At 50.3% G+C, this 252,742-nt stretch overlaps 1 protein-coding gene and 1 non-coding gene across 2 annotated transcripts; both read right to left on the reverse strand.

Moving 5' to 3' along the window:
* Window positions 1-20,032: 20,032 nt before the first annotated feature.
* Window positions 20,033-213,324, reverse strand: SDC3 (syndecan 3). Its single transcript, XM_048826201.2, has 5 exons — window positions 212,834-213,324; window positions 39,518-39,635; window positions 37,261-37,826; window positions 27,215-27,491; window positions 20,033-26,900 (listed from the first exon to the last, which is right to left on the reverse strand). The coding sequence occupies exons 1-5, from the start codon at window positions 212,912-212,914 to the stop codon at window positions 26,734-26,736; spliced, it is 1,209 nt and encodes a 402-aa protein (XP_048682158.1). The 5' UTR covers window positions 212,915-213,324; the 3' UTR covers window positions 20,033-26,733.
* Window positions 213,325-214,343: 1,019 nt separating this feature from the next.
* TRNAK-CUU (transfer RNA lysine (anticodon CUU)) lies at window positions 214,344-214,416 on the reverse strand. Its single transcript has one exon. It is a non-coding gene; the product is annotated as a tRNA-Lys (tRNA).
* Window positions 214,417-252,742: the final 38,326 nt, after the last annotated feature.

Here is a 252,742-nt window from a genome sequence, read left to right on the forward strand (position 1 = left end):
ACCACCAAGAGGGACTTTATAGCTAACTGGCTGGTTGGGTGTCCAAAAAAATGAAAGGGGGGGGGGTGCTCCCTTATCACAAACTCCTCTCCTCCTAAAATACCTGTCAAGCCTCCAGAGCAAAGCATCCTGATGCCATGGAGATGATTCACTCAGGAACACCCCCAGATAAAGCCACAGACAGGAGACTTGGGGACCAGAATGCTGTACCCAAAAACACAGCATCATCGACTCCATGCCTTCACAGTTCATGAGTCAGGCCCCCAAAATCATGAGACTGACTTAAAAATCATAGGATTTTTTTAATCATAATAATTTGCTGAGGGTGGGTGGGTATGATCTTACTTTCTTGTTTTTGCTTTTTAATTTGTTTTTAACTGTCCTGCTGACCCTGATGGGAAGATGCTGCCCTTGAAGTGTGTGGGAGCCTCTGTGACCTAAGAACTCCTCAGTGCCAACTGGCGAGGGGGTTACAGGAGAGAGCATTCTAGTTCCCCAGTGAACGTCGTGTGAGGTCTCACGTGAAAGCCAGCATCACAATGGTCATTGTTAAGGTTAAGATTTTTGTCATGGTTATTTTTAATAAAAGTAACAGACAGGTCACAAGCAATAACCAAAAATTAACTGAAGCTTGTGACCTGTCTGTGACTTTCACCAAAAATAACGTGTGCGGGGCCTGACCAAAAATGTCACGGAAGTCTCTGAAAGTCACGGAATCCATGACCCCCGTGACAAAATCTTATCCTTAGCATTTTGAAATGTATGTACACTTACTATGTAAGGAGTTATGTATATATACCAGAAATATGTTCTTAGAGCCTGTATAAAGGTATTGGTCACCAGCAAAGGTGAAAAACAGATTTTCCTCTAGACAGGAAGGAAGAAATGCATCTCTCTGTGTCAGGCTGTAGGTAAGCATTGTCACCTAACAGTATGGATGGGTGTTTGCATACGAAGTCAAACATTAACAAAGAGATGTGAAGTCAGCAGCAAAGCAGCACACAGAACGACAAGCCATAGGTGTTTATCCTGGCTGTGTGCAAAGCCAATGAATCCTAGGAGAATAGCTAGGAGACAAGAAGACAGCCCCTCATCCTACACCTAGGAAGTAAACAGAGAGCATGTTCACATTCATGAAAACAGGATCTCAACTAACCTGAGCTGAAAACACTGCAAAGGATTTTGGGTGAGAAACTTTTTTGGACAGGAGGTTACCTTAGCAGTTAAGTTTAGTCTCGAGAAAGTTGTTATGATTTTGTTTTATATGTAACCATGTATTTCCAACATTCTCACTCACTGTCACTTGAATTATCATTCAATTATTATCATCTTTGATAATGAATTTGTTCTTGATTTTACAATAAATATATCTCAGGGCCAGGGTGTTAAGCAAAGTGCTGGCCCTGAGCTGAATCTTACACGCTGGTGGGTGCTGTTTCTTTGGAGACAGCAGAGCTGGTACTTCCGTGAGTGTCAGGAGCTGGCTATCACTGGGGAATGCTACAAAGGAACTCTGGGACTGCGTGCACCTTTTGTTAACCTGCAAGGCAAAGCAAGGGCTGCCATGGCCCAGATAAGAGTGCATGAGGGACTGACAGGCTAGAGGGGCGAGGGAGCTGACACCCAGCTATGCACAAGCAAGACTCCCTCACACTGGCAGCAGGGGGGTACAGAATCATAGACTATCAGGGTTGGAAGGGACCTCAGGAGGTCATCTAGTCCAACCCCCTGCTCAAAGCAGAACCAATCCCCAATTTTTGCCCTCAAGGATTGAACTCACAACCCTGGGTTTAGCAGGCCAATGCTCAAACCACTGAGCTATCCCTCCCCCCAAGTAACATGGTGCCTCATAGTCCTGGGTACCCCAAGAACTGTCACAGCCTCAGAGTCAAAATTCAAGCCTAAGCTCATATGCAAAAATGCAGCCTTCTCATTGGCTTATCAGAGGGAGGCTTCCCTCACCTTCTCTTAACCGCTGGGGCAGGAGGCTACCCTTCTAGTTCTCTTTTTATCCTCCCCTGTCACTGTCCTGTCTCTCTTCCAACCCCACCGCATCTCCTCCCTCCCTGCATGCACCTCAGACCGGCAATTGTGAGCATCATGAGAAACATCGCATGACTCACAATCCAATTATGTGACCTGGTCTGACAGCCGCCATCTCAGCCAGCACCAGGGATCTACTGAGCCAGAAGCCCAAGTCACTGTAGCTGCAGCTAACAAGCCAGGCTCCCCAGGTAAGAGCTGGAATAGCCTCATGTCCTGAGTGGATCAGGAACAGAGAGGGATGCAAAATATGTGTTGAGCAGTGGGTTGCCTTGGCAGCAATGAAAACAGGCCTCTAACACTTGAGAAAAAGGAAAATCACTGCTGGCAGGCAAAATAATTAGGGTTTAGAGGCTTGTTGCAGACCTGGATGGCACGACAACCACGGACAGGCAGATTTGGGTCTGTCCAGGAGTGGCTCACACATACACAGGAGCTGGTTAGTCGAGAAGAAGCCAGAGCTGCTTACACACACACAAGCAACTCTGCCCCTATCTAGTAGAGAGACAAGCAGGGTGAGGTAGTATCCTTTATTGGGCCAACTTCTGTGGGTGAAAGAGACCAGCTTTCAAGCTGACACAGAGCTCTTCTTCAGCTCTAGGAAAGGTACTCAGTGTGACAGCTACATGCAAGGTGGAACAGATTGTTTAAAGTAGTTCACACATATTCCAAGGGACCATTCCAGGTGCAGCGGTCCCTTAGCTAGTGGAGGATAGTCATGCACATGATACACACCCTCCTGTATGCTACAGTGCTCTAAGGATCATCCAAGAGTGCTCCATGGCAGAGAAACTCTCCTCCTCCATGGTCTCCAACCTGAAATCACTCGTGCCAATGCCTGGGCTTCACCAGAATGGCCATGGTCAATTTTCCATTGCTCAGCCACAGAGGGTTATGTCTGCGCAGCAATTGGAGGTGTGATTAATCTAGCGGGCAGAGCTAAAAATAGCAGTGAAGATACAGCGCAGGCTTCAGCATGGGCTAGCAATGCAAGTATGTACCCATGGCCCTGGCAGGCTGGTGCAGCCGGCACGGAAGCCCATGCCATGTCTTCGCTGCATAGATAAGACAGCCCCTGTGGCAATCATATGTCTGACTGCAGTGTAGACAGACCCAGAGAGTTAGCAACAGGAGTCTCCAGCAACCAGAAATTCAGTAAAAAGAAAAGGAGTACTTGTGGCACCTTAGAGACTAACCAATTTAGGTTGTAGATCCTTAATAATGCGTTGGAGGGGTTTTAGTTGGGGGCTGGGGGTACTCCTTTTCTTTTTGCGAATACAGACTAACACGGATGTTACTCTGAAACATGTCATTATGCAAGGCACTGCATTTAGCCGTATGGAGTGGAAATCTATCAACTGCATGAAAAAGTTGTACAGATACAGACAGACATCATCTTCCTTTCCAAATGCAAATGGATGGACATTGTACCAAAAGGACTGAAGGTAAAAAATCCATTACAATCTACATACCACACAGACTATGCTGACAGCTTGTGCCACACGCTCTCAAAGAAACTGCAGAACCACCTGATCAACATCCTCTACAGCAAACAGGGAAAGATAAAGAATGGGCTCTCAAAAATGGATACTCTCATAAAAAAACAACCTTCCACACAAACTTCCTCTTGGCTGGATTTTACTAAAACTAGACAAGCCATTTACAACGCACACTTTGCTTCTCTACAAAAGAAAAAGGACACTAAACATTCTAAACTACTACATGCCACAAGGGGCCACAGCAATGGTTCCCTCAGCCCACCCAGCAATATTGTTAACCTATCCAACTATACTCTTAGCCCAGCAGAAGCAGCTGTCTTATCTCGGGGCCTCTCCTTCTGCCCCTCCATCCCCACGAACATGATACAGTTCTGTGGTGACCTAGAATCCTATTTTTGACGTCTCTGACTCAAGGAATATTTCCAAAATACCTCTGAACAACATACTAATCCACAGAGGCCTCCCTACCAACATTACAAAAAGAAGGATTCTAGGTGGACTCCTCCTGAAGGTCGAAACAGCAGACTGGACTTCTACATAGACTGCTTCCGCCGACGTGCACGGGCTGAAATTGTGGAAAAGCAGCATCACTTGCCCCATAACCTCAGCCATGCAGAACACAATGCCATCCACAGCCTCAGAAACAACTCTGACATCATAATCAAAAAGGCTGACAAAGGAGGTGCTGTTGTCATCATGAATAGGTCGGAATATGAACAAGAGGCTGCTTGGCAGCTCTCCAACACGAGTTTCTACAAGCCATTACCCTATGATCCCACTGAGAGTTACCAAAAGCAACTACAACATTTGCTCAAGAAACTTCCTGAAAAAGCACAAGATCAAATCCGCACAGACACACCCCTGGAACCCCGACCTGGGATATTCTATCTACTACCCAAGATCCATAAACCTGGAAATCCTGGGCGCCCCATCATCTCAGGCATTGGCAACCTGACAGCAGGATTCTCTGGCTATGTAGACTCCCTCCTCAGGCCTTACGCTACCAGCACTCCCAGCTACCTTCGAGACACCACTGACTTCCTGAGGAAACTACAATCCATCGGTGATCTTCCTGATAACACCAGCTTGGCCACTATGGATGTAGAAGCCCTCTACACCAACATTCCACACAAAGATGGACTACAAGCCGTCACGAACACTATCCCCGATAATGTCACGGCTAACCTGGTGGCTGAACTTTGTGACTTTGTCCTTACCCATAACTCTTTTACATTTGGGGACAATGTATACCTTCAGATCAGCGGCACTGCTATGGGTACCCGCATGGCCCCACAGTATGCCAACATTTTTATGGCTGACTTAGAACAACGCTTCCTCAGCTCCCGTCCCCTAACGCCCCTACTCTACTTGCGCTATATTGATGACATCTTCATCATCTGGACCCATGGAAAAGAAGCCCTTGAGGAATTCCACCATGATTTCAACAATTTCCATCCCACCATCAACCTCAGCCTGGTCCAGTCCACACAAGCGGTCCATTTTCTGGACACTACTGTGCTAATAAGTGATGGTCACATAAACACCACCCTATACCGGAAACCTACTGACCGCTATTCCTACCTGCATGCCTCCAGCTTTCACCCTGACCACACCACACGATCCATCGTCTACAGCCAAGCTCTGCGATACAACCACATTTGCTTCAACCCCTCAGACAGAGACAAACACCTACAAGATCTCTATCAAGCATTCTTACAACTACAATACCCACCTGCAGAAGTGAAGAAACAGATTGATAGAGCCAGAAGAGTTCCCAGAAGTCACCTACTACAGGACAGGCCTAACAAAGAAAATAACAGAACGCCACTAGCCGTCACCTTCAGCCCCCAACTAAAACCCCTCCAACGCATTATTAAGGATCTACAACCTATCCTGAAGGATGACCCAACACTCTCACAAATCTTGGGAGACAGGCCAGTCCTTGCCTACAGACAGCCCCCCAACCTGAAGCAAATACTCACCAACAACCACATACCACACAATAGAACCACTAACCCAGGAACCTATCCTTGCAACAAAGCCCGTTGCCAACTGTGCCCACATATCTATTCAGGGGACACCATCAAAGGGCCTAATAACATCAGCCACACTATCAGAGGCTCGTTCACCTGCACATCCACCAATGTGATATATGTCATCATGTGCCAGCAATGCCCCTCTGCCATGTACATTGGTCAAACTGGACAATCTCTACGTAAAAGAATAAATGGACACAAATCAGATGTCAAGAATTATAACATTCATAAACCAGTCGGAGAACACTTCAATCTCTCTGGTCACGCAATCACAGACATGAAGGTCGCTATCTTACAACAAAAAAACTTCAAAACCAGACTCCAGCGAGAAACTGCTGAATTGGAATTCATTTGCAAATTGGATACTATTAATTTAGGCTTAAATAGAGACTGGGAGTGGCTAAGTCATTATGCAAGGTAGCCTATTTCCCCTTGTTTTTTTCTACCGCCCCCTCCCCCCCGACGTTCTGGTTAAACTTGGATTTATGCTGGAAATGGCCCACCTTGATTATCATGCACATTGTAAGGAGAGTGGTCAGTTTGGATGAGCTATTGCCAGCAGGAGAGTGAGTTTGTGTGTTTGTGTGGGGGTGAGAAAACTTGGATTTGTGCTGGAAATGGCCCACCTTGATTATCATGCAGATTGCAGGGAGAGTGGTCACTTTGGCTGAGCTATTACCAGCAGGAAAGTGAGTTTGTGTGTGTATGGGGGTGGGGGGGTGAGAAAACCTGTATTTGTGCTGGAAATGGCCCACCTTGATTATCATGCACATTGTAGGGAGAGTGGTCGCTTTGGATGGGCTATTACCAGCAGGAGAGTGAGTTTGTGTGTGTGGGGGGGGGGGGGGGGCGGAGGGTGAGAAAACCTGGATTTGTGCTGGAAATGGCCCAACTTGATGATCACTTTAGATAAGCTATTACCAGCAGGAGAGTGGGGTGGGAGGAGGTATTGTTTCATGGTCTCTGTGTATATATAATGTCTTCTGCAGTTTCCACAGTATGCATCCGATGAAGTGTGCTGTAGCTCACGAAAGCTTATGCTCAAATAAATTGGTTAGTCTCTAAGGTGCCACAAGTCCTCCTTTTCTTTTTGCGAATACAGACTAACACGGCTGTTACTCTGAAACCAGAAATTCAGTGACACTTTGAGCTCTCTACTCCCCAAGCCTGGGAATAAACATACTTGAGCTGTGCACGCTTTGGTGATGGGTCTGTGGTGGCCACAGGTTGCAACGGTGCAAATGTGGAATAAGAGAACATGCAAACCAGGAAGGAATTCACTCCCGCGGCATTTTGCGGTGTGTTCCTTTTGCTATTGTTGAAGACATTAGTGCATATAAGTGGTCTCTGCTTCACAGGTCAGTGGCTCACTCCACTCCTGCTGGGAAGTCAGAGTCTTGTGTCTAAGACAGCACAGGCTGTTGCTATAGAAATCATTCCGATGTCGCCAATCCAGCAGGAGCAGGGTCCTGGAGTGGGTTCTGAGCTTTGTATGGGAGTGCCAATGTTTGTGTTTATTGGGATTTGTGTTTTAAAAGGTTTCAAGGGAGCTCGTTAGGAGGCAGAACTAATTCAAGAGTGTTCATTATTAGGATGTGTAGTAATTTATTATAATAATAATTATTAAGCATTGATGATATTGCTTGGCACGGAGGTCTGCTCTATCTCATAGGACTGCAGCTTCTGAGTGGCAAAAATACCGAAAGGAGACAAGATCTTCCCACGTAAGTTGCCCCCAAGTATGTGAGCTGGGGAGGGAAGAGTCCGTGAAAAACATTCAGTAAACACGAATACTGAGATAGGTGCAAGAGGTCTCCTGTGCACGCCAAGCGCACAGACTGTATTATCCTACAGGACGGGGAGACGCTGTGACATATACAGCTATGGGAGGGAGCAAGTGTGAGAATATCGGATTGTTTCTTTAAATTTGTAGCAGGGAGACAGGCGGGGTGGGAGGGGCCTGGGGAAGGTGCTAGGTAGAAATTTGACACAGGTTAGCAGAGTGACAAAGTATCTTTAAAGACAGTATCAGATTTGCTCATGTGTCGGTGCCCTCCGCTGGACAAAAGCAGCACTGCTTGTGGGTGTTTGTGTTTGTCAAGCCCTCTAAGGGGTGGAGGTCTGCAGATAGCTACTCATGTTGGTTGATGGTTTTTGCTTTAACTCAAGTGTGAAGAGGCCTGTGTTTGTGGAGCACTTATCTTCGCCCTGTCATTTGATACCAGGGGAAATTGAAAGACAGTAAATTTTAACCAGATAAAAGGAAATATGCTTTTTTCCCCACATCATTAAACTGTAGAACTCATTACCACAAAGTATCATTAAGAAGGATTCCAGAAGTGATAGGACATTTACATGGAGAACATCCAAAGATAAAGTAATAAATATTTTTAAAAATAAACTAGAGTTTTGGGAGTAATATTAACTGTCATGCTACAGGGCATGAACCAACCTCTAGCTATTTGCAGTTAGGAGAAATCTTTCCTTGGGGGCAGGTTATCCCAAAAGTGCACGGTCCCTTGCCCCTACCTCTGATGCATTTGGTGCTGGCCATTGTCAGAAACAGGCTTTTGAACTAACTGCACCAATGGGCTGATCTGAGATGGCAATTTCTGCATTTACTTTTGTTTTTACTTGTTGTTGTTTTATATTTACTTTTTATCTTAATAAAAGGCTTAGTTTGTGTTACAGGCAGATTTTCAGATCAGTTCCTATTTCATCCCACTGCTTTGCCCAGCCCTAGTACAGAGGGGTTGTAATATTTTATGCAGGAATAAGGGCATTCAGGAAGTGTTTGCAGTACGGCGCCTGAATAAAACATTCCACACCCTCTTCAGCAGCTCATTTGGGGTTTCTTTAGATCCAGCAGTTCTTAACCACTGAAGTACTCTGAAGTCTGTATTGACAGCTGGAAGTTCTCAGCACAGCCCCTGATGCTCAGGACTACATCTGGGAACTTTTTCTGTCCAAAATAATAAGGCAGAGAAACCGACATAGGCTGTTCAGGGGCTCTGCAGTCTCTCAAATTATAATCATTCAAAGGAGAAGCGGTTTGTTTGTTTTTTTCCCCCTGGCAGTAGCTTCCTGGAAAGTTTGAAAAAGACACTTGCAGCTTTTCAGCTAAGGCTTGCATTTATTTATTTTGCTTGCTTTCACTTCAAACCATCTCACTGCTCTATTGATGTAGGACCCCAACAATGAATGTGGTTCAAAGTGAACATTAAAGGGCATGGCTTGCTTTAAGCCACAAATGCAGGTGTGGTAGAAACAAACTTTTACAAAACTTAACATCCACAGAAATATTCAGGGGATGTTTTACATTCTGAAGGTCCCCTTTTATTTGTCCAGAAAATCAAAAATAAGGAGCATTGTCTAGTGGTTAGCACATGGCACTAAGACTCAAAAGGCTGGGGTTCTGGACTCAGCTTTCCTCTCTCTGCCTCAGTTTCCCCACCTTTCACATAAGGCTAATGATACTTACACGAGCTTTGAGATCCTCTTTTGACAAGATGCAGCATTAGGTATTATTATTGTTCAAGCAATACCCTTCTCACAACCCAAATAGTGCTGCACAATATGCGAGTGCATGAGAACCTGCAAATGAAACCGATTAGAAATATATTAGTCTAGTTTCACTGGCCAGGCTGAGTGATGGGCAAAAAAATAATCAAACAACATCAGCACTTCCAAGTTTTGTTCCACTCTATGTGTGACACCTTATGGATTCATATCTACCGAGGCCCGCAGGGAACCATTGTGCTCAGCAAATCTGACCTCCTGTAAAACACAGGCAAAAGAACTTCCCCCAAACAATCCCCAGAGCAGAGCTTTTAGAAAAGAGCATCCCATCTTCATTTAAAAATTGTCAGTGAAGGAGAAGCCACCACAATGCTTGGTAACTTATTCCAATGTATTTTTACCCTCACTGCTAAAAAATGTACGCTTTATTTCCAGACTGATCATGCAAATGTAAAGAGGTTAATTTGCATATTTGTAAATAACTTGTATAAAACTGTGATATGGCAAATTGTTAAATGAGCTAATTTGCAGAGTTTCACATAATTGAAGGGAGACCATGATGCATCATGGGAGAAGTACTTCAGTGAGAGAGGCCAGCCCATACAGGAGAATGGGCCCATGAGACACTGGGCCTACACCTCCCATGATGCATTGTGACAGCATTTCCAAATTGAACTAGTTTTCTTTTTGGTTTTTCTCCGAAAAGTTGTAATTTTCCATGGGAAGAAAAAAACCCACCCATTTTCTGACCAGTCTTACTGTACCAGACCCTGCTGTGAGTGCTAGGGATGCTGTGTGTGTGTGTGGTTACTCACCCTGCCAGTACTCATGCTATACCTGTTCTATAGATAGATGATTTCAGGCTCCAGCAGTGTGAGACCAGTGCTAAAACAATCCATTATTAAACACCCCATGATGAGGACGTGTGAAAGGCCAGCTCAGCTTCTTGCAGATATTTGCGAGGCCAAGGTCAGAGAGAGGAGCGATAAAGTCACCAGGCTGCTGTTCTCAGAGTGTTACAGCATCAGGGTGGAACCTGCTGCAAATCTTCCATGGGAATGTGTCAAATTTGATAAAATTGTGATTTGACCTTATCAGAAGGGACTCTTTAGATTTCTGTTTGTTTGTTTGTTTGTTTCACAACAACAAACGCTTTTGAGATATATTTTCTTTGCATTCATAAGTTATAATATAAGGTCAAAATCAGAACAAACCATTTCAATTTATCGCAATGAAACGTTTCGATTGACCCCCAAATGAGAGTTTTCCAAAATTTCATTCTGTGGGAAATATTGAAATGTTTGGTTTTCTTCTAATTTGGGAAGAAAAAAAAATTCTGCAGAATTTCTGTTCTGTTTCGGGCTTCTCTAGTCGGGGCAAAATACCATCCTGGATCCAGGAAAGGCAGGGCCTGATATGGGAAACCTGCCTTATGTGAAGCACAGATGGATCTTGGGACTGTTAAAAGAGGGATACATGGGTGACCACGGATCTGGAACATTGTTATAGTGGGGGTACTGATGATGGAAACCATGTATTACCTAGGGAGGTGGTAGATTACCTAGGGAGGTGGTAGAATCTCCTTCCTTAGAGGTTTTTAAGGTCAGGCTTGACAAAGCCCTGGCTGGGATGATTTAACTGGGAATTGGTCCTGCTTCGAGCAGGGGGTTGGACTAGATGACCTTCTGGGGTCCCTTCCAACCCTGATATTCTATGATTCTATGTCTTTGGTGTTTGTTATTATGCGTCAAACCAGGGGGTGCAGCAGTGTCCCTAGTTCCGGCACCACTGTAGGTGATTGATCCCATAGGGTTAATAAAGGCTAGAGATGCCAGTCAGCTCAAGGGGAAAAAATAGGAGCACTTTGGCTGCTTTATTGGAGGCCTATTAATATCTGCCCGTGCTCAGGAAGTGGTGTCATGCAGAGCAGGAAGAGAATGGGCGTGGCCTTGTAAGTCTAATATAGACCATACACCTAGGTTTGTGGGCCAGCCAGACCCAGGCAGCCCAGGTCCTGCCTTTTTCACCAGGGCTAGGAGTTTTATCCGGTCACTCTCCAATAGGGGGTTATTGTTTTCTCTCCAAGGGATTTCCTGCCTGTGGAAAGGGCTTTGGGAGCAGCTATGCTAGACATTATAAACAGCGAGGCTGCTTCTGCTAATGGCCTTTGCTCAGCTCCTGGGGTGGATGCTGCAGCAGTGGGTGCAGAATTAGTGCTATCATATTAAAGGGAGTACACCCAAGCTGGCGCATTTGTCTGTGCACTTGGCTGTCGCTGATCATTGTGGTCACAGATGTCCTGTTGCGCTGCGGGTGTGCTAGTCCCGAATCAGGAGCCAAAGGTGCTGCCAGCAGCAGCAGAAGTGGGGGGTGCCTGAGCCATGGCCCCGCCCCGCATGCTGCCCCTTCCCCTTGAGGCACCACCCCTCTGTCGTCTCTTCTCTCCAAGCCCCCACCCCTATGCCCCCCCTTCTCTCCGAGCCCACACCCCTATGCCCCCCTTCTCTCCGAGCCCACACCCTCGCACCACCTCTTCCCCCCGAGACCTTGTCCCTCTGTCCCCCCGGGTCTGGTGCCCCCTGCTGTCCTATGCTTTGTGCAGTCACTGACACCGAAGGTGGCGTTTTGCCCACGAGCGTAAATGACAGCACAAGGCGCAGGGCAATGGAGAACCAGGCCCAAGAGTCCTTCCCTGAGAAGCTCACGCGCCAAAGGTACCTCTGCAGAGCCCCGGGAAGTGTCATTTCCAGCTCAGGTGGACGTACCGGAGCTAAAACGAGCAGCGTAGCCGCAGCAGCTCAGGCTAGCAGCCCCAGTTCAGTCCTGTCTGAATCTTCGGCTTGTACTTGGGCGGCCAGCTGGAGCCGCCAGCTGCGCCACTGTAGCCATGCTGCTACTTTGGGTGCATTGCGCCTGTCCTGACTCAGGCAGAAAGAGGGGCAGCTGCTGGGTCACCAGTTCCAGTTCCTGCGCAGCATTGGTGGCCTCCCATCTCGCTACGCACCTAGCCCAGTCTGCCAAGATCTCACCAGGGCGCTCCCCGGGGCAATGAGGGGGTCCCCACTCCTAACAGAGCACAGGAGCTAAGAGGAAGCTGAGCGCCAGCGAACACTTCTGGATTAGGATCTGTGGCTATAGGGGATCTGCAGAGTGGCTAGGCTGGGGAGGCCACTCACAAGTAGCAACGTCCCTGTAAATTCCTGAAGCTATTTTATCAATGCCTTGAAATTCTCGTCCCTTCAGCGACACCTGGGGGAACAGTTCAGGGAATCCTGCTCCTCCCTGCTGCAGAGCAGCCATGAAACCACAATGGGAACCTGCCAACATTGCTCATAGCAGCTGGGCTGTCGCCAGCCACAAGCAGCACTGAAAAACGGTTGGCATCCAATCAAAGAAAGACCAGAAGGAACCCGGGTGGCATTGGCGCAAGACCAGCAATGGCCACATCTCCTGGGAGCGCCTCAGCATCGTACGCTGCCACCTGATCCAGGCCAAACACAGGCCAAACACAGTAAGCCGAGCTCGCCAGCCCAGCTATCACAACGAAGGGGTAGCACCTACTAGCTATGGGCCAAATTCCAGCGCTGGGGGCACTTCTGAAGGCACCATCATCAGTCCAACCTCTTGGTTTTCGATGGCATGTGCCAGGTGGGTCTGTTCCTTCTCACTGATCTGGAGATCTGCCAATCTTCTCACCAGGCACTGTCATGGCATCACCTGCCAAGGCATCCAGGGTAGCTCCTCTTGTATTATTCAGCAGGGCCCCCCACAGAACACAGAGGAATGCGACAGTGGCTGGCTTATGATTGCAAAGTGAGTCTCCAGTCTCACTGGCATGACAGGGGCCCAGCTCCTGTAGTGAGGAGTACGATATAAAATCCTATTCTAGTCCATGTTCTAAGAAGGCGGCATTGTGCAATGCATTGACACTGGGATTCAGAACACCTGGTGTCTATTCCCAGCTCCATCACTGACTCACTGCATGACCTGGGGCAAGTCAGGTCACCTTTCTGCCTTGATTTCCCTGTCTGTAAAATACAGATAGTAAGGATCAGCCTTATTAAAGTGCTTTGAGATCCACAGATTAAAATAGCTTTGGTTTTATCCAAGATGTAATGCAGGGAACATGCAAAGATCCGGCCAAGTTAAGGATGCTCTTGTATATTTCATGCATAATCCTCTAAGTGTGACCCTTGCTCCCCACCAAGGTCATCACAGTTACACAACCAGTGGATTCCTGTAAGTGCTAGATAGGTGCTAAACAGTATAAATAACGAGCAAAGGAAACACTAGGTCGTTTTAGTATTTGATTTTTTTTTTCAAAAACAGACATAAGATCCAAAGAACTTTGCCTCTCTGCTGCTCCTTTACCCAGCAGCCACCTGCCCATTATACCCAGCCCCAAATTTAATTCATTTCACTAATCTCACCCCCACCTGCCCAAACATAAAAATCAATGCATTAAAATGAAACAGCTCATAAAGTTCTAATGCATCTGTCCCTGGCCCTCTGTAGGATTGTGCAGATGTGGCTCACTCCAATACAGATAGAAGTCTGCTCTATCAGTCATGGGAGTCAGGGACCGTGAAAATTATATGGGACCTGCTTGGCTATTACCCTGCACTTCATGTCTTCATTTATGCCAGCGCAACATGACTGCAAAACACCACTGGTGTGATCTGGTAGCATTTCACCCTATCTTTACACGGGTATAAATGGCAACATTTAGTGCAGGGTAATGGAGACGCAGGCCCCTGAGGTCTGATTGCCAGAGATGCTGGGCACCTGAAGTTCCCATTGACCTTGGCTGGAATTGTGGGCCCAGCACCCCTGCAAAGCAGACCCAAGATGAATGTCTGACTGCATTAATTTCTGAGGATCAAGTAGTTAAAAACATTGGGCCCAGCGCTGTTCCCTTTGAGGTCACTGGCAAAACTCCCATTGCCTTCAGTGGGAGCAGGATGGGGGCCACTCTGGAATAAAAACATGCACTGGGGCACTGTTAAAGGTGTGCATTGCCTGCCCTTTCAACACTTAGCCATTCAGCCCTGATTTAGGAACTGCCAGCTTGGATTCCACCAGTGGCTCATCTAGTCGAGTGCCTCGTCTGACAGGAGCCAGTCCCAGCTGCTCTAGAATGAAGCTGCAGCAAGCCCTGCAGTAGGAGGTTATGCAATAACCTGCCCACAGTGAAAGTTGCTTCCTCACCCTCATTAGTAAGACGTTGGCTTATGACCTGAAGCTGGAGGATTTAGATCCCTTCCATACCTCTCCAGATTTTGTTGTTTGCTGATTTGTCTTTCAGCCTTGTTATTATAACTGTGGATGTTCTTGTTATTCATGTAAAGGCCTAATCTTCTTTTGGAATCCTATTAATCCTATCTTAGCCTCCTGATATCCTGTGGCAGTGAGTTCCACAGGTTAACCATGCACAAATTCTTATTCCTTTGATCAGATTTGAGTTTGCCACCATTCAGTTTCACTGACTTTTATTATAGGAGGCGCAGTGAAGAGCAGCACCTGATCTATCTCCCTTTGACCAGTCATCGTTTTTCTATATCATTATCATGTCCCCTCTGATTAGTCTCCTCTCCAAGATAGTCAGACTTTTCAATCCCTTTCCCTGTGGATATTTTTCCACACCCCTGACCAGCCTAGCCACCAGGCTCTGAATTTGCTTGACTTCTGCTCTGTAAAGCCTTTGTTGTCTAGGGGGAACAGTCTCAGAAGTACCTAAGTGACTCGACTTTAAATATTTTAGCGAATTTTACCTAGGGTGACCAGAAAAAGTCACAGTACTTCAAGCGAGATATTAATTTACTATTAGTGTTATTATTTATATTACTGCAGCACCTGGGAGCGCCAGTCCTGGACCAGAACCCCATTGTGCTAGGTGGTGTACAAACACCAAACAGAAAGCCATAGCATTAGCATATTTTCTGTATTATTCTGCATCCCATTCCTTAAGCAGGCGGACATTTCAGTCACGCTGTATTGCTTTCTGCAGGGAGGTCTTACTTTCTTCTAATCTAATGCATCTGCTATGTCAGGGGGAGCTGGAATTCCTAAGCCAGCTCTGACGCTGGAATGGCTCATTCACAGAACTGCTGATGGGAAAATCATTAAACCATTGGGAAGGGGAATAATTAGCGCTGGTTTCAAGCCTTCAGCCCAAACTCCCCACACCTATGTGTAAGCAGTTGTTCACTTAGTGGTTAATGGCAGCAGCCCAGCTGCTGCTGCTAAGCCTCTGGGTAGTCTGACTGCCCACATCATGAAGTCATTAGTATGTTTGTTCAGAGCACAGTTTGGAAAACTGAATGGGTGGCCCCAATAAATGGATTCACCCCTTTCTGCACCATGGATGGAGCATGACCCAGGGAGCTCTCGGCCCCAGCAGGACATGGCAATCTACCCAGCAATCAGAGTGGGATTGCAGCAGCATGCGTAGACATACCGGAGCAAACTTCAGTCTAGCTAGCTGTAGCTAGTCATGATCCTACATAGAGATACAGTCGTGATGCTGCAACAGGGGCTGGCTTGCTCAAGTGTGTATCCAGGGTTCTGGGCGAGTGTGTCCAGATCAAAGTGAGCTCAGGTATATCTACATGTGCTGCAGTCGTACCTCTGATTGCAGTGTTAGACAGACCTGGAGATTGTTTCAAAGGGATAAAATGGTGACCGAGCTTTCATAACTGTTGTTCTTTGAAATGGGTTGCTCACATCCATTCCATTCTAGATGTGCACGCGCCCACTTGCCTGGTTGTTGGAGATTTTTGCCTTAGTGGTATCCGTGTGGCCGGCTGTGGTGCCCCTTTGGTGCCATGCTCATGCGTCGGTATATCAGACATCACCAGCCCTACGCCCTCTCAGTTCCTTCTTGCCGGCAACTCCGGCAGGGGGCAGGAGGGCAGGTAATGGAATAGACGTGAGCAACACATCTCGAAGAACAAGAGTTACGCAAGGTAGGTAACTGTTTTTTCTTCTTCGAGTGCTTGCTCATGTCGCTTGCATTCGAGGTGACTCACAAGCAGTGTCAGTAGAGGTGGGTTCGGAGTTCACAGTCGCGTGGCTTGCAGCTTTGCTCTGCCAAAGCAGCATCGTCTCGCGCTTGCTTGGTAAGTGCACAATGAGATGTGAACGTGTGGACAGATGACAAGGTAGCAGCCCTACAGATCTTTTGGATTGGCACCTGTGCCAGGGAGGCCGCCGATGACGCTTGCACCTTAGTCGAGTGTGCTGTCACAATAGCCGGCAGAGGCACTTTCACCAGCTCCTAGCAGTAGTGGATGAAGGCCGTGATCCAGGATGGAACCCTATGATCAGACACTGGCGACCTTTCACCCTGTCTGCCACCGCAATGAACAGCTGCGTCGACTTGCGAAACGGCTTTGTCCTGTCGATGTAGAAGGCGAGTGCCCTCCTGACGTCCAGGGCATGCTACCTGCATTCTTCTTCCCATTTATGAGGCTTTGGGAAGAAGACAGGTAAGTATATGTCCTGGTCGGTATGAAACTGGGAAACTACCGTGGGCAGGAATGCTGGTGCGGCCTCAGCTGGACCTTATCCTTGTAGAATACCGTATAGGGCAGTTCTGAAATAAGCTTCCTGATCTCGGACACCCTGCAAGCAGATGTTACCGCAACCAGGAACTAAACCTTCCAGGAGAGAAGAAGAGAGCAGGAAGCCAGAGGCTCGAAGGGAGGCCCCATGAGCCGTGACAGCACAAGTTTCAAGTCCCAGAGATGGACCGGATACCGGATGTGAGGGTAGAGATGCTCCAGACCTTTCAAAAACCGGGCCATCATATCATGAGCGAAGACTGACCTGCCTTGGAACAGAGGGTGGAAGGCTGAAATAACGGCTAGGTGGATCCTGGCTGATGACAGGAACAATCCTTGAAGTTTGAGGTACAGAAGATAATCCAGGATCGCCTGCAGCGAGGCCTGTTTGGCCTGGATACGTCATTCTGAGGCCCAGCACGTGAACCTTTTCCACTTGGCCAAGTAGGTCGCTCTGGTGGAGGGCTTTCTGCTATCCAGCAAGACCTGTTGCACCCGGGCCGACCATTCCAGGTCTTCCGCATTCAGCCATGCAGTAGCCATGCTGTCAAGTGCAACGCCTCCAGGTTCCGGTGCAGGAGACTGGTGTGGTCTTGGGACAGCACGTCCGGCCAAAGAGGGAGCTGCGGAGGGGTGGCTACCAAAAGGACCAGTAGGGTGCTGAACCAGTTCTGTCAAGGCCATGCAGGGGCTATCAGGATAACCTTCACCCTGTGCTGTTTGATCTTCTCAAGGACTCTGTGGATCAACACCACTGGTGGGAAGGCGTACATCTGGGCACCTGACCATGGGAGCAAGAAAGCATCTGGCAGGGAGCCCCTGGAGTGAACAGAACACATGGCATTTCGTGTTCTGATGGGACATGAACAAGTCCACCTGGGGAGTTCCCCACCTTCAGAAGTTCATACTCACCGCCTCTGAATGGAGCAACCACTCGTGGTGAGATGAGACGGTCCTGCTGGGGCAATCTGCTAACACGTTCCTGGTCCCAGGCAGATGCGCAGCTACCAGATGAATGGCCTGCCGCACACAGAAGTCCCAAAGGCAGAGAGCTTCTTGGCAAAGGGCCGACGACTTCGCTCTGCCCTGCCTGTTGATATGATACATTGCGGCGGTATTGTCCGTCAGAACCTGCACCACCTTGCCCATCAGGCAGGGCAAGAAAGCCTGGCAGGCCAGGCAAACCGCTTTGAGCTCCCTGACACTAGCCCTTGCTAGGCAAGGAAAAGGCGCTGACTAACCACCACGGGCGGTAAGAAAGAACTGAGAGCACATCGGGCCGGCGGCGCCTGATATACTGACGCATGAGCGTGGCCCTCACGAGGGCGCCACAGCCGACTGTATGGATGCCGCTAAGGCAAAACTCTCCGACAACCGCACCCGGGGGTGTGCACACCTAGAACAGAATGGACGTGAGCAAGCACTCGAAGAAGAAGGGAAATTTTCTGATGTGATGATATGGATAACGAGATCTCATGATATGTGGCATTAGCCATTGCTGTAGTCAGGAAAGACTCCGTATCTGCCCACTCCCCACCCCTTATAGCTTGAACAGTAGGCGGAGGGGAGCGGGGGGGCCACACGGTCCTCTGTAATATCAGGCAATGGCCACTGCTTGCGGCTGAATAGTGGCCTTGATGCAGCAATGGTCTGTCCCCAAATAGCAGTAAGGGAGCTATCCCACATTTCTGAGCCAGCATGGGAAAGTTTGGGAAAAGGGTTTTATGTCACTAATATAAAATAGCAGGGAAAGAGCAATTCACTAGAATCCACCACAGCACTGCAACATCACGTTAGCAACACGGACACTTAAAAGACTGGCTTCCTCCTTTGCCTGGCAGCCAGGTCTGGCCACCTGGGGCCACCAACAATCAGGCAGCATCACCGCAGCTTCTTCTTGCCATGAATACAGCCGACCCCTGGGAATTCTGAAGTCTATAACATGGGAGCCTTGGTAACAAACCAGTGGCCAGCTGTCTCCTTTAGGAAGCAGACAGTACATTTGCTGCCAAATCGTTCACCAGCATTAACTGCCAATGAACACTTGGGTTTCACTTGGATTTATTAGCTAGGAAAGTCACATGTTCAGTTCTTGAATTCAAATCAGTTAGCAACAGCGTTGCATCACCTCACCCATCCTCCATCTGTAGAGGCAGGAACATCCTAGCGTTTGGCTAGGACAGGTAAAGGGGACCTGCTGCTTTAGCCTATTGCTGATGGTGTTAGATGCAAGGATCGCTGATGGACGGTGCAAAGATCAATTGTCCAAGAGGCATTGCAAATGACAAGCAAAGCGCCTGCCTCATTAAACTGTGTGTGTAAATTATACATGATTTCATCATTCATGCACTTTTGCCTGTATAGGTAATTCCTTGCGGAGTTCAGCACACCTCTGCACCCCTTGCATCCCCCGTAAGTGCTGCTGTTAGGCTCTCTGGATACTTAGACAGTAGCTCAATAATTACTGGATGGTCATTTATATTCTCTGGTATCCTCTCACTTAGTTGTTAAAAAGCAGAAGTCTGCTTAGCACAGTGCATTGAGCGTAGCTGCAGAGATACTACCCTGGGCTGAGATGCCATCAGTTCTGACAAACTATGAGGCTTGGTCCTGGTCTGTCTGATGGCAGAGTGTCAAGGAAATCCCAGGGTACTTCAGGAAGTGGTGCTGGCATTTTAGCAGGGGTTTTCTTTGACTCAGTGGTGCAAGGTGACTGTGCACTGCTACAGGCGTTGTCTTCTGGCTGAGTCACAAATCCAAAGCGCTGACCACTCATGGTCTTCAAAACCAAAGGCACTTTGAAGACCATCTCCCCTTTTCCCCCACCCAGGAGACCTAGCCAAATTCTAGCTCTGGCAATTACATTAAATTCTTCCTGCACTTTCAGCAGGGTGCAGTCATCTTCACTTCCTGTTGTACACTATTGTTAGTGTTCCTCTGAACCATTAAACAGCTGCCACGTTCCACCCCAGTGGTGGCAGCATTCTGGTGGTGTGTGAAGGGATCCCTATATGTAATTATAAATGTATTAATAACAGCCTTCCACCATGCAGCCCTTCCTAGACTCAGCTACCAAGCCCAGGTGTTATGGTCTCCCTTTTGTGGCAAGATGAGCAAGGAATTGTGATGTGCTGAGCACAAAACTTAATTGGGTTGCACTCGGCTAGACCATGTAGAGGGGAGCTGCTGTCACTCTAAGGTGGCTGAAGAGTTGCTATGGAGACCATTAATTAAACACAGCCTCTCGCCTGATGCTATCTAACTGGAGCAGCCTGGATAACAAGCTCTAGCTCTTTGTTTAGCCCTCCTCACATGTTGGTGCAACAACCCCCAGGGACCAGAAATAAGCCACAGAACACAAAGCTCCCAGCGATCCATGTTTAAATGACTTTATTTTTCCTTTTATAAATGGGCACAGCACAGAAATCATTAAAAAAAATAGACAGTACCATTACAGTGCTAGATCCATTGGCAAAGATTATTTGATAGGCTTTATTATTAATTATTATTATTATTATTTATTAAAGTTTTGGCCATTGAGTCAGGACAAAAACAAGTAACAAACATTTTTATTTATTTTATTTTTATTTTTAACAGACACTATGAAGCAATTTAAGTACTAAACTCGAGGAGAGTTATGTACATACAAAAAATGTTCTGTTTAAGATATGTTTCCTATTAAAAATATTTACATGCATATTCCCCTCCCCCACTTGTTGAATAGTAAAACACTGAAATTTCAACTGCTGCCAAAGACTTTTCATTCTCCTACTTGGGCTTTTTAATCAGCCCCAAAAAGGAAAGGAAAGATTTATTATTGAAATCTTCGGGAAAGAGATGGGGGGTTGGGTTGGGTTTTTTGGATGTATATCAATGGTTTTGTTTTTCAATGTATACAAGTTGGCTTTGTGTTTATTTACAGAATAACCAATGGGTGGTGTTTTATCCCGGAGATGTGGTGTTGAACGTTAGTGTTAAATAAGTGCATTGCTTCATCAGTGATTTTTAAAAGCAGATTTACCAAACAATGTGGGGAGAGAGATATTATTATAATTTGTTTTGTCTGGTTTGATTGTCAACTGTATGTTTATGACTTAGACCTCTGGGAGCCAAAACAGAGGTGCAAAAAGAAAAGGAGTACTTGTGGCACCTTAGAGACTAACCAATTTATTTACTCTGAAAACAGAGGTGGTTTATGCTCAGAAAGTCACTGGTACCCTTGAGGTCTTTGAAAATGCATTGAGCAAGATCTGGTGGCAGGATCTTAAAAATTCTGGGCAGCTCACTGAAATCTTCTGTGTCGAGTTGTTCCAAATCCAAAACTTTCCAAAAAGGTGCCACTCCAGACTGAGCTTTTCTGTAGATACTTAGGATGTCCAGTGATCTGGAGGCACAAGACACTTGGTGTCAGAAGGGAATAACTGAGAGGCCTTTGAAAGCTCTGTGTCCGTTTACCTGACTGATCTTCCTCTATGTCTGCACTGGACAAAGAGCATGGAGGAAAGGGGAAGTCAGCAAATGCAATCCCCTTGAAAATGGTTTGGAATAGCCTGACACAATAACTGGGCACTATGTGCTGAGTTGCCTCTAGGCCCCTCGTACAAAAGCCACCGACGTCAATGGGAGGCTTTCTATCAGCATCCCCAGGCTTTGGCTCAGGCCCTTGCTGAGAAAGGAAAAAGGGGCCAGATCCTCAGCTGATGTCAACTGACTCCTCCGGCTGAGGAGCTGGTCCAAAGTCTCTGCAGAATTTAGCACTCTTAAATCTACGACAATAGTTTCCTCCCACTTAGTTTACATAGCTGGCTTGAATTAAAGCTGTGTGTGTGTGTGTACACAAGTATATATGTATATACATATGTAAATTACATACATACATATATATATAGATACACACACACATATTCTTCTAAGAGTTCAGACCTCCATCCAGCTAGCTTTTCCCTCCAAACACTGGAATGGATCTGTATTTGCTCAGGACGGCAGAGCAGCTGGCTATGTGCCTCACAAGACTCAGTTATTCTAATAAATGTTTCAGTGCCAAAAGCCTTTCAAAGTCTGGAAGCCCAGAGAGTGCTGCAGATTATGAACATTTATAATAATAGAAGGAGAAAAAAATTCCTTTTCATTTTTAACTAACCACTTTAATTGGAACAAAGCCTCTGTGCAGGAGGGGGAATCAGATTCTGGGCTGGAGATTAGCTAGCTTTGAATTATACCAAAAGCTAAAGGCTCAAACTGAGCAAGGCAGGTTACCATATACGGGACCTTTGTCATTCTAACAGAAGAACAGAGTATGGAACCGTCAATGTGCAAAGAAACTCTGCAGCCTGTAGCAGGGCCCATTATTGACTCTGGTCCAGATTCTGCTTGTGTTTACATCAGTATAAATCTGAAGTGGCTTCACTGCAGAGACACCGAGATCAGACAGGGCCAGCGAGGCTAGGAAACATTGGATCCGGTTTCAGGAGTATTCCAGCTATCTCTATCAACATTTGGGCCAGGCTTTCAGCACACCTGAGCCCCGGTTCCACCACTGCAGCTGCAGATTTGGATTCTGAATGCTCCTAAATTCCCATGTGTGCAGGCCCCGGGTTTGAGGTAGTCCAAGGGGTCAGTCATCAAAGCGGATGCAGAATCAGAACCCCTGCAAAGTTCAGGGGGGAATCCAGCATTTTGATTTGAGCCCTTCTCTACATCAGGACTCCTGCCCGCAGTCACAACATCACCTCAGGTTCTGCTCTGCTCACCGCCCAGAAAACCTCTCGCAAAGCCAGGCAGCAGGAAAGGGCAGAATTGGAAGAGTGGCTGTAGGGTTCGAATGTGACTACTGGGAAAAATTACTTTCCGACTTAATAGATCACCTCCTTCTGGGTCTTGCGTTAGGGCCATGTGATCTTCCGAAGTGCCAAATGCCTACAGCTCCGGGTAAAGGTGACGGGAGCTACTGATACAGGCTTTGAGAACGAGACCTCAGCTGAACAAATATGTACCTCCTTGCCAAGCCAATACAGCTATGGGATAGGGAGTCATCTGTGGCCAAAGCCTTGTCAGCTAAGCTCTGATTTCAACGGTTAAAGACTGCCCATCACCTTAGCATGTGGGCTACCCAAAAAGGGATCCCTAAAAGCCAATGCTGCTGCTGCTGGGAAACACGCTACATCCAACTGACTTTCCATTGGCTAGCTGGTGTTAAACCACAAGCCAGGTCAAATACCTGCACCTTCCACCATGCATTAGCAGTGTCCAGCCTTTGATTGACACCTGGAAGAAGAAAGTTCCAGGGGTCAGAAGTTCAGTTAAAACAGGGTGACAGACTGTAACCACCTGGGTTTGAAGGGGGAGTGACTGCAGAGTCAGAAGCACTGTTGTGAATTCAGTACCCCTGGGGCTGGAGGGCAGCTGCATCCTGGGCTCGCTGAAGCTTTCCAGGCAATCATCAAGACATGCTGTGTACTGCAGGTCATGGGATAAGGCAGCAGGTGCAGAGCCAGAACTTCAGATGTGGAATCACTGAAATCCCATTTTTGGGCTTCCTTTCTTGACTATGAGCCCACTGGAGCTGAGGGCACTCACCACCTCACCGAATCAGGCCCTATAAACCAATCAGCATCTGACGCAGGTGGGGGAAGCAGAGAAGGTAACCAAAGATTTGCACCATGTCCCCTAGCCACACAAGCCCAGGGTTTGTTAAGATGCTGCCTTACACGGTACCTACCGTGAGCTGATTTTCATAATACATGTCCTGTTTCATTACAGAACAACAGCTGGGGAAAATCACCTGCTTTCCACCCTTCCCTCCCTTTGATCAAGCCTCACACCAGGTTCTCACCAACCCCCCCCCTCCCCCTTCCGCCCCTGGAGCCCCAGGAGAAACTCATATTTCTTCATGTGTTGAGAGCAGGATTTTCAAAAGCACCCAGTGGAGTTAATCCTCCAACTCCCATTGACTTCCAATTGGGTCCCACAATCCTAATCCCACTGAAATCAACAGGAGTCTTTCCTAGTATTCCGGTGGGCCGTGGATCAAATCCTTGCAGCATTTGATTATTGACTCTTGGATGATTTCCTCCAACAAATTAAGATACAGAAAGCCACATTCATGGTATAGTTACTTCTAGTCCCCCAGCCGATGCACAGAAGAGAAGACATCAAACACATCTGGAATGCTTATTCCTAGCTGTTGATTCTTACAGCTACCCTTTCACTTGTGGATAGCTGAGTCAGTTGGAAGGGCCGATTGGTGACTGATTTTAATTTTTTTTTGTTAAGAAAAGGTATGCTACAAGCCAAGATAAAAATCTTGAGATCACATCTACCTTCCAGTCCAAGAGAGACACAGAAAGAGAGTGGTAGCAGCAGCTACTGGACAATAAATTAAGACATTGGTCAACTCTGATCAGTGTTTTAAATAACTATTTTTTTGTCTTTTTGTACTTTAAATTCTTTTAAGAGAAAGAAGGATTTTTCAGCCTGCTCTAACACTCACATTTTGAGATCGTTACTCCCTTCCGAACCTGTACAAGAGTTAAGCAGCGGGATTACAACTTAATGCCAGCTGAGAGGTCTAAAGGTAAAAGCATCAGTGGATAATAATAAAAAAAGTTGTATTACAGTACTTCAGACTATTAAGGAAAAAAAGTAGAATGGAGCAGATTAATGAGGAAGCTGAGTAAAGCAACATTTAAAAAGTTAAGCTTGGAGGTTTTAATATATACTCAAAAGATTAGGACCATGTCTTTCAAAGGGGACTAATGGTTTTTGGTTGCCTCCGCTTTTGGGGTGTCCAAATTGAGATACCTTTAAGGGGCTTGATTTTCAGAATCCACTCCCTGAGAATTAGACCCCCTTTAAGGTGTCAATACAGTACCTTGAAATAAAGACACTCAAAATCAAAGTCCCTTTTGAAAAATCTCAGCCTAAAGCTGGTGAGAAAAAACAAACCTCCATCCAAATTTGCACCAAACCTTGAAACATTTGGCGCTCACATCCTGGAAGCCCTGGAGGGGCCCTTTCGTATGACTGGCAGCCTCATTCTGATATCAGTTACACTGGGATCAATCAGGAATAACTCTGCTGACATCAGTGGAGTTACCCTGGTGTGACATCAGAACCAAGCCCAGGGTGTCATTCTTGTGCCTTTCACCAGATACCAGCTGGTATCACCGGATGTTTGCTTTGACCATAATTCTCCTCTCCCATCCACATGGCAGAGCCACTTTGTTCTCTGGGCTGTGCTGAAACCTTTTCCGGTTCCATGAGCAGATAGTCCCCAGCACGGCCCACTAAAAAGAGCCCACGAGGTCCCTGGCCAGAGGAAGGTGAGATAGCAGGGCATATCCTGCTCCCAGTTACATGTGTGCCCTCACTGACCCACGAGAGAGTTCCACGGGGAACAACAGCTTTGGATGGGTTATTTTGGGGGCTTGACCCAAGCACCTCCGGATGTCAATGCCTGTGTCTATCCTGCCTGAGCTAAATGCCCATATGGTGCCAATGGTGACATCAGGATGTCGACCGTTTTGTTTTTTTTATCATTAAATACAATAGTGAAGTCAGGGCTTCAAAGGAACATGGTCAAGATCCAAATAATCTTTTTAAAAACCCAGTTTCCTTAACTGTATCACGAACAGCCCTTTAGATTATTAAAGCCGGCCAATTCAAATTTCTCACTGAATGTTCCACCCTACAGGCCCAATCCCTGGGTTCTGGATTGGGCCCTCATGCCACTTATTCCCTTTCCATCTTAAACGCACCTCAGATGATTCAAAACACATTAGTCAGTTTCATGGTTGCTTCTAGTTGGTTTCCCTTTTGGACAAAGCTGATCCAAAGCCCATTGGAAGTCAGTCAAGTCCTAGCGCAGGGCTGTAAAGTTTAGACAGGAGTTTTAAAAATAAAAACTAAAAAAAAAATAATGGAAACATTTCATTGGATTTAATAAATGATACATCGTCGAGCTAAACTGACCTGACAGTGACCCTTGAAAACCTCTGTTGTCTCCTTCATTTTCTTAATTTCCTGTAATTTGACAGGCGCTATCACCAAACACCATCTGAGGAGAACGTCTGCGAAGTGTGGCTTGATGAGGTTTGTGAGATATTATCACATTCAAAGGAACACAGATGACCTTTTAGCCTTTTGTTGTTTGTTCTTGTCAATCCCCCGTCCCCCAACGTCCTGTTTCCCTTAAAAACGTGAGTGTGGGTTGTCTGCAAAGAGCAGGGTATACTGCACAAGCTGCGTTTTATTCGTCACAGTGAAAACCCAGCCAAAGCAAGGTCCCTGTCAACCAAGCCCCTGGTCAGCCCACAAAACATGGTTTCTATACACTTAAGGTCTCTGGCTGTGCACAGCAATGCAATGAAGTGAAGCAGTGTCAGGAAGGGAGCCCCACACAACTGCAAACTGTGGCTCCCTGCAGCTATGTGAACTCTCTGAGGAGGTGATCGAAAAGCTCCGCTCCAGCCCACTGGCCACTTTTCATTCCGAGAGCAAACCGCAGCATTAGATGTTTCATCTCATTGTGCTTTTTCAAGGCTTGACACTGTATTTGACAGTCACATCCTCTTTCCAAACAGAGCCATGGAGCAGCGATTCCCAGTAAGAAACCAACCCCCAACCCAACAAAAAGAAAGAAACCCCTCCCTCTCCCCAAATTCCCACCCCTACCCCGATTCTGGTAACAGGTGTTCAGATCTCAGAGTCAGTCATGTTGTTTGGTACACCCAGGAAACTCCAACCATCATCAGGAAAAGACCACCCAAGCATGCTCTCATCTGAGGAGTGATCGCATAGGCACTGAAAGTTGGCTGCCCGTTCGCTCCTCACACTTGCTGTCCCCTGCAAACGCTGCGTCCGCTGGAGAAAGGTTACGGTATTCGTTTGAAATCGGTGACACTTTTATTTGTATATTTTTTAACTGAAGATGTTTTTTTTTCTCTTTATTATAGTGTTTGTTTGTTTGTTCAACTCACAGTCCCATCAGAAAGAGAGAGAGAGAGAGAGAGATTGGATGGGGAAGGGTGGGGACAGAGGGAAGTTGAACTGAGAGAGAGGCACTCTGGGCTCTTTTTATGCATAGAACTCCTCCTGCTTGTCGGGCTTTTGGTATGTGACGTTCGCCTGCTTTGGCTCCTCCAGTGTGTAGCTCCCCTCGTCCTTCTTCTTCATCCGGTAGATGAGTAGCATGACCAGAAAGGCAGCAAAGAGCGCCCCGACCACGCCGCCCACGATGACAGCTGCAACAGAAAGCAAAGGAAAAAGCCAGTCAGTGAGCGGGACAACAGGGTCTCCTGGCCACCAACAGCGTGGCTGACCCCCAGGCGTCCAAAAATCACCAATGAAACCCCCCAGAGAGATTTAACAATAATAATTTGGGGGCCTTTTTATTTGCCTACCTCCCTTTCTGCCCCCACCCGCCTCCCAGTCAACTGGGTGGAGTTCAGGGTGGGGAGGGGTCACTAAGGCCTTTTGCAGAGGTTTCGAACTCCCAGGAGACTCTGCCCCTCTCCAGCTGCAGTTACCCCGTCAGCATCAGAACGCCAGGCCTCACCTATTAGCACTTCTTTCCTCTCCAGGATGTTTTTCTGGGGGAGCTGTGCAGCCGAGTTCCCAGAGTCTATCGTATTGTCTATGAGGCCGGGCTCTGCATTCTTCCCCAGCCCCGGCCCTGCTGCCAGGGTAACCGCGGCGATCACTTCGTTATTGAGCTCTGGCTGAGTCGTGTCTTCCTCCTCGCGGATTTCGAAGTCCCCGCTGGGCCCTCCGCTGACAGGTACCTCCAGCTCGTTGTCAAGGGCCGTGGACACAGTCACATCCAGCGGCTCGGTCTGGGGAAAGGAACGAGACAGAGGGGGAAAGAGAGTCAGTCATCCAAAGGCTTGGAGGAGAAAGCATGAGGAGGAACTGCTTTGAGCTTCACTCCGCCCTTCCCCTGCCAGATCTCCCCAGCTCCATTCCCACCCCTGTCCGATGCAGCGAGAGAGACTTTGGGACCCAAGGCAGCTATTGCATTGTGGTACCACCTGGGGGCAGGCTGAGTCAGGAGGGCTGAGGCTGAGTAGCTAGGTCAGTCCAGCCCATCTGACAGCTTCCTTGAAATGTCCTGCCAGATTGCAAGGAGCATTAGACATCCCCATCCTTTGGGATTTTTAAGAGCAGGTTGGACAAACACCTGCCAGGGATGGTCTAGATAATACTTAATGCTGCCTTGAGTGCAGGGGACTGGACTAGATAACCTCTCGAGGTCCCTTCCAGTTCTATGATTCTATCTTAGTTGACACCATAAGCACCCAGCCTTTAAAACCAGGTTGGCCTGAACCAAACCTCGCCTCCTCCCATCCTCAATACCCCTGAGCATTTTACAGCTGCTCAAAATCCCAGACCAATATCTGGAAGTGAATCTTGCACAAAACTCATCTTCATAATGGACCGAACTGAAATCTTGGATCCCAGCTTCTCCAGAGCGCTAGGATTTATCATCACTTGACTTTCTGGCCGAGAGCCGATTGAAAAACAGAAAGACAATTTGGTGCCAAAGATCCAAAATTGTTTCCATTTCATGGGGTTTGAAATCAGCCATTTTTCACAAAATATTTTTTCTGAAACACTCCCATTTTCCCCTTGTTGCCATTGAGTACAACACAATGATTTATGTCTCGGGTTTCTTATTTTCCTTCTTTTTCCCCCCTGTCATTTTTCACAACTTCTCCAACTTGCAAAAGCAACTGAGTGGCAAAAGGGAAAAAAGTGCTGAAATTCATTCAAAGCTGGAGACTTTCTGAAAAGCTGCAGTGTCTAGAAAGGGGAGGGGCGGGGGATGCCTCTAGGCATGTGTTGGGGAAAAAGCCAAAATTGAAATTTCAAAATTTTGAACATTTTTGAAACACCAAAGCAAAATTTGCAATTTGAAACCAAATGTAACAACAGTTTTGTTTCTGTCTGGAATTTGACACCCAAAAATGTTGTTGAAAATGCCATTTTCTTGCATATTTTTTTCATTTTTGATTTTGGGAAAATGTTGCAGTTCAATCATTCAGACTGGCTCTATTCATTACTCTTGTCACCTCCTCCCCTCTGTGTGCATGGCGCAGGGCCTGGGGCAACCTGCTGGTGCATGAGAAGACCGGTTTGTTTCAAAATTTAGCTAGATCTATTTAAAAACAAACCAACAACAACAAAAAGGGGGAGGAGGGAACACCCACAAAGGAAATGGAAAAAACAAAAAATAAAATAAACGTTAATTTCAAATAAAATGAAATGGAACAAAATGTTTTGTTCGACCCAAAATGATTTTTTGGTTTTGGCCACTGAACTGAGAAGTCAATGATTCGTTCAGCTCCGGCAGTGGGTCTGGCCCTTGGTCTTCACACGCTCCAGAGCCTGCAGAGATAGATTCCAAAGGCAGAGAGGCAGGTGTGGTTTTGGATCCACTCCTGGTGGTTTTCCCCAGTGGGGTCACTGAGTCTCTAACCCTAAGTGTCCCTGATTCTGCCTTTGTGCTGGAGGCAGGGCCCTGCGAACTGCAGGGCTCAGTAAGCCCAATGAACAGACATCGTCAGGAGGGTCTGTCCTCACGGGCTAGCATCTGTCACAACAAAATTCAAGAGTTTGAGGACACCAGGAAGCTCCCCAGCCTCGGTCCAATCCTGTGCTCTGCCCCAAGCGGGGAGGGATAGCTCAGTGGTTTGAGCATTGGCCTGCTAAACCCAGGCTTGTGAGTTCAATCCATTTAGGGATCTGGGGCAAAAATTGGGGATTGGTCCTGCTTTGAGCAGGGGGTTGGACTAGATGACCTCCTGAGGTCCCTTACAACCCTGATATTCTATGAACCAAGGGGCCTCTTCCCTGTCTCCCTTCAGCCACGCTTACAGCCTGGCCCCAGAGCTACTGGCAGATGAGCTGGAGTCACAAGCTCGTCTTTGCTGGGGATGGCATTGGGGCCCCAACACCCTGCTGCCCACCTGACCCCAACATCCCTCAGCTACAGGGCAGCTCCCAACCAGAGCCAGAATCTGCATCTGGGCCTGTTTTGCTTTCTACATAGATTCATAGATATTAAGGTCAGAAGGGACCATTATGATCATTTAATCTGACCTTCTGCACAACGCAGGCCACAGAATCTTACCAACCCACTCCTGAAAAACCTCTCACCTATGTCTGAGCTATTGAAGTCCTTTCTATCTGCAGGCCAACCTACCCGCCAGCTGCCTGCGGACCCAATCCCCACAGGCCAACCGACCCGCCAGCTCCCTGTGGGCCCGATCCCCGTAGGCCAACCTATCCAGCAGCTCCCCACATGCCAACCTACCTGCCAGCTCCCCGAGGGCCCAATCTTGTGGGCCCGATCCCCACAGGCCAACCTACCTGCCAGCTCCCTGCAGGTCCGATCCCCACAGGCCAACCGACCCGCCAGCTTCCTGCGGGCCCGATTACTGCAGGCCAACCTACCCAGCAGCTCCCCACATGCCAACCTACCTGCCAGCTCCCTGTGGACCCAATCCTGCTGAAGTTCCATTAGCTGAGCTGCTACAGAGCCAGCCCCCTTGAGCTAGCAGCCTCCCCTCCTCAGCAGTGATGCCTGGCTCCCCAGTTACCGCGATCCCTGTATTCACTATCAGGACCTGCCCTGCCACAGTCAGTCTCCAGGCCTGCCGAGCAGCGCAGCTGCTTCTCGGGCTAGACAAGGCCGGCGGGCAGCACAGGGTCCCCTCCTTTGCACTGCTGCCTTTAAAACAAGCCCTAGGGACGCGCTGGCTTCCCAGGACCATGCATCAGCCTCCTTTTGTGACAGAGATTAGCTGACAGCTGGAGGGAGCCCGGAGCGACGCAGAGAAAGGGGAACTCGTTTTGATAAATAACTCCATGTCTCAGTCACCGCTTCCTTCACACAGACCCTTCAGGCCTTTGGATCCGAGAGCTCAGTGGATTACACCCACCGCCTATGCGACCCCAGGGGCAGGAAATGCACCACAAATGCATAATTGCAGAGCAGTGAGGCTCTGACTGGCCAGGGAAGGGTCAGGAGACTGCATGATGAACTTGTAAAAGACGCAGGGAAACACATCCGTTGCCTCCTGCAAACCACACGAGACCCATGCAGGATCTGTGCAGGGACATTGATTTTTTCATCCCTTTGCATGGGGAGCATTGTCTCACAGACAGAGCATGTGGCTAGGAGCCCAGGAGACCTGGGGGCAAGTCACATCATTTTTTGGTGCCTCTGGTTACCCTCCCACTCTGTCTTTTTAGATTGTAAGCTCTTTGGGGCAGAGAGCTGCCCTCACTAAGGGTGTGTCTACATTGCCATGGGGAGTGTGACTGCACTAGGTGTAGACATACCTGAGCTAGCTTTGATCCAGCTGGTCAATTTGATCAATTAACAACAGCTGCGAAGACACCGCAGCATGGCTGGCTACATGAGCTAGCCCCTCCTGCCCAGGGCCTCGGGTACATAATCAAAGGGCCGCCTCCCATGCTCCTGCCTCCTTACTGCTATGACCGCTGGGGCTAGCTTTGAGCCAGACAGCTCAGGGCTGCAGTCACGATTCATCACACTGCTAAACAACAGAATACCAACTGAAATACATACAATATTTTTGTTTTTCTACATTTTCAAATATATTGATTTCAGTTACAACTCAGAATACAAAGTGCACAGTGCTCACTTGATATTATTATTTTTTATTACAAATATTTGCACTGTAAAAATGCTAAAGAAAAGAAATTATTATTTTTCAGACAAGTACTGGAGTGCAATCTCTTTATCGTGAAAGTGTAACTTACAAATGTAGATTTTTTTTTGTTACATAACTGCACTCAAAAACAAAACAATGTAAAACTTTAGAGCCTACAAGTCCACTCAGTCCTATTTCTTGTTCAGCCAATCTCTAAGACAAACAAGTTTGTTTACATTTACAGGAGATGCTGCTGCCTGCTTTTTATTTACAATGTCACCTGAAAGTGAGAACAGGTGTTCTCACGGGACTTTTGTAACCGGCATTGCAAGGTATTTACATGCCAGATATGCTAAACATTCATATGCCCTTTCATGCTTCGGCCACCATTCCAGAGGACGTGCTTCTATGCTGATGACGCGTGTTAAAAAATAATGCATTAATTAAATTTGTGACTCAACTCCTTGGGGGAGAATTGTATGTCTCCTGTTCTGTTTTACCTGCATTCTGCCCTATATTTAATGTTACAGCACTGTTGGATGATGACCCAGTACATAGAATCATACAATCATAGGACTGGAAGGGACCTCAAGAGGTCAGCTAGTCCAATCCCCTGCATTCATGGCAGAACTAAGTATTATCTAGACCATCCCTGACAGGTATTTGTCTAACCTGCTCTTAAAAATCTCCAGTGATGGAGATTCCACAAGCTCCCTAGGCAGTTTATTCCAGTGCTTAACCACCCTGACAGTTAGGAAGCTTTTCCTGATGTGCAACCTACACTTTCCTTGCTGCAATTTAAGTCCATTGCTTCTTGTTCTATCCTCAGTGGTTAAGAAGAAGATTTTTTCTCCCTCCTTCTTGTAACAACCTTTTATGTACTTGTTCATTTTAAGAACACTTTCAATGCAGATTTGACAAAACACAAAGAAGGTTTTAATATCAGATTTCTAAAGATAGCTACAGCACTCGACCCCAGATTTAAGAATCTGAAGTGCCTTCCAAATCTGAGAGACACGAGGTGTGGAGCATGCTTTCAGAAATCTTAAAAGAGCAACACTCTGATGCCGAAACTACAGAACCTGAACCACCAAAAAAGAAAATCAACCTTCTGCTGGTGGCATTTGACTCAGAGGATGAAAATGAACATGCGTCGGGTCGCTCTGCTTTGGATTGTTATCAAGCAGAACCCATCATCAACATGGACGCATGTCCTCTGGAATGGTGCTTGAAGCATGAAGGGGATCTGGTATGTAAATATCTCGCGACGCTGGCTACAACAGTGTCATGCTAACGTCTGTTCTCACTTTCAGGTGACATTGCATACAAGAAGTAGGTAGCATTATCTCCTGCAAATTGTAACCAAACCTGCTTGTCTGAGTGATTGGCTGAAGTAGGACTGAGTGGACTTCTAGACTCTAAAGTCTTACATTATTTTATTTTTGAATACAGTTTTTTTTGTACATAATTGTACATTTGTAAGTTCAACTTTCATGATAAAGAGATTGCACTACAGTACTTGTATTAGGTGAATTGATCTTTTGTTTTTTACAGTGCAAATATTTGTAATCAAAAATAAATATGAAGTGAGCACTGTGCACTTTGTATTCTGTGTTGTAATTGAAATCAGTGTATTTGAAAATGTGGGAAACATCCCACATTTATTTAAATAAATGGTATTCTATTATTGTTTACCTTTTTTAATCGCACAATTAATCACGATTAATTTTTTTAATCGTTTGACAGCCCTAATTAGAATTAGAAAAGCACAGAGAAGATTTAGGAGTATGGAACAACTTCCATATGAGGAGAGATTAAAAAGACTGTTCCGGTTCCAAAGGAGACGGCTAATGGGGGGGATATGATCGAGGTCTATAAAATCATGACTGGGGTGGAGAAAGTGAATCAGGAAGTGTTAATTTACCCCTTCACATAACACAATGACCCAATGAAGTTAATAGGCAGCAGGTTTAAAACAAATATAAGGAAGTACTTCCTCACATAACGCACAATCAGCCTGTGGAACTCATTGCCAGGGGATGTTGTGAAGGCCAAAAGTATAACTGGATTTGAAAAAGAATTAGATAAGTTCATGGAGGACAGGTCCATCAATGGCTATTAGCCAAGATGGTCACCCCTCCTCTGGGCATCCCTAAACCTCTGACAGCCAGAAGGTGGGACTGAATGACAGGGGTGGATCATTCAATAAATTGCACTGTTCTGTTCATTCCCTCTGAAGTATCCGGCATTGGCCACTGTCGGAAGACAGGACACTGGGCTAGCTGGACCTTTGGTCTGACCCAGTATGGCTGGTCTTATGTTCTTATGTCATTGGAGCTCACTTAGATTGTCAAGGCCAGATTTACACAGGTGTTCAGGAGTCTAAAGATGCAGATAGGTGCCTGATGGATTTTTCCAAAGCACCTAAGCAGGTTAGGCACCCAAGTCCCATGGGACCAGATAGGCCAGCTTGCAGAAAAGCAAAACAGGGCCTGAGTTCAAAGTCTGGACCCAGATCTGAGCAGATCGCACAGCACTTTAGAAGGCGGGTCAGTATTGTTATCCCCATTCTTCAGGTGGGGACAGTGAGGCACAGAGAGGGGAAGTGACTTGCCTATAGTCACCCAACAGGCAAGAGGCAGAGTCAGGAACTGAACTTAGCTCTCCTGAGTCCATGTCTCTATCTACTAGGCTACACTGCTGCCCCCAAGTCAAAGGTAAAGACAAGACAGCGGTCATTGTGCTAGTCTGGTATTCAAAAGGTGCGTGTGCATGTTCCTATCTGGAAGCAACCAAGAGCAACAGAACAACACTCAGTCAGGACTGGTTTGACAGCAGCATCCAGGGACCCCAGTGCGACCAGGGCCCCATTGTGCTAAGCTCTGTGCATACACACAGTGAGCAGCCGGCCCTACCCCAAAGAGCTTACAGGTTAAATAGACAAGACAGGAAACGGAAGCAGTATTTTTATTCCTTTATATGGATGGGGAGCTAAGGGATGGAGGGACATGTCCCAGGCCACGCAGGGGGTCTATGGTAGAGTCAGGAACCGAACCCGGAGCGTCTGACCATAAAGCCAGCCTTCCTCTCAACTGCTTCCACTGCCGGGGCTACAGAGCTGTTCTCAGATCACCTATCTGTGCTCCGCCTGCTCCCCACGGAGAGAACCTGTCTCTGGATCAATCATTAAACAGCCAGCCCCATCCTTGTTTCAGGCACCTGAGGACATGGGCAGGAGCCATCTGCCCTTGCTCCACAGTGACCTTCCCTTGACACAAACCTCAGCTTGTCTTGCCCTGCCCCTGGAGGTCACCCCAAACAAAAGACATCTGCTCTCCAAGCCCAGCGCTTTGCAGCGCTTCTAGCCTCATTGCTGCTACTCCGTGCCCTAGCAGCAATCTGCAGGCCTGAAAACTAGACCATGCCTAGGAACGAAGGCAATGGCCTTCAGCCTCCAGCTGACTCAACTTGCTGCAGCGTGGCCTGAATATCTCAGGCCACCAATCGCTACACTGGTGCCCTCTTCAGCACTGGCACAGATTTGAGGTCCTTGCCCTGATCTTCAACACCCTCAATGGGATGGGCACAGGCTGGACCAGGGAGCTCCTCCCTCCATCACCCACAGCTCATCAGAAACCACAGGGCAGTCCACACAAAGAGCCAGACTGAGAGCTGTTTTAGTGGGATGGCTCCCAAGACAGGCTGAGACAGACCCAGATTTCTGAGCCGTCAGCACTAAAAGTAATGCCCAATGAGAAAGGACAGAACAGCCCTGTGCAGGGCCCTGCATTCTCTCTTTACTTCTGTCAAGAGCATTTCCACCCCAAACTCGGCCACTCACAGCTATGGTCTGCACAGCCCCATGCATCCCGGAAACAAACCAATAAAGGAACGAGGCAATTTAGGAGCCAGGCCTGGGAATTAGAGACGTACCAAGAAACTATTAGGGATGAGAAGCAAAGGCAGAGATGGAAGGTGCGGGAGGTGGGGGTGGAAGGCATGAGCAGGCCCGCTGACAGCGATTCCGGGCCCCAGGGCAGAGCAGTCAAAAGCGGCAGCCGGGGGCCTCCGGGCCCTTTTAAATCACTCAGGCCCCTGGGCAATTGCCCCCTTTGCTCCCCTGTTGACGGGCCTGGGTGTGAGAAGAATCCTACACCCCACACAGCTCTGTCCACGTCCTGCTAGGTCATCACTTCATTCAACTCGGCTTAAACCTTCAAGTCAGTAAAAAAACCCACCAAGACCATCCCGACATTGATTGTCGCCCCCCCCCCCCCCCCCGGGAAATATTAATATTGCTGAATCCCTCAGCAAAGCCCCTTCTCCTCCTAAAACAGACAGTGAACATGCCGGGGAGAGGGATTAAGCGGCTGGAGGGATAAGAGGATGGGATGCTCAGGGGATTTTCATTATTATTTCAATATTGTGAAGCAGTTTCTGACCAATGCAGCTTTGTGCCTCTCAAGGAGCAAGGACGGCGGCGCTCGTCCCATTCATACATCACGGCCGGGATGTTCAAAGGAGCCCGGGGGAGCTGGGCTTTGAAAATGCGAGCACTCAGGGTGGAAAGTGGCGGTTGCAGGATCCGATCCGATCCCACCTTTCCCGGCTTTGTCTTTCCAAAGCCTCCCCTGCGCACAAGGCCCAGCCAACACCCGCATCCCTTGCTGCTTTGCTTAAGGACTTGGCCCATAGTTTCGCCACTTGAACTGTCCCAGGATACTAAAGGCAGCATCGCTCCCCCTAGCATGAATGCAGTGATACGAGTCCCCGGGAGCTGTTCCCGATCCACTTCCAGCATGGATAAGCTATACCACCATAAGGCACCAACACACCTGCGGCCATACTTGGGTGGTACCAATGTAGCTATGTCAGTAATCACTCCCTACCCAACAGACTGTTCAGGTAAACAGTGGAAACAGTGTGTGTAGACCAGGCCCCCGCCCCCTCATTTCCCCACAAGGTCTCCTTGGATTTGTGATCAGAGCTCTGGGCTGGAACCCCTTGTCCTGACCCCATCTGGGTCAATCACCCTGCTGGCTGTGAGTGACATGGCTTCAGGCATGGGAAGCATTATGTCCAGCAAAGGGCCCCACACCGCCTTCCAGCATGTCACTAGCACGTAGCACTGAAGGAGTCCGAGGCCTTGTCTACACTTGAAAGTTGGACCAGTCTAAGTAGGGGTGCGATTCAAAAGACTTGAGCAGTGAGGACACGAGCAGATCTCAGCCTCAGGAAGTCACCTGCTACGCACTCTGTGCCACCCCATTACCCGGCTGTGCCCTCTTGTGCTGTCCTAACCCGTTCTCCCCTCTCCTCGTTCCCTGCACAACCGGACACCCACGGAGAACTATGCCCCCCACCCCCTCCGAGGCCGTTGCTTAGCCTGTCTCCACTCAGGGGTCTTTCGCCTCCTAAGTTCTGATCCTTACGGCTCCCCAGTTTTTGTTCTTCTCAGAGCTCCCTCTGGTGTGCCCTCCTCTGTCTGGCAGGAAATGACTCAGAGAAAAAGAACTAGATAAGTTCCTGGAGGATAGGTCCATCAACGGCTGTTAGCCAGGATGGGCAGGAATGGTGTCCCTAGCCTCTGTTTGCCCGAGGCTGGGAGTGGGCGACAGGGGATGGATCACTGATGATTACCTGTTCTTTCATTCCCTCTAGGGCACCTGCCATTGGCCACTGTTGGTAGACAGGATACTGGGCTGGATGGACCTTTGGTCTGACCCAGTCTGGCTGTTCCTATGTTCTTATGTAGATCCAAGTTTTCACCCTCCCCAACCCTCTCGCTCGCGCAGTGCTCAGAGCTGTGTGGCCATTGCTGTGACGTTGCAGCTCAGGCCAGAGCCCGGACTCTCAAGCCTGGGGGCGGGCAGAGGGTTCCAGCCCTTCAGTGACCCAGGGTAGATATGCCCTTGTCCCATACCTGGGGTGCGTCCGTGGGGGCCAAAGTAGCAGCCGGCGGTGGCAAGACAGTGCTCTTCTCTGTGACAACCATGGTCCTGGAGGTGCTCGACTTTGGGCTGGCTCTGGGCCTGGCAGTGCTGGAGGTGACAAGCCGGGACGTGGCAGGCTCCGTGACCGTGCTGGCTTCCGTCACAGATGCGGTCGGCATTTCCAGAGTGGTGGCCCGCGTTGTGGCCATCGTTGTGACGAAGGGGGGCAGGATCCTCCGGACGGTTGCTGGCTTGGCAGTGGGAGCGGTGGGGCTGGCAGCAGCAGCAGCCGTTGCAGGTGGCGGGGTGTCACTGGCTGTGGCACCGGTGGTAGTTGCTTTCCAGCCTGGAATCACCGGGGCCTCTGTCACCCTGGGGATATACAGGACGCTGGTCGCCTGCTCAGGGGTCGTTTCTTCGGCCGGTAACATTTCAAAGGGCGTTGCCACGGGCTGCATGGATGTGACAGGCAGCACGGCTGGGGTGGTGGGGAGCGTGATGGAAGTGTCCGTGCGGAGCCTCACCGCTGTCTCGATCCCAGACTCCTGCTCAAAATCTACAACAGAGGCAAAAGCGAGGCTGTGAACGTGCTGCTCCCCGGCAGAGTCATGGCCCTGAGAGAAGCAAGGAGGGATTTCCCCAAGAAGTCACGAGCCACAGAACTGGGATCGGGGTGTCCAGCATGCCCTGGGTTTGGGGCTGCTGCCCTACAGCAGCGGCTAAGGGGATCTGTGCGCCAGCTCTCGAGAGGAGAAGGGTGCACACTGTGACGCTGGCAGACCAGGTGCCAGCTTGTGCCAAGGCCCCTAGGCCTCCCTGAACACTGCCAAATGCAGAGCTGGAAACCAGTCTGGCGTTAGTATTGCTAAAACAGGGATTAGCTTCATAGAGACGTGCCTAGTGTTTGGACTTTAAGGAATGCTTGTAAATTGCTCCCTGCATTAATCTCACTGATCAGATCGGTATCCCATGCTCGAAGGTAATGTTGAAGTGTTTGCTCTACAACTATAAAAATGTTTGCCCAGAAACTGGAAACCAACCCCTCAGCCACGAGAGAAGCATTACCGAGTGTGAAATACTAGTTTACACAGAAGGTGGCAGGTCTTGCCCACAAGAAGGCTCATGGGAACTAAATGAGCCATTGTAGAACATCAGAGGAGAAAAGACGTTGTTGATGGCTCCCCTCACATCGTGAAGATGAGGCGTGTGAGAGAACTTGTCCCATCAGCGTGGACTCTGGGGGAAGGGAATAAAAATCCCTGATGGGAAGGAACTGCATCTGTACGCTGCTTGGACTCTGAGGGGCAAGGATGACTAAGCATAAGCAAAAGATCCCCAGGCTTGGCCTGGGTTAGCCCTAAGGGACAAATAGAGCTTGCTTATTATACAAGCTTTGATTACCTTTTAGAACCTCAAACTGTAACCCATTTGTGTGTCTATGTTTACCTGTTTTAACCTTGTAAATAACTCTCATTTATTTTTGTTAGTCAATAAACCTTTTGCTAGTTTATCATAGGATTGGCTACAAACCTTGTCTTTGGTTTGAGATCTGAGGTGCAATTGACCTGCGGTAAGTACCCAGTCCTTTGGGACTGGGAGTAAGCTGAATATTGTGATTTTTGGTGTAAGAGACCATCTGTCACAGCTTGCCTGGGTGGCAAGACAGATCAGAGTGCCCAAGGGGACTGTCTGTGACTCCATGATAAGGCTGTTATAGGGCATGAGGAGTTCACACTTGATACTTGGGTGGGGAGCATCTGAGTAGATTGCTCACCGCCAGCCTGGGGTTTGTGCCCTGGTTTGTAACAGCCAGCCCTGAGGCTGGTACCCACAGCCGTGAGCCACTCCAGACACCCTGACGCACATTTCCATGCATCACAAAGGCAGAGCCCATTTTCATGTAATACTGACACGTGTAACCTGCAAACGTCGCAGAGCCTGTTTGCGAAGGCCAGGCACAGAACTCCCAAGATCTGCTGTCAGCAGGGGAACCTCGCCCTGCAGAAACAATCCCCCTGGGGCTGGGAGAGGGCAAGTGCCCAAACCGATGAGGGTTGGAGGACCAGTGTTCTCCACCGGGGATGGGTGAGGTGTAATTTACTCCCTTCTCTGGCACAGAACAAAGGACACTCTTGATGCTCTAGTCACCTCATAGGCCGAGCGTTGAAGGCAACGGCAGACTCCCAGGATTCACCCAGGGATCTCTTATCTGATCCCCTCCCCTAGGGGCCTTTACTCTATACTTACATCCCGAGCCAGACCCCGAGTAGAGATCATCAATTTCATCATCCGCAAAGGGGTCATCATCCCCTGACCCTTCCAGGTCCACGGGCCTCTCGTAGTTTTCATTACGCCAGCGCTGTGCCTGGAATCAAACAGAAGAGAGAGAGTCATGTAGGGAACTTACTAGGAGCAGCATTATATCGTCACACAAAGACCCCACCTCAGATCAGGGCTCAACTGTGTTAGGCGCTGCTCGCACACAGAGTTAGAAACACTCCCCCAGCTGAAGAGTAATACACTGCAATAGACAAAGGGTGGGAGGAGGAGCAGAATGAGCTGGAAATAGAGCCCAGGATCTGTGGGGCCATGTCCAGTGTCCTACCCATTGGACTCCACTGCCACTCACCTACAGCCCATGTGTTCTGGATGCACACAACCCCCTCTGAGACTGTTAGGAGCTGCAGGCTGATGCCCATATGTCACTGCGGGGCCTTGTAACAAGGGGTAAAATTTCCCAAAGTACCTATGTGATTTAGGATCATAAGCCCCATCTTCAAAAATGACACTTAGGATCCTAACTCCTATTGAAAGTCAATGGGATTTAAGCTCTTAAGTGCCTAAAAATGGGGTTTGGGCTCCTAAGTCACTTAAGCACTTTTAAACATGTGACCCAAGGTCTCTGTTTGGGCCTAGATCCTCTGTCTCTGGAGATATTAATGCTCTGCATTATTATCATCATTCATTATTTATTGCAGTAGTGTCCAAAATGTTCCAGGCACTTTCCGAATGCAGAGGAAGACACTGTCCTTGCTCCACAAATAATACACAATCCCAGAGTTTTGAAATTCCTCCTGCTGCGCTATTTTCAAAGAGGAACTCAGTCTTATTCAATGAACTTCACTCTGCAGGGAAGATTGAATTGTACAGCTCCCTCTAGAACTGCACAGGCAAAATGAATGTGAAGTTTTGAGCAGGGAGGGAGGAGGCAGATGTGCTTTGAAATTTATTAACTTACAAAGGGAAACTCAGTGATTATTATGAACATCACAGCAGAGGCGCCGAGCAAAATCCAGGTCCCAGGGTGCTGTACAAACGCACAGTGAAGCTGGCCAGCCCAGACACCTTTCTCTGCTGCTGGTACAGGCGAGCAGAAGGTGCTCAGTGCACAGCAAAGGGAAACGCACCAAAGCCGGTCAATTTCCCTTTGAAGTCTGCTCCAGCGGTGTAGGCCCAGTGCAAGGAGGGAGCTCCTTCCCAGGGGAAGTGACAGGATGCAGAGTGGGGAAGGCGATAGCGCGTTGGTGGGAGAGAAGTGAGGGCTTGGCGGGAGGTTTATAGCACCTAGGGACCTCAGATAGAGAGCCTGGCTAGTCCATAAAATAATGCCCCTTCCGAGGTCTGAGTGGAAGGGAACCACGTTGGGGGCATCACACACACCAGAAGAAGCCGCCACCCTCTCTGCAGTGTCACAAACCCAATGTCAAGTGCTTGGGCGCTGTTGCTGTGAGAGCTCAAAGCCCTGCACTCTGTCAGCGGTCAGAGCGGACCACGTGTTAGGGAGTCCTGGACCCCGCATGTGTATATTACAGGCCTTTCTTTTCTTTCATCTATTTAAGGGTCCCAGTAGCGCTCCTGGGCCTTTCGATCCATCCCCTTGATTGATTCAATCAAGGAGGAATCCATCTCTTTGATGGAGGCCTGTGCTGGGTGCAGTTGACAAGGTAGGTAAGATGACGTCCTAATAGGCCTTCTCCCTCTCTAAATTTTTATGCTTCTCTGGGTCTCTGCTTGCCATCAGCCAACACGCTCGGCCACAGATTTATTGGTAATGACACATTTGCCAGTAGGGCTTAGAATAAGGGTCTGCCACTAAAAGATATCCTTAAAGGGCATCTAGAATCAGAAAAGTGCTGTACAGCTTATGGGAGGGTCCGTGTTATTCTCTTCTAGAGCTGGATTTTCAGAGTGCAGGGCCATGTGCAAAAGCGTTTGTGCAATTGCATGCCTAGCTGCCATGATTGCAGTAAGCGCATGAGCACACCAGGCGTCGCCCCCTGCAGTCAGACAGCTACATAGCTACTTGCCCAGGTAAATGTGCTATTTGCACATGCAGTCTTAGCAACCAGGTCTGCAATTGCTGGTACATTTTTACATGGTCTCTGTCTCTGACAGAAGCACCCTCTGCTCCTCTCACTGCATCTGCTTATCTGGCCTCCCCTGTGCTTCTCCCTGCAATCTCACCAAGGCTGGTGCAACAGCCTTCTCCTCTGCAATCCTGCACCTTGGAACAGCCTCCCTGGATCTTTACCCCTGTCCCAGCTCAGCTAAAACTCTTTCTTTCTCCCTTGCTTGCAGCTGTTAGTCTCTCTCTCTGGCCAGGTCTACACTACAGACTTATGTCAGTAAAACTGTTGCTCAGGGGTGTAAAAAACCCACACTCCTGAGCAACGTAGTTACACCAACCTTAACCCGCCGGGGTAGACAGTGCTGTGTTGGTGGGAGAGCTTCCCCCATGCAGTGCCCAAGCAGTGTTTTAAGTGCAGCCCTGCCCTTGCTCTCTCCCGCATTTGTTATATTTTGGCCACAACTTGCATTATTTAACTCCCTCACTCTGGAAGCCCCTGTCCAAAAGAAGGGCTCGATCCCACTGGATGCTGAGTACCCTCCATGCCTACTGAAGACCAGGGGAGCTGCAAACAGGATTGGGCTCTGCAATTGCATCCAGCACATCAAGAAAACTTCCAGAGCGACGGGAAGGAAACCTGGCTCACAGCTGTCCAAGAAGGTGGGATTCCTGCAGACAAACACATCCCCTGCACACCTACACTGCAGAGAAAATGGGCTTCTCTCTCTCTCTCTCTCTCTCTCTCTCTCATTGGGCGCCATTCGGAGTCAAAGCCCCTGAGTAAAGATCTGAGCCCCAGGCCCCGCCACACGAAGACTCTCCCTCTGCACTTGGGGGCCAGGCTGTTCAGATTTCACAGCCTGACGCACGAGAGTCATACACGGAAAGTTTATTCGGATTTCCAACAGCCATAGCAGAGACCCAGCCAGTCTTGTTAAAACTCTGGCTCCAGCGGTGCCTCTCTGAATGGCTCCCATTGATGGGGCTGGGAAATGGGACCGTGTGCAAGTGTCCTGGCTCATGGACTGTCTGGCTAGGGTTGAGAGCGGGGGTGGAGTGTCAGAATGGCTGAGTTCTGTACCTCACCGCACATTGACATGCCGTGTGTAGTTGGACAAGTCACTTAGCGTCTCTGTGCCTCAGTTTCCCCCTTTGTATCATGCAAATAATAATATTGTAATAAATTGATAGCTCTCAAGGAATTTCTCTGCATGCTATGGCCACTTAAAACTCCACAGGGATTGCAGGAATAAAATTCAGTCCGCCTGCTCTGTAAGTCCAGGCCCCTGATGGTTGGACTAAACAAAAATCCTCATCAGCTTGTAGCAGTACAGGGCTTATGGCACATAGCGGAAAAGTTCTACTTCCACCCAGTAGAGGACAGTGGTGCATACACTCACTAGCCATGTGCTACAAGAGAGACCAGTTTCGCGGTGTGTTATAAGTCTTCATTAATGTTGGGGAAACACTTTGCAATCATGGGATGGAAGCTGCTCTGGAAATGCCCTGGAGAGGTGAAAAGCCCCAAGCCAAGCTGCGGCTCCAGGTACCCTTTTTTTCACAAGGCAGATTTCCCAGGCTTCCCTGGTAGTCACTTCAAAAGTCGACAGGTGAGATTCACCCCTGTACAGAGGCCGAGACCAAGGCTCAGACACCAGTTCCCTCTCTGCATCCCACCAGCTCCCTCTCTGCGGAGCCAGCACTATTCACCACAAGCATTGACAGAACATGAATCAGGCTCCAAAAACTCATGAGCTTGGCTTAAAGATCATCAGATTTCTTGTTTTTTTTTAAAATAATACCTTTGGGTTCTTTTTATGCTACTTGGTGCACTCAGTCTCCAAGGTGCACTCAGGTCACATGTTTAAGCACCTCTCTGCAACCCTGACAGCCAGACACTTACTTTTCTTTCTTAAAATGAACACTGAGATTCTCACCTAATCACATGCCTCCCGGAGCAGGGGCTTTTTTACACTAACTATCGTGAGACTCACAAGAAAATCACGAGAGTTGCTTTGTGCAGGCCCTCTGCACAGGGGTGACTGTCCGCAGGCATGGCTGGCTAGCGGAAGATCCTGGCAGCTTAGTTATTAGAGACTCCAGAGTTCCATATAAGGTCACATTCCATCCATTTGACCCTCCAACCTCCCAGTAACAAGAGCCAGATGGGCAGACCTCTTGTCAAACTCATTCCCTGCTTACTGGAACCAGACCAGGCAACTCCAGCCATTGACTCACTGGCTACTTGTGCTTGGAATGGGAAAGCAAAACAAGGAGAGCTCGTTCCAGGAATTCCTGAGCTGATGCATAGCGTGGCCAGCTCCCCGCCCACCCCCACCAAGGAAAGGCACGTGCAAACCAATCCTTGTACCCTGGATCCATTTCGCTGGCACAACAGATTGAAACACTCCAGCACCAGCAACCTGGAGCTGCCACGGTGCCCCCCTTCCCTTGGGAGGCCAGGGGGTGCAATTTCAAAACACTGGGCTAAAAGATCGGCCAGGAATAGTCAATTAAAGATGGCTCTGCAACCAGTGGGATTTGTTGCTGCTGTTCTCAGGTAGGACTTCATAAGGGTGACATGAGGTCACCGCCTCACTAGGAATGTTCAAGGGGATGAACTCCTGTTGGGCTTGCATTGGTGCAGAACGATGCAGTGGATGCAAGGAGGCTTGGCCATAGCATCATGACATCATCGCGTTCTGATGCAGCGCTGCAATGCAAGGGAGTCTTGTGGGCCTCTTGAGTGATGTCAGTGTAGAAACATCACTGCCAACCACCAGAAAACTATCTTCAAAAGAACATCATTGTCCCCTTCCTCTGAGGACCTCAGTGTGCTTACAGCCGTTCTTTACAGCACCCTTGTGAGGTAGGCATTATCCTCAATTCACAGCTGGGGAAGCTGAGGCACAGAGCAGTGACATGATTGCATAGAATCATAGAAATGTAGGGCTGGAAGGGACCTCAAGAGGTCATCTAGTCCAGCCCCCCAAGCAGAGGCAGGATTAAGTAAACCTAGACCAGTGGTTCTCAACCAGGGTACACAGAGCTCTTCCAGGGGGTACAGCAACTCATCTAGAGATTTGCCTAGTTTTACAACAGGCTCCATAAAAAGCATTAACGAAGCCAGTACAAACCAAAATTTCATACAGCCAATGACTTGTTTATACTGCTCTATCTACCGTACACTGAAATGTAAGTACAATGTTTATATTCCACTTGATTTATTTTATAATTACATGGTCAAAATGAGAAGGTAAGTAATTGTTCAGTTATAGTGTGCTATGACACTATGTCAGTTAACGTCGATTTCACCGTGCAGCCACAAAGCAAAGAACAAATATTTCCATCCATAATAATCAAAATATACAGAGAGGCAAAGTAAGACAAATACTTCTTGAGAACACAGTCCCTTTGATTTAAGGATATTTACAGCATATATTTTGACATGCAATGTTGCCTGTTCGTGTTTTAACAGTTATAAAGCTCTAACTCTTTGAATCTCGTCTGACATTAAATGTAGCCTGGCCACCCCGGCAGAATTGTCTGCAACTGTGAAAATTTAAAAATCAATAAAAGTAATTTTAAAAAAGCTTAAATATAAACATTGACATTATCTGTCAAAATTATACCAAAATAAAAATCACATTCTGCCAAGCCTGCTTATATGTTAGCCATCACACCCTCCTTCCGCCCATCTGTACAGCCAAACTCTCCTCTGGAATCTGCAGCGCGGGGTTTGAAACAGCCTCTCATGAGATTTCCAGAGCTGCCCCCTGTGCCTAGGGCAGAAAATGAAACAGAAACAGCCTGTTTGAGATTGTCTTGCTTCCAGCCTGCAGAGGAACTTGGAGGTGCAGAGGCTGTGACAAGCAAGGAAACTGCGGAGAAGGATAATGGCCGCTTTCAAACCTCACAGTGCGTTGCTTTTAGGATCAATGTCAGGTTTGGACAGACTCCAGAACAGCCCATATTTCCTGAGTGACAACCCTTCTCAGATGCCCAAAGTCTCTAGGAAAGAAAGAAGAATTAAGAACAACGCACACCCAGGTGCTTTACCAACAGCAGCTTATTTCCCAGTGATTGACAGCAGCACTGCTTGGTCTAGGAATCTGCATGGCTGCTGAGACTCTGGCTGTGAAGGGTGGACACCAACATTTTAACAACTGGGAGACTGTTTGCAGCAGGAGGCTCTGATTTCTGAATTATTATAGGTTTCAGAATAGCAGCCGTGTTAGTCTGTACTCGCAAAAAGAACAGGAGGACTTGTGGCACCTTAGAGACTAACAAATTTATTTGAGCATAAGCTTTCATGAGCTACAGCTCACTTCATCGGATGCACTGAATGCTTATGCTCAGATAAATTTGTTAGTCTCTAAGGTGCCACAAGTACTCCTTTTCTTTTTCTGAATTATTATACTTTATTATGTATATGCTCAACTTTGTACAAGGCAAAAAGCTTGCACCGTGAACAAGCATATAATGAATCCAGGGATGCAGACACAATTATTAGATGAATCACACCAGAATCAGGACTAGAAGCCAGGATCTGCAGTTCTAACCACTCAGGTGTCTGCTCTCACAACCTGTACGGGTCTTATAAAGGAGGAGCATGGGTTGCCAGATGGAAGACTTTGGAGGAGGCACCAGGAAGCCAGTCTGTGTGCACATGGCTGGAATGCTGGCTGCAGTTGCAACATCTCTGTAAACTGTTCTCCTAATAAATAGCCAGCTTTGTTTTCCAAGCGTGCATTCCTCTCATGTTATTACCCAGCACATGGGTCCATGGAACATCTACCCCTTGGACTAAAGGAAAACAGACACAGCTGGGAGCAGTAGCAAGTCATTTACCTTCTCTGCAGTTCTAGAGAACTAGCGTAGTTTCCAGAGCACAGTAGGAATTTAGGTGCCTACAGGGCTAGGCAGCAGCTGAACAGGGGCTCTCGGGATCTATATTTTGGGTTTAGGTGCCTAAACTGGCAGTTGGGCACTTAATTCCCTTTAGGGATCAGCTGTGTTTGGGGATCATCTCAGAGGGTGTTTTATGAGCTCATTCCTTGCTGGATTCAGGGGCATGGCTGTGCCTTTGGGGTCTAAAGTGGGAACCACACTATGAAGCCCGGCTCTGGCACTACCATGGGTAGAGGTAACATTCTGCCCTGAGAGTTAACAAGCCTAGAACCGGATGTGCCCATCCTCAGGAATATTTCTAATCCTCACCCTCAGGCAGCCAATCAAGAACTGCTTTTGTGTCTGCAGCCCCTTCCTGTCTCTACACACTTGGCTTCAATTCCCCCCTGCCCTTGTGTTTTCTTGATTTTTTTTTAATAGGATAGATTAGATTAGACAGATAGACAGATAATCTTAGCAGCCTACTTGTGTTTGGAGTAATATTTTTTGATGGGCAAGGAAAATATAGCTTATTTTCCCATTACCAGCTTTGTAATGGCAAGGAAGGTGGACCAGTACATTTTATACCTCCGTAATATTCAGCCCTGCAAAACTGTCATGGAAGTTGACCAGCCCCGGCACAAAAATGAGGCATTTACCATTTTGTCAGTGATAGTGCAAAACCTAATGATTCTTTACTTGATCAAAAATAAAGTCAACATCTCCTCCCTGCGGGAGCTGTTAGAGTTTCGCAAGGCATATGCTCTCATACATAGAGAAACGCACACCCACTGAGTCCCGCAGCCTTGAAATTCCACTGGTCCTTAAGTGCTTTCCTGCCACATCGGATAAATTCCAGGGCTCTGATTTCGTGCTGAAAATAAATAACTACAGCCCCATCCTGCTGGAGAGAAGGGATTTTCAAGCTCCGCTTTTCCCAGTAAGATAATGCAAAGGCAGCAGGTAAATATATAAGGTGTTGCTACCTACGGGAGCATTCAGTGCTAAGAGCAGAAGTGTTAATTAAAACCAGCTGCAGTAATAAGTTCACAGAGGTGCGTGGATGTGATCTACCAGGCAGAATAATTCTGTACCCTCCTTAGGTTGCTGTTAGCCGTTTTAGAAGACGGTAGCCCTTTAAGCTCTTAGCGGTGTGCAAGGAGCCCCGTTCGCCTGTCCCAAAGATATTGACAGTCCATGCACAGCAGTTGGAAGGCAGGCCAACAACATCTGAAGCCTCAGTCCCTACCAGGGAGGCAGTGCTGCTCATGGGAACATGAGTCAGGACTCCTGGGCTCTCCCACTGATTTGCTACGTGAGCTGGGGCAAATCCCTTAGGGCCTGATTTCCGGAAGACACACGCACCCACCGCTCCAGCCAACGTCAATGCACAGTATGGGTGCTCGGCACCTCTGACAATCAGGCCCTGATAGCCCTTCTGTGCCTCAGGTTCCCAAGCTGTGATGGGATAATAGGGATGGAACTCAGGGAGGGGGGCTTGCTGGTTGCAGGGCTCAGTTCATTGATTTTTACAGGGTGCTTAAGATCTTTGGATGGAAGGACAAAGCATTTTCATTACCTCCCCCACCTCCACTCCCACCCCCACGTGTGAATCCTGACACACTCCAGGTGCTCACAGCATGACACCAAAGGATGGAGCAAGAGACCCCTTCCTTTTGCTCTGTGCTTGTCTGGAATTAGACCCCCCGCATCTCTGTGCCGGAAAAGAGTCCGTTCAAGCAACCAAATTCCCTGCTCTGTTCTCAATCCTCTCTCCACTTCACATCCTCACGGCCTGCGTTCTGCAAACGCCGTGGGCTTCCCTGGGAGAGGAAGTGAGAAACAAAGTCAGCAGCTCCCCCCAGCCCCTCTCTCATGGGAGTTTCCAACAGGTGCAAGCACAAACTCACCATGAATAAAACATCCCCTGAGAGCATTCCCCGGGATTTGATGCCAAAACACCTCCTCGCTCTCCCCACCCTTTCAGGCAAATGCCCATGATGCCAGAATCAGATGTTGGGGGATCAATATCCCAGCCTGCCAGTCAGTGACTCTCACCCATTCTGCCTCTGAGGCTGCTTCGTTGCAGGTTAGAGTGGTGACAGCAACTAGCAGGCAGGCGGTGGGGAGATGCTGGAAACCAAAGTGGACAAAGCTTGAGAGCAGATGTTCTGCACTTGTGGGCAGTGGACAATGGGGGGCGCGGAGCCAGCTGACCTCACGGCGCGGGTTCCTTCCTCTTTCCAGCTGCTACACCGCATTCAAGGAAGCTAAAAATATGTCAGGCACGTCCCTGCTGTTACTTGCCATATCAGCTCTTGCTGTGGCTGCCACAGAGATGTGACATGACTATGAAAAGGAGAGAAGGTGGGAGGCCGGGTGAGGTGTGGGCAAGATGCCGGGTGGAGAGGGGGCAGGGAACTGGAGGAGAGCCAGGGGGCCAAGCAAGAGCTGGGGAGCCAGAGGGGAGGCATCAATGAGACACTCTCTGTGTTAAGATAACGAAGCCTGTGAGCCCCTGTACTGGTGTGCACTGTATGGGATAGCGCCCCATGTGCCAGGGGAAGGCAGGGAATCCCCATGGCTCATTGTGCAGACTACTTGGCAAGAGACAAATCCTCCCCAAAGTTACTTCCCCTGCCAGTTCCCCAGCCCCACTGCTCCATGAGTCGCAGGGGACAGCACTGATCTCCCGGGGATGGCGCTTTGGTCTCTGTGTCTGTAGCTAACAAGAAATACCCCACATGAGCCATCTGCAAGGGACAGCGGAACGACCAGCCCTTCCAGTGAAGCCTCTTAGCTAACCCAGCCAGGAGCCACAGCCAAGCATGCCAGCGTGCATCGGCTCACTCGCATTTCTCACCCCAGGGCCAGCGTGAGCGCGCAACTGGCATGGCCGCAGAGGTCAGCTCCAGGAGAAAGCCAGGGCTGAAGAGATCTGGACTGGCAGCCTGGACACTGGCAAGGCAATTTAGGAAATAGATCCATAGCCTGGCTCTGTTCCTGGAGGCTACTGTGAAATTCATAGCAGGCCAACTCGCTGGTTCATTATCTCCTGCCCAGCATGCAGTCCGCGGTACTGGACTGCCTGCTCTGATCACTGGTCCTGTTTACAGAGCGGGCTGTCATGCACCGGCGCCATGGCAAAACCAGACACCACAAGTGGCTCTGGGGCTTCCCCGCTTCCTGGCACGTGAGGGCCCGCACTGCGCGACATGTGACAGTCTCACTCCGTGTATGAGGTGAACAATGGAGCAAAGCAGAGCACAGAGGAACTCTTCATTTAGGAGCCATCGCATTGCACCTCTCACTGTCAGCGGCCGTTTCCACCAGAGGATCTCAAAGCACTTTACACATTCATCGCATAAGTCATAAAGCTTCTGAAAAGGCAGGTGAGTTTCATGAGCCCAATTGGATAGAATGGGAAAGATGAAGCAACTTGCCCAAGGCTGCACAGCAAGTTAGTAGCAGGGTCGGGACTAGAACCCGGGAGTTGGGATTTACTGTTCACCGCTCTAGACTGACTGCAAATTGCGTTAGTTATGATAATAAACAAGCTGTGATTGTTGCTACACAGGGGAGAGGGGATGACTAGGGAGACTAGATTTCTAGAAGAAGGGTGAGGTCCCTTTTACCTCCTTAATGTCAGCCAAAGTCTGCTTGAACTTAGGTGCAAATGCTTGTGAAAACACCAAGCCCCACCGTGATCTTTCCCTTTTTGCACCCTCCAGCTGTGAAACAGACAAGCCAATCAGTTACAACCAGCGCCTGGGTGCCCTAGAACACTGCTCACTGGCACAAATTGATGCTATTGTTCTGCCAGGGCTCGATCCCACAGCCACGCACTCAGTAGGGGGTTTGCTGTGGACTTCAATGGGACCAGGAACAGGCTCTTAGTTATTCATCTAAGCAGTGCCAGGAGTTCCTTTAGCCAGAGCAACTAATTCATTTCATTCATTCAGCTCCTTAGGGCTTCAGCTAGCACCCACAGAATGTCAGCATTAAACCAACTGCCCTAAGAAGATGCTTGTTCTAGCTGATCAGGTCTCAGGCAACCCCAGGTCTATTCTTGGCTCTGCCACTGATCTACTGTGTGACCTTGGGCAAATCAGTTTGCCTTTGCCTGCCTAGTCTGTTTAGATTGCAAACTCTTTAGAGCAGTGGTTCTCAACCAGGGGTCCAGGGCACACTGGAGGGGCGCAAGCTGGTTTCAGGGGGTCCGCCAAGCAGGGCCAGCATTAGACTCGCTGGGGCCTCGGGCAGAAAGATGAAGCCCTGCCATATGGGGCTGAAGCCCAGGGCCCCGAGCCCTGCCATCCGGCTGATGCCGAAGCCTGAGCAACTAAGCTTTGCGGGGCCCCCCTGTGGGCCTATTGCCCTGATTGCTATCCCGAATGTTGACCCTGGCTTTTATATGCAGGAAAAACAGTTGTTCTGGCCCAGGTGGGCCGTGGAGTTTTTATAGCATGTTGGGGAGCCTCAGAAAGAAAAAGCTGTGTTAGAGCAGGGACTGTCTCCTGCTGTGTGTCCATGAAGCACCTTGCACAATGGGGCCCCGATTTTGGTTGGGGGCTCTACGTGCTTCTGTTGAACAAATAATAATAGATCAATCCCTTCAGTGTGTCACGGTGTTTCGATGGCTGTTTGCTTTATGCGGGTGGGAATCCATTCTCTCCACCACATTACCACTGTAGCTAAGCCAAGATCTATTTCAAAGAGGTGCCTTGTCCTGTCTTTAGATGCTACAGTTTGCAGCAGAGCAGAGATTTTCTTACATCACGTTCTCTCCTTAACGGACTCCACTGTGGGCTGGGGTCTCCCCCCATCGAACAGGAATCTCCTGTCAACGGGGAACAGACGTTTACCCCCATGGGTAAGCGGGAACCAGCTGGCATGGGGCGAGGCCCTGGGAACAATATGCTGGATGTCACAAGCTCATCTCGCTCTAGGAGCACTGCTCTGGCACTGGCATGGCACACACCTGGGACATGCACAAACCCCGCAGGTGTGTGTGGCTGCAGCCTACTGGAAATGTGCTGTGGCCCCTGCAGGAGTATTGGATCTCAGTGCCTCTGATGCCGCAGGGCAGCTGCACACGATACGGGGATGTACCTTCCATGTTCAGCGATGGCCAAGCAGATGAAAGCTGTCAGATGGGAAAAGCCAGCTTCAAGTCCTTTCCCCGACTACCTGGGGCTCTGTTAGCTCCTCCCCACCAGACCCAGATACGGCTTGTATACCAGAAATGACACAGGACTAAGCCAGCCCATAGCAAGTCAGGGTGGAGGCAGAAGCTGCCAATGGCCCCAGCCTTTGCTGAGTGCCCGTCAGCTCAGCGCCCAAACTAAGGCCTGTACAAGTCCCCATCATAACCGCCTGTGGCTGCCAAGCACTGTAGTGCGACAGTAGTAAAATATGCATGGCCCGGAGCTGTGCAATGCTTCCACTGCTCAGAGACGAGGAAACAAGACCTATCAGAGACAAGGGAGAGTTCTCTCTCTCTCTCCCTCTTCTCTCCTTTTCAAGCCTCCAGAGGTCGCTCCTAAAGCAATTCCTATGTGCTTTAAGGGACTGGCAGTGCCCCTTAGTGCACGATTGGCACATCCAGCAGAAGACGATTCACTGGCACCGTTCTGAGCCTGGAGGGAACCGACCTCAGCCAAGGGGGAAGGGAGGGAACCAGCAACATACCCACAAGTGAGTCTGGCAGAAGCGTGGGATGGCAACGCTGGGGCTTTGCAGAACCAAAACCAGGGTGCAGGTTCCGAAGCAGCAGGGAAGCAGAGGGGGAAGTGGATAAGAGATTCCCCTGCTGCCTCCAGCTCTAGTTTAATGCAGATGAGGGATGGCCTGGGGACTCTGAGCTGGTTCTTCAGCAATACTTTGTCCCTCTGCAGCAACATCCATCCAAGAATCTCAAAGCATTTGAGATGGGGGCCGCGAGGCATCCAAAAAAAGAAAAAAGAAAAAATATGGATATAAACTGGCCATCAAGAAGTTTAGACTTGAAATTAGACTCCAGGGCACATTGGCAGAGGCCCTGCGGGTTTTTCGCCTTCCCCTGCCGCGTGGGGCATGGGTCACTTACTGGAGGATTCTCTGCACCTTGAAGTCTTTAAACCACGAGTTGAGGACTTCAGTAGCTCAGACATAAGTTAGGGGTTTGTTATAGGAGTGGGTGGGTGAGATTCTGTGGCCTGCGTTGTGCAGGAGGTCAGACTAGATGATCATAATGATCCCTTCTGACCTAAAAGTCTAAAGCCTATGACACCTGCCCATGGAGTCAACCTTGCCTCAGCCCCTGCGTCGTGTCTGTGTTATCACCCCGTTGTGCAGGAGGGGAAATGTCACGGAGAAGGACAGCAGTTTGTCCAGTACCACCCAGCAGGTCTCTGGCAGAGCCAGGAATAGAAACCTGACTCCCAATCCTGGGCCTCACCCACAATCCCCCCCTCCTTGCAGAGCTGGTCCCAGGAAGGGGCACCTGGGTGGTCACACATGGGGCCACGCACATGAGTCACTAACGCAGGGCCATGTGCATCTGGACCTGCTCCCAGAAGAGACAGGGGCAGGGCCAGGGTGGCTGAGCTAAACACACACCAATCTGCAGATCGCTTCCCAACCAAAGGAAGCCATGAGAGGCCTGGAAAGCCAAGTGACCCCACTCCTCTTGCATCATCAGCCACGGGAAGTGACCTCTCTGGTTGCTCAGTTAAGACCTTGAAGAAACCCTGTCCTCCCACTGGCCAGCTCTCCCAAGCTCAGCTCCAGCCAGGTCTGTTCCCACTAGGCAGGCAAGTGAAAACATCCACAGCTTCAGAAGTCTCATCAAAGAAATGACTGAGGATTCCCCGAACTTCCCTGTCTCGCCATGGGAGGGAGGGATCAGATTGAGCCGCAGATTCAGAGCTGGCGGAAGTCCACGCGCAGGCTACAATGCTTTTCTGATCACAAATGTCCTGTCTGTACCACACATTGGGGCTGCGTGGTTATAATAATGAGGGGGAGGGATAGCTCAGTGGTTTGAGCATTGGCCTGCTAAACCCAGGGTTGTAAGCTCAATCCTTGAGGGGGCCGTTTAGGGATCTGGGGCAAAAATTGGGGATTGGTCCTGCTTTGAGAAGGGGGGTGAACTAAATGACCTCCTGAGGTCCCTTCCAACCCTGAGATTCTATGAATACACATGGCCAAACAACAAGTGTGCCAGCCACAACCGTGGAGTGAAAGAGTACAGGCTGGTAGCTGCAACAGTGGCAGGCAGGACTCCTGGGTTCTGGAAGGTAGTGTGATCTAATGGTTAGAACAGCGGCCTGGGAGTCAGGACTCCTAGGTTCTCTTCCCAGCTCCGTCACTTGCTCTCTGTATATGTTACAAATCTAGGGCCGCTTGCATAGAGGGAGGAGGAATGGGACCTGGACCTTCAGCCTCAGAAGCATGACCCCTCAGTGGAGAGAAAGTAACTAATTCACGTCAGGTAGTGGCCCATTATAGTTGCTGTAGCCAGCCACCAAAGGGGGACAGAACCACACGTGGAAAGCCAGGCTCTCACAGAGAGGTGAGCCCCTCAGTCACATGAATCCATCTCCTTAGACATGCCCATGTCTCACCCCTTCGTTACCCAGCACACTTGCCAGTGAAGGTGATGGGCAGGCAGTGCAGATGGCAATGCCTAGAGCTGATGCTTATGTGCACCCCCGGGTCACCTCCATCGTCAGTCGAGCTAGGGCGCTGCAACCTTGCACACCCTGGCACGTACAGAGCTGCAGGATCCCTGGCAGGCCGTCAAGCCAGGGCAGCTCAGCTCCCGATGGAAATAACCTGCCAGCTACCAGGCCCCTGCAGCTGCCCACCTCAGCAGCTAAACAGCACGCAGGAGCAGGCTTTAGGCTTTAGTCCTCACCCTCCCAAGTGACAGCTGCATCAAGCTCCCCTGCTGCCCTCTGAGCTACCCCCTCCCCGGTCAACTCAACCCCCAGCACCAGCCACCTAATGCAAAACCCCTGTGCAGCGGGGTGAGGTGCAGCTGCATTTCTCATGTGCTCCCCCAGCTCTCTGGCAGGTGCTGGTGTGCAGAATGGAAAAGAGAGCTGCACAGGAGAGTCAATTACCCGGCTGGAGCTGTGCATGCCAAGGAAGAGCGACTCCCATTCATAAAACGACATCTCACTGGTGAATGCCTCCTGACAGAGGGTTTCATTAACTAGCACCGAGCTGCCTTCCCCACATCAGACAAGGGCTTAATTAGACAAACTGAATCTGCGGCCAGTATCATCCTGGGAGGTTAGCTGGGCTTCATCGAAGGCTTGGAGCTCACGGTAGCTGGGATCACGGCTTCTCCCTACACTGTCATTCTCTGTGAATGGAGAGGCCAGCAGCAGAAGACAGAGCAGTAGCTTGCTGGCTCTGAACACAGCTTCCCCAGGTCGGCTGTGCTAGCCGGAGGGTCCCAGCTCCCGCAGGCCAGTGGCTGTGCTCTAAGCCAGGGAGGCAGGGTTCTCGACGTGCCTCTGCCATTGTCTGGATGCGTGACCGTGGGAAAGGCCTTATGGACGGGAATAACGATTCCTTGTAAAATGGGATTTGACCAAGTCACGAGGATTAACCATCCTACCCCTTGAGAAAAGGGCTCCAGCACTTTTAAACACCACATGCAGCTGAAGGATGGGCACAGCACAGCAGTGAACCATCAGTACCAGTCCTGGGAGTCTCCCATCCGAATACAGACCAGCCGGCTGCTGTTTAGCTTAAGCAAGATGATAGTGTCACAGCGCTTAGTGAGGTGGTCACAGGCAGCCCAGGGCCTAATGCAACCACTATTCAGTTATCCCACTCACAGCTCTATCACTCGGCCTTGTGCCATACCTGGGTGTCGGTCTAATTCCAGTGCCAGGGTAAATCATCCCACAGCCAGTGACTCCTCATCGCCTTGGTTTTCAGCCTCTCGGCGGCGATCATGTTTGTTAGCGAGAGATGGAGACAAACCCCACCCGGAGCTAAGCGATCTGGGCACAGGTTTGATGGCTTTAAATACAATATCACAAGCCAACAACAAAGATCCCACACTGGGGACCTCAAAGAACCCCCTGTCCTCTGGTTATTAATGGAGCTTGGAAAGACCCTCCCATCCCCCAACTCAAAAGCAGAAGCCAATCACAGCTGTTTATGATCCCTTTTGTGTCTCCCCTCTGGACCTTGGGTGCAATGACCAGGAACTACAGCCGAGGCCGTCAATCCAACAGCAACACAGAGCGCATCCAAATCCTCAGCCAAGAGCCCTGGGAAGCTAGTGATGGCTCAGGCTAGCCCCTCGGCTCATGCCCCACACAGCTGGGGTCTGAGAATGATGGCACTGCATCCCTCTCCATTGTCTGCCATGGGAGCACGCAGGAATAAATCAAACCTCACAAGCTCCCCGCCCCCCAAAGGCCAGAACTATCATCCCCATTTTACAGATGAGGAGACTGAGTCACAGAAAAGTAAGTAACTTTCTCACGATTCAATAGTGAATCCCTGGCAGTGCAGCAGAGACCCCAAGAGCCCTGAGTCCTGCTCTAACCACTAGACAACGACTCCTCCCTGTCCAGAAAGCCGGGATTGAGAAAAGACTCCGGGGACTGAGCTAACAGCCCAGCGAAAGCACATGTTCAGGGAGCACCCACTCCCCACAAACCCCTATCCCTACACACACCCGATACACTCCCACACCCAACACACCATATACCCACACTCCACTGCTCCCATACAAACATCCCACTCACATCATCATCTATACAGAGTCCTCCCCATTCCCACCGCTCCACCTGTTCCCTCACCTCCCACACCCATGGTCCCGCCCCCCGATACCCACCCCCTCCCCCAGCACACAGATACCCACACCACCTCACACACTTCCACCTCCCCCTACGGAAGAGCCATATAGAACTGACCAGGCAGGGGCCGGCAACCTTTCAGAAGTGGAGTGCTGAATCTTCATTTATTTACTCAAATTCAAGGTTTCGCACGCCATGAATACATTTTAATGTTTTTAGAAGGCCTCTTTCTATAAGTCTATAATATATCACTAAACTATTGTTGTATGTCAAGTACATAAGGTTTTTAAAATGTTTAAAAAGCTTCATTTAAAATTAATTTAAAATGCAGAGCCCCCCGGAGCGGTGGCCAGGGCCCGGGCAGTGTGAGTGCCACGGAACATCGGCTCGCGCGCCGCCTTTGGCCCGCGGGCCGTTGGTTGCCGACCCCCGGAATAGATGATAGGATTTTTGACACATCCTACAGAATGTAACAGAGAGTTCTAGCCTTGCTCTAGAATCCTATAGGACGCTTAAAAACACAACAACCAAATCTCCTATAGGAAGTAATTTCTTCTCTATAAAACCAAATAGGTTTTTAGTGTAAGTTCTATGTAACCCTGGTTAATTTCAAAGAGACCCGGATAAATTCGATAGGACTTTTCTATACGCACAACCTTTTCATTATATTTATACACAAACGCATTCTGCACCCAGCCAGTGTGATGAGATGGACAGTTATGTGCAGAAAAACACGACGGGTCAGATCTTCAGTCGGCATAGCTGCGCTGATTTCAGTAGCACTATGCTGACTGACACCAGCTGAGGATCTGGCCCAGACACTAGCTGCTCTCTAAAGAGGATAGAAGGATTGGAGGTTGTATATTTTTTGGCGTGTTATTGGCCTGGGTCATCTCAGAGCTATTTCTCGGACATTTGCCATCCTCTATAATAAATGTTTCCCCTCAGAGTTTCTCAGCGCATTCAGAGAAAGAAACCGGCCAATTCCCACCCCGCAAGGCTGGGTTAGAAATGAAATTTACTGCTGTTGCAAAGAGATCTTAACCACTGAGTGTGTCAATTTAATACAGTGTTGTAAGCTAGGGGAGAAGAGAGACTTACAAATCAATCACTCAGTCTTTAAACACAGGTAGATGGGGTGGTGAATCTTGCCTGAATGCTATTAGGCCGTGTTCCAGTAGCCATTGACATGACAACAGTAACTATGGTAACTACCTCCTTCATCCTAAAGACGGAGATGTGTAACTCCCTGCTACGCTCTGGAAAAGAGAGCACATCACTTTGATGTCAAGAGGTTTCCTCCAGCAGTTTCATGTTCTGTTTCTCTTTTGCCAAGACGACCTAGTCAGCCAGCTCTGCTAATGTTCCAGCCCAGCCCAGCCGCATGGTACCGACGAGCAGAAACCAGCATTGGATTCCGAGCAGGCCACTGAATCAAAACAGATGTCTCCCTTGGGTGTCAACCAGGAAGGAAGGGGTGGTGTCTCTTTGGTTAAGCCCATGGCCTGGGTTCAGGAGATCCAGGTTCAATTCCAGCCTCTATCACAGTCACTGGGTGACTTTGGGTAGGTCAGTTGGGGTATGTCGGGAGTGTGCGTAGGCTGGTAGGTGCTACCTCACACAAGTAACAATGGCTGCATGAGCTAGTAACCAGGCCCTGGCAAGCTTGCATTGCCTTGCTACCCCGTGCTTGCACAGCTTTACTCCCAGTGGTGCTTGCAGCTAGATTAAAGCTAGTCCAGATGTACCTACCTGGGCTACAATCACACCTTCACTTGAAGCATCGACATAACCTTTGTCTCTCTGGCCCAGAGCCTCCAAGGTATTTAGGTGCCTAATTCCCGTTGGTTGCAATGGTTCATTGATTCCAGTGCCTAGATACTTCCAGGGATCTGGCTTTCAGCTCTCCACTGCTAAAGAGGGGCTGGCTATCCTTCCTTTACCCTCTTATTTAGACTGTAAGGTCTCTGGGGCTCGGACTGTCTCTTGCTATTAGTTAGTGTGACGCCCAGCACAACGAGGCCCTTGTGACCCAGAGACCCCTGGGTGCTAACTGGCAGAGGGCATAAGAAATGCATGGGGTGGTACACGGATGTCCTGGGTCAGATATCTGCATAATAGCTGACGAAAGGGGGCATGTGAGCTCTCTTCTGAGAGCCAGTTGCTGACTGATCATCATAATTATTGCAAAATGTATCTGGATAATATTTAAGGATTTCTGTATCTATACTGAAAAAAATACGTTCTTAAGGTCTTAGCGTTAAGGCAGGTCACCAGGAGGTGACAGACCTCAGAGATGTTCCTTGCAGGCCGGAGGTAACTTGTCTCCCCATCTGGCCATTTGTCTATTGTCTGTCTCACACAGCCCTATCTGCATGCTGAGCCAGGTGTGAATTGAGAGACTGCAAAATCTACAAATGAGGAAAGCTACAGGAAAAAGCAAACAGCAGGGGGGTGCCCTGTTTATGAATAAAGATTGTTCTGGGAGAGCTTGGAATGCAAAGAGACACACTGAATCTGTTGTCTAGAAGGCAAACTGACAAGCAGAGTATCTTGTTAATTAAGGCCAGGTCTATACTACAGACCTATTTCAGAGTAACAGCCGTGTTAGTCTGTATTCGCAAAAAGAAAAGGAGTACTTGTGGCACCTTAGAGACTAACCAATTTATTTGAGCATAAGCTTTCATGAGCTACACTCCGATGAAGTGAGCTGTAGCTCACGAAAGCTTATGCTCAAATAAATTGGTTAGTCTCTAAGGTGCCACAAGTACTCCTTTTCTTTTTGCGACTACAGACCTATGTAGGTAGAACTCCGTGTGAAAAATCCATACCTCTGAGCAATGTAGTTATACCAACCTTAACCCCCTCTCCTAGCCCCTTGACGGTGCTCTGTCTGCAGGAGGGCGTCTTCTTTCGACACAGCTACCACCTCTCAGGTAGGTGGATTAACTATGCAGACAGCAGAAGCTCTCCCATCCATGTGCAGCGGCAGTCAAAAAAGCGAACAGAATGTTGGGAATCATTAAGAAAGGGATAGATAATAAGACAGAAAATATCATATTGCCTCTGTATAAACCCATGGTATGCCCACATCTTGAATACTGAATGCAGATGTGGTCACCCCATCTCAAAAAAAGATATATTGGACTTGAAAAAGGTTCAGAAAAGGGCAACAAAAATTATTAGGGGTATGGAGCGGCTGCCATATGAGGAGAGATTAATAAGACTGGAACTTCTCAGCTTGGAAAAGAGACGACTAAGGGGGGATATGATTGAGGTTTATAAAATCATGACCAGTGTAGAGAAAGTAAATCAGGAAGTGCTATTTACTCCTTCTCATAACACAAGAACTAGGGGCCACCAAATGAAATGAATAGGCAGCAGAGTTTAAAACAAACAAAAGGAAATATTTCTTCACACAACGGATAGTTAACCTGTGGAACTCTTTGCCAGAGGATGTTGTGAAGGCCAAGACTATAACAGGGTTCAAAAAAGAACTAGATAAATTCATGGAGGATAGGTCCATCAATGGCTATTAGCCAGGACGGGCAGGGATGGTGTCCCTAGCCTCTGCTTGCAGAAGCTGGGAATGAGCGACAGGGGATGGATCACTTGATGATTCCCTGTTCTGTTCACTCCCTCTGGGGCACCTGGCATAGGTCACGGAAGACAGGAGACTGGGCTAGATGGACCTTTGGTCTGACCCGTTCTTATGTTCCCATCAGCATAGAGTGTCTTCACTTAAGCATTACAGCAGTGCAGCTACAGCACTGTAAGTGCAGACCTGCCCTAAGTCCAGGCTTTAGAATGCTTGTTCTAATTTTATTTCATATGTGACCATTTGTTTCCAATACGCCTAATTCCTATCCCTTGAATCTCTTGTGCTCTGTTAAATAAACTTATACTTGATTTCACTATAAGCATATCAAAGTGCTGTGAGTGAAGCAGAGCGATGCTCTGAGGTGGACCTGGTATGCTGGGGTGTCCTGTTCCTTTGGGAGCAGTGGATCATGAATATTGTGAGTGCCCAGTGGATCAGGGGCTGGACACTCCAGGGAGACACTGTGGGTACGTCTACACAGGGATACAAAACCTATGGCTGGCCTGCACTCTGAGGCTGAAAAATCGCTGTGTAGATATTCAGGCTGGAGCCTGAGCTCTGGGAATCTGTGAGGGTGGAGGATCTCAAAGCTCAGGTCCCCACCCAAGCCTGAATGTCTACACAGCGATTTTTAGCCTCTCAGCCCAAACCTGAGTCAGCTGACCCTTGCCAGCCATGGCCGTGCAGCAGGTCTTTTACCCCACACGTATCCTTGGAGGGCTCGAGGGTTGGAGCATGTCTATTGCTAGCCCGCAGAGAGACACCAGAGCCCTGCGTAGGCCGAGAGGGACAGTGCTTGTGTTGCCCATGGCCAGTGGAGTTGGGGAGTTGACCCATAGCAGGCACAGACAAAATGACCGCCTACTAAGGGCAAGGTGCCTCCGAGCCCTGGGTCCCCCGGGAAGCGTCACACCCTGATCTTTGTTGGGACTCCTAGCTGCTGTTGTTGAGGATGGGATGGTTTGGGTTGGAAAGGAGTAAGGACTATAAAAAGAACGGGCCGACTAGTGTCTGCCAGTCACCCTCAATATTAAAAGCTACTGCAGTATTCACCAGCAGCGCCTGACAATAATGATATCGCAGCCTGCACAAAAGCCCCTGTTTGTTGGCTCCCATCTTAAAAGGTCCAAAGAGCACTGGAGAAAACCTAAAAGGTTGCAAAAAATCCCAATGGAATCTCTCACATGGCATCCAACCAACCCATGGAACTCTCTGCTGCTGGGTTACCATGGCAAAGGGCTTAGTGAGTTGTGTTAAAAAAGGTCTGGATACAATAGGTACCTGGCAGGGCTATAATGGTTACGGGGTCCCCATGGCTCCACTTCCATAAAGAGCTGGCTGCAACCTGGACTTTGCCCCAGCCTCCACTCTGGGAGGGACGCTCCTTTTATTTCATTGTTGTTCCTCAGATGGAGCAACCGTGCTGCTATTGAAATCAGCTTTCAGAGTGACTCCTGGATAAAGAGCGACGGGGTCTGACATTGTGAGACGCTTTTTTGCATCTGAGTTACTTACCACGCCCGTGTACACACATGCGCTCACATGCACATTCCTGTGGATATTACATTTAGGACTATTTACATTACATAGAAACTCTCTGCAATAAGCATGTGATGCCAGACAAGCAGCATTTCCTAGTGACCGCCATCTACAGAGCACGGGACCAAACCTCGCCACAACCCCCAATGCTAACGGCCTTTACAAAAGAAAATGCAGAAGTTTCTGGGGGTGAAATTGATAACTGCGCGAAGCATCTGCACAAAGCTCACGTCATGCAGAAGCCTTGTGCTACTCGGGCATCAATTTCACACTAAGTATGCCGATACTCGTGGAACACGTAGCCTCAAGTGTGCAGACGCAAACAGCATTGGGTGCCAAAGGTCTAACTGTGCATGTGCAAAGAGACAGAAGAACTGACCACAACCGGACTACCAGCCCCCATTTTGAAGATGTGGCTCTAAGAGCTCTTGCCAATTTGGGCGAGGATGGCTCCCTTTTCCTGGAAAGGCCCAGTGCTTAATTTGTGCCAGGTACCTCTACGCGTGGGCAGTTCATAGCCCTGGCACCTCTGGGCTTGCTGCAGCAGTTATGAATGCAAAACCATTCCCCGAGCCCTGGCACCCAATTGCTTGAGCACCCCTGTCATTGCGAAGTGAGCACTGGAAAGGCCGCTGATCACTTCCTGGATCAGCTGCGGCGGGGCAGGGTCAGCAAATCCTGGGGTGCTCGCAGGCACTGCACACGCAACCATCATTCCGAAACTTACTCACTTAGAAACTAACAGCAAGGCACCGGTGATTTCCCAGCAGCCCCTAGCATGTGTGCGCAGGTGTGGGGCGAAGGGTGAAATCTACAAGGAGCACCAAATAGATGGTTGGCCCTTTAATAACAAGCAAAGAACAGAACCACTAGGGGATCTTCTAGAGGTATCAAAGGGTATCAGCCATGGGATTCCCCATTCCCACTCCCTAATTTACCATGAGAGTTACTGATGGCTGAATTATTGATCAGACCCGGCGATTCTCTTTGACATGGAAACAACATGCCTGAAGGACTGGAAACGCCAGAGGGGAGTTTCACTGTCAACATTCCTTAGGGGTTTGCACTGCAAAGAACAAGCAGGGGATTTTGCTCCACGACCCACAAACTCCCTCCCACAGGATCTGCACAGGCCCTGTGCCCCCATGCTGGCTCTCTGCCCCCCACGGCTCCTTCCAGGACCCAGACGAATGGGAGAAATTATGCCAGCATCATTCAACAGCACCCAGCAGGAAACTACTCAGGGTTTTCCCCCTCAGCCAGCAGCGGTGTGGCTCTTTGCCAATTACAGAGAAAAGTTGGATCCAAGATTTAAGGTTTGTCAAGTTTTTGCTAAAATGTTTCCTGATTATGTTTCCCCCCAACAATTCAGATGAAAAGGAATTGGGCCCCTTTAAATGACGGAAGATTCCTCTGCCATTTATTTGCAACCCAAACATTGTGGCCTCATGCTAGGGCATGAGAACGGAAAAGCAAGAGGGTCCTGAAACGAATGTGAAACTGACCAGACTTATTTCATTGCTTGAGCTGCCCGAAATGCAAGAAGTGAACAAACAGCTTTGGGGAGGCAGAGCTGCCAACTCTCCCAGCAGTTGGTGTTGTACTTAAAGCCCCAGCTACCGGAGTCACAAAATTATGTCAGAATCTTTGCTCAGAAAGTAAATAAAAAGAACCTATTATTTAAAATCTTGTGATTTTTAGCCAGTCCCAGGATTTTGCCGGAACCTGGCTTGTGGTTTGTTTGGTTTTTTTTAATGCTTGCAAGTTGGCAATGAACCTCAAATTTGATTTTTTTAAAAAAGTCAACATCTCCAAAGGAAGAGCCTGCAATATAGGTGGGGATTTTTGTTTTAAGAATAGAGATTTCTGGGACTCAGGAGACGTGGGTTAAATTCCTGATGCTGCCACTGGCCTGCTGGGTAACAGTCACGTCCCTGCCATGTGCCTCAGTTTCCCAATCTGTAAAATGGGAATAATGATGCTGACCTCCCTTGTAAAGTGCTTTGACACCTAAAGATGAAAAGCACTAGATAAGAGCTAGGTATGACTGTCATTCTTGGTGCAAGCTTTAGAGAAGTCATTGTTAACTTTCTCAGCCTGAGGCTCAAATGTGTTATTTCAGAAAGGTCCAGGGTCCCAATCAATACTTTGGGGAACAGGCTGAGGTCTGTTCTGCCCCCTTGCATTGGCTAAGTGTTTTAAAAGGTGCAGAAAGCCACCAGGAGCCACCCAATCAGCCAGCACCCTCTCCCCTCCCTTGTGATGTAGACAGACAGACAGAGAGCAGCTCCAGAACACAACACACAGCAGCTGCTCAGAGCTGGTGCAGGAGAGATGGCGGGTGAGGAATAGCCCAGATCTGCCTCCCCATAGTGCCCGGGCTCATTCAGACACTTCCATTGAAAAGCCACGGGGAGACATTTTTTCAATTCACCATTAAATATCTTCTAAACATCCTTTTTAATACAGTCACCCCCAGGGCCATGGTTTAGAACCTCAAGAATCACGAGCAGCCCCTGGCCTGAAGGTTGAAACCACCTCCCCATCCTCTAAATACAGATGCTGCTTATCTGAAGCTTCCAAACCGCTGGGGTCTGCATACCGGAGCTGGCGATGCTGGGAACCAGCTTCCCCAGTCATTCCTACTTGCGGCCAGGACTGGAAATACCAGGGAAAAAGCCTCCCCATCAGATTTTGACTCTTCCAGTCAGAATCGAGGTAGTGGAAAAAAATGACAGAAGAAAAATACCTGTGCAGGCTCTCAGAGTCCCTGAGGCATCTGGATTTGGAACGGTTCTTGTTTTCTCTGAACTGGTTTGTCAAACTGATCCCATAGCAGGGTGGAGCAGGGCAAAGGGGCCACCAGAGGGCCAAAGGGAACAAGCCAAATTTGCACTGCAGTTAGTTAATTTCAGCATGGTGCCAAGGGGGTGTTTTTCTCACTGGAGGGTGCTTGAGGCAGGAGAAGATTTTAAATCCTGCTAAAGGGGCTGGGATGGCTGAGCAGACAGGAACCTGGTTTATACCATGTGGGACTGTTTCTGGAGCAGAGATACCCTCCCACACCCCGTCCCAGCTTTCACCTCAGACTGCCAGCACCCAGCGCCAGCATACAGCATATCGGGGCACCCCTGAGAACCACCGTGCAAACAAGCAACTGGCTGCAAGGCAGTGATCACAGCTAGACCGTCTCCCTCCTGCAGCTGTGCCGAAGGAACAGGTCCTCTCCAGCCATCCCACTGTGCTGCTGGAATGTAAACACCATGTGGGAACGAGACTTAGGGAGGCTCCGGACAGCAGGAATTAGGACAATGATCCTGTAACTCAGGGCTAGATGAGACAGGACAGATGTTCAAAACATGCCTGGGATTTAAACTTGTGGGGGATGCAGGTTATTAAATCTTGTTGGGCACAAACATGGAGCCCAGTTTCCCCGTGTAAATCTGGAGTAACTAACACAGAATGCATCCGATGTAGCTCACAAAAGCTTATGCTCAAATAAATTTGTTAGTCTCTGAGGTGCCACAAGTCCTCCTTTTCTTTTTGCGGATACAGACTAACACGGCTGTTACTCTGAAACCTAGCCCAGTTCTGGTCACTATATTTTGCAAAGAGAATTACAAACCATTAACTGCAACATAATGATCACAACTTCACAGCTTTCAGACCAAAGGCTTTTACAGCACCTTTCGAGATCAGTTTAAACCAGCACTAAAATGCAGCGACCTCTGCGGTGGAGCTGCCTGACAGAGCACAGCAACACTCTGCAACAGGATAAGACTGAATCTTGTAGCCTGTTAGAATTGCAGGATGAAACGCTGGGGGCTGAATTACACCAGACAGAAGGAGACCAGCGTCCTGGGGTTAACCCCGGTGATTCTTGTGGAAAGTGCAAGGAGATACTGACTGACTGACTGACTAACTGTCAGGAACTCAGTTTCACCCCCTTTTCACCTGTTAGATAGTCCTGAGTTGCAAATTTTGGATTTAAATCCAAAATTTCCCCCAAACTGAGGGTGGTTAGGATATGGGGTTCCAGTTTAGAGCTACTTCTGCCCTAACCCTCTCGAGACAGAAACTTGCAGTATTCTATACCTATCTATGGTGCTTCTATCGTGCCCATCATCACTGTATCTGGGCCCTGGCCAGTCTTTAATTTATTTATCCTGACAGCATGCCTATGAGATAAGGCCAACTATTATCCACATTGGGAAACCAAGGCACAGACAGAATGACTTGATCTCAGTTCTCCCAAGTTCCATGGTAGTGCCCTAACCACTGGACAACCTGGCTACGGAGAGATTGTCTAGCCTGGGGAATGATTCATTGCATTACACGTTGAGGTTTGACTTTCCTTTTCATGGCAGAAGCCCCGCAGGTAGTGTCTCTTTTCCTAGAGTCCTATCTACTTCAGCAATGGGCAGCTAATTAATATCTCATTAGGTACCCTGAGAACCAGGAGACAAATGCACAACAGGTTCAGCAGGCAGGGCAAGAGTCTGGGCTTGAGAACGGCAATGAAAATTCAGCTAGAGTCAAAATCAAATATCTGAAAAAACAAGAACATGATGGCCTAAATCCCGTTACTGGACAATCTGGATGTTCAAATCAACTCTGGAGTTATCACAATCTTCCTGGCCACAGATGACTGGTGGAGGGGAGCTGCTGCCGACACGGGAACTCAATGGTTAATAGTGTGGGAGAAGGGGGGTTGGGAGGAGAGGGGGACAGAAGGCTAGTGCCGGAGGGGGAGTCTGACACCCCGAGAGGGATGGACTAAGCCAGACTCGTGTGAGAAAGTCGGTGAGCTAGGGCTTGGGTGGGGAGCACAGAGCTAACTCAGGACAGTGGGCATGCTATGGCAAGAGGGGGCGATGGCAAAGCTATTCCAAGGCGTACAATAGAGAGGAACAGCGTGAGTGGGGGAGATGGACCTAGCCCAGGGGAGGGGGCATGATAAGCCAGTATGGAGGAGCTGGGCAGGCGGGGGAATTGGAGCTAATGCCAGGGCCCAGGCTGATGCGCCAGAGGGGGAGCTGGCCAGAGCAGGAGAGGCCACTGGCGTACGGGAGCCGTAGGCAGGGTTGGAATGGGCAGGTGGGCGCAGCAGTGTTTCCCAGCTGCCTGGCGAAGCTGCAGCCGGAGGCAGCCTTTGGTGCAGTGAGACAGCGGGCAGAACTGCCCCCTTGGCATTCATTCAGGCCATGGCAGAAAGATCTCCCCAGAGCGACAATCTCCTTGGAGAGTCTCCATTCACTCCACCCTCCCAGCCCTTCCCTGGGAGCAGAGAGCTTGTTTACAAAGTGGTTTTAAACATCTCCTCTTCCCCAAGCTCCCAGCAAAGCTATTTATAATCCAGACTCAACACGGCCAGCAGCCAGGAGGAAGCTGGCATGGGCACGCGTGGCCGATCTGGCTCCCAAGAGCCAGAGGGGGCGGCTGTGATTGGTCACTGTGGCACGTTGGATTCTGCCCAGAGCTCAGGCAGCAGCTGGAAGGGCATTGTGAGTATCCCCACGCGAGGGCATTGGGCAGCCCAGCTTTACTTCTGGAGCTCCCCTAGCTGGAGCAAGTGACTTCGTTAGTTGGGGATGGGGCTTCACGGGGGGAGGGGAGAAGTCAATGGTGTGTGTTTGCCTCACTAGGGTGGCAGGATAGGCAGCACAGGGCAGACTGGCACACTGGTGTTATACAGGGGCTGTGACTGACCGTGTCTTTCTGTCCACAGACAGAATGCTCTGGATCCTCAGTAACGCTAACCCTGTTACCCCCCACCCCCGCTGAGCAGGGGCCAGCAGGGGGCACTATGGGCAGGGCAGCTGGAGGGTTAAATGATGGGGTTTTTATGATGTGGACACATGTCCCACTAGCAACTGGACTGAGACTCAGCAACTCGCTACACCAAACCTGGGACAATGTGTAGAGTTGGGGTGCTGCGAGGCATTGAACCAAACTGTAACCCCTGTATATGATGGAAACGACTTCAAGCCAGGGGGTGCGGCAGCCCCCCCAGCACCTCTAGTTCCAGCACCCCTGCACCAAACTGCCTCTTTCAGGGTCCTGGCCTGTGTGTAAAGTGATGAAAGGCTCTATGTTGCCTTTCTATAGGTTCCATGCTCTATGCTGAGCCCCCGGCTCCCTTCCAGTGAGATACTTATGGACACAGTTTCGAAAGACACCTCCGATTTGGGGAGCCCAGCTGGAGAGGCCTGGGGCTCAGCATGATGGGTGCTCAGTGTGTCGTGGTCAACACTGTACGTGCTGATCACTTGAAAACCCAAAGGAAAATCTGGCCCACCAGTGTTTGCTGTTCAGCAATGTGGAGGCACCCAAAATCCGTGGCTACGTGGGAAACGTGTGCCCTAAAAACTGTTCTCCTCTTACTGCCCACCTAACCCCGTGGGATGCGACACGCCGCCCAGGCTCCAAACCCCGTGGGATGCGGCGCGCCGCCCGGGATCCAAACCCCGTGGGATGCGGCGCGCCGCCCGGGATCCAAACCCCGTGGGATGCGGCGCGCCGCCCGGGCTGCAAACCCCATGGGATACGACGCGCCGCCCGGGCTTCAAACCCCGTGGGATGCGACACGCCGCCCGGGCTCCAAACCCCGTGGGATGCGACGCGCCGCCCGGGCTCCAAACCCCGTGGGATGCGACACGCCGCCCGGGCTCCAAACCCCGTGGGATGCGACGCGCCGCCCAGGCTGCAAACCCCGTGGGATGCGACGCGCCGCCCGGGATCCAAACCCCGTGGGATGCGACGCGCCGCCCAGGCTCCAAACCCCGTCGGATGCGACGCACCGCCCGGGATCCAAACCCCGTGGGATGCGGCGCGCCGCCCGGACTGCAAACCCCGTGGGATGCGACACGCCGCCCGGGCTCCAAACCCCGTGGGATGCGACGCGCCGCCCGGGCTCCAAACCCCGTGGGATGCGACGCGCCGCCCGGGCTCCAAACCCCGTGGGATGCGACGCGCCGCCCGGGATCCAAACCCCGTGGGATGCGACGCGCCGCCCGGGATCCAAACCCCGTGGGATGCGACGCGCCGCCCAGGCTCCAAACCCCGTGGGATGCGACGCGCCGCCCGGGATCCAAACCCCGTGGGATGCGGCGCGCCGCCCGGACTGCAAACCCCGTGGGATGCGACACGCCGCCCGGGCTCCAAACCCCGTGGGATGCGACACGCCGCCCCCGGGCTCCAAACCCCGTGGGATGCGACGCACCGCCCGGGCTCCAAACCCCGTGGGATGCAACGCGCCGCCCGGGCTCCAAACCCCATGGGATGCGGCGCGCCGCCCGGGCTCCAAACCCCGTGGGATGCGACGCGCCGCCCGGGCTCCAAACCCCGTGGGATGCGACACGCCGCCCGGGCTGCAAACCCCGTGGGATGCGACACGCCGCCCGGGATCCAAACCCCATGGGATGCGACGCGCCGCCCGGGCTCCAAACCCTGTGGGATGCGGCGCGCCGCCCGGGCTCCAAACCCCGTGGGATGCGACGCGCCGCCCGGGCTCCAAACCCCGTGGGATGCGACGCGCCGCCCGGGCTCCAAACCCCGTGGGATGCGGCACGCCGCCCGGGCTCCAAACCCCGTGGGATGCGACGCGCCGCCCGGGCTCCAAACCCCGTGGGATGCGACGCGCCGCCCGGGCTCCAAACCCCGTGGGATGCGACGCGCCGCCCGGGCTGCAAACCCCGTGGGATGCGGCGCGCCGCCCGGGCTGCAAACCCTGTGGGATGCGGCGCGCCGCCCGGGTTCTCCTATGCAGCTCCACGAGCAAGGCGTTGGCTGAGCAGCAGCTACGTCCCTTGCAGTGCCGCAGAGCAGGGATCTGAGGTGGAGCTGGTATGCTGGGGTGCCCTTCTCCTGTGGGAGCAGTGGATCGTGAATACTGCGAGGGCCCAGTGGAGCAGGGGCTGGACACTCCAGGGCGACGCTCAGTGGGCTCAGGGGCTGGCATATTCCTATCGCTATCCTGGAGACAGGGAGCTGGGACTGCGAGGCCTAGAGGGTGCTGCCTGTGGCTAGGGGCGTCAGGGAGCTGATCCCCACTGTGCCCAGACAAGGCTCCCTCATGCAAAGGCCAGGTGGTGGTGAGGTGTCTCACAGCCCTGGGTACCCCCAGGAAGCGTCACACTGTTCAGGGTGAGGCCAGAATCAACCCTGAGTCACACCCCGTTTGAGTACAGCCTGGGATCAGAGCCCTGATTTACAAAGTGCTTTGGGAGCTTTCAACATCATCAGGTTTACATGGAAATCCTGTTTCCAGTTGCGATGGGAAGTCGCTCTCCCAGAGTGTCTTCAGCTACCACTAAACAACGGCAAATGCCCCACTCCCCAGGGATGTGTGGCCAGAAGGGCGAGATTTCATGCCAACAGGCTGAGCTGACAGGCCAGCAGAATGGCTAGTCACTCTCAGATTCTCCTGATCAGCACAGAGCACGGAGACGCCTGCCAGACCCTAGAGCCCAGAGAGAAGGAAAACCCAGAAGCAAAGCGGCCACAGAGCCGGGATGCAATCTACCAGCTACTTCTTCACTGCTTCTGCAGGCCAAGTTCACTGCACACCCCAGAGGATCATTCTTCCCACAAACTCTGTGTACCACCCTTGCATCCCCCTCTATCTCAGGGACTCCCTCCCTGCCCCACACCACAGAGGCTGTGTGCCTCCCTTGGCCTCTTCCCCATCATGCAAGGGCCTCCATGTGCCCCTCCCCCAGACAGATAAGTGACTAGAGTCAATAGTTTGCACACAGGTGCTACAGTGATGGGCATTATAAACTGACAACCATTGAGGAAAGGAAGGGAGGCCAGTGGCTAAAGCACTGACCTGGATCTCAGGAGATCTGGGTTGGTTTCCTAGCCCTGCCACCAGCCCGCATTCAGACCTCGGCATGAATCAAATCATGGCTGGATGATTCAATTGCCCATCTGTGAAATAAGCTATCCTTTCGCTACCTCCTCTGTTTAAACCGAGAGTCTTTGGGGCAGGTACTGGCTCTCGCTCTGTGTTCAGACAGTGCCCGGCACAATGGGGCAATCCTGAACACAGCCGGGAGGTGCTAATACAGTACAAATTATATTGATTATTATTATTAGTGTGGAGCACCTAGGGAACCCAACATGGACCAGGGCTCCAGTGCAACTAGGCAAAATAATACCCAGAAGCACAATATATTAGAAAGCTATACAAGCAATACATTGTACTGGCATGGCATTGTTCACACAAAGACCTTAAAAAACTGTACAGAGGTGTGTCAGTATCATTATCCCCACTTTAAATATGGGGAAACTGAGGCACAGAGAGGCAAAGTGACTTGACCAAAGTCTCCCTGAAGTGCCAGAGCCAGGAAACAGAACCCAGGAGTCCTAACTCCCAGCCCCCAGCCCTAACTATACTTATATATATAAAAAGACAAGGTGTAACTTTGTGCAATGAGCACACTAAACAAACGGTGAAGAATAAGAATGAAAACACATGCTGGCTAAGACGGGGTAGCCCAGCAAACCCTGGACAGCAAATCACTAATCGGCTGGCCTCCTCTTGGGAGCTGCTGCAGGTGATGGGCATTGGGATTTGGCGGAGCTGGAAGCTGGGGAGCAGGATTGGAATAGGAGGGTGCAGAGAAGCTGCCCAGGAATGGGGGAATATTGACGACGTTGTCAGGGAAGAACTGCAGTTGTAGGAGGGGTTTCTGGTCAAGACTGAGGTGCATTGGCAGAGCTGGAGGTTGGAGGACCAGGAGTGAGGGAGGTTGGACAGGAATGAGATAGGTGGGAGAAGGGTCTTGCACAGGATCTGAATCATATCTAGCTCATGCCAGTCCTAGCAGCATCTAGTTCTTGTTTTGGACTGCACTGAAAAAGCATAATCAACCACATGAACAACAAGGCTTCTAAACCTGGATTCATTTTGGCTTAATAGGCTAGTTGTTTTATGCAAGTGAAATAATCAACATTTACTGAGTGACAGCAATTATCCCGGGCTTGTTTTTAGTCCATAGCTGTTAATCCTCCCAGAAACATTCTGTAAGCAGTTCAGTGTGTGTGCGCACTCCTATGCTTCTTTAAACTCTCCGAACGTAATGTTAACAATCAGCTCTGGGGTTTTATGAAGGGTTAAGGAAATGGTCCCTGGGTATCTTGCAGGCGGAGCTGGCTGGAAAGCATTCGACAGCCTTTGTTTTGTTAAAAGCATCATTTCGTCAAAATGTTTTAAGAAAAGTGTTGATGAAATTTTATTTTGAACCAAAAAAAGCTGGAAAACGCACGTAGATTTCCATTTCCAACAACTTTTTTTAAAAATGTATTTTGCATAAAAAACATTAAAAATAAAAAAGGTGAAAATCAGATCAGAAAGTTTTGGTTTTATAGAACGGAATCGTTTTGATTGACCCCACCGAAGTTTGGTTTTTTTGTTTGGTTTTGGGTTTTTTTTGTTTTTTTGTTTTTTTGGGGGGGGGTCATTTCACGTGAAACTTCTAATTCCTTGTTCCCCCCAATCCATTTCAATTGGAAAGTTTCAAACCAGCAAGATTTCCCTCGAAACGGACAATGCAGTTCAGGCCTAGCTCTGCTTGTGAGGTTGCGAGCGTTGGTGTCAGGTCATGGAGCCCACACAAAGCACTGCATGTGTCCAGGGAGCTGGACACATTATATGAGCCGGACACATTATTAGAATGGAAGCCCAACAAATTCCAAAGCACGTGTACCAAGCAATGCCGCTGCATGGCCAGCGATTACATGGGTGCCAAAAGCATCAGCGGCGCAATAAGATCACCAGCAATGGACTGGTGGTCTGGCTGGATATTCACTTTAAGCACCTTGTCAGAGATCGACCTGGGTGGTGCTCCATCTGCAAGGTGCCCACATCCCTTTGGGATTTGCTATGGTGATGAACCACTTGTTGCAAAGGAGTGACTGTTAAACAGCAGCAATAGTAGGCTCTTATCCTCTGTGTGGGTCAGCCACAAGTGAGGAAGAGAGACACACTGCGTAAGGGTGTCACACAAACAGACAAACACACCGGTGCATATGCGCACACACGGAGTGCAAACGCGCCTCCACATATGTTTGAATACGTACAATCAGATTCACACACAACTCAGTTAAGGCAAGAATAAGAAGGGTGGTCTAGCACAGTGGCTCTCAATCTTTCCAGACTACTGCACCCCTTTCAGGACGACTGCACCCCTTACAAAATCAGACATAAAAATACAAAAGTGTCCCAGCACACTGTTACTGAACAATTGCTTATTCTCATTTTTACCCTATAATTATGAATCAACTGGAATATAAATAACGTACAGAGTATAGCATAAAGAGCAGTATAAATAAGACACTGTCCAAATGAAATTTTAGCTTGAACTGACTTCACTGGTGCTTTTTATGTAGCCTGTTGTAAAAACTAGGCAAATCTCTAGAGGAGCTGATGTGCCCCCAGAACAGGGGGTCCCAACCTTTTCCTTTCTGAGGCCCCCCAACATGCTATAAAAACTCCACAGCCCACCTGGGCCACAACACCTTTTTTTCTGCATATAAAGCCAGGGACGTCATTAGGGGGTAGCAACCAGGGCAATTGCCTGGGGCCCCACGCCACAGGGACCCCCCATGAAGCTACATTGCTCAGGCTTCGGCTTCAGCCCTGGGTTGTGGGGCTCAGGGCCCTGGGCTACAGCCGGGCTTCGGCTTTCTGCCCTGGGTCGCAGCGAGTTAATGTTGGCCCTGCTTGGCGGATCCCCTGAAATCTGCTCACGGCCCCCCCCCCAGGGGGTCCCGGACCCCTGGTTGAGAACCGCTGTCCTAGAAGACCTCTGCATACCCCCAGGGGTACACAAACTCCTGGTTGAGAACCACTGGTCTAGCAGATAATGAACAGAACGAGCACTCGAGAGCTGTGATCAATTTCTCATTCACCCACAGACTCAGTGAGTGACATTAGGTAAAATCACATGAGCTACCCTGTGCCTCAATTTCCCCTCTGTAAAATGGGGGTGATAATTCCCGAGCTCACCATGTGCCCATATAGATACAGGTGAGACAGATTAATTCCACTATACGTACAGTGGTTCAGTCTTGCATCCTATCTAAATAAACTGTGGCAGGAAGAGAAGAGGCTATCGCCTGGTACTGCCTGTCACTGTCGTCATTTTTTATCCAGATTCTTCAATGGATTAGCACCAGCCATTTACCCTGCTGCACAATAACCATCACAAAACAAGGCTGCAATGAGAAATAACAAGCCAACTGCCATATATTGTTGATAACACCTTATCTGCAATGCTGCTTGGTTTGCTACCTCAGGGGAATGGAAAAAAGAATGAGAATAACCTACTGCTGCATATAAAACACAAAATAAAAAGTTACAGATGAGCACGGCACGGTGGTCCTGATCATTGCCACAAATTGCTTTAGACTGTTTCAGAGATTTATTTTCGGCTCTGGAGCTGGAATGGAGGCTAGCATCTCTTTCTTTTTCGCCTTTTACCGCATTGACACAGTTTTCCAAACACCTCCTCTTCCACCCTCCATGGCTTGTTTATCTGGGGATAATTGATTGGCTCAACTGCTTTGTCAGCAGTAAAGCTGTCACAACAAACAAAGCTGGGTAGAGTTTCCTGCCAGCCTTTGGAGACCCCAACTTTACCAAAATGTAAAACCTGAGCCACTTTTCAGAAACCTCGCACTGATGCCTATGATACAGCCCAGCCAAGCCCTTTATCACTCTGGATACTCTACCTGCCAGACAACTCTCCAACACCACTTTCTACAAGCCATTACCCTCTGATCCCACTGAGAGTTACCAAAAGAAACTACAGCATTTGCTCAAGAAACTCCCTGAAAAAGCACAAGATCAAATCCGCACAGACACACCCCTGGAACCCTGACGAGGCGTATTCTACCTGCTACCCAAGATCCATAAACCTGGAAATCCTGGATGCCCCATCATCTCAGGCATTGGCACCCTGACAGCGGGATTATCGGGCTATTTGGACTCTCTCCTCAGGCCCTACACGACCAGCACTCCCAGCTATCTTCCAGACACCACCGACTTCCTGAGGCAACTACAATGCATTGGTGATCTTCCTGAAAACACCATCCTGGCCACTATGGATGTAGAAGCTCTTTACACCAACATTCCACATGAGGATGGACTACAAGTTGTCAGGAACAGTATCCCTGATGAGGCCATGGCACACCTGGTGGCTGAGCTTTGTGACTTTGTCCTCACCCACAACCATTTCAGATTTGGGGACAACTTATACCTTCAAGTCAGCAGCACTGCTATGGGTACCTGCATGGCCCCACAGTATGCCAACATTTTTATGGCTGACTTATAACATCACTTCCTCGTCTCTCCTCCCCTAGCACCCCTACTCTACTTGAGCTACATTCATGACATCTTCATCATATGGACCCACGGGAAGGAGGCACTTGAAGAATTCCACCTGGATTTCAACAATTTCCACACCACCATCAACCTCAGATGACACTAAACTGGGAGGAGAGGTAGACACGCTGGAAGGTAGGGATAGAATACAGAGGGACCTAGACAAATTGGAGGATTGGGCCAAAAGAAATCTGATGAGGTTCAACAAGGACAAGTGCAGAGTCCTGCACTTATGACGCAAGAATCCCATGCACCGCTGCAGACTAGGGACCGAATGGCTAGGCAGCAGTTCTGCGGAAAAGGACCTAGGGGTGACAGTGGACGAGAAGCTGGATATAAGTCAGCAGCATGCCATTGTTGCCAGGACGGCCAATGGCATTTTGGGATGTATAAGTAGGGGCACTGCCAGCAGATCGAGGGACGTGATCGTTCCCCTCTATGCGACATTGGTGAGGCCTCATCTGGAGTACTGTGCCCAGTTTTGGGCCCCACACTACAAGAAGGATGTGGATAAATTGGAGAGAGTCCAGCGAAGGGCAACAAAAATGATTAGGGGTCTGGAACACATGAGTTATGAGGAGAGGCTGAGGGAGCTGGGATTGTTTAGCCTGCAGAAGAGAAGAATGAGGGGGGATTTGATAGCTGCTTTCAACTACCTGAAAGGGGGTTCCAAAGAGGATGGATCTAGACTGTTCTCAGTGGTAGCAGATGACAGAATAAGGAGTAATGGTTTCAAGTTGCAGTGGGGGAGGTTTAGGTTGGATATTAGGAAAAACTTTTTCACTAGGAGGGTGGTGAAGCACTGGAATGGGTTACCTAGGGAGGTGGTGGAATCTCCTTCCTTTGAAGTTTTTAAGGTTAGGCTTGACAAAGCCCTGGCTGGGATGATGTAGTTGGGGGCTGGTTCTGCTTTGAGCAGGGGGTTGGACTAGATGATCTTCTGGGGTCCCTTCCAACCCTGATATTCTATTCTATTCTATTCTCAGCCTGGACCAGTCCACACAAGAGATCCACTTCCTTGACACTACAGTGCAAATAAGTGACGGTCATATCAACACCACCCTATACCGGAAACCTACTGACTGCTATACTTACCTACATGCCTCCAGCTTCCATCCAGGACACATCACACAATCCATTGTCTACAGCCAAGCCCTAAGATACAACCGCATTTGCTCCAATCCCTCAGACAGAGACAAGATCTCTGTCATGGGTTCTTACAACTAGAGTACCCTGTGGCAGGAAGAGAATTTCCAGTATACTGTGGCAGGGGAACTCACCTGGGGAAGTGAGGAAACAGAATGACAGAGTGAGACAGGTACCCAAAAGTCACCTACTACAGGACAGGCCCAACAAGGAAAATAACAGAACACCGTTGGCCATCACGTACAGCTCCCAGCTAAAACCTCTCGAGTGCATCATCAGCAATCTACCACCTATCCTGGAAAATGATCCCCCACTCTCACAGACCTTGGGAGGCAGGCCAGTCCTCGCTTACAGACAGCCCCCCAACCTGAAGCAAATACTCACCAGCAACTACATACCACACCACAGAAACACTAACCCAGGAACTAATCCCTGTAACAAACCCTGTTGCCTACTCTGTCCCCATATCTACTCTAGCGACACCATCAGAGGTCCCAACCACATCAGCCACACCATCAGGGGCTCATTCACCTGCATGTCTACTAATGTTATATATGCCATCATGTGCCAGCAATGCCCCTCTGCCATGTACATTGGCCAAACAGGACAGTCCCTACATAAAAGAATAAATGGACTCAAATCAGACATCAGGAATGGTAACATACAAAAGCCAGTAGGAGAACACTTCAATCTTCCTGGACATTCTATAACATATTGAAAAGTAGCCATCCTTCAACAAAAAAAACTTCAAAAACAGACTTCAAAGAGAAACTGCAGAGCTACAATTCATTTGCAAACTTAAGCACCATTAATTTGGCTTGAATAGGAACTGGAGTGGCTGGTTCACTACAAAAGCAATTTTCCCTATTTTGGTATTGACACCTCCTCATCAATTATTGGGAGTGGACCACATCCACCCTGATTCAATTGGCCTTGTCAACACTGGTTCTCCACTTGTAAGATAACCCCCTTCTCTTCATGTGCCAGTATATATATTTATGCCTGTATCTGTCATTTTCACTCCATGCATCTGAAGAAGTGGTTTTTTTACCCAAATAATCTTATGTCCAAATAAATCTGTTAGTCTTTAAGGTGTCACTGGACTCCTCATTGTTCTGATCGCAGAAGATTCACAAGTAAATCACAATTAATCAATCCACACATTCTTGCTGTGACTCTATGGTGTGAGAATGCTTGACTTTTACGGCTTTGTATCCAAAGACTTCAAAGGTCTTGACAATGGTGGGGACATATGATTAACTCTATTTCACAGGTGGCGAAATGGATGGATTTAGCCGTGGTCACACAATGAGTCACCAGCAAAAGTAGGAACCAAATCCAGCTCATTTCAGTCTAAGCTCACTGGGGACCCCCTTTGATTCCCTTCTCTCCACTAGCCGGCTTCGCTAACAGTGTCATGCCCATTCCCCCCGCTCCTTCTGTCACATACACACGTTGTCCATACTCTACCTCCTCTCTTCCTCCCCTCTCATTTCTCCATTCTGCTCCCCCCCTCGACCCATCCCTCTTCTCTCGCTCTTTCCCTGACTTGATCCACTTCTTTCATTCATAAACTCCTCTCCTACTCCCCTTCTATTTCTCTTCTGCCTTTCATACAGTCACTCCTTCTCTCTCCCTTTCCCTCATGCTCTCTCGCTCCACCTGTCCAGGCCAATTTTGTTTCTGCTCCCAAGATTTACCACTCACTCCCGACTTTATGAATTCCTGTGGGATCGTGCAGTGTGCGTCGCGTTGGCAACACAGCCAGGCCTTGGAAAAACCTCCCACCCCTGGCTCCTGCGGCGAGTTCCCCCCGGCTCATCCTTTGCTGGCCCCCCTCGGCATGCCGTCCAAGCCTGGCTCATGCAGCCCCAGACGTCGAGGGAGGATTGTTAGCAGCCAGCAGGTAAGTGGGCCTGTGCCCAAAGCCCAGGGGTCGCTTTACACTCCCTCCCCAGACAGACCTAGCAGGGCCACTGGGAAACAGAAAGGAGTTGGAGGTTTTAATGACACAAGAACCAAGCTACACAAAAGTCAGGGATCATCAACGCAAGAACCAGGTGCATTGGGTACCTCCACAGCTCTGCACTGAGGGTCCAGAAATACACAACTCTAGCTAAAGGCTAGAGTCATCCCGCAGCAAAATCCCCCGGCCACAGGGAGTGTCTCCCACAGCAAAGTCACAGCCAAGCCATTTCTGTAACAACACCACCCAAGACTTTCATTCCAGAGACCTTCTCCAGGCTCCAGGCTAGATTAAGACCTCAGACAAGTGGAGAAAGCAGTGGGGTGGAAGCCAATTGACACCAGATCTAAATTTGGATGCATACGCACACGTCCTCTACATACACATTCTGCTTCAGCTGGTACTGAAATGCAGCCACCTCCAGGGTGGAACAGGGGAGCTGTTTAACCACGTGCAGCACCATCACCCAGGAAGACTACTTCCAAATGACTCACAAACCCCACTCTGAGATAAGTGTTATTCCTATTGGGCAGAGAGGCCAAATGAGTCAGAAATCTTCCCCTGAATAGCCCAAGATCAGGTGAGCATGTGGGATTAGAACTCAGACATTTCTCGGTCCCAATTCTGTGCTCAGCCCACGCTACTCTGCCTCAAGAGTTTGAGACAAGAAGTGAAAAACCACCCACAGATGCAGAGAGCCTGAACTGAGATTTGTCCTGCAGAGACTCCTGAGAAGCACCAGGAGATGGTTATTAACGGCAACATGGCATCAGGAACCTATATTTTGTATCTCATTTGGAAGACAGTAACGCCCTACCTTCATGCTCAGGAATTAATCCATTGCTTACTTTGATAGAACAGCGCCCTCTGCTGACCTGCCAGTACAGCTTCCTGGAGCACCCTACGTTTGGCAATCTCTCCCACCCACGTTCTGACTGTTCCCACCCCTGCTCGGCTTGTGACGTCTAAGATCACAAGCCTGTCCCTGGCACCAGACTATTTGCTTGCACAATAGGACTCAGCTGTGGATCCAGGGCAGCCCCCACCTTGCTAGACATTGGCATGGCCTGGGGCTCTTGGGCTAATCTGAGACCAGGAGTCAGACTTTGGCCACAGATCTTTAGTCCTTTAGTTTTTCCCCAGCTGGAATTCACACACTGACTCTTCAAAAGCAAAGACCAAAAAACAAAACACTGGAGTCGGGCCTGAGCCCCACTGTTCGGATTCAGATTTGCGGGGGGAGGGCTCAGATCTGAGGGGATGGGTAAGCAGGGGGGCTAATTCAGGCCCATCACTAATTGAAACCTTCAGAGCAAGACCATTTGTATTCATGTCTGCAAAGCGATCCTAAGGAGATTTGCTTCTATATTTTCCCAACAATGAAGTCAGCAGCCTTGGAATCCCTGATGCCAGATCCTCAGCTGGTATAAATCAGTGTCATTCCACCAAACTGCTGATTTACCCCAGCTGGGGACCTGGCCCATGGTAAATCTTTTTTGCTCCACTGGTTACATAGATTAAGACAACATTAAAATAAAGCCAACAATCAGCTCCTTCACCCAACCCCCCACTGTAGCTGGAACTGAGGAGTCTCTCTATTGCAAATCAAAGAGCAGTTCCCAAATAAGACCACTGCTTTTGATGCAGGACATGCCAAGCCAAAATCCTAACCACTTACACACCACAAAAATTCCAGGATTTGTGAATATACAATTTCTCAATATATATTGGAATGAATTAACTGACTAGTTTGCTAGTATGTTTTAGGTGCACAGCTCTCCTCTACAGGATGGAATTGCTCAGCTGTGTGTCATAAACCCTATACTACTAACAGCTAAAGGAGATTCTCCGCTTTTGGAACAGGAGAGCATGATTTCTTTCCCTGTTGTTAGCCTCAAGTTCGTAGTGGGCATAGTGTGCAGCAACAACAACTGCACACTCCAAGCTAGCCAGGGATTTGTTACAAGATAATGGAGCAGATCAAGGTTCCTGCACATTGAGTGGAGAGCTATGAAGGTATATATCAAGCGGCTGTGCTCTTAGTTGCGTATATACACGAGTGATCCTCCAGCCAGTTATATAAGCTCTTAGGTGTCTACATGGTGCTTTTCCTTAACCATTTTCATCACTGATCTAGCACTGGAGCTAGTTTAATGAATCAACAGGACGGCGCATCAGCAGGAATCGAACCTGGAACCGAAAGCAGGAGATAAAGGGCCAACTCCATTAGCGCTTCATAAAGAGCCAGTTTTGTTTTATAAGCCTGGAGTCCTCTCGTGTTATTATCTAGCTAGAGGTACATGAAACACAGTGGATTAAATTCTAACACTCTTACACACAGGCACACCCACCCACGCTACCCTCCTGCAGATTTATTGTCCATAAGGGATTGTGTTTCTCAGAGGTGAAGCAGGAGAGCAGATTTTATCGGCAGTTTAGATATCCTGCTCTCATGGGTTGAAGATTAGAAGGTGGCAGACTGAGAACAGAATTTGGTCCACCAGTTTCATTTGCACAGCTGTGCAGGGGGGTCGGGGGGAGAGAAAGAGAAACAGGATGCTAGTGGGAACTTCAGTCATTACAGAATTGATCTAATTCACTTGTACAGTGTAATCCTATCGCATCTTAATGTGCAAAACTGTCTTGGGCTTTTCTCACCTTTCACAAAGGAGTATTTCATGGCTCTGGGGTCGCAGTGGAGAATCCGTTCTCCATGCAGCCAGAAACAAAGGACTCTTTTTTTAAAAAAACTTTACATGCAGTGGGATTATTGCTGTATCTGGTAAATGCATCCCCAGTATGCTTGTTACAGTGGGACCTGGCTAAGTAGCACCCTTGATAAATCACACGCTGTCTGCCTCTCCCCCCCCCGCTTCTCAGTTTTAATAGCGGAGACAATCCCCTCTTGGTGGGAGCTCTTGTATTACTATGGAAAGATGGCCCTGGGCTTTAATAGGCCAGATTGGAAGTCAGGCTTTCCGGGCTTTCCTACGTTGGCTTCAACATGGTTCTTTAATATGATGCTGGAGGGTGGACGGACACTGGGGGGACTGTAGGACACTGTAAGACACTGTAGACACTGTAAGAAACCAGACAATATACCTGGCTGCACCATACTAGTTTAAACATGGTTACTTTTTGCTCTGTGGTCTAGTATGGCAATTGCTATGTCAAAATGGGCTCAGTTCAGGAATTCAGGTTTCAGAGTAGCAGCCGTGTTAGTCTGTATCCGCAAAAAGAACAGGAGTACTTGTGGCACCTTAGAGACTAACAAATTTATTTGAGCATAAGCTTTCGTGGCTACAGCCCACTTTATCAGCTGCATGCAGTGGAAAATACAGTAGGGAGATTTTATATACATGGATAATATGAAACAATGGGTGTTACCATACACACTCCAATGAGAGTGATCAGGTAAGGTGAGCTATTACCAGCAGGAGAAAAAAAAAACCTTTTATAGTGATAATCAAGATGGGCCATTTCCAGCAGTTGACAAGAATATGTGAGGAACGGGGCGGGGGAGGGGGAAGGAATAGTTTTACTTTGTGTAATGACACATCCACTCCTAGTCTTTATTCAAGCATCCTTTCATGGTGTCCAGTTTGCAAATTAATTCCAATTCAGCAGTCTCTCGTTGGAGTCTGTTTTTGAAGTTTTTTTGTTGTAACATTGCGACTCTTAGGTCTGTAATCAAGTGAACAGGGAGATTGAAGTGTTCTCCGACTGGTTTTTGAATGTTATAATTCTTGACGTCTGATTTGTGTCCATTTATTCTTTTACGTAGAGACTGTCCAGTTTGGCCAATGTACATGGCAGAGGGGCATTGCTGGCACATGATGGCATATATCTACCAATATACGGTCAGAAGGTGAGGCCTGGAGGAAGCACATTAGCATTCCCCAGAGGCAAGTGGGAAGGGAAAAAAAACAGAGACAGGAGGGGATTGAATGTGATTTGTTCCCGTGCTGTACAGAGTGCCACAAAGGCAACGCAAGGAGAGCAGGCGGCTGCGTCCTTCTCTGGGCTCATCTTCGCCGTGGCACGGGGTGCGCCAGGAAAGGAAGAAAGTCTCGTGACCACGGGCTTCTATGGCGAACCTGCACCGACTCAGTCATTGCAGAGAGGGAGCTATTGCAGGGCACTTTGAGCACAGGCTGAGAGAAAGGCCTGGCTCAGGGATACAGGGCTAGCCAAGGATTGAACCCAGTTCTCCTCTGGGTGAGTCAACATCAGCAGGGTCCCTGGGGGCAAGTTGCTTAATCTCTCCAGGTCCCCACCTGCACAGTCAGGGTGATACTTCCATTGCCTGCCTTGTAGAATCAGGCTACGAGCTCTCTAGGGCAGGCACATGCCAGCTGCATGGCCAGGACTTGGAAGCAACCCCTGCATCTCCAGCATCAGCAGTTCTCTTCTTCCCCCGGGCTGCCTGCTTCGAGTGGGCCCAGGCTGCTTGTCCAGTCCCAGCACATTCCCCTGTTGAGGCTGACTACAGCAGCACGTTTTTGCAGAGCTGCATGGTGTCTCTACAGCAGAGACAGTGACGTTTTAGGCCCCAGCCTGTTCACACTTGGATTTATCCTCAGCTGCAAGGTAGGCAATAAAACACGCAGGGCTGTTCAGAAGGACAGGCCTTCCCGTGAAGAGGTGATCCTGACAGAGGAGCGGAATAGTTCCAGGGTGAGAGGAGTCCCCCGTGAGCTCTTCCTTCCAGGGATTTTTGTTCCTTTCCTTGGCAAAGCAGAAGCAAGGACACTCCGGTGAGACTTGTACTGGGCTCGGACACTCGCATGCACAATGTGCAGGGAGCAAACAACAAGCAGGGAGGCTGATCCAGGGGGTACAGCCTCAGGCTGGAAGTCTGGTTCCATACATGGCTCTTGGATGTGAAGCATGCTTAGTGGTAGGAGCACAAGACTGGGCTTCAGGACTCCTAGGTTCTACTCCCAGCACTGCCACCAACTTGCTGTGTGAGCTTGGGCAAGTCACATAACCACTCTGTGCCTTCATTTCCCTATGTGTAAGAGCTGGGATAACACCCCTTTATCCACCAGAGTTGTAGGTCAGGGCTCTTGGCTCTGTATGCTCCCATTTAGATCACTGGAAGTTACTACAGCTAAAGGATCAGCTATATCCACACTAGATACTGAGTCCCCGGGTGACCTTGGGCAAGTCACTTCCCCTTCCTGTACCCTAGTTTCTCCATCTGGGATCTGGGGCTAGGGATCCTGAGCTCCATTTCTAAAGTGCTTTGAGATCCTCCAATGCCAGGGAGCCCAGGACAGGACTGAAGGACATTAGCAGAGCTGGTGGGCGGGGGGAGCCCAGGATGGGGTAGCATGAGGCTGTGGTTGAGGACTGAGGGGCACTGGCAGAGCAGGGCGCGGGTCACAGCTGGCATGGCCAGGGTGCTGTAGCTCAGGCTTGAGGGGGATTGACAGTCGTGTGGGGTCCAGGGCTGGAATCTCTCCCTGCCACACACACTAAATTCATCAGCAGAAACCACTGAAAGCAAGAGAAATCGCAGCCAGCCCCAATGCTGCAGCCAGCACAGCTGGGCCGGCAAGCCAGACTTGCCCCTTCCAGCGAGAGCAGACGGCTCGTTTTGCAGAGTGCCCAGGCATAGCACATACCCGCTCAGTCCTGGAAGAGCCGCCTTTCCTTGCCCTCTGCTCTTCCCCGCTACCCATCCTCCAAGAACATGGGACTGTCGGACCAAAGCACTTTCTACCTGCAATGGCGCCGAGCCACAGAGCGACGGCTCATCCCAAGCCCATCCCTTGGACCCAGTACCACGGGCGTCATCACTCTCACCCGTTTCCAATTCAAACGTCCTGGCTGAGGGTCCAATTCAGGGCTAAGATGTGAGGGGGTCTTTCATGGACCCTTCCCCCCAGTGGCCAGATTGGACCTGTTCTTCCCCTGGACAAGAGGGGCAATGGCACGTGTTACAGGGAGGTGTCGGAGGCCGGTGCCATCACCCGCCAGTCTGTATCTCAGGAGGGATTAGCCCAGACTAATAACAGCCTGCACTGGAAACACGGAAATGCCTGCAACCCGAGCCCAAAGAAAGGCCTGTGTTCTTTATTTGCATCACCTGCACTGACGCTGCACCCCCGGGTTAATGCTACAATGACAGACTGTGCTTGGAAAGGCCAGCTGGCTTACGGACACAGGACCCAAAGGGTTCCTTACACCACAAACTGACCTTGCCCAGCATCTTACTTCTTGTGTTTCCATGTCTTTGCCCCCAGTGACTTTAGGCTGAATACCAGGAAGAGTTTCTTAGCCAGCCAGGCTTATTAACTGTGGTTCAGCCTCCTGAGGGAGTGGAGAAGTGGGGAGTATTCTGTAAATTATATTCTACATTACGTATCTATTCTGATGTGCTCTCAGTTCACAGCTGTGGAGAGAAACCTGCTGTAGACTCCCCAGGACAGGCCATTTGGCAGGACTCAATCCGGGACTCTGGCCCTTAAGCATGCACTGAGCTTGAGAGTTCGCTCTGTTTGCTTACTTGTAGCGGATTCGACCTTAGACACATGCTCTAAGCACTAGAGGGGGACAAAGAGCCACACGGCGTTAGCAGAGGTGACACTGGGAGCGACAAAGCAGAAGGACCCCCAAGGCGCAGCAAAGCAAAGAGCTAACAAGGCCCATGCGATTGGGGCTCATTCTGCGCAGGTCTCCCCGGGCAAAGCAGGGAGGTGACAGGCCCTTCGCACACAGCTCTGCAGCTGAATGCGCCTTTTGGTTGTGGGCGCCTGGTTACCAGGACAGTGTCAGACTGGGAGGAGCGTAGAGAGGAGCAGTGAACACAAGGAAGCCAGCGAGGCTGATATCTCCAAGGAGAGAGGAATGTGTAGCTTGGCTAAGGGAAGGGTGACAACCTAAACACCCCGGAGGTGGCACAAGAGGGTGGGGTTCCCCCTGGCCAGAGGAGGCGCGTATAAGACCCATGCAGAGGGACGCCTGGGCCTCACACTGCCCCTCGGCACAGGGTAAATTTCAGGGGATTCACTGGATTCAGGGGGAGGCCAGGCAGAATCAAGGTGGGAAACTGCATGGTCATGAGATCCGTTTGGCTGTGGGATAATCTGCCTGGGAGAGGGGGAGCCCCACAACCAGGCCACCCTGTGCAACGTAGAATGACAGTACAGCAGGGAGCTGCCCTTCATTGGCCTCGGGGAGACGAGTGAAGGGGTCTGCTGTAGGGGGTCTCAAACTCTGAAGGGAACCGGAGGGAACTCTGAAGGGAAGGGAACCGAAGCCATGAAGGTGGGCACCAAAAATACAGGCCTTTGGCTCAAGGGGAGGTCCTCTGGTTGTGAGTATCAAGCTGTGGCCCACCCAGTAGACACAGTGTCCCTGGGTGCCTCCCCTGCCGTCCTCCCCCAACCCCCATCATAGGTCACCTGCGAAGCAGCTATAGAGATAGCTCACATGGGAAAGCCCCTCTTGGAACGTATGCAGTGATTATTCTAACGAGTCTTAGCTGCTAATGAGCCAGGAGGAGCCAGCACCGTGTGCCTAGCCAGCTCGGGAGTCTGCATCCATCGCTAACTCCTGGCGTCAGACATGGACGAAGCAGCTGAACCTCTGCCACTGGGAACTGCAGGTTGTGGCCACAGCGAAGCGACAGGAGAACACAACAATGGCCAGAGTGGGTCAGACCAAGGGTCCATCTAGCCCAGTATCCTGGCTTCCGACAGTGGCCGGTGCCAGACGCTTCCGAGGGAATGAAACAGAACAGGGCAATTTATCAAGTGATCAATCCCCTGTCGTCCACTCCCAGCTTCTGGCAGTGAGAGGTTTAGAGACACCCGAGCCGCGGTGGCATCCCTGACCATTGTGGCTAATCGCCATCGATGGACCGACTCAATCGGCGGCAGGCAAAGGGTTATCCCCCCTTCCCGAGCAGCCAGCCCCCAGCTCCTCAACGCCTGCCTCTGCAGCTCCAGTCCTGGGAGCGCAGCGGTGTTTGCGGGGGAGGGGAAGCACATGGCATCAGTTTGGCGTGACTGCAAACCTGTCAGCATGTCCCGGCTGCACTTCATCTCCCTCAGCTCTCTTCCATCTCCTCTGCAGCATGGCTGGTAGTCAGGGCCTAGGAGTGGGGATCAGGACTCCTGGGTCCTTTCCTGACTCAGTGTGTTCCCAACAGCAAGTCACTCCCCTCCTCTGTGCCACAGCGTGCCCATCTCTACCCTGGGGCTGATGCCAGAGAGCCATTTTGGGAACGCAGTGTGAAAGGAGCGAGGGAAGAGGTGCTCTGCGGGCGCCTGGGGTTACCTTGCCACAGACCCGGGGGACTGAGTCCCATGATATGAGGGGAGGCTGCACGTGAACGTCCCTGTTATTACCTAGGGGGCTCTGTTTGCATGCTCCTCTCCAGGAGCTCAGGGGGCCCCTGGCTTCAGCCCCAAGGTTCCTGCCTGCCCCGGCTGGATCCCCAGCAGCAACAGCAGCCCTTTCCTCTGGCCTAGCGCGCCTCCCCCAGGGCAATGGACAGGCCACGCCCCGTGTAAAACCTCCCTCCAGGAGACCACAGCTCCCAACCAGGGCTGAGAAAGGCCCTTGGCATGCAAAAGGGCCCAGTGCCAAGGGTTACAGACAGACAGCACCCCCCACTCCCAAGCAGACAGGCCAGAGTGGGGGCAGGGAGGGGAGGAGCCCCCTCCTTAAGGACTGGGGCAGCGCTGATTTGATTCCACAGTTACATCCTCTCTGAACTTTATCCTTCTTTGCTCAGCAGAAGCTGCACAGCCTCTACTTCCCCGGGGGCTTGAACCTTCGCCAGGGCTCCACGACCTGTCACCTTTGCCGAGGCTCCCGCACTCCTCCACAGAGCTCCCCCTGCACCTTCCACGCTGCCCGCAGGGGCCACGGGACCCCGGGCGAGGTACAAGTAGCAGATTCCCTCTGACATTCCGCCCTGCACACCTGGACCAACAAGTCGTATCCCCGGCCAAACGCACACACCCCCCGCCCCCGGGCAGCAGCGGGAACCGGAGCCATGAAGGTGGGCACCAAAAATACAGGCCTTTGGCTCAAGAGGAGGTCCTCTGGCTGTGAGTATCAAGCTGTTAGAGCAGGGGTGGCCAACCTGTGGCTCCGGAGTCGCATGCAGCTCTTGAGAAGTTAACTTCCTTGTACAGGCACCGACCCCAGGGCTGGAGCTACAGGTGCCAACTTTCCCATGTGCTGGGGGTGCTCGCTGCTCCACCCCTGGCTCTGCCCCCACTCCACCCCTTCCCGCCCCCTCCCCTGAGCCTGCCATGCCCTCGCTCCTCCCCCTCCGAGCCTCCTGCACGCCACGAAACAGCTGATCCGGGGAGGGAGGGGGAGGTGCTGATCGGCAGGGCTGCCGGTGGGCGGGAGGCGCTGGGAGCGGGGGCGGGCAGCTGATGAGGGGTTGCTGATGTATTACTGTGGCTCTTTGGCAATGTCCATTGGTAAATTCTGGCTCCTCCTCAGGCTCAGGTTGGCCGCCCCTGTGTTAGAGTGACTCAGGGGAGACATGATCACATGTGCTCAGCCGCAGTATTACAGCACGTTACTGTAACATCCCTGGCCTGGGAGCAGCAGGGGCTCCAGCCTGGCCTCTGGAGCCTGGCCCACACCAAGTACTGTCTAATGGCCACATGCATGCTACACGACAGACAGCAGTTTAGAAAAGACCTTTGGCTCAGGAGGGTGCTGGCTGGGCCCCACAGGGTTAAGAAACACAAACTTGGCTTCTAAGGGTCTCGTAAAACCCCTGACGGTGGATCACTCACTTCACCTCCAACAGCAGCACCTGCAAAGTGCATCCCCAGCTCCCCCGGGGCCCCCAATAAAACAGCCAGGAAGCAGAGCTGGAGTACTGTGTTCTCAGGTCTGGACAGGCCACGCAGCAAAGCATCCCTCAGACCGCACGAAATGGACAGTGGACCAGTAATCGCACCCCAGACACCAGTGAGGGAAAGGGAAGGACGTTGCAATAGGACTCTGTTAGAAATCCCTGGGGCTGCCCGGTCAGTTTATATAGTTAAGCAACTCAGCCTAGGCAGGTAGAGGTAACTTGCAGGCATGCCCCAGCTGCTCCCAGCTGCCCCAGGGAAGCCTTGGAGAAGGGGTTCAATCCCACAGTGATCAGGATGGTACCAACACTTAGGCAGACCGCAAGAATGTCCGAGCCCGGAGGCACTCATTCTGCCTAGCAGCCAGCCATTCAGCTAGCAACGCCAGTGGGAAGGCAGAGGACAAAGGTTGCACATGATTGAAGGGGGTTGTGCTCAGCACAACTCGAGGAGCTCACCAGACACGTGGCCCAGCGGTCGCAGTGTTAGTTGGAGACCTGGGTTCAGGGCCCTGCTCTACCCACAGACGCCTTTGTGACACCCTAGGCAAGCACGTCAGAGGTGTCACAGACGCACATGGAGATACACTGGAGCTAGCTTTGGTCTAGCCAGCTCCAGAAACACCAACAGGGTGGCCATTGCAGCAGAGGCAGTTCAACCCCTCCTGGGACACTGGGAATGTCTGCACTGCTATTATTACTCCAGCTGATTAGATCACAGCTATTTCAGGTCTGTTTACCTGGCCTTAGTCCCTCTGTACTGCAGCTTCTCATCTGCACCTGGGGGAAGAGCTCTGCTCTGCGCGACAAGGATAAACACAGTAAAGATTGTGAGGTGCTCCTGTACGATGTTAATGAGGCCACAGAAATGCCTAAGGGAATGTCTACATTAGGGACCCTAGGCCAGCCTAGCTGCAGTGGCCACGGACAGGATTCATCAGTTTAGGAACAGCTTCTCCCCAAAGGAGGTTAGCTCTGTTAACAGAACCACTGTCCCATTGACAGAGCTGCTTCTACACTGGGGGCAGAACTATGTTGATCAGGGGTGTGGGTTCCCCCACGGTGCCCGATGGAGCCAGGCCACCATAACTTTTAAAGCACTGACCAAGCCTAAGATAGATACGCTCAATTATAAAGGATGTTTGTTTCCTCAACCCATGCCATGTATCTGCATTTACCCGCCTGCTCTTAGAAAAAGATTCTGCAGTTTATCCCAAAGTACTTGACAAATGACACATACAAGACCTGCTTAACCCACCACTGAAATGCAGCCACCTCTGGGGTGGAACACAGCAGTTTTTAGCCAGGCAGAAAACACACGACAGCAGTTCCAGACAGTAAGGGATAAGTCACATAGCTAACTGAAGCAACAGGGGGAAGACTAAACTCTTTGGGACGGGACAGGCTATAGTGTGTGTTTTTGCACCACCTGGCACTATGGGCTCCGAACTTGGCTGAGGCCTCAGGAGCCTACTGTAAAACAAAATCAATCAATCTGTAATTTAGGGAAGTGGAACATAATTAGCCAAGATAGGAAATTGGACCCTGGGGTTCACACACCTTCTTCTTCCTCCCCACACTGTCCCCAGTTCTTGGGCAAAGTGCCTTGCAATCCTTAACAACCCCCAAGTAGTCACAGCATTCGTTTGGTCTCATCTGAAAGATGAGCCACTAGTACCATGCTGGGGCATTGGCACAGAACCAACACAAAGAAGAATGTCGCCTGTGGAATCCCCGAGCCCGCTTCCTGCAGCAGACCAGACCAAGTTAAAAATGGGTCCCCCATCTCAGGTCTGACCTGATCTACGCCTGCTTAGCTTCAGAAAGCAAACAAAACTCCAAGAACAGTTGCACTAATTGCAGCATATGGTTTTAGGCATCTAATGAAGTCCTCTCGCTGCATAGAGAGCTCTCTGACCTCCTGCTCCACCCCTCTGGAGCCTTCCTCAGCCAGATAGAGATTAGCAGAGCAGGCTCCCTTCTTTTCTACTGAGGAATGTAGCTGCTTGGAAACACTGACTCTCAGAGCCCAAGCCAGTGTCCCCCTGCCCCTTCCCCGCTTCTTGCTCCCTGAGATGGAGAGCTCTCTGGAACTCCACAGGAGTGTGACATTGCCCTCCTGGGTCAGCTGGATGTTCCAGGGCTTCTGAGGCCATCTTTGATCTTGGGCTTTTTCCATTTGCTTTGCCAGACAGTGGAGGAGCAGTTGGGGTCAGCGAGGCAAAGAGCCAAGCTTCTACATGGGAGAGAGCAAGGGAGGTCAGGGAGGTGCAAAAAAAACCCAGAGGCGACACATTGCCATGGTACTGAGATCTGCTGCCGTGAACAGAGCTGGGCGAGACACGGAGCTGGGCAGAATTTTTTGGCCAAACCACTCCCCCCCCTGCCAGCAAGAGAAAGCAACACCAGGACATTCTGCAAATGCGTCTGTTTACCAAGATTCCATAAGAGTCAAAATGCTCTCTTCTGACATAGTCTAAGTGAAATATTTCAATATTTTTTGGGGTCAAATGGCATTTTGCTTAGATGCTGCCTTTAAAGTTTTAAAAAATGCAGAAGCATAAAAATAAGCTGCTCAAAATAAAGGTGAAACATTTCATTCAAATCATGACAAAAATTTGACTTTGGTTTGCCAAAAATCCAGGGGGAAAAAATCATTTTCAGGTCCACCTAAAGTGATCCCCCCCCTCCCCAATTTTTCAGCACTGCCAGTGAACCAAAAAAAAAGAATCTGTTATTCGCCCAGCTCCAGTTGTCAAAGCACTTGCTGGCTTGGGCCCAGGAGAGCCAAAAGTTTGCAGGATGAAGCCCATGAGTGGTAACCCCACTACCCTGCCTGCTTTATGAAGCCAGCTTGTGGCAGTCACGCCCAGCAATGCGATATGGACGTGCCAGGCACAGCTGCCACTGCATTGCCAGTTACGCTCTGATTCCAGAATCTTTACTCCTAGGGATGACGATGCAGCTGGCAAGAGACAGCCGCTGGGTTCCAGAGCCCAGGGGAGCCCATGCTGCTGGCAGACACAGATCTCATTCCTATGGAAGACATGGAGAGAGAATAAATATTGTAATGAATGAACTGGCTAGTGGAGCAATTCTCACACAGCTGGCAAAGCATTTCCTGGTGGGCAGGCCAATGAATCATGCCTAGTGAGGTCCACAAAGCAGCAGGACTGGGAGGGTAGACAGATCAAGGGGATAGAGGAGGAATTGAGAAACAGCTTGAGAAGCACTGGGTGATAGAGAAACTAGGTGTGTATGCACCACTGCCATCTACTGGACAGAATCACCACTGCTCGACTGTGTCAGAAGCCCTATACAGTTAACAGAGATTTTCCTAATGTAGTTCTGGGCAGCGTAAACAGGGGAATCTGGAGTAGGAGCACAGAGGTTATTTTACCTCTGTATTTGGCACTGGTGTGACCGCTGCTGGAACATGGTGTCTAGTACTGGTGTCCACAACTCAAGAAAGATGGTGATGAATTGGAGAGGGATTCAGAGAAGAGCCATGAGCATAATTAAAGGATTAGAAAACCTGCCTTACAGTGATGGACTGAAGGAGCTGAATCTCTTTAGCTTAACAAAGGGAAGGCTAAGGGGTGACTTGATTTCAGTCTTGTAGGTACCTACAAGGGGAACAAATATTTAATAAAGGCCAAGTCTAGCAGAGAAAGGTCTCACACAATCCAATGGCTGGAAGTTAAAGCTAGAGACATTCAGACTGGTAATAAGACATACATGAGTGTAATTAGCCATTGGAACAATTTATCAAGGGTCAAGGTGGATTCTCCATCACTCACTGATAATTTCTAAATCAAGATTTCAGAGGAACAGCCGTGTTAGTCTGTATTCGCAAAAAGAAAAGGAGTACTTGTGGCACCTTAGAGACTAACCAATTTATTTGAGCATGAGCTTTCGTGAGCTACAGCTCACTTCATCAGATGTTTACCGTGGAAACTGCAGCAGACTTTATATACACACAGAGAATATGAAACAATACCTCCTCCCACCCCACTGTCCTGCTGGTAATAGCTTATCTAAAGTGATCAACAGGTGGGCCATTTCCAGCACAAATCCAGGTTTTCTCACCCTCCACCCCCCACACAAATTCACTCTCCTGCTGGTGCTAGCCCATCCAAAGTGACAACTCTTTGCATAATCAAGTCGGGCTATTTCCTGCATAGATCAAGGTTTTCTCACATCCCCCCACCCCCATACACACACAAACTCACTCTCCTGCTGGTAATAGCTCATCTAAACTGACCACTCTCCAAGTTTAAATCCAAGTTAAACCAGAACATCTGGGGGGGGGGGGGGGGTAGGAAAAAACAAGAAGAAACAGGCTACCTTGCATAATGACTTAGCCACTCCCAGTCTCTATTTAAGCCTAAATTAATAGTATCCAATTTGCAAATGAACTCCAATTCAGCAGTTTCTCGCTGGAGTCTGGATTTGAAGTTTTTTTGTTTTAAGATAGCGACCTTCATGTCTGTGATTGCGTGACCAGAGAGATTGAAGTGTTCTCCAACTGGTTTATGAATGTTATAATTCTTGACATCTGATTTGTGTCCATTTATTCTTTTACGTAGAGACTGTCCAGTTTGACCAATGTACATGGCAGACACCATTGACTTCCTGAGGAAACTTCAATCCATCGGTGATCTTCCTGATAACACCATCCTGGCTACTATGGATGTAGAAGCCCTCTACACCAACATTCCACACAAAGATGGACTACAAGCCGTCAAGAACACTATCCCCGATAATGTCACGGCTAACCTGGTGGCTGAACTTTGTGACTTTGTCCTTACCCATAACTATTTCACATTTGGGGACAATGTATACCTTCAGATCAGCGGCACTGCTATGGGTACCCGCATGGCCCCACAGTATGCCAACATTTTTATGGCTGATTTAGAACAACGCTTCCTCAGCTCTCGTCCCCTAAAGCCCCTACTCTACTTGCGCTATATTGATGACATCTTCATCATCTGGACCCATGGAAAAGAAGCCCTTGAGGAATTCCACCACGATTTCAACAATTTCCATCCCACCACCAACCTCAGCCTGGTCCAGTCCACACAAGAGATCCACTTCCTGGACACTACAGTGCTAATAAACAATGGCCACATAAACACCACCCTATACCGGAAACCTACTGACCGCTACTCCTACCTGCATGCCTCCAGCTTTCACCCTGACCACACCACACGATCCATCGTCTACAGCCAAGCTCTGCGATACAACCGCATTTGCTCCAACCCCTCAGACAGAGACAAACACCTACAAGATCTCTGTCAAGCTTTCTTACAACTACAATACCCACCTGCAGAAGTAAAGAAACAGATTGATAGAGCCAGAAGAGTTCCCAGAAGTTACCTACTACAGGACAGGCCTAACAAAGAAAATAACAGAACGCCACTAGCGGTCACCTTCAGCCCCCAACTAAAACCCCTCCAACGCATTATTAAGGATCTACAACCTATCCTAAAGGATGACCCAACACTCTCACAAGTCTTGGGAGACTGGCCAGTCCTTGCCTACAGACAGCCCCGCAACCTGAAGCAAATACTCACCAACAACCACATACCACACAACAGAACCACTAACCCAGGAACTTATCCTTGCAACAAAGCCCGTTGCCAATTGTGCCCACATATCTATTCAGGGGACACCATCACAGGGCCTAATAACATCAGCCACACTATCAGAGGCTCGTTCACCTGCACATCCACCAATGTGACATATGCCATCATGTGCCAGCAATGCCCCTCTGCCATGTACATTGGTCAAACTGGACAGTCTCTACGTAAAAGAATAAATGGACACAAATCAGATGTCAAGAATTATAACATTCATAAACCAGTTGGAGAACACTTCAATCTCTCTGGTCACGCAATCACAGACATGAAGGTCGCTATCTTAAAACAAAAAAACTTCAAATCCAGACTCCAGCGAGAAACTGCTGAATTGGAGTTCATTTGCAAATTGGATACTATTAATTTAGGCTTAAATAGAGACTGGGAGTGGCTAAGTCATTATGCAAGGTAGCCTGTTTCTTCTTGTTTTTTCCTACCTCCCCTCCCCCCAGATGTTCTGGTTTAACTTGGATTTAAACTTGGAGAGTGGTCAGTTTAGATGAGCTATTACCAGCAGGAGAGTGAGTTTGTGTGTGTATGGGGGTGGGGGGATGTGAGAAAACCTTGATCTATGCAGGAAATAGCCCGACTTGATTATGCAAAGAGTTGTCACTTTGGATGGGCTAGCACCAGCAGGAGAGTGAATTTGTATGGGGGGTGGAGGGTGAGAAAACCTGGATTTGTGCTGGAAATGGCCCACCTGTTGATCACTTTAGATAAGCTATTACCAGCAGGACAGTGGGGTGGGAGGAGGTATTGTTTCATATTCTCTGTGTGTATATAAAGTCTGCTGCAGTTTCCACGGTAAACATCTGATGAAGTGAGCTGTAGCTCACGAAAGCTCATGCTCAAATAAATTGGTTAGTCTCTAAGGTGCCACAAGTACTCCTTTTCTTTAAATCAAGATTGATGGTTTTTCTAAAGGATCTGCTGTAGGAATCATTTTGGGGCAGTTCTCTGGCCTATGCGATACAGGTCGTCCGACAAGAGGATCACAGTGGTCCGTCCTGGCCTTAGAATCTAGGAATCCTTCAGCACATGGCGCCTGTGTTTTAGAGCAGGTTGTTCAGAGCCTTAGGCAGCCAAGAATTCATTACAGCCTCAGAACCTAATATGTCATTCTAAACAGTGACCCATACGCAGACACATTAAACGCCCCTTCCCTCCCCTGTCCGTAAGGGGATGAGCGTCGGGTAGGGCTGCAGGGAGATTAATTCACTTTGTCTTTAGGACCCTGCTGGGTTGATCTGATATGGGGAAGGCAGCAGCTTTGTTTAGTCATTCTGGCATTTTTAAGAGTATGTAGGGTGCCCCGAGCATTGGATAGGTGTTTCCTTAGTACAGTTAGTAGAAATCCAAATAACTGAGTGAATAAAGGGCCCACTGTCAAGAAAAAAATCAGATTTAAAAGAAGACATCCTAAGCAAAGCCACCCTGGATTATGAAAGCGGAGAGACCTTGGCAAGTCCATTAGATTTACAAGCATTAATGGTGTGTTTCCTCTTTGCACATCACCCAACTGCGATAGGGTGGTGTCACTTCCGATCCGTAGCAGAGATGGCCCCGATTCTGCAAGTTTCGATCCGATCATGTGCAGAGTTCAGTGGTGTCTGGCACAGTCTGCAATATCTAATCTGTGTCGCTCTCTGGTTTACCAGCATTAGCCTGGCTGCTGCTGTTTGTCCGGAGTAAGAGGAAAACGGGGATGTGGGGAGGTTCTAGAATAGATGGTGGCTGTGTTTGTGTAAAGGAACCCTATGGATTGGGAGGAAGATAGATGGGCTGTGCCCCTTTAAGGCAGAAGGGCCAAGCAAAGTGCCCCCCCCATCGGTGTCTTTTGGCAAAGATGGTAGGTAGGATCCTGGCTCTGGGACGGTTGCTGGGCAAGGGGGCCAGCGACACGCCGAAGACAGCCAGCCTGGATGCAGGACTCCCAGGGACAGCACCGGGGGATCTCTCTAATCCGGGTGAGCAAAGGGTTATTGCTGCTGCAAAATCCACCCCTCCGTCCCCCTCCCGGGGGTGGATGTGCTGGGAAGGCGAAGGGAGAGCCATGCTGGGAAGCCTGGATGAGCTCCAGGCGTGGGACCAATGGCAGCAAAGAATCAAAAGCTTTGTCTCTCTCCGTGGAGCACCACAGACTGCTGCCACCATGGAAACCACAGTCCAGGTGAGGCAAACAAGCCCTCTGCAGACACCACCTGGGGCCCAGCTGCCATCAGGCCCAGGAACTGAGTTTGATTTGGCTTGTTTGGGGAAGGGGAGTCGCACCTTTGATCACAACTGAGGGAAAGGAGCGGCTCAGGCTGGCTGCATGACACAGGCTGTGTCCCAGCTCTGCGGCTCACACACACCCCTTCCCTGTCTTTGGCCTGTTCCCGGGGCCGATGGCAAATCCCCAACACCCAGGGCGCTGGGAGGGTCCTTGGAGTTTAAGGGGACAAGGGGACCTTTTGCTAGGCCAATGTTGTCCTGGGGTGGGAGAAGGGGGTAAACTCCTGGGGCCAGCGCAGATGGGAGCCCATGTGTGATGCCACCTTTCCCTCTTGACCAGAGCTTCCTGGGGCATTCTCTTCTCCAAAACCAGCATCTGAGACGAGGAAGAGTTCCGGTCTCAGATCCAACCCCCTTAGCCAGCCCAGCTCCCAGGGTCTTCCCCTCTTGTCCCAGCCGGCTCCAGGGGATAGGAGCAGAATGGTGCATGCAGAACCTTACGCACCAAGGCTAACAGCGCCAGGCCTAGTCGTAGCCACCAGCCTCCTGGGGCTCTGTGCACAGGAGGGGAGTCACGGGAGGGAAGGAGAAACATTCCCCACTCTGGCGCAGGGGAGTAACATGGAGATGGGGACGGGTAAGATCAGCCGATAAAATTCACAGCCGCCTGTCACAGCAGGCCCATCGGTGACACCCGTCCAGAGGCTGCATGGAGATGGGCTACACCCGCCCACTCCCTTCCTGAAGAAGGGGTTAATGAGCCCAGGGCAGCAAGTCAGACGCTCAGCCCTTAGCTGTGTACCTGTGCCTCAGTTTCCCCAGGCAGTGTCTGTGCAATGGGGATAATGATGCTGACGTACCCCACAGTGGGGTGGGAGGGGTAAGTCGTGACTGTCCGGAAAGCACTTGGAAGGCGCACAGCCCTACGCGTCACGAGCACAGCACTGGCTCCGGGCAGGTCGTCGCCCCACCAACCGCGCTGGAAAGGAGGGGCCATTCCCCCGAGCCTGGAGTGCCGTTGACAGCGGTCCGCAGCAGGTGTGAAGCCTCCGACTGGGGAGCGTTTTATCCCCACTGTGCACTGGTGCCAGCGGCACACACAGAGCAGGGAAATGGGGAAATCACCCGGGCCCGGCAGCTTTGCTCACCACACAGACGGCCGGCCGTGGGCCGTGGGCCGTGGGCAGCAGCGTCTCGCGGAGCGACATGGCATGCTGCCAAGTAGCCGGCCCGGTGCTGAATGGGGATTGCTTGGATTCGTCCCCGGAACCATGCTGGGATCCTCCCTGCTCCAGCACCAACACCACCCAACCCAACCCACGCCACCCTGTGCCCACCGAGCACAGCACAACGGGCACTGAGTACACTCCACTGCGCAAGAAACAGGTACTGAGTACAGCCCCCCACTCGCTCCACCCACCCTGAATACAGCCTGCAAAACAACCCAGCCCACACAACCAGCGCCGGACACAGTCCTCAACACAACGGGTACAAATCAACCCAGCAGACCATGCACACGCTCCTCAACCTGGGCACGGAGGGTTTTTTTCCTTCTGCTTATTTGCTTTTAATTGGCTTGGGAACAAGCAGAGACGTTGGAAGAAAGAAATCTGTAATTCAGTAAGACACATATGCTGGAGAATCCAGATCCAGATACGGAGTTTGGTCCCTCAGGTGCGTGTGTGAAAAGGACAGAACACACACGCTCAGGATCCTTTCACATTTTGCAAGAGCACTGGCAAACCTCTGCACAGCCAGCCCTTGGAGATGCTCTCTGCAGCACCAGGTGGGAGAGGAGGAAAGAAGCCAGGCCATTCCCAGGAGCTGCCTCCCACTGTGGGGGCTGGAGGGGAGGCGGCAGACAGGGGGAAATTGGCAGGGAGCAAGGATGTGATATTTCATCCTAAATCAGAAACAAAAACCCCTTCCTGTGATACACACTCCACAAGCTACTGAGAAAGAGCCTGGCCTGAGACAACATGCACACACAGGGACTAATTTATCTGCCTCCCCAGGGCAGGATGTAGCCACTTCAGGACCCATGGAAGTTAAACTGACACCTTGGCTAGGTGATTAGAAATGTGCTCAGACACTCGATCAACAGATAGAGGCTAGATCAATGGGTGATGAGTCCACAGAGATTCTTTACCACATGCATTGTAGTGTGGCTGTGATTTGTTTTGTTGCTAATTCATGATTTTATTGCGAGTCATGCACTGATGGGGGCTTTAGGAAAATCCCCATCTCCTGGAGGCATGTGATTATATGAAAATCTCAGCATTCATTAAAGAGGACAAATAAGTTTCTTGCCCTCATGGTTGCAGAGAAAAGTTTGAAAATGTGACTTGAGTGCATCATAAAGGCTCAGAAAGACCTCCATTTTTTCAATCTCATGATTTTGGTGGGGTTTGAATCATGATTTGTGATCCCCTGGGGTTGACCATACTGCAAAGATTTCTCTGATGCTTTCTAATCACAGGTATATAAAGGGATTAAACACCAAAGAGAGGGAATGGTGAGTGTAATGCATGGAAGAATAAAGTAAGTGCACTGGGGTCAACTTGAGCAGAGGAGAACATAGGTAGTGTGGCCTAGGGCATAGAACACTGGGATTCAGGAACCCTGGATTCTATGTCTGGCTCTGCCACGGGCCCGCTGGGTAACCTTGGTCAAGTTACTTCTCTCTGTGGGCCACTCTTTCTGCTCAAATGGAAGAGGTCCATGATTTGAACCCTGGGCAGGAGGTTTTAATAGTACAAAAGAAACCTAGTCCTCTCCCTATTCCAGGTCCAAGCCAATTGTTCTATAGAGCAGTGGTTCTCAACCAGGGTCTGGGGCCGCTTGGGGGGGCTGCGAGCTGGTTTCAGTGGGTCCACCAAGCATGGCTGGTGTTAGACTCACTAGGGCCCAGTGCAGAAAGCTGAAGCCCCATCATGCAGGACTGCAGCACGGGGTCCCAAGCTCCAGCACCTGGGGCTGAAGCTGAAGCCTGAGCAACTGAGTTTCGCGGGACCCCCTGCGGCCTGGCCTCCTGGGCAATTGCCCTGTTCGCTACCCCTTAACACTGGCCGTAGCTCTTATATGGAGAAAAACAATTGTTGTGGTACCATTGAGCTGTGGAGTTCTTATGGCATGTTGGGGGGGGGCCTCAGAAAGAAATGGTTGAGGACCCCCCAGAGAGAATATTCTCTAGTGCTTTGCCTCATCTGGTTTCCAAAGTGTCCACAGCCAAGGCTTCCACTGTAAAGAAGACAAGGCCTGCAACTGCCTTCTGCCCAGTGAGCCGCTGAGTCCTGGATGGGGCAGAGCATCCCCTGCGGGGAGAAGTGCCAAGATAAGGAACCTTGGCAAGGAACACTTCAGCTGCCAGCCTGGGCCAAAGCAAATGGAGCTGCTGCGGCTTCCTGCCTGCACATGCAGTGGGAGATTCCTACAGCTGGGGAGGTGGGTATAGAGAGAAGCTAATTAGGGCTGTCCTGGGAAGTGGGAGTTTGCAGGGAGAATAGATTCTCTTCACAGGGACGCCCAGAAGCAGTCAGCACTGCTGCCGGGAGCTGCTGCCCTGAAAGTTGGATGTGGGATGAAAGGCCGTTTGAATCTCCCGAGAGAATCTCTCCCTCCAGGCACAGAGCGAGCAGGGGAGGAGGGAAGGAAATCTGCCTCCACTGTCTTCGGTGAGAGCCAGGCTTCACGCCCACAGCCCAGTGCAGCACGAAGGCCTTCCATGGCTCTGCGGCAGTCGGAACTAGCCGGAGACAGGCCTCTCCTCGCAGGCTTCATTGCCCCAGGGTGGCTTTTTCCAAGCAACTAAACAAGCCGTTGATACTTCGCTGGCTGACATTCACGTTCCCCGATCCAGTGTGAGTGTGCAAAGATGAATAGGGTTCCCGCTCTGTACACGCCGTGGGCCAGACCCTCCGCTGGCCCAGCTGATTGACATCAGTGGAGCTCCACCCAGTCACACCATCTGGCCCAATGTGCAGAGCAAAACAGGGCACACTTCAGGGAGGCAAACAAATTCTCTTACATATTACAGATGCTGATTTGTCTGTGCACTCTTGATGTACTGTGCTCGCTATAGGACACAGGGACAAATTAGCGACCACTCGTTACAGAGAAAGATGCACTCTAGATGCACTTCTGTCTGTTTCATGCCACCAGTAAATTTAATGCATCAAGGGAGGGCCTATTGTATCCCTCAAATATACAGCCTCTGAGAAAGTCTAAATTGGTTCACAGATAAAGGAAATCCTGGCTCATGATTGCCTATAAAATGTCATGCAAAGAGCTAGAGCGTTGTGTCAGTCAAGCGGTCAGTAACACCGGGGTTTGGAACAATGTTAACTAGTCAGATTGCTTATGCAAATGGCTGCATCCAGATTGGCACAGCAGGGGGTAGTTATACTGTTTTGCTGAACCCCTTAACTTCATCTCCCCTTTGCACAGTCTTGAATAAACTCCAGTGTCGGCCTCTGCTACTGCAGTTAACACTTGCCTCAAGAAGCAGTGGAGCAAAACTGATGTGATCCTTGTAGCTTTCACCGTTGCTCTGAGGAGCAGCAGAAAATTCTGCACCAGCACGAGCAGCATCAAAGGCATGATCCCTCTGCAGACTCAGGAAGGCAGCCCATACTGCTTCAAGTCACATTCAAAAGCCATGAAGGCCAGACGTTTATTTGATTTCTTACTGAAGGTTTAGATTCCAACAGCCCTGCTGGCCCCAGACTCCCAGCCCCCTTTCTAGAGCTATGTTCTTCTGCTAGCACTTTAGATCCAGCGTAATTCAATCCCCCAAGTCAGAGGGTTTGGCTTTCCAGTTACACTCCCCCGGCCCCAAACCACCCAGGTGCCCCGAGGCCATCTACAAAAAACAGAGAACACATTTACTCCCCAGGCCTCATCTGTGAAGACTTTCCCTCCATGTCCACCTCCCCACAGCCAACCACCCAGCTTGGAAAACAAGCTTCCCCTCGCAAAATGGCCCACTGTGCACTGAGCTAACACCACTCTGCTGGCACGGGGCAGGAGCCCCCGTCAGGCTTCACTTGCACTTTAAATGGGTCACAGACCTGGCATCATTTGAGAGCTTCTTCCAGAAAGGGTTGGAGGAGCTCAGTGGCAGGCAAGGTTCCAGGAAATGGCACCGAGCCTGGGCCCCTTAATCTGCAAACATGGACAAGCCGAAATTTACACATCCATGAAACAACCAAAACATTCTTCTCCGCGGACCCTGCATCAAGGCAAATCCAGGACACAAGAGGCAGCCAGAGAAAAGGCCACTGCCGTGCATCAAATGACAATGAGCCCAACTGAGGAAACTGGATCCCCTCCCTGCTGGTCTCCAACAGGCAGATTTTCTATAGGTCTCCAATGGCCGAAAAGGGAAAGAAAAGATGCTGAGGATCATTTGACTGATCTGGACGGAGGCACTGGTGCTGTTGTTCCCAGCTGGGCGGGACACCGGGTATGCACAGAAATGATCCATCCCCTCCCTCTCACAGCTTGGATTTATCATCTATTATTTATTAATTAAAGAACCAGCAAAGGCAACTGGCTACACATCAGAGAAAGTGACAGTCCCTGCCCCTAAGAGCAGGCAATCTAAAGACTAAAACACACTGACAGGTGCTCAGCAGGTCAGCAAATGGGGAGGGGTTATAGTTTGCTGGGGTGACTGAGGAATGCAACAGCTTTCTTTAGCAGGCAGGGGTAGAACCTGGGTTTCTTAGGCCAGGTCTACACTAAAATCTTTTGGTAGTGTAGCAATGTCAGTTAAGGGTGCAATGGAAAGGGGATTGTTTGTTGTTTTTTGCAACATTTCTATACCAGCAAAAGTCTGAGTGTCACTTATCATAGAATATCAGGGTTGGAAGGGACCTCAGCAGGTCATCTAGTCCAACCCCCTGCTCAAAGCAGGGCCAATCCCCAATTTTTGCCCCAGATCCTAAAAGGGCCCCCTCAAGGATTGAACTCACAATCCTGGGTTTAGCAGGCCAATGCTCAAACCACTGAGCCATCCCTCCCCCTCCAAAATTACAGCACTGAAGTATTTAATACGTCAGCAAATACTTATCACAACACTGAAGTATTTCTGCCAGAGTAGCTCATTTTGCTTGCCGAGCCGGAATAAGCTATACTGGCAACAGTACTTTCTTTGCCACTAAACTGCATTGCAACTAGCGGGAGTTTGCCAGTGTAGCAACAATGGTACAGGAATCCCGGCAATCCTTTGCTAGCAAAGACCTGGTCTTAGTTTGGAATTTCACAGACATCAGCTCCCTGCATTCAACATCACTGATCAATTTCAGCTTGAGGGCTGCAGCCTGGTGAGCAATGAGGAAACTGACCAGAGCAAGTGAAGGGAGAGCTTGCAGCAGCAGCCGCTTTCCTTTTATGTGGGATTCCAGGATGCACGCGAGGCAGAGAATGGTCTGGTTTGAGGAGGGTGGGGGACACAAAATATGTCTCCTCCCCATCCAAAACTAGAAAGGGGGCAGGAATACTTTTTGTCACTGGTCTGTTTTCACCCTGCATCCTCTATATATTCAGCACCCGACACACTCAACACTTGGGTTCACCTTGCTTGAGGACTAAACTTCTCACTTGAATATGGTGTGCTCTTAAGCAGTATTTATCCAGCGCTTTGCGCCCCGGAAGGTATGTCCCCCCTGCACGCTACTGGCAGCAGCTACGTGCCATGGCACAAAGCAGGCTGTGTCCACCTTGCAGAGATTTTCACCGCAGCAAGGAAAGGCCTCCGCAGCGGGACACCATCTGCTGAAAATATCGGCATAGCTGTGGGGGGCACTGCTGGGGCGTGCAGAGCCATGTGGGCTACATGCCCTAAGGGTTCAGGCGTGTTCTTACTCGTCTAAACTGTGCCTCGCCATCTGCGCTGCTATTTGTGCCTAGGGTAGGAGGGCGCGCAGCGTATGTACTCTACATGCCCCTGTGAGGCGTGTGCAGCGTGCATGTACCCACAAGGGCTTTGCAAAGGTGGGTAAATATCAGCCTCCCCGCAAGAGACGTGACCAGGGCTGCACAGAGAGTCAGTGACAGAGCCAGGAATAGACCCCTGGAGTCCTGACTTCCACTCGCATTACAGCCCTGCCTACCCACAGTACAGCATCAGGCCAGACAGCAACCACGGACGCTTCCCCTACACCACTGCCCCAGCTTTTACCTGGAGGGGATGGTCTCTTGGGGTGAGGGCAGAGTTCTGCCCGCACAGCGCCATACAATCCTTCTGCCCAAACTGACCACCTAGGGGCCAGTCAATGCCAATCACCAGGATGAACCTGTCCATCAGCAGCCATCTCACTTCATGTGCCACCAAACGAACATCAGAAGGGACCACAGAGCCCAAGACCATCCAACTCAGAGTGGACCCAGCCCCTCCTAGAACACATAGATTCATAGATATTAAGGTCAGAAGGGACCATTATGATCATCTAGTCTGACCTCCTGCACATCGCAGGCCACAGAATCTCACCCACCCACTCCTGCAATAAACCTCTCACCTATGTTGAGCTACTGAAATCCTCAAATCATGGTTTAAAGACTTCAAGGTGCAGAGAATCCTCCAGCAAGTGACCCGTGGCCCATGCTACAGAGGAAGGCGAAAAACCCCACAGGGCCTCTTCCAATCTGCCCTGGAGGAAAATTCATTCCCAACCCCAAATATGGCGATCAGCTGAACCCTGAGCATATGGGCAAGATTCACCAGCCAGATACCCAGGAAAGAATTCTCTGTAGTAACTCAGATTCCACCCCATCTAACATCCCATCACAGGCCATTGGGCCTATTTACCATGAATATTTAAAGATTAATTAATTGCCAAAATCATGTTATCCCATCATACCATTTCTTCCATAAACTTATCGAGTTTAATCTTGAAGCCAGATAGGTCTTTTGCCCCCATGTCTTCCCTTGGAAGCCTATTCCAAAACTTCACTCCTCTGATGGTTAGAAACCTTCGTCTAATTTCAAGTCTAAACTTCCCGATGGCCAGTTTATATCCATTTGTTCTTGTGTCCACATTGGTACTGAGCTTAAATAATTCCTCTCCCTCTCTGATATTTATCCCTCTGATATATTTATAGAGAGCTGCAAAACCTGCGGCCATATCTCCACTGCTGCAACAATCAACTCCCCCCTGCCCCAAACACACCTTTCAGGGTTCATGGGTCCTATACAAGCTTATCCCAACATGTGGTGGACCTCATCCAGTGCATCAAATGCCCTAACAACAACTAAGGGGGTGGAGCGCAAAACCAGACTATTACCCTTGTGGATGAATTTCACAGAAAAGCCATAAGAGAAAGACACCCTGTCAGCTGTGGGCAAACACTTTTCACAAAGCGATCACTCCAGATCTGATCTCTCAGTGCTTGTCCTGAAGAGAAACCTGCACAACACCTTCATAAGGCAAGCCTGGGAACTTACATTCATAACTCAGCTAGACACTAAAACCCATGGACTTAACAATGGATTTGTGGCTCCAATCCGCACCCCACTGCCTGCTACCCTTAACTGCCCACTTCAAGCCCTTTATGCATAACGGTCTAACCCACAGCTACCCACTTCAGTCAAAGGGACCACTTTCAACAGGCATTAGCCCTCCTGCTTGACAATTCATCCCTACCCTACATCTTTCGCTCAGACGCTCTGCTTCTTTCCCCCGAAGACGAGCTCTGGGGAGCTCAACAGCTTGTCCCTTCCATCAGCAGAAGTTGGTCCAATACAATATTTTGCCTCAGCCACCTTGCCTCTGTCAGAGGGGACAGACTTGTGGTTGCTGAAGCTCTGAATGCTCAGTAACCCCCTGGCCATGCATTTACCACATTCTAACTGGTATTGCAGTCGCATCTAGGAGCCTTAGACGTAGTGCCATTGTGCTAGGCGCTGTATAAACGCAGAGCAACGAGATCCCCTCTCCCTACATAACTCTTATTAGCATTTGCCCTTTCCAGCAGCCTCGCTGCCACACTGGTTTTTAAGGGTGATGTTTTTATTTTGACTACAATCTCTTTCTGTCCTCTTCCTCCAAGACTTAGGCCAGCCCCTGATCGCTACGTCACTCTGCCAGCATCAGCCCTTCATACTTCTATAGCACGAGGATCACAAAGTCCCTTATCATCATGAAGGAAGTTTCATGCACCCCTCAGTGGAGAACAAGTTTGCTCACCCCTGAAATGCAGACACCTCTTGGGTGGAACAAGGCAATGGTTTAACACAGTTACCTTGTATCACAGAGGTTGCCGTCTCCGGGAACCCTGGCCTAGTATGGTCTGATAGGCCACAGCCATAACTAAACCCTCTCCTTGCAGGTCTCAAGTAGTTACTCCGATACCTTACTATGGAAAGCACCCCGCGTTAAAGGTTTGTTTGTTAATATTTTAAATTCCACCCCGAGTCTTAGAGCAAACCGTAACGTCCCAACCCAACAGCCCCAGTGAAGCACTTCTCCACACCAGCTGCTCCAGGCACTCCTCTCACTGTGGCTGGGCACAGGCCCTCCCTGAGCCCCCAGAAATGAAAGTCAAGTGAACGATCGTCCTCTCATGCCAGGGTCACCCCAGACTTCTCACATGCCAGACTTGCCGCCCCTCCACCATCCCCTACCTTCATTCCAGAGGGGTTCAAGCCACTGCCCAGGGTAACCATGACCTCCCCTCCTGCAGCTCTCTTTCCCAGTGGCTCCTCTGCCAGCCCCCTGTGGAAGCTCCCCTTCTGCAGCTTCTACCCTCCAGGCCACCCCTTTGCAGCTCTCCCTCAGGGGCTGCCCCACCCCTGATTAGGTCCCACCTGGGGACACCTGCTTAATCATCCGAGGAGCTGGAACCACTTCACCTAAAGGGCCAGCCAGCCTGCACACTGCCATGCCGGTGAGACTGGGAAATGAAGAACGGCCAGCTCCAGCTGACACTGCAGGGCAGATTGCGGGAGGCAGAATGTAATTACCCAGTTTGGAATCTGGCCACAACATTGGCCATAGAATCTCTAATAGCCACAAGTGCCCAGGGACTCCATGTTACGCCCTATCCAAAAAATGGGCCCCCAGGCGGGATGGTGCCCCCCGAAACCATGTTTAGGCATGGATCCCCCACTGACTCAGAGGGGAGAATGCCATTGACATCACCAGCATTACTTCCTGCATCGGGAGGATGGGGTTCGCAAGCCCAGGCCAGTGTATCTCGTGAGCTCTAGGGCGGCGGGTTAGTGGGACCAACACAAGCCAAAGACAGCTGAGTTCCGCCTCTGCCACTGATTTGCCTGTGGTCTTGGACAAGTCCTTTTGCCTCTTGGTTTCCTACTCTGTTCAATGCAGAAGACACCCCTCATAGGACCATTGTGAGAGTTAATTAGTCAGTAACGGAGCTGCACTTTAAAGACATGCAAATGCTCATTGTTATTTGGTTGGCATCTGGATGCCAGAGCCATTAGCACTTTAAAAATAGAGAGCTGGCTGGTTAGAAAGATAGCAGCAAGGTGCTAGGGCTGCCAAGGAAGCATGAAAACCCAGCTCAGGGGCCTCCCAGACTGTACCCACGGCAGCACTTTCTTTCCACAGAGACTAACACAATTTTCTCTGTCTTCCCTCAGGGCACAAATTATTCATGAGGGTAGCAGCAGCACCAGGAGGCCCAGCTGAGATCAGCGCAGACACACAGTGCCTGCCCCCAGGAGCTTCCAATCTAAACAGGCAAAGGGGGGTTCACACTTGCCTATAATAGGTCAGGAACAGAGCCAGGAACAGAATGAGGATCTGCTGCGTGCTGGCCCAATGCCTGGCCCACTAGCCCATGAATCCCAGAGACCTTTTTTGCACTTCCTCAGTATTCCGCCCCAGGGCACCGACAAGATCCATTCTTGCTAAGGCCTAGCATGTGGGCGCAGATCCAGACGCCTAACTCCCGCCACAATCAATGGCCAGTAAGCAGCTCGAGACGTCTGAAGATCTGGGCTGTGACGAATGCACAGGGCAGGCACTGTGAATGTGGGGGGAAGCGGTGGGAATTCGTTGGGTGCAGTGACTGGGATTGCTCTGCCAGTCTCCCGGCCCAGTTGGAATGCTGCCACAGCGTCGCTATTTATAAAGGCATTTCCTCTTTTTCTTCCTTGTTCAGAGACTCATTAGTCTATATTTATCTGCCCTGGACTTTATCGGCTGTGGTTACTCATCTGGAAACGTAACCAATCTAAGGTTTGACTGGGCTGGACAACCCAGCTCAGTGTTCTCACTGCCACCCGCTTCTCTGTGCTTCTGCAAACTGCGCTGGCGAGCAGCATATGTTGTTTGTGATAAAAGGAAGAAAGGCCAGAAGTGCAGATAAAAATTGCCTAGAGCTGCTGAGCCAGAAGTGGGAAACTTCACCATAACAGACGGAACGCACGGAATTCGTGCCTACCACATGCAAACAGTGGGCTGATGGAGCAGATTGCTACTTGCATTCACCAGGCACAGAAACAGCCTGCAAATTCTACCCTCTGTACCCTCTGCTGGGCTGTCCCCAGAAGGATTATATCTATACAACATGGCTGCAAACAAAGAGCTCACAAAGCACTTTTACCAACGACAAGGATTACTTGAAATGTAATCTAATTATTTTTTGTACCCAGTTATACTTTTGGCCTTCACAACATCCCCTGGCAATGAGTTCCACAGGTTGACTGTGTGTGGTGTGAAGAAATACTTCTTTGTTTGTTTTAAACCTGCAGCCTGTTAACTTCATTGAGTGACCCCTGGTTCTTGTGTTATGTGAAGGGGTAAATAACAACATTTCCTTTATTCACTCTCTCCACCCCAGTCACAATTTTATAGACCTCGATCATATCCCTCAGTCGTCTCTTTTCTAAACTGAACAGTCTCAGTCATTTTAATCTCTGTTCATAGGGAAGGTGTTCCATCCCCTCATCATTTTTGTTGCCCTTCTTGGTACCTTTTCCATTTCTAATAGATCTTTTTTGAGATGGGGCGACCAGAACTGCAAAAGATTTGCCTCTTCTGTGTTTGTGTGAACCCGTGTGTATGAGAAAAGAAGAGGTTTGTGGGGGAGGGTAGAAGAGTGGTAAGGAACGGAAGGGGAAAATAACGCTGGAAAGTTCTCTACAAGTATTTACACAGAGCAATTCTGATTGTTGCCTGCCCCAGAATGAAGTCCCCTAATAAAATGACAGGTTTCAGAGGAACAGCCGTGTTAGTCTGTATTCGCAAAAAGAAAAGGAGTACTTGTGGCACCTTAGAGACTAACCAATTTATTTGAGCATGAGCTTTCGTGAGCTACAGCTCACTTCAAAATGTAACTAAACAAGCCATTTACATCCTTCCTTTTCAGTGACAATTACAGCCGATAAAGCAAACCAGACAGCAATGTTCCAGCTACTCTGGGAAAAGCAAAAATACCCAGTGTCCTCAAGGCAACGTCTCCTAATTGTCAGCTCCAGCTCCGGGAGCTTTGGAATTCAGGTTTGCATGGAAGCGACACGCTCGGGGGCAGGCAGAGAGGACTGCCGTGTGCCCCGGGTTATTGGAAAACATCCGGGAGAATGCCGCCAACCAGAACCTCTGAGCAGCTGACATCTTGTCTGTGAAAAGGTGACATCTCTTGTATTGGACCCGCCGGTATCCCGTTGTCGCTGCTAGGAGCCCAGATTAGAACCCCAGATCCAAGCCACCCGAGGGGTGGAGGATTTGGGATCCAGGTCCCAGTAATGCAGCCCTGGCCCACTTTAACTTCTGAGCTGGGGGTCAATTTTCAAACGGATCTGTGCAAACTCTGGGCCGCTTTGTTGCTAGCCTGCAGCGGGTCCGCCGGGCACCTAAGAAACCTTCCCCCAGTTTGTGTCCTTGCAAAAGGGAAAGCCACAATCTTGGGGTTGTCTAGCCTTCACCACTCTGCAGGAGGCAGGAGAGGGCAGAGGATCCAGGGACAGTACGCCCCCACAACAGGCCCAGTACCTACCCTTGCTTGCAACAGTTCTCCCCTTTCCAGTCAGGCAACCCTGGGGCGATTCTTTGGGTTAGACCAGCCCCCTAACTGCTGGACCAGCCTTCATCTTTCTCAGCTCATACAGCTTTCATGAGGCAAGCCTGGGAGGGAGGGGAACAGTATTGTCCCCAGGGCGCATGTGGGGAAACTGAGGCACAGAGCAAGGAGGTAACTTGCCCAAGGCCTCCCAGTGCACTCAAGGCAAAGCTCATGACAGACTCCAGTTCTCCTGACTCCCTGTTAGAATCATAGAATCATAGAATATCAGGGTTGGAAGGGACCCCAGAAGGTCATCTAGTCCAACCCCCTGCTCGAAGCAGGACCAATTCCCAGTTAAATCATCCCAGCCAGGGCTTTGTCAAGCCTGACCTTAAAAACCTCTAAGGAAGGAGATTCTACCACCTCCCTAGGTAACGCATTCCAGTGTTTCACCACCCTCATAGTGAAAAAGTTTTTCCTAATATCCAATCTAAACCTCCCCCATTGCAACTTGAGACCATTACTCCTCGTTCTGTCATCTGCTACCATTGAGAACAGTCTAGAGCCATCCTCTTTGGAACCCCCTTTCAGGTAGTTGAAAGCAGCTATCAAATCCCCCCTCATTCTTCTCTTCTGCAGACTAAACACTAAACAGACTAAACTAAACTAAACTAAACTAAACACTAAACAGATTAAACTAAATGTTCTAACCACTAGACCACTCTTCCACATAGATTTGATTTTTTAATAGTCTCTCCCTTTGCACTGGGGTTCCCAGCTACCCAGGGGAGCCGGGCAGTGGGGCATGAGGTAATTTCTTTGCAGGCTAATAAGAGGCAAATTCTGTTAAGATTCAGAATGCTTCCACCTAACTGCGCACACAGCTCAAAACATCTGCTGCAGGCCAGAGAAATACCCCAGCTCTGCATGGGCCGGCCCAACCCAGCCAGCAAACCTTCGAAGGAGCTCAGCACCTAGGCACCGGCCCAACAGCTGCATTCTCAGGTTGGGAGTTGAGCCATCTGACAATCCGGCCCAAGTTGCACATGCTAAGACCTTCGAAAATCTGTCCCTGAGCTCTTCGGGGTCCCCAGGTCCATGGGTGGCAGGAAGGGCCCATGCTCCCAAGCAGCGAACGGGCTGCAATTAGCTCTACGTCCGAGATGATACACAAACACAGTGACTCTGTGTTGCAAGAAAGGGCGCGGATGATTCCACAGGGGTGCTCAGCGCTGACTCTGCAGATGCTGGGGGGCACAATGCAGCTGGAAGGGCTGAGATGGCAAACAAAGGCCTGGATCTCTATGGTCATGAGGGAAGTCACTAAACAGCCCGTCCTTGCCTTTCTGTCTGCCCACCTCTTTCTAGCACACTCCACAGCTGCAGCAGGAAAGCCACCCACCCATATTTCACATTAGCTCTGCAGCTAATAAATCAGGCTCATTTCTGTCTTGCATTAAAGACCCTCGTGCCCTCTGGCCATGCCCAGGGCTGGCCCAAATCGCGGCAAGGGTTAACCACAGACAGACACCCTGGGAACTCACCAATTGCTGTTTAACCTTTTCCTGGGGGGCTGCATGTAACATTAACATAATCACAGCAGGTATTTAATTTCATCAAGGAATAAGCAACTGAAGGAGGCAGGCCGGAGAGGAGGAGACGAGCTCGCAGGGGAGGCGGGCCGGAGAGGAGGAGACGAGCTGGAGAGGAGGAGACGAGCTCACAGAGGAGGAAGGCTGGAGTTGCTGCTGTTTGGATTTCATATTTATCTTTTTTTTTTTTTGGAGTGTGAGCAGCTGAAACAAGGTACCAGACTGAAAGCCCAGCAGACCGGAATCCTCTCTTTATCCACCGAAGAGAGGTAGAATTAGCAGCAGCAGCGCAAACCAGGGGCCTGCCTCTCCAGGGATGGACTTCATCTGAGTAGGGAAGGAAATAGACTTCTAGGATGGAGGCTAGCACAACTGATTAAGAGAGCTTTAAACTAGGAATCTGGGGGAGATGGTTGGGAGATGTCCAGGAAATTTCCACGCCGGATTTTAGCATTGAGAGGGAAGAAAACGAAGTAAGAAAGGATACAGCCGTATCCAGCCGAAAGGATACAGGAGAATGTATATAAGGAGGAAGGGCAGTGTGGATACCAGTCTAATAGGTTATACTGGCTGTAGAATGACCGTGCCTAATAGGGTAGCGGTAGCCAGAATGTGAGCAAGGCCAAACAGCAAAAATTAAGATGTTTGTACACCAATGCGAGGAGCCTAGGTAACAAAATGGAGGAACTAGAGCTACTGGTGCAGGAAGTGAAAGCAGATATTCTAGGGGTAACAGAAACATGGTGGAATAGTAGTCACGGCTGGACTACGGGTATTGAAGGGTATGTGCTGTTTAGGAAAGACCGAAATAAAGATAAAGGTGGTGGAGTAGCATTGTATATCAAGGATGAGGTAGAATGTAAAGAAATAAGAAGCGATGGAATGGATAAGACAGAGTCCGTCTGGGCAAAAATTACATTGGGGAAGAAAACTCCCCTGGGATAGTGCTTGGGGTGTGCTATAGACCACCGGGATCTAATTTGGATATGGATAGAGCCCTTTTTAATGTTTTTAATGAAGTAAATACTAATGGAAACTGCGTGATCATGGGAGACTTTAACTTCCCAGATATAGACTGGAGGGCGAGTGCTAGTAATAATAATAAGGCTCAGATGTTCCTAGATGCGATAGATGACGGATTCCTTTATCAAGTAGTTGCTGAATCGACTAGAGGGGATGCCATTTTAGATTTGGTTTTGGTGAGTAGTGCGGACCTCATAGAAGAAATGGTTGTAGGGGATAATCTTGGCTCAAGTGATCATGAGCTAATTCAGTTCAAAATGAACAGAAGGATTAACAAAAATAAATCTGCAACTAGGGTTTTTGATTTCAAAAGGGCTGACTTTCAAAAATTAAGGAAATTAGTTAGGGAAGTGGATTGGACTGAAAAACTTATGGATCTAAAGGTAGAGGAGACCTGGGATTACTTTAAATCAAAGCTGCAGAAGCTATCGGAAGCCTGCATCCCAAGAAAGGGGAAAAAATTCATAGGCAGGAGTTGTAGACCAAGCTGGATGAGCAAGCATCTCAGAGAGGGGATTAAGAAAAAGCAGAAAGCATACAGGGAGTGGAAGATGGGAGGGATCAGCAAGGAAAGCTACCTTATTGAGGTCAGAACATGTAGGGATAAAGTCAGACAGGCTAAAAGTCCAGTAGAGTTGGACCTTGCAAAGGGAATTAAAACCAATAGTAAAAGGTTCTATAGCCATATAAATAAGAAGAAAACAAAGAAAGAAGAAGTGGGACCGCTAAACACTGAGGATGGAGTGAAGGTCAAGGAAAATCTAGGCATGGCCCAATATCTAAACAAATACTTTGCCTCAGTCTTTAATAAGGCTGAAGAGGATCTTGGGGATAATGGTAGCATGACAAACGGGAATGAGGATATGGAGGTAGATATTACCATATCTGAGGTAGAAGCGAAACTCAAACAGCTTAATGGGACTAAATCGGGGAGCCCAGATAATCTTCATCCAAGAATATTAAAGGTTTCAGAGTAGCAGCCGTGTTAGTCTGTATTTGCAAAAAGAAAAAAGGAGGACTTGTGGCACCCTAGAGACTAACCAATTTATCTGAGCATAAGCTTTCGTGAGCTACAGCTCACTTCATCGTATTGAAGGAATTGGCACCCGAAATTGCAAGCCCATTAGCAAGATTTTTTAATGAATCTGTAAACTCAGGGGTTATACCGTGTGATTGGAGAATTGCTAACATAGTTCCTATTTTTAAGAAAGGGGAAAAAAGTGATCTGGGTAACTACAGGCCTGTTAGTTTGTCATCTGTAGAATGCAAGGTCTTGGAAAAAATTTTGAAGGAGAAAGTAGTTAAGGACATTGAAGTCAATGGTAAACGGGACAAAATGCAACATGGTTTTACAAAAGGTAGATCGTGCCAAACCAACCTGATCTCCTTCTTTGAGAAAGTAACAGATTTTTTAGACAAGGGAAACGCAGTGGATCTAATTTACCTAGATTTCAGTAAGGCATTTGATACCGTGCCACATGGGGAATTATTAGTTAAACTGGAAAAGATGGGGATCAATATGAACATTGAAAGGTGGATAAGGAATTGGTTAAAGGGGAGACTACAACGGTTCCTACTGAAAGGTGAACTGTCAGGCTGGAGGGAGGTTACCAGTGGAGTTCCTCAGGGATCAGTTTTGGGACCAATCTTATTTAATCTTTTTACTATTGACCTTGGCACAAAAAGTGGGAGTGTGCTAATAAAGTTTGTGGATGATACAAAGCTGGGAGGTATTGCCAATTTAGAGAAGGATCGGGATATCATGCAGGAGGATCTGGATGACCTTGTAAACTGGAGTAATAGTAATAGGATGAAATTTAACAGTGAGAAGTGTAAGGTTATGCATTTAGGGATTAATAACAAGAATTATAGTTATAAACTGGGGACGCATCAATTAGAAGTAACGGAGTAGGAGAAGGACCTTGGAGTATTGGTTGATCATAGGATGACTATGAGCCGCCAATGTGATATGGCTGTGAAAAAAGCTAATGCAGTCTTGGGATGCATCAGGCGATGTATTTCCAGTAGGGATAAGGAGGTTTTAGTACCATTATACAAGGCACTGGTGAGACCTCACCTGGAATATTGTGTGCAGTTCTGGTCTCCCATGTTTAAGAAGGATGAATTCAAACTGGAACAGGTACAGAGAAGGGCTACTAGGATGATCCGAGGAATGGAAAACTTGTCTCATGAAAGGAGACTCAAGGAGCTTGGCTTGTTTAGCCTAACTAAAAGAAGGTTGAGGGGAGATATGATTGCTCTTATAAATATATCAGAGGGATAAATACTGGAGAGGGAGAGGAATTATTTAAGCTCAGTACCAATGTGGACACAAGAACAAACGGATATAAACTGGCCATCGGGAAGTTTAGACTTGAAATTAGACAAAGGTTTCTAACCATCAGAGGAGTGAAGTTTTGGAATAGCCTTCCAAGGGAAGCAGTGGGGGCAAAAGATCTATCTGGCTTCAAGATTAAACTCGATAAGTTTATGGAGGAGATGGTATGATGGGATAACATGATTTTGGTAATTAATTGATCTTTAAATATTCATGGTAAATAGGCCTAATGGCCTGTGATGGGATGTTAGATGGGGTGGGATCTGAGTTACCCAGGAAAGAATTTTCTGTAGTATCTGGCTGGTGAATCTTGCCCATATGCTCAGGGTTTAGCTGATCGCCATATTTGGGGTCGGGAAGGAATTTTCCTCCAGGGCAGATTGGAAGAGGCCCTGGAGGTTTTTCGCCTTCCTCTGTAGCATGGGGCACAGGTCACTTGCTGGAGGATTCTCTGCTCCTTGAAGTCTTTAAACCACGATTTGAGGACTTCAATAGCTCAGACATAAGTGAGGTTTTTCAGGAGTGGGTGGCTGAGATTCTGTGGCCTGCGTTGTGCAGGAGGTCAGACTAGATGATAATAATGGTCCCTTCTGACCTTAGTATCTATGAATCTATGAAAGACCACCACATAGCTCTTGGATTTTGCTTTTCACCCACAGATCTCAAAGCACTCTAGGAAAGAGGGTAAATGTCACCAACCCCTATCTTACAGAGGGGGAAATTGAGGCACGGAATGAGGCAGCAATTTGCCCATGGTCACCCAGATGGTCGGTGGAAGAGCCGGGGACTGGAACCCAGATCTGTTCCAATAGATGAATTTGAATTTTTCTGATCCCTCCAGGCCAGATTAAAGTACAAGCAGTGCCGGCCCACTAGAGGGATTGTGGGAAAGAGGAATGGGCTAGTGGTCAGTGGTGCAGTTCCCTATCCTGCTACAAACTTCTTGTGTGACCCTGGGCAAATCACCTAGCCTTTCTCTGCCTCGGCTCCCCATCTGTAAAACAGGGATAATACCAAGTCCCTACCCCATGGGAGTGCCATGAAGCTGATTATATTAAAAGCTGTCAAGTGCTCAGCATGGTAATGAGAGATGTGTAAGTCCCTGCTGGGCTAGAACGGGGGCCCCAGGCCAGTGCCCCAGTCTTTCTGCTAGGAAAGGTGGGCACTGTGGGCCCATGTTCCCTTCAACACACCTTGGTTTCTTTGACACAGCTGCAGCGCTGTGAGAAACGGTGAGGGGAAAACTCCACCTCAGCCACCTCCAGAGCGAGCCACGCGGTGCTCCGAGACGGGAGAACACAGTCAGCCCTGGAGCATGCAAAGCACACAGAGTAGGGGTCACTTTGGTGCCAGCGACGATTTACATTAATTTCACCCTCGAAAGAGCCTCCAAATTATATTGTGCGGCTGGCTGATCGGTGAGGGACCAGGGGCCATCGCACTGCCACGAACAGCTAGCAAAGAATAAGGGACGCAGTTGTTACATTCCCCCCAGCACCGGAGGAACCTTCTGTGTCTACCAGGGAATTCTGCAGACACCAGGAGAAAGGCAAGTACAGGGAGGTGGCACGGGCTCTACACAGAGACTTTTCTGACTGGTTTGGTTTCCCACGTGGTGTTTACAGAAACTGGGGCTGAGACCCTGAATGCGGCAGACAACCCTGAATCAAAGAACCAGGTCCAGGCTCCTACACAAACACCGTCTAGACCCTGCCACCTCGGGAGTAATCTGCTCAGTGCGTAATCGGCAGAGCCACCCAAGGGCTCTCCAAGGGCAGCTGACCCACAGGAGCCTTTGTCCAGGGAGACTGGGTGCGCAGCCGGGAGTGAACAGCACTGGCCAGGGTGCAGAGCAGGGTGAGCCCAGGACAAGCCCATCCCCCAGGCGCCAGCTGTCAGAGGCTCGCTGTGGGACTGTGCTAACGGGCTGCAAGCACATTCATAATTAATAGCACTAATCAGGATACCAGGCTTGTCTGGCACCTTGAATCTGAGGATCTCAAAGCAACCCAGAAACATTAGTGAATCCAGCCTCAGCCCACCCCCACATTGCAGATGGGGAAACCGAGGCACAGAGGAGGCGTGACTTGCCCAGGGTCTGACAGGTCACAGCGGAGCTGTGAATGGAACCCAGGAGCCCTGGCTGCCCATCCTGTGCTGTAGGCCCAGGAACATCCTGGCAGCATGGTGAGGTGTGGAGGGCACAGCCGGTGACAGCAGCAGGGTAGCACGGAGCAGCAGGGCTCTCTGCGGGGCAGTCTCAATGGCATGAGGGAGAAATCCCTCCACCCTGCCCACCCCAGTCCAAGCCTGTTTCCCAGGGCCAGTCAAGGAGCCACCTGCAAATCGGTGGGCCGCTGGGAGACCAGGCAGGAGCTACCTCATGGTGCCAACAGAGACCATCAATGGCTTGTAGTCAGGGGACTTCTGAAAGGCCCCTGGAACCTGGGGAAGCGCAAACTGCCCCCCGATATATTGGGGAGGGTGAGGTCACAAGCTAGGTAGACGAAAGCAGGAGGAGGACCCCCCCTTCATGGAACCTGAAGGATTGTGCCAACATGGGTGACCCTCCCTGTCTGTGTCTGGGGCTCAGACCAGGACAAGGGCTCCTGGGTTCTCGCTCACCAGCCCCCTGTTGCACCAAGCACAGGGCCCCGCAGGCAGGTGAGATGAGAAGGAGACTCAGCAGCCTCTTCATCTTCACCTGCACTCAGCTCCGCACTCTGGAACAGCTGCATTCCCCTGGGCACACTCAGAAACTGGGCACAGTCAGGAGCGCAGTCACTCCCTTCGGTGTGCTGTGATACCCACACCTGCTGTGTGACCGCGGACAAACTACGTCCCTGTGCTGCCTCAGTTTCCCCACACGTAGGCTTGTAGGCTTAATTGTCTGTGCCATGCTGGAGAGCCTGAGGGGAAGGAGCTAGGGAATGGCTACTAGGGCCAGTGCACTGCACCATGGATTTTGTGGGGCTCACAGACATTCCCTGCCATCAGCTAGAAGAAGAGGCGTCTGCAGGAGCTCTTGGGCTGTGAGCATGGATACCCCAGCCTTGCCCACTGCAGCTTGCTTTCTGCGTGCTGCAAGGACACACTGCTGCCCCTCGCAGCACGCCGGGGAATTCGCTGCAATCAGGCTTTACTGCATGCTCCCGAGGCGCGACGCTTGCCCTTGGCATCCCAGTGCTGAGCCAGGCGGAGCTGCCTGCATTCAGTCAGCCAGGGACAGGAGAGGGGCTCCCTGAAAAGGAGATGTGCAGTGGCAGGGGGCCAGCTGGGCGTCCGCCCGAGCAGGTTTGCAAGGCAGTTACAGACTCATGTCTGGAGCGCCGGGCAGAGCAAAATCAGCTCAGCAGCAAAATGGCATGAATAACATCTCCCCCGGGCATGGTAACGACAGACAACGCACACACGTGCACACACACTTCTACACCCACAGTCGTACACACGTGTCCACACACACAAATCACACATACAGTCGTGTTCACACACACATGTACACCTGCAAAAAACACAGTGACACACTCACTGTCATGTTCACATGCACACCCACTCACAGAGGACACACTGTCACACACACACATACTTGCAAGCATTCACATGTGCATACACACACTAGAATATATCATAGAATATCAGGGTTGGAAGGGACCTCAGGAGGTCATCTACTCCAACCCCCTGCTCAAAGCAGGACCAATCCCCAATTTTTTGCCCCAGATCCCTAAATGGCCCCTTCAAGGATTCAGCTCACAACCCTGTGTTTAGCAGGCCCACCCTCCACTCTCATGCACAGCCTGCCCAGACACACACACTTGCTCCTTCTCACCCAGTGGCCACGTTTCCAGTTAGCTCCACATACCTTCCACTATTCCTGGCCTGGTTTGCAAAATCGACGCAGAGATGCCCCCGTCAGCCTGGCCTGGTGACCCAGCCCCATGCCCAAATTCTCCCAACTCGCTTGCAACTCCCCTGCATGTATCTGCACACACATGCAGTCCAGCAATTGCCCTGGGAGGTCATGGAAGCCCCTTCACTGGAGGTTTACAAAAGAAGGCTGGAGCCTGTCTTGGATGGTTAGGACGCAACAAATCCTGCGTCTTGGCAGGGGGTTAGACTAGATGACCCTTGCAGTCCCTTCTAACCCTGTGGTTCTGTGAGTCTATCCTGGCTCAGCGGCACAGCATCCCGAATGGCTCTGGCTCCCCAGCCCCAGCCCCACCAATTAACGGAGCTTTCACAACAATGCCTCCAAACGTACATGCAGCCACATGGCAGAGAGCGGATCAGATTCCTCCTCGGTGCTAAGGTCAAAAGGAGCTCCACCCAGAGATGAATTGGCCCCAGTGTGCAGAACACACTCTTGGAAACTCTACAAATTTCTTGTACACAAGCTACCCAAGTGCCTTTGTTCGCAATTCCGGGGCCTCTACCCTTCCTGGTTCCACCCAGGCTGAGCAGCGGAAGTGTCTGACTAGCTCAAGAACGGCAAATCTCACGCTGTGGCCTGTCTGGAAGCGGTAAACGCTGGCAACAAATACTAATATTCCACATTTATAGAGCATTTTCCACCTGGGACTCTCCATGCTGCTTTGCTAGGGAGGATCAGAGAGTTAGAATCATAGAATCATAGAATATCAGGGTTGGAAGGGACCCCAGAAGGTCATCTAGTCCAACCCCCTGCTCGAAGCAGGACCAATTCCCAGTTAAATCATCCCAGCCAGGGCTTTGTCAAGCCTGACCTTAAAAACCTCTAAGGAAGGAGATTCTACCACCTCCCTAGGTAACGCATTCCAGTGTTTCACCACCCTCTTAGTGAAAAAGTTTTTCCTAATATCCAATCTAAACCTCCCCCACTGCAACTTGAGACCATTACTCCTCGTTCTGTCATCTGCTACCACTGAGAACAGTCTAGAGCCATCCTCTTTGGAACCCCCTTTCAGGTAGTTGAAAGCAGCTATCAAATCCCCCCTCATTCTTCTCTTCTGCAGGCTAAACAATCCCAGTTCCCTCAGCCTCTCCTCATAACTCATGTGTTCCAGACCCCTAATCATTTTTGTTGCCCTTCGCTGGACTCTCTCCAATTTATCCACATCCTTCTTGAAGTGTGGGGCCCAAAACTGGACACAGTACTCCAGATGAGGCCTCACCAATGTCGAATAGAGGGGAACGATCACGTCCCTCGATCTGCTCGCTATGCCCCTACTTATACATCCCAAAATGCCATTGGCCTTATTGGCAACAAGGGCACACTGCTGACTCATATCCAGCTTCTCGTCCACTGTCACCCCTAGGTCCTTTTCCGCAGAATTGCTGCCTAGCCATTCGGTCCCTAGTCTGTAGCTGTGCATTGGGTTCTTCCGTCTTAAGTGCAGGACCCTGCACTTATCCTTATTGAACCTCATCAGATTTCTTTTGGCCCAATCCTCCAATTTGTCTAGGTCCTTCTGTATCCTATCCCTCCCCAATTGTGCAGATGGGGAAACTGAGGGACGAAGAGAGGAAGTGACAATGAATCAGCGACAGGGCTACACACCAAACCCAGGTGTCCTGCCCTCTGTCTCACAAGGCAGCCTGTTCACACCGAACTCTCCAGCACAGTTTAGTAGGACCCAGAGGTGCAGAGACTACAGATGAGGCTTGTTCAGAGAAAAGCCACGGCACTCTGCTACGAGCAAACACCCCCTCTGGCTGGGGGGTCGCAGTGGAAGAGTTAACACCGCCCTGGCAGTAGGCAGAGAGCGGCTGATCTGCTCTCTCCTGTTTGTAGGGAGCGGCTGAAACAAACCCAGCACGACAGAGGAACACATCGGTCCTGAATCCCCGAGACCAGGAGATGAACAGACGTGGCTTTGAATGCGCCGGTTTTACAAGGAAAAACTTGTCCCCAAGCAGCACCATCCTGTCGTCAGCAGCCTCTGCCATGGCCGAACCTGGGGAGAGATGCTGGGCATCCCAGGCTGTGCCCGGTCAGGCAGAACCAGAGAAAACCCCGGGGCTGTGTCTGTCATAAAGAACTCCCTTTCTGTTCACCCTAGCCCAGTCCTGTCCCTTCCCTCCTTGCAGGGCCACCCTGACGACGACTCCTGTGTTCTAGTCTGGCTCCTGACTTTGGGGGGAGACAACCCAAGAAAACCAGCACTGCCAGGGTTCATTCAGGGACGGCCCAGAGCTGTGGGATCCTCGAGGGACCAGCAATCCAGAAGGGGAATGGAGTGTTTTATGGTTTTGTTCTTGTTTTTACTGGAAAAAAATCCTTTAGTTTAGACTCTGAAACACAACATTCCTCTTCACTAAGTCAAGCGGAGTAGGTATGAACTGTCGCTTCTTCATTACAGGAAGTCAGAAATGGTAATCACATCAGGCTTGCCATCCAGCTGCAGCACAGATCAGCGTAATCGCCTTGTGGAGCAGATTTCTAAATTCCATCGTTATTCCCCAATCAATGCTGGAAGAAGCTGGGAGGGAGGAAAGGAGGGAGGATGCCTTGACGCTCCCCAAAACACCGAGCAACATGGCAGCATCTTGGTAGCATCTGTTCTGGCTGCACACTTGTATCATCTGCTGTCACCAAGCAGGAAAATGAATGTGGCTGCCCAGAGCCCACCTGGGCTTTCATTGAAAGCTCCCCCTCTCGCATGGCCTGGCAAGTGACCTTTTGGGCTCCCCCCGCAATGTATTAACATCCCTTCTCCCAGCGCTCAGAGCGAGGGTAATAACATTTCTATGAGTCCCACAAGAGGGCTCCTCCCAGAACTGATGAGTTGAAGGTTTCAAGGGGGATTTTGTGGGAGATGAATCACTCTGATGTCTCTGCAGGCCAGACGCGGGATGATTATTCCGGGGCGGTTCTGCAGGCACTAAGGAGTCCGGGGAGGGAGGGTGCTGGGAGGCAGCGCAGGGTCATTATGGATATTGGAAAGCTTCACGCAGCTTAGCAGCTGCTCCAGGTTTTCATACAAATACAGGCAGATACACAGACCCACAAACACACAGACCTCCACACCAGGCACACACTGACATACATGCAGCACAGATATTATGTACACAGACACACACAGCACAACCGGACACAGCTGCACCACGCACACACCAACATACACAAAATACAGGTACTAGGTACACAAATACACCCACACTGCACAACCGGATACAGCCATGCCATGCACACACTCTCACACACACACACACAGTGGGCACACCAAACACACATATACAGTAGACATACCATACAGATACCATGTAAACACCTCCTTCCTGTACAACCAGATATACACACACTGCCCTCTCCCCCACCCACCCCAAGAAACAAATACACATCAAGGGCTGGATCTTAGAATCATAGAATATCAGGGTTGGAAGGAACCTCAGGAGGTCATCTAGTCCAACCCGCTGCTCAAAGCAGGACCAATCCCCAACTAAATCATCCCAGCTAGGATGCTGCTGTAACTTAGCATACCTCCATGGGGCTAGGCTGATTAGCACCTGGCTGAGGATCTCGCTGATGGTGTACACAGTTTGCATGTATACACACACACACACACAGATTTTGACATACCAAAACGGTGATCCTTGTAGCTAAGTTGCTTCCTTCAGCTCCATGGAAACCCTCTTTGGAAAACCCACCTCCTTACAGCTCATAACTTGACTGGCTCCCAAGAACAAAGGTGCCCAGTATGTGCCATGCAGGTTACGTACACTCCTGTACACTTACCCCAAGCATCTCACAAATGCAGGGACTATGGCAAAGGCCAGAATAACAGAGCCTGTCATTCTTCACTCTGGAGGGAGCTATTTCCCATCCAGCCTCCCAGAGATGCCTGTGAACCTCTCCGGCAACCCTCTAGAAATGTGGGACTAATGATCAAAATCAAAAAATCAATCGACCAGGCAACTCTTGGCAAGGTGGAAATATTGCCTTAAGTGTTCCAATGGGTTCCTAGAAGGTTTCATTTATGATGCAGCATTTCTGACGGGAGCAAATTGCTGCAGCAGAAAAGTCAGACAGAGCCAGCGCCGTGTAGGACAGCAGGAGGAGTGAAGTACATATTAGGGCCCGAAGAAAGAGCATGTCAGTTTCTTGACGTGTGGTCTTGACACAGCACAAATCTTGAGCCCATGACACAATCCATGAGATCAGGCCTGGGCTGACACACAGCTGTGATGAACAGACCAATGCCCTCTGCTGGATGGAATCCGAGCTATTCAACTGTGTGTCAAAGGTCCTATACTGCCACCAGCTGAGGGGGATTCATAGCTTCTAAAGCAAGAAGGGACTGATGTGATCATCAGGCCAGTCAGCCTCACATCAGTCCCTGGAAAAATCATGGAGCAGATCATCAAGGAATCAATTCTGAAGCACTTAGAGGAGAGGAAAGTGATCAGGAACAGTCAGCATGGATTCACCAAGGGCAAGTCATGCCTGACTAATCCAATTGCCTTCTATGATGAGATAACTGGCTCTGTGGATGAGGAGAAAGCAGTGGACGTGTTATTCCTTGACTTTAGCAAAGCTTTTGACATGGTCTCCCACAGTATTCTTGCCAGCAAGTTAAAGAAGTATGGGCTGGATGAATGGACTATAAGGTGGGTAGAAAGCTGGCTAGATCGTCGGGCTCAATGGGTAGTGATCAATGGCTCCATGTCTAGTTGGCAGCTGGTATCAAGTGGAGTGCCCCAGGGGTTGGTCCTGGGGCCGGTTTTGTCCAATATCTTCATAAATGATCTGGAGGATGGTGTGGATTACACCCTCAGCAAGTTTGCAGGTGACACTAAACTGGGAGGAGCAGTAGATACGCTGGAGGGCAGGGATAGGATAGAGAGGGACCTAGACAAATTGGAGGATTGGACCAAAAGAAATCTGATGAGGTTCAACAAGGACAAGTGCAGAGTCCTGCACTTAGGATGGAAGAATCCCATGCACCGCTACAGATTAGGCAGCAGTTCTGCAGAAAAGGACCTAGGGGTTACAGTGGACGAGAAGCTGGATTTGAGTCAACAGTGTGCCCTTGTGGCCAAGAAGGCCAATGGCATTTTAGGATGTATAAGTAGGGGCATTGCCAGCAGATCGAGGGACGTGACTGTTCCCCTCTATTCGACATTGGTGAGGCCTCATCTGGAGTACTGTGACCAGTTTTGGGCCCCACACTACACGAAGGATGTGAAACAATTGGAAAAGAATGATTAGGGGACTGGAACACATGACTTATGAGGAGAGGCTGAGGGAACTGGGATTGTTTAGTCTGTGGAAGAGAAGAATGAGGGGGGATTTGATAGCTGCTTTCAACTACCTGAAAGGGGGTTCCAAAGAGGATGCATCTAGACTGTTCTCGGTGGTAGCAGATGACAGAACGAGGAGTAATGGTCTCAAGTTGCAGTGGGGGATGTTTAGGTTTGATATTAGGAAAAACTTTTTCACTAGGAGGGTGATGAAGCACTGGAATGCGTTACCTTGGGAGGTGGTGGAATCTCCTTCCTTTGATGTGAGCTGTAGCTCACGAAAGTTTATGCTCAAATAAATTGGTTAGTCTCTAAGGTGCCACAAGTACTCCTTTTCTTTTTGCAAATACAGACTAACACGGCTGTTACTCTGAAACCTCTCCTTCCTTTGTGGTTTTTAAGGTCAGGCTTGACAAAGCCCTGGCTGGGATGATTTACTTGGGGATTGGTCCTGCTTTGAGCAGGGGGTTGGACTAGATCAGGGGTCTAAAACTCAAATGACCACAGGGGCCACATGAGGACTAATACATTGGCCTGAGGGCCGCATCACTGACCCCCTCCCTGCTGCCCCAGCCCCGTCCCCACTCCACCCCTTCCATGAGACCCCACCCCTTCCCTGCCCCCATTCTAACCCCTTCCCCAAAATCCCCACCGCAACTCCGCCCCCTCCCTGTCCCCAGGGGATACAGGCGGGGTGCAGAGTGTGGCAGGAGGCTCAGGGCAGGGGGTCGGGGTGCTGGGTGCAGCAGGGGGCTCAGGGCAGGGGGTTGGGGTGCAGGAGGGCTGCAGGGTGCGGCAGGGGGCTCAAGGCAGGGGGTCGGGGTGCAGGAGGGGTGTGGGGTGCGGCAGGGGGAGTTCGGGGGGCGGGTCCGGCCCGGCGTGCACCGGGGGCAGGGCAGGCTCCCCACCTGCCTGCACTGCCCCGCCCCCGCGCTGCTCCAGGAAGCAGACGGAACCTTGGGGGGACACAGGGGTCTGTGTGTTGCCCTGTCCGCGCCTCCAGGCACTGCCCCCTGCAGCTCCCATTGGCTGGGAATGGGGAGCCACAGCCAATGGGGGCTTCGGGGAAGGTACCTAGAGGTGCAGCCAGGGCAACACACAGACCCTTGTGCCCCCCAATCCCACCCCCCAAGTCCCGGCCACTTCCCAGAGCGGCGCGGGGGCAGGGCAGGCAGGTGGGGAGCCTGGGGGGGGTGGGGGACACGCGGCCCGCGGGCTGCATGTTTGAGACCCCTGGACTAGAGGACCTCCTGAGGTCCCTTCCAACCCTGATATTCTATGATTATATGATCTCGTCTGACTTCCTGTAAAATACAGGCTGAAATAATTCCGAGATACATTAGCTTAAGAAGCAGTGGGGGTCTGTGTCATAGGAACAGGTTTTGCATTCTGTCCTCGCAGCCACATGAAGTCCTGAGTGGCTGTGGTGCATGGCAAAGGCACGGCTGTTCACCTGCCACCAATTTGTGACAGCACCCTGGCATTCCATTTCTCCATTTCTTTTGGGAAATGCAAAGGTTTGGTGGCACCTGCCCTTCTCCCAGGGGCTCCATGCAGATCACACAGACAATCGCCTTGTTCATTTCACAAGGAGAGCTCACTGCACCCTGGCCAATTCCCCATAAGGGAACTAGACTCAATTTCCTCTGTTCTGTTTCCCAGCTCGACACCAGAGGCAAGGAACTGCAGGGCTTCTGGGGAAGAGAATGGGTCAGCAAAGAATCAAGCGACACTCAGAGGAACTCCCGGGTGGACTGGTAAGCGAAGGTATTAGAAAAGATACACTCAATGGTCTGCTCTTTTAAGGAGCAATTCCCACCCCCTCCTCCACGGTTGCGGGGAACCCTCTTGCAGCAGAGCTGGGGCAGATTTGCTGTTGAAGGAGAGGCCTGGAGGCAAGCAGGATTTGCAGCTACATTCACAATATTGTTCCTATTGGATTATTTGTATTGCCATAGCACCTAGGGTCCCCAGTCTGGGCTCAAGGCCCCATGTGCGAGGCGCTGTACAGACACGTCACGAAAAGAGAGTGTCCCTGCCCTAAAGCGCTTACAATCTAACACATGCAAGAGGAGGACAAGGCACCAGGTACGTGACAGCGTTTGGTGCATTTAACAGCAGACTCAGCACACCAGGTGCCCAACCCCTGGAGAATGGGATCAGTTCCATTCCTCACACTCTCATGATCGGCTTAAAATTCGCTTCCTGCTAGTGAAACACAACCCTACAAAGTGCTTGTGAAAGGAGGAGACAAAAGGGGTAGGGATGCAGTAACCAAGTTTCAAAACCCAAACCAACATGCACAGGTATTATACACATGGTATGAGCACACGACACTCACTCTATACAGAGAGAAATTACATATAGAAAACCCTTCATTAAAGGAACATTAAGGCTGCAAAGTCAAGTGTGCCGAAGTAAGGAAATGCTAGAAAGAAAGCTGCCTGTACAATCCTAATTTGGTCCCCGTGTGAATACAAATTATGGTACACTCTTGCCCAACATCACTTAGGAAGCCTGTGGCAGTGCCCAGATCTCCTGGGTCCCAGGCCCGTGATTTAAACACAAGAGAGCATCCTTTCTCTTCTTGCAACCCCCTGCCTCATTCACTATCCATGCCATGCACAGAGTGAGGCAGAGATCCTGTAGAACAAAGAATATGAGATCCTATAGATACTGTATTATAATACGTATGCAGAAGGAGGAGGAGTTAAGCCTGAGACAGGCACAAAACATTGAAAATTTCAGCCAAAACAGTTAAAAGTTTGCCAAAGTTATAGGCAATATAAGCTTACAACAGACTCAACCTTAACTATAGGTAGGCTTGGAAGGGATAGATTTTTATCCGTAAATGTCGATAAACATTGATTTCACCGAACGCACACAAACTGACATAAAAATACTTCCACCAATAATAACTGAAACGTACAGATAAGCAAACTAAGCAAAATGTTGCTTGAGAAACGATTAGCGTTTGGTTTCAGAGGAACAGCCGTGTTAGTCTGTATTCGCAAAAAGAAAAGGAGTACTTGTGGCACCTTAGAGACTAACCAATTTATTTGAGCATGAGCTTTCGTGAGCTACAGCTCACTTCATCAGATGTTTACCGTGGAAACTGCAGCAGACTTTATATACACACAGAGAATATGAAACAATACCTCCTCCCACCCCACTGTCCTGCTGGTAATAGCTTATCTAAAGTGATCAACAGGTGGGCCATTTCCAGCACAAATCCAGGTTTTCTCAGGAGAGACCTACTTTGTATATTTTGACATGTGATGTTGACAATTTGCATTTTAGCAATTATAAACTTTCATTTTTTAATCCCGGTGTCTATGGGGACATAAAGAATTATTGTTTGAACCCTCTTCATTGCCTGAACCCTGCTCTATAATTTCTTGCAACTCTGATTTAACTGGGAATTGGTCCTGCTTCGAGCAGGGGGTTGGACTAGATGACCTTCTGGGGTCCCTTCCAACCCTGATATTCTATGATTCTATGAACATTTAAATCAATAAAAACAGAAAAAAATGCTTAAAATCCATAATTTTTCACAACTGTGAAAACTTAAAATAATAAAAATCTAAAAAACTTCTTAAAAAGATATGATATGCATCCAAATTATCCAAAAAATGCAAATTGAACTCTTCCAAGGCTAAGTGTAGGTCAGGGATTGGCAACCTTTGGCATGCAGCCCATAAGGGAAATCCACTGGTGGGTCAGGACAGTTTGTTTACCTGCAGTGTCCACAGGTTCGGCCAATCACAGCTCCCACAGTTTGGCCGCGGTTTGCCTTTCCAGGCTAATGGAGGCTGCGGGAAGCAGCGCAGGCTGCGGGATGTGCTGGCCACCACTTCCTGCAGCCCCCATTGTCCTGGCACGACAAACCACAGCCCGTGGGAGCTGCCATCAGCTGAACCTGCGGATGCTGCAGGTAAACAAACCGTCCCGGCCTGCCAGCGGATTTCCCTGACGGGCCACGTGCCAAAGGTTGCCGATCCCTGGTCTAGGTTTTACTTCTAGCTCCTCCTACAGATTATATCTTCTGGCAGGCTTGCTCAGCTGGAGCTGTTACAGATAGATTGCAGCTCATGTAGACATACCAAAGTTAGCTTTAATCTAGCTAGCTCAGGTCCTGAAGCAGTGAAGCCATGGGCTTCAATGCTGGCTGTACAAGCTTGCCTGGGACTCTGAGTAATTACTTGAGTAGCTAGCCTGCCTTGAAGCTCATACTGCCAGTTTCAGTGCTGTGATACCTGGCTAGATCAAAGCTAGCTGTGTCTACATCAGCTGCATTCACACCCTGTGATTGCAGTGGAGACATACCCGTAGCCTTACAAGTACTTTTTCTTAGTGGGTGGACACTGTTCAATCTTCAAAGAAATGCTGCATTGTTGTTAGTTTTTTGTCGCAGAATTTTGGTGGGAAGCTGTTGTAAACAGCAGGAGAGAGTTAGCTGTCTGCCCTCATCCCTCTAATTAGAGCCAATTCCTTGGCTTCCTGGCAATCAGAGTTGGGTATTTGGGCTGAGAGCCATGGAAGAGGGGATAGCCTGCACGCTGTTTGTGACCATCTCTGTGCCAGGACTGGTGTGCACAGTGTAAATAAACTTTTACCTGAAGGAAATACCCAAATTCTGTTGCAATGATTTCTCCTATAAAAAGAACCCATCCTGCAAGACCTCACAATGTGCTCCTGCTCAGCAGAGAGGTGATACTATGTGAGCATTTACCCAACTCTGCTAATAAATTAAAATAAAAAAAAAACCCAAAAGAAACCATCTTCTAAATCTGCCTGGCTGTCCCAATTTCTTATGCTGATCTGCAGGTCACTATCCCATCACATTTCAGGCACAGCACATGGCTCAGCCCAAATCCAGGGCTATTCACCTCCTAGCGCACTGGAAGCTGTCAGAAGTATGGTAATTAGCTCTCAGGTGTGGGTGGCCACAGGAAATCTAGGCCACTGCCCAGAACTGAAAGGGGCGGCTTAATCCGCACTGGGGAAGGATCGCACACGTGAGCTGGCCCATGCTGCTGCTGGGGGCAATGTGTCACTCGCAACTGACCTACATTACAGCTGCCAAGTCAGAACATGACGGCATTAAACAATACTGCAGGTATCAATCCAATTAAGGAGACTGAGCTTAATTATATCATTATGAATGGAGTTTTTAGCACAGCTGGGCCCTTTGTGTGCCACACGTCTGACACCCTCTATGTCAATCTAGCCTCGGCGTTTTATAAATACCGATTGGAGAATGGCTTTCCTCCTTGCAAGCTCGTTAATGAATATTACTTACAAGCTGCCTGGAGGGCTCAGAGTCCCTCAAAGGCACGGATGTGCTCATGGCTTTTAGGAAGGTGAGTTAAAAGCAAAAAGGGCCCCCGAGAGCAGAGGTTGGGCCATGCCAGGGGAGAGAGAGAAGTTTGGTGGGTGTCAAGGAAAAGGTTTACTCTTCCTTCTCCCCTTCCAGGCAAAATAAACCTGTTCAAAGGAGAGACGCAGAACCTCACAATTGGAGGCTTTCATTGCTGCAGTCCTGGCTGTGGGGGAAGTGTGGCTTAGTGGCCAGAGCACAAGCCTGGCAGCCAGGATTCCTGGGTTTTAGTCACAGCTCTGCAAGGGGAGTGTGGTTGAGTGGTTAGAGCAGGGAATTTGTGAATCCTGGGTTCTGTTCCCCGCTGTGACTCTTCCTGTGAGGTTAGGCAAGTCAGTGGCTCTCTCTGTGCCTCTGTTTAAATTGAGTAGCGCAACTGAGACCTCGAGTGCAGGAGTTTTAGTTAATTCAGGACTTTGTGATCCTCCCATGCAGAAGCACATAGTTTTGTTTCTGGCAGAATGTGATTAACGAGCAGATTCCTAGACAGCCGGAGCCGAGAAAGGAAAGAAGAGCGACTCCAGCGCTTTGCCAGCCAGTAACAGTTGGTGCTGTCTGAGCAGCCCTCGGCTAATCAATGTAGCCAGGGAACATCTGACCCGAGAGCCTTCAGGTACACGGCGCCTTTCAGATCAGCATTTCGGGGTATTCCTAAGCCCCGCTCAGAAACCTGGAGTGGGAGGTCCACAGGACATGTGAAAACCATGTTTAAAAACAATTGCAGCTGGCATGCTGGGATACATCCTGGAGCAGAGGTTGCCAAACTGGGCTCTAGGAAACATAGAGCCAGAAAGAGCTTGAGTGGATTCAGTCAGAGCTCAAAGGGTCTGTCTACACTGAAATTAGACACCCGGTCTGGTCCGTGCAAGCTGACTTGGGCTAAGAGGCTCGGGCTAAGATGTTCAGGCTCAGGCGGGAGCCCAGGCCCCAGGACCCTAGGAGGTATTTTCAGGCTACACTGCAATTAAACAGCCCCTTAGCCCAAACCCCTTAGCCTGAGTCAGCAGGCCTGGGCCAGCTGCAGGTGTCTAACTGCAGCGTAGACATCCCTCAAAGCCCCAGGAGGTCCTTCCAACAACCATAGATGGCAACAACACGGCCCCCAAAGGCATCTGACGGGCCAAAGCAGTCACCCAGTGTAACCTAGAGATCCGGGCTAGAGGGGGCAAAGTGTGGACAGAGTGGAGATGGGGCTAGTGCCCCTCCCAGAGCCCCTTGAGAAGGTGTTGAACATGGCCAGCGGGATGAGGTGCACTGGAGAACCTGCAAGAACTGTAAGATCGCAGGGCCAGAATGAAAAGAGCATTGTCCTAGGCCAGGAGAACTGCAGTCCCCTTGCACACAAGGTGTGAACTAAAGGCCCGCCAGGAGCTGAGCATCCTCAGCCCCCACTGACTTCAGCACTCAGTCCATGAGAAATGCAGTATGGACAATAATGCCAATGGAGCCAGATTCCGCTCTGAGATTCACACCAGTGTCACTCCAGAGTAATTCTATTGAGTTCCCTGAAGTCACTCTGGATTTACACCAGTATAACTGAGCAGAGGTCCTGATTCTCCATGGCTTTGCACACCTGTCACCATTTCCACCTGTGCATTGGGAGTGCAAGCATTACCATACCGCTGTGGTCGTGCTTCACACTCGCTTTGCGTGTATGAGGAAAGACAATGGAGAATCAGCCCCGTAGATTGAAGTGGAGTGACTCCAGAGTTTTGGTGTAACTAGGGACAGAACTTGCCCCTGCCATATTTAATATTTTATCATCCATAGATCTCAAAGCACTTCATAACGAGGCCAATATTTTTATCACCATTTTACAAATGGGGAAACTGAGGCACAGAGCTATTAAAGTGACTTGCCTAAGGTCACTCAGCAGGCAAGAGCTGGGGCCAGAACCCAGGGCTCCCAAGTCCCAGTCCAGTGCCCTAACCATTAGGTCACACTGCCTCTCTTTACATACAATGCTCTCTGTATAAAAATTCTACCCTGGTGGATTGCTCTTTTTAAATCAAATATAATAAGAACAGAAAGTCCGCTGTGCATAAAACCTCCTTGCGCTTGCTTCTCCGCCTATGTGGTCGGTTAGACAGGGGATAGGAAAGAGATTAATGATGTGATAGCCGAAGAGATTACACTCAGCCCTCATAGCCACACAGCGTCCAGTAGATTGTACTGGGGTGGGCAGGAGAGAATAAAATCTTCTGTGTCTTGGCATTTGATGGATCTTATGGGTGCGTAATAAATGGAGGATTTACCTGGGGAGGATTAAGTGCTAACATTTCACCATTCTGGTGCAGATGTGTAATACTTCTTTTACACAGCAAAATAAGTCTGTAAGATTCCAGCTTGAGACGATTGGCACATAGATAAAAGGACTAACAAATTGCAATGGGGTAAGCAAAGATAAGAAGGGTGCTCTTGTGGTCAAGACGCTGAATGAGGATTCAAAAGATGTGGCTCAGTCACTGGCCTGCTGAGTGAGTCACATGCCTCTGCTTGCCTCAGTTTCCCCATGTGTAAAATGGGGATAACAATGCTTACCTCCCTGCTGTGAAATAGGGAGAATGATTCTACCAAGTAATTTAGGGGCACATTGTTCAAGGGCTTGGGAATCCCAGGAGAAGCAAAGTTTTCAACATGCTTTGCTGCCTTTTAGGCACATAAAGATGGGCCAGATTTTCAGAAAGCCAGTCCAGCAGCCAGCCAGTCCCACTGCACCACTTGGGGGCTGAGTACCTAGGAAAACCAGCCCCTGCTAGAGGTCTGCTTGCGACTCATTTTTAGGCCTGACCCAAACCCAACCCCAATGTTTTCCCCCTAGCCCAAGTCAGTGTCGCTGCCTCCTGCCCAAGGGGTCAAGGCAGAGGTAGATGCATGCCCTGGCGGCTGTGTGCCCTGCGACTGCTCCCATGTCCAGGTCGGGTTGCAGGGCTCTACTCTGTGCCTCAGATCCCCCCTGCAAAATGAGGATTAAGAAGTTTCCTTTCGCCCACCTTTGTCTGTCTTGTCTATTTCAATTGTAAGATCTTCAGGCAAGGGATTGTCTGTCAACCACCACAGACAACCACCACACAGTCGCAGCTGGGGACACTCTAGGCACCATTTGTAATGTAAATAAATAATAGCAGCAGCAGCAGCAGCTAGATTGAAAACTTGCAAGCATAAGAAAAAACTTTGTACCTCCAGAGCTCCTTTCCTCCAAGGACTTGTTCACGTGTGTAAATCAGAAAGCAGTTTGTCAAGGCGGGTGAGGATCATTGTCTCCATTTTACAGGTGGAGAAACTGAGGCACAGAGCCACATGTTCCGGTTTAGGCGTTTCCTGGCTCCCAGCTCTGTGCTCAGACCATGCTTCTTTGATGGACTTATTACCTGGGTTGTGTGTGCAGCACACTGTAATTTTGGCACCTGGCACACACACACACACATACACACAAATGTACACGCAGGAAGAACAGCCATTAAGATGGCTAGAGAGGCTGAGCTATGCAGTGACGTGAAGATGAGCAGACACATCCTGGCAGAGACCTCAGGTGTCATGAGCCCCGGCCTCTTTAATCACCATGAAGCTCAATGACACCTCTGCTGAGGCATGTTACCGCGTTTTCCTGACCCACCTGGTTATGCAGAACAGTCCCAGAGTTTGTGATCCTCTTTGATCTGAATGCTCCCTTTATCCTGCCCATTTTATAAATGCAGAGACACACCATGTACATAGATCAAAGGATTAATTTTTAAACACAGCAAATAATTAACCTGTGGGACTTGTTGCCACCAGGTACCGCTGAGGCCAGGGGTTAGAAGTATTCATAAAATGACGAGATATTGATAAGGGTTATTGAGCGCGTGCACAGGTAGGCTAAAAAAAAGAGAACTATAAAGCCATATGCTTCAGGACCATAAGCCAACCCCTAACCGCATAGGGGTAGAAGGAAGTTTCCCCTGTGAGCACGTTATTCCATAATTGTCCACTATGGGATTTTTTTTTTTTTTTTTTGCACCTTCCTCTGATGCATGTGGTGCTGACTACACTCCAAGACAGGATACTGGGCTGGATGGATCAGGGGCCTGATCCAGTGTGGCAACCCCTGCTCCTGCCCAGGCTTAAATCTTGCTCCCAGTGAAGTCAAAGGGAGTTTTGTCAACAGTAGAAGGAATTGATCATGTAGTTTCTAGCTATGGCTATCTATATAATATAAATATGGGGCCCAGTATATATTGTGCTGGTTGAAGATTTGGGAAACTGGGGCTCTATCCCTGCCCCTGGTGTGCTGGGTAACCTTGTCCAAGTCACAGCCCTCTCTGTGCCTCAGTTCCCCAACCTGTAAAATGGAGATAATAATATTGACCTCCTTTGTAAAGTGCTTTGAGACCTACAGCTCTAGGTGTTGCTATTACAGGCCATATTCATCCCTGCCACACTCCACTGTAGTCAGTAGGGATGACTTGGTCCCCAAATACTTCATTGCTGCAAATTGGCCCAGAACTACCGCTCTGGAAAGCACATGTGTTTTCCACATTATCTGTATGTCCAACTTGTAAAACACATGCTGCCCCATCGCAACCCTTCACACAAGTCCTATACATATTTGCCCTCAAGCCTTCATTGCAGAAACAGGAGTAAGACACAAAACCTTGGGAGTTTTTCAGCATGAAGGGAAGTGGGTCAGCTGCACAAGAATTTAAAATGCTCCCAGGCACTTTGCCAATGCTGGGAATTTCAGTGTGTGTGCTTGCTGTGTCTATACACCAAGCAGACTGGGGTAATGCACAGATGCCCCTTGAAAGCTGTTTAAAAACTCTGGTTTCAGAGTAGCAGCCGTGTTAGCCTGTATTCGCAAAAAGAAAAGGAGTACTTGTGGCACCTTAGACACTAACCAATTTATTTGAGCATAAGCTTTCGTGATGCAGTGAGCTGTAGCTCATGAAAGTTTATGCTCAAATAAATTTGTTATTTTCTAAGATGCCACAAGTACTCCTTTTCTTTTTAAAAACTCTGTTATTCCCAGAGGTCTTAATAAGTCGCATCCTGCATCTCTGGGGACTGGTAACAGTGAATATCCCCGCTCACGAATGTAATATTTGATGTATCTTCATTTCTCAGCTGTAACTTTGCTAGGGTACATTGAGCAATTTCACCACCACCCCCCAATAAAGATCAGGGGTTCCAGTTCAGAGTACTGTAGTTTAGGTCCATCTTTTTTTTTTTTTTCCTGCTTGAAACTGGGAGAGAGAGAATGCCACTGTGACACTGTCCTACTTCCTACTGATATTCCTAGTGATATGTACTTCCTAGTGATATTATGATGATATGATTATGGCATAATTATGATGCATATTATGCAAGATGTGTCATGTAGGATGTCATTGGAAAAATTATAATTTGCTGAATATGATTAGTCTATTTGTTTCAGAGTAACAGCCGTGTTAGTCTGTATTCGCAAAAAGAAAAGGAGTACTTGTGGCATCTTAGAGACTAACCAATTTATTTGAGCATGAGCTTTCATGAGCTACAGCTCACTTCATCGGATGCAACATCATTCATCATTCATCCGATGAAGTGAGCTGTAGCTCACGAAAGCTCATGCTCAAATAAATTGGTTAGTCTCTAAGGTGCCACAAGTACTCCTTTTCTTTTAGTCTATTTGTGTGCATGTATCATTTTTGCATCTGAAGTTATGAATACTGACTATGTATCTGTATTACACCTGGGTAACACCCACTAGACACGATGCTTTCAGTCTAGACAGCTAGCCTGGAAGGGCCTATTCAGGGTAATGGGCCATTAGGAAAAACAGTATCAGAAGGGATACTCCATTTCTGTTTCTTATAAGGAGTCCTGAAGTTTAAATCTCCTTAGTGTGATAGATATGCTTGCTTTGATCTGCTTAGCTCTTGGAAGTCCAGGGGCTGGGGACAGCTCTGTCCGCCATTAGGGAATTTTTTCCCGAGAACTCCCTGTAACATTTCATGAACCCCAGTTTGGAGAAGCTTATCTTCCTAAGAACACTCTAGACAGCTTGTAAGTAGTGGCTGCTATGACTCTACAAGGACATGTGACTAGGCCACATAATGCTGGATTCCATCTTGAGATGTCAGTGTTTTTCCACAAACTGGTCTGGGAACCAAGCTTTGAAACAAAGGGTTCCCGCCGTATGCTAAAGCTACATGAGGCAGGAAGTGACATCATCTGCAGTTCTTCACTCCCAACACAAGACGACTCCTAGAAGCACCTGAGAAACAAAGACTGAACTGGGGGAAGTGCTGGACCCAGGCTAAAGGGATTTCTAGTCTGTGTATGGAACACCTGGGGATTCCAAGCTGTAAAGCAAGGGCAGCTTAAGAATCAGCAGCCTGCTTGTATCATCTCTTAGGGTGAGAACCTGCTATTCATAGCCAATCTATTTAGTATATTAAGCTTAGTTTGTGTTTTTGATTATTTGCTAGATAATCTGCTAGATAATCTGCTTTAATCTGTTTGCTATCACTTATAATCACTATCTTTTGTAGTTAATAAACTTGTTTTGTTTATCTAAACCAGTGAGCTTTGACTGGAGTGCTTAGGGAAAATCTCAGCTTGGTTACCACAAGTTTGTATTGTTCTCTTCACATTGAGGGAGAGGTGGACCGGGTGTTAAACCCATATACTGGCCAGATTTGACCAGGACAGGACGGTACTGGTCTGGGGTTCTAGGCTAGGAAGCTTGTGGTTACAGAGCCTGTCTGAAACTCCAGCTGGGTGTGTCCCTACCTGTGTGGATGCTGTGAAAGTGCATGCTGGAGGGCTTTGCAGCTTGTCACAGCAGGACAGTATGAGAGGGAGTCCACGTTGGTGGGTTAGAGGGCTCAGTGGTACCCCAGTTCCAGGCAGCACCCTGGGGAAACCCATCACAGCCACCACTTCTGATCTTTCTGGCTTGCTCAGGTGCAGGGGACACCAGAAAGAGTGAGAGAGCTGGCTGGTTCTTGGGCAATTCCCCAGCCTAGTATGACAGACAGACGAGGTTCCAAGCAGCCAGGCTTTCATAGATTTTAAGGCCAGACCGAATCACTTTGATCATCTACACTGACCTTCTACATAACAGAGACCATGGAACTTCCCCTAAATAGTTCCTAGGGCAGAACTTTTAGAAAACCATCCAATCTTGATTTAAAAATTACCAGTGATGGAGAATCTTCACTTCATGAGCCTGAAGCCCAGCCCTAATGCAAAGCAGAATACCATGACATGTTGTCAACTCTCACGATACTATCCTGGGCCTTGTGATATTTGTTTTTTCCTGAAGCTCCAGCTCCTGGAGTCAGGTGATTACATGAGACTGTCCGCTTTTTTTTTTTTTTTTTAAATGCCAACTTTATAGCCTTTGTGATTGCAGGGAAAAATCTTGAAAACATGACGTGAGTGTCTCCCAAACGCTCAGAACGCAGAAGGCAAATAAAAAGAAACCAAATGTATTGTTATTTTTATAAATCTCATAATCTTTAAGCTGATCTTCTGATTTTGCAGGCTGAATTTTTGACTGCTTGGTGTTGGTCATGCTGAATATGGATCCCAGGTGCTTTCACTTCTGTTGTTTGACATCAGAGAAGATTCTTTCTCTCTGTGCCTCGTATTAAGACATCTTATTTTTGACGAGTTGTTTTCCATACATACATAGGTATGTGCACTCACACCTATTTACTTTCATACATGTTGTGCATCTACAGGGGAGAGAAAATTAGAGTGAGCTAAAGGATTGAGCTGGAAGCTAGAGCCCAGCTGTGATTCACTGGGTAGCCATTGGCCACTTTGGCCGAATTTTCACGAGTGGCCTCTAATTGTGAGTGACTGAGTTTTTACTACATTGGCAATGCATGTCTGACTTGTCATGCCAGTGAATTCACAGTAGATTAAACTGGACTCAACTGTGGGGTGCACAGTTTGAAATACCGAGGCCCTGTTCTCAGAGGTACCTTGCTCCCACAACTCCAGCTGAAAACAAAAAGTTATGGGTGCTCAGCTCTTCTGGAAATCCGGTATCAGGTGTCTCAAGGTGGGCGCTCAATAAACCGAGCTACCCAGAAACAGAAACCCCTTTTGGAAATGTGGCTGTCAAATTGTATGCCTCAGTTTCCCCATTGTAAAATGGGGCTAATATTGATTCCCCCACCTCACAGGTGGTACTGAGGATTATCTAGTTAATGTCGGCAGTACTTTGACAATGTAAAGGGTGGCTACTGTTGTGATTCTGCTTGCATACACACCGTTCTAGCCCATGAAATTGACGTTAGCCGGACAGCTGTCCTCTAAGTGGGTGACTAAAAAGATAGCCTGATTAACAGAAAATTAACAAGATGCAGTAACATTTTATATAACTATGCTCTTAGAAGCAGGCTGGCTTCCGAGTCACTAGCCAAAAGCCTCTGATCTAATGCAGATCAGAAAGTGGGTCGGACGTGGGTTCATTTTTCCTGAACTTTGCAACTCTGAAAAGGCTCAGACGACTGACTTCAAACAACCCTAAAAGATTTGCTCCTGGCCTCTGATCAAGCAGAAGAAATATTAGGCCAAAGGTTGTTGGTTTTTTCTTTTTTGTAATAAAAGTTTAGAAAGGGGTCAAAAATAGAGGTCAGAAGGAAAAAACTTGTACTGTAGTCTTAACTATGTAATTTCTACACTGCAGTTATACAGGAGTTTCGTGCTGAAGGATCCCACTTTAACAGGCTTCACCCAGCACCACCAAAGTGCAGTAACTCTGGAGTGGAGGTCAGCAGCTAAGTAGCACACTTGGAAAGAGAGGGAAATTTTGGTCTAAGGAAAACCTTGACTCTTATAAAAATGCCAGCTGGTCTCTTTATAGCTCAGCAGAAAGATCTGCACACAGTTATTAGTAGGAGACTCTATATATCTTCTGTGCCAGGAGATTCACGCCGCAGGGACTCACAGCTCTGGAAAGTCTGTATTTCACACTTGAAGCTTATGACACTAAGCCATCCCCAGCCAACCTGGGGCAGCAGTGTGGTCTAGTGGAGTGGTCACTAGATTAGTAATGGGGAGAGCTAGGTTCTCATCCCTACTCTGCAGATTACCTTAGTCTCCGTGCTGTCTATTTCAACTGTAAGCTGTTTGGGGAAGGGACTGTCTCTCATTCTGTACCATCTAGAACAATGGGGACCTGCTGGTGGTCCCCTAGGTGTTACCATAATGCTAATAACAACAGGCTTCTGTGTTCCTAGATGGATAAAGAATATGAAAGAACATCTGAGTGTATCAGGGTCTCTTCCCTCCTTTTGCTAGGGCAGTGAAAAGATCCCCGTGCTGCTCATGTACTCAACACTTCTTCCAAAATGCCTATCCCAAGCTCTTCCGAGGCCTTTCTGCCCCAATGCCCTGGCTGGCACTTCTGGCTCACCCAACCACGCCTCCCCCGCTCTCTCCAGGTGCAGATTTAGTCAGACATGCAGCCATGCTGACAGAGGCCATAAATGTCTGTGAGGTGGTGAATCACAGCTACGGAGAGCAGGGATCTCCCAGGGCAACAGCTTGGCTGCTTCCAGAGCTTGTATTTTATCCGAAGGGATGAGCATTAATCTACCCCATTGCGGCCTCCCTCCCCATTTACATTTGCATGGTGGATTTCTCCAAAGTCCAATGCTTCAACATGCTAAAGCCCCATAAATGAATACTGAGCCTAACTGCTTGTGGTCATTGAAATCTCCTGGCAAGAGCTGGGATGTCCTTGGCCTATTTCAGTGTGGGGAACTATTTGTGCATACCTGAGTTCCCCTGGAGTTCCAGCTGGCAGAAGTACGATGTAGTAGAGGACAGAGAAGGAACCAGTGATGCAGGACTCCTAAATTCTATTCTCAGCTCTGCCACTAACTCGCCATGCGACCTTGAGCAAGTCACTTCACCTCCCTGCTTGAAAGGAATGATACTGACTGCCCTTCTCAAGGCATTTTAGGGTCATCCGTTGGAGAGCGCCAAGCAACTACAAAGCATGATGTATGGTAATCAGCACTAATGGGCTCAGAAATCATTTGGGTATCAGCGCATGGGGATCAGAACAATCCCCGCCCTGGGTAAGCTGTGCGCGGCTGATGCTGGAGGCAGGGAGCAGTTTGGATTCACCCATCGGAATATATCTGCATGTGCAGATGGGAGTGAAGAGCGGGAGACAGGCCCTGGAAGTCAGCCTGAGCTCACGCCCAGGGGTGTTACCAGCAAGCAAAAAAGTGACACACTGATCCCAGAGTGACAGCAAGGGAACAGCAAATGGTGCAAAGCCAAACGGAGAAACAACCCCCCGTCTCACCCTGCAGGATCAGCCAGCCCTCTCTGTGTCCTTTGCCCTTTACATGGCAAAAACCAATAGCCAGAAACCACACAGTGGGGTCCCAAATGACCGTGGTGACTAGCTGTACCCAGCCATGCCAGACTTAGCTGCGTACACACGGCTGTGCTGATTGGCTTCTGGTGTCTTCCAAAGCACAGAACGCAGGGAGCATCACTAGTGGGCTCCCCGAGCTATTTAAAGGGATACTACCCAATTCCTATGCCTTTCTCTCCCCACAGCTCTACCCCGGGTTTCACATTCAGCAGTTGTCAGCACCCAGCTCTGGCAGAGGGGGGACTTCTCCAGAACAAGCAGCCTGACTGCTCTCATTGAAAAGATTCCCCTCAACATCAGCGAGAGCAGAGTTAGATCAGAGATTGCGTAGGCCAGGAGACAGCGGGGAACAAAGCTTTGCCTGTCGGGTGGGGGCCAGCTGTGGAACCAACTTCCCCAAGGGGATCCGGCAAATCCAGAGTCTGGCTGTCTTCGGGAAACACTGCAACACCTCCCTCTTTGAACAGGCCTGTCCACCATGATACTGCCACCCCAAACCCAAATATTAATAAAATCTAAACAAAAACCCCAAACTGCCCAGCAAGCAGAGTTGATTTGTTTTAAACTTGAAAAGGGAGAAGTGCTAGAGATTCATGAAGCCAGCTCGGGACTTTGCTGTTGTTACTGATGATACGTGGAAGATGCTCAGATACCATGGTGATGGGCAGCAGCATAAACCCTAAGCTCTGACCTGCACACGGAGTTTGTATTGGTAGAGGCATGGGGGTTAGGGCAGTGATTTTATACCACTGTAGCTACACCAGCACATCCCCGAGAGTGGACACGGTTACACGGATATTAACGGTGCCGCAGCTTATTCCCCTTCCCTTATGGGAACAGCTCTACTGTATAAAACACCTTGAGACGGATGTACCTGTAAGGCCTGTTGGAGCACTTTGTGCCAGTTTTTGAGTTTTCACCAAAAAAATCCAAACTTTCCCAGGGAAAAGTTCAACAAAAATGAATTGTTTTTTCTTCATTTTTGTCAAAACCTCCTGTGGAAAAGCAGCCCCGTTGGCTGAGCAGCTCTAGAAGGGAGGGAGGGGCCGACACAAATACCCCTCTGGGGGTTTATGATCAGTCCCTGCTAGCACTGGGGCACCTGAAGACCCCTGTCAGGATCAGGGACCCATTGCACGTCCTCCGTGGCCTGCCTCTTCCCCCTACACCCTGTGTGCTGCAGGCTCAGAATTCAATCCAAACCCACCTGTGCTTATGTCCAGCCTTTGGAGTTCACCATGGGATGGGGAGTTTCTCTCCAGAGCAACCACCACAAGGCAGGGAAGAGGCCCAAGGAGGCAGTACCTGAGATTCTGTCCCTTGTTCTGGCCCCCCATAACACTGTGGTGGTATATAGGGGGCAGGGGAGAATTCCTGACCCAGGGCTGTGCTGTACCAGTGATAGGGTCACAGAACATCCCACCCTGGCCATTGTGGCTTGTGCTACTAGCCTCTGGCGGCCTTGAGGGGGCTGATGTAACTCAGAGCACCTCCAGGAGACATTTCACCTCCTCCCCCTGAGCTGTGCCTCCAGACCATGACTCTTATCCTAAGTGACTGCCAAGGATCGAACAAGGAGTATGTGGCAGAACCAGGAACTGAGCCAGAACTTGTGATGCCCAGGTCAATGCCTTGACTACACGGCCCCGTGAGTATGGAACCCACTAAACATCCTGAGCTCGGGGTTATTAACACTCAGTAGCGATGGCTGGGAATGAGGCATCCTTTGCCATTTTCAAGCATCAAAGCTCCCTGGGTCCTGGAGAAGGCCCCAGACTTTAGTTATATTTGCCAAGACACTTGAATGGCCATTTATCCCCTTCTATCCCCACCCTCCTCCTCCTTCCTTTGCAGGCTGCTCCTCCTTAAGCCGATTCTTCCCAGGGCCCATTTCTTCGCTGTCCCATCCCCCATCCAATTGCTACTGATCCCAGCGCCTGCCTGCCAGAGAGGTGCTGCAGGCATTTAACCTCCTGGCCTGCTGACAGCTCGCCACCACCTAGGCGGAAGGGGCCAGCATTTTCCAATTTGCAGCGAGAGCCTGTCTGTAAGGATTAAAGGGAATTAAAGCTGTGGCTTAATGTCACTTTCAGCAAACAGCCTGAGCATCATGCCCCCGATAGGGGAGCAGGCGAAGAGTGGGCCAAGCAGGTAGGCAGAAGCTTAGCCAGTGCGCGAGAGGATTTGTCCTCTAAAGGACTCACCCAGCCTGACAGCCTCCTTATTTCCCACCTTCCAGCTGTATCCTGCTGGCCCAGGCAGCTCTATGTGCTCATACAGACCCAAGCCAGAGGTCACTGAGGTCAAAGTGAGTCTTTTCCACTGACTTCAATGCAATTTGGATCAGACCTGTATTCTGGACCTCAAGGTTGGAGCTTGCAGTGAGTGGTTACTTAGCATCAGAACTGCTGTGAGAAGGGGCCCATCTAGCCCGGTGTCTGGTCTCGAATAGCGCCGACACCAGCTCCTTCAGGGGGAGGGTGCTGCAGGGTAAGAGGGCCCTTTACAGGACTTGGGGTGAGCCCCCGGTGATGGGGCGTCCAGCCCTCACCAGCACGGATGGGGTTAAAGGGGCAAGAGAGACCAATTAGCCTTAGGCTGCACCCACGGGGAAGCTAAGGGCAATGAGGCTGATGGAGACCCAAGCTCACCTAGGCAGGAATGGGTGGGGCTCTGAAAAGCCCAGGAGCTGAGGCTAGAGCAGGGGTGGGCCTGCAGTCACCCTCCCCGATTCGAGAGGGAGAGGAGGAGACAGGGTCGGAAGCTGTCAGGGGAAGGAGCAGTAAGGTCTGAGCTGCTGGGTCGCGGGTCCCTGGATTGAAAGCCGGTGTGGAAGGTGGGCCCGGGTTCCCCTCCCAGCCACAGCAGGAGAGCCACAGTCCGCACAGCGGAGCTGGAGGCTGCCTGAGACTTGGGAGGAACGTGACGCTGCTAATACCCCAGAAGGGGAGGACAATGGTGACTTGGCCGGAGAGCTGAGCCACAAAGGAGAGGCACTGCAGCACCTGATGAGCAAGAGAACAGCTGCAGAGCGACTGCCGGGGGCAATGGAGTGACGGCCGGACGGGGCACGGGCAGCAGCAAGCAAATTCCCCAGATGAGCCATGAGGAGGCGCCACCGAGCAGCAACCAGCAAACCCCGGGATACCCCCACGTGTGACAAATCATCTGCCTCCCAGCTGATGGCATGAGATCAGGGATCAGGTGATAGCCTGAAGATCACCAGGGCATCACAGGAGCCAATGAGTAACTCAGCTGCTAGTGAGAGCTGCAGGGAGCAGGAAGGTCCTGAGTCAGGGGAGAGAACCCAGTTGACATCAGACTCCCAGGCAGATGGCCCATGAAGGGAGCTCCTGCAGGAAGCAGGCTAGGAAGGAGAAGGGAGCAGAAAGGCTCATCTTAGCTCCCAGACAGATGGCCTGTGAAGCGTAAGAGCTGCATGGAATAGGTAGGTTCTGCAGAAGACCCTAGGTCAGGGGGAAAGGACATAGCAGAGATGTTAACTGGCTTTAATTTAAAGAAATACAACAGATGCCCTGAAGAAAAAAGGACTGAAATCCAGTGGTTGGAGTGTGCTCTTTGATGCATGGACTGGGGAGAAAGCCCACCAGTATAGAAAGGGTTAACTCCATCCTCATGCCCATGACGGACAATGATGCAATAACAGAATGACAGAAGGTGGTCTCTTCCTTACCCACCCAGGAGGGGGTTGGTTTATACCCTCAGGCACAAGAGCCAATGTCCCGTGTACATTTTTACTCTCGTTCTTTGGTTTTTAATTGCAGCGTAGACACACCCTGAATGATCCTTAGCAGGTCATCTGAGCCTGACCTTGCTTACCTTATTATGGGGTTCTGTGGCCACCCTGCAGAATGAACGGGATGAGGTGCCATTGATGGGAGGGTTGGGAAAGAGTTTCATGACACAGAAGAGGTCGAGAGACATCCGGTGCTTTGAATCATAGAATCATAGAATATCAGGGTTGGAAGAGACCTCAGGAGGTCATCTAGTCCAACCCCCTGCTCAAAACAGGACCAACCCCAACTAAATCATCCCAGCCAGGGCTCTGTCAAGCCGGAAAACCTTAAAAACCTCTAAGGATGCAGATTCCATCACCTCCCTAGGGAACCCATTCCAGTGCTTCACCACCCTTCTCGTGAAATAGTGTTTCCTAATATCCAACCCAGACCTCCCCCACTGCAACTTGAGACCATTGACCAGATCATAGGCGGAGGCCACTGGAGCAAAGCCGACCCCCACTCATTGATTCCATTCATTTGCACATTTCCCCACATTTATGTATTAAAAATCCCCCAGTTTTACCTTCCCTAATTACGACCACAATGACGTTACTGCACCAGCAAGAGGCCTCTGTACTCCAGCTAATAATTACAATGCAGTATGCAGAGTGTGAAAAAATACAGGCCACCTTAGCTATGATTAAACACCTGGCCAATGTCCAGTAAAATTACAGAAAAAGAGGAAATCTGAAAGCATTTTCCCCAGGTGCCAGGGACCAGAGATCCCCAAGGAAGGAGACCTTGAATAGTCAAGGATTAACCGATCAGTGTTAAAAGGAACTACAGGCTCCCTTCCCTTCCTATAAACAGCCAGTGGTGACTCATGCCGTGTTCCACAAACCATAGCTAGTGACAACTGTGCTCATGTGGCCCATGTTTTCTGTATTTAGCCCTAGAACAAGAAGCAGATGGAGTCACAAGAGACAAATGTCCCCCACTTTTCACTGTGTTACATATCCCCATCTGTGCCTGGCCCACCGAAAACACAGCTCTGCTACAGTTCCCAGATATGGGATTTACTTCTCCAAGATAGAGCGGCTCATGCTTTTAGTTCTGGATGTCCCAAGTTTAAATCTCCAGTGGTGGCTTTGCCATAATGGTCATTGCAGCCGGGTATTATTTACTTTGGGTAACAATAAATCAAGAAAAAATGGGGCAGGGGGATGCTCATTCGTATGGGGCATTTAAAACTTCTTGGGGCAAGCGCTGGGGAATGGACTGTACCGATCCATCCTGCAGACGGCTGCAGGATAAGTGAAGTGTGGAACTTTCTCAACCTAAGTGCTATGAAATGAAAATAACAGTGCCAGTTAGAGCAGTGAGGGCTGTCTCTAAAGTTTTCCCAGACTCTTCACAGCTGGAGCACATCATTATTATCAATTATTTGGACTGAGTGGGCACCCTGTCATGGACCAAGATGCCATTGTCCTAGACGCTGTACATATACTTTTCTGATTCCATAAAATTCCTCCTGCAGCTTCAGATGGGTACAGGATGCTTCTCCACTGATTATCCTGCATCAGTGAGTGGCATTGCTGTGACCTAAACAGCTGCCACATCCTACCCCGGAAGTGGCTGCATTGCAATGGTAAGGGAAATGATTCATATATACAGTCTAGGATCCTAGATCATCAGAGTTCTTCATGGTTCAGGCCTGGGAGTCACCTTTATAGCCTCCCACTCCTCCGCAGCCTTTACAGTCAGCCTGGGCACAAGGCTCCTTTATTCTGTCGAGTGCTCAGATGGCTTTTCCATATTTCTCCAAAAGAGGGTCCTCAACTTCTTGTGACTCAGGAAACTTTGAGAGAGTTATGGAAATTGAGGCCTTAATAAAAATGTGAAATTAGAGCCATCGGCGGTTCTATCCTTGTACAGTTAGTACTCCCGGAACACTAATCCGAGATTAGGATTATATAGTCAAATCCTGCCCATGCCCACACACCCCCCACATTTACAACACCCCATTTCCTAAAGGGGGAAAATGCGAGACTAGCAGTGATTTTCACTTCAAAAAGTCAGCCAAGCCTTTCTCCTTGATGTGGTAGCAAGAAAGAGACTGGAGCCCTGGGCCTGGTGCAAGATCTCAGGCCTGAACCAGAGGCTGTGAACTAAAGTCAGGCCATGGATTAAAGCAGACGGTTACAAGTTCACTGTCCAGTACAGGAACTTGACAAAGTTGTTGCTAGCGTACTAGGCACTAGATATTTACATTAATATATTCCAGCTAGTGTGGATGTATGCCAATCTAGTACAAGATAAAATGGTTTGACAAATCAATGAATAGGGATGTTTTGTCCAAGATATCAGAAACAAGGGGAGGTAACAACCGGGTGTCATGAAACACGTAAGGCGGTGTGTAAGTTGTGTATGTCAGTTGTTTGTTTTAATTTATAAATGTCGGGTTATTTCACCTTAATTCTATGTTTGACCGAAAGTCAGCGGAAGGTCCCACTGCTGACTGAGCTGTTCCTTGCCACAGGGCACTCATGTGTTAGCATACCTGGAACCACACAGCCAGGATGCTAAGACTGTGTCTTGATGGCAATAAACCTGGCCAAGTGCCTTGGCCACTGAACCTTGCCTGTGGTCTTTCTTTATGAGTACCTGCCCGAATGACTGTGTCCTCCCTGGTGCTGTGTTTCCCTGTGTCTGTCGTTCGGGTTTCTGGGGGCATGTCCCATGGTTCTTAGCAGTGCAATAAACTAAGCTACTCTAGGATTCTTTCTCAGTCGGAGAACTTGTCTGTCCTTCACATAGGTGAAATTGGGGGGAAGGCACTGACTATCAGCATTTGAATGGTTTCACCTGTGTCCTCACTGCAAAGTGGTGGCTGACCAGTCTGAAGGTAAGCAAAGCCCAGAATCGTGCCCAGCTGAGTTCAGGTGTAAAGCACCACATTTGGGAGAGATGGTTTTGTTTATGGATGGGACAGGGGTTAAGGAAACACCCTAGTAAGAGCCCAGGCTAACTCGGCAGTGAAGACAAGCTCATAGAGAGCTCTCTGCCCCGGGATAACGTGTCTTCACTAAGCTGGAGCCTGCCAATCTCAAATACGGACTTGCTTAACATTCTGCTTTCCACCCACATGACTCCTCGTCTTCCCCATCACGTGCAAACTGACTCAGGACTTAAAAATCCCGCCCATGCCACCCCACGACAAGAGGAGGAAAACATAATTTCTGCCATCACTGGCTATGGGATGACTCGCAAACACTAAGTGAAACCCTTTCCCAGCTCCAGGCAAGCATAGCCAGTCCCTGAGGCCCTGGCTACATTACAATCAGTCCCGGACAGAGTTAGATCAAAATACAGTTTGTATCCACACCCGGCCTGGTATAACTCAGAGCACGTCTCTGCTGCAGTCAGAGCTAGCCTGGATCTGACGGCAGATCCCAGCTGATTGCAGCGTAGATCCATCCTCAGTTAGTAACTTTAGTCAAGTAATGGGCCTTTTCCCACCGTGGTGAGGCAGGATGGTCTTGTGGTTCAGAGGCAAAGCTGACTCAGAAGAGTGGGGTTCAGTTCCCAGCTCTGCTACAGGCTCATGGTATGACCTTGGACAAGTCACTATATCAACCCTCCTTCAATTCACCATCTTTAAAAGGAGGAGGCTGTTACCTCCCACTAAGGGGCAGGCTTCGGGATCGGCTGCGTTAACAATGTGATGTGGGCTGTACATAAGTAGATCAAAGAAGCCACTTGGTAGCTGCAAATTGGACTAGCTATATTAGCTGGAACCAATTAAATTGGTGCCTGCGTCACATGACGTGAGAGAGTTTTGCAAAGGGCTTTTCCATCCCCTTCCTTTCATACCTTTCCTTTAGGGAGTGGCTGGGAACAGAATAATCTCTGGCAGACCATTACTCAGGGAAAGCCTTGCTGTATTGTTCTCCTCTCACACAAGAGCGGCTCCATCTCTCCCTGTTCTTTCCTTAACGACTTCCTTTCCCCTCCTGATACAAAAACAAGGGCACCTGGCTTTTAGATCTCGTTCCTCAGGCCCCCCACCCAGCAGTCATTTCTTAACAAGGCTCCAGGCAACGGAATGCACCTTTGGTTGGCTCCGCGCATCTAAAACACATTCTGCCTCCTACTCCAGTGGGACAGATTCTCAGTTGGTGTAATCCAGGCTAGCTCCCATTGAAATGAAGAGAACTAGGCTCATTTACTGCAATTGAGGATCTGGCCCTATCCACTTCATTCAAAACAAAAAAGCACCCCTTTGCTAGTTAGCCAGCTTTCTTTGACATGGGTGAAAAAAGAAAATAACACTGACTTTCTAATTCCACCCCCGCCCCAATCACACGAGCAATCAGTTCCCAGCTATTACAGTTTCAATATTCCTCTTGCCACCTTTTGATTGCTTTTAAATGACTGTAATTAAACTGATCCCAGAGAATGAAATGGTATGAAAACCCCACAACCTCTTATTGTGACTATTAATAGGCTTTCACTCCAGCGGTCACCTCTCCATAAGTCCCAGCTAAGTGGCCCCTGGCAATCTGACAGAGAGTGAATTTGGTTCAGTACAGCTTGGCAGGCTCTCCTGAGCAGAGGCTGTTATGCTTGGGTATGCTGGGCTCTTAACCCTGTCCCAGCTAAAGCAGCCCCCCTTCCCACTCACCCCCTGGCTAGCTTGAGAGAGATGTTTAATAGACATGCTGTGTGTTGAGAGCTTCCTGCCCATGCCTTAACTCAATGGGGGTGCTGAATTCTCAGCCAGTTATTGACCAAATTGTTACCAAGGGGATATTCATCTGCAGGGAGGGTTTGGGTCATTCTGCCTCCTAGAGGAGTTCAGGTATTCTGCAAAGGAGGTGCTTTCTGATCAGCTTAGGGTGCCAGGGTGGGAGAAACGGGGAGCGGGGTATTGAAGGCCAAAATGGATAACCAAAGGGTGGTTCTGCTGCTAACTTACTGTACAGCAGTTGTTCTCAACCACAGATACACGTACCCGCGGCGGTATGCAGAGGTCTTCCAGGGGGTACATCAACTCATCTAGATATTTGTCTAGTTTTATAACAGGCTACATAAGAAGCACTAGCAAAGTGAGTACAAACTAAAATTTCATACAATGACTTATTTATACTGCTCTGTATATTATACACTGAAATGGAAGTACAGTATTTATATTCCAATTGATTTATTTTATAATTATATGATAAAAATGAGAAAGTCACCAATTTTTCAGTAGCAGTGTCGTGGGACACGTTTGTATTTTATGTCTGACTTTGCAAGCAAGTCATTTTTAAGTGAGGTGACACTTGGGGGTAGGCCAGACAAATCAGACTCCTGAAAGGGGTGCAGTCGTCTGGAATGGTTGAGAGCCACTGCTGTACAGGACGGGGAGACGGGTGCTCTGGGATTACCTGCAGAGATGCAGATTTTCCATGACTAAACCTTTTTGGGCTTAGTTTCCCCATCTATGAAACAGGGTAATGATCGTTAACCTGTCTACTTGGAGGCGGGGGGGTATAAAGAGCTTGGAGACCTTGACATGGGAACTGCGACAGCATGCAGTGAGGGGCAATGGTAAATAATGAAGAGGACAGGTCACTGATTCATAGCAATCTGGATCTCTTGGTGAGCTGGGCGCAAGTCAACAATATGCGTTTTCATACAGCTCAGTGTAAATGTGTACGTCTAAGAACAAAGAATGCAGCCATGCTTACACGAAAGTGGACTCTACCCTGAGAAGCAGGGACTCTGAAAAAGATTTGGGAGTCATGCTGGATAATCAGCTGAACATGAGCTCCCAGTGTGATGCTGTGATCAAAAGGGCAAATGCGATCCTGGGAGGCATCAACAGGGGAATCGCAAGTAGGAGCAGAGAGGTGATTTTACTGCTGTATTCAGCGCTAGGACAACCCCTGCCGGAGTGCCATGTCCCATTCTAGTGCCCACAATTCAAGAAGGAGGTTGATAAACTGGAGAGGGTTCAGAGAAGAGCCATGAGAATGATTAAAGGATTAGAAAACCTGCCTTCTTATGGTGCTAGAGTCCAGGAGCACAATCTATTTAGATTAACAAAGAGAAGGTTCAGGGGTGACTTGATCACAGTCTGTAAGTTCCCTTATGGGGAACAAATATTTAATAATGGGCTCTTCAATCTAGCAGAGAAAGGTCTAACATTACCCAGCAGCTGGAAGCTGAAACTAGACAAATTCAGACAGGAAATAAGGCCTTCATGTTTAACACAGAGTAATTAACCACTGGAACAATTTACCAAGGGTCATGGTGGATTCTCCATCACTGACTATTTTTAAATCAATATCAGCTGTTTTTCTAAAAGCTTGGCTCTAGGAATTATTTGGGGGCAGTTCTCTGGCCTGTGTTGTACAGGAAGACAGGTTAGATGATCACAATGGTCTCTTCTGGTCCTGGAATCATTAAATAATAACCCTGAAGTGCTCTCAAGATTGAGATTTGCTGTAAACAGGCAGAGCTGCAGCAGAGTGAATAGGGTTGGACCCGTTTACACAAGTGTTGCCAACTCTAGTGATTTGATTGCAACTCTAACGATATTTGGTGTTTTTCTGCAAGGTCCCAGACTCAAGATATTGCATGAGACCTTTCTACCCCCCTTGGCCGCAGAGAAAAAAAAGCTTGACAAGTGTGACCTACAGAGTCAGCAGCCAGAAAGGAAAGAAAAAGCACCCCAAATTATTATTTTTAAAATCTCATGATTTTTAGGGCCTGTCTCGTGACTTTTGAACTCTGGAGGTTGCAAATGCATTTACACCAGGTCCAGGTTTGGCTCTATGCCTTCCCCTCATATACAGGTTACTGCTGAATAATATTGTAACCCCCCGGCACAGATGATATAGGTCACCACCAACACCCAGACTGATAGCGATGGCTGGGCAGTGGCTTTCTACAGGAGATCAGTTAGTGGGTCTCAGTCCAGCTGCAGGTGGACAAGGGCCTGCTGTTACAGTGGGCCCCTTTATTGGCAGTCATGGTAGGGAAGCTGAGCCCGGACTGAATTCCCTGGCTCCCCTCAAGGGGGTCTCTGAAAGACATGGTGGGGGCCCCACTCTAGGGGAGACAATGCCCATTCCATAGACAGAGGAACTGTGTCTGCAGCACCATTCACCAGCACTGAATCCCCTCCCAGCATCATGGCTGCCCTCCTGCCCATTCAAGGGCTACAACCCTGCTTCACTGGCAGCAGCAAAGCCGGTCTTTCTATCCCAAGGGCTCTGCCAAACTGCCAAGCCCCAGACGTCCCAGGAAGCAGAGAGAATGGTCAAAGGGAACTGAAAGCCGCCTGGCCAGGGAAGGAGGGCTGGATGCAGTTGTCTGGAGCCTGGGACTCCTGCACTCAAAGAATTTGTTCCAACAATGGACAAGCTGTCTGCTTGCCATCTCGGCGCGGAGGTGATCGGCTGCTGAGAGGCAGCTTCTGAATGGGGGCGGGAAGTGGGACGAGGGGTGAAGGAAGTGGGGGGGATGCTAAGGAGAGGGGCCCTGTGGCTCCTAAACCAGCTCTTCCCAACAGCGGGATTGCCATGAGAAAGCATCCAGTGGGCTCGCCCAGGCGCGATGTTCAAGGCACCGGGTTATCAAAAGGAAGGCGATGGCCAGGGATTCTGTGTGAGGCTCGACCACTGCCCAGCTGGCGGGGGGGTACGAAGGAGGGTACATTGGCCAAACTGGACAGTCTCTACGTAAAAGAATAAATGGACACAAATCAGATGTCAAGAATTATAACATTCAAAAACCAGTCGGAGAACACTTCAGTCTCTCTGGTCACTCGATTACAGACCTAAACGTGGCAATTCTTCAACAAAAAAACTTCAAAAACAGACTCCAATGAGAGACTGCTGAATTGGAATTAATTTGCAAACTGGATACAATTAACTTAGGCTTGAAAAGAGACTGGGAGTGGATGGGTCATTACAGAAAGTAAAACTATTTCTCCTTGTTTGTTTCCCCTCCTACTATTCTTGTAAAGTGCTGGAAATGGCCCACCTTGATTATCTCTACAAAAGGTGTCCGTCCCCGTCCCCTCCCCACTCTCCTGCTGGTAATAGCTCACCTTACCTGGTCACTCGTTACACTGTGTATGGTAACACCCATTGTTTCATGTTCTCTGTGTATATAAATCTCCCCACTGTATTTTCCACTGAATGCATCCAATGAAGTGAGCTGTAGCTCATGAAAGCTTATGCTCAAATAAATTTCTCAGTCTCTAAGGTGCCACAAGTCCTCCTTTTCTTTTTGCGGATACAGACTAACACGGCTGCTACTCTGAAAACTGCAAAAAAAGACATGCTCTTAACTCAGGTTCAAACAGTAGTGAAGACCCAGGTTTTTAACTCAGGTTTGCAGCTCAAGTTAAAAGCCTGTCGGGCAGCCTGGGGTGAATGCAAGCTACTGACCCAAGTTAAAAATTAAGTTTCCATATCTTCACTGCTATTTTAACCTGAGTTAAGAACACACCTTTTTTGGCAGCACAGAGATACCCTCAGTTTGGAGAGCAACAGTTTGGGCTCAGTGGGTTTCTAAAAGGAATCACGCTGGAAACCCTTTAAATTCAGAAGTGTCTGACTCCAAGGAGAAGGAGCAGAGTTCACAGCCAGTTCCGGATGTCTGCGTTCTCCCAGCCCTTTGAGAAGGCATTTTCCTCCTGGAAACCCTCTGCCCATTTCATTATTCCTCTGCAAGAAACACCGGTCGGTGCTTTGATAACAACAGAGCTTTAAAGTTTAGGACAAGGTGGCTACACCCAACCTACAAACATATTACTCCACAATTCATTTTAAAAGCTCTTCCGGCAAAGACCTTGTGTTTTTTTACAGGGGGGAAAAAAATTCACCGTCAGTGTTCCTGAGCACACCAGTCTTTGCAGCTCCAGCCCACCTGAGCCACCCTACAATAACAAAAGCCAGTGCACATGTGCACAAGAGGAGAAATGGATTTCAGTTTCTAGCTTCCACGAGGTGGTTTCACTCATACATAGAATCACAGAATATGAGGGTTGGAAGGGACCTCAGGAGGTCATCTAGTCCAACCCCCTGCTCAAAGCAGGACCGATCCCCGACTAAACCATCCCAGTAAAGGCTTTGTCAAGCCTGACCTTAAAAACTTCTAGGGAAGGAGATTCCACCACCTCCCTAGGTAACGCATTCCAGTGTTTCACCACCCTCCTAGTGAAAAAGTTTTTCCTAATATCCAACCTAAATCTCCCACACTGCAACTTGAGACCATTACTCCTTGTTCTGGCATCTGCTACCACTGAGAACAGTCTAGAGCCATCCTCTTTGGAACCCCCTTTCAGGTAGTTGAAAGCAGCTATCAAATCCCCCCTCATTCTTCTCTTCTGAAGACTAAACATCCCCAGTTCCCTCAGCCGCTCCTCATAAGTCCTGTGTTCCAGCCCCCTAATCATTTTTGTTGCCCTCTGCTGGACTCTTTCCAATTTTTCCACATCCTTCTTGTAGTGTGGGGCCCAAAACTGGACACAGTACTCCAGATGAGGCCTCACCAATGTAAAATAGAGGGGAATGATCACGTCCCTCGATCTGCTGGCAATGCCCCTACTTATACATCCTAAAATGCCATTGGCCTTCTTGGCAACAAGGGCACACTGTTGACTCATATCCAGCTTCTCGTCCACTGTAACCCCTAGGTCCTTTTCTGAAGAACTGCTACCGAGCCATTCGGTCCCTAGTCTGTAGCGGTGCATGGGATTCTTCCGTCCTAAGTGCAGGACTCTGCACTTGTCCTTGTTGAACCTCATCAGATATCTTTTGGCCCAATCCTCCAATTTGTATAGGGCCCTCTCTATCCTATCCCTACCCTCCAGCATATCTACCGCTCCTCCCAGTTTAGTGTCATCTGCAAACTTGCTGAGGGTGCAATCCACACCATCCTCCAGATCATTTATGAAGATATTGAACAAAACTGGCCCCAGGACCGACCCTTGGGGCACTCCACTAGATACCAGCTGCCAACTAGACATGGAGCCATTGATCACTACCCGTTGAGCCCAACAATCTAGCCAGTTTTCTATCCACCTTATAGTCCATTCATCTAGCCCAAACTTCTTTAACTTGCTGGCAAGAATACTGTGGGAGACCGTGTCAAAAGCTTTGCTAAAGTCAAGGAACAACACGTCCACTGCTTTCCCTTCATCCACAGAGCCAGTTATCTCGTCAAAGAAGGCAATTAGATCAGTCAGGCATGACTTGCCCTTGGTGAATCCATGCTGACTGTTCCTGATCACTTTCCTCTCCTCTAAGTGCTTCAGAATTGATTCCTTGAGGACCTGCTCCATGATTTTTCCATTAACTGAGGTGAGGCTGACAGGCCTGTAGTTCCCAGGATCCTCCTCCTTCCCTTTTTTAAAGATGGCCACTACATTAGCCTTTTTGCAGTCATCGGGGACCTCCCCCAGTCGCCATGAGTTTTCAAAGATAATGGCCAATAGCTCTGCAATCACATCCGCCAACTCCTTTAGCACTCTCGGTTGCAACGCATCCGGCCCCATGGTCTTGTGCTCGTCCAGCTTTTCTAAATAGTCCCGAACCACTTCTTTCTCCAGAGGGCTGCTCACCTCCCCCCCATGCTGTGCTGCCCAGTGCAGTAGTCTGGGAGCTGACCTTCTTTGTAAAGACAGAGGCAAAAAAAGCATTGAGTACATTAGCTTTTTCCACAGCCTCTGTCACTAGGTTGCCTGCCTCATTCAGTAAGGGGTCCACATTTTCCTTGACTTTCTTCTTGTTGCTAACATATCTGAAGAAACCCTTCTTGTTACTCTTAACATCTCTTGCTAGCTGCAACTCCAGGTGTGATTTAGCCTTCCTGATTTCACTCCTGCAAGCCCGAGCAATATTTTTATACTCATCCCTGGTCATTTGTCCAATCTTCCACTTCTTGTAAGCTTCTTTTTTGTATTTAAGAGCAGCAAGGATTTCACTGTTAAGCCAAGCTGGTCACCTGCCATATTTACTATTCTTTCTACACATCGGGATGGTTTGTCCCTGTAACCTCAATAAGGATTCTTTACAATGCAGCCAGCTCTCCTGGACTCCTTTCCACCTCATGTTATTCTCCCAGGGGATCTTGCCCATCAGTTCCCTGAGAGAGTCAAAGTCTGCTTTTCTGAAGTCCAGGGTCTGTATTTTGCTGCTCTCCTTTCTTCCTTGTGTTAGGATCCTGAACTTGACCATCTCATGGTCACTGCCTCCCAGGTTCCCATCCACTTTTGCTTCCCCTACTAATTCTTCCCGGTCTGTGAGCAGCAGGTCAAGAAGAGCTCTGCCCCTAGTTGGTTCCTCCAGCACTTGCACCAGGAAATTGTCTCCTACATTTTCCAAAAGCTTCCTGGATTGTCTGTGTACCGCTGTATTGCTCTCCCAGCAGATATTAGGGTGATTGAAGTCTCCCATGAGAACCAGAATACAGTACATCACCAAGTGCGCTTAAGCCCTGTACAGCAGAAAGCACCACAAAACAAGGCTGTAATTAAAATGATAAATAATGAGACATAAAATATTAAGACGACGTCTCATCAGGGGCAGTTGAAGTGTCTAAAGGGACCCAAAGGCCCATTTTCATGGCCCTAGCAACTGCATGATACACAAAGCCCAACACAACTGCCTGATTTCCCCCTACAGATCTCCACAGCGCAACCACTCTCTCCCGCACAGAGGCTATTTGAGAGCATAATTATTAGTCATTTTATGGTAGTACCTAGAAACCCAAGCTGATATCGGGGCCCTATTGTGCTAGGCGCTGTACAAACACATAGTGAGCAGCAGTCAGTTGCTGCTTCTAACTAGACAAGACAGAGGAAGGAGTAATAGCCTCATTTCACAGACAGGAAACAGAAAGTGACTCAACCAAGATTCCATAATGACTTTGTAGCAGAGACAAGACCTGAATCCCAATCTCTTGAGTCCCAGTCCAGTGCCTGCACCTGAAAGCCATCCTTGCTCTCCTATAAATAGTGCTGTTCCTATGGAATTACAGAGCAACGTTTTCCGCTGTGGTTGCAACATTCCCATTCAGCAAAACATGCCCATTGCAGCCACAACTTCCCGCCTACAAGGGGGTGCAAATGTAGGCTTGGCAGGTGTACTAGGTGCATGTGAATCTGCGCCGGTGTGACCGTTATGGCATCCCAAAATTAACCCTTTCACAACTGGTGTATGGGGAGTTTAACATTTGCTCACGCTACAGAATCCATTTACGGTGCATTGCCATATTGTGTGACAAAAAAAGGAAAGAAATGTACAAAATTATGGGAATTAATAAGAATGAGTGAGACAGAGAGGGAGGCTTAATTAGCAGCGTATTTAACAAGCATTAAAGGGAAAAGCTTTCACTTGCTTTGGCAAAGAAAGCTACAATAACCATCTAATATCTACTCCTAAAACTGTTGCAGTTCAATTATTTGAGGCCCCTTGCCCCTCTCAATCTGTTCTCGCACTGAGCTATGGATAATGAACCTCCTAATAATGATTAATCAGGAATACATTAGTGGCTCCCAGGCACTGCTCTTCTGGCTGCAGATTAATACAGATTTCCCCTCCATCATTGCAGTTTCCCCAAAAGTGCTGGGGAGGGTGTGGAAGGGGGGAGCCCTTTGCTGGGTAGGCCTTTCCCTACTCCTATTGGAGCTTAATTACAAGTAATTAGCCACGGCTGGAGCTCTGCAAACCCCTGTCCCTGACAGTCAGACACTCCATTTGAAGCTCACATAGCGTTGGCTGGAAGAAGTTTTTTTCTACCCCCCAAAGCTGTCATGAAAATTTTAATGGATGTTGATTAAGATGCTGTGCTTGCCAAATTCAAACATGTTAGCAGCCTGGAGCCTTCTGTTATTTTCAGAGGGACTCCAATATGAATTAGGTCTGTTGAGTAATCCTGCTCTAATTTAAAGGGGCACCGTCAACTTGAAAACCTAGTCGATTTCCAAGAATGAATTCAGATAGCGCATCTGCTGCCGAGTCTCCCTGCCAAGTTTCTTGGTTTTTTTTAAAGGTTTTCTCTTCCCTGTTGTCGGGGGAAAGACCCACACCAACAAATGGGGAAACTGACTCTGGCTCTGTGCCTGCCAAGAGCTCTGTGGAACCAGAATTGCTCCTCTGTGTTGCGGTGGAGAAGCCCTCTGTCCTAAGTGGTCCCAAATTTATCATCGGGCTATAAAGGTGCCTGCCCAACACAGCTCGTATGAAAAGCAGAGGGAAGTTTGTTCTAAGTCTTCCTGCATTCTTAGTCAGAGACGATACACTAAACGGGCTCACAGCTGCTAACTGGGCAGGAGAAAGATTGTGATTGTAATTGCTATTTGAGATACCAAGCTGCTCTGTTAGGATACGAGGTGATGGGGGCCCTATAAGTATCTAAAATAAATTGGTGGAAAGGTCCCATTCAACTCAGGAAGTGAAAGCCCAGGTCTTGTAACCTCTCCCCAGCATTCCACCCCAACGGTGGCATCCGTTGTGAGACAAGAGGGCACCGGGGTTATATCGCGGATCAAGAGCCCAGAGCCTTCTGTCCCCCTGTAATTAGAGCTGTGCAAATAATGGATTTTTTGGTTTGGGGGCAATTTTGAAAAAGAAAAAAAGGGTTCGACAGGAAAATGAGACTTTTCAAAATTATCACCAAATTACAAATTCGAAAATAGTAGTTTCAGGTCAAGCTAAACTTTTTGTTTCAACTTTGAGCTTTTTAATTTTTCCCTTTTTATAAAAATAAAGTGAAACAGTAACTTCAAAACACAACGTCAACACATTTCACTTCTGAACTGCCACAACGGACTGTGTGGACTTGTGCAGACGTTATTCATCCAACCGGATTTTGCATTTTTTCACCCCAAAAAAAAAGTTTCAGTCAAAAGAATGTGCCTGGCTCTACTCCATAGTGAGCTGCCCAAGATCATGCTGAGAGCAAGCAGCACAGCCCTAAGCAGAACCCAGGAGTCCTGGCACCCAGGCCCTCACACGAAGGGTGCTTCCCCTGTTCTTGGTCAACAGTCACTCTTGCAGCTCTTCCAGCTTTACTTGACAAGTGATGTGGATGTAACACAACCCCAGCGCCATGTTTATTTCACACCACACACTACAGCGGACTGCTGCTCCTCTGATGACATTGGTTACGAAATGCTAGCAAACCGGAACAGGGAAGGCACTGCACTGCAAAGCGCGGGGCACACCCAGCCTGAGATGGCCACAGAACAAACCCCTTGCTCCCAAAGACCGAACGAGGGACTGGGCAGCATCTCCGGGAGATATGCCGGATCCTGCTGTCACGCCGGTGACCATAAATAGACGTGATTTACATATATAGGACAAAGCCTGCCCACACGACCTACTTTCCCCAGCCTGCTTAACTGTGGAGCTGCAAGGGGTGCATTCGCTGACCATTTGGGGAGCGCAGAGAGAAGGGGCCCTACCAGCTGGGTCTGTAAGGCTGTCTAGGCAGTTCACAAATGAGCACTTGCTGTTGGCACACTGAGTGTGATCACTGGTCTGGGATCCAGGACCACAGGAGGAGGTTTTATCTACATGGGGAAATTGTAATGTAGAGTGTGGCCTTACAGTGCTGTAGCTATTCCAGAATAGCTCCTCATGTAGACAAACTTAATCCAGAGTACAAGTGCCATTTTTTTATTTCGTTTGGAAATTAAGCTTTAACGTGATTAAGCTAAGCCAGAAAATAGCTATTGTGGTTAATTTCCCTCCATACACACCCCCCTGGAGGAGACAGCGAAACAAAGCAGGGAAAGACAGCCGACTTCCGGGAACTGCATTCCTCCACTGAGTGATGGCTCAAAATGGGCCAGATCCTGTCCCAATAAAAGGCCAAACTGCCAGCAGCTTCAGTGAGTCTAGGATCAGGACCAAACTAGGCAATCCAGAGAGCTCTGATTAGCATAGAGCCAGTCTGGGCCACCTCTCAGATCAACGGTCTGCCAGAAGTTTCATTCATACAGCTGTGATCGCAGCGGCTGGCGGCACTCTGCATTCAAAATGGCACAGTCGGGGTATTCACACATAGCCGCAACTTGGGCATCCCAAACTTTCCATACAGCAGCAACACAGCCATTGCAGCGAGTTCACAGTTCTCTACACTGTGTCTCTATCTAGGGGAAAGACGGGTCTGTTGGTTCAAGCACAGGAATGGGAACCGGGAACCCCCGAGTTCTTCTCCCGGGACAGACACTGACTTGTTCTGTGGCCTCAGACAAACTCAGGATCTGCATCTTTGAAGTGCAAAGGGCCAAGAACTCCCAGTAGAGTCAACAGGAGCTGCAGCTGCTCAGCCGCATGTCTGAAAAGCAGGCCTGTAACCACCATGTGCCTCAGTTTCCCCACCTGTAAAAGGGGAGCAGTAGCTCACTACCACACTGATAGGGATGTTCTAGAGGCAGCGAATGTTTGGGAGCCATTCAGAAGGTAAACAGCATAAGGTCACTGTGTGCAGCCACACAAGCTATTTTTAATTTATAGACTTTTTTTGCCTGGGTGATGTAACACCCCAGTGATTCTGGGATGTTACTGCCTTTCACAACCAAAGGAGCCAACTTGCCTCTGTACACATACAACTCTTCCCATGAAAAAAAACCTAAATCATTGCCATTTAGCATCATTTCACCTGCAGGCGTTTGTGCACCATGCACTCCGCTGTCTGTATGAGGACTGGCGCTGGAAAGCCCGGTGCGGGAGGAAGGCCAATATTCATTGCACGAGCTATAGTCTGCATTGCACTAGCCAGCTGTGACCAGGCACATGAGCAGGGAGGAGTTTGGTAGCTCTGGGTTCCTGCACTGGTAAGGATTTAAAGTATCTTCAGCTCCTGGGGAAAGAAGCTTCACCTCCAGGGGACTGTCTAAGATTTCCATCCTGCAATTTAAATCCTGGAAAGACAAACGTAGGTAGATCTGCTGCCTCATCGAGACAAGATGAGGATATTGCAGATGGGACAGGACGCTCTTTTCTCTGAAATATTCTTTTCTACTCTCCTCCTTTTTCGAAAAGCTCTGCTCTAGGAATTATTTTGGGGGAGTCCTATGGCCTGTGGTCAGACTAGGTAATCACAATGGTTCCTTCTGGCCTTGGAATCTATTTCTTGTTGTATAACTAATATTTTACCATTTCACGGGAAACCCCACAATTACCAAATTTGTTTTTCTTCGGAATTGGAGACAAACAAACATCTGAAATTTCCCCCAAAACAAAATAAAAACAAAAGTGTTTCAAGTCAATCGAAACATTTTGGGTTTTTTTTTAATTTCATTTGTTTAGTTTATCTTACAGTTGATAATAACTATAGGAAACATTTATACTACACAATAAAATACATTTCAGAACAGAAAGTCATTTTGAAATGAAAAATTAAAACCTTCCATTATGGTAAGGTCCAAACAGAACATTTCAACCTTATTGAAATGTTTCATTTCAATTTTTTTCCCCCCCCAAATGAAATTTTGGCAGAACTGATGAGCTCCTGGGGAATGTTTTGATTTTTGATTAATTGGAATTTTCTGATGGAAACATGTTCCATTGGAAAACTTTCAATCAGGCCTAATTTTACCCTTCTGAAGCTCCTACCACCTGAGGTTCCCAAAGCACTGGACAAACATTTATAAAGAATGCCACTTCACTCTCTATGAGGAAACTGAGGCACAAGGAAGTGAAACAAAATTGCTCATGGTCACACAACAGGTCAGTGGCAGAACTGAAACTAGATCCCAGATCTCCTGACTCTGTCTGGTTCCCTACCCACTGGACCACCTGACCCTACCCCTGTAAACCACACAGGGAGCTAGAAATAAAGATCAGGATGGCTGATTAGAACTGCAAAGCTTTTGATAATGAACAGGTTCACCTGGACTGAAATGTAGCTGCCTCTGGGTTTGGACACCGGTATTGCAACACCAGATGGACAAATGGCCTAGCAAGTATGTGGGCTCCAGTCCCAATATCTAAAGCTTCAGAGAAAGCAGGGGTGGGGGGAATGAATGCACCCAGCCAACTGTACAGTTCTAGCTGGGGGAAAAGTTCTTCCTGACCCCCTTCACCAAGGAACTTGCTCCCTGCAGCACAAGTTTTTGTTACCCTCATCTTAGCAGGAGTGTATTTATTAATGGTCATGAACGTTATCCAGGCTGTTCTCAAAACCCAGCTATAAACGTTGTCCCAAAAGAGTCCTGCAGCAGTGAGTCTCACAGGTTGATCGTTATATACTAGTGCAATTGTCAGCAGCAAGTAACTTCTCCAGCTGAAACTCCAGAGGAACTTTGAGTTGGCAGAATATGCAGTGATTTCCTGACCCCCCTTTTGGCCCAGAGACCGTGGCTGGGAAGCCCCCGGTGACCGTTCAATGGTTTCCACTACATAGGAGGGAGAGATTGGCTAATAGTGAAATTGAGCCCAGGTCTCCAGAGTCCCACGCCATCCTTCCGCCCCTGTTAAGCTGCTGGTCTGGGGCTGGCATCAGAGGAGCAAGGAGGTTAGCAAGACTTGGGCCTGATTTTCAGAGGCACTGTACGCCCAAAGGCCCAACTGACTTCCATGGGAGCTGCAATTTCCTTGCAATTCTACAGCTATATCTAGCCTGCAATCCCTAGGTGTGACTGCAGTGCAAGCCAACTTACCTGAGCAAGCTATCATCTCACTGGCGCGGGTGCTGGAATGGTGAAGCCGCAGCAGCAGGGGCTCCACTGTGCACTCTACAAGCCTGCCCCGGACCCTGGGTAATTGCTCGTGTTGCCACTGCTTCAGTGCTCCATGCTGGGGGACTGCAGCCGCGCCCTGTGACTGAAATCTAGGTCCAAGTCGAGAGCTGAACTCCAATTCAGGCACTAAAACAAGGAGCTGGGCTTCAGAGCTTCTCAGCAGGCTGGGTGCAGAGCTCTGTTGGGAATCAAGCCCGAAGCGTCTGGCTCCAAATTAATTTGGCTCTCGGTCTGGAAAATACTCTACCACCCACAACCGTCCCCAAATGCTTTCTCTAGGGGTGGCAGGAGCTCTTGGCTTAAAGGGGAACAAAATCTCATGCAGGATGAGGGAGATAAAATCATTTGCAGCTCCCAGGTTTGGCGGGGCAGAGAGCATAATGAGACCAGGATGTTTAACCAAATCAAACCAACTCAAAGACATTTTACTTGCCTCCTGAAACCACATTCCACGCAGCCAGGGAGCTGCAATCTGCCATTGACATCCACATCCCCATTGTCAGGTGTGGAGTCACCAGAGCAGGTAGAAAACAGACAGGCTTAATTTCCTGTGCTCCGGAGCCAGCTTATCACTTAACGTAAATGCCACTCATAGCAGAAGCCTCCTTTCTTGCAGCCTGGAGTGGCCGCACAGGGAGAACTCTGCTGCCTCTTCAGTGGAGCTGAGTTTCCATGCAGCTGGGTAACCCGTGCGCCAGCAACAGGCTTTGGAAAAGGCAAGCTCAGTTGGTGCATGTTCTCAGCCTCCTTTCCAGAGCTCCAAGGGAACTGGGCCCTTCTTCTCTACCCCCCGGGGAGGGGATGACACCTCCAGCCCCCTCTGCCCTCGGCCCTCCGGGGGACAAGGAGTAAATCCACCTTTGCAAGCACACAACTCTGCTTTCACTTTATTCCAGTTCTGGGCAGTCATTAGAGGAGTCTGAGGCCTGTGGGACTTGAAGCTGGAGCCATGGGGACCTCAGTCTCTAGGGCACTGGTCTGAATCCAGTCACCTCACAGAGCCTAATGCCTGGCTGGTGGCCTGCGTGCAAACCATCGGTAGGTGTCAATCCAGTTCCTCGCAGAGCCTGGTCCTCATCACAAAGATGCCAGTCCAGGTCAGTCATGTCCACATCACACACCACCCCCAAGCTCACAGAGGACAATGTGATTGCTCTTACTGGCCTTGTTGGCAGCCTAAGCAGAGAGCCCCAGGACTGAATGGATCACGGATAAGGCTACGACTCTCTCACGAAGGTCACGGATTCTGTGATTTTATGAGACCTCCGCAACTTCCTGAAAACTCCAATAATTTAGCCCCGGGCAATGGGGCTCCAGGTGACAGGGCTCTGGGCTTCAGCCCCGGGCAGTGGGGCTCCAGGATTCTGTCCCCCATGGTGAGGCAGAGGCTGTGGGCATCATCCCCACATAGCTGGGCTCTGGCTTCCGTGATTTATTGTTTTTTGCCCCTGTCCTGTCCATGACTTTTAATAAAAATATCCAAGCCAAAATCTTAGCCTTAGTCACAGAGACTGATTTCCCCTCTCCATCCTAGAGGTGGTCCCTCCAACACAGTCGTGGGACTCACTGATGTGGTAATGGGGACTGTTTCTTTAAGGGCCGAGCTTCCCAGGAAGAAGGCCTGGGTGGGGTATTCTGAAGTTCTTTTTTATGTGAAACCAGCCACTTAGAAGGGGAGGGAACCAGATACAGAATTAAGCAGAACTCTTGCCAGCACCTTCAGCACTGTGTGATCACTAACCAAGCGCCAGGTGCAATTTTGCCCTGCTGCTACCCCCATGTTGTCCCTGTCTTGTGGCTAGAGACCTTCTGTCTCCAGGGCTGTCAGACCTTCCAACCAGTGCAAAAACTGCACGGCCAATAGTGACACAGCTGTCCTCTTCCGTGCTCTGATTTGCAAGCAGCACATCTCCCTCCTCAGCTGAAAGGAGTTCACGACAGTCACCCCCTTCCGCAGCTGGTTTATATTTGCTACTTGGAAGCCTTAAAAGACCAAAGCAAAATCGCACATGATGCATTTGACAACAGGGCGAAGCCAAGGGAGAGAGGAAGGACTGGCTTGTTGTTAGGGTGCTGGCCTGGCACTCCAGGCCAGTCTACACCCGAACGCTGCACCAGTGCAGCTGTGCTGCGACAGCGCTTCAGTGAAGACGCTCCTACGTCGACGGGAGAGCTTGTCCTATTGGTGCAGTGAATCCAGCTTCCCCGAGAGACGGTCGCCATGTCGATGGGAGAAGCCCTCCCGCTGCCATATCGCTGTCTGCGCCGGGGGTTAGGTCGGTGTCACTGCATCGCTCAGGGTGTGGGTTTTTCACACCCCGAGCGACGTAGTTCTACCGATGGAAGTTTATAGTGCAGACGTGGTCTCCGGGGGTGAGGGTTCAATTCCCAGGCCCATACCTTAGGCCAGGTCTACACAACAAACTGACATCGGCATAACTACATCCGCCCTCTGGGCGATGCAGTCACATCAACTTGCCCCCTGGCGTAGACAGCGCTCCGTCGACGGGAGAGCTTCTCTCATCAGCACACCTACCGCCTCCCGCGGAGGTGGATTAACTGCACCACCAAGAGAACCCCTGGCCCTGCACTGACAGCCCCCTCCCCCGCTGGGAACCACACTGACACCCACCAGCTCATTTCACACCGACAGCCAGCAGCCAGCAGATGGGAAATCATTCAGAGGTGCACAAATGACTGACAGGGGAGTGAGTTCGCAGCCTGCTGGGGCTGTATTTACAGAAGAAATGCACAGCGTAGTGCAAAGGGATAGCTACAGGAGTAGCTCTCTCTCTCTCTGTGTCACAGGAGGAGGTGGGGGAATGTGTGTGTCACGGGGGAGGGGAGAGCAGGGAGAAGCGAGAGTGGTTCATGCACATCTGGACCCGGAGAGCAGTGGGGAGGAAAAAGGACCACGCTCTGCAGGAAGAATTTGGCACGGAGGCAGCGTGTGGAGACCGATTGCTCCTGGCAGGCAGCGAGGCCTGACGTGTGGCGCCTGCGAGAGGATGGGGGCTAGAGAGGGCAGTTGGGAGACACTCCCATCCCAACGTCCTTGAGGAACAAGGCTGCAGTACAGAGCAGTGGCTGACCTCAGCCAGCGCGGACTGCAGCCTTTCCCCGCAGCCTTGCTCGAGCGCAGAGCTTGGGCCTCCCCCGGGGCCAGAACTGTGCTGTAGTGACTGCAATGTCCTCAGCATTATTCAGGCACAAAAGAAACCCAGTCCTAGTGGGTGCCACATGGGAGCCATATGTGCCCGGCACGCGGTGACGGGCACAGCACCTCCGCGCTGCCAGATGCCGCCCGTGATCAAAGGAGACGGCGGGGTGCTGTCAGTGGCTCTGGAGCAGAGACTAAATGGTGTAGCCACTCCCCACTCCTATCTCCCATCCACACATCCCTCCTTAGCTCCATCAGAGTCCCTGGGAGACACACCCCGGCTGGCTGATGCCTGAGGCCTCATGTGGCTCTGGATATTTCTATCGCGACCTGCTGGGCATCCCTTCCTGCTGCCTGACCCGGCTGTTAGAGAGACCAGACCCTAGTGAATCCGTCCCACTGACCCCTGTGCATGGTGGGAAGTTTTGCTCATGCTGTGTGGATACTCAGGCAGTGCCTATGTCTTCAAGGCAGGTGCTGATTTATGCACCTCACGCAGAAGCTCTAAATAACACCCCCCAGCCCCTCACAACTTTTGCAAAGGGATGAGATGCTACCAAGTATTTAACCCAGCTTTAAAGCAGAGGCATGGCCAGACTTTGGGGTAAGGATCTCAGTGCGACCTGGGAGCTCAGATTCTGAGGGAGGTGGGGTGCATTCACACAGGGCAAAGCCTCCCTCATGCATCCTGAACTTAGCTCCTAGCACTTCAGCGCACAAGGGGCTGCACCTGCTCTTGCTGCCGGCAGCAGCACTAACTGCTCCAGAGGGAAGGATCTGGGGTAGGAGCAGAGCCCTGTCCCCTCACACTGGTTGCACTTACCACTCCTTTTTAAAGGCCCAGCGAGGCCCCCCTCTCCTGCGGCTCGGGGAAGCATCGCGGCTCATGTAGGCATTACGTCACCAGGCAGCATGGCTCAGCAGTGACCATCCTGCCCTGGGCTGGTCGGCTCCGCCAGAGCCATAATTTGACCGAGACAAACAGCAATTCAGATGTTTAGATTTAGTCAAAAGCTCTTGGGCGTCTTGTCTGCCTGCAAACTCCCTCCTAAATCACAGTCCTCTGGGGCTGGCTGCGTCGGGGAGTTCTGCCACTGCAGCCGAACGGCAGCATTTCACAGCCCCTGTGAGCACCACTAAAGAGAAAGAAAAGTCTTTTCTTCATTTGCTACTTGGTTTTGCAGTTTGAGGGGAGCCAGATTTCTATAGGGGGCAAGATCCACAGCATGTGGGTGGCACCAAATTATGATGGCTTAATAAACACCACATCTGGCTTGCTGCTGCAGCTGGAGAGCTGAACAAAATCCTGCTCTCCCCTTCTCACACAGCTCGTGCCACTGACAGCTACTGGTAGGGTGACCAGATAGCAAGTATGAAAAATCAGGACAGAGTATGGGGGGGAATAGGCACCTACATAAGAAAAATCACCAAATATCGGGACTGTCCCTATAAAATCAGGACATCTGGTCACCCTAGCTATTAGCCCGCTTGTGTAAGGAGTGGACGATGTCATGCAGTGACTAGTTTTCCTTGGAAAGAATATAGAAGTCACCGGATTTCTTTTTCAATTAAGTATCTTGGTAACAAGTACAGATAATATCACTTTTAACCATTTCAGGGGAAGGCTGGATTCTGGGAGCTTGATTTTCAAATTCCTCACTGAGATCCAAAGTGGTCTCTTTGATTTACCATACACCCAGCCCTTCCCCCTTCGAAAAGAGCCCTGGGTTTCCATGCAGAGCCAGGCCAAAATAGCAGTTGGTGCCAACTTCCATGATTTTATGGCAAGTCTCACAATACTGGGGGGTTTCTTAAAGCCCCGCCTGCCGGAGTAAGGGGTGATACATGAGAATCTCAGTTTTCATGTTAAAAAAAAAAAAGTTTCTAGTCCTCCATGTTACAGGGAAAAGCTTGAAAACGGGACCCCACAAAGCTCAGAAACCAACAAAAAAGAACCCAAATTTTATCATTTCTTAAAGTCTCATGATTTTGGGGGGCCTGACTGATGATTTTTGAATACCTGGGCTTGGCAAGACTGAAATAGTCATAAGCAAAAACTGGATAAACCTCACAACCTTTGACTTCTTTTAGTTGTGATTTTGTGAAAATGGCCCAATTTGGCAAAAGCAGATGCAAGAAGGTGAGGGTGTTTTCATTTATTGGTTTCAGAGGAGCAGCCGTGTTAGTCTGTATCCGCAAAAAGAACAGGAGGACTTGTGGCACCTTAGAGACTAACCAATTTATTTGAGCACAAGCTTTCGTGAGCATCCGATGAAGTGAGCTGTAGCTCATGAAAGCTTATGCTCAAATAAATTCGTTAGTCTCTAAGGTGCCACAAGTCCTCCTGTTCTTTTTTCATCTATTGGGTTTAAATAACACACATCTTCAGGTCAAAACAGGCCACTTTGCCTTCGTAAATGGCCCTATTTTTCAAGGGAACATTTTCTAAATTTCAGTTAGACCAAGATCAATTTTCACCATAAACTGTGAATACAGCATTCCACACGTCCCCTACCACCCATTTGTTTCGACAAAATATTGCAAAATAAGGAAAAAATTTACAGATGCAAAATCTCCCTAAAGCAAGAACTGCACACATCATGAAAAGCTTTCACTATGTCACACAACTCTGCTCATCGGTTTCCTCTAGTGCAGGGGTCGACAACCTACGGCCCGCGGGCCAAAGGCAGCCCGCAAGCTGATGTTCAGTGGCACACACGCTGCCCAGGTCCTGGCCACCACTCCGGGGGGCTCTGCATTTTAATTTAATTTTAAGTGAAGTTTCTTAAACATTTTAAAAAACTTATTTACTTGACATACAACAATAGTTTACTGATATATTATAGACTTATAGAAAGAGACCTTTAAAAACGTTAAAATGTATTATTTGCACATGAAACCTTAAATTTGAGTGAATAAATGAAGACTCAGCATACCACTTCTGAAAGGTTGCTGACCCCTGCTCTAGTGGGAGTCTGCCTTCCCTTTAAGGTTCCTCTTTTGGCTCGAAGTGACCTTTACATAGCAAACAGCCAGTGACCAAGCTTTCCGTCCTATTTTGTGTCAGTACATCATGGCACGTGTAAGCAGGGGAATAGTCCCGCTATTGTGGGGAACTTTCCTGGCTTCTGCACTACCCCGGTGAAGTGGGCTAGCAAAAGGATCCAAGTCCTCGCTCCCACTTCCTTTACCCAGAGACCTCCCTGCCCTTGAGGACTCCCCTTCCACTCTCCTGTCTGGCAGAGTCCTCGTAACCCCAACAAGGCTGGGCCAAGGATTCCTGGGGGGCTCGACCCCCAACCCTGCTGTGGTCACCTAGGACAGGGGCTAGGGTGTCCCCACTCCGGGGTACTCTCTCTGCACTGGGCACTTCTCTGACCCACTGACCATTACATACAAGTTAAAGCAAATGCAAGTTATTTAATCAACAATTAATTTTAAAAAGAATAAGGGAAAATGGGAAAGGTGAAAGGAAACACATCAGCCTGCTCTGTGGCAGGGAACGTCACAAACAGTGTCTCTGGAGTGTCAGGGCAGTTCACAATCTGTTCCTTGTAAGTCCCAGGCCTTCTTCTCAGGCCCTGGCTGTGCTGCAGGGATGCTGTGGGTTGGACACTCGCTCTGGTGGTGGCCACACGCTCTCAGGCTGTAAGAGGTAGGACCCTTCTGCCCAGTGCCGCTCCCGCCCTGTCGGGGTTATGATCCAAGCCTGGCCTGCAGAGCCTTTTGGCTGAGGCATCTCCCTGTGCTGGGCCCGCTGCCCAGGGTCCCCCTCGCTCTCCCCAGCTGCTCACCGCACCCAGCTCCAGACGGTTCCAGCCCCAGCTACACCACTCGGTCTCTGCACTGCTGCTGCTGCTCTGCCTCCAGCTCCCTGGGCTGCTTCTTTGGCCCCTCTGGCTCTGGTTGCTGCAGCTCTGCTCCCAGGACAGTTCTGCTCTGCCGGCTGCTTCTGTGACTCTGCTCCCAGCACTGACCTGCTTCCTGGGCTGCTTTTCTGGCCCCTCTGGCTCTGGTTGCTGCAGCTCTGCTCCCAGGGCAAGTCTGCTCTCTCTGGGCTGTGCCTCTGGCTTTGGGGCTGCAGCTCTGCTCCCAGGACAGGGTGTGTTCTCTCTGGGCTGCTTTTCTGGTCTCTCGGGATCTGGTCCAGCTCTGCTCCCCAGCGCAGCTTGGGCCCCTGCTTGCTCCTTAGCTCGGCCCCACTCTGTCTGACCCAGGCAATTCCAGCTCACACAGAGGACGGGACCTCCCTGGCCTCCTGACTCCCTGATTAGCCTGCCTGCCCTGTCATTCAGGCTCACCTAGAGCATTGGCCTCTCCCCATCGTACCTGGGGGCTGTCAGTCTCAGGGTCCTGATTCCCCATCAACCCTTCACCCTTTTTAGTACTGGGAGCTAGCAACTAAAACACCCTCACTGAATGTTAGTAAGGGGGCAACAGTCCCCTTACACACACATCACTTATGTGACCTTTTATACATCTAGACATACCGGACCATAAGGTGCTAAGCGTAGCTGGTCCTGCACCTTGCATCAAGGGGAGGTCTGTTGTCCAGCTGGCTGCTGAACGAAAGTGCAGGAACGTGGCCACATGGACAATCCGCAAAATACTCTGTCACCACTGGCGTACATCCATCCTCCTGGAGCCTTCAGAAACCACTGCCTGGAATCACTGACTCCATTGCTATCCCCACCCATCTCTCATTCACTATCCAGGTGTCAACGCCCGCCTCCACTCTGCCAATCAGACCAGTGTCCATTGCCCATGGCTGAAAATATCCCACAAACACCTTTGTGTTCTCTCCCATGCTGCTCCCGTAAATATCCACAAATCCATCTCCTTCTCCTCCTGCAAACTCTCCTTTGCTGTGATGCCCACCAAAACGTGACAGCAGCTGGGCTGCTGCTGCTCTGAGACCTGCCTATCATGTTGACCAGATGAGTTCCTTGTAAGCCAGCCTATTTAGCACCATTCAGGTGCTCAGTGAACCTGCCCAGAGTGGTGACCTGCCGCAGCCAGGGGAGGGGCACCTCCCATTACTTAGATTGTAAGATCATCGGGACAGGGACAATCTCTTTGTTCTCTTTGTACAGCACCTAGCACAACACAGTCCTGGGTCCCTAGGAGCTGCCATCCATAATACAAATAACTACCCACAATGCAATCCTCCCTCAGTCCAGCTACTGCATACACAGCCAGCCCTGTGTTACACAATGAGGCCTTGGAGCTATTGCAGTGACCTGTATCATAAGAGAGAGCCCCAAGCCGATTTGAGCTAGGGCAGCAAAGAGGAGTCATTTAACAAGGCAACAGGCTCTGATCCTTAAAGAATTTGGAGTGACGTAATCATGATCCTCTGGAGTAGGGACCAGACTAACCACACTGCAGCAAAAACAAATATCTAGGCTAGGGGGAGGGATAGTTCAGTGGTTTGAGCATTGGCCTGCTAAACCCAGGGTTGCAAGCTCAAACCTTGAGGGGGCCATTTAGGAATCTGGGGCAAAAACTGGGTATTGGTCCTGCTTTGAGCAGGGGGTTGGACTAGGCACTCTCCTGAGGTCCCTTCCAACCCTGAGATTCTAGGATTCTAAAACCTGTGCTCTCATTTATGGGGGCGTGTAGTGTGTGTGTCCTCTCTCTGTCTGAGATTCTATATGATGTCAAACACGCACACACTTCTTATTCAGAGACAGACAAGACATGCTAATCCCACTCAGCAGGAACTAGCTTCATTTTTGCTTGCTGATCCTAGACTTTTTTGGTTTTGAAATGACCCTTTCCGGTGCCCTGTAATTTTAAACCCAGATTACATTTTGAAAGTGCTCACGCAATCCACAAAATTAAGTTTCCAAAGCAATTTGAGGGATTTGTAATGGCTGTTACTTCTGGTCACAGCGGGTTTGTTTTTAGAAACAGAATCCACTGCTTTCAATCATCCCAGAATTAAAAAATAAAAAAAGAATTCTCTGAATCCCGGCTGCATATGGAGAGCGCTCAGAGGGGCTGAGAATTTACACAAGAATAAAAGGAGACAAACATATTTTTCTAACTGTTCCTTTTTTTACTGTTCCTGTTTTTACAGAGATATAAATTTCTCTGCTGAATTTCAGTCAGTAAATTTACTGATGGTGGCAAACCCAGAAAGAAAAGCCCAGGACTGAATAACAGGTCATGACTGAGCAGGGCTAAGCAAGGAGGGTTCCAACCCAGAATAGCAAGGGGCGTTGTAGGTCAGGATCAAGATGTATCATTGGGGTCACAGACTTGAATGGCTGGGGAGGAAGGTACAGGTCAGAATGGAGTTTCACTGGCGGTGCTGCGGTGGGTTAGGTTTCAAGTACACTGTCAGATCCACATGCATGTGTCCCAGACGCACAGTCAGATCCACGTGCGGGTGCATTCCCCAGGACCAGAATGGCAGGGGGCAGCATGTCAGAACCTCGGTGCATTCACAGAGCCATTTGGAGCAGGCCAGGACTCGAATGGCAAGGGATTCTGCAGGAGCTGAGAGAAGCCCTGCCAAGTGCTCACATATTTAGCATGAGTGGGCAGGAAGAGTAGAGAGCTGTCAGTCACAAGTCCTGGTGCGGCAGGGGCGGGGTGGGGGTTCTCCATAATGCATCCTGCTACAGAGATTCTGGGTGGAGCCTTGGGACGCTGCTGTAAACTAGAGCACCCCAGGGGTTGCTCTAATTTACGATGGGGGAATGTCTCTGCCCCGAGAGCAGCCCAGAATTCCACCTTTGCTCTTCTGGGCTGAGCACAGAGTCTCCACCCTCATAGCACTAGCCCCTCCCCACACCCCCGGCTCTTTGCACAGACATACCACTGGCTATGTCAGAGAGTCTTCTCCTCTGCAGATCCCGCTGTACGCAATGGTTTTCCTGCACGCCTCCCCCGCCCTGCCTCTCCCGCTCCACCATCTTCTCCTCCTCCACCTTTTCTTTAACAGGGAGGCAGGGAGCAGCGAGACCCCAACCAACAGTTCTCCATGGCAATGCCTTCATGCAGCAGAGAACTATATTTAGTGCCAAACCCCTGGGAGATTTTGCTGCTCTCCAAGATATTTATAGTTGCAGGCAGCTTCTGAAAACCTAACTCGTTCCTGTTGCCTGTGGTACCTGCCTAGCCAGACACACCAAGCAGCGGGAACCGGATTAGGGTCAAATGCCGCTCCACGGATGATAATCAAAGGGCAGCGCATAAGGCTGGGGGCGGAGGGACAGAGACAGCCAGCAACCACCACTTGCTTAGAGCAGGGAAATCAGAACATGGGATGGAGACATCTTTCAATGAGTGGGTTCTCCGCAGCACCCCTCCGCAGCTCGGCCTCACACACAACGGCCGTTCCTGAGGTGATCCCACCATGTAACCAGCGTGACACAAAGGGGGAATTCGGCCCATTATGTAGCTACAGATATTTGAACCCCAGGGGCATTTTTTAAAGGACTGAGATTCAGACCAAGGAAACGTTACGGAAATCCCCTTCAATGTTCTTCTGCTCTGGAATGAGTGGTAATGAGAAAGGCTTAACGGAGGGCAAAATCCTCAGATTAGGATCTCAGAGGTCAGGGGCCAGGAGAAAATTGAGTAATACCCCCAATGATTCACTCAGACACTGGGCCTATATCCTGACCTCCTGCCTCATTCTCTGTCTGGAAAGCTGGCAGAAAAAGCAGGAACCTCACCAAAAGCAGACAGGCATCTGAACTGAGCTTCCCTGGGGGAAATAAACTACAACCTTACACACACAAACACACGGACGCGCACACACACACCTCCACTCTGAGCCAGGCTCCACAGAACTTCCCTGGGGAAATACACTGTGAATAACCACCCCTAGTCTCCAGATCCACCAGCCAAAACTTCACATCAGCCTCTCCATGAGTCCCCCCCCCCGTCCGCATTGTTACAAATGACCAACTGTACCCCTCCCCCAACAGAGAGCAGAGGATCTGGGAGCTTGGCACTAGACTAATAGCTCACAGCCTGTCCTCTTTACCGCGCACATTTATTATAATCCATCAGATTCTCAGAACAAAATACTTCCGAAAGAAAGGGAGTGAAGGCAGGGAGGGGGGAATCCCCATTTGCCTGGGAAGCTAATTGCGTGGACACAGCCTGCTGCCATTCTCCAGCCCTTGGGGTTCAGGCTGTATGGGGGGGGAGGCAGGGAAGGACCCTCCAAGATGCGGTGTGAGAGTCAGTCTTGGGGGGAGTGGGGCATTGAAATCCCCAGTGGGTGGCCACCTGTGGCCCCTCCTGCTTCACACCAGCAGCCTGTTCCACGGGAAAAGGCAGAACCCACCCCCCCAAGCCTCACCGACGGGCACCCCTCATTCAGCCTCTGCCTGATGAAAACAAATGGTTCCCCCCTACCCTGTGCTCCCGGCTCCTCAACCATAGTAACACACACCATTTACAGTGTGAAATGGGTGTACGCGGATTCAGCAACCCCTCTGAGCTGCGAGGTTATGGCCCAATGATGTATGGCCCTAGGACCAGTTAGTGGGGCTGCCTGTGACTGTGCTACAGATGTCCTCGCCCAGCCTCAGAGACTGATTGTACAGCCGCCAAGCTGCTCCCAGCTCCGCCAGGGCTTCTACCTGCATCTCACAGGGAGCTCTTGGGCTGTGGGGTGTGTGGGACCCACTGTGCCCCCAAAGGGAGGGCTCCAGTGCAGTTATGGCCAGGAAAATAGCTATGTTACTACAGCCCCTTCTTACTCAACACATCCATGTCTCAGAATCCTGGGGCCGCTGATTTGACTGGCACAAACATTTATCCCCGTAAGCCCTGTGGAGTCCATACAGCTATGGAAGCTGGATTCGATTCTGATTCACGTCCCAAAGTGCAGGTCAATAAAGATTATTTTACCCCCAGAATGATCCTTTTGCCCAAGGATCTCAAAACACTTCATACGCAGACCCCTAAGTTAATTCTCCCGACATCGCTGGGAGCTTGGTTTCACCTTCCTCATTTTACAGACTGAGCCCAGGAGAAGTTGAGCAACGTGCCCAAAGTCATGCAGTGACTGAGTGGTGTAGTCAGAAACAGAACCCAGGAGTCCGGAGTCCTGTCTCCCAGTCCCCTGCTCTAACACTGAGAACATACTTGCTTCCCCGGCATTGTCACTCCTTTTACAGACAGACTGAACCCAGATGGGTTTTCAGATCCCAGGCTCGGTTGGAAATCACTGGCAGCTAGAAAAGTTCCCTTGGGAATTTGTAAATGGAGAAAACCACTTTTTTCCAAATCTGTGTTAGAGCTAAGTAAGGAAGCCCACAATGTCAATTTGACGGAGTCGCTTCTCTGGTTAGCAAAAAGAAAAGGAGTACTTGTGGCACCTTAGAGACTAACCAATTTATTTGAGCATAAGCTTTTGTGAGCTATAGCTCACTTCATCGGATGCATACTGTGAAAGACTAACCAATTTATTTGAGCATAAGCTTTCGTGAGCTACAGCTCACTTCATCGGATGCATACTGTGGAAACTGCAGAAGACATTATATACACAGAGACCATGAAACAATACCTCCTCCCACCCCACTCTCCTGCGTAACCACTCTCCTGCGTAACCAGTAGGAGAGTGGGGTGGGAGGAGGTATTGTTTCATGGTCTCTGTGTATATAATGTCTTCTGCAGTTTCCACAGTATGCATCCGATGAAGTGAGCTGTAGCTCACGAAAGCTTATGCTCAAATAAATTGGTTAGTCTCTAAGGTGCCACAAGTACTCCTATTCTTTTTGCGAATACAGACTAACACGGCTGTTACTCTGAAACTTCTCTGGTTAGGAAGACACTCCTAGCCCGGAGTCAGAACAAACACACACAGATGCCCTTGTGTACCCAAAGGCGCTAAATAAGCACTCAGCGGAGAAGGACTGGGGCACTGAGGAATGAGACATGCACAGAAGAGAGGCTATTATTGCTTGATTCAGTCACATCCGCTCCACACCTGCTGCTTTCCCTCCACAGAAGTTATCATTTCAATTTCCTCTCTAATTTGAGTGTGTTTGAAGGGAGGTTACTGCAGACAGAGTTCAGGGAGGCAGGTTTTTTCTTATCCATTTTATTTTTAAGGAGCAAAGGATCCATTTCTTACAGGGCTATTTTGGGTTTGAGGATGTTGCTGGCACAAACACACACTGCTTATTTGCAAACCATCCCCAAACTCTACCATAGCCACATTCTGCCCTGTCGTAGCAACTTCCATCGGGGAACCGCAGAATGCCTGGGCCTTAAAAAATGTTAATGAATTCAGCCCCACACCCCCATTTGGGACAGGGTGGTAATACATCTGCGGCCAGTGGAGGAATTCACACCCATGGCTACTCAGAACTTCACAGTGACAGTAAGTATGCAACTCAGAACCAACTTTTCCAGGGGCACAGTCCCTTGCCATTTGATCTATCAGGGAATCACCATTGGCTGTTAGCAGTATAGGGCTTCAGACACACACAGTCCTCATTCAATCAAATAGGAGGAGTAGGATGTGCACACGCGCACACACACGCGCACACACACACACAAGCTCTCTATTGTAGCACTACTGAAGCACTGAGGAAGGGGACTGAAGCACTGAGACACTCACTAAAAGGCCCACAGGAACCGGTGACAGAGCCAGGATTAGAACCCAGGTCTGACTCCCAGTCCTGCATCCTAACCACAAAGGTCACCTTCCTGTCCTCCCTCCCCGAAAGGGAGCCTCTGAACATCCTTGTGGCAGGCTGCAAAAGGAATCGAGACCAATCTGGGAGATATGGGAGATTACATGGCTCCTGGCTCAGGCGAAGTGTCCTGACTGTCCCTTTAAGGGCATCCAGGCCCTTGGTGTTAGCCCTGCACCAGGGCAGCGAACACCCCACCCGCCTCTCAGCCACCACTCTCCCCCCAGAGCGCAGACAGGCTGATGGCAGTGGCCGGTGACAACGCAAACACAGCCATAACCAGAGTGAGAATCCGACAGGGAGCCAGATGGATGCTGAGAGCAGAATCTGGCACTTTTCTGCCCTTCCCAAGAATCAGCCTCCGCCCCGGGGGTATCATGGACCAGGCAGGCTCTGGGAGGGGATCAGCTACTCAGGAGGAGCGTGCTTGGGAGTACGTTACTGTTGCTGCGAAGCGTTCGAGAGGATAAGGAGATGGGCTGTAACTGACGCAGGTGCCCAGCTGGGACAGGGGCTATACCCACAGACATGCAGGAAGAGGCACACCCATGCACAAATGCAGGGGCTTGCATAGAGCCCCGCACTGCCCCCAGACCCGCACATGCGAACAGGCACAGCCACCCCTGCCCAAAGACAGCCCCGTCACGATGCCCTGATGTAGCCTGCACCAGCCAGGGCCCATGCAGCTGTGCAAGCCAGTGGGAGAGTACAAGTGGCCACTTCATTCAGTTGCCCAGAACGCATGGGAGCTAGCCCGCCTAGCAGTCACAAAGACACCTACCTAAACTCCCCCTGGGCAGGCGAGCGCCCAGGAAGGGCATTCTGAGAGCATCGGGGGCCCCAACAGGGAGGACAGCGTGGGCAGCCCCATAGCAGCCAGTCCCTTCCCCATCACTATATGTAACAAATAAGAAAAAATTCCTTTTATCAAATTAGCTGCCATAAATGCCAGAGCTGCCAACTTAATCCCGTCCCAGCTGAAGCCTGGCAGCATGAATCCTGTTAATGCGATTCCCTCCCCACGCACCTAAATTCCACATTGCTGGAGGGCGGAGGGGATTCCTCCTTCTCCGGCCTTTGCTTTTCACTTGGAAAGACCTCGGAGCGGGAAAGAAAGGGGAGTCCCCTCCACACAAAGCGCACCTGCACTGCCCGCTGCACTGCCCGGACTTGGTGAGCAAGGCCTGGCTCCTTTTCTAAAAACACCACTTTGACCGGCCTCACCCCATGGGCCTAGGCCAGCTATCCGCTGCAGCAGCAGATGGATGCCCGGGGCACGGGTCATTTGGCACGCTGGCTACTGGCCATGGCATCTTTCATCCAAAGGTTTCCACGCACCGCAGGAGAAGTTAATAAAGCAGCGCGGACGGGGGATCAGCCCCATTTTACACATCAGGGACACTGAGAGAAGGGGCTTCCCCGAGGTCAGACTGCAACAAGGGGGCTGAGCCAGGAATAGAACCCAGCAGTCCTGGATCCCCCGGTGGATCTCAGCTCCCAGCTACATATAGCTCAGATTGACCCTTCTCTCAGCCAGGGAGAGGCGGCTCCCAGCCAGGAGCTCAGCCCAGCACAGCCAGCAGGCGGCAACTTGCAGATGGAACAGCTAAACTCAGCACTCAAGAGGTCCAGATGAGAGCAGCTCAGCACAGCGCCTACCAGCTCAGCCAGCTGGCACAAGCTGGGCACAGAGGGAGGAGACATCCTGCCAGGCCAGCCCAACATCACTCCTATTCCTGCTTCAAATGGTAGAGCTGCTCCCTGTGGAAGAGGCAGATCCTGCGACAGAGACAGAAAGACGGACAGACACACATGGCTGGATTCAACCCAGCTGGTGCAACTCCACTGAAGTCAATGAGAGCTGCACTTGCATACATTAGGGCTGATGAGGGTCCCGGAGCCTGATTTGCAGGGCAGGGTTTCTGCTATACCTGGTTATGTCCATTCCGTGCAGGCGATCAGCCCTTGTGTGACAAGTTACTGAGGCTCATGGGGGAGTCTCCATCACTGACCGTGTTTAAATCAAGATTGGTGATCACCGTGGTCCCTTCTGGCCTTGGAATTTGTGACTCTACAAGGAGCAGCTGCTCTGCATCCCTGCCAGCAGATGCTTCGCCATACACAGAGACCCACACGAGAACAAAGGCGGGGGTGGGCAGATTGTATGGGAATCCAATGAGAGGTCTTTCTGTGATACTCTGGGGAGGCATGGAGTGCACAGGGCTGACAAATTTCTCCTTGTGGGTTAACATGGAAGCTGTGCCCCTAAACAGGCCACCAGGAAAGGGTTAATGCAGGGTGAGAAAGGGGCATGGGCTACTGATCAGAGCACTAGACTGGGATCCGAGAGCTCTAAGTCCTGATCTCGGACAACAGTTGCCCCTCAGGGCCCTGGGAGAAACCAATTATTTTTTTATTTGTTTGACAATAGTGTCTAGACACCCTGACTAAACCCAGGGCCAAAGAGTCACTCCCTGACTTCACAGAGTTTCCAGTCTAAATGGACATGTCAAAAGCAGGAGAAAGAAAGGAGGATCCCTAGTGTACAGAGGGGAAACTGAGGCACAGAGCTTAAGTAACGTGCCCAAGGTCACCCAGGGTGTCTGTGGCAGAGCCAGGAACTGAGCCCAGCTCTCCTGAGTTCCAGTCCAGTACCCTTGCCACAAGCCTAACCTTCTGTAAACATTCAATCTCTGTGCCTCATTTCCCCCCGGAGCTAACCTGATACCACCCACCTTGCCATCTGGGAAGCTGGATCTATGCGTGTAAAGGGCGAGGCATGCAACAATGACTATCATTCCGATCCAGAGCAAAATGGTTGGCATGACAACCTCGGGCTTCGCTTGTGGATTTCACGATTGTCATTTCCGACAGCCGCCAGTGATTTGTCTAGTAGGTGGAAAAGCCAGAATCTCCCTCTTCCATGCACATTGATTGGAATACAAACACCCCCTCCCAACGAAATGGTCCAGCCATGAGGAACATGGGGATTTGGTACAGGCTGTTTGCCCATCTCTTGCAGCAGTGTTATGCCTATTGAGTATTCCCTGGGATTATAAGGCACTGTGCCTTTAAGAGCTAGAGGCATCTGGTTGAGAGTCTTTAGAGTGTAGGGAGTGGTTCTCAACCAGGAGTCCGGGGCCCCCGGGGGGCCTGCAAGCAGATTTCAGGGGGTCTTCCAAAAGAAACCAGTGTTAGACTCACAGGGGTCTGGGGCTGAAGCCCGAGCCCCACCGCCCTGGGTAGAAGCCAAAGCTCAAGCAACTGAGCTTTGCAGGCCCCCTGTGGCGTGGGGCCCCAGGCATTTGCCCTGCTTGCTGCCCCCTAATGCCAGCCCTGGCTTTTAATCTGCTGGATAGGCAGAAAAAGTTGTTCTGGAACAGGCGGACCATAGGCTTTTTACAGCATGTTGGGGAGGCCTCAGAAAGACAAAGGTTGAGAACCTCTGGTGTAGGAGACATAGCATCTCCCTGAGCTTTGGGCCAGAGACTTAAAGGAGACGCTGAGGAGTCTCTCGCCTGCTGTCATAGAGGACCCTGCATGCATTGGGTGTCTTCCACACAGTCCCTGGGAGCAATCGATGCTGAGGTTAAAGGCTGCTGCCGTAACCGCTGGGGCCAGGCTCAAAGGCACCCTCGGCCTAATCTCGTTAAGTGGTGTAACCTGGAGCTGTCAGATCTCCCGACTAGCCCAAGCACACGAGTGCCACACCAGCACAGGGCAAGGGGCAGCTCATCTTTCAGCAGTAATTCGCAGCTAACCCAACATGCGGGGAAAGGAGAGAGAAAAGCCCAGAGACATTAAAGGAAAGAGTGTTCTTGGAGGAAGGCAAGTCAGATCCAAATTAAAGTCAAGTGGGAAAGTAGTGGAGAACAAATTGAATTAACCAGATTACAGTGCGGAAGGCAATGATTCATAATTATTTCTCCAAAGCACACTCCAGCCTGGCACTCTGCCATCTCCACACAAGCAGGTGATGGCAAAGCAAGCTCCCGACCCAGGGGCAGGGCCAAAGATGCTCAGGGAGGGGTCCCCAAATGAAGAGCAGGGCTCGCACGGCAGCATGAAACATTTTAAGAGTTTGGGGCGGGGGACATGATGTTAAACACAACCACACAAAATACACACAAACAATGCATGCAAAATACACAACACACACAAGCGAGAGAGACCCACATGCGACACACATGCTAGATACCCATAAACCACACGCCCAAGGCACATAAAATACACAAGACACACATGCGGAAGATATGCAAGAAATGCACACATGCCTCACACATAAAATACACAATACACACATGTAAGAGCCACACACACAACATATACATGTGCAAAACTCAGCCCCACCCACCTCCCAGGAAAAATACAACCCCATTTTATTTTTAGTCCGTGACAAAAAGTCCATTCTCTGATGGGCCCCGCGGCTCAGTCGGGATACAGTCGCCTCCAATGACTTAGAATGACAGCTTGTCCACTGAGAGCCAGGGGGCTGCAAATACAGGAATGAAGCCTGCTGCCTCCCGAAAAGGAAAAGCAGCACTGCAAGCAAAGGGAGGGGTACGAGGTGGGGTAGAGGAAACACGAGGGGGGAGAGCTGCCATAGCAGTACGAAACGAGCCGTGCTCTGTGCAGGATCATGGTGGGGAACCGGGGCATGAGGCTGTGGAGTTCACAAAGTAAGTGCTCTCCCATTTACTTGGCGGGGGTCTGTGGCCTGGAGGGACAGAACCACCCCCCACACATGACCTCATCTGTGGCACAAGCTCCCCCATTTCACACCCCAGGGTGCAGCATTTCAAGCGACTAGAGATGCTGGCTCCACACGGCACCTGGGAATGTCACCGAGCATCTCTTGCATCAATGACACCGTTCCCATGGCAACAAGTGTGATTCAAAAGCGGGGGGGGGGGGGACCGAGGGAGACCAAGGAAAGGACAAGAGGCGTGGAAATGAAGGACAAGCAGAATGCACCGTGAGGAGGGGGCTGGGAACAGGTGGGGGGTGCACCGAGCCAGCTCTTTCTCCTAGCAGGTGGCAAGGAGAACCTTACCCAGCCCCTTTACAGTGCCTGTCTCCCACACAGATTCCCTGCGTTCAGAGCCCTGCTGTGCCCTCCACCTCACACACACGCACCTTGCATCCCCACCCCTTCAAGCCTCACATAGTGCCCTGCTCTGGGCAGCCTCCCCTCGGACTGTGTGGGGCTGCACATCAAAGACACGGTACAACAGCTTAATATGGCAGTGCAAATATTCCACCACATTGCACAGCGAGCCCAGACATTGGCCAAAGGCACCAGAGAGTTGGGTTCAATTCCCAGCAGTGCCACAGACTCCCTGTGCCACACTGGGCAAGACACTTAACCTCCCAGTGCCTCAGTTACCCAGCTGGACAGTGGAGATAATGATACTTCCTCTCTCCAATCCTTTGTCTACTTACCTTGGAAGCTCTTTGGGGTAGGGGCTGTCTCTCATTAGGTGCTGTGGCAATTGGGCCCTGATCTCAGCTGGGGACTACCATAATATATATAATATGAATTACCAACCCCATCTGAGGCAAGTGTGAATATATTCCCCACGTTGCCTTCTAACCTGCCCAAGGCTGCCTTGCTGTGGCAAGGGAAGCCTGAGTTTTCCATTGCAGACAGCAGCTCGACCAGCAATAAGGCAGAAATCTCAGCTACCCAGGGGGAGTGCGTTTGTGTTCCCATCTTCTAGCTCCCTCAAGCCGTAACCACCCCAGCCTTTCCCCCCTAAAATCTCCCAGCCCAGATGCAGATGCTGCAGCCCCACCGGTGGGAGAGTTAGGGCCACGTGCACCTCCACGGCAACTGGACCTGCTCAGAGCCGGGGGAGAGCCCAGCAGTTGAAACGCCTGCGGCCCATCTGCGCTGGCTCTCCTGCCTGCACTGGTGTTTGCAATGGTGGGAAACCTTCGGGAAGAATGGCCGGTGTGCAGCCAGGCTCACTGAGCCAGACGGGGAATGATTATGCCACCAGCCTGCATACAGCCCTCTCCCAGGCTCCTAATTGCTGCTTTCTGAGCAGCACCCAAACCAATTATCTTCAGATAAACGGGCAGACTCAGCTCACAAACAGAAACAACCAATTAAGGAGGCCGGGTGCCGAAAACAGCCTGTTATTGTGCTTGTCAGGAGCCCTGGGCCCAGGTGCCAAATTAGGCCGGTAACAGGGGGTCTGTCTCTCGCTCATTCACACAAACACACGCACCCAGTTGGGATTTCCCCTGGGCAGCAGGGATGTTGAACTTACCCCACTGGCCTCTCATGGACTCAGAGCTCCGAGGGGGATGAACGAAACACCTTAGCACCTGCTGCTCTAGCGCAGGGGCCCATCAGGCAAGATGGGCCCCTCCAACCAAATGTCCCTCTGACCACGGGTCACGAATTCACAGGACCTGGGTTATGTCCCAGCTTTACAGAGTCTCCTGGGAGTACCCTGGACCCCAGAGATCCAGGCTGTTCCACAAGGCAGCCCACAGCCTCAACAGCTCCAAAATTGGGCCAAGCGCCAACAACTGTTTCTCTCTGTGGCTCCCTGCAGCGAGTCCAGCTGAAGGCAGATTCCTGGGAGAGACTTTCCCTGCACAGGGCACAATGTGCCTCAGTCAGCATTTGCAGCAACACTCAGCAGCCTTCTCAAAGCAACATGCAGCCTTCAAGAGTCCTTAGGTGAATATGGGCACGGTCCTCTTAGAACAGAGTTTATACTGGCAGGAGCCAGGGCCCCAGACCTGTGCTCCCTCTCTGTCCCTGTCCCTCTCCATTGTTCTGGGCACCTGCCTTAAGTACCATCTGTTCACACCTGTCTGTTCCCTTTGTCTCTTGCTCCAACCATGCAGTGTTCACACCTTCAGCTGTTCACACATTCAGCTCCCTGGGATGCGTTAGGTGTTTGATAGCCGGCCACTGAGGCTTCCATTCAATCCTGTTGATTCCAATACAAACAGACCCACATACCTTGCCCTCACTTGCCCCTGGCAGAGAATTCACTCTTTCCACCTTCGTGGATAGGTATAGGGTCATCCGTATTAATCGCATTGCCATGGTGCTGCTGTGCTCCATGACAGCCCGATCTGTCCAGCCAGGGCTAGACGTATGGTACACGCTGCATAGCCTGGGAGTGGAGCCTGCACACCTTCTGTTGAGCCTGAGAGCAATGTGTGTGTGGCAGGAGCTCAAAGGGTGGAACGAAAGCCAGTCAGCACAGAGCAAAGGTCACCTGATCTCATTTCAAGCAGCCAAGGTCCTTAGTGAACCTCTGATTTTGTTTCAATAGCAGGCCAGAAAAGAAACACATGCAGACAAGAGCAATGATGAACTACGACCCCCAGCACACCATGCTGAGAAGCGGGTGAGCGTGAGATTGGGTGTCAGGACTCCTGGGTTCTATTCCAAGCGCTGCCACCAAATCAATTTGATTTTAACTTCTCTGTGCCTCAGTTTCCTGATCAGGAAGTGGTGATAACATGACCAACCTGGCTTCACATGCAGGCTCTGCGTGGACCAGTTAATGTCTGGAAAGTGCTTTGCACAAGTGCTACGTGTTATTACTGACGAGCTATGCACGCCTCCATGGATGGGTGCTATGGAAGGGCCACCCGCTCTGAAACGGGAACACCTGGGGAAATCAGTCAGCTGGTGCTGCAGATGGCTTCTGAACAGCCGCACAGGACAGCTCAGCAGCAGGGAACTCAGTGGGGCAGTTGGCTGCTATCGGAAACCAGTCATCAGCAATTAGGCCTCAATTAGCGCTCACCAGCGCCATTGGAAGATAGCCACGATCCTGCTGAGGGATCGATTTCCCTTGCGGCAGCACCACACATGGGTGCATGGTGACTTCGTGCCCTGGATCAGTTTGGATGGACGGACAGACGGCAGGATGCAGAGTCTCTAAACTGCAGCACAATCGCTCCCTCCTCCCAGCTGGGCTCAGAGGGGACGCCTGGGTGCAGCAGAAACCAGGGGCGGGGAAGGGGATTCCCACAGCCCCGGTACAGAGCTAGGCCCAGAAGTGGCTCCTCACTCCAGAAGGCGCAGTGCCCCGCTGGTGCAGTGTCCTGGGGCCATGGAGCCTGGGGCCAGCAAGCGGAATCCCTTTAACCCCTTCTGCACCTCGAGATGCACAGAGGGAGGAAGTGGGGTGGGGGAATAGTCAGGAAGACTCAGCCCAGACAGCAGACAGGGTGGGGGCAGTTTGAACTCGCTGGAGTGCTGCCAAGGTAATTACAGAGAGAGGACCTAGGGTGAGCACATTCGAACCAAGGCCGGAGACATCCCTCGAGAAAGCATTTAGGCTGGTGTCTTCTGGGGGCTGACGTTTTGTGCATCATGATGTTAGAGCCGGGCTCAGCTCTGCCCCAACCCTCCCTATGGCAGGAAGGTTCCCTGCTGGCCCTGCAACACTTCCGGCAAATAGCCTGGAACAACTCGAGTGCCTTGGTGCTAGGAGTCAGTGGCAAGTCATGGACGGGCCCCTCTGAGCCAGCCCCAGAGGGAGGGGCTTGGCTGCGCCCCATGCAAGTTCCATGATGCTGCATCCTCTATGGCACAGGCTGCACTGAGGGATTTTAAGAAGGGCTGGACTGACAGCCCCAGAGACCTATAATAATTATTCATTAATCTTTGAGATGTAGCACTTTTCCATCAAAGGATCTCAAAGCACTTTACAGAGGGGGGCAGGGTCATAATTATTATCCCATTTTATAGATGGGGAAACTGAGGCACAGATAGGCAAAGTGACTTGCCCAAGGTCACCCAGCAGACCAGTGGCAGGGCTAGGAACATAACCCAGGTCTCCAGTGTCCCACCAGAGCTCTATCCACTAACTAGGCAACACTGCCTCTCCATACTCAGAGCAGCTACAGCATGGGCAGTGGCAGCGTGGGCCAAGAGAGGAGCTCAGGTTCCCTGGCCTGGCCAGTTCTCGGTTTCCCAACTGAGACAGCTCATGAAAGGCTTAGTCAGCACCAGCTACGATGCAGGTGATTTCCCACAGGCTGGTAGGAACCGGCCTGAGGTCTGAAAAACTCATTCCACCCAAGCCTCCCCCCAATCCCCAACATTCTGGGACTGGTGGCACACGGGGCCCCAGGCCACAGCCTGCACAGACTGGGTTCACCCTAACCGAGCACAAAAGCAGCAGCTGTCAGCAAACAGCCCCCCAGCGCCGCTTCACCCCTCCCCCAGCGAAACTGGGAGCCTTTCATCTCCCAACGGATGAACCGTACAGTGCCATGGCCGGGTCCCGTCGGCTCGCCGACATTTGAAGCAGAGACGGCAAAAGTCCTTGGCTATGTCATCCACACCTCCTGCCCCCCTTCCTGTCCCTCCCTCCACTTCCCCGGCCCTTCCTGCATGTGTGCCTGGCCTGTGCTTGCCCGCCGAGCCCTGCGACCTCAGCCGCACTGAGGGCAGGATGGAAAAAACCGAGGGCAACTTCAAAGGGAGCTCCAGTGACAGCAAAGAAAGCCTTCAGTGGAGGCACTGTGCCGACTGACGTCCAGGAGCCCACACCACCCGCTGTGAACGGCTCCTGGTGCTTTGAATCATAGAATATCAGGGTTGGAAGAGACTTCAGGAGGTCATCTAGTCCAACCCCCTGCTCAAAGTAGGACCAATCCCCAACTAAATCATCCCAGCCAGGGCTTTGTCGAGCCGGGCCTTATAAACCTCTAAGGATGGAGATTCCACCCCCTCCCTAGGGAACCCATTCCAGGGCTTCACCACCCTCCTGGTGAAATAGTTTTTCCTAATATCCAACCTAAACCTTGAGACCACTTGAGACCTGCAACTTGAGACCATTACTCCTTGTTCTGTCATCTGCCACCTCTGAGAACAGTCTAGATCCATCCTCTTTGGAACCCCTCTTCAGGTAGCTGAAAGCAGCTATCAAATCCCCCCTCATTCTTCTCTTCTGCAGACTAAACAAGCCAAGTTCCCTCAGCCTCTCCTCATCAGTCATGTGCCCCAGCCCCCTGATCATTTTCATTGCCCTCCACTGGACTCTCTCCAATTTGTCCACATCCTTTCTGTAGTGGGGGGCCCAAAACTGGACACAATACGCCAGATGTGGCCTCACCAGTGCCGAATAGAGGGGAATAATCACTTCCCTCGATCTGCTGGCAATGCCCCTACTAATGCAGCCCAATATGCACAGAGGGGTCCAGAAGCAGACGAGAACAGGGGCTGGTTTAGGGCACTCTTGGGGCCCCTCTCTCAAGGTCCCCTTTCAGTGGTAGGGGGCCTGAGCAGGTAGGGGAGGTCACAGGTGCATGATGGGAAGGGGTCCCACAAGAGGTGATGGTGGTGATGCCAGAAACCCTGAGAACAACATGTCCACCCCCACTGCTGCGGATGTGTGGAGACAGCAGCGGCTCTAGCAGCCTCAGGTTAGGGCTGGCAGAGCGGAGCTGTGAGTTCCCGATGCAGCCCTAACACCAGCTCCATCTGGACAAGTCACTGCCGCTCTCCAGGCCTCAGTTGCCTCATCTCTAAAATGGAGCTAACATTTACCTGCCGGACAGGGTGAGCGCCCACACCATGTTTGATCTCGGACTGCAGGGACTCCACACCTGCAATGGGCATGCCAACCCCCGCCATGCAAAGCTCATGGGCGTGGGACTGGCTTAGCTACAATCACCCCCATCGCAATCTGACCAAACCTCTTGATGGACACACAAGACAGCTGGGGAGGAAGCAGCTGATTTCTGCTTGGAGCACAGTATTTCCTTGAGCCACCCTGGCCCTCATGTCCAATCAACCAGCACATAGCGGTGCATAGCTAACCACGAGCTTAGATTGAACTGGGGACCTCCAGAGCCGTGAGTCTCAGCAGCGTTGGGTGACAAACAAGACACACCCCCTGCACAGAAGGAGACTGCTCTGCATGTGAGTATTTATACAGAGCCCTTCGTCATGGGATCCAAGAGCCTGGATTTCAAACCCATCCCTCACAAAGGATCGTTTCCAGTAGTACCTAGGAGCCGTGGCCGTGGGCCAGGGCCCCGTTGCGCTTAGAATTGTACAGGCCCAGAACAAGAAGAAGAGAAGAGTGAGGGGGGATCTGACAGGAGCCTTCAACTACCTGAAGGGGGGTTCCAAAGAGGATGGAGCTCGGCTGTTCTCAGTGGTGGCAGATAACAGAACAAGGAGTAATGGTCTCAAGTTGCAGTGGGGGAGGTTTAGGTTGGATATTAGGAAAAACTATTTCACCAGGAGGTTGGTGAAGCCCTGGAATGGGTTCCCTAGGGAGGTGGTGGAATCTCCATCCTTAGAGGTTTTTAAGGCCCGGCTTGACAAAGCCCTGGCTGGGATGATGTAGTTGGGGTTGGTCCTGCTTTGAGCAGGGGGTTGGACTATATGACCTCCTGAGGTCTCTTCCAACCCTGAGATTCTATGACTCTATGATCCAAGCCCCCAAGAGCTCACCCTCCTGGGTTCTAAAGCTGGGGGGGCCCTGCTAGACTAGACCGTAGGGAAGTGTGTTAAGAGATCTGCAAATGGAGGAGGGAAAGTCCGAAACGTTTTCCTGCTGGAATCTCATTGAAACTTTCCACCCTCAATCATCTCCTTTCCCTGCGGCATGAAAATGGGCCCACTCCCCTCCAAGAACACCAGCCATGCCAGGAACTAGCTGGTGGATGGGGGCCCGGGCGCACATTTTGAATGGAATATTGTTCTAAAACTTCTCTCACCGCGGATTTGTTTTTACGATGTGTAAAGAAGGAGGACAGAATCCTGATTATGCCAGAGAATTTCTCCCCTCTCACTCACCCCCCCACATCCCTCCAGCCACAAGCTCACAGGCTCCTCTGCTCTGGGCTGCAGAGTGTGTTTAAATAAACATGGTCAAATTAGCTGACTGCAACCCAAGCAAACGCACGCAAAACCCGCCCCTCGCCAAGGCTGTCCTGAACAGCTAATGGTCCATGCACCACTCAATAGCTCAGTGCACAGGCCGGAGGCACCCGGGCCAGACCAGCTTGAAACCGCAAGGATCAGGGGAGGCGTGGCCTTGCATTCCAAGGTGTAGCTTGATCTGGGCTTGGAGGTTCAGGAACAGGCACAGAAGAGAGAGAAATGAAGGTGACGCTAACCAGCAAATGAGCCACTACAGTGACCAGTGCCCTCCACAGAGCCCCGCTGGCAGACGAACAGCAAGGGCTGGAGGAGGCCAAGTCTGCGAGCCAGGCTACAGCATTTCGAAAGCCACGCAGTGACCATGGGTGCCAAGCCCTCTCCAGCGGTGGGCGTGCGGAGACAGCAAAGAAAGCCTTCAGTGGAGGCACTGTGCGACTGATGTCCAGGAGCCCACAGGGAAGTGTGCGGCACACTGGCAGGGCAGCGTGCGGAGGAGGCCTGCACTGCTGCTGGCCCTGTGGCTAGGTGGAGGGCTCTAGTCCGCAGGGCTGTCGAGCTGGCATTTCCCCAGCATTAACGCCACTTTTAAAAAGGAGAGAGATGGAGGGGGTTGGGCTTTCCATTGCCACATCTCGTCTCTCCATTCATCCCAGGGCAGGTGGAAGACGCCCCGTGCCTGGAAACAATTCGTACCCGCTTGGCACAGGTGTAAAGGTAACAGCACGTCGGGCCCCAGCTGTGACTAGTCTCAGTTGCCCTGAGCAGAGACAGCTCCATGGAAGGCAGGGTAATTGTGTCACTGGAAGACAGTTACCTGGGGGTGCGGGGGAAGGACTAGAAAAGCAGAGGAGGAGACACCATGGACCAAGGGGGACCTGTCGTCATTGCAAAGTTAACCTGAGTTATAACTCAAGTGTTGCCCCTAACTCGAGTCCCATCTGCACACTAAACCCTTCACCTGAGTGTGGTCGGGGTTCTACCTCTCTGTCTAGCCCCTTGGGGGTCCTGGCTACCGCTTGAGGGAGCCCAGCTAGTCAGCTGCTGACACAATCATGCTGCTGGTGGAAGTTGGCTAGTGCCATTTGCCTCCAGAGTCCTCCCACAATCCCCCCGGGTGCCAGGAAGGCCAGACACGTTCTCCTCCCCTTCGCTGGGAATGAATTCAAAGAGCACCTCAACTAACGGCAGCCTAAGCCCCAGGGGATGTGCCCTCAGAAGTCCCAGCGCCCCCCCCAGGGTGGGGCAGTGCCCGTGGGGACACAGCAGCGTGAGTATTCTTTCAGTTTGGCTGCTTTGACTCAAGCGGAGAAGAGTCACTAGAGCGTAGAAAACTCACGTTACCTGTAGCGAAGCCAGCCCCTAAGACAGGGGTTCTCGACCTTTTTCTCTCTGAGGCCCCCACAACCTGCTATAAAAACTCCATGGCCTGCCTGTGCCACAACAACTGGTTTTCTGCCTATAAAAGCCAGGGCTGGCGTTAGGGGTAGGAAGCAGGACGCTTGCCCGGGGCCTAGGCCACAAGGGGCACTGCGAAGCTAAGTTGCTCAGCCTTCGGCTTCGGCTTCAGCTTCATCCCAGGGTGCTGGGGCTCAGGCTTTGCCTTCAGCCCGGGGCCCCTGCGAGTCTAACTCCAGCCCTGCTCTCTGGTTTATCTTGGAGGACTCCCTGCAGTGGGCCCCGGACCCTTGGTTGAGAACCACTGCCTTGAGAGACTGGCCTCTGTTCTGTGCAACACGTGCAGCAGCTTATCAGCTGCTCCTGGCACAGCATCGATTGTGTCGCAAGGCCGGGTCACGAGCGTGGGGAACCCTGTTCCCCAGGCCGCCAGACAGCCTGGCAGGCAGGGAAGCCATGACTCAGCCATGCATGCACGCAGGGAGGTCTGGTGGGTGATTCACCGAAACCTCAGAGTCACAAGCGAATCCTTCCCTCGCCTGGGTCACTGTGGTTCAGATAGACCAGAGCACAACCCAGGCCCTTAGCCCCTTCTGCTGCAGCCACCAGCCACGTGAACTGTCGCCCGTGCAATAAACTCCATCCAGTTTTACTTTATCCAACCTGCTCTGGCCCCCACCACTAACACCCTCAACTATACCCTGAACATTGCCACTGCCCTCTGCCACCGCACTGCAGAGTCCTCCCGGTCACTGGGCCTCAAGCACAAGGCAAAAGGTAGACCTAGTACATGCATTACAGTCACTCTTAGAGACCTCTGCCAAGACCAGGGCCCCCTTGGGCGAGGTGCTGTACGTCATGAGAGGATCCCTGCCCTGAAGAGCTTCCAGTGTGACCAGACCAGGCAGATGAAGAGGTGGGACGCTGGACGAAGCATCATTATCCCCATGTTACAGATGAGAAACTGAGACACTGAGCAGTTAAATGACTTGTGCAAGGCCACACAGGGAGTCTGGGGCAGAGCCAAGAATTGAACCCTGGTCTCCAGGCCAGGGCCTCAGCCCCAAATCTGCCTTCTTCATTGGCTAGGGGTACAGCTCAAACCTAGCGTGGGCTTTTGACTTTGCTGCTGACCCCAGTGCCCGGGCTGCCCACTCCTTCTTGTGCTCAGCTTCTCTGCCTTGGGTCGCTCACTCCAAACTCCAAAAAAGGGAACTTTTTGCTCCAATAAGACTCCCAGCAACAGATTAAAGCTTTGCTGGAGATGTATAAAATAATCCTGTTTCATCAACAAATACCTGGCAACTCTGGGTTTTTCCACTGGGCTGGAGCCAAGGCCTTGGATTCATTTGAGCACCGTTCCGATGAGCGTGCTGCCCCCCCCCCTCCCTCCGTCTCCAGTGAGGGACGGCAGAAGACAGAGGGGGAGCCACAAGCTGCTAATGCCTCAGCAGCCCAACTCACCAGCTCCCCGACCTGGACTTTGCCTATGTCCCACTCCCACGACTCAGGAGGCTAAGAGGGGAAATGCGGCCTCCCCCTCTTGGTCATCACTTCAATTCTAGCCCCCACTGGCCATGACTAGTGAGCTGGTAGCCTTTCCTGTCTGACAGCTCCCACGAGTTGGGGGATTCAGTCCAGTTTTGTCGCAGCCAGGGGATCGCTTCACACAAACCAGCACCTCAGGTGCTGGCAGAGGCTAGGGCCCCTCGCCTTTTGCCAGCCTTAAATGCACGAAGAGCTGTTCAGGCAGGGGATTCATGTGTCTTTGTTCTAGCGCCATGAGGCCTCAATCTTCCCTAGGGCCTCTGGGTGCTACCACAGGACAAACAACAAGTAACGAAACAAGCTCCAGGGCAAAGTGAGATTTTGCTCCCAGTCTTTTGGTTTGCAACTGTCCAGTCATGCCATCCCCTCCTCCAGCATTTGCAATTGTATCATGGGACTCCCACTCCCTGGCTGTTTTTCCTTAAAGCCCCAACTTCTGGCGTCAGGGGATTTCATTTAAATACAATGGTTCTAGCCCTCATGGTTGCAGAGAAAAGCTGGAAAATGTGACACCCCCCAAAAAAAGGCTCAGAAGGAAGAAGAGAAACGAATAAATAAGACCTCATGATTTTTAAGCCAATCTCAGAAAGAAAAGGAGTACTTGTGGCACCTTAGAGACTAACCAATTTATTTGAGCATGAGCTTTCGTGAGCTACAGCTCACTTCATCGGATGCATACCGTGGAAACTGCAGCAGACTTTATATATACACAGAGAATATGAAACAATACCTCCTCCCACCCCACTGTCCTGCTGGTAATAGCTTATCTAAAGTGATCATCAGGTGGGCCATTTCCAGCACAAATCCAGGTTTTCTCACCCTCCACTCCCCCACACAAATTCACTCTCCTGCTGGTGCTAGCCCATCCAAAGTGACAACTCTTTACATAATCAAGTCGGGCTATTTCCTGCATAAATCCAGGTTTTCTCACATCCCCCCCACCCCCATACACACACAAACTCATTCTCCTGCTGGTAATAGCTCATCTAAACTGACCACTCTCCAAGTTTAAATCCAAGTTAAACCAGAACATCGGGGGGAGGACGGGGTGTAGGAAAAAACAAGAGGAAACAGGCTACCTTGCATAATGACTTAGCCACTCCCAGTCTCTATTTAAGCCTAAATTAATAGTATCCAATTTGCAAATGAATTCCAATTCAGCAGTTTCTCGCTGGAGTCTGGATTTGAAGTTTTTTTGTTTTAAGATAGCGACCTTCATGTCTGTGATTGCGTGACCAGAGAGATTGAAGTGTTCTCCAACTGGTTTATGAATGTTATAATTCTTGACATCTGATTTGTGTTCATTTATTCTTTTACGTAGAGACTGTCCAGTTTGACCAATGTACATGGCAGAGGGGCATTGCTGGCACATGATGGCATATATCACATTGGTGGATGTGCAGGTGAACAAGCCTCTGATAGTGTGGCTGATGTTATTAGGCCCTGTGATGGGGTGCAGGCTCGTTCACCTGCACATCCACCAATGTGATATATGCCATCATGTGCCAGCAATGCCCCTCTGCCATGTACATTGGTCAAACTGGACAGTCTCTACGTAAAAGAATAAATGGACACAAATCAGATGTCAAGAATTATAACATTCATAAACCAGTTGGAGAACACTTCAATCTCTCTGGTCACGCAATCACAGACATGAAGGTCGCTATCTTAAAACAAAAAAACTTCAAATCCAGACTCCAGCGAGAAACTGCTGAATTGGAATTCATTTGCAAATTGGATACTATTAATTTAGGCTTAAATAGAGACTGGGAGTGGCTAAGTCATTATGCAAGGTAACCTGTTTCCTCTTGTTTTTTCCTACACCCCCCCCCCCCCCAGATGTTCTGGTTTAACTTGGATTTAAACTTGGAGAGTGGTCAGTTTAGATGAGCTATTACCAGCAGGAGAATGAGTTTGTGTGTGTATGGGGGTGGGGGGGATGTGAGAAAACCTGGATTTATGCAGGAAATAGCCCGACTTGATTATGTAAAGAGTTGTCACTTTGGATGGGCTAGCACCAGCAGGAGAGTGAATTTGTGTGGGGGGGTGGAGGGTGAGAAAACCTGGATTTGTGCTGGAAATGGCCCACCTGATGATCACTTTAGATAAGCTATTACCAGCAGGACAGTGGGGTGGGAGGAGGTATTGTTTCATATTCTCTGTGTATATATAAAGTCTGCTGCAGTTTCCACGGTATGCATCTGATGAAGTGAGCTGTAGCTCACGAAAGCTCATGCTCAAATAAATTGGTTAGTCTCTAAGGTGCCACAAGTACTCCTTTTCTTTTTGCGAATACAGACTAACACGGCTGTTACTCTGAAACAAGCCAATCTCAGGATTTCTTGGGGCCTCGATCATGATGTTTGGACGCTCAGAGTTGGCAATGCGGCTGGGCTCTCTCCCCAGTGGGAGCTTTGGGCTAGCTCTCCCCGTGACATGCATCTCTCTTGGCCATTACTTGCTAGTTATCTGCCTTCGGAGCCGCACACCAGGAAAATAAAAATGATTGTTGCAGAAGCCCCTGCCTCCCTTCCCCCTGCCCCTGTTCAGCTTGTTTTGATTAATCTTTATGGCATGGAACCGGGATGGTTTCCTGTCGAGATCTCGTTATAGAGCTAACAGCCGCAGGACAGACACCAGCTAAAAAGCCATCAGATGGTAATATCCCTTCAATGAGCTGGATGCAGGGACTGTCAAATATTTATGGGCTGGCTTTAAAATGTAAAGCTATTTCCAGCTGCACTTGGGAGGGGAGTTGAAGCGAGGTGGGGGCGGGGTGGGCTCCCCCACTCCTGGCTGGGGGCAGCTGGGGGCAGGGAGCCAGAGGTCACAGCCTCTGCAGTGGAATCTAGAGACCCAAGGCTGAGCTAAGAGCAGCACCTGGGTGCAGAGCAGCAGCTGAGCCAGGTGATGCTGGTGAAAAGAGGAAGCCAGCCTCCTGTATAAACACCCCACACACACACATACTAACAAGGGCATCTGCCCTCTGATTATTAAGCTGGGTGCAGCCTAAGATTCCTCCATGCTATTGTGTCCAAATAGCAATGGCAACAAACCTGGCCCCTACCCAGATCCTGTCCCACGCTACTAGGTAGAGACCTGGCAAGAGCAGCCCACACGTTCCTGACTTCCAGGCTCGATCATTGCAATTCACTCTAGGAAGGAAGCTTTATGTCACTGAAATAGCTTCAGCACAGCACAAGACACAGCAGCCCAGCTGCTCACCAACGCAAGCCCCCATCCTGGTGCTCCACAGTGCGCCCCACTGAACTCACCACCAAGTTCATGGCATCTGTCCTGGTACACCAACCCCTCCCTGGCTGCCTGAGACACACCTCCATGGCCAGGGCTGCCCACCACAGCTGGCAATTAATAGGGGGAGGTTTATGCGCGAGGGAGGCAGGTGTGGACCTCACTGCTAGAGGGGGGAGAGTACAGCCCTTGCTGCACTCAGCTCTCCACGTCCCTTTGCATCCACGAGTTATTTTCTTGCCCTAAAACTCCCCCTGTAAACGACCGGAGCTATTTCTCCGACAGGCTGGGGAGGAGGAAAGAGAGATTGTGATGGTTATTTTTATCTTTAAATGTATAGCTCAGACACTGTGGGGATGGCAGCGATACACGCGCATAAACAGATCAAGTAGCATCCCGCCTAGTCTGCTGGAGAGAAAGATCTTGCATCCTACAACACTGCCTTGGAGAGGGAACCTTGCTGAGCTTCTGACCCTCAACTTCAGGGCCTGGGGCAGAGCAGACGTGGTCTGTTAACAAGCACAAGACAGACAGGATGGTCCAGGGTCTAGGGCACTAATCTAGGACGTGGGAGACCTCAGCTGAAGTCCTTGCTCGTCATAGGCTCCCTGTGTGACCCTGGCCTATGTGCCTCAGTTTCCCCTCAGTAAAGTGGAGATAATAGCCTGCCCCATCTTGCAGGGGGGCGTGAGGGTAAATATAGTATGAGGTGTGCAGCCATCTAAGTACCACAGCTAGAGAGACCAGGGAGGAGGCACCTTGCTCCTTCACGGGAGGTTTTCAAAAGGAGGCTGGATGGTTTAGACACAACAAATCCTGCCTCGTGGCAGGGGGTTAGACCAGGTGACCCTGGCGGTCCCTTCTCACCCTGTGGTTCTAACGATCCCTGGGAAAGCAGTTGCCTGCTGCAGGACATGGTGTTAATGACTCAATGAAGGGCTCATTTTCCTCTGCTTTAGCACTGACCCAATCCCACACTGCCACGCGGGGGATGTCAGGCTGCCACCAGCTGCTGTATTTCAGATTAGAACCAACCTCCGCCCTGATCCCCCGGTGCTAGAGGCGGGTGCGAGCACAGCTGTCAGCACGCGGATTTCATTTGGCCACTCCTGTTCGTTTGCTCTCTCTCTTGCTCTTGCAGCTGGGGACAGAACTGTTCTTCCTTTCCAGCCTGAACATCTGTGGAGCGTCACTGCATCGCTAGCCAATACAAAGGGCACCCTGCCTACATACGCTGTACTGCCTGTGAGGGCTGCCAAAGCACGCTGGATCTTTGCATGAGAGGCTCTATATAAATGTCAAATTAATTAACAGAGGAAGATCTATGTGTTTCCACAAAAGCGCTCTGTTTTCACTGCCTCTCCCTCCCCAGCTTTCCCTAAAGAGGGGTCAGGGACTCAAGAGTGCCAGGCTGAGATCTTCAAAGGAAACCAAGGAAATTAAGCCCCCTAATCGAACTAACATGGGGGTGGGGTTCAGGCAGACTGGGGCAGGAGGGTCTGTAACTACTAGAGAACACTACCCTCCAGATGCAGGTGTAGAATGCTTTATTCCCGAGTCCCTACATTCCACCTGCACCCAGCAGAGAGCTGTGAAACCCACTGGCACAGTGTGTCGCTCTAGGGGAAGGATGGTATAAGATATAACAGCCTTCAACTGCTACAAGTAGCGGAGAACTGTGCTGTGTCTGTAAAGACGCCAACCGTGCTGATGGCCCGTGTCCGGAGTCAGCATAGCTCCACTTGATTACAGTTTTTGTTTGTTTGTTTTTTCAATGTTAATGTTTGGTTGTTTTTAATTTAGGAAATTCCATTAAAAGAACATTTGAGTTGCAAAGTCATGCACCAAAAAGTTGGAAAATGCCAGTATTAACCTTGCCAGTGCCACCTGCATGCAGCCCTCTTGTGCATCTGTATTAGGACACGGTCTCTAACTACATGAGCACACACTATATTTTTCCATAGGACACTGCTTGTTCGGTGAACAGGACGAACTGTTCTCTAGGAATGAAGCAAGGCTGTTAGTGAAGGTTGTCGTCTGTCGGGCCCCTGCCTCAGGTTTTGTGGTTCGGATAATGGAATAGGGCCACGAAGAATTGGAGTCTATCTTGGCCTCTGACACAGAGTTCCCATTTGCTGTTCGGCAAGTCAGTTAAACCATCATCTTCCCAGGAGGCTAGTCAGTTCCTCATGTACTGGGAACTCAGCTTGAGACACGTGACATCCAATTTGCAGAAGTGCTGAGTACTCACAACTGCAACAGGGAGTTCCGCTCAGAACACATTAAGTGCTATAAAATGCTAAATACTCTGAAAAATCAGGTCTGACGCATCTCAAAATTGGGCACGCAACGCTAATTAACACTTTTTGCTTTAATCTCTGGGCCTCAATTCCCCATGTGTAGAACGGGGCTAATAAAACCTCCTCACAGAGGTGTTGGTAAGATAAATGGCTTCGCGTTTGTACAGCACTGAGAACCTGTGATGAAAAGCCTCGTAGAACAGCCCAGGAGGAAATTAATAATTCTGTCTCCAGAGAAGGCTTTGGATAGTGTGCAGGGAACAATGCATGGGGGGGTGAGGAAATACTCAACAGCTACCCATTCAGTGTCTGCCCTCCATCCAGTGTGCTGCAGAAGAGGGGGTTGTAAGAAAACAACGGTGTGGTCATGTAATTTACGACATGCATGCCCACAGAGGGGCAGGATTTCGGTTGCACAGGCAACATTAGTACTGGCATTTCCTAGCCTGTCAGTGCTTCACTTTGAAAATGTAATATTCTTTTAGCATAGTTCTTCGGATGCAATTTTGTATTTAGTAAAGACAAACAAACAGCGTTCTGAGGCCTTAAAATCCCACCTGTCCGGCAGGAAATAGGGTATATATGGGGGTAAATGGGAATTCCTTTGGTTAAAATAAGAGTCAATGCTATTCAGGGAGATCCACCGGGCAGGACAGCTGTAGTTTTCCAAGCGGCCGGACTGTATTACATTACGATAGCATCTCTAATATGGGAGAACTAGGAGCTCATGGGATACTTCAAAACCACACAGAGGCCAGTGTAGCCTGGTCCAAGGGTCTTAGCTCTGATCCTGCCCCGCTGAAATCAATCTGAGCTTTGCCTGCAGTAAGCGAAGGATCAGACTTTCCATTCGTTCCCATATCCTGCACCCCCCTAGCTTGAACAGTTCAATATACAGACACCAGGGAGACAGAGACAAATTTTTAGTATCACATTAGGAGCCAGCTGCCACTCCAACCTGTTCCTAGCCCCCGCAAAAAACACATTTTTACATTGACGTTGGCTAAAATTTTAAAACCAGATTAAAAGTCTAACGTCCTAAACTAAATGGAGTAGATTTGAAAGAATCAGCGGCCAGATAAACTAAATTACACTTAATCCACATCGTGAGCAGATGCTCCAGGAGCCATGGGCAGGGGACAGGGTGGACATGGATGGATTTAAGAGGGCCCGGCCCTCTTGGTGAGTGACTCGATGAGTCTATTGTGCTTATTTCCACCCTGTCTTCCTTTACTCCCTGTTTTCATATCAAATAGTTTAGCACCGGGGCAGAGCCATGCTGGATTGATAGCACTGGCGACTGCACGCCCCTACGTGCATAACAGGCACAGGATAGACTGCAGCTACGCAGCCTTCCCAGTGGTGACTCCTCCACATACTTCAGCTCAGCTCCACCCTGCAGGGACCCTCTCCAAGGGGCAAGAAGGGAGTTCAGACTCTATGGCCCGTTCAGTCGCTGATCGCTCTGACCCAACAGCGAGGGCCTGTAAGGACAGTGTTTTTGTGGCGTGGAATCTCATCTCACTAGGACTTGGGCTGAGGCCTACCAAACTCATTTGGTATCGTGTGGTTTAGATCTCCGGCATACGCTTTATGTTGTGTGCAAGTCACCGGATGAGTGCCGTGGATTGCAGTGTCCAAGGCTCCTACAATGCTCACCGACGCCACACAGCAGGTGGGGGGGAAGAGCCCCGTCACCCTGCTCTCTGTGCTTGTCAGGAGGAAATGTAACTGCCCACGGAAAGGCCAGTGCCCGAGGATCCTATCTGCACTGACATGGCATTTGGAAGAGGCAAATCCCTGAGTTCAGCGTACAAAGCAAACCCTGACTGCTGAGCAAGTTCCACTTCCCTGAGCAAGCAAATGACATCGTAATAACCCAGGCGTCCTGCTAGACAAGAAACCTGTTTGCAATTCCCAAGGCCCCTGGGGTGTTTCCTGGAGCAGTCCAGAGCTGCAGGGGAAGCAGAGAAACCCCGCTCCCAAACCCCCAGTAGGGCCGTCCCCTTAGTACTACACTGGCCACAGCGCGCCGAAGGAACCATGCTCAAAACCCACCTGGCTGGCTGGCTGGCTTTGGGTGACCCCTTCTGGGGCAGCCCTGTCCTGACTTCCCCATAAGCCCTCGACTTGCCACACAAAAGGGCAGCAGGCACCAAAGTTCCTTCTTAGTAGACGGATAATTCTTATTGCCCAGCAAGGAGCCATGCAGATGCCAATGGACAGCCCTCTCCCTGGTCCAAGAGAAACTCTACGAACTCGACAGTCCTGCTCCTTTCACTTGGCTGAACACACACACACACACACACACACACACCAGAAACCTTCCTGCGGCTCTCCACATCAGCAAGGGACGAGCTCATTCCTACAAACCTCACAACATGAAGGGAGGCCTGTGCTCTGGGTTTCTGTCTTCCTGGAGCCTTGGCACACACACACACACACAGCAGCGTTTCAAATGGCCCTATCTGGACTGCGTCCAAAATGAATTTTAAACGATTGAAAGGGAGACGCGACTGGAAACCCATTTTCTGCTGCCTTTCTCCCCCTCACTGCCGAGCCAAGCCCCAGTGCCAAGATGTCTGCCTCTGCTAGCCGGTCCTTCAGCCCTGGGGTCTCAGGATTGCGATTGGGCTCTGGGTTTAGAACTTGTTATTGCTCCAATGTACCCGAAAAGTTAAGTGTGAAGCAGGTCAAGGCGACCCCCCAGGATGGGAAAAGGCAGCTGCAGTGAACAATACAGCCAGGCCAGCTTGAGCAAGACTGGCCAAGAGCGCCAGAAAGGAGGGGTCCGAGTCTACCTTTCACCTCTCTCAATTAATGCGCTTTCCAGCAGCATCAGCAAGCCAGCTGGCTCGCTCCAGCACTGCCCCAGTAAGTCCCATCTCTGTGGATTTTGTGTGCATGGCTATGGCCAGACAGACCTGCTCCAGCTCCCAGCTGGCTCCTGGGGCATCAAGAGGCAGCATCAGGCAATGCACAGGGGGTCACCAAATTCCTGTCGTCACCTGGAGGCGCCAAAGAACCTGTACCAAGCACCAGCCGCTTGGAGAGACCCATCATCAGCAACACATGGCCAAGGCCAAGCCAGCTGAGGGGCTGAGCTGAGAGGTCAGGCTCCGGGATGAGAAGACCCAGTGACCAGCGAACTCCATGCCTAGAGACAAGTTGCTGAGCAGCCCTGGGGGTCTTGTCATGGGGGAACCTGCCAGTCCTGGAGAGGATGCCGGGAGCCGGCAGTTGTGTTCAGGAGTCGCTATTTGCACGCGCTGAAGTAGGCCCAACAGGCAAAGCCAGCACTGAGACGGACATTGTGGAGAGCTTATAGGAGGCAGGGCAGGATGGGCGGGGGGGAGTTTGAGGGAGTACAGCCAGCAGCTACTGCCCCTCCGCTCCCAGGCCTTCCCTGTTATATTGCCTCTCTGGGAATTACGCCGGCACTCTTGCTTTCTCTGGGTTTGTCTCTCTCCCTCTGTCTAAGGCCAAACTCTAACGGATACATGTAAGCAAATAGCTGAGACCCATGGAAATGTTACAGCTAATCTGTGCTCTTAGTAATTAAAGTGACAAGTTGATCCTTAAGCCCCTGTCTGGGCCAGTCTGCAATGGGTGCCAGACCGTGCCAGGGGAGAAATCCCAGCTGGGGGCCATGGGAAGGGTCTCAAGCCTGCCTCCCATTGCCTCTTACACCAGGGTGAACCCAGAGCAGAGTCAAGAGAACTGTCCCACAGCGAGAGCAGTGCCAGGCCCAGGGGTTTGATTCCTGGCATTTCAGGGCAGATCCCATTTTAGTAACATATTCCTCTCCCCCAACACACACGCAGCCGCCCCCCCTACTCCCAACCAGCCAACTTCGCCTATCACTGGCGGTGAGGCTTAGTCGGCAGGTTCGGTGCAAATATATACCAGGATCCCAAAAAAGTGCAGGGCACTCAGGCACTTGTCTACCTCAGAAGCTACTGTGGCAAGGGTCTTTGGACCAAGATCCACCAAACCAAGACCCTCTGATCTGCATGCACGTTAAAGTCTAGAGAAGGCGCTCGGTGTAAAAGCAGAGGCTTCATCTCAGTGGCCTTGCCCACAGTGTTGGGACTAATGCAGATTACAGAGACCCTACAAGACGGGCAAGCACGAAACTCTGCCAGGTTCTAGTTCAGGGAACAGCAGAGCCCACAGGGCGCAACAGCAGAATGAGAGCTGCTGGCAGACAGGACCGGGAGCCCTGAATCCCAGTCTAACTCCTCTCCCACTCATCCCCTACCTTCCCTTGCCGCCGTCAGTCACCTTCGCTCTCTGCCCCACGCTGCAGCGTCTCTCCCCAACCTCACCCCTGCTGGCATGACAGCTTGCAGAACAGCAGGGAGGGCAAAGACTGAGCAGGTCAAGGAGGCTGAATTCTCTCCTCCCGCCCTGCCTCATCCATGGTGGGGTGACAGAACCATGCCGTGAGGCTGCCCATTCTGCACCTGCTTTGTGGCTAACCAGAGATCTTTGGTTCTTGGAATGATCAATCTGGCAACTCTCAGCAGCACCAGGTTTGCTTTAATACAGGCTGGATTTCCCATGCACGAAGCCCAGTGCCATCCAACACACCCCGGGGGCACCGGCAATCACGCGCACACACAAAATCCCCTCCCTGCTCATGAAAGAAAGTTGTTTCCCCAGCATCCAGTTATGCTGAACAGCTCCACCTGGCACTGCCCTCTCTTGCAAGGCCCGGCAAGCTCGATGGCCAGTAAGCTGCTCACTATTGTTGTCCCCCTGCACCGCCCAAGTCAGATGTCAGAAGTGGGCAGGGAGGGGAGGAAAGGCTCGGAATCACCAGCCCCCTCCAGCTCTCTCTACTGGAGTCGGCAAACCACAGCTCCTGGTTCCAGTTTTGGAAGCCCCAAAGAACAAAGGAGGAGGGCTAGGAATTGCGCCTCCTAGGTTCTGTTCCTGGTTCTGGGAAGGGAGTGGGGTCTAGAGGTTAGAGCAGGGAGGGAGGACTCCTGGGCTCTATTCCAGCCCTGACCTGCTGCAAGACCAGAAATCAACCCCCTGCTCCCAACCCAAGGGCAGATTCCTTTGCACTGGCTCCAAGCTGATGGGGATTCCCAGATTCAAATCAAAACCCCACCATCAACAAGCTATTTATAATGCATCACCAACGGGGCTTAGAAAGAACTGAAAGGCATGAAACATTAACAAATACCTCCCTGATCAAGACAAAAATGTGAAACTCCCCCTTTCACTGCAGCTCCTTCAGTAACAGCCTGGCTGTGTCTGGCCTCTGGGTAGAAGCAGCAGACAACCTCCAGGGGCAGATTTCTCAGACGAGTTTCCAGGTTCACAGCTGATTTCATTTTGGCTGTAGACATTTGCACTGGAGGGAGAGTCAGAGTGCGCAGCCTTGAGAGAACTCAGGGAAGGCAAAGGGACTCTCCGAGGCTGCATCTGGAAGGCGAGTCGTGTCGACTCTGAGCCCTGCTCTGGACAGGGAAAACAACGAGGAAAGACTAGAAGCACAGTTCATTGTACCCCAGATGAAATGCCATCACTAGACAGAACACACAGTCACTCACACAGCCCCTTCCACCACAGGATCTCACAGCCCTTTACAAGGGAAGAATTATCCCCATGTTACACATGGGAAAACTGAGGCCACAAGGTCACAAGGCAAGTGAGTGGTGGAGTCAGGAACAGAACCCAGGAATCCTAACACCTAATTTCCCCCTGCCTAACCCATTAGGCTACACTCTCTCCCAGAGTACCGCATGGCGCACAGAACTGCCAACTCCCAGCCCTGTGCAATGCCCCTTACTAAGCCCAGGGCACTAATGGGGTCTCCCACTATTCATTAATAGCCGAGTTTACAGACATCATAAATAATAGTGATGGCACTGGACACACTGCAGTGCCTTCCGCTCAGCATTTTGCAGGCTGTAGCCAACCTTCTGTTCCCCAGTATGACAGTGCAACTCCTCTGTGGTCAGGGAGACAGCACTGGTCTTTGTGAGAGCAGAAATTTATCCTCTAGGTCACTGGTCACCAACCGGTCGATCATGATCAACTGGTCGATCCTAGAGATTCTCCCAGTCGATCGTGATCTCTGGCCGCTAAAAGTCTGGTGGGGCAGTGGGGCTAAGGCAGGTTCCCTGCCTGCCCCAGCCCCACACCGCTCCCGGAAGAGGCCAGCACACCCCCGCGGCCCCGGGGGAGAGAAGGGGAGGGGTGTAACAACTTGTGGTGCTCCTACCTGCAAGCACCACCCCCGCAGCTCCCACTGGCCCGGAATGGGAAACTGAGACCAATGGGAGCTGCACGGTGCAGTGCCTGCAGAGAGGGGCAGCATGTGGAGCCACATGCCCCCCCACGCCCCCGCCTGGGGCCACAGGGGCACGTTGGCCCCTTTGGGGAACCACATGGGTCCGGGGCAGGCAGGGAGCCTGCCTTAGCCCCGCTGCACCGCCGACCGGGAGCCACCCGAGGTAAGTGCCGCCCAGTGGGAGCCCACACCCCAACCCCCAGCCCTCTCCCAGAGCCAGCACCCCATACCCCCTCCTGCACCCCAACCCCCTGCCCCAGCCCTGACCCCCTCCCAGAGCCAGCACCCCATACCCCCTCCTGCACCCCACCCCCTGCCCCAGCCCAGAGCCCCTCCTGCACCCAAACTCCCTCCCAGAGCTTGTACCCCTCACCCCCTCCTGCACCCCAACCCCCTGCCCCAGGCTGGTGAAAGTGAGTGAGGGTAAGGGAGAGCAAGTGACGGAGAGAGGGGAGGATGGAGTGAGCGGGGTGGGGCCTTGGGGACGGGGCGGGGTAGTTGCTGGGTTGCACTTAAATTCAAAGTTATCTTGTGCGTAAAAAGGTTGGAGACCACTACTGTAGGTGTATAAATCCCTTCACACATCACAAAAATGCAGCTGTCTCTGGGATGTAACAGGGCGGCTGTTTACCAGCACACAGCCACATTACGTAATGGGTATCTTCAGGAGAGGGAAGTGAAGCATAAAATGTTTCCATTTCAAAATGCAGGGAAAATTTCAGCAAAGAGAATGTAATTACTCCTATTGGAATGTGGCCCACGGCTGGGAAGACTGCCAGGGAAGATTTAATGCCTGAAAGTGGTCAGGACCTTGGTTTGAGATCTCACATAATCATTTAAAATTCCCTTGGAGGTCTATCATCAGCGGAGCCAGAGCAGGGACTTAGGTAGTTAAAGGATATCTCAGCTACCTACCATCCAGGATCCAGGCAAAGAGCTGGTGGAGGAGGGAAATGAACAAAATCCAAAGCTTCATTTTTCATGATGGACTGCAATGTTGATGTTATCACTACCAAGGGTCCCACGCTGCATTACAGCTTTCAATGCAGGAACAACAGGGGGCTTGTTGCACCCCATTTTGTCTCCCTGCAGCCGACAGGTGATGATGCTGCAGCTCTACAGCTGGAAGCAGGGGGCTTTAGACTGGTCTACAGGCAAACGTACACTGAAATAACTGAAGGATGTGTAATTCACACTGGGTGTGGAGACTCATTTCTAGAGCTGGGGGAGTGAACAGTTTTCCTGATCTGTGAACATTTTTGTGATTTCAATCGTTTTTCCCAGTCTGCATGGGGACAAAACAGAGAACTGTCTACATTTTTTGTGAGAAATGAAGCAGAGAGAGAGAGCCACACACAACTCCCCACCCCAAATAGCACACCGATTTGGGCACTTGCCTAGGATGTGGGAGATCCAAATTCTAGTTCCTGCACTACCTGATTCGGAAAAAGGACTTAAACTTGGGTCTCCCACACCCCAGGGCTCTTAGCTATTCTGGGGTCTCTCTGTCTTCCTAAATTCCATCCCAGAGCAGAGACGCCTTCCCGGAGCAGTACATACAACCTGGTGAAAAGTGCTGCTATAGACCCACTGTACTTATGTCAGTAGAGAAGCATCCCGTTTTGATGCAGCTCACTTTTCTACTTGGTGTAGACCAGCCCTTGGATGGCTATGGGGATGGGGGGATGGGAGGGGTACAGAGACTTTCACCTCTAGGGCACTAGTTGAAATCATCGCCTACATGAAAGGAGGCAGGTTGTTCTCAGCCTCATGCCTTATGCAGGGATCTCCTCCATCACAAGAACCATCATCACAGTCATTAACTGGCCCTCTTGTTGACACCTGAGTAGCGAACAAGCCATGGTAACTGAACATCCCCCATCCTTCTAGAGCTTACCCCTCCACGCACCGGAAGGGAAGCCAGCCTGATGGTGGTTCCTGGATAAAGAAGGCACTTTGATCTCCACCTTTCCCCAGCACTAAAACCCAGACATGGGCAGAGACATGTCCAGGTTCAAGGCTGAGCCTGTCTTGTCCTTCTCCAGAGTCACCCCCCAAATGCTGCTCACCCATCCATGCAGCAACCCCCACAAATTTACATCCTCTGTTACAAGACACCTTCCCGAGCCCCTGGAGTCAAAGCCTGGCTTTGCATCCTTAAAGGGGAAATGCTGCCAGTTACGATAGTCACCAAGGGGCCAAAGCTTCTGATTATTCACCAGGGCATCCTCAGGAAAGCTTGGAAGGACACCAGGTTCCATCTACCGACACACACCTAGCAGGCAACATTAAACCATCCTCTCTGAAGGAGCGTGAGGGACCACGGAGGGACAATGAATCCGCTGGGAGAACCAGACTGAAATAAACCAACAGCTCCCTTAGCCAGAATGGGAAACAGCCAGGAACCGCGTTCAGCTCCGGTAAAGACTGGGAGCCCAGCTAGGAAGAATTTGCTATGCTTTAGAAGGAGGCTTCTCCCCGGAAACTTGCACGAGACAGAGACTGTGGCGAGAAGGGAGCCCTGGAGGCAAGGATGCTGAGCTGCTGGGTGGTGCATCCTAGCCGACTCTCCTTGCAAACCAGAGGCTATTGGTCCCACCCCCCACCGCCCCACCAGCCCTCGCAGCCCCCAATAACGGCCCCAGCGCAGGGCTTAATTAAACTCGCTTCTGCAGAGTCAACATGCTGGAGTTGAAACCTATTAAGGAGATAACCATTTGCACTGGATATGGCCGCGGGAACAAACTGGTGGCAGCACCAGCCAGGGGAGCTGCGCTGCAGAGCAGTGACCTTTCCAGTTCAATTTACTGAAGGCCCATCTGACAACAAACGGTAATCTTTACAACCAGCCTCTGAATTCAGGGGGCGACAGCAGACTGGGTCTCCGGAGCTTGGGGCAAAGGCTGGGAAGAAATGGACAGACCTCCCCTATGTGGATACTGGAGCAGTCACTTCCCCTCCCCGCCCCTAAAGGAAGAGCCCTGTCTCAGGGGAACTGAGCTGACTGCAGTCCAATAACTCAATCCAGCCCTTTGCTGATCGTCCATTTCTTGGTATGATTTATTTAGCACTGGGGATGCGTAGAGCTTATTTCAAGAGAACAGCGTTGTTCTAACGGAATGGCCAATGCACTCAGGTTGGCAACTGGACCAGCCCAGGAAGGAGAGAGAGATTTTGATTTTCATTTCAAAGACTATCTAACTTCTTATTTATTGTTATTTGCATCACAGGAGCACGCAGAGGCCCCAAGTGAGATCAGGGCCCAGTTGTGCTCGGCGCTGTACAGAACCATAGAGAGCCCCAAAGAGCTTATAATCCCAACAGAAAGAACACTCAAAGGGGGGGAGGGAAAACAGAGAAGGGGAGTCATTTGCCCACTGCACAAAGTTAATGATACTTAAGCACTTCTCCTGAATTGGGGACAGAGAGAACTTGACCATGGTGCCACAGAGATCAAAGAAAAACCAACCCATCTCCTCGGAGATTCATGAATGTTTATAAATGCTACAGAAATGCAACACCGCTGCAAACATTATTATTGCAAGGACATTTTCCCCTGCTTCTCCCATGCTGCCTCTAATAAGTGGGGGCAGAGACACTGGTGTCTAGCTACCATAGTTCACAGGGCATTAAAAATACATAAATAAGCACTTTGTAACCCAGCCACTCCCCTCCATACATCAAGCTTCCTAAATTCTCTGTTTAGGCTGGATGAGTTTAGTGCTTACAAGAGTGAAGAGTCAATAGCACAGACTAGAGAGAAAGGAACAATCCAGGCAAGGGCTCCCCCACCCAGAGCAAGCACGGCCCGGCGCGCCCACATCCTGACCTGTGCAGAGCGCACCTCAGCGCTGCACACCTCCCTCTACCCATCTGCTCACCCGCAAATCTCTCTAGGAACTACGAGTCAAGGGTTTTAAAAAACTAAAGGCGGCCAGGCCCTGAGTTCAGCTGGGAGAATTTTACTGCATTCCTTCTCCATCACTGCTGGACCACAGAGCCCGCGAACCCCACCAGCGAGGAGCTGCTGTGGGTTTCCTGTTCCCTGCAGCCCAGGTACTATTTCATTTATCTTTAATGACCATTTTGGGGTGGAAACGCCGGGAAAGCCACTTCGAGAAGACATCGGTGTCTCTGCAGCAAGGCGCGCGTGGAGATCCCCGGCTGGGTGACAAAACTAAAGGCCAACAGACACTCGCAGCTGGACAGCATCAGCCCCCGGCCCTACCGGAGCCAGATGGCAGCGCTGACCAGGAGGCAACCTGCCTCCCGACCCCCGCCGGGAGCTCAGCATCACAGGAGCAGCCTGCCCTTGTCCTGCCTGATTTGTCGCAGCCAGATCCATGCTGCGCACGCACACACAGCCCCAAGTCAAGCAGTAGCCACTGACCGGGCAATACTCCCGCCTGGCTAAGAACACCCAAGCTCTCCCAACCAGGCGTAGCCATTCTAAACTCCTCGCCTGTTAAACCCTGTCACTGCCACACCTCTAAACCCCAGCTACCAGCTCTTGCCATGGTGGATCAGCCACACGCTGTCCCAGGATTGCCCTTCCACCCTGGGAGCTGTGGGGAGAGGGGCCAGGTCAGCCACGCCAGCAGCTGGAGCTCTCTGTTCCTGGGCAGCACCAAACCAAGTTTCATCCACACACCCTTCCAGCAACAGGCCCCATCCCTGCTCACCCCTCTGCGCCAGGACAAGGCTCAGGCTCGGTGACCATTCAGCACTTGTCCTGTCCGTAAGCAACAACAGCCCTCAGGGCCATGGGCCCCATTCCTAGCTGCAGGCTGGAGATACAATTTGCCAGGGCAACAGAACATTACACTGAGCGGGTGGATTTGAGCTGGTGTCCTAGAGGGGACTGTAGACCTGTATCTCAGCTGCAATCCCCTCTCCCCAACCAAGCCACCCAGTCCCTTGGTGGGCAGGGCACTAGCCAAGGACCTGGGTTCAATTTCCTGCAGTGCCACAAACTTCTTCTGTAACCTTGGGCAAGTCACTTAGCCTCTCGGGCCCAGAACCTCAAAGGTATTTAGGAACCTAACTCCCACTGAAAATCCTTAGCTCCCCATCTGTGCAATGAGGATCACAGTGTTTTCGTACCCCATAGGTGCCGTGAGGATAAAGGCACTGAAGACTGTGAAGCACTTTGGGATTTGCTGGTGAAAAGCACTCTAGAAGAGCCAGATATTATTATCCTGGAGTTATGCTATTGGCTGGGCTTTCACTGAAGAGTTCAGTGCCGTTAATGGAAACAATGCACTGCGTCGGGGACCAGGCCGCAGCACCCAGTGGTGTGAAACGCTAACGCCTTGCAGGAACACGCTCTGCACCTGGCAATCTCAATACGCATTATCAGTCCCATTTCATAGGCAGGGAAAATGAGCCAGGTCAGCAGCAAACACAGGACCAGGCTCGCGTCTCTCTCCTTGGGTCTCGCCGGATATTGGGGTGAGCCAGACACCCTGCCCATTATTAGATTCTAGGCACCATGTTAAGATACACGTCCCTCAGGTTCAATACGCCTTTGCATTGCTGCTGGGCCAAGATCCTCTCCCTCCTATACACAATTGCCAAGATTTTCATGAGTGTCCGATTCTGGGTGTTCAGCCTCAAGCCTCTGAAACATGCCTGATTTTGCCAAGGGCGGGTGCTCAGTCTCTCTGACTATCCAGCCCCTTTTAGACATCTCAAGCTCGGCACCCAGAAACAATCACTCTGTATGCTCTGGGCCATGTCTGTGTATATAATCCAGGTATCAGACACAGCCCCTGGAGCCTCACAACCCTGCAGGTGCCCCTCTGTCAGGATGGCTGCTGCCTCCTCCTGACAGAGGTCGTGAAGAATAAGACACAAATCCACTTCCCTTTTCCTGTTCAAAGAGCAAGTACAGGGTGGGCATCAGTGTCAAGCGGGGTATTCCAAGAAACAAGGTAGGATTCAAGACCCTCCTGTGCATATATAATAAACTCTGTGTGTGTGTGTGTGTGTTCATGTACCACTGCCCTCTACTGGCTGAAAGCAGAAGTGCTCAACTGTGCACCGTAAGCCCCATACTGCTAACAGCTAGTGGTGATTCTCCCTTAACTCAAGAGCAGAGCCCTTACATGCTTTTGAGGTGGATCCAAGTTCCACCCCAGGTAATGCCTTCCAATACCCATGTACTTGCAAGTACCCATGGCCTGCAACAAAGCAACAATTCAGTCCTAAGCGGCCACTAATTTGATACGTTGAGATGGACGGGAGGTGCCTGCTGCAGGAACATCTGCCTCCTGTAGGGGTCTTGCACCTTCCTCTGCAGTATCTGGAGTATGTTGGAGACAGGCCTTGGGCTGGATGGACGATGGCTTTGACTGAGAATCACAATTCCTATGACAGCGTTCCGAGTTTGGGATACATGAGAATTTGGGAGCCTGATTAAAACAACAACAACAGAATATTTCCAAGGGACCAGTCAGTGGCTCTTACTGACTGGTCACTGGAGAGGGAGGGAGATGGCCCCATCTGACCCAGACTGACTTCTGGGGTTCTACAGAACAGAGAGCTGGGCATCCTGGGGAAGCAACACCCAGTGGGAAAGAGTTGGACCCCTAAGAGTTGGACTCCATTAGGGAACTACCGCCCAGAGCTGCCAGGCAGCTGTGCACACATTACGCCTCTGCTAACAGGCACAGAATCCTGGCATGCTCCCCCCCCACGCCCGCAAGGGGGACTAGCAGAGGCTCTCCCACATTTCTGCACTAGTTTGAATCCGCCAAGGGACTCCCCTCCTGGCACGGCCCTCTAGCAGCAAGGAGCTTCCCAGCCACATTGATTCATTCTCGGTAATTTAAAAGCACAGCAGGAAAAGTAGAGAGTTTATTACAGCACACTCCCCTGCCCACGTACTGGGAGCATCCCCATCCCCCGATTCCTCACAGTCACAGCTGGCCCAGTACCACCCAGCCCTCATCTCGTCCCCTGTCTTCTCTCTACCCCCAGCACAGTTGCCACTAGCCTTGTCCCCTCCAGACAAATGGACAGACACACATGCCGCCCAGATCTTGGTTTGTCAGCCCAGATGCGGCATTTGGCATCTTCTCACCTGGGCAAGAATGCAGTGCCTATTCTCCTTTAGATCTCTAGCAGGGCATCAGCAACCCTCTACCAAGAGCCAGCAATAGGCCACAGCCCTGGGGGACAGAAGGAGGAAACTGAGGCCCAGGGCAATGAAGGTAAATCAGAGCCCCCAGGGGTGCATCTGGTTGTCCTATGGAACTGCACACTGCTCTGGATGGCATGGGAGAGGCCTCAGATGCCTGTGGGTACATCTTGGGGCTCCTCTCATCACCCCAATGCAGCGCCACAAGAAATCTCACATCCCAGAAACGCCAGCATTCCCAGCCCATGGAGGGAGCCTGGCGAACAGCCTGGGAACAAGGGCATCTCACCCGACACGCCCCCCTCTGCTCCCAGCGCCACTTGGCACCAGCTGGACACACGGGGAGAGCACGAGCACGGCCAGGGATGGATTAGCCGCCAGCAGATATTTTCACAGGGGGAGTAAATGCTGATAAACCCAACGTGAGCGTCCAAGTCACAGCCGGGGGGGGGGGGGGGGGACCATCCCTCCTTACTACACAGCCACCGGGCGGGGAGGGTCGGTCATTCCCATCGGCACCTGCCACGGCACAAGTAAGAGAGCTCCGGATTGGCTAAAAAAAGCCAGAGACACGTCATAAACCCTCCCATCTGTCACAGGTGTCCATGATCCCCCAGCTCCTGCCCACTCCTGGCTGTTGGATCCTTTGCCCCGCCTCACACACGGATTAACGGACACCTCACACCCTGCCCCTTCTGGGCCCCATTCCCACCCCTGTCTGGGTTTCGCTTCGGCCCTCTTGCTTTCACCCCCAGCCCCTGCACTACCTCAGATGCGAGCTAGCATGGTGCGATCCCAGGAGGTCGGGGTCAGTGTTTACGCCGGGGAGGGGACCTGGGCATGGGGTGGGCGTGCCAGGCTCTGGGGTTCATGTCGGAAGGGAGGATGACGCGATGGCTCTGGCAGGCCGAGCCTGATGATAGAAGCAAGCGCTGTGGGGCCCCTCCCATTTGGAGAGGGAGCTCCCTTGCCTGCAGCTTTGCATTAGTGACCCCTCTGCTGTGCCCCACCCTGGCGCTTCACAGAACCCATCCCATGGTGCCACTGCTCACAGCAGTCCTCTCCCGGCCAGCCCTGCTCTGGTGCCAAGGAGGTGCTGGGTTGGGGAGGGCTGCAGGGGGACGTGTTTGTAACCCCCCAGAGAAGGCTCCAAGGGGGACGTCCCACCCAAATACCCGGAGGGGCCTGATCTTTGCTCCCTGCCTACAGAGGTCATTCCAAAGTCTGCAGCAGCGAGTGGCGGGCGTTTGGAAGCCAGCACACTGCCGCTTTATTGAACAGCCCCCCACTGCCACCAGCCCCCCCCATGGAGCAAACCCAGAGTGGCTGCACTCTGACATTCCTTACCACGCTCCCAACCTCCCAACGCATGCAAACAATAGATGCAAACAGACAGTCACATGCTAGCTGGGGGATCCGGCAGGAACATGCTGTGCTGGGATGGCAGGGGGGCACCTGGCCTGCTATTACCCCATGGAGCAGAGCTCCAGGCCCCAGTCAGCTCCCCAAATCTGCCTCAGAGCCAGCGAGATGCTGGCCCATCCCAACATTGTATCACAAGAGGGTGACGACATTTGGGTTCAATGCAACGCTGCTGATTCAAGACAGCACATCCCACCCCAACCTCCTCAGTGACCCAAGAGCTTCACATCTCACCAGACAGCCCAGAGCAGCAACCCTGACAGTCCCCTCGGGGAGCTGGAGATGGGGGAGCCCAGAGCCCATAACAGAGACCGTTCCTGACAGGCAAAGAGGACTGACTGGCTCCAGACAACAGACAGCAAATAGTCTCTTACAGAACTGGAATTTAAGGAAAAAGAGAAACTCCCCCAAATCCCCAATTATCCATTTCCCTGCCAGCACGATCAACCTGAAGGGTTTATTAATGCCCCATTAACACATTTGCTAACTTGCATTAACATCCTTTCTTGCATTTACTGTAATTAGGCTGGAAAGGTTCTGATTTTAATTGGCTGAAGTCAGCAAATGGCCATTTTGTCTTTCCACTCAAAGGCCAAACAGGAGAAATTGGGCACTGAAATTTACAGGTAGGGGGGAAAAGGGAAATAGCGTTGGAAAGTGAAGAGCAGGAGTGTAGTCAGCACTCCCTTCCATGATTGTGAAATCTAGGCCAGGATTTAGGGAGCCCCTCTGACCACTTCTGTGCCTACCAAGGTGCAGTCTCTGGACTGTAGCTAACAGGAATCAGTGCACCCATACACGTGGTTGGGCCCAGGCTGCACTTGTGAGTCAACAGCCATGCCTGGAGGGCGCATGTCCCATGGCTCCCAGCACTGCTCCAAATAGGGGTGCACTCTGAACAGCTACACACAGCCCTCTGTGGGACCACAGGGCAGAGTGAGAGGAGAAGTCGGACTCCCACTATCCCATGATTCCCTGGGAGCTATCCCATAATTCCCTCACCATCCAAAAAAAAATCTACCAATTTCCCAGCATGCCCACTCAGGTGAGCTTCTTCCATAGCGACTGACTGGTTCCTGATCTCCTCTGGCACGGATTCACCCTGCAGCAGGGATCTGTCCCAGCTGGAACGGCAGAGGTATCACGGGAGGCTTCAGAGAGCTGGTGAGGGGTGTCAGCATATCCAAGAGGGAGACAGTACCCACCCCTTGGATGCCTGGGCCCGTGGAGGCAGTCTGTGCTCCAGCGGCAGTCTGGGCCAGGCTCGCAAGCACAGAATGGTGCCGCTCGACTGCACTCGTCAGCCTGGGAGCTAGAGAGCCAGAGGGGACCAGAGAGTCTGTCTGTGTCCAGCAGCCTCCAGAAAGAATCCCCTTTATAGCCGTAACAGCCAAGCCCTGTCTCTTCTCAGCCACGAGAGACACTCCAAGCTCTCGCAAAGAGTTCAGGATGCTGACCCACTTTAAGATGGGTAACCCAAGGGGTGTGAAACAGCAAATGTTATGGTTTTGTTTAAGAGCTACCATCATCAACCATGGAGCAAACAGCACCTGGAGACTGCGGTCTCCAGCTAGTGATGAGCTTTATGTGGATTAAACAACATGGAAGAAGTTGGCACTAAACATCACTAACCATCAGAAGTCAGAGGGGGGTGCGGGGGAGCAGTACTGGAGGGCAGAGCTGAGCCAGGGAGGAGGGCATGAGGGGAAAGGTTGTGAGATTGTTTATAACCAGGCTCTGATTGTGCTGACAAAATCCACTCCGAGATGGCCAAGAATCACCTACCGCTTGGTCCCGCTGCCAAATGCAAGCACCCAAACATGGTTCATCTGAGCGCTGAGCTCACATCTGAGCTGTCTCTTTCCATCACCCACCCACAGAAGTCAGGGCTCCAGGAGCAAAACTAATGTCTTAGCCAGTGTGTAAACAGTGAAATAATAAAGCTGTTAGTTTAACCAAGTCTGCCACAGATCAATAGCAAAATGTGCTGGTCAACTTAATAGATTATTGATACTCAGCATAAGAATCTGCCTGGCTCTACTGCTAGGAGGGTGGAGTGCTGCACAGTATTCACAGCGCAGGTTGGTTCCTACAAATAGATCATGCCCCTTATTGCATATTCAATATCAGACACACTGGCCTCATTAGGGGGAAAACCTGCTTCTGTCTCTTTTGAGATACAAAACCATTGCTAGCAACTCTGTTGAAATACACAGGCACTAGGAAAATACCGCACAAAGGGGGCATATTTAAAAACCACCGGGGTGGAGATGAGGAGTGGCAGTCTCTGCTAGTCCAGATAATTCATTCCAAGTAGCTCCAAAAGTCTCCCCAAGTCCCCCTGTTTGCCAGCGTTTGCAATGATCGGCGGAACAAATGAACGCGAAGCTTTGCCTGCCAACCGCAGACATAGTCAAGGAATCTGCTAATGCACAAGAGACTTTCCATGGAGAAGGAGTGAAAGGTGGCTGTTGGCCATTTATTGGCAAGAAGCCAGTCCCTGTGACTTGTCTCCATCCAAAGGGAGAGGGGAAAGCCAGGCTGGGCGTTTCCCTGAGCTTGCTGGGTGCCAGCCTATTTCAAAGCAGGGGTTGGGTTGCGCTCCTCACCCACACCTTGCCTGCGACTTTCCCACCAAGGCGAACCCTGCAGGGCGGGCTATCCAGCAGGCACCAAGCAGCGACTCCTGCCACTAAAATCCTCCGCACTGCCCCCTTCCCCACTGACTCCACCTGCCGCTCCGGCGAGCCCGCCCCAAGCGCCTGCATCCTCCAGCGGGATGCCGGCGTGAGGACCCCAGGGAACAGCCCCGAAGCAGCCACGCCGGAGCCAGCTGCGGTGCGAACAGAAATCCAGGAATCGGCTCTTGTGGGGGATGCGCCGCAGCTCACACGGGTCATTGAGATGCGGCGTCTCCCTCCCAGCTAGGACAAGTCTCACTCCCCCAGCGTGTAAATCTACTGGGGCGGGGAGAGATGAGCTTCGAAGCAAGGCGGGGACAGTGCCCGGGACAGAGCAGACCCCGGCACCGCCATCCCTGCAGCAGCTCCATGAGGAGCCACTCGGTGGGTGGTGCAAAATCAGCAACTTTCTTTTGCCCCCACCCCGGGCAGGCAGCACCAGGCTCTTCCCCCTGCTTCCCTGTGACCTTCCAACAGCACCCGAATACATCAGACCCTCCAGCACTAGGATCCCCCAGGCGCCCCCCACCCAGCCTGTGCAAAACCCGCGTGCGGAACGAGCCAAGCCCCCCCCACACCGCCCCGGGGCTTCGCAGCTACCTGGCAGACAGCGCCGGTGCTGCTCCCCTGGGAGGGGGGCGGGGGGGAGGCACCGGCCCACGCCCAGCAGAAGCCCCTTGTTCCGACTACGCAGCCCGGCCCGGCCGCAGCCCCTGGGGGGTCGGGGGGAGGGGGCGCACAGCCGCGGGAGACCCACCAAGGCACAATCGTTCACCATCAACTTTCCGGGGCGCTCCCCCAGCGCGGCCCTGGAGCCGGGGCAGGCTCCCTGCGGGGGTGGGGGGAAGGACCCATTTATTGTCCCGCAACAATCGGAACTGCAGCAGCGGGGGGGGGGGGGGTGACCATGGTGATCCCCAGGCGGGGGCGGGGGGCATGGAAGTGCCGGGGGCAGGGTTCGACCCCCCCAGGGGCTGGGGGGAGGGGATAGGAAACCCCCCGTTTCTCTGGCGGGGGCGCTCAGGACCAGGTGTCACCTACCAGCGCAGCGTGGCCGGCCAGCAGCAGCAGCAGGAGCCGCCCGAGCGCCCGGGGCCCCGGCGCCAGCCGAGGCATCTTCATGCCGGGAGGGGCGGGGGGGTTTCCTTTGTTCCCGATGCACCAGGCAGCCCCGGGGGGGGGCGCGGGGCAGCTGCCGAGCCCGGGCGGGCGGCGAGACGCCTCCCGCGGCGGGGGGATGCGGCGGCGGCGGCGGGGCGGAGCCCGGACTCGCTCCCGGCCGGGGCTGGGGCTGCGGTCGCCGAGTCCAGCCGAGCTGCCCGGCTCCCGGTCGCGCTGCGCGTCTCCTTCCTGCCCGCCGGCCCCCGGCTTTGCCTGCGAGCCTCAGAGCCGTCCCTGGGCAGGAAACGTGCGCTCCTGATCCGCCTCCATCCCTCCCTGCGAGGAGGGGCGGCCGGGCGGGGAGGGGAGAGCCGGGGCGGACGGAGGGGTTGCAATGCCCCCTACCGTAGGCTTCCCCTCGGCCCGGGCTCCGCTCCCCTGGCCAGGCCCCGTGTGGCGAGGCTGGGGCAGGAGCGGGGCGCGTTTTGCGTCCACACGCAGCCACCGGATTCTTTGTCGGGGGGAGAAGCGGTGGCGGAGAAGCAGCAACCTGGGTCCCCTGGAGCCGGGTGGAAACAGCTCAGGGGTCCAGGCTGGGGAAACAAAATGGGCCCGAAGTGTAAAATCCAACACACACACCCACACAATTCAACACCCCCCTACACACACAATGCCTCACTCCCCCCAACACACACACACACACAATTCAGCACACACACACACCCCACACACAATGCCTCACTCCCCAACACACACATGAACAACTCAGCACCCCCCTACACACACACCCCCAATTCAGCGCCCCCCCAACACACACCACACACACACACACACAAGCATGCAGTTCATCAACCCCTGGGCAAACACACACATCTTCCCCATTGAGATAGATTCCCATCAGCCCCTGCTAGGTTTGTGCTACTGCCAAGGCCTGGGGAGGGGCCCTAATCTCCTCCCCACCCCTGGGAGACTGGGTGTGAAAAATAGACCCATGGCAGCAGAGCAGGGGCAGATACACAACCTCAAAAGCCCCATACTCTGCACCGCCCTCTACTGGCTCTGTTTATGATCCCACCCCTTTCCCCAGCCTTCAGCTCATTGGCCATTCGGGACACGGTCCTCCAATCAGACCTGCCGATGCTGCCACATGGTCCTACGGTGCTCGTGTGGACAACAAGAGAAGATTCAGAGTGGAGCTACAAGAATGATGTGAGGTCTGGAAACCTCTTGACAGCAAGAGGTTTAAGGACAGGGGTTCATAGATCATAGAATACCAGGGTTGGAAGGGACCTCAGGAGCTCATCTAATCCAACCCCCTGCTCAAAGCAGGACCAATCCCCAATTTTTGCCCCAGATCCCTAAATGGCCCCCTCAAGGATTGAACTCACAACCCTGGGTTTAGCAGGCCAAAGCTCAAACCACTGAGCTATCCCTCCCCCCCAAAAGCTCACGCCCAACGTGGGGCACGAACCCACGACCCTGGGATTAAGAGTCCCATGCTCTACCGACTGAGCTAGCCAGTTCTCAACCTTCTTCTTTCTGAGTCCCCCACCCCACCCCACCCCACCCCACATGCTATACAAAGTCCACTGCCCACCTGTGCCACAACAACTGGTTTTCTGCATATAAAAGCAGGAGCTGGCGTTAGGGGGTAGAAGCAGGGCAATTGCCCAGTCCGGGGTCTCCTGCCACAGGGGGCACTACGAAGCCAAGTTGCTCAGGCTTCTGCTTCAGCCCCAGGTGGCGGGGCTTAGGGCCCTGCAGTGGGGCTTTGGCTTTCTGCCCTGGGCCCCAGCGATTCTAACGCCAGCCCTGGGTGGTGAACCCCTTGAAACCTGCTTGCAGCTTCCCAGGGGGCCCCAGGGCCCTGGTTGAGCAGCACTGGTTTAAGGCATTCTTTCTCTCTTTGGCTGTTTAATCTAGCGAAGAACCGGGAGCTGAAGCCAGACAAAGTCCAATGAGAAGGATGCACCGACTGTTAACAGTGAGGGTGATTAACCATCGGAGCCAACTCCCACTGGAAATGGGTTCTTCATCTCTTGCCATTGTCAAGCCCAGGCTCAGGCTGGCTGCCTTTCTGGGAGCTATGCCAACCCCAGATTGTGGGGCTCGCTATGGGGCAGGATAAGGAGGTGGAATTCTCTGGTCTGTGTTAGACTGGTCTTTAATTCTATGAATAGGGCTTATCAACGAGTGACCTGAACACGATCTGCAAATACCTACCTGGGCGGAAAGACGCATGGGTCCTGCTCCAGCTACAGGCTCTACATGGATGGTCCAACCCACACAGACCTCACTGCACAATCAGGGCCTTGCACAGTAAATGGCATGGATCTGAGTCTGTGTCCTGAGGTGGAGTTGCTGCTGCTGGGCCTCAAATCACTAGGCCATGCCCCAGTATGCAGTGCCCACTAGGCTGGCAGGGTTGTGTTGGAGCCTGGGTTCTGTCCGATAATCAAACAGGAGACGGGGGGTGGGGCTAGGTCATTGGGCCGGTGAGGAAAGGGGAAGGTTCATTAGCAGGGTGCATGTGGCCGTCAGATTCCAGCACACATGTAAGCGGAGGCCACACAAGTGAGGTTCATGGGCAGTCTGGCAACAGGAGAGACAGGGCTGGGTGAGCCTGTACAGGTGCATTTGCTTTGTACATTAGTAATATCAAGCCTGCTTTTGCTGGAGGTCTTGGGAGGCCTCATGAGGATTCTCTCCTCTTAATTGAAGGGGCCATGTTGTGAAATCTGTAACAAAGATCTTTCTCCCCAGTGTATTCCAGGGGTTTGAGTTAAAGGGAATGCAAAGAACATTCATGGGTCAAAATAAAAATAGCTTCCCCTCTGCAGCATTCACTGACACCTGCAGGTTCTTCAGCCTTCCCAAGACTCTTCTTGAAACCAGATCACCAGAACTCAAAAAAAAAAAAAAAAAAAAAACATTTCCAGGCCTTTTTTATTCACTATAAAAAGAAAAAAAGCCCTCCCGCCCTTTTCTCCTTGCTACACTCTGCAGTAGTGCCTGGGGAGATCCCTCTTCCCACAAGGCAGCCCTCCTCACCCTGTCCAGCAAGGTGTTTTCCTCTACAAGCAGCTGTCTGGGCTTGTTTCAGAGTAACAGCCGTGTTAGTCTGTATTTGCAAAAAGAAAAGGAGGACTTGTGGCACCTTAGAGACTAACCAATTTATTTGAGCATAAGCTTTCGTGAGCTACAGCTCACTTTTCCTGTTTCGCCAGATATGTCCCTTATACAAGCTCCCTAGCTACAGCTGCCTCCTTCAAGCCCCTGCTTACCACACATGACTGTTGCAAGGTGAGGCACTGAGTCACTGCCAGTGCTGGGACTAGAACCCAGAGACCCCAGTTCCCAACCCCCTGAGCCTACCAGTATGGCCTTCACCCCCAGCAGCCTAGCTGAGGGATTCTGGCCCCAGCTATTGGCTTGAGGGCTTTCTCCAGGGCCCATCACTGTGGTGTCTAAGGGCTCACACCCGCTGTTCAGGGAAAGGTTCTCTCTACATTACAGATCCCTTCCCGTCCATGCAGTCTCTACTGGTTCTGGGCACAAAAGGTACATCTACACTGCAGTGAGGAGCGGGTCTTCTTTTCCCACCGTGGAGTCCAAAAGCTTGTCTCTCTCACCAACAGAAGTTGGGCCAATAAAAGCTATTACCTTACCCACCTTACCTCAGAGGTGTGTCCCGACAGTCCCTGGACTGGAAGGCAGCAGTACAAGAGATGCTGTGCAAACCCAGGGGCTCTCAGTTAAAAGATAGGCACAAACCCACCAGGGGTCCTACATCTTCCACAGACAGAAGCTTAACTGCTGTAACTGTTCGTTTTCCCTCCTGCCTGGAATCTTCCCACCAGAAGTCCCCTCCACCTCCTTTTTTAAATCCAATTAAAAGAAAAGTTTCTAGTGGGATGCTAAATTAACATTGTGTGAAAGTTATTAGTCACTGCACATACTTGCAGTGTGACAGTCTCCACCCCCAAGAGAAAAATGGGGGGAAAAGAAGTATTATTATCCCTATTTTATAGATGAGGAAACTGAGGCACAGAGCAATCACATGACTTGCCCCAGGTCACACAGGGCATCTGTGGAAGAGCCAGGAATTGAACCCAACTCCCAGTTCAGTGTTTTAACTACAAGATCAAAGGTGTCCCGGCCCCTTTCTTTCCCCATCTGTAAAATGGATGTGAGAGCTGTGAGAACACATTCACTCCTCTGTAGGGTGACCAGACAGCAAGTGTGAAAAATCAGGATGGGAGTGGGGAGTAATAGGAGCCTATATAAGAAAAAGACCCCAAAATTGGGACTGTCCCTATAAAATAGGGACATCTGGTCACCCTACTCCTCTGTGCAAAGCCCTTGGTGTGTCTTGGATAATGAGTGCCAAGTCTTATCATTGTCAGTTGGCCTGCAATAGTTTTCTGTTTAAAGGGAAGAAAAACTGATTTGCCTTCTATGGGTCCAGGAGGGAGGTGACAATCTGTGGTAAATTGGCAACATAAGGCAAGGGATATAAATGATATTTATAAAAGAAACAGCTAATTCCTTCTAATGGATTTCACATTAGGAAAAGCCTAAAAATATCCTTCATTTACCATAAAAAAGAAAATGGTATTTGAACACAAAGCTTTGCTAAATAAACTACCCAAAAGCAGTGAGTGATCAGTTGATAAGTACCTACCTGTGGAGAAGGTATGTGAGAACTTGAAGGCTCTTTACCTTAGTAAGTGGACGCTAGACAAATTCCAACTAGAGATAAGGCACAAATTTAACAGTGAGAGTAATTAACCATGGGAACAGCTTCCCTCGGGACTTGGTAGATTCTCCATCTCCTGACATCTTTAAATCAAGCCAGGGTGTCTTTCTAGAAGCTTCACTCTAGCTCAATGAGAACCTATGGACTCAATGCAGGCTCCGGCCCATGCTACACCAGCGGTCAGACTAGAGAATTATAATGGGCCCCTCTGGCCCTAAAAGTCTATCCAACTTAGGGATATGGTTAGGGACTATTTAGAAAAGCTGGATGTGCACAAGTCAATGGGGCTGGATGCGTTGCATCCGAGGGTGCTAAAGGAGTTGGCAGATGTGATTGCAGAGCCATTGGCCATTATCTTTGAAAACTCATTGTGATCGGGGGAGGTCCCGGACAACTGGAAAAAGGCTAAGGTAGTGGCCATTTTTAAAAAAGGGAAGAAGGAGGATCCTGGGAACTACAGGCCAGTCAGCCTCACCTCAGTCCCTGGAAAAATCATGGAGCAGGTCCTCAAGGAATCAATTCTGAAACACTTCGAGGAGAGGAAAGTGATCAGGAACAGTCAGCATGGATTCACCAAGGGCAAGTCATGCCTGACTAATCTAATTGCCTTCTATGACGAGATAACTGGCTCTGTGAATGAGGGGAAGCAGTGGACGTGTTGTTCCTTGACTTTAGCAAAGCTTTTGGCACGGCCTCCCACAGTATTCTTGCCAGTAAGTTAAAGAAGTATGGGCTGGATGAGTGCACTATAAGGTGGGTAGAAAGCTGGCTAGATTGTCGGGCTCAACGGGGAGTGATCAATGGCTCCATGTCTCGTTGGCAGCCGGTATCAAGTGGAGTGCCCCAAGGGTCGGTCCTGGGGCCGGTTTTGTTCAATATCTTCATAAATGATCTGGAGGATGGTGTGGATTGCACTCTCAGCAAATTTGCAGATGATACTAAACTAGGAGAAGTGGTAGATATGCTGGAGGGTAGGGATAGGATAGAGAGGGCCCTAGACAAATTGGAGGCTTGGGCCAAAAGAAATCTGATGAGGTTCAACAAGGATAAGTGCAGGGTCCTGCACTTAGGACGGAAGAATCCAATGCACAGCTACAGACTAGGGACCGAATGGCTAGGCAGCAGTTCTGCGGAAAAGGACCTGGGGGTGACAGTGGACGAGAAGCTGGATATGAGTCAACAGTGTGTCCTTGTTGCCAAGAAGGCCAATGGCATTTTGGGATGTATAAGTAGGGGCATAGCCAGCAGATCGAGGGATATGATCGTTCCCCTCTATTCGACATTAGTGAGGCCTCATCTGGAGTACTGTGTCCAGTTTTGGGCCCCACACTACAAGAAGGATATGGAAAAATTGGAGAGAGTCCAGCGAAGGACAACAAAAATGATTAGGGGTCTGGAACACATGACTTATGAGGAGAGGCTGAGGGAACTGGGATTGTTTGGTCTACGGAAGAGAAGAATGAGGGGGGATTTGATAGCTGCTTTCAACTACCTGAGAGGGGGTTCCAAAGAGGATGGCTCTAGACTATTCTCAGTGGTAGAAGATGACAGGACAAGGAGTAATGGTCTCAAGTTGCAGTGGGGGAGGTTTAGGTTGGATATTAGGAAAAACTTTTTCACTAGGAGGTTGGTGAAACACTGGAATGCGTTACCTAGGGAGGTGGTAGAATCTCCTTCCTTAGAAGTTTTTAAGGTGAGGCTTGACAAAGCCCTGGCTGGGATGATTTAGTTGGGGATTGGTCCTGCTTTGAGCAGGGGGTTGGACTAGATGACCTCCTGAGGTCCCTTCTAACCCTGATATTCTATGATTCTATGAAGGGCTGCCTGAGCTCCTGCTGAATAGCTGCCTCCTTCGCATGCACAGCTCTGTCTAAGATCTTGAGGGTGAAGGCTGGGATGTGGAAGCAAATGGCAGGTCTCTCCTCCAGTTCCCTGAGGTTGTCAAAATCTGCTTTTCTGAAGTCCAGGGTCCGTATTCTGCTGCTCTCCTTTCATCCCTGTGTCAGGATCCTGAACTCAACCATCTCATGGTCACTGCCTCCCAGGTTCCCATCTACTTTTGCTTCCCCTACTAATTCTTCCCGTTCTGTGAGCAGTAGGTCAAGAAGAGCTCTGCCCCTAATTGGTTCCCCCAGCACTTGCACCAGGAAATTGTCCCCTACACTTTCCAAAAACTTCCTGGATTGTCTGTGCACCGCTGTATTGCTCTCCCAGCAGATATCAGGGTGATTGAAGTCTCCCATGAGAACCAGGGCCTGCGAACTAGTAACTTCCGTTAGTTGCCAGAAGAAAGCCTCGTCCACCTCATCCCCCTGGTTCGGTGATCTATAGCAGACTCCCACCACAACATCACCCTTGTTGCTCACACTTCTAAACTTAATCCAGAGACTCTCAGGTTTTTCTACAGTTTCATACCGGAGCTCTGAGCAGTCATACTGCTCTCTTAAATACAATGCAACTCCCCCACCTTTTCTGCCCTGCCTGTCCTTCCTGAACAGTTTATATCCATCTATGACAGTACTGCTGGAAATGGCCCAACTTGATTATCATACACATTGTAAGGAGAGTGATCACTTTAGATAAGCTATTACCAGCAGGAGAGTGGGGTAGGAGGAGGTATTGTTTCATGGTCTCTGTGTATATAATGTCTTCTGCAGTTTCCACAGTATGCATCCGATGAAGTGAGCTGTAGCTCACGAAAGCTTATGCTCAGATAAATTGGTTAGTCTCTAAGGTGCCACAAGTACTCCTTTTCTTTTTGCGAATACAGACTAACACGGCTGTTACTCTGAAAAAAGTACTCCAGTCATGCGAGTTATTCCAAGTCTCTGTTTTTCCAATCACGTCATAATTCCTTGACTGTGCCAGGACTTCCAGTTCTCCCTGTTTGTTTCCCAGGCTTCTTGCATTTGTGTATAGGCACTTGATAGTCCCTCTTTCTCAGTATGAGGCAGGAGCCCTCCCCTCTCGCACGCTCCTGCTTGTGCTTCCTCCCACTATCCCACTTCCCCCCAGTATCCCACATCCCCACTTACCTCAGGGCTTTGGTCTCCTTCCCCCGGTGAACCTAGTTTAAAGCCCTCCTCACTAGGTTAGCCAGCCTGCTTGCGAAGATGCTCTTCCCTCTCTTTGTTAGGTGGAGCCCGTCTCTGCCTAGCACTCCTCCTTCTTGGAGCACCATCCCATGGTCAAAGAATCCAAAGCCTTCTCTCTGACACCACCCACATAGCCATTCGTTGACTTCCACAATCCGACGGTCCCTACCCAGGCCTTTTCCTTCCACGGGAAGGATGGACGAGAACACCACTTGCACCTCAAACTCCTTTATCCTTCTTCCCAGAGCCACGTAGTCTGCAGTGATCCGCTCAAGGTGCATGATCAGACAGGCCTGAGACACATTGACATGGGGGTGGTAGGGGCAGAGGTTTGGGTTCATGCACGTGACATGATGCTACCTAGAGGAGATGTGTGGGACACACACACCCCTGACCCTCCACCCCCCATGTACACATGCACACCCTGCGAAGGGTTCTCTCTTCCTCTAAGAAAGTCTGTGTGAGGGTGGCAGATCTCAGCTGGAGGTTTCTCATTCACACATGAGCATTTGGGACAGAATTTTCCAAAGGCTACAGAGTAAGGAGCCAGATTTTCTTAAGAGCTCATCCGCCGGCACAACAAGGCTGAAAAATTAGACCTTGTGGCATCCAGCCACCCTACGAAGGGAGCAGGCTCTCAAAGCACTTCATAAACAGCCACGGGTTAAGTCATGCAACCCCCCCATCCCCCCACAAAGAGGGGTGTATTTACCCCCAACCCAGTACAAGCAGCAAGAGTGCTACGACTGGGACCCAGTAGTCCCGGCTGGTCTCCGTGCGGCAGTCATGAGACTCGCTCTTTCCATGGGCTCCACACACGAGCCAGTGTTACCATGTCCGGCAGCAGAAGCAGGCCTGCCACATTCACGGCCTTTGCAGGCCCCTGTTGTTGGAGAGAAGGTTGAAGGAGAGACGGTTTGCTCATGCCCTCTGGTTGTAACAGAACAATCCTGAAACAATGCTAGCCCCCAGGGAAGGGAAGGAGCCGAGAAATCCCAGCGTGCAGCGCACGAGGGAGTGAGAAGCAGCCTGAGATGTGCATTTATCCTGTGCTTGCACCAAAGTCATTGCTCCACTGGAGAGAGTTTAGCAGTCAAGGCCATGGACCAAGAGAGCAACGGTCCAATGCCCTGAGCTGTGTCTGGTCATCTGCACCCAGGCAGTTGTGGGGTGGAAAACTGCTCAGAGCGGCTGGTGTATAGACCCGGGCAAGGTGCAGGGCAATGAGGAATCAGGACCAAGATTTTTCCTCTTATAAAATAAGCTGAACAATCCAATTTCCAGCAGGGGCTTTTCCTAAAACCCTTTAGTACAGACAGGAGCGTGTGTGGTTAATCCAGACAAATTAACTGAGGTAAAGCCTCACAGAGCTACACGTTGCATCGCACGTCAGAAGCGGTTCTCCTGCTTAGAAAAGCCGGGCTAAGGGCTCAGGTAGATGCAGGGGATGCGGTATCTGTGGGTAGCTTAACACAGGATTTCCAGTTATTGCAAAGCTTGCTATGAACTGAAGTGTCTCATTATGTAATAAGCATTAATGAAGTTTTCAGAGCCGGAGCCTTAATAGGTTGTGTTGCTCATCTCCCCTGGGCTGTAGAAATGATTTTCCCCCCTCTCCCACCCCCGTTCATTTTGCAAACCTCTGCCCGGATAATGAGTGCGCTGTGAGTTTATCAGCCAAGAGGGTTAGCGCTTTGAGCAGAGGAGGCAGCTAATGAGTGGCCTCTCAGAAAGACCTCACCGTGGGCAGTGCTGAGACACATGCCAACTGGAGACGGGGCTGACATGAACCCTCCGCTCCAACCGTCCCTAAACTGGGCGTACGGGCAGATCTGGATCAAACTGTGGGGCTCAAGTCCCTTAAGAGCAAAGGGGTGAAACAGACCAATGACCAGTTAAAGCGGAAACAGCCTGGTGCTGGGTTTAGGGCCATGGGCCTGACCTAGCCCCAGCGTGCCAGGGGCTCTGAAAACGCAACACCTTTGTTTTCTGCATACTGCACCTTTAGTTTTCGAAGCACTCCCCCTGCACGCAGCGTTCTCAGAGCTGTTCTCAGAGCCTGCTACAGAGGAGATGCACACACTGTGCTCTCCCCCCATGAGCACACACACACACACACACACACAGCTTCCAGTTTTCTGCTTTTTTCCCTGCCAGTTAAAATAAGTGGCGTGGCGCCCCCTCCTGGTGAGTATAGGTATTGCAACTCTCAGGGTGGGTTTTGTAGCACAGTCTTCTTATGCCCAATGGTCCCTTTGTTTAGGCAGCTCTTGTGGATGAAGCAGCTTCTCATAATGTTCATTTCAGACCCTAGAGAGGTTGATGGTGCACAAAGGAAAGCAATGAGGTTGAAGGTAACTTTGATGGGTGGTGTTTCCTTGATGGTTTCCCCTGAGTGATTCTAAATCAGGGATATTGGCATGAACAGACTCTTGGGTGGGATCCACAGAGACGCTTAGACGTTGCAAGCCTGGCGCCGGAGCCTGGCAGTTCCTGACTTTCAGGTGCCTAGAAAATGACTGGCCCAACACTGCGATCCACAACACTTGCGTGTGGGGCCCTGGCTCCTAAGCAATGAATGAGGGGAGAGCGGGGTGTCCAAAAGCCAGGTTACAAGGCAAGGAGCCACCTAAGCCAGCCCATCGGAGATGCTGAGGAGTGGGGTGGGGGGTGAAGCATGATCCTCTCTTCGAGGTAGGCACCTACCTCTGCTTAGCGCTCGATGAACAGGAACCCCCTGGAAAGCTCAGCACCCAAGGTGTTTCTCGCAGGGATGGGTGAAAAATTGTCTAGTGGAATGTCTGTCCCTCGGACAACGTCGGTTCGTTGGAACTGAAACATCGCCTGTTGATTTAGACAAAATGTCCGGGGGGGGGGGGGGGGGATGGAACATTTTGAACTTTCATTTTAAAACAACTTTGTGTTTTGAAATCTACTGGGTTTATTGTCAGTTGTAATAATACTCATCTCATAACCAATTAGACCAAAATCTATTAGAAAATAGAAGATAAACAGAAAGTACAAAAAGTCACAATCAAAACAAAACGTTTTGATCGCCCCAAAGCAATTTTTTTTCAAACAATGTGGTCGGTGGGAAATGTGGCCTTGTCACAATTCAGAACTGTTGTTTGTGTTTAATGTGAACATGTCCCACAGAATGGGAATTCCAGGTTTCCATCAACTCGGCCGCTGGCCCTGGAGTGGCTCTGCCCAGGCAGGTGCATACCCCGGGTCGGTGCTGGTCTTCGGAGGGAACAGGCAAGTGTGGCACATTCCTTTGACCACCCATCTGGCCCAGTGCGTTCTGCGCGTTGCTGCCCTCTATGGGGCAGATGACACACTCCGGTGCATAACTTTGTTGCCCTGCAGTGGCTAAGGTCTTAAGGAGAAAAAAGCTGCCCTATCATGGCTGCCAGCAGCAGATGCTCAAGAGCTAGGGCCCTGTGCTTTTGGATCCTGAGTTGGAGCATCACTGTCAGCCATAATAAAGGTATTTATGCACAACACAATGGCCAGCTGTCACACCTCCCTCAAAAGGTGATCCCACCAGAGGATAATAGCCTATTACTTCTAACATCATATACTTGCTCCTTTAGCTCAAACAATAGAGGGCTGTACTACAGCAAAGTAGGTCTACAGTTTATCTCATGTTGATGGCTTATGCATGGTCCTTAGTACTTGTTTAGTGACCACTTAGAGAGCACAGCGCACTTCCCCCCATATAACGGGATCCTCTGCGATGTGGTTTTCAGGGTCCCAGAGGAGGAAGACGTTACCTTGACTCCTACCTGCGTGGCCAAACCCTCTGATCCATCCAAGTTACTCTGCAGACACTGGCCGTGCTGATGTAGAACAGATGCTGCAGTGTTCTGCTTTGCCAGGCGGGGCTGCCATCAGCTCAGCCGTGCATGCTAAAAGGGTGGAAAAACTCGCCGAGCCAAAAGAGACCCTTGTAAATTGAACTGGAACTTTGCGTCCGCCGCCTCAAACACTGAGCAGTTTGAAAGGAAACGGAAAAAGGTTCTTGGAGCAGCATTAAAGGGAAGAGGAAAACCTCCCACCTACCCACCCACCTGGCCCCTAATTTGAGAGTTTCCCCAGCATGCCCAGCGCTGTGCACTGCAGCCATTCCCACCTGCAGGGAAGCAGAAAGGCATTGTTCATAAGTGAGAAGAGAGGCTTGTGTCCCCAGCTCTTACATTCAGCGTTGCTTATTCTTAACTGTATCACAACAGAGCAGGACTCCCTGTGCCGGGCACCGTACAGACCCAAAGGGAGAGGCAGCCCTCATGCCAGACAGCTTACAGAGTCTCTGGAGGCAAGACATCAGGAGAGAGAAGGGCAGGTTTAAGGGAAGCTATGTGGGCTAGGGGATAGCGCATGAGATTGGGACTGGGAATTAAATGAGATTTAACTGGGAATTGGTCCTGCTTTGAGCAGGGGGTTGGACTAGATGACCTTCTGGGGTCCCTTCCAACCCTTATATTCTATGATTCTATGATTCTATGACTCAGAGCAACCAGATCTCTAGTCCCAGCTCTCCCCGCTGGGTAACCTTGGGCAAGTTATTTCTCTTCTCTGGTTAAGTATTATTAAATCCCATTTTACAGACTGGGGAAACCGAGGCACAGATTTTTATACCCGCCCCACCCAATCCTGCATTCGACATGTTTATTTTACAGCAGTTCAGAAAAAGCAATAAACCCCCTGCTACCCAGGGCTCTAGGCACCTTTGCGGCATATTACAACTCCAAGCCAAGTAAAGCAGGCAAAGATAAATACTGCAGTGTCCCCAGAGCTGCAGTGGGAGGCGGAACGCACTGCAGCTGACATGTCGTTCTGAGAACAAATCTTTCAGGAATGTTGTCCAGGGTTTATAAAAAAAGTTTTATTGGGACTTTTTTTCTTAAATAGATCTCTTTGTATGGAACAGCAAATACCTCGCTTGCCCAAAGTCCAATTAGACAGGCCCTTGAGGCAGTAGAAAATTATAACCAATGCATGTTAGAAACCATGAAAAATGAGGCCTGAAATGGGGGGGTTAGGGCTTGTCTCCATGGCAAGTTACTGTGCAGCGAGCCAGGATGTGAAGCTACAGCACCCCAGCTAGCCTGCCTGTCCGGACACTGCTGCAGCGCAGCGGAAGTCCTGGAGCGTGGCGTGGCGTACGGTGGTACTACTTGACGGTGTGGCGTGGCACAGATTCTCACCCCGGCTTGCTGGGCTGTAACTTGTGCAGACAAGCCGTGATGGAGCTGACTTCCCTCTTCTTACCCCGCTGCAAGTACGGAGCAGTGCTATAGAACCGGCTGGAGTCAAACCCCAGGTCAATAATGCCGGGTCACTTGAACTATTCCAGGGCTAGACGCGAGTGTTAGGATAAAGATATTCAGGCCTGTCTGCAAAGGCCTGTACTTTAAGAATTTAGGTGTATTCTTATCACTTGGCTAGTTCTAGAGGTATAAAAGAAGAATGAAAATCACTGTCTGCTGGTGTAAGGGCCTTCTCTTACTGTGACAGTCTGAGACCCTGTTCTTAGGCTAAGGCCTTTGGCTAAGCAGCAGAGGCAGTCATAAGCTGGGAAGCGAACAGTCACATCCAAACTAGTCACATTGAAATAAGGTGCTATTGGGCTGTCAGGCACTATCAGGACAGGATTGTATTCCTATCACCTCCAGAGAAAGGGAAGTGCCTAGAAAATGTAAAAGGAAACTTAGTTTGATAGCATCCTGTCTGGCAAGAACTCACTTATCAATAGCTGGGATGTGAAATCCTCACTTCTGTGTTGTTCTATCATTGTAGTCCCCATTTCCCTATTGTTTGTCTGTATAATCTCTGTCTGGTTCTGTGATTGTTCCTGTCTGCTGTATAATTAATTTTGCTGGGTGTAAACTAATTAAGGTGGTGGGATATAACTGGTTACATAATCACGTTACAATATGTTAGGATTGGTTAGTTAAATTTCAGGAAAATGATTGGTTAAGGTATAGCTAAGCAGAACTCAAGTTTTACTATATAATCTGTAGTCAATGAGGAAGTGAGGGGGTGTGGGTGGGGGTGGGCATGGGCATGTGGGTGAGGGAGATGGGAACAGGGAATGGGGGTAAGGAAGTTGGAATCACGTTTGGCTAAGGGTAGTAATGGGAACAGGGACACAGGTATAAGGCTCTGTGGTGTCAGAGCTGGGAAGGAGGATACTAAGGAAGGAAACTGGAATCATGCTTGCTGGAAGTTCACCCCAATAAACATTGAATTGTTTGCACCTTTGGACTTCGGGTATTGTTGCTCTCTGTTCATGCGAGAAGGACCAGGGAAGTAAGTGGGTGAAGGAATAAGCCCTCTAACAGCGAGGCCAGAGGGTGACAGAGGCAGCTGCTGAGGCCAGGAACATAGCGAGATTCCAGCAGGGCCTGGGGGAGCAGGAGTGCGCTGAGTTGTTACAATTCACGAGAGCGAAGCGTTGGCAGGGATATGAAACCTCGTTCATCAGGGCTTAAGCAGCTCTCTAGCTATCAGAGTCCCACTGGGGAGGTGGGGGAAGATCATTCCACTCCCACCAGCGCCAGGCTCTTTTGAATTAAAGAATGTGCTGGGAAATTAAAATAATAAATACAACCAATAACAAGTCTATTGAGAACAAAAGCCACTTTGCCGTGTTTTTTGCACAGTTTGGGGAGGGAGCTGGGTTCCTTGGGCAGAGCGTAGGTGAGGTACACTATGAGTGCAGAGGTGCACTATGAATGCATTTTATCACAGTTATAGGAACAAGAGAGGGAGGGGAGTCTTGCTTGTAGGCCTTTGGGTTTCGGTTAATAGGTGGCACTCTGCCCTTTCAGTCATCGCCAAACCAACCCAGCTACGCAGAGTGGTCGGAGGTGCTGGTTTGCTGATAAGCCACAAAACCAAGGTCCCGACCATTTGTTGGCACAAACAACTCCCTGGGGCTTCTTGCGTCCTCAGTTTCCTGCTCACTCTCCATTTTCTCCAGCTCAGAATTCCTGCAGCAGTGTCAATGAGATAACGTCCTTCCCCGCTGGTTCTCGAGGGCTGGGCAGAGTTAAACTCATTCCGCAGCAGCCCAGAAGTGGCTGCATTTCAATGTAAAGTATGAATTGCTTCACGGTTGCAAAATGTGTTGTGTCCTGAGGCTGAGCCCTCCTGAGGAGGGCGATGCTGAGTCAGAGGCTTCCTGAAGTTCCCTGTTTCTCTTTGGGCCCTTATTCCAGGGCAGTTGTCCAGGAAGCCAGCACTGCCAACTCTCGCAGTACCGGAGGGTTTCCTTCAAGTCAGGTGATCAGGTGAGACTCTCAGCTATCATTTTAAGGCCAAAAATGTGGTCACTAGCCCTTGAGGTTCAAGGAAGAAGCTGGAAAACGCCCCACTAAAGGCTCAGAACCCAGATGGCAAAACACAGACTCAACATTTGCTATGGAAAAAGAAAATGATTCTAAGCCACGCTGCCGATTTTTTGAGGCCTGGCTCATGATGTTCAAACGCTTGGGGTTGGCCTGTGCAGTGGCTGCATTTCAGAGCAACGCCTCCATGGGCTCCCAGTTCCTCTGCGGGTTCCCCTTCTACAGGAACTGAGGGAGCTCATTCTCAGGGTGAGGCATGTGGGAGATGAGATCCCTGGTGGCTCCCTGCATGCTGTGGCCCTCAGACTGTCGTCTCTGAGACACACTCCAGGTCCGTTGGAGCAGAGATCACGCTGGTGGCTCGACGCTGAACTGCTGTGACTCCCATTGACTTCAGTGATGCAGCCCCAGGCCCGTTAATGGTTGGCTGAGAAAGGCGTTGGGGGCTCTCAGCCCCTTGCAGGAGGTGCTCAGGAACTGACAGCTTCTGACCAGCTCCCCAGGAAGTCGGTGGCTGTAACTTCCATCCAGGGCTGTCCCGGGGAGGGAGTGCGGGGCCCGGGACATAGGCACTGAGTTGCTATCTGCCGGGGGATGATCCCCCCAGCTCCGCCCTCTAAGCACTTTCCAAAGGAGGTCAGTCTCATGAACCCCATTTTACAGCTGGGGAAACTGAGGCATGGAGAGGAAACAATTTGCCCGCGGTCACCCAGCAGGCTAGTGGCAGAGCCAGCAATAGAGCCCAGCTCTGCTGATTCCCAGTCCAGTGCACTAGCCACTTGGCCATGCTGCCTCATAGAACAGCAGCTCTCATCCAGCTAGACGGGCCCAAAGTGCCTCCTGATCTTTAATTAGTGAAGGAATTCATTTTTTTAAGAGAAGCTAATTGGCTGTCTAGCCTGTGGGAGCCCAGGCCTGAGCCTAACCCACTGCAAACTGGGCTTGGCTGGGGTGGAGCGACTGGCTGCCTTGGCTTGCCAAGCCCAGCACAATTCTCTCTCTCTGGCTGTGGCTCCAGCCCTGGGATTCCTTGGGGGTGACGCCCAGCCCTACACTAGGAGCAGCGAGTCCAAATTGCTGCCAGGTCCAGTGCAGGGAGGAGTGACGGGCTGTGCTGAACACAGAATGACTGAGGGTTAGGGGCCCTTGCTGAGCGCCGTTAGCAGGGTGGGGAGAGCTCGCAGCAGGGAGACGCTGAGCAGAACCTGAGCCAGGCGTGACAGAGAGTCTGAGCTCAATGAGATGCTCCCACGCTGAGAAATTGGCATCACAACAGAACCCAGGAGTCCTGCCTCCCAAGCACCTGCTCTAACCAATGGGACATGCTCCCTTTCCCTAACAGTCCCCTTATATCACATCCGTCTCCCCACCATACACACAGGCATTGCACATCAGGCTGGAGTCTCCTGCCTTCTCTTCCCCGCTGTTGCCATCCCAGTCCTCGAAAGGGACCAGCAGGGAGCGAGGGAGGGAAGGGAGATCCTCCTGTGCAACTGGCTGGCTGGGAATCAGCCTGAAACACAGTCAAAGGGGCACAGCAGACAGGTATAGTGGCCACGGTGATACTGCTTCTCGTGATCCTAACACAATGGAAGCAGGAGTGGTCTAGTCTGGCTATGCCACTAAGCTGCTGTGTGACCTAGTGTCCAACCTGACCCTCCCTTTGGTGCAGTTTTGTCCCTTACTTCTTCTCCTGTCCTTCGTGGATAAGGAGAACAGTTTATTACCCTCCTCTTTGTAACAAACCTTACGTCCCCCAGCCCGTCTTCTTTTCTCCTCTGGACCTTCTCCAATTGTCCTCGTCATTCCAAAGCGTGGTGCCCAGCACCAGACACAACATTCCAGCTGAGGCCCTATCAGTGCTGAGCAGGAAGATTTCACTGCTTGTGTCTTGTTTACAACACTCCTGCTGATACAGCCCACAACGATGTTCGCTTTTTTTGCAACAGCATTACCCTGTTCACTTAAATTTAGCTTGTGGCACCTTAGAGACTAACCAATTTATTTGAGCATAAGCTTTCGTGAGCTACAGCTCACTTCATCAGATGCATTCAGTGAAAAATACAGTGAGGAGATTTATATACACACAGAACATGAAAAAATGGGTGTTATCATACACACTGTAAGGAGAGTGATCACTTAAGATGAGCTATTACCAGCAGGAGAGCTGGGGGGAGAAAACCTTTTCTAGTGATAATCAAGGTGGGCCATTTCAAACAGTTAACAGGAACATCCGAGGAACAGTGGCGGGGGGAGGGGGGGAACATGGGGAAATAGTTTTACTTTCTGTAATGACCCACCCACTCCCAGTCTCTATTCAAGCCTAAGTTAATTGTATCCAGTTTGCAAATTAATTCCAGTTCAGCAGTCTCTCATTGGAGTCTGTTTTTAAAGTTTTTTGGTTGTAATATTTTGACTTTTAGGTCTGTAATCGAGTGACCAGAGAGATTGAAGTGTTCTCCGACTGGTTTATGAATGTTATAATTCTTGACATCTGATTTGTGTCCATTTATTCTTTTACGTAGAGACTGTCCAGTTTGGCCAATGTACATGGCAGAGGGGCATTGCTGGCACATGATGGCATATATCACATTGGTAGATGTGCAGGTGAACGAGCCTCTGATAGTGTGGCTGATGTTATTAGGCCCTGTGATGGTGTCCCCTGAATAGATATGTGGGCACCGTTGGCAACGGGCTTTGTTGCAAGGATAAGTTCCTGGGTTAGTGGTTCTGCTGTGTGGAGTGTGGTTGCTGGTGAGTATTTGCTTCAGGTTGGGGGGCTGTCTGTAAGCAAGTACTGGCCTGTCTCCCAAGATCTGTGAGAGTGATGGTCGTCCTTCAGGATAGGCTGTAGATCCTTGATGATGCGTTGGAGGGGTTTTAGTTGGGGGCTGAAGGTGACGGCTAGTGGCGTTCTGTTATTTTCTTTGTTGGGCCTGTCCTGTAGTAGGTAACTTCTGGGAACTCTTCTGGCTCTATCAATCTGTTTCTTCACTTCTGCAGGTGGGTATTGTAGTTGTAAGAACGCTTGATAGAGATCTTGTAGGTGTTTGTCTCTGTCTGAGGGGTTGGAGCAAATGCGGTTGTATCGTAGAGCTTGGCTGTAGACGATGCATCGTATGGTGTGGTCTGGATGAAAGCTGGAGACATGTCGGTAGGAGTAGCGGTCAGTAGGTTTCCGGTATAGGGTGGTGTTTATGTGACCATCGCTTATTAGCACTGTAGTGTCCAGGAAGTGGATCTCTTGTGTGGACTGGTCCAGGCTGAGGTTGATGGTGGGATGGAAATTGTTGAAATCATGGTGGAATTCCTCACGGGCTTCTTTTCCATGGGTCCAGATGATGAAGATGTCATCAATGTAGCGCAAGTAGAGTAGGGGCATTAGGGGACGAGAGCTGAGGAAGCGTTGTTCTAAGTCAGCCATAAAAATGTTGGCATACTGTGGGGCCATGCGGGTACCCATAGCAGTGCTACTGGTTTGAAGGTATACATTGTCCCCAAATGTGTAATAGTTATGGGTGAGGACAAAGTCACAAAGTTCAGCCACCAGGTTTGCCGTGACACTCTACTTGCACTACTTCCCCCCCCCCCCCCCCCTGTTCCTCAGACGTTCTTGTCAACTGCTGGAAATGACCCACCGTGATTATCACTACAAAATGTCCCCCCCCACCCTGGCTCTCCTGGTGGTAATAGCTCACCTTAAGTGATCACTTTCCTTACAGTGTGTATGGTAAGAACCATTGTTTCATGTTTTCTGTGTATATAAATATCCTCACTGTATTTTCCACTGAATGCATCCGATGAAGTGAGCTGTAGCTCACAAAAGCTTATGCTCAAATAAATTGGTTAGTCTCTAAGGTGCCACAAGTCCTCCTTTTCTTTTTGCGAATAGAGATTAACACGGCTGCTACTCTGAAACCTTAAATTTAGCTTGTGATCCACTCTGACCCCCAGATCCCTTTCCGCAGGACTCCTTCCCAGGCAGTCATTTCCAATTTTGTATGTGTGCAACTGATTGTTCCTACCTAAATGGAGTCCTAAATGGACGAGTTGCATCCGAGAGTGCTGAAGGAATTGGCGGCTGTGATTGCAGAGCCATTGCCCATTATCTTTGAAAACTCGTGGCGAATGGGGGAAGTCCCGGATGACTGGAAAAAGGCTAACGTAGTGCCAATCTTTAAAAAAGGGAAGAAGGAGGATCCTGGGAACTACAGGCCAGTCAGCCTCACCTCAGTCCCTGGAAAAATCATGGAGCAGGTCCTCAAAGAATCAATCCTGAAGCACTTGCATGAGAGGAAAGTGATCAGGAACAGCCAGCATGGATTCACCAAGGGAAGGTCATGCCTGACTAATCTAATCGCCTTTTATGATGAGATTACTGGTTCTGTGGATGAAGGGAAAGCAGTGGATGTATTGTTTCTTGACTTTAGCAAAGCTTTTGACACGGTCTCCCACAGTATTCTTGTCAGGAAGTTAAGGAAGTATGGGCTGGAAGAATGCACTATAAGGTGGGTAGAAAGCTGGCTAGATTGTCGGGCTCAACGGGTAGTTATCAATGGCTCCATGTCTAGTTGGCAGCCGGTATCAAGTGGAGTGCCCCAAGGGTCGGTCCTGGGGCCGGTTTTGTTCAATATCTTCATAAATGATCTGGAGGATGGTGTGGATTGCACTCTCAGCAAATTTGCGGATGATACTAAACTGGGAGGAGTGGTAGATACGCTGGAGGGGAGGGATAGAATACAGAAGGACCTAGACAAATTGGAGGATTGGGCCAAAAGAAATCTGATGAGGTTCAATAAGGATAAGTGCAGGGTCCTGCACTTAGGACGGAAGAACCCAATGCACAGCTACAGACTAGGGACCGAATGGCTAGGCAGCAGTTCTGCGGAAAAGGACCTAGGGGTGACAGTGGACGAGAAGCTGGGTATGAGTCAACAGTGTGCCCTTGTTGCCAAGAAGGCCAATGGCATTTTGGGATGTATAAGTAGGGGCATAGCGAGCAGATCAAGGGACGTGATCGTTCCCCTCTATTCGACATTGGTGAGGCCTCATCTGGAGTACTGTGTCCAGTTTTGGGCCCCACACTTCAAGAAGGATGTGGATAAATTGGAGAGAGTCCAGCGAAGGGCAACAAAAATGATTAGGGGTCTGGAACACATGAGTTATGAGGAGAGGCTGAGGGAGCTGGGATTGTTTAGCCTGCAGAAGAGAAGAATGAGGGGGGATTTGATAGCTGCTTTCAACTACCTGAAAGGGGGTTCCAAAGAGGATGGCTCTAGACTGTTCTCAATGGTATCAGATGACAGAACGAGGAGTAATGGTCTCAAGCTGCAGTGGGGGAGGTTTAGATTGGATATTAGGAAAAACTTTTTCACTAAGAGGGTGGTGAAACACTGGAATGCGTTACCTAGGGAGGTGGTAGAATCTCCTTCCTGAGCCCTGGTCTACACTAGGACTTTAGATCGAATTTAGCAGCGTTAAATCGATTTAAACCTGCACCCGTCCACACAATGAAGCCCTTTATTTCGACTTAAAGGGCTCTTAAAATCGATTTCCTTACTCCACCCCTGACAAGTGGATTAGCGCTTAAATCGACGTTGCCGGCTCGAATTTGGGGTACTGTGGACACAATTCGATGGTATTGGCCTCCGGGAGCTATCCCAGAGTGCTCCATTCTGACCGCTCTGGACAGCGCTCTCAACTCAGATGCACTGGCCAGGTAGACAGGAAAAGAACCGCGAACTTTTGAATCTCATTTCCTGTTTGGCCAGCGTGGCAAGCTGCAGGTGACCATGCAGAGCTCATCAGCAGAGGTGACCATGATGGAGTCCCAGAATCGCAAAAGAGCTCCAGCATGGACTGAACGGGAGGTACGGGATCTGATCGCTGTTTGGGGAGAGGAATCCGTGCTATCAGAACTCCGTTCCAGTTTTCGAAATGCCAAAACCTTTCTGAAAATCTCCCAGGGCATGAAGGACAGAGGCCATAACAGGGACCCGAAGCAGTGCCGCGTGAAACTGAAGGAGCTGAGGCAAGCCTACCAGAAAACCAGAGAGGCGAACGGCCGCTCTGGGTCAGAGCCCCAAACATGCCGCTTCTATGATGAGCTGCATGCCATTTTAGGGGGTTCAGCCACCACTACCCCAGCCGTGTTGTTTGACTCCTTCAATGGAGATGGAGGCAATACAGAAGTAGGTTTTGGGGACGAAGAAGATGATGAGGAGGAGGTTGTAGATAGCTCACAGCAAGCAAGCGGAGAAACCGGTTTTCCCGACAGCCAGGAACTGTTTCTCACCCTAGACCTGGAGCCAGTACCCCCCGAACCCACCCAAGGCTGCCTCCTGGACTCAGCAGGCGGAGAAGGGACCTCTGGTGAGTGTACCTTTTAAAATGCTATACATGGTTTAAAAGCAAGCATGTGAAAGGATTACTTTGCCCTGGCATTTGCGGTTCTGCCTTTGCAAAAGGTTTCTGGGGAGGGCAGCCTTATTTCGTCCTTCATGGTAGGACACTTTACCACTCCAGGCCAGCAACACGTACTGGGGAATCACTGTAGAACAAAGCATTGCAGTGTATGTTTGCTGGCATTCAACCAAAATCCGTTCACGCGGTGGGAGGAGGCAAAATGCGACCTTGTAACGAAAGCACATGTGCTATGTATGTAATGTTAACTTTCAAGGTTTACCCTGAAAGAGTGTAGCCACTGTTTTATAAAATGTGTCTTTTTAAATACCGCTGTCCCTTTTTTTTTCTCCACCAGCTGCATGTGTTTCAATGATCACAGGATCTTCTCCTTCCCAGAGGCTAGTGAAGCTTAGAAAGAAAAAAAAACGCACTCGCGATGAAATGTTCTCCGAGCTCATGCTGTCCTCCCACACTGACAGAGCACAGACGAATGCGTGGAGGCAAATAATGTCAGAGTGCAGGAAAGCACAAAATGACCGGGAGGAGAGGTGGAGGGCTGAAGAGAGTAAGTGGCGGGCTGAAGAGAGTAAGTGGAGGGCTGAAGACAGGGCTGAAGCTCAAAGGTGGCGGCAGCGTGATGAGAGGAGGCAGGATTCAATGCTGAGGCTGCTGCAGGACCAAACCAGTATGCTCCAGTGTATGGTTGAGCTGCAGCAAAGGCAGCTGGAGCACAGACTGCCACTGCAGCCCCTCTGTAACCAACCGCCCTCCTCCCCAAGTTCCATAGCCTCCTCACCCAGACGCCCAAGAACACGGTGGGGAGGCCTCCGGCCAACCAGCCACTCCCCCACAGAGGATTGCCCAAAAAAAAGAAGGCTGTCATTCAATAAATTTTAAAGTTGTAAACTTTTAAAGTGCTGTGCTTAAAGTGCTGTGTGGCATTTTCCTTCCCTCCTCCACCACCCCTCCTGGGATACCTTGGTAGTCATCCCCCTATTTGTGTGATGAATGAATAACGAATGCATGACTGTGAAGCAGCAATGACTTTATTGGCTCTGCAAGCAATGATTAAAGGGAGGAGGGGAGGGTGGTTAGCTTACAGGGAAGTAGAGTGAACCAAGGGGCGGGGGGGTTCATCAAGGAGAAACAAACAGAACTTTTACACCGTAGCCTGGCCAGTCATGAAACTGTTTTTCAAAGCTTCTCTGATGCGTACCGCGCCCTCCTGTGCTCTTCTAACCGCCCTGGTGTCTGGCTGCGCGTAACCAGCAGCCAGGCGATTTGCCTCAACCTCCCACCCCGCCATAAACGTCTCCCCCTTACTCTCACAGATATTGTGGAGCACACAGCAAGCAGTAATAACAGTGGGAATATTGGTTTCGCTGAGGTCTAAGCGAGTCAATAAACTGCGCCAGCGCGCCTTTAAACGTCCAAATGCACATTCTACCACCATTCTGCACTTGCTCAGCCTGTAGTTGAACAGCTCCTGACCACTGTCCAGGCTGCCTGTGTACGGCTTCATGAGCCATGGCATTAAGGGGTAGGCTGGGTCCCCAAGGATACATATAGGCATTTCAACATCCCCAACAGTTATTTTCTGGTCTGGGAATAAAGTCCCTTCCTGCAGCTTTTGAAACAGACCAGAGTTCCTGAAGATGCGAGCATCATGCACCTTTCCCGGCCATCCCACGTTGATGTTGGTGAAACGTCCCTTGTGATCCACCAGAGCTTGCAGCACTATTGAAAAGTACCCCTTGCGGTTTATGTACTCGGCGGCTTGGTGCTCCGGTGCCAAGATAGGGATATGGGTTCCGTCTATGGCCCCACCACAGTTAGGGAATCCCATTGCAGCAAAGCCATCCACTATGACCTGCACATTTCCCAGGGTCACTACCCTTGATATCAGCAGATCTTTGATTGCGTGGGCTACTTGCATCACAGCAGCCCCCACAGTAGATTTGCCCACTCCAAATTGATTCCCAACTGACCGGTAGCTGTCTGGCGTTGCAAGCTTCCACAGGGCTATCGCCACTCGCTTCTCAACTGTGAGGGCTGCTCTCATCTTGGTATTCATGCGCTTCAGGACAGGGGAAAGCAAGTCACAAAGTTCCATGAAAGTGCCCTTACGCATGCGAAAGTTTCGCAGCCACTGGGAATCGTCCCAGACCTGCAACACTATGCGGTCCCACCAGTCTGTGCTTGTTTCCCGAGCCCAGAATCGGCGTTCCACAGCATGAACCTGCCCCATTAGCACCATGATGCATGCATTGTCAGGGCCCATGCTTTCAGAGAAATCTGTGTCCATGTCCTGATCACTCACGGGACCGCGCTGACGTCGCCTCCTCGCCCGGTATCGCGTTGCCATGTTCTGGTGCTGCATATACTGCTGAATAATGCGTGTGGTGGTTAATGTGCTCCTAATTGCCAAAGTGAGCTGAGCGGGCTCCATGCTTGCCGTGGTATGGCGTCCGCACAGAAAAAAGGCGCGGAACGATTGTCTGCCGTTGCTCTGACGGAGGGAGGGGCGACTGACGACACGGCTTACAGGGTTGGCTTCAGGGAGCTAAAATCAACAAAGGGGGTGCCTGTACATCAAGGAGTATTTCAGGCAGGACTGCACGGAGGGTTCCAATAAGAAATGGTGCACCTAAGTTATCGTTGTTATTGGAACAAGGAGGTTAGCCTGGCCTCTGATTGATACATGGCTAGATTTACCTCGCTGCACCTTCTCTGTGAGTGACTGCAGTGTGACCTAGAGGAATGAGTCCCCTAGACAGGGGAGGAGGCAAATGAGTACAAAACAAATCTGGTCTATTTCTTGTTTTGACCCACTCCATCTATCTTTTACATCTTTGGCTGGCAGCAGACGGTGCAGAAGGACTGCATGCCATCCACATCTCATGGCTGCTTGGCAGAAGATGGTACAGTACGCCTGCTAGCCATCCCCATCTCTTGCCTGCCTGGCAGAAGATGGTGCAATACGACTGCTAGCAATCCTCATCTCTTGCCTGCCTGGCAGAAGATGGTACAGTACGACTGCTAGCAGTCCGTATCGCCTGCCTGCTCACCATAAGACGGTTCAATAGGACTGACTGCAGGACTAAAGAGAATGACCTGGTCAAGTCACTCCAAATTTAGTCCCTGCGCCCATGTCTGCCCAGGCGCTCCCAGCCGACGCGGCCAGGAGCACCTCGGACACGATGAGGACGACTACCAATCGTATTGCACCGTCTGCTGCCAGAAGGCAAGGGGTTGCTGCTACTGTGCAGCAAAGCCGTACCGCGTCTGCCAGCACCCAGGAGACATAGGGTGACGGTTACCTGAGCGGGCTCCATGCTTACTGTGGTATGGCGTCTGCACAGGTAACTCAGGAAAAAAGGCGCGAAATGATTGTCTGCCCTTGCTTTCACGGAGGGAGGGAGGGAACGGGGGCCTGACGACACGTACCCAGAACCACCCGCGACAATGTTTTAGCCCCATCAGAGCGCTCCATTGTGACTGCTCTGGACAGCACTCTCAGATGCCCGATTGTTTGCCATTGCTCTGACGCTGGGAGGGGCGCTTACAGGGTTGGCTTCAGGGAGCTAAAATCAACAAAGGGGGTGGCTTTACATCAAGGAGTATTTCAGGCAGGACTTCACAGAGGGTTCCAATAAGAAATGGTGCACCTAAGTTATTGTCCTTATTGGAGCAAGAAGGTTAGCCTGGCCTCTGATTGATACATGGCTAGATTTACCTCGCTGCACCTTGACTGCAGTGTGATCTAGAAGAATGAGTCCCCTAGACAGGGGAGGGGGGGGAAGCAAATGAGTACAAAACAAATCTGGTCTATTTCTTGTTTTGACCCACTCCATCTATCTTTTACATCTTTGGCTGGCAGCAGACGGACTGCATGCCATCCACATCTCATGACTGCTCGGCAGAAGATGGTACAGCACGACTGCTAGCAGTCCGTATCGCCTGCCCGCTCACCATAAGACGGTTCAATAGGACTGACTGCAGGACTAAAGAGAATGACCTGGTCAAGTCACTCCAAATTTAGTCCCTGTGCCCATGTCTGCCCAGGCGCTCCTGATCGACCTCACAGAGGCGACCAGGAGCACCTCAGACATGACGATGACGGCTACCAGTCGTACTGTACCGTCTGCTGCCACAAGGCAAGGGGTTGCTGCTACTGTGTAGCAATGCCGTACCGCGTCTGCCAGCACCCAGGAGACATAGGGTGACGGTTACCTGAGCGGGCTCCATGCTTGCCATGGTATGGCGTCTGCACAGGTAACTCAGGAAAAAAGGCGCGAAATGATTGTCTGCCCTTGCTTTCACGGGGGGAGGGAGGGAACGGGAGGCTGACGATATGTACCCAGAACCACCCGCGACAATGTTTTAGCCCCATCAGGCATTGGGATCTCAACCCAGAATTCCAATGGGCAGCGGAGACTGCGGGAACTGTGGGATAGCTACCCACAGTGCAACGCTCCGGAAGTCGACGCTTGCCTCGGTACTGTGGAAGCGCTCCGCCGAGTTAATGCACTTAATGCACTTAGAGCATTTACTGTGGGGACACACACACTCGAATTTATAAAACCGATTTCTAAAAAACCGACTTCTATAAATTCGACCTTATTCTGTAGTGTAGACATACCCTTAGAGGTTTTTAAGGTCAGGCTTGATAAAGCCCTGGCTGGGATGATTTAACTGGGAATTGGTCCTGCTTCGAGCAGGGGGTTGGACTAGATGACCTTCTGGGGTCCCTTCCAACCCTTATATTCTATGATTCTATGATTCTATACTTTGCATTCGTCCTTGTTGAATTTCATCCTATTTACTTCAGACCATTTCTGCAGTTTGTCAAAAACATTTTGAATTCTAATCCTGTCCTCCGATGCACCTGCAACCTTTCCCAGCTTGGTATCGGCTGCAAACTTTATATTTGCACTCTCTGTGCCGTTACCTACATCATTGATGAAGACATTGAATAGAATCAGACCCAGGACAGATCTCTGGGGGAAAGGGGGGCACTCAGTCTGCCATTCCAGCTTGATTGTGAACCATTGGTAACTACTCTCAAAGTACAGGTTTCCAGCCAGTTGTGCACCCACCTTAGAGTAGGCTCATCTAGGCCATATTTCCTTAATTTGCTTATGAGAAGGTCATGTGAGACCATATCAAAAGCCTTCCTAAAGTCAAGATATTTCACATCTACTGCTTCCCCACAATCACGTGGCTTGTTAACTGGGCTAAGTGGGAGAGTAGATTGGATGATAGCAGATGACAGGACAAGGAGTAATGGTCTCAAGTTGCAATGCGGGAGGTTTAGGTTGGATATTAGGAAAAACTTTTTCACTAGGAGGGTGGTGAAACACTGGAATGTGTTACCTAGGGAGGTGGTGGAATCCCCTTCCTTAGAATTTTTTAAGGTGAGGCTTGACAAAGCCCTGGCTGGGATGATTTAGTTGGGGATTGGTCCTGCTCTGGGCAGGGGGTTGGACTAGATGACCTCCAGAGGTCCCTTCCAACTCTGTTATTCTATGATTCTATGATTTGACATGATTTCTTCGTGACAAGTCTACTTATACCTCGTATAAATATATGTCTATATTATATACTTGGACTTTTATAAGGGGGTTGATTCGGTAATGCACAACACCATATCAATAGGGCACAGGTTAAACAGATGGCAGAGCTGGCTAACTGCCAGATCTCAGCCAGCACTTGTCAATGGGGAATAGCCATTGAATGGACATGTGGGATCGAGACTAGGTCTTGATGCTACTCAATATTTTCATCAGCGATCTGGAAGTAAATATCAAAATGCTGCTGTTCAAATGTCTGGATGACCCAAAGATTGATGGCGTGATAAACAATGGCGAGGACAGGGTGCCATACAGAGCCATCTGGATCACTTAGTAACTGAGGCCCATTCAAAATAAAGGCATTTTTATTGAGTCAAATGCAAAGTTGTATGCCAAGAAACACGGGGTGCAGGGCACAGCTACTGAAGGGGGGGACTGTACCCTGGAAAGTAGCGACTCCGGCAAGGATTTAGGAGTCCCAGGACACAGCACCTCAACTTGAGCTGCCAATGCAACGCTGTGATAAAAAGGGAATGCTGCAATCCTGGGCTGTATAAATGGGAGCAGAGAGCAGAAGGATGCAGGTGATTTTACCCCTGTATTCGGCACTGCTGAGACAGACGGGAATACGGTGTCCCAATTTGCTCTTCCCATTTTAAAGAGGATGCTGAAACATTGGAGAGGGTGCAGAGAAGAACCACAAAAATGACTTGAAGGCTGGAAACGTCTCACAGAGAGAGACTTAAAGAGCTCAGTCTGTTTAGTTGATCACCTCTCAAACACCGTCCTGGGGAGAAAGGACTGGTGCAAGGGCGCCTTCATCTAGCAGAGAAAGAACAAGGCCCAGTGCCAGGAAGCCGACGCCACACACGCAGATTAGAAACACGGCACCTAGGCTCTTTACCAGTGAGGGCGCTCAAGCAAGGGAACAAACTCCCATGGGACGTGCTGGGATTCAGCATTTCTTGATTTCTTCGAATCCAGACTGGCTCTTTCCAGAACATGCTCCAGCCAAATCACAAATGATTGGGCTCAAAGCAGGGGTAACTGGGTGAAATTGAATGGCCTTTGATATCCAGCAGATCAGACTGGATGATCTCATGGTCCCTTCTCGCCTTCAACGCTAATGCAGGTGGGTTTTAATTGGAAGAAACAATCAAATGAACCCCTGGGTTCCAAGAACATGCTACTAGTGCAATATTGGACAATAAAGAAGCCAAATTCCTGCCGGCAGTGAGTGAATATTAACATGCTGTAGAGGCAGAAAACACCGGGGGGAAAGATGTTTTTGTGTATTTGCTTTCTGCTGTGAGAATGGCCACATCCCCAGCAAGGCACTGGCGATCCCGGCTTAGCGTGGCATGTGAGGATGCCTGAGCAGAGATTAGAGCTATGTGCCAGGAGGAGATGAAAGGCCACAGCCTGGCAAGCTGCTAAAAGCAATTTCCAGGGGCCATAAAGGTGTCTGATTACAAAAGGCGATTTTGTTTCTCTTCCTCTGGCAGCTTTGCAGGGCCCAAATGAGACTCGTGCATCTTCTTACCAAGCAAAAGGCAGCGTCTCTGAACAATGTGCCTCTCGCTGAGCCATCAGTGTGTTTATCTGCGTCTCAAGGTGAGGGATTGTCTATGGAAATCGCACATTGGGCCCACAGCAACGTGTTCTTTATGCTGCAGCAGCCCCGTGTGGCCGAAGCAAGAGGCCTGGATTCAAATTACTCCCTGGGAAGCAGGGGACACACCTAATACTGTTGGCAGATCCTGTTATTGTTTCACACACTGAGTCTTCTCCAGAGTCTATGATGCCCACCCACTCCACATCTACTCCCTAAGCTCTCCTGTCACAATGGCCATTGCTCCAGCCAAGGCGCGCCAAGCAGACAAGGAGGGTGGGAGGCACCCAGGTAGCAAGCTGGACCTCTCCCATACACCAGGGTGCTCACCCCAGACACTTCCAGCCCTGGAGTGGAGGAGCATGTTTGGATCTCACAGCCATGCTCAGGAGCATGCTTTGCTATTGCTTTCCAGCCTATGACTGATTCCCCGTCATCCTCAAGCCCCGCCACGTTGCAACTGGGTGTCCTAAGATGGATGCCACCATCCCACTTTCCATCTCGGACCCCCCAGTACTCCACAACAGGCTGTCTTGCCTCCTTAACGCCCTCCTCAGGGCTGGTGTGCTACAAGCACACAGTGCAAATGAGCCATAAGAAGAGTCCCAAGAGTCTGTTTGCCACCCCAGTGCAGAGAGTCCTTCAAATCCCACCACATCTAGTCCTTCAACGTAGCACATGCCACACTACTGCGTCTACCATCGCACCTAGGCTCTTCTTCACTCCTCTCCTGTCCTGCCAGAGTGCAGCCCTGTCTTTCCCAGCCAGAGCCCCCGGCCTCTCTGCTGGGAGTTCATCCGATCATCAATCCCCCCATTCCATTAACCTCTCATCTCAGGCAGGCCAGCCAGTCTTCCCTGCCACTCTTCCCCGGTCCTCAGCCCTCTCGCTCCAGGATGGAGAGACATCAGCAGGGAAGCCTACTGCTCTGGTTCAATGCTCAGACAGCAGCTCCCTTCAGCCCCCATGCTCTAGCTCAGGGAGATCAGCTGGTTAGCTGGCCATCCCCTCTGCTACCCTTCAGCCTTTCACTAGGGGCCTCCTCCCTCTCCCATGTTCCCTCACCCTTTATAGCCCCAGCTGCTGCCCCACCCTCTTATGTGGCCAAACTGGGAGCATGCTTTCTGGCACAGGACTTGCTCCACTTACAGGGGCCAGCCCCCCTATGCCAGCCCAGGAGGCGTACACTGGGATGTCTGTGCCTAGAACATGAGCGTGGGAGTGAGGAGGCCCATGGGTGCCAGGTTTGTATAATTTTTGGTGGTGCCCAGAACAGGTCCAAGCAGAGACGTCTCATCCATAGGATGGACCGGGGCAACCGCCCCAGGCCCCACGCTTTGGGGAGCCCCGCACTTCAGGAAGATGCAGGGTCCAGCGTGGCCTGGGGTGCTAGCGGGGGGCCTGGCACTGGCAGCAGCGAGTGACCCAGCCCCAGCCCGCCCCCCTCCGCCACACCGGCTCCCAGTGCCGCTCGTGGGAGGGGGCGGTAGCCGGAAAGAGGCAGGGCAGGAGGTTGGGGGGGGGGGTGGAGCGGGCTGGGGCCGAGTCGCTTGCTGCTACTGGTGCCAGGCCCCTCGCTAAGCCCCGAGGCCGCCCTGGACCCTGCATCCCCCCGAAGCACGGGACCCCCCGAAGCATGAGACCGGGGGCAGTTGCCTTGGTCCATCCGATGGATGGGCCGGCTCTGAAAATACAAGCCCAAACATTGGTGGAGCCAGGCCCACATTCCTGAATATTGGTGGAGCACTGGCACCATGGGCTATGCTGCAGGCCTGGGCTGACTGGCTTGCTGGGTGACCGGGGGAAAATCTCGCCGGCCTGTGGTTTCCCCCGTCAATAAAATGGGGAAGCCCATTCATGAATAGCCCAATGAGAGGAGCTGCCCATGTGCCTGGCACTGTGCAGCTGCTTTCCTGGGTCACCCTGAAGAGCTGACCGGCCCGGCCCAGCAGCCAGAGAGGGCTGAACTCCGAAACCGAAACCTGCGAAGCAGCAGCCTTGTAGTCCTGAACAGAGAGACAAGGTTGTAGCCAGCTGACAGTGCTGGGCTTGTGAGGTCTCCGCTCCCTGCATGGGAGGTTCTGGTTCTCAAGTACAACCTCTCCACCAGATCAGCACAACACTAAAAGCGGCCAAATATTGTGCTGAGACTCCCCAGGCCTGGGCACCAGAGTCTTGAAATCCTGTTGGTGTCCGATTCAGCTAAATGCAAATGGAGGAAGAATATAAGTACAGCTATCCTGGGTCAGACCAGTGCTATCCTGTCATCTGACAGTAGCTGGTGCCAGATGCCTCAGAGGGAATGAACCAAACAGGGCAACTATCGAGTGATCCATCCCATCATCTAGTCCCAGCTTCTGGCAGTCAGAGGTTTTGGGATACCCAGAGCAGGGATTGCATCCCTGACCATCTTGGCCAATAGTGATTGATTGATCTATCCTCCATTAACTTATCTAATTCTTTTTGAACCCAAAAAGAAAAGGAGGACTTGTGGCACCTTAGAGACTAACCAATTTATTTGAGCATACGCTTTCATGAGCTGTAGCTCACGAAAGCTTATGCTCAAATAAATTGGTTAGTCTCTAAGGTGCCACAAGTCCTCCTTTTCTTTTTGCGAATACAGACTAACACGGCTGTTCCTCTGAAACATTTTGAACCCAGTTATACTTTTGGCCGTCACAACATCCCCTGGGAACGAGTTCCACAGGTTGACTGGGCTTTGTGTGAAGTATTTCCTTATGTTTGTTTTAAACCTGCAGCCTATTAATTTCATTGGGTGACCCCTGGTTTTTGTGTTATGGGAAGGGGTAAATAACATTTCCCTATTCACTTTCTCCACACCAAGGATGAGCCTGTACTTGGGGCACTGGACCGACTTGACTTGAAATTAGACGAAGGTTTCTAACCATCAGAGGAGTGAAGTTCTGGAACAGCCTTCTAAGGGAAGCAGTAGGGGCAAAAGACCTATCTGGCTTCAAGATTAATCTCGATAAGTTTATGGAGGAGATGGTATGATGGGATAACATGATTTTGGCAATTAATTGATCTTTGACTATTAGTGGTAAATAGGCCCAATGGCCTGTGATAGGATGTTAGATGGGGTGGGATCTGAGTTACTACAGAGAATTCTTTCCTGGGTGTCTGGCTGGTGAATCTTGCCCATATGGTTCAGCTGATCGCCATATTTGGGGTTGGGAATGAATTTTCCTCCAGGGCAGATTGGCAGAGGCCCTGGGAGGTTTTCGCCTTCCCCTGCAGCATGGGGCATGGGTCACTTGCTGGAGGATTCTCTGCACCTTGAAGTCTTTAAACCATGTTTTGAGGACTTCAATAGCTCAGACATAGGTGAGAGGTTTATTGCAGGAGTGGGTGGGTGAGATTTGGTGGCCTGCATTGTGCAGGAGGTCAGACTAGATGATCATAACGGTCCTTTCTGACCTTAAAGTCTATGAGTCTATGAGACAAAACAGATCTGTGATTCTGATACAGATTTCCTGTGAGGCCTTGGGCATGTCACTTAATCTGCCCTATTTCACAGATGTCTGTGAGGTGCTCAGACAGTCTAGTGATGGGAGGAGGTATTGTTTCATATTCTCTGTGTATATATAAAGTCTGCTGCAGTTTCCACGGTATGCATCCGATGAAGTGAGCTGTAGCTCACGAAAGCTCATGCTCAAATAAATTGGTTAGTCTCTAAGGTGCCACAAGTCCTCCTTTTCTTTTTGCGAATACAGACTAACACGGCTGTTACTCTGAAACCTGTAAAGCTTAAATCTCAGTCTGAACTTCCTCAAAACTGAGCCTGGATCTGGGGCTTTGGAGTTATCTTTAGTGGAACTCCGACCATTTTGCTCCCGAAAAAGCCTCTCCAAGCCATTGTTTTCAGAAGGGGACAAAATGGTTTCACAACCATAGAAAAATCCTTGTATGTCCCACATGCCCTGCCCTTGCTTTGCAGACGACGAAGCTAAGACATGCAGCTTTGCTGATCTTCGATTTATTAACTCCTGTATTGACAGATGCTGCAGGCCTTTGTGGTTTGAAGCCCACGGGACACATGCAGCAAGGAGTGAGACAATTCCAGGTGCCGTCCATTATCAGTCCCCAATCTGGGGTATTTCCAATAGCACTGTCATGGACAAGCCAATTAGTAAGGTCACTTTAGGTCACACACGGGAAATGTCGCATCAGTGGGATGTGGCACATTTGTATCTACACATCTCAGCACTTCGCTTTCATAGATTTTTAAAGCCAAGAAGGACCATCTAGTCTGACCTACTGTTTACCACAGGCCATTACATTTCACTCAGTTACCCCTGCATTGAGCTCAATAACTTGTACGTTTGACTAAAGTATATCTTCCAGCAAGGCAACCTGTCTTGCTTTGAAGCCGTCAAGAGATGGAGAATTTATCTCTTCCCTTGGTAGTTTGTCCCAGTGGTTAATCAACTTTACTGTTAGAAATCTGTCCCTAATTTGAATCTGAATTCACCACAACGGGAGGTGCTCAGGTTCTCTCCCGCTTCAAAGCTGCAGGACGAGGGAGAAGTTAAGCTGTGTAAAACTCTTCAGTGCTTCTAAGTCTGTTGGGTGGTAATGGCCCAGGCCATATAGTTAAGGATAGCATCTCTGGATTCTCATATTGCATTTAGTCTTTCGTGGGGTTTTCGGATGCACTGATTTAGGAAACTAACCGAAACAGCTATGAACACATGATACTGCACTAATACAGCAGAGCACTGGGGCCTCTAAAATGAGATTTAAAAAGAAGGCAAGAGGACTCCTGGTACATCCGGCCAGCTGCCCAATGCCACACAGTACAAAGGCGTGTGGCCCATTGGGAAGATGGCTAACACGGCACCACTCTGCTCTGACGCCCCAGCTCGTGTATTCTCTAGAGACAGCACTGCAATCGGATCAGAAGAGAAGCACCTTTCAGCTAACTCTTGAGAAGTGGGGACTAAGGGCATAGGCACCAACTTCTCCTGGTGCCGGTGGGTGCTTGACCCCTCTGCCCTGCCCTGCCCCCATTCCAACCCCTTCCCCAAAGTCCCTGCACCAACTCCGCCCCCTCCCTGCCCCTATTGGACCTCTGCCCCAAATCCCCGCCCCGGCCCCGCCTCTTCCCCTGAGCACGCTGCGTTCCCACTCACAGGAAGATCCTGGGAACTACAGGCCAGTCAGCCTCACCTCAGTCCCTGGAAAAATCATGGAACGGTCCTCAAGGAATCAATTCTGAAGAACTTAGAGGAGAGGAAAGTGATCAGGAACAGTCAGCATGGATTCACCAAGGGCAAGTCATGCCTGACTAATCTAATCGCCTTCTATGACGAGATAACTGGCTCTGTGGATGAGGGGAAAGCAATGGACGTGTTGTTCCTTGACTTTAGCAAAGCTTTTGACATGGTCTCCCACAGTATTCTTGCCAGCAAGTTAAAGAAGTATGGGCTGGATGAATGCACTATAAGGTGGGTAGAAAGCTGGCTAGATTGTCAGGCTCAACGGGTAGTGATCAATGGCTCCATGTCTAGTTGGCAGCCGGTATCAAGTGGAGTGCCCCAGGGGTCGGTCCTGGGGCCGGTTTTTTTCAATATCTTCATAAATGATCTGGAGGATGGTGTGGATTGCACCCTCAGCAAGTTTGCAGATGACACTAAACTGGGAGGAGTGGTAGATACGCTGGAGGGTAGGGCTAGGATAGAGAGGGCCCTAGACAAATTAGAGGATTGGTCCAAAAGAAATCTGATGAGGTTCAACAAGGATAAGTGCAGGGTCCTGCACTTAGGACAGAAGAACCCAATGCACAGCTACAGACTAGGGACCGAATGGCTAGGCAGCAGTTCTGCGGAAAAGGACCTAGGGATTACAGTGGACAAGAAGCTGGATATGAGTCAACAGTGTGCCCTTGTTACCAAGAAGGCCAATGCCATTTTGGGCTGTTTTAGTAGGGGCATTGCCAGCAGATCGAGGGACGTGATCGTTCCCCTCTATTCGACATTGGTGAGGCCTCATCTGGAGTACTGTGTCCAGTTTTGGGCCCCACACTACAAGAAGGATGTGGAAAAATTGGAAAAAGTCCAGCGGAGGGCAACAAAAATGATTCGGGGACTGGAATACATGACTTATGAGGAGAAGCTGAGGGAACTGGGATTGTTTAGTATGCGGAAGAGAAGAATGAGGGGGGATTTGATAGCTGCTTTCAACTACCTGAAAGGGGGTTCCAAAGAGGATAGATCTAGACTGTTCTCAGTGGTAGTTGATGACAGAACAAGGAGTAATGGTCTCAAGTTGCAGTGGGGGAGGTTTAGGTTGGATATTAGGAACAACGTTTTCACTAGGAGGGTGGTGAAACACTGGAATGCGTTGCCTATGGAGGTGGTGGAATCTCCTTCCTTAGAAGTTTTTAAGGTCAGGCTTGACAAAGCCCTGTCTGGGATGATTTAATTGGGGATTGGTCCTGCTTTGAGCAGGGGGTTGGACTAGATGACCTCCTGAGGTCCCTTCCAACCCTGATATTCTATGATTCCTCCCCCTCCCTCCCACAGTTTGTTACACCGCAAAACAGCTGTTTCACAGTGGCAAGCACTGGGAGAAGCGGGGTGCTCAGGGGAGGAGGCAGCTGTGAGCTGGGGTGGGGTGGGGAGCTGTGGGTGGGTGCAGAGCACCCACCAATTTTTCCCCGTGCCACAGACTTGGCACCAATGGCTAAGGGTTAGAATTAGGAAGCAAGTCTCTTAGGTGCTCTCCCTGATGGAGGCTCTACCAGTGAGATGATCAAGCTACTTTAGGCCCAAATTTTGTGCCCAACTCAGGAGCCTGGGCCTAGGCTTGCAGAGTTAATAAATCTCTACAACTCAGTTAAAGTCAATAAGAGCTACAGTGCTTGTTACCTCTGAAAATCAGGATCTAAGGCCCAGCTTTGCTAAAGGAGATTGGCCACAGACTTTCGCCCCAGTTGGGACACTTAAAGGCTGATTTCCAGAGGTGCCAGACTCCCAGCGCCTTTTGCCTTGCCGCAGAGAGGTGGCTGCAGCACGGCCAATTACCAGGCCCAGTGTGTCTAAAGTCAGCTTAAGGCTATTGAAGATGTTGGCCTTCCCTTCGCCCTGCCTCAGTACAATGGCAGTAATACTTTCCCAGCTCAGAGGAGTGCTGCCAAAATTAATTCAAACCAGTAAAGCATGAAAGGGACTAAGTGCCAAGTACTATTATGCTACAATAAGCATTCAAGAGGTATGAAAGGCTTTGAATTTTCAGTGTGATAGCCGATAAACATAACAAAACACCTGTCATGAACTGCAGCTGACTGCATTTGACAGTGTGACATTACTGCTTATTGCACACACAGACTAACTTAAAAATCTGGGGGGGAAAAGTAGTGGAAAACCTACTATTTGACTGAAGATTTAAAATAAGTGTCAAAACTATCTGATTAAAGCAATGCCAGTTCACCGGGGGGGTGGGGGTGGGGGGGGGGTGCTGTTGATGGACACAGAGACATGGAGTATTATTTTAACACCTAAAAAAAACTAAACTGGGAAATGTAGTTTTGTGACAATGTGGTGCAGAATTCCAAGGAAACACAGTCATTGAAACCCAGGTCCTAAAGGTATTTTTGGCACTGAACTTCCTGGAAGTTTAAATACCTTTAAGGATCTGGGCCTTAGACCCTACTGCAGACACTGAGATATGTGCTTAACTTAAGTCCCTTTGTACTCCCACAAGTTTTTATGCATGTGCTTCATTTCATCCATTAGAGTAGCCTCATTAAAGACAATCTCCCATGTTCTTTTTAAAACTGCAAACCATGATACATACAACAATATTAGTTTCACATGGAACTAGGAAATACCTTGTTAATCATAAAAAGAAAAGGAGTACTTGTGGCACCTTAGAGACTAACCAATTTATTTGAGCATGAGCTTTCGTGAGCTACAGCTCACTTCATCGGATGCATACCGTGGAAACTGCGGCAGACTTTATATACACACAGAGAACATGAAACAATACCTCCTCCCACCCCACTCTCCTGCTGGTAATAGCTTATCTAAAGTGATCATCAAGTTGGGCCATTTCCAGCACAAATCCAGGTTTTCTCACCCTCTGCCCCCCCCCCCCACACAAACTCACTCTCCTGCTGGTAATAGCCCATCCAAAGTGACAACCAGCAGGAGAGTGAGTTTGTATGTGGGGGGGTGGAGGGTGAGAAAACCTGGATTTGTGCTGGAAATGGCCCAACTTGATGATCACTTTAGATAAGCTATTACCAGCAGGACAGTGGGGTGGGAGGAGGTATTGTTTCATGTTCTGTGTGTGTATATAAAGTCTGCCGCAGTTTCCACGGTATGCATCCGATGAAGTGAGCTGTAGCTCACGAAAGGTTATGCTCAAATAAATTGGTTAGTCTCTAAGGTGCCACAAGTCCTCCTTTTCTTTTTGCGAATACAGACTAACACGGCTGTTACTCTGAAACTTGTTAATCATATTGTTCATTCCAATACATATTAAAACCAAGCGCTCAGTTTAGTAAGGCTATGCTTTAGAACATAAGAACGGCCAGACGGGGTCAGACCAAATGTCCATCTAGCCCAGTATCCTGTCTTCCGACAGAGGCCAATACCAGGTGTCCCACAGGGAATGAACAGAACAGGGAATCATCAAATGAGCCATCCCCTGTCATCCATTCTCAGCTTCTGGCAAACAGAGGCTAGGGACACCATCCCTGCCCATCCTGGCTAATAGCCATTGATGGACCTAGCCTCCATGAATTTATCTAGTTCTTTTTTGAACCCTGTTAGTCTTGGCCTTCCCAACATCCTCTGACAAGGAGTTCCACAGACTGACTGTACATTGTGTGAAACAATACTTCCTTTTGTTTTAAACCTACTGCCTATTCATTTCATTTGGTGGCCCTTAGTTTGTGTGTTAAGGAGTAAATAGCACTTCCTGATTTACTTGCTCTACACCGGTCATGATTTTATAGACCTCAATCATATCCCCCCCACCCCAACCCTGGTCATCTTTTCCAAGCTGAAAAGTCCCAGTCTTATTAATCTCCACATATGGAACCTATTCCATGCCCCAATCATTTTTGTTGCCCTTTTCTGAACCTTTTCCAATTCCAATATATCTTTTTTGAGATGGGGCGATCAGATCTACACGCAGTGTTCAAGCTGTGGGTGTACCATGGATTTATACAGAGGCAATATGATATTTTCTGTCTTATCTCTCCCTTTCTTAAGGATTCGCAACATTGTTCGCTTTTTTGACTGCAGCTGCACATTGAGTGGATGTTTTCAGAGAACTCTCCACAATGACTCCAAGATCTTTCTTGACTGGAAACAGCCAATTTAGACCCATCATTGTACATGTATAGTTGGGTTTATATTTTCCAGCGTGCATTACTTTGCATTTATTAACACTGAATTTCATCTGCCATTTTGTTACCCAGTCACAAAATCCTTTTGTAGCTCTTTGCAATCTGCCTGGGACTTAACTATCTTGACTAGTTTTGTATCTGAAAATTTTCCCACCTTACTGTTTATCCCTTTTTCCAGATCATTTATGAATATGTTAAATAGGACTGGGCCCAGGACAGACCCCTAGGGGACACCACTATTTACCTCTCTCCATTCTGAAAACTGACCATTTATTCCTACCCTTTGTTTCCTATCCTTTAACCAGTTACCAATCCATGAGAGGACCTTCCCTCTTACCCCATGACAGCTTACTTTGCTTAAAAGCCTTTGGTGAGGGATCTTGTCAGAGGCTTTCTGAAAATCTAAACGCCTGTATCCACTGGATCCCCCTTGTCCACATGCTTGTTGACCCCCTCCAGAATTCTAGTAGATTGGTGAGGCATGATTTCCCTTTACTAAAAGCACTCTTCCCCAACAAATTATGCTCATCTGACAATTTTGTTCTTTACTATAGTTTCAACCAGTTTGCCCGGTACTAAAGTCAGGCTTACTGGCCTATAATTGCCAGGGTCTCCTCTGGAGCCCTTTTTAAAAATTGGCATCACATTAGCTATCCTCCAGTCATTTTGGTACAGAAGCTGATTTAAATGATACGTTACAGACAGCAGAACTCTTGGGTGAATACCATCAGATCCTGGTGACTTCTTAGTTTAGTTTATCAATTTGTTCCAAAATCTCCTCTAATGACTCCTCAATCTGGGAGAGTTCCTCAGATTTGTCACCTAAAAAGAATGGCTCAGGTTTGGGAATTTCCCTCACATCCTCAGCTGCGAAGACCGATGCAAAGAATGAATTTAGTTTCTCCGCAATGCCCTTATTGTCCTTGAGTGCTCCTTTAGCATCTTGATCGTCCAGTGGCCCCACTGGTTGTTTAGCAGGCTTCCTGCTTCTGTTGTACTTAGAATTTTTATTGTTATTACTTTTTGAGTCTTTGGCTAGCTGTTCTTCAAATTCTTTTTTGGCCTTCCTAATTATATTTTTACACTTCACTTGCCAGTTTATGCTACTTTCTATTTTCCTCACTAGGATTTAACTTCCACTTTTTAAATGATGCTTTTTTGCCTCTCACTGCTTCTTTTACTTTGTTGTTTAGTCACGGTGGCTGTTTTTTGGTTCTCTCTGTTTTTTGATTTGGGGTATACATTTAAGTTGAGCCTCTGTTATGGTGTCTTGAAAAAGTTTCCATGCAGCTTGCAGGGATTTTACTTTTGGTGCTGAACCTTTTAGTTTCTGTTTAACTAACCTCCTCATTTTTGTGTAGTTCCCCCTTCTGAAATTAAATACTACAGTGTTGGGTAATTTTCCCTGTCACAGGGATGTTAAATTTAATTATATTATGTCCCTATTACTAAGCGGTCCAGCTATATTCAGCTCTTGGACCTGATCCTGTGCTCCACTCAGGACTAAATCAAGAATTGCCTCTCCTCTTGTGGGTTCCAGGACTAGTTGCTCCAAGAAGCCGTCATTTAAGGTGTCAAGAAACTCTCTGCATCCCGTCCTGAGGTGATATATATGAAGTCAATACGGGGATAGTTGAAATCCCCCATTATTATTACTGAGTTTTTTTTATT

The sequence above is a fragment of the Caretta caretta genome, chromosome 19, assembly GCF_965140235.1.
Source record: "Caretta caretta isolate rCarCar2 chromosome 19, rCarCar1.hap1, whole genome shotgun sequence".
In the NCBI taxonomy this organism is placed as follows: domain Eukaryota; kingdom Metazoa; phylum Chordata; order Testudines; family Cheloniidae; genus Caretta; species Caretta caretta.

Coding starts and splice junctions, on each gene's coding strand:
- SDC3 (XM_048826201.2), bottom strand. CDS start 212,914: ATGAAGATGCCTCGGCTGGCGCCGGGGCCCCGGGCGCTCGGGCGGCTC. Junction 37,827..39,517: donor CTCGGGGTCTGGCTCGGGAT/GTAAGTATAGAG, acceptor CCTCTGTTGTAG/ATTTTGAGCAGGAGTCTGGG. Junction 27,492..37,260: donor CCCCCACGGACGCACCCCAG/GTATGGGACAAG, acceptor TCCTTTCCCCAG/ACCGAGCCGCTGGATGTGAC.